At 37.1% G+C, this 264,951-nt stretch overlaps 1 protein-coding gene across 1 annotated transcript; it reads right to left on the bottom strand.

Annotated features, from left to right (window-relative positions):
- Positions 1-40,422: 40,422 nt before the first annotated feature.
- On the bottom strand, positions 40,423-262,119 carry vwc2 (von Willebrand factor C domain containing 2). Its single transcript, XM_002933417.4, has 4 exons — positions 261,285-262,119; positions 240,960-241,698; positions 155,634-155,763; positions 40,423-40,844 (listed from the first exon to the last, which is right to left on the bottom strand). The coding sequence occupies exons 2-4, from the start codon at positions 241,653-241,655 to the stop codon at positions 40,693-40,695; spliced, it is 978 nt and encodes a 325-aa protein (XP_002933463.2). The 5' UTR covers positions 241,656-241,698; positions 261,285-262,119; the 3' UTR covers positions 40,423-40,692.
- Between the last annotated feature and the right edge of the window lie 2,832 nt (positions 262,120-264,951).

Below are 264,951 nucleotides of genomic sequence, written 5' to 3'. Positions count from 1 at the left end.
GCGGGGGCCTTCAACACCATCTGTCTGCTACATACAATGCTGTTCTAACATCTGTACCCTGGCAGTTTCAGAACTCTTCACACATCCATTCATGCCACTCTAACAAGTGACACCTGTCTCGATGAGTTGCATGATACTTTGGTAATCCTTTCAAAGTAACTCCACAGCATTCACACCTCTTTGAGTTTCAGATGTCACCTTTCTGAAGAGTTACAAAGTGCCATTGTGATTGGATTAGTGGAAGAGTACATATGCTGAGGACTTCCCATACCAGTCAGTTGAACTGAAGAAGCTGCTCGGATGAGTATTAAAACGTCTTTAAGGATTACTTAACAAGTCCAGTTGCTTTCGATTTATTTATACTAGATATACCATGACCTGGATGAATGAAAATCTTCATAGTCATACTTCCATAAACATGCTTCATATGTTGAAATAAAAATATGACTTTAAGGGATACAGACATTGGAAAAGAATGCTGTTTCCAAAATATATCAATTAATACCATAATCCTTTGCTAAAATTCATTTTTTAAAAGTGCAAAGCAATGTATTTATATTTAGCTTTAAAATCCAGGCATGACACAAGCCATTCCAGTTATTCCCAATTATTCCTTTAGTCTCCTGAATTGTGCTTTGATAAACTACAGTCTTTCTTTACTGCTGTGCTGCAAATTGAAGTAAGAACCCCCCACAATCGGATGTGAACAGAGCCTTGTCTGTTTAATCTGGCCTCAGAACAATGGACAAGTAACAAGATAGCAGCTCTCCCTGACAGGTTCCTGAAGAATTCAGCTGCCTAAACATATAGGAGCTTTATATTTCTATGCTGCCATCAATTCTTTGCTCTTGGATAATCTAATCATGCCAGTGGAGAAACCATGCTATATTTTAGTGTGGAAAACTGCCCATGCATTCTCACATCAATTTGAGAACTACAGCACATGAACTGTTTTTGTGTTTTGACGTCTGCTGCTGAACTCGCCTGTCTGCTTATCATTACTTCTAATAATATAAGATGAAAAACACTGCAACTGACTTACACGGACACATGTACAGCCATACTTGGGTGAGAAGTCTTTTTCACTGCTCCACTCTGGGTGCTTTTCATTAAATATTATCAGGAAAAAGGCATTTTAGTGCCTTACATACCCTTGTAAATAATTGCACCAGCTGATAAAAGCCCATTGAAAACATGGGGTACACCTGAGTCCTGTTATACTGTTTTAAGAGTAAGACCCAGATAACAGAAAGGGATTAACAAAAACAGCTTTTGTCTGTAATAACATTTATACATGTTTAAACTACTGAAAAAAATGTATGTATATGGGAAAGTTGCTTTGGGTGGAGGAGCCCACTGAAGTGCAAATTAAACCTTTGAACAAATGAATGAACCACATTTATGCTTAACAAAAGCATGAAGTAATTTGTTATTACTGTGACAGGTAGATAGACAACCCTGGTTGTCAACCCCCTAGCCCCCCACACCCATGTGCCGTAGCTCTTACAGCAATCACATGAAATCAAGCTCATTACAAGTTACAAAACACAGAAATACCTTGCCAATTGAATTACGTACTTGTGTGAAAATGCAGGAAAGGGTATTTTATTACAGATACATGGTTCATTAGAACCATGGTTTGGACATGCCAGTTTAGTTAAGGTGCTATGCAAAGGTATTTTCTTGCTCCCTTGTGGATGGGGAGCACATTTTCCCACAGGCAACAAAACAACCTACCTATGCTTACCTGCCTATGGTACAGTAGATTTGCCTCTGTTTACATGAAATCAGCTTCCTGTTGGGGAAGGAGCATCTTGACATAATTTCAACTTGATGTGCAGTAGTAAAGAGACTTCTCGAGAATGTTATCAAAGTCCTTTTGTTTGGATTAGGATTATTGTTAAACGAATAACTTATTTTCATTCTATTTTGATAGAAATTTGTGTTGCTATTGCATTTGACGTTATCAATATTTTAAAAGGTCATCGAAACCTGGATCTATGTTTGGTTATCTTTGTTATTTATTATTTTATTCCACAGAACACTGAAAAATATATAAGAGACACAAAGCTATACTGGCCAAATTTTATAATTGTCATGGGGGTTCATATGAAACTCAGTGTCACATTTTACTGGATTTAGTCCAGATAGCAACCTTATGCAAGAACTTTAATAGTACATATTAATATCTTTTAGTTAAATAGCGGCAACATATTCCACAATACTTTACATAGATTATACATCATTGACATCAATCCCTGCCCCATTGGAGCTTATAATATAATATTTCTATCTATTTTTTTTCTATTTCTAAAATATTTACATGTTGTGGCTAATTCATGAATACCAGTGGGCCCAGGGCAGGATCTAAATGGTGAGCCCTATTTTCCCAAGGAAAATGTTATAGAACTACTCTCATGCTGCTCTCAGGCAATCATTTTCCTTTGCTTACTTAAGTAGACAAGATTCCCAAGTGGGGGGCACTCTGGTCCAACAGTAATGACATGGAATAAACCATAATAAAAATAGATAAACCACAAGAAACATATCCACCAAAGAAAGCTGCTTATAAAGATGCAAATATGTTCAAGAGAAAATTAACGTAAAAAAATGACAATATCTGTGAAATATCGTGTCTTCAGAAAAATAACATTCACAAAAGACAAAAAGCCATTTCTAGAAACATTATAGCCTAGCTTGCCTTTTTTTTTAGATATGGCAAAAACACCCATGTATCTATCTATCTAGAAAAAATATTTATTTATATTTAAAATGTTTATATGTGAGCGAAAAAGATAGTATGTACTGTACAAATAAGTCACATTTATGTGGCAGATGTGAGTAAAAATGTATGTATTAAGCAGCTCATTATTCAGCTTTTGACAATAATATAACATACATTGGGGTCACAAAAAATTACAAAGAACAGTTACAAAACGAGACAGGAGGATTATATACCAACACCATGAAAAAATGGCCTAAAATTGGCTTAATTTTTTAATGCGTTTTTTCTTCAGCCAGAACTTACATAATTAATACCGTAAAATCTGGCATTTTCAAACTTCTCCATTCATTTTACAAAGCTTTTTACACAGTTGTTTTGGCAAATGTAATTTAACACTGCATAATAAATAGGCCCCTTAATATAGGGATGGGAGGGGAGGACATCTGATGGCCCGCCCACCCCTCACTAATGCAACATCGAATAAGCAAGCCTTTGTGCTCCAAAATGAAGCACAGAAGCCTATAGCTATTTGCCCACACCCATACAAATTATTTTTTTAAAATGTATTAAATCATGGATTAAAGGTGATTTTTTCTTATTTTGTTTATTCATGGAGAATGGTATAACAGGTTGACATGCTCCTAGAGCGTGTTATTCTGGGTGCATTAATTGACCACATTTATTAGTGCAAAAAAGTCTTTGCCATCCTGCATATGGAAGATCCTCATAGTGATTCTAGCCCTAGGCATCTGTATGTAAGACACAACTCATCTCTACCAGTAAGCAACTACAATTTCTGAATGAAGAGGCAGATCACACTTGTGCTTGTAATATAGAAGGAAAGCTTGAATTGGTTTTTCCATGTGAGAGAACATTTGTCATAGAAGGAACGTATCAGCATGTCTATACAAGCTCCTCTCTTTTTTCCCTTTTTTCCATAAGAGAGCTCACATGCTGGTGTGGTCTCTGTGTCAAAGGCATTGCAATGCAATACCATGTGATTCCTTTTCCACTGGTTATAAGCATTAGTTTAACTTTCTTTTAGTTCAGAAATACGTGTTTGATAGCCTATGTGAATGATAAGCTCTATTGTGTAAGTTCCTTATAAATCACAAATATTTATCTTAGATTTTTTGTTCGTAGACTACTAGTTTCAGTGATAAATTGCTACATTTACTTACTGCTTTGCTGAGTGAAATTTATATGGACAATTTTCTCTATTTTTAACTGCGGCCAGAGTTGTTCAATTTCATTGTACTGGAAACTCAGTTTGCATTTCTCTGCTATTTGAAAGCTCAGTTGATCAGCTTGTACATTGTTTATCAGGTTCTGTGCTATTAAAGTGTGACCTGGTTATATTTTTTCACATTTATTCCATGCAGTGGGTCTGTATTACAGCTGTGTTTGAGCAGTAAACAGATCAGTTATGGATTCAAGAGCATTTATATTTTGTATGCAGTAAAAAGTAAAATGCCTGCATGTATAAGATAGTTTAAATTATTGATGGGTAAAACCAAGCAAGCAATCCCTTGTGTTTATGTTCATGCTAAAGAAATACTTGTTCTAATTGAGTCTAGGGATGGTCTTTCTTGCTATAGAAATAAGATGGATACTCTGATTTACGTGATAAACACAAATATTTGGCCATTCCATACCTGTACATGTACTGTGAGTAGGTCAGTAACATTTATTCACTCACCGAGGCACAGTGTACAAAGCACAATTCTTGGCACAAGTTGACATGTATTTTACCCACAATGCAATGTTTTTCTTCATGTACACAGATGTGCATCAGTATGAACTGGTTCTAGTGGTTCTGCATAATTTTGTTGGGGGAATGTGATAATTTTCTGTGCACGACATTATAATGATGTCTACTGCGTCTGATTCTTTAGGGTGAGGGCACACAGAGGCCAAAACAAAACAGAGCCAAGTGGCGATCAGGCTAAAAACGCAAACTAAATTCCCTGTAAATTTCAAACTGATGCTCTAAATATTGATTTTTCAAAATGCATGTACCATTTATGCAGAGTAAGCCCCGCCCCCACTTCCTGTTCAGTTCTCTCTTCAATTCGACAAGGTTGTCGGAGTGGAGAGCCTTCTGCGCATGCCTGGAGGCAGCAGGAGCCAGTCTGTGCATTAGCAGTTTTTTTTTTTGATGAGAGACCTGAACAGGAGTGGGGGCGGGGCTTCACTCTGCACAAGGAGCAAAGAAAAAGGAACACCTTCTGACTGAGGAACCAGGTCAGAGAGAATACTGGGACAAAGGTAGGTTATTCTGGAGGCCGTTTAGAGTAATTTTACTGATAAAAAAAGGTTCATTATTCTTTAAGTGATATAGAACGGGGGCTGCTGAGACACTAGTACAAAGTTGGAGCACTGAAAGGTAATGACAACAAAAAAGGTTGATCATGAGGGGCATCTGTGGCCCTAAGGAGTTCATTCTTCCACAAGGTGCTGAGTAATAGGTAGGCATTGCATTGTCACAGATGGCTGATAGAGGCATTTGTAGCACAGGGAGTAATCCTGCATTAGTACTGTATACTAACACACAAGGCATTAATCTTGTCCCAGTCTTGTGTGGCCCCCCACCTGTGTGGCTGCTTTGATGACTTCCTTTTGTGTAAACTTTAAAAGGTATCAGTACTGAGATTAACTGGCCCCCTGCATGGTTCAGGCTGTAATATTGTTTAAACATGTAATCCCCTGTAGTGTTCATACCTTTTAATCTCTGCATTGTTCAAATCTCGGGCTCAGGCTGTAATCACTCACATTGGCATAGGGCAGGCAGAGTATGGCACACACAGCAGCATAGGGCAGGCAGAGTATGGCACACACAGGCAGCATAGGGCAGGCAGAATATGACACACACAGGCAGGGTAGGGCAGGTAGATTATGGCACATACAGGCAGCACAAGGCAGACAGAGTATGGCACACACAGGCAGCATAGGGCAGGCAGAGTTTGGCACACAGGCAGCATAGGGCAGGCAGAGTATGGCACACACAGGTAGCATAGGGCAGACAGAGTACTGCCTGTGTGTGTCATACTCTGCCTGCCCTATGCTGCCTGTGGGAGTTAACCTGGCAGTTGGAAATAGCCATTAAAGGAACAGTAACACTAAAAAATAAAAATGTTTTAAAATAATTAAAATATAATGTACTGTTGCCCTGCACTGGTAAAAGTTGTGTTTTTGCTTCAGAAAGACTACTGTAGTTAATAGAAATAGCTGTTGTGTAGCCATGGGGGCAGCCATTTAAATTGAAAAAAGGAGAAAAGGCACAGGTTACATAAAAAGATAACAGAATAACTGTGTAGAATACAATGGGAATCTATGCTACTTATCTGTTATCTACTTAGTAACCTGTGCCTTTTCTCCTTTTTTCAATTTAAATGGCTGCCTCCATGGCTACACAGCAGGGTATTTATATAAACTGTAGTAGTGTTTATGAAGCAAACACACAACTTTTACCAGTGCAGGGCAATAGTACATAATATATTAATTATTTTTATACACTTTCATTTTTTGGTGTTACTGTTCCTTTAAATGGTCCCCATGGACTAAGCATTTGGGTTTTGCTGTGCTACCACCATTAATGTGGGCATGGTCTTAAAAGCTCTTGTGATAACATGGGTGTGTTTTGAAGTGGGTGTGGTTTAAAAAAGGAAAGTGGTCAATAATGGTTTCCATTAGCAGCCCTCCAGTATGTATGCTAGAGAAATTCTAGTTGGACAGCACTGGCATAGTTAGTTGACTTCTATGCTGGTTTAATAGACAGACACTAAAACACAAGAAACACACACAAACACTAATGTACAAACTGGCAATTTTAAATCAATATGGATATGTATTTGCTTTTATTTTTTTTCTGCACAGTTGTAATGTTGACTTCACTTTTTGTTTCACTTTGAGAAGCAGGGGGTATAAAGAAACATAAAGGATCTGAAAGCCTGTTGCTGATATGGAATCACTTGGGAGGAGAGCTGTCAGTCACTGTCCTGCTTAGTGATGTTGTTCATCATACTAATGCATTTGGGGATAAAGAACAGCTATTCATCACCCTTGCTTCTTTAAAGTTTCTCTGCTGTTGCATGGTACTATTTGTCTTTACTGGGCGATATTTCTACACAGTGCAGTTATATAAATGTAGGGGGGTTATCCCTGTCTGAGAACACACTATTAATCATTTTGTTGTGATAAAAATCGTTGTGATAAATGGTGTCTGGAGTGGTGGGTTACTGATTTTCCTCAGGATTTAGCACTGATTATCGGGACAGGTAACTCAATGATGTGTGCTATTGATGCTGTAAAGCAGGTTCTAATACAGATATAGGATCTGTTATTCAGAAAGCTCCTTATAGGAAGGCCATCTTCCATATACTCCACTTTAAGCTAATTTTTTTTTTTTTTTATCCATAATAATAAAACAGTAACTTGCACTTGATCCTAAATAAGATGTAATTAACCCTTAATGGAGGCAAAACAATCCTACTGAGTTTATTTAATATTCTAATGATATTTTGCAAATTTAGATATGGAAATCCACATTATGGAAAGATCCATTATCTGAAAAAACCCAGGTCCCAAGCATTCTGCATAATAGATCCCATAAATGTATCACTTACCCTCAAGTCCAGTGCTGTCTGTTATTTGTGTCTTTGTGGCTCCATTCCCTCCATATACAGCATGAAGAGGATCATTTGGTTTTAACTTATATTCAAATAGTGTTATTAAAGGAAAACTGTCATAAAAAAAACATGTTTTTTTTTGTTTTTTTTTTTAAAACTTCAGGTAATACCGCTTCTTCATCAGAATCCTGCATTGAAATCTGTTTTTTTTTTTTTAAATCACAAAAAGATCTTTTTTATATTTCATTTTGAAATTGTACATGGGGCTAGCCATATTCTTTATTTCCCAGGGTGCCACAGCCATGGCCTGTGCTCTGATCAAGTTAGAATAGCACTCATATCAGAATAGCACTCAATAGTAAGAAATCCAAGTCTGGCTTGGGACCTCCAGTTACATGGGAGAAGGAGAAACAATAGGTTACCTGAAAGCAGTTCTAATATGCAGCACTGGCTCTTTCTGAAAGCTCAGAGTCAGGCACAATGCCTGAGATGGCTGCCTAAGCACCAATATAATAACTTAAAAAAATACATTTTTTGGTTCAAGAATAACATTTTAAATGGTAGAGTGAATTATTTGCTATGTAAGCAGTATAATTTAGAAATAAAAAGTACACCATAAAAATCATGACATCCCTTTAAATAGGGGGCATACCATGTACAAGAAATAAGTACTAAGGGCTAAAAATCTGAAAAAGAAAAATCAGTTTTCTAATAATATTAAATAAGTACCTCAAATGGTTAAAAACAAGAGACAGGCAAAAAAAAATCTTTTAGATATTTAAGGGAAGATTATTCGCCTAACCCCATAATATGTTAAAGCAAATGTTCTTAAGAAGCAAACTGAACAGAGACTAATGAGGATCTTAACAATGGCATATTCAATAGCCTGTTGTCCACTGAGATGCTTAAATCAATTTCACACATTCTGAGTGTTGATAAAATCCATAACCATCTAAGCTGCAGTTTCCAGAAGGTAGTTTGTGTGGGGATAATCAGGATAACAAGTGGCAATACAGTAACCCTAGCTCTGCAATGTAAAATCTAATGCATAAACAGTGTGTCTGTAAACTTAAGCACCCTGGAATGGTGCATTTTGTGCAACATAGCACTGTAGCAAACTGTGACACTGTGCAACAGGTTTTACCATGTTGGGTTCATGAATACCTGCATGTATTTCCCTAAACTCTATGCATCCTGGGCTTGGCTGCATGTCTCTATCAGTAAATCCACAGGTGAACACCTCTGAAGAACACCCTGCAATTCTAATTATACATATATCAGTTTAAGCAAAATGCCAACCGAAAGCATTTATACACATATTAATGCTGGTGCAACAGTGGGGAGGGGGGGTATTAGGCATGTACTTCTTCTGTCTGCCTACCCCTAGTCCGGGCCCTTGATCCCTCACTGCTTGCTTGTAATTTACCTCCCCCCTAAGTCATCACAGTGGGTGTGTGTACTTGTTTGTGTGCAGTGGGGGACAGGGTAGGCTGACTAGGTGCCCTAGGGACATTTATTTGGCATAGCATGTGTTTAGGGGTAATTAAATTAAAATGATGATATGATACAAAGAACTCTATGGAACACTTAAAAACTGAAAGCCATAAAAGACCCTTGCAGGGCCACATTCTGCCCATTGCCATAATCTACATCAGGAAAACATCAATTTCAATGCATTTATAACTTACACAAAAACAAAAAAAGACCTGTGTGTATAGTGCAACTGATACTCTATATCTATGATGTTGCTATCTCTCTATTTATCCTATCTCTCCCACACTCTCTTTTTATTTATTTATCTATCTATTTTATCTATTTTTGTAGTTTGGATACTGTAGGTAGCAAGGCAAAAGCATAAAGAATCCAGAAGCCTGTTGCTGATAACGCATTCACTTGGGAGGGGATCTGTCAGTCACCAGCCTGCTTTGTAATGCTGTTCATGATACTAATGCATGCAAAAGCAGAGGGAACAGCAATTAATCAGTCTTGCTTCTTCCCAGTGTCTGTGTTTTGATGTTCTGTAACCCATTTTATTATTTGTCTTTTCTTTATGACCAATGTATTTATAAAAAATAAGAATTCTCAATTTATTTAAATGTAGCTAATATATTGTACCTTTTTCACTGTAAACATGTATGGGTTCTTATATAATCTTTCTAAAGAAATAGTAGATTTTCTTACTCACACACACACACACACACACACAGTTCTTGCACCCTGGCATGCTGGGTTACCCCCAAATTACTGAAGGGTCCTGCCCAAAAGAGCTAATTAGTAATGGTTAGTAATGGTTAGATGTGCTGCAAAATGTTGTATTTAATATTCATCCATTGTTACATGCAGATTTAAAGGACAGAAATGGTAAATGTATCAGTTTTTCTGTGCTTCCTTGTGATGTCTAGGTTTCAGATATAGTTATAAATGTATGAGTATGCCTAGCTTATCTTTCAGCACTTGTCTTCGTGTCTTCTGTGCTTCTGCATACAAAGTCTCAGTGGGAAAACATGATGGAAGGGTTCAGAATCAGTAGCAGTGCTTCCTCTGCAGTCCTCTTGTTGCCATAGGAACTCTAGTAACCACATCTCATTCACACATTAAGAAGATCTGGCTTTTGCACTGGCTAAGCAGAAAAAAGCATTCAGTGTAAGAGAATATAAGTAGTAGAGGGTTAAATGTTCATTTTCTGGCACACGCTGTGTCTAAAAATGAAAGGTTTACTAGTTAGGAAAAATCAACAAAACTCTGCAGTAGTCAAATAAGAATTATAATTTTATACAGTTGAACATTTTTAATAGCGTAGCATTTATGTTATGGCTTTAAAGTACAATTTTGGCACTTACAGGTTTGCAGAACTCCCTTTTCAACAAGAGACCAATTTTCTAAGAAAGCACTAAAATAGCAGACATTTGTTAGTTACATATCTTGTGTTTGGGCTCCTTAACCAGGGCTGGGCCAAGAGTTATTGCACCTGAGGCAAGTACTCTTTTGATCCCAGCCTCTCACTTACACAACACCCAGCACCACAACATTTACCACCTCCACTCACCATTGCAGATGTGCCAACTTCTCCCCTCCCACACACTCACCTAATTGTATATATTACACACTTAACCCTATTGTATATGTTTGTGTTTTTATTTTTATTAAATCAATAATATTTTGCATTTAAAAAATATTTGTTTGTGCTAAACTTTCCACATTAAAATAAAGTATCTTAACCAAATTTTATGTGTCCAGAATGAGCATATCTTCTCCCAGAGAGGCAGATTCCTCATTTTAAATAAACTGCAACCTACCTGTTCCAAATTTTTCATTCTATATTTTACAAGCATGAATGCATTCCTTTTAAAACAGCAAGCCTCAGCTAAAGGCATATAATTAAAAGTGCAGAACATTACAGTAGTGTATCTAACTAAGGTCACAGAGCAACTGCAGTAGGAAAATATGAGTGTGATAAAACCCATACAGTTATTTTTTCTGTTTCTCTTCTTAATTAGAGTATATAGCTGGAACTCATAAACAGGATTTCTTTTAAATAAGCTTGAAAATATAAGAAAGTAAATCATTTTTCTACAATAGCAGCACCAATTACATTAAAACCTAGTCATGTTGATTACCTATAGCAAGACACTTCTTGTAGACTGTTTTTCTTTGAAGGAATTTGTGTGGAGTGGTTTAATTGGTTTAGACCGCTATAACTCAACAAACTTGCACATGTGACTATGCAATTTTGAAATATTTTTTAATATTGCATTATCCTTCCATAGAATACAGAAAATAATATTTTGTTTCGTTTCTTAGGTTATGGCCATACTTAGGCGTGTAGTTACCTTCTCATTGGAGTTTGGAGGGTACCCTATAAGTGTCATATTGGTGCAGTTGTGAGTAAAGATTCTGCTAAGAACTAGACAAGGGTATCCTGACTAACTTCAGACCTGAACTCTAGAGAAGTAGAGAGAGGCTTGGACTAATGATGGAAAAGCATTTACAAAATTCTGGGAGCCTGATTTTTATTTAAGTATGCCTTGGAGGTGGAACACCCTGAGAAATCCCTTCCATAAAAGTATTGAATAGAGTGTGTCTTTGCTGGGGTTAGCACAAGGCAGATATAGGAAGTACACAGCAGGGCAGTGGTGAACTGGCTTAGCATGTTCCACTTGAGAATGGGTGACCTTTGATCAGTCCAGCAAAACAGACCGCTAGCATACATTTGTAAACAAGCTTGCTATCTGCAGTCTCTGAGTTCAGAAGGGAGAAATTACAAACCTATGGGAAGTTGCCCTTTCAGCCTTAATATCGTAATAACAGGGCATTATAAGGCCACTTTATATAATCTAGGGTATAAAGCTAGCTGAGAGTTATGCCAACTCTTTTAAGACACTTCAGAAAGTGTCTTATTTACTCCCCTTGTCTCCTGCAGTACCAGTTGCAGGGAGTTTGTATGTTCTCCCCATACTTCTGTAGGTTATCTCTGGATACTCTGGTTTCTTTCAGAAGGGGTAATAAGGGATAGAATACTTAAAGTACATTGCAAATCACAATACTATAAGTTTGAGCCATGGTTTTATGCGTAACAGATCTTTCCGTACTAATTTTATTGCCTTTTATGAGGAGGTGAGCAGGAACCTCGCTGAAATGGCAGTGGATGTCATCTTCTCGGACTTTACTAAAGCATTTCATACAGTACCGCACAGAAAGTTAATGATAAAATTAAGGAATATTGGCCTGGAATATAATACTTTACTTGTACTTGGACAGAGAACTGGCTGAAGGATAGATTACAATAGTGATTGTAACATTTTCTAAATGGACCAGTGTTGTTAGTGGAGTAGTGCAGGGGTCAGTCCTTGGTCCCTTGCTTTTTAACTTGTTTATTAATGACCTGGAGTTGGGCATAGAAATTACTGTTTCTGTTTTTGCTGATGATACTACATTTTGCAAAACTATAAGTTCCATGCAGGATGCTGACACTTTGCAGAGCGATTTGACAAAATTGGAAAACTGGGCAGCAAACTGGAAAATGAGGTTCAATGTTGATAAGTGCAAAGTTATGCCTTTTGGTAGAAATAATTTAAATGTGAGTTACACACTAAAGAGTACTGTGTTGGGGGTATCCTTAATTGAGAAAGGGGATTTTTGTAGATAACAAGTTGTCCAATTCCAGGCAGTGTCTTTCAGTGGCTACTAAAGCAAATATAGTGCTGTCTTGTATATAAAAGAGCATTGACTCAAGGGATGGAAACATAATTTTGCCTCTTAATAGGTCCCTGGTAAGGCCTTGCCTTGAGTATGCAGTGCAGTTTTGGACTCCAGTTCTTAAGATGGATTTTAATGAACTGGAGAGAGTGCAGAGACGTGCAACTAAACTGGTAAAAGGGAAGATTTAAACTATGAGGTTAGACTGTCAAGGTTGGGGTTGTTTGCACTTGCAAGGGGACATGATTACTCTTTTCAAGTACATTTGAGGGGATTATAGACAGATGAACTTGATGGACTTTGTCTTTTTTCAACCCAACATAACTATGTAACTAAGTACAGGCAGACTAAATGGCTTCGGTTACTGGTGCTCACCATTCCTTGTTTTTCTGTTGTCTAAAAAGTGGCAAATTGGGCAAAGTAAAAATGTAGGTCCTGCCAGGGTAACCACCTCCTTTTTTAAGTTATTATATTTTTCAATACTGTAGCTATATAACATTGTTTTTGATATAAATCAATAATATTAACTTCAGGAATAGTTCACTATTTTTGAGAAAGTGTATTGGGGAAACACAACTCAATTCTTTTCTATGAGAAATTAAATGCAATTCCATCAGATTTTATTGGTTTTCTGATCTGTCTTTATCTGTCTCTGCTCATAACTTGCTAGACTGAAACATTTAAACTACTCAGCATTTAGTAAATACCATGTGTATTGGAAACAGGAGCACAGATCTCGGTTTAGGCCTCTCCATGTGGGTGTAATAGTGTTAATATGATAATAATATATGCATATGCATAAAGGATGATCTTTTTATTTTCTAAAAACCTGATGATGATACCATAATGGGGAATAACAACTGACAGGTTTCTGTATCCTCACTACACGCTGGTTTTTATTCACCTATGTATCTTAAACGACAAGGGTTTCTGTTAAAATATAGATGCAACATATAAAAAATGCATCTGTCTTCAGAAATGTATCTTTCTTGTTCTCTGCATTTCAAATGTTGGAATAAATATACTACAATAAATGATGTAATATCTGCAAGCAATGAAGCAGATTTAACAGCTCCCAGGTACAGATGTATAGATCTTCTTTGTATATAATGATAAAAAACAAGTAGCAATTCTGTTTGCCAACTATGATTTTTTGCCCTGCCAAGCTGTTACTAAATATAAATTCCACAATTTCCTTAACACATGCACACAAACAGTAAGTGCATTAATGTTTATTATCTAACCTCTTTATGTAACTTATGTAAAATGTATTCATTAACATAATCAGTGGAAATCCATCTGTATTGGATTCATGTATTCCTGTGTAGATGTCTGCAGTAAGTGGATCATTATAGCTTGCTCTAAATAAACATGTGATGCACATTTAGTGCCAGGGAATGTACAATCTGCAGCATTGTTATACAATTTGTATTGTACTGGTAAAGTAGATTTTACCATTCTGGTTTGATCTAATTACTGGCAACAAATGGTGCCTACAGGAATTACTTTGTTAAACCTTAACTGCATACATGTCTGGGTGTAGCTATTGACCTTAAAGTGCCTGTCACTCTGACATTTAAAGCTGTATAATAAAAATAAAATCCATTATAGTGGTATTTAAAAATCTTAGCTGTCAATTATACAGGCATACAAGCAAGGCAAGCAATTACTTTCACTTTCCATTCTATACTTTCTAGGTGTCATTGCACTATTCTAATTCCACTTTCCTCCCTTTGTAGGCAGTGCAAGGACATGGACATCAGGTCCCCATTATGGTACATAAACAAGATTTTGGGATGATCATGGTGCAAAGTTTGCCTTAATAACATTGGTGCCTGCATGCTATGATTGTGAATTCCAAGACTAATTGGATTTGAAATCATTTCTTAGGTTGACAGATCCCCTTTAAAGGAGAAGGAAAGTCATTTTGACATTTTACTGCCAATAGATTTGCCACATTAGTGCCATCTGAAACGCTATATTTAGCCTGCAGAAAGCTTTAGCATACCTGAGTAAACATCCCTAGAAGCTTGCTGTCTTTGTTTAAGATTGCAGCTGCAATTTTAGCTTGGTCTTTTTAGCTTCCTGCTGTAGCTTCCTGCTGCAGCTCTAGCCCTTGGTAGCTCAGATTCCACATTCCTAAAGGGAGTGAGTTTTATGAATTCTTAAGGGAGGGGGAGCAGGAGAAGGGTGAGAGGAGAGAGCTGTGCAGAGTTCGGCCCAGGAATGAAGGATTTTTCTGGTCAGAAAAGTCAGATACCAAAGAATATGTTTACAAAAAAGGTGACAACAAATGCTGTTTTTCTTTAGATAGGCAACTCAGTGCAGCATTTCTGTGAGTGCTTATGGCTGTATTTACATAGACCTTTCTGATACAGCTTACTTAGTTTTTACCTTTCCTTAAATACAAGAATCAGCATCTATATTACTGAACAAAGAATATAGGTTTGTTTATAATAATGTTATCTGTATAACTAGAAATAAGTAAAACAATCTGCAGTGTTATTCTACCAGCTTCTGTAGCCTGAGACAAGCAATTTAAACATACATATCTGAAAATTGTTTCTCTAGAGCTTTGTAAAGAACTCTGTACCAAAAATGAAAATACTAGGATTCTTTACAAAAGGGGTAATTTGTTGATTTTTCATAAAACATCTCTCATGTGTGAAGGGCTGCTAAGTATGTTTTTAATTTTTTTGTTGTTGGACATTTATAATCCATAAATTCACTGTTCTTAAATGTGCTCAATTATCAAGATAATTGTGCAAGGCTCTTATAGACTTTTCATTTATTATTTATACAGGTATGGTATCTGTTATCCAGAATGCTCGGGACCTGTGGTTTTCCGGATAAGGGATCTTTCCGTAATTTGGATCTCCATAATTAAGTCTTGAAAATCATTTAAATATTAAATAAAACTAATAGGCTTGGTAGCTTAAAGGAGAACCAAACTCTAAAGATTAATATGGCTAGATATGCAATGTTTTATATAATAAACTGACTGCACTAGCTTAAAATTTCAGCATCTATACAGTTGTCACAGAATCTCCCCATCTTGGATTCTGTTAGAACTGTCCAGGACACTGCACATACTCATGAAGCTAAGCTAAGAGAAGCTAAGTTTAGGGGTCATCTCAAATTATCAAGCAGAAAATTAGGGTTACCTCTTATATAAACTGATGCTACAGGTCTTATTATTACATTCTGATGTTAATTGCACTGGTTTCAGAGCTGCCATGTAATGTATATTTGAATGAATTACTAATCAGCTACTGTTACATTTATATTCTGTATACAGTATATTGGGAGTCGGCCCCTAAGGTCAGTAAGTGACAGCAGCACAGAGCATGTGCAGTGAATCAGCAGAAAAGAAGATGTGGAGCTACTGAGGGCATCTTTGGAGGCAAAGATCTTCCCTGCTAAAGAATTATGGTTGCCTTGGGCTGGTACAGAAGCCTAAAACATAATGTGAAAAATTTCTTGCCTACTTCTTTAGTTAGGCTTTACTTCTCATTTAATGCGCAGAATATCTTAATGTCCTATATATAAAATGACAATAGGTGAGTGCACACATGCACTAGAGGAGTCTGCAACAAAAGAAACAAAAAAAGGATCAATGAAGTACCATTAATCAGTAAATCCAACACAAATTACAAAAGTAGACAATGAGAAACTTCAAGAGAATATGAAAGTGTAGGGACCAAATTTTTAAATGAAAGACAAAATGATCAAACAGTATTGAACTTATTTTCATATCAACTGACAAAAATTGATTTCCTTCTGTCCTCAGAAATTCAAGCATTTAAAAAATGCTTTTTCAGTACAAGATGATTGATTAATGTAACACAGATACATACTTTCATGGTCCTCAGGAGGTGACATGGTATCGGGATATGTTTGCCATTCATCAACTTTCAGAGCAGCTAAGGCATCGTTCTGATATCATGTAAGAGTAAGGATTTCCACTTCAGCCATAAATAACAGATTCAAACTAAGCTCTAGCTTTTTCCTTGCTTACCTGAGAGATGATCATAATGTTAAATTGCTGTAAAAAAAAAAAAAAAGTTGAAACGTGAACTTAATCTTTGTCAGAAACTGAAACAATTTGGAGTTTGAAGAACCATGAAGCAATAGACCAGCAGATATTATTGGCAGCATTTATATATATATATGCTCATTCTACATATTTTAGTGGGAAAAGCCTAAAATTGGCCTTGGTGCACCCCAATCACCTAAAAAATCATAAGTACACATGGGACGGTATGTTGCATGTGGAAAATAATGCTCCTTGCGAGTGACAAAACACCAGAAAATACCTTTTATGTGGCAAAAACAGTTTTGTGGTTAATGAATTAAAAACAGTATGTGGGCCATTCAATCCACCTGTTTAGAAACAAGTTCATGATCATTTGTCACAAAACTGCAGTGGTTAAAACAGCACTGTCCATTATATAAAATAAAAAAGCTTTTATTAGAAAAAAATGGCTCTGATCTATGACAAATAGGAATGTTTCAGGTCTGAACATTGCCTTTTTTAAGTTGTGCAGTTAGGGAGTAGCTTTTGCAGGGAAACATCCCCAGTGATGTAAATTAGCCAAGCATAAGCCATTTGCTGGATACCGCCATGGGGTAGAAAGAATATGAATGAATGTTAAATGTCTGAGTATAAGGAGCAAATACAGTAGCAAGAAATAGCCAGAAGAGAAAGGCAACTAATTAAAAAACTATAACAAATAAATAATGAAAACCAGTTGCAAAGTTGCTAGGAATAGGGCATTCTGTAACATACTAAAAGTTAACTTAAAGGTGAACCACCCCTTTAATAAATGGTGTTACCTTCGGGGGGAAAATAAATATACAATATAGTTCTATTAAAACATGTTTTAAACATCTTGGGAACATCTATAGGTGAGGAATACATTTAATTTAACCCTGATAAAGTACAATCCATCACTTGCATAGTCAGCATGCAGGATTTTGGTTTCCAAGTCATCTTTGAAACTGTAGTCTTCCAGGTGAAAAGTTAGGCCAAGGTGCTGCCAAGTGAGCCTCATGTGGTTCTTTTACAGTGCAGTAGATTTATTAGATGTTTTATAACATGCATAAAAGAGCTTGTACTATTAGGTGGAACTACTACAGCTGGTTTTGAAAGTCATTTAGCACTGTATTTTATTGAAATATACATGTTCAGAAAAATGTGTTTGGTATATGAACTTTAGATATTATGTATGTCATGCATTTAATTATAAATTAGATCTATAAAGTTATCTATGCATCTATAAAACCTCATAAGCTAAAATTGAGCTTCTCAAATAATTAAAATAATAATAAAAAAAATATATGTACTGTAAATTCTCAGAAATAGGCCACTAAAATTATTCTATTTTAAATCTTTAAAAACGGAACCAGCTTTAATGGAGATGTTCAATGAGAATTTCTACTTTGATTTAAGTTTTAGTATGTTATAGATGAACCTAATCTAAGCAGCTCCTCAGTTGGTCCTCATTATTTATTTTGTATGCCTTAATTATTAGCCATCCTATTCTGACTATTTCCAGCCTGCATTTGACTGTCATGGTTACTCAGCAACCAAAAAACAAGTTGACTTTGAGTATTCAGTTGTATTGGTTTTTTCCCAGGCTCTTTCACATTTAGGCATCTTATCTGACCCTATCATAAATTTCTAAGCTAACTCTTTCCTATCTTTCTCACTGCTGGGATAGAATCAGAACACAGTCAAAACCTGGAGTGTTAATGCTCTGTGCTCCAGAAAGAGGAAACAGCCTGCCAAAAACAGTTCTGGTACCCCAGTAAGCCAGCCCAGCATGACTGTGTGCACAGTAAAAGCTGGTATCTTATCTATCCTTAAAGGAGAAGGAAAGGCAAAGTCACTTGGGGGTGCCAAAATGTTAGGCACCCCCAAGTGACTTGAATCGCATACCTATTCCCCCAGGCTGGTGCCCCTGTTCAGAGAGAACAGCACCAGCCTGGGGTAGCTGCAGCGCTTCCGTCTTCACGAGCGCGCGCATGCGCAGTAGAGTGAAAAGCCGAACTTTAACAGAGAAGTCGGCTTTTCACTCTACTGTGCATGCGCCTATTGTGTAGTCGCAGCGAAACAAAGCCGGAAGGAGGAAGCGCATCGCTCCTGGTATCCCGGGCTGGTGCTGTTTTCTCCTAACAGGGGCACCAGCCCGGGGTATGAGGTAAGCGATTTAAGTCACTTGGGGGTGCCTAACATTTTAGCACCCCGAAGTGAGTTAGCCTTTCCTTCTCCTTTAAAGGGGTAGTTCACCTTAAGTTAACTTTTTATATGTTAAATATGTAATGTAGAAAAAAAATATATATAAGGCCCCTTAATATTTCCTGCAGTACAATCTTGCTCCCCAAACTGCAAATGAGATTATTAATTGTAATGTTATTTTATTCTACACAGTATTCCAACATAACAAAACAGCACTAGTTTTTAATGTCTATTCATTTCATGAAACTAAGTATTAATTCAAATATAGCAACATTTGATTTAAATTCACTTGTAAAACCCTTTCTAAATGTATGAGCATTATATATATATTATAACATAATGCATTTTACCCCAATACAACCTTAGAGTGCTCCCACAACCCTTCAATTTTTGTAATTTAGCAGAGTTATTCTGTAGGATGGGAATTTGCCATGTGGTTGTAGCACCCCTATACCTTTCCCTTAATGGTGGTGCTATGCCTTTATAAATGGGTGTTTTGAAAATTGACTTATTGTACAGCGCTGCAGAATATGTTGGCGCTTTATAAATAAATGTTAATAATAATAATAATAATAATAATAATCTCCCCAAAGCTACAGAACTTGTGATTTAGCCTGTGGGACCACTGCTTTGGTCAGGAGACACTTCCTAAGTAAATAGTTGGGACCTACAGTATATATGGGGGTTTACCTTGACGTAGTATGGTGCTTTGGCAATTTTATGATCATAATCTTGTAAAGTAAAACCCCTGATTAACCTATTCAAGCATTAAGCTGGGCTTTTAAAGGGTCTCTATTACAGCTAATAGACATTTATTCCAGAGGCTGGTCCGATTGCAATCTTGGAGTCAGGAAGGATTTTTTTCCCCTCTGCGGCAAATTAGAGAGGCTTCAGATGGGGTTTTTTGCCATCCTCTGGATCAACTAGAAGTTAGGCAGGTTATATATAGGCATTATGGTTGAACTTGATGGACGTACATCTTTTTTCTACCTAACTTACTATGTTACTATGTTACTATGTTGCTCTAACAATAGTATAGCATACAACAAAACACCTACAACCTGGTCAGCTTTTTACTTAAAAAAACAGAGGATCAGTGAAAAAAATATTTTTTGGAAGAAAAAAACAAATTTAAAGAATAACCAGTTACAAAACACACCCTTTTTTTCTTAGTATCCCTAGATCACATGTCCTAATAATAATAATAAATCTGCCCCTGTGGTATTATAGAAATACAAGCAATAATGTTATAAAAAACCATAATGATAAGCAAAAGAAAGGAAATAGAAATAAGGGCAAATGGAAAGGATGAGGAAAAGAAAGAGACAAAATTACATATCAAGAGGTTATAAAGGCAACACGCGTATATGCCATACATTATTTTACAATGAAAAAACAGATAAGCTTTTCATTTCTAAAAACACAGTCACCAGCAATGATAATCTGTATTAAATATTGCTACTCATAAAGCCAAGCCTTGCAGCACTTTGGATTGCAGCACAATACACGAAAAATAGATGTTACATCTCCTAGGCTCTGTAGTTTACAGATGTACAGAAGGAAGCATCATTGCTCCCAGGGATAAATAGAGAATACAAACATCACTATAACTATGATGAAAAAGCTGATAGCATAGAATAAAACATAATTTCCCAGCAGGAAAAGCGAAAACACATATCTAGCTGAAAATGAACAGTGTATCATTACTCTACATAACAATATATGCCGTGGTTTTATATTGCTGTCAGTTGAGTATTTCTTATTATTAAGGCACAATATGCTTTACAAAAGAATGCTCCAGTGCTTAAATCAAAGATAAAACTTTTTATGTTTGCACTGATTATGCTAAATGATGCTTCAGATCTGAAGTAGGTTCTTTGAATAATGTTTTCCTGATGAGCTGCACTATCAGAAGTTAAATCTCAGGTAATTGCTCACAACAAAAACTTGCCAATCAAACACTGACACCAAAGAACTTTAAACACATTTGTACAGCGGGGTGCTTGAATGGCAAATGTACTGCACTGCCTGTTAAAATAGATGAAATTCTGTGTCTTAATAAACTATGTAGAAGGGCTTATTAAGTCAGCAGTCTTGATCATTACTGAAAATAAATATGCTCCAAATATAACTTTTTTGATTAAATATTAAATGGTACTGTATCACGCTTAGGAATTATGTGGCATTAAACAATTTTATAGATAAAAGGACCAGTGCCCTTATTTATAATGTATGACTTAAGCTGGCTTAGTTTAAGTGAGTTTATCAAAGAAGTACAGCAATCAAGTTCCATGACTGAATATAATATCATTTAAGCCAGAGTAAAAGTAGTACAGAGTAACTCTCAGGAGGAAAAGGATATTAATAGAATTAGGGAAATTATTATTAGGGAAAATGATAGGTCTCTATCAGGATGTATTGCATAAAACAGCTTCATATGTAAAACCCTGCTTCATCTAAATACTAACTAACTATTTTCATAAAAATATAATTTTATTGTAGTACAGGTATGGGACCCATTATCCAGAATGCTTGGGACCTGGGGTTTTACGGATAAGGGGTCTTTCCGTAATTCGGATCTCCTACCTTAAGTCTGCTAATAAAATTATTTAAACAGTAAATAAACCCACAGTATTGTTTAGGCTACAATAAGGATTGATTATATCTTAGTTGGGATCGAGTACAAGCTCCTGTTTTATTATTAAAGAGAAAAATTAAATCATTTTTGAAAATGTGAATTATTTGATTACAATGGAGTCCATGGGTAATGGCCTTTCTGTAATTTGGAACTTTCTGGGTAATGGGTTTCTGGATAAGGGGTCTGATACGTGATGTTCCTTTGGGTAATCCTAAATAGAAAACTGCCATTTTAAGCAGTCTGGCCTTAAGGTCTGGCTATGGTACTCTAAAATTACACCAACTGGGTATGGCAAATGTTCTCTCTCAAATTGTAATTTTCAAAATTTTCCTCTAATGAAGAAACTGCTACATTTTACATCTGTTGGCAAAAATATGATGGCATTTAGGCTACATGCAGTGGAAGGTAAGGCAGATATAAGACACGATGGGACAGATTTATCCAACATTGAACTGTATTATAACTATGTTATATATAATAATATTTTTTCTTTTTATTAACACTGACTATCATAATTTTCAATGCATACACTTGTAATTATGGCAGAATAGGTTCCAGTGTGACAGCACTCCTCATAAATCTCCGCTGCAAATTGCATGAGACAATTAATTACTTGAACAAGCTATTCTTTGCAGCATAGAAAACAAAAATTTAAATCTGAAATACTCAATTTTTTACTGAACAGTACCCATTTTGACCACACTGTTAAAGCACAGAGCATTGATAAAGTATCCCCACTGTGAAAACAGTAACATGACATTTGACATATACTTACATTTGGCTTACATTTGTGTTATATCCCCTATTAGACCCTTTAATATCAAGAGGTCTATGTAGGGGTTGTACCACTTTTCACCTCTTGACACAACTGGGGTGGCATGCTTAATTTCATTTTGTGTGTGATTTGTTCTTTTACTGTTTTATTCTTTTTTAAAAAAAATATTTTTATATTATTCTCTGTTTTTTTACAAACGATCAACTTTACGAATTATTATTTTGCTTGTCCCAGAGCGTGTTGCATTAATACATGCAGCAGACTTGTGCCATAAAAATCACACGCTAATGTCATGTTATTGCCGCTCACTAGGAGTGATCTGTTTTCCACTCTAAAAAATGAGACTCCCCATGGGGCTACAATGACCTTAACATTCTAGGGAAAACTACTGCATTGTGAGTAGAAAACAGGGCTGGATCTGCAGCATTATGAATCCCAGGAAAAGATCATTGGCTGATAGCTTCCCAGCTTTCAAACAGGTAGCCAATTCTTTGGCTGCCCAGGACTACCTCTGTTTATAGCACTGCCCCTTAAAGTGCCAGTGCCACAGAAATGTAAAATCCAAATAACCCCTAGGCCCTTTTGCTATGACTTAAATTCTGCAGTCCATGAAAGAAATATTATAAGTTAAACCTAGTTAATTGATTGGTTGCTATGGGTTACCAGATTTGATGCAAAATCAAGAACAAAAATATGCATTTCACAAAATTATATTGTTCCTTTGACAGTTATTACATTTACATATTTTAATTGCATGTAGCACATTTGTAAAAAAAAAATGCTTCAAGGCGGTGTATTTCGTTTTTATACACTGCAAACTGGCACCAACGATAAAATGCTCTGGTGTTGCTCCATATTTTAATAGATTCTTGAAAATTATTTAAAATAGACTTAAAGAAAAAAATGTCCACACAAAGGAATAATTGGTCACATTGTGCAGATGTTTTTCATTAAATACTTTAATGAAAATACTAGATTTTTTGGAGTTTAGTTTCTTTTTTTTTCTTCATTATGAACTCAGCATTGCATTCTATTAGCATCACAATACACAAATTCATATATAAGAACTAGAAGGCTCCTGGAGTTCACCTGTTCCCTTTTGAATTTTGGATAATCTGGCATTATTTGGTAGCACCCAGGTCACTTTTACTGTTACTGTTGGTAATATATATATAATTGGTTGGTAATATACAGCATATACAGTCCTATCTGTATAATCACATATATATCTAAATACCAATATCTGTACTAATTCTAGATTTAAGTACGTTATGCTTGTTTAAGAAATCATCCAAGCCACTATTAAAGGCATTAATAAAATCTAAAAAAAGTCATAAAAACATTATCATTTGCTATTTTTAAAGGAGAATGTAAAGTTTTCCTACCATTCATATAATTTGAACACATCTCACCCACCCAAACAGCATAATTTGTACTGCATATACCCCTTCCACTCGCCAGCCCCTTTTTCACATTTTCCTAAAACAAATAGCAGCTTTCACTCAGCGGCTAATTTCCTCAGAAATCATCAGAGCTAGAGCAAAGTTTCTCTGGGACTCAGCAATGCCATCTCTTTATTGGAGACTAGACTGGAGGAGCATGTTTAGCTTGGGAGTGAGCATTCCCAGTAGCCAGCAGCCAAAGTAAATTTCCAAGGGAGGGGGCCGAGGAGGATAAGTTATTAAAGGGGTTGTCCACCTTTTCTCAGTGATACCCTAAAGATTATGTGCCATGCAAAGACTGTTTATCTGTGTCTGAATAAGCTGTTTAAAACTTACTGTATGTTCACACAAATAAATCATAAAAAGTTTTCAGGGAGGAGGAGCGTTTCTTCTCACCAGTGTGAGTCACATGTGAGCTCCCCCCTACCCCCCCCCCTCCCTCCCTGAACATTCATAGCAGAGACAGCAACAGCAGCCACATGATCATGTGGACTGTAACTGTGACTGTAACTTTAGCAGCCAATCAGAGGAAAGGCAGGAAGAAAGAGACAGGAAGTAGACATGTGCAGTAGCTTTGGATGTTCCTACTGCCAGTACTCAGCGTTACACAGAGCTTCAACTAGCTTCATTTATGTGAAGGTGAACCACCCCTTTAAGGGGATGCTGCAGCCTTACTATTTGAACTGCTAGAATGGAAAATGTTTAAAGATTTCAAAGAGGCTATTCAAAGATTAATTTTTTGTGGGGGTTTACATGTCCTTTAAAGATTGCTTCCCTTCAGGCTTACCTCAGTTGCATTTCCTGTGTGACTCTACTGCATCCCCTGCACCACTTTTTTGAATTGGGGTTCTCTCCATTACCCATCCCAATATACATCCATGTTGAGATTGATGCCCGCACTCTTAACTATTCAGACCACATTTATCATATGTAAAAAACCTGTTCCACTATTCCTCCAATGCAACTATTGCTTAGTGCAAGTGGACAACCTCTTAATTTGCTGTTTTGAAAGCTTGAGGTATGAAAAGATAGCAATGTACATGTGGCGCCAACAATGACCCTTCCACCCCATCCGTTCTGTCTATGTCATGTTAAAGGTCTGTTTAGAAACCAGTGCAGTCCACATTATGTATTTACTCAAATATTATCATATATTCCAACCCATGGATCTACAGGTACAAGTAACCCCCTTCCAGATACTAAAAGCTGTAGCCCAACAACAAATGTGGTACTATAGGTTGAATATCTCTATGCTCTATGTCCTGCCCCGCAAGAGCCTACAAACCACTGTATTTTTGGTGGCTACATAGAGCCCTAATGTTTTAGCCCATGTTTTCTAGCCTGGGTGGATTCACACCACCTATAACACACCCATACTCCCATCATCCTATTTCTACTTTTCCTAGGAGATTGTAGCTCATCTATAGTTTAAGTTCACTGGTAATCCATTATATACTTTTATAAACTTTTCCTCCTTTAAGACTTAATTTGTTCATAACTATAAGCCAATACTGCGCTGATGGGAAAGCCCATAGTTACAAGAAACATCTACATTCCAATGTCTTTGTGTATATAATCATTCCAAGGACTCTACATGCAACTAAAGATGGTAGCAATCTGCAAGCACAGCCCTAAATTAGCCATAAATCTCTGCAAACCTTACTACTCAACTTATCAACAATTTGTTGCCTTATTATATTTTTTGGTATTTTCATCAAACTTTTTAAAAGCCTGATATTGATTTCCATATAATTCCAACGAAAACAATTTTTATACGGTTTATTGCACTCCTATCTATGTACATCATTATGGTTTCTAATAATTCTGAATATTTTACAATTTAGCTTGGTAATGCTGCAATCAGCTTTTGAGAATTTCCCAAGCAACTTGAAAAGTTCTGAGCTTTCTATTCATCTTGAAATTGCCTTGAAAAGTACAGCTGCTCATAGCTAAGCTAGAATTTATTTTCTGTAGTTTCTAAAGTGAACAATTTTGAAGTTGGCCATTAGAGCTCCATCAGAATTGAAATGCAATCTTTTTTGCCCTTTACAATAAACCCATTTTGTAAATTATGACGTTGCCTCTTGTATGCTGTCCTCTTTTTGCTAGCTACTCCTACATAAAAATTGCTTTTATTGTCAAAAGCTATGTATTTATAATCAGAATAAGCGTAGTCATTTCTTTATGCCTCTAAATGAAAATTTTAGATATAAGTGATATAAGACTATATTTTGACAATTACTGTTTTTAGGCATCTTTTTCATTTTGCCATATTAACATTTCAGAATTTAGGCTCAGTGAAAGACCGCAGTTATTTATGGGAAGGACATCTCCTATAGATTCTATTTTAACCAGATAATTCTAATTTTTAATTTTTTCCTTTTTGTCAGTAATAAAAATACAGAACCAATATATTAGGTACCCCACCAGTGATTATAATTGTTTACCTGAGACCCTGGGCCGGTTCTACCTGTACAATAAAAAATATACCTGCTTGTGGTACTATTGTAGGAGCCCTGTGTTGCACTATTCTTCCTGTTTTGGATCCTCTCCCTGTACCTGAGTTGGCTGCATTTGCAGAGTAGAGTGAAAAGCCAAATTTAGAAGAAGAAGATATGGCATAGCGATTCTACAGTAATACCCAGGGCTGGTGCAGTTTTTAGTAGTGTTTGTCAAGTGTTTGTCCAGTTTCACCCATATAGAGCCATGTACTTGGGCATTTTAAACACAGGATAAGGTAGACCACATTGGCTAACTTGCAGGAGAATGATCCCTTTATAATGTGTTCTTGATGGCAAGTTGGTATAGGTACTCAGGCTATATGTAAATGTTGGTGTTTTCAGTGTACTGAAGTAATATGCCACCAACGGTAATAAGCTTAAAAATATAGACACAAAAGCTGCAGAACTTTGCGTATTATGGCTGTCTCTTGTTAAAGGCATAATACCCCTTAATAAGACCTTTGATGATATTGATGACAATTTGCATTGGTCGCACTGAAATGTAACATACATTCTGGTTGTCAGAGTCACTGACCCAGCAACCAGAAAGCAGATTTATGCAGAAGCTATATGTTTTATTCCATAAAACAAGAAACATGGTAAGTGCAAATCATGCTTTTCAACAATACCTACAGAGCAGTCCAGGCTTTTATATGATCTATAGAAGGGGGTCAATCTACATGTGGTATGAACCAGTAAAAGTATAAGTGCCTTCTTACAAGACAAACTATATAAAAATGCTTTGTGATCAGTAAAAAAATAAAAATAAAACAAAAAAAATGCCACTGTGAATGCCCTTACATTAGCCAGAACATATTATTTACCATACAAAACAAGAGCAACAAATAGTGTGATCTAAATGTTAACATCTTCTACCACAGGGTCTACTTACAAAATGTAAATGTAAAATCATATGAACAATATTTTAAAAGGTGCCAAAGCCTCTGCCTTCATAAAACAAAGTCAGAGTTTACTTGCTCTTTACTCTATTCGCTGCTTCATTGTATTAAGTGCAGAATTCAATCAATTTGGGTTCCCTTACTGTTTTTTGACCATTAGTTGATGGTTGGTTCCTCTCACAGGAGCTAATCTCTTTCTGGCCCTCAGCACCCATTTCCATTTGTAACCTTTCTCTAAAAATCTCTTGTCGAAGTTGGTGTATTTCTTTTTATATGAAAAATGTATTACCGTATATACTCGAGTATAAGCCGACCCGAATATAAGCCGAGGTACCTAATTTTACCTAAGAAAACTGGAAAAACGTATTGACTCGAGTATAAGCCTAGGGACTGCTGGGCCCCCCGCCTCCCTCCCCACAGGACTGCTGGGCCCCCCGCCTCCCTCCCCACCGGACTGCTGGATCCCCCTGCCGCCCTCCCCACCGGACTGCTGGGCCCCCGCCTCCCTCCCCACCGGACTGCTGGGCCCCCCACCTCCCTCCCCACCGGACTGCTGGGCCCCCTACCTCCCTCCCCACCGGACTGCTGGGCCCCCCACCTCCCTCCCCACCGGACTGCTGGGCCCCCTACCTCCCTCCCCACCGGACTGCTGGGCCCCCTACCTCCCTCCCCACCAGGCTGCTGGGCCCCCCACCTCCCTCCCCACCGGACTGCTGGGCCCCCTACCTCCCTCCCCACCGGACTGCTGGGCCCCCTACCTCCCTCCCCACCGGACTGCTGGGCCCCCCGATGCCCTCTCTACCATTGATAAGTACCTGGAAGACGAGTCCATGATTAACCGAAGGGGCGCGTGATGTCACTTCCGCCCCAGGGAGCGCACAGAAGAGCACACAAGTAGAAGGATAATGCTCAGCCTCAGTGCTTCCTATCACAGCACCAAGCTGCTGTGGGAAGCAGAGAGCGGGACTGAAGGAACTTATTGCGAGCGCCGGTATGTAAGACTGCAGGAGTTTTTAGATGTCGATGCTGCACGTGCGTGTGGGGCTTTAGCGATGGTTGCGGGTGGAGGAATCACTAGCAGGGGGTCGACTTATTTGAGTACTCGACTATAAGCCGAGGGTGAATTTTTCAGCACATTTTTTGTGCTGAAAAACTCGGCTTATACTCGAGTATATACGGTACTTAAAGGGGTGATTTACCTTCGAGTTAACTTTTAGTATGTTATACAAGAGCCAATTCAGCTTTTCAAATGGTCTTCATTATTTATTTCTAATAGATTCTATATTATGTGCTTTCTTCTTCTGACTCTTTCCAACTTTCAGTGATCCCAGCAGCCAAAACATTATTGCTCTGTGAGGCTACAATTTTATTGTTATTGTCACTTATTTTTCAATTCAAATTTTTCAAATTATTTTTCAATTTTTCAAACCACTAAGAAAAATATATATAAACACGGGAGCACTTACCGCTTTGAGAAACACATGTGCTGCTCACAGACCAACTCCCAATGGCCCCCGAAATAGCAGAAAAACTTTCAAAAAAGCGGAGCACCACGTGATAAAAATAGAAACAGTCTTTATTCAATCACTTTAAAAAGGCACAAGTACATCCTACAGACTTACGCTTAAAACCACTCCCTGGCTGCTAAGGTAATTTGGATGCTAGCAACCAGATAGCTGCTGAAACTCCAAACTAAAAAGCTGCTGAACAAAAAGTGAAATAAAAAAAAAAACTACAAATAATAAAAAAATGAAGACCAATTGCAAATTGTCTCAGAATATCACTCTCTACATTATACTAAAAGTTAACTAAAAGGTGAACAACCCCTTTAAAGAGAACTAAACATTAACCTATAAGCAGGCTAGAATTGTTGTAAATTAGTCTTAATCAGGCTTCTGTACCAGTTCAAGGCAACCATAACCCTTTAGCAGGGAAGATCTTTGCCTCCAAAGATGCCCCAGTAGCTCCCCATTTTCTGCTGATTCACTGCACATGCTCTGTGCTGCTGTCAGTTACTAAGCTTAGGGACCAATGCACAATATACTGTATATATAAAATATAAATGACATTACATGGCAGCTCTGAAACCAGTCCTGTAACATCAGCATATATGATCTAATTATCTATTAGTGATTTGAAATAACCTCTATGCTTATCTTCTCAGCAGTTGCCCAGAGCACACCGACTATGTGCTTGTCACTCCTAACAAAATCCAAGATGGTGACCCTCTGTCATCATTATTGGCCTGAATCATTATTGTTATAGAGATGCTGAACTTTTAGGCTGGTGCAGTAAGTTCAGTATATAAAATACAGCATTTCTACTCATATTTGTAAAAGTACATTTTTTAGAGTGCGGTTACTTAACCCAAAACTGAACTTACAAAATGCATTTCCAAGCTCTGCAGGAAGTCCCTCATCTAGTATCACAAAGCCTGAGTTCCTCTGCACATTTGCTCCTGCTGTAAACCGGAAGTCATTGGAGGTTGGAATTCTTAGAAAATTTCTACATGTGTTGGAGAAAGATATGTAACAGACCACACAATAAACTTAGACTGCAGACACTGATAATTAGAGGCCCCATGCAAGAAAAGATGTTGGCTTCTGGTTCAGAGCAGGCGCAACCGCTACTCACCACTACAGTGCTGTCCACAACAATTCAAGATTTTACATTAAAAGTAATAATAATGATACTAATTAAATATCCTACACTTTGAATGTAATACATTTCCATCAAGGGGCTAAACCTTGCTAAAGATAAAGTTCCATTTTGTTCCATTAATTCTGTAAGGTAATCTACATAGGTAGGTTTGAAATACGACATGTTCTATGATTAGGAAATTCCCTAGATTACATTTGTACACAATATAAAGATATAATATAAAGTAGTTGTATCTATAATAATCAGCATAATTATTTAAAGAATTGTATTTTTGTGCATGAAAATCCAACTATGTATTCATGGGATATAAAAATGCACAGACCAAAAGCATAGAAACGTTTGCGTGGGTATGGTATCATGGCTCACAAGCACACAAGATAAAAACCATTGCATGACCATTCCTGAGCAAAATCATTATAGGAAATAAAAAGGATAATTACCAGAAGGATACATTGTTTCCTTTAGCAAACACCTAATATGCATATGCCTGACCTCATTTAAAATGCTAAGTCTTACAATGCCTTGCTGATTCTCTATTGAAGTAATTTAAACAGCACATAGCTAGCAGCTTATATCTGCAGATTTACTGTACAAATGTTAATGTCAAAGTTCAACCTTAAACATGAGATATTATAAAAATAATAAAGGAACATAAAGTAGTAGAAGGTGTAACAAAACAACGATTTAACAATTCTTGGAATGCCATTTTTACTGTTTAATGCAATGTCATATACTGCGGCATACGAATGAAAGGCTTCTTTAATAGGGGAATATAATGCTTGTTACTGCAAAAAATTCAATTATTTTTGGATACACTTGGTACATAGACAGTGCCATGTTGGAGATTAAAAAACTAGGATTACAATTGACTACCCTCTACCAGGTACAGAGGAAAGTATAAATATATGGACTCATAATGAAAGGCTAGGCACAACTGCAAGAAAACTATTGGTTCTGAATGTTGGAATGCAATACACTAAGCACTTGTGCCTAGCCCTTGCAAAATTGCATGCTGTACCTTGTGTAATATAGAAAATTAGGCAAAAGGTGCAGAATTCCAGTGTTTCTGTAAATCAGGTTCAAGTGGCAGCTTTTTAGAGTGGGGAAGGCATAACTTCCTGTTTGCCAATACATGATGCAGCTTTAAGAAAGGGATATTTTTCTATGGTTTTTTAGTGTGAATGTGTGTGCTTACACACTATTGGTATGCTTCACAAGTAGCTGTAAGTACCAGAACATGTAGGAGCATAAGTACCTTTTATAGATAAAGGTCAATAAGAATGAAAGCAGGAAGGGTATGTGTTTTCAACTTGTGGGACACATAAGGGCATGCTACAAAGTATTTTTAGTCATTAAATTGCACATATTATTAGTTGTAGGTCGACTCTTCAAATAAGGTTGCCAGCTTATTAAACCATGTATGGCCCAAATTAATAGCATCCCTGACAGATATTTGATATAGGATCTACCGGATCAGGCTTTCCTAAAATCTGTTAGGCAAGATCCAAACTGGATCCTCTCCTGATGGCTCTATGGAATCAACTATGCAGAAGTACATGCAGTAGCTCCTAATATACATACCTTTAAAGAATGGCTTTTATTTGCTCAGCCACTGCAACAGCTTTTGTAGGACTACATTGTGGACTACATTGTGCTCTGTAGTCTCTGCAGCCCTTACAACTACGCGTACTAAGGTGTACAAGTTATGTGACAAATCTGAATAAACAGTATATTTTCTATTTTCCCATTTAAACTGGATCATATAATTAGTTCAATCAGCCCCTCTTGTCACTTAATATAACTTTATGCTCCTATGGAGCTGTTACACTTTAGGGAAGCTGAAGGGCACCTGATTAATTCTCCTGTGATGCTTAAACCAGATGGCCAAGTTCCTAATCAGACCCCAAGTGCTAGTCACAGAAGTACTTTTTCTATAATACCATAGTAGTTGCTTTTCATATTAAACATGCATTTGTCTCTTGATTTCTGTACAAAAAACATGACATTACTTTGGTTGCAGCTGAATGTATCTCCTTTTATTCTGATATTACCCTTAAAGATGCTTAATGAAGGTCAAAATTCTTTTACAGGCTGAGATACAATAAGTTAACAACAGTAAAATTATTGTTAGACTGAGAAAGAGAATCTAAAGTTATATCCCACTGATAAGTCCTGAATATATAGATACTTAATCAACAAGTTAATCAGTGAAACAAACAACTATTTATTGGCTCAATTTATAATAAAACATTTAAAAAAAATTACAAACATACTATACCAAATGACAAACAGATGTCTCTCAGTGCCTCATGGTACCCTTACTCCGCCCTCCTTACTCCGACTGTTTGTTGTTTGGGATAGTTTGCTCTTCCTGTTATCAACCTCTCCTCTCTACCAGTCCCATTTTAATTCCCTCTTTACCATTCCTCCCCTTCTTTCCTTTTTATACTAACATTGGTCCCAGTCACATTTTACATTCCATTCTTTGCCCTGTTCACATTTTGATATACTCTTCTCTTGTGTCTTCACCATTTTCCCTTTTTTTCTGTGTTCTTTTTTTTATCCCATCTTTATATTGTGTTCTTCCTTTGTTATTACTTTGTCCACAGTTTTGATCAATGTAAACATTAGCTCTTAGCTGCACACCTAATACTGAGAATTTGCATACAGAAGTTACAGAAGTGGCACCTGCGTGGCACCTTATCTAAAATGTGGTGTCTAAACAATGCATTTCTAAGAAAATGTGGTGTCTAAACAATGCATTTCTAAGAAAATGTGGTGTCTAAACAATGCATTTCTAAGAAAATTTCTATCTAGCTGTCATGTGATTGACACACACAGAACAGTGACCATGAAACTAATCTTAAATAATGAAAATAAAACAGAGCAATCATGGGGATTAATAAATGGTAAAACACTAAAAAAAAAGGTTTTATTTAGTCTGTTTAGGACTATATAAACATTTTCTTGTTTCTCTCACCATTTATTAAGTCCCACGAGTGTCACCATTTATTAAGTCCCACGAGTGCTCATTTATTTTTAATTATATACAGTTTTGTTAACTTGACAATAAAAACCTGTCATCTTTCCATGAGAGGAAATAAACTTTTCGTTTTTTTTAGCAGACTTTCCAATTCCAACTCACTATTGTTTTTTTTTGTTATTCATTTCAGTGCTTTCAGAAATGAGATACACATCTGAGGCATAATGTGTGTGTTATCTTATTTAATTCTTAGCTTTTATGTTAGAACGATAAACAGTCATACTTGTTTATTTTAATCCTGTTGTTTTCTCTGCTATTGCTATCTCATTCTCTGCCTCATAGGTACATTTCTTGACAAATGTCCAGGTCTCATTGCTCTTTTGCAACTAGACTATTGTGTCTTTTGCTAGTAACATACCAAGACAAATGACCTTGCTATTTTAGTAACAAAATACAAAATATCTTATATATCTTAATATTTTTCTAGTACACATTATTTTATTTATGTTCTTAGACACTAGGGGGAGATTTATCAACATTCGTTTTTTCGTCCAATTCGAATTACTGGTATGTTGCAAAAACTCAAATATCTGGTATTTATTAAGTGCAAAAAAACAAAAAACTCTAAACTAAAAATTTGCCATCTAAAAGATGGCGGGTTTCTATAGAAGTCAATGGGATTTGTCCTAGTCAAGCCATATTTTCGAGTTATTCAAGGTATTCAAGTTTTTTTATTCGAAAAAGTTTTGCTTATTAATATATAAGAGAGCATTTAATATGCAAGTTTATTTGATCTAGAAAAACTTGAATTCACAAACTTGAAATTTGATAAATAAGCCCATAAAAGATTAAGCTAAGAGGACTTTTTTTAAAGCTCGTCTTCTATCCAGAGGTAGGTGTTTAAAGCTAATACCAATTCAGGGGTTCTTGGTCTAATTTTACCAGGACCACATATACAATATGTGCTGCAATGAACTCCCAGGCCCCACCTAGGAATTAGATGTTCACAAACATTACTAGATTATCTTTTACCCTGGGAACTGGAAATTAATGTTTTGTTCTAGAACCAGCAAGTTCTGAAGAAGCACTATTCTTACAACATCACAATCTAGAAGAATGTACAAATATATTTATTAATACACCAATAAAATAAAACTAGGAATATCCACCATCTGTATGCCATCTGTAAGGCATTAAAAAGTATGTCCAAGATGTTTTATTTTTCTTGAAAATGTAGAAACATAAAAAAGTCACAGAAAAGTTGCAAAAATTGCAACTAATTCGATCTGTGACATGATAACTGCAAAATGTTCATATCGTCGCACAAAAGCCAGTATCAAAATACCCAAAAACTTCTAAAACCAAGAAGGGATATATGCAACTGACTTATACATGATTTTAACAGGATTAGCTGGAGTATTTTAGGATTGAGAATTGTTGCAGTTTTGTTGCATAATAAATCTTGGAAATGTGCCCCAAGAAAAAATTGAAAATCTAAATATTTTAAAATGAATACCTTCAACTAGCAACAGCATTACACAGCCATTGATTATAGTTATTTTACACACAATTACTCCCCAATATCTTTCTAGGACATGTTTAGTTACGTGGTTCACATTCTATGGTTTCTGTGAAAATAAACACTTTCATGAGCTGTATTTTAATCATTACCCCAGAAATTACCCCAGAAACAGTATGAAAACTACCCCATTAAGGGCAGATTTATCAAAGTGTAAGGGTAGAGCTCACCTGCTTTATCTCCGTTCCTACGAGATTTTTAGAAGCGTATTTATCAAATGGTGAACTCTAAGGGGCACATTTACTATGGGTCGAATCCGAGTCCGAATGGAAAAAATTTGGATTGGAAACGAACATTTTGCGACTTTTTCGTATTTTTTGCGATTTTTTCGGCGCCTTTACGACTTTTCGGAAATTATCGCGACTTTTTCGTTACCAATACGATTTGCGCGAAAAAACGCGAGTTTTTCGTAGCCATTCCGAAAGTTGTGATTTTTTCGTAGCGTTAAAACTTGCGCGAAAAGTTGCGCTTTTTTCGTAGCGTTAAAACTTAAAAGGCACGACGTTTTGCGCAAGTTTTAACACTACGAAAAAATCGCAACGTTTTGCGCAAGTTTTAACGCTACGAAAAAATCGCAACTTTCGGAATGGCTACGAAAAACTCGCGTTTTTCCGCAAAAATTGTATTGGTAACGAAAAAGTCGCGATAATTTTCCGAAAAAATCGCAAAATACCGATCATTACACCAAAACCCAATTTGTCACAGAAAAAAACTAGAAAACTTGGAGTTTGAAAATATGGCTTGACTTTGCCTAGGATAACTCCCATCGACTTCTATATAAATTTGCTTTTAGATGGCAAATTTTTACATTTAAGTTTTTGGGTTTTTTTCACTTGAATCGTGAAAAAAAAATCATATCTGGTTCTCTTGACAGAGGAATATTGTGGTGTTGGAAAGCCTTGTTACAATGTAATGCAGTGGTTTATTTATATGCAGAAGCACAAGCAAATTTATATTTCTTAAGTTGTGCTCTACTGTATTACCCAGTAAATAATTATACAAAAACAATTATATTGTAATTAATTTTGTGCCCTGAAGAATAAAACTGTAGTTACAGTATTATTGGCAGTTCAAAAAAAGTGTTTACATTAAAACTGGTTATATATTTGTCTACCAGACTTTCTATTCCTCAGAGATTATACCTGTGTTAGAAAATGGGAGAAAGATCTAGGCCCATAACTAGAGATGTTGCACTGGGCAGAGGGTCATATGTGTTTGGACCCAGAGATGCTTGGTTAAAAGTTTGGTTTAGAGGGTCATGCAAAGCTATCATGGTACCTTACTCTTCATTGCATTTCCAAAATAATTTTCTAACCTAGTGTACTGTTCTTATGGTGTATACCTCACAGATCATCACAGGAAATGTACTAAATTAACCAGATTCTGGTTTAGATACAATCCATTATATCATATCAGTACCATATAAAGCTGATCCGAATATAAGCCGAGGTACCCAATTTTACCTAAGAAAACTGGAAAAACTTATTGACTTGAATATAAGCCTAGGGTGTGAAATGCAGCAGCTAATGCTAAGTTTCAATAATCAAAATAAATACCTATAAAATTATATTAAATGAGGCATCAGTGGGGTATATGTTTTTAAATATTTATTTAAAAGAAAAACAGTACACTAGCTCTGTAATTGGAGAAGAGGGTCAACAAAAAAAATATGGTATCAACAATGATACCTTAAGAGTAGTACCACCTTAGCTCAGCAACCAAGCTAAAACACAAAGAGTTAAAATCCTTCAAAACTATATATAGTTTATATAGAATATAAAGTGCAATGTCTAGTGCAGAATGGTACAGGTGAGAATGGTAGATGAGGATGAATTTGGGAGCGGGCTAGGACACTGGAGGGTCTGGTTGCAGGTGGCCTAATTTGCACACAAAGGAGAGAGGGTGCTAGTCTGGAGGGACTCATGGCACCTGACTCGAGTATAAGCTGAGGGTGACTTTTTCAGCACATTTTGGGTGCTGCAAAACTAGGCTCATACTCGAGTATATACAGTAAATATTTGACCTACTCAATAAAAAATATCCAGAACTGTATTGGGACCACCATGGCTAAGTCTCCTTTATGCCTATCACAACCAGATAGGGAACTATTAAAGTCTGACCAAGCTGTATTTCCTCCCTTCTGGTCTCTAGGCTTCTTAATGCCATATTTATGATTCTTGTGGTTGAATCCATCACCTCTTTCCATGAAACTTTTCTAAACATTTTTTCATTTTTTCTTCATTGTACAATTCCATTCCAATAACATTGGTTCCCTATGGCCTTCTTTTTTTGACAGTGATCTTAGGTCCAATCTGACTTCACATGCTTACACTGGTGGCTCTTTAAATTTGTTTTCTGCACCAGTAACCTGCCATGGGCTTCAAATGGCATGTCCACTCAGGCTGAACAAACATTTTATCCCATACATCTTCTGGACAACATCTCTTGTTTTTATGTTTCCATCTTCAGTTCTTTTGCAGATGATGTAATATTGGTTCTTCCCCCAAGCTCTCTAGAATGTGTTGTCCCTGTTATTTTTTATTTTATCTTATTTCTTCTTTGTAAGGTGAACTGGGAGGCTGGCGTGTTCCACTACCTGCATACATGCTGATGCAATCCTTGACATTGGTGTGGGTATGTGCAGCCTTTCAAGTGCTCCCATGTCAGTGCACTAATGTGCATAATTGTGAGTGCAGTGGTTGGTGCCTGTACAGAGAATATGCAGAGTTTGTGCAATTTAATTTTGCACTGCTCCTTGATGTCATGATTTAATTTCCACTGTGCCTCCCTGTTGCCTTCTGACCTATAAATACCCAATTTCCTATAATTACCTTTCTTTGGCTGGCTACTGTTATCAGCTCCTGCTAAGCTTGAATATTCTGTTAGGCTCCTGGCACATAAGGAGATTAGTCACCCATGATAGATATTTTCAACAACAAGCAACTAATCTCCTCAAAATGCTTTTCCACCGACGATCATGTAAATCACCAGTGGAAAAAAACACATGCAATGCTTAATTTTTCACCAAAGTTGCCTTGTGAGGAAACTTTGGGCAACTTAGAAAGCGTGAAGTGCTGCATATTTTTTCCCACCAGGTTTATAAATTATAGCCAGTGGGAAAGCATTTGGAGGAAATTATTTGCCCATGGTAGTAAAGATCTGTTCTGTAATTTTAACATGCCTGTATCTGGTTAACAATTCTTGCAGCTTGCCCTGACTTTTTGCCTGTTATGACTATTGCTTTGTCCTTGTCTGTACCTCATTATTGTTAGCCAGATATCTGAGGCTAGTAGGTTGATACTTGATACTGCCTTGATACTCTTTATTTTTCCAATGTCCATTGTGTATTTTGTCATTCATTTAGATGTACAGTATTTGTCTCTTATTTTTTTATATTGCACGCATAATCTGTTTTTCCATCTGCTAAATGCATTTCCATCTATCATTTGTGCTGTTTCTAAAGCTGTATGGAAGACTTGGAAGACTTGGAAGACATAGTCATTGAACCAGATTCTCCTTATATTCACAGCATGTCATATGCAAAAGGGCTTCTATTCTGGTTCTCAACTAGGAATTATCTCAGTCTTTATTTCACTCAGGCCTGACTCTCGCTCCGAAAAGAATTAATTTCCAGTCGTTTTCCTTGAAATAGAGGTCCACTACCCCTCTATTTCCGGCCAAGGTTACTCCCTTCTTCAAACAACTTTATTATCCATTTGAACAATTCAAACAAAAACTTTTCAGCTCCTTAAATTTTTTCTTTTAGGCAATAAATCAGATGCCCTTGTTGTTGGTTGTGATCTGTTTTATGACCTTCAACAGGTCATATCTTGGCTAATAAAACCAGCTTCTGTCATTGGTTAGCATAGATGCAGTCTGTTTAATTTTGGCAAGTTTTATCTGGTTGTGTTATGTACAGATGGTAAGGAACAGGTCACTGGATACATAGAAACAAAATCATTTTGACTTCTGAAGCCATTTTGTCACCACTTTTTCCATCATTCTCAATTCGCACTCTTTCCAAACTTTTCCAATATCTGCATTATATAAATAAAAATTGATACAACCCACAGCAAAATCATTTTTTGTTCCCCTCACCCCCAAACCTTTGGGAAGACAATTGTTATTTTAAGTATATATTTAATTGCTGATATCTACACACTAGTTTCCATCCAAAGCATAATTGATGTAAACTATCTGTGGTATGTCATTTTCAGCCAGTCATTAGCTACACACGACATAAGCTTTTTTTTTTTTAATGAACTAAACTAAAAATTTGCCCTTGATGGTATCTCATGCAATGTACATTTTATTCAGACCAATCAAGCCACATATTCAAATGCAGAAAATATGGATTTATCATTGCCTTAAGGTAAAACACATCTAGAGCTATTTGATTGCCAGGATATATTTTATTTCTATTGTTTGAGGATAATCAAAGTGAATGGAAGAGGGAAATTCTTGTTAAATGCTTACCACTATTGTCAATGTATATGGCTCTTTTTTTTATGGGAACATTTTTATTTTTTTGTTTGTTCTTGCAGAGTTTGCAAATTTCTAATAAAGGATGTCATTGTCAAATAATAGACAATCTTGACACTGTTTATTAACAGCTGCAATATATATAATATATAATAATATAAGGCAGACAGTAATGGAGCCGTTGCAAAAGAGATCATCAAAGCCATTGTGACAGGCACATTTATTTCACAGAGAGGTTCATGTCAAAGAATGTTCACGTGTTTGCTCCTTAAAGAGTTAACTCCCCATTTTATAGCATTTGAAATACAAAGCTGAAAATGTTATTGATGGGTGACATATTAAAAAATAATTTTTTCAGAGGGAACAGGCAAAAAAATCTTTTTTCTCCTCTCTCAAGCCACTTTTGTAACACACTGGGATTTCTCTCATTTAATCTTCAAAGCACCTTGGCGTATGTTGCCAGACCACAGCCGGTTCCTTTCTACATTTCTGCTTTCCTTTTTTTATCACTTTTTGATTTATTTTCCACAGCTTCATTGTTTATTTCTAAAGCAAATTACAATAGTGAAGCAATTACGTGTTCTTGGACTATAGCAGAACAACATGCTTTGTGTTGGGTTTTCTTTTTGATGAACTATACACACACACTTGCCAATATTTGTGTTCATATTAAGCCAACATAAAAGCTCAATATGTACGCTAATTTACTTATTACAGAATATAAATGGCACTTAGGAAATGACAAACCCTGATTGGAGAGAGCAACACAAAATTAGAAGTATAGCTTATCTCATAAATCCAGCTATTGTGTTTGTGCAAACAATGCTTCTTTTAATTTTTATTGATATATATGAGTCGTAGCTACCATGTTTTACTGAGGAATGTGTTTGGTAGAAGCTAACAGATAATAATACATTGGCTACAGCCATCTCTGAAGTAGCTTACTTCCAACAGGAGTCTGCGCAATACTATTATACTATTAACCTTTACATTTTACGAAAACTTGCATGATAAAATTGCTTAAAGTGACAAATCAGTTTCACTTTATAGTTGCATAGTACAAAAGTTTGAAATAAAATAGAAAAAAGGGAGAGGTATATGGTGAAGGATCTACCTGTTCAGCCACTGACCAAACAGTTATATAACTGTTTGGTCAGTGGCTGAACAGGTAGATCCTTCACCAGTTTGGCAAAAATAGACTGACAAATGTTCCAAACTGGTCATTAAATAGTAAACATAATTATTATTAAATGGAATGTGTATCCTGCACACAGTGTGAAGATTGCAATTGATGGCAATTGACCGCGGGCAGAATTTATTAGGGAATCTAGGAATTTACAGAGAGATGTATATGTCTAAGAAGTGAAATTCAACTCCTGAGGAAACCTGAGCTGGCTTGCCAACCAAGTACGTGCAATACAACAGCAGTCATGTTTTTGATTATGCCAGATTTAAAGCCAAGGGTTTATGTATTATGCATAATCTATCTATTAGTGTATCTTCATGTATCATATGAAATGCCTTGAGCCATTTTACTACGTACAGTACATTATAAAGTCTTATTAAATTAGTTCCCTACAACTGATATTTAGCTCCATGTTTTCCATTGCTTCTGACCATTTGCCATGTTTTGTACAAAACTCAAAAAAAACACAATGTTTTGTCTTGTATTATCTATATAAAACATTTATTATCATCATGATTTTTAGGGATGTTTAGATATACACAGATTATTTAGTGTCGTTAAGTACTTAATGTGAAAAATACACATTTATCCAGAGAGAAATCTATATTTTAATTTCTGCAAAATCCTGATATTTTACAATTTATGAAAAAAGAAGCAGATATTTCCCATAGCAGACCTAATTATCCTAATGTCATTGTCCATTGCCAAAAGGCCCTCGAGATGAGGTTTCTCTTTTTTTACTTAAAAAGTTCTTTATTATATCTGTTTGCATTCATGTCTAGTGCACAAGGCTTGCCGCTCAATTCTCCAGGTGCCTTCTTCATAGGTACAGTGGCATATAGTGCAATCATCTGTCTTTACTTCCCGTCCCGCTGGAATTACAATAGCCTCAGCAAAACAGTTTGGTCCTGAAACAAAAGAGGAAAAAAAAAGAAAGGTTACAGTATTGTTTGTCCTCTGGAAATCCTGTGATAAGCAGTATGATAATAAACCTATAGGGACCTTAATCCACTGAAACCATGTACTGCTGACAGTGTATTAAATTAAAGAGGTAACTACTAATTGATTGTGTTTTCGCTGCTAAGTTTGTACAATGAATGCTAAGCTGGAATATTGCATCCTTATTCAAGCATTTACAGATAATAAATCTGCAGGTTTTTGCCATATTCCTATCTAAACTTTTCTTGCCATGAAAGGAAGTTTAGTCCTGATTTAACACACTGCTTGGGCATCATATTTGCTCTGAATTGCTAAATCCATAGCAATTTAAAGAATAAACCTGCACAATTTAAGGTGCTTTGTAACAAACTTGATACCGTACACATTGTACTGTTTACAGAAATAGTCAAGGTGCAAAGCTGTTAAATTTTCTAGTATGTGCATACAGATAAAAAGAAGTGGCGACCACTGACAACAATTCCCCGTACATGTTTATTCCAGCATTAATTTTATATACTACAAAATAGCTATACTATTTAAAATAGTTTTATTTATGTCTCTGCCAAATTAGTCCCCACCACATCTGCGAAAAATTATTTTCATGTACAGGTATAGGACCCGTTATCCAGAATGCTCGGGACCAAGGGTATTCTGGATAAGGATTCTTTCCTAATTTGGATCTCCTTACCTTAAGTCTACTAAAAAATTAATAAAACATTAATTAAAGGAGAAGGAAAGGCTAAGTCACTTGGGGTAGCCAAAATGTTAGGCAACCCCAAGTGACTTTAATCCTTTACTTTGTACCCCAGGCTGGTGCCCCTGTTAGGTGAAAACAGCACCAGCCCGGTGTACCTGTAGCACTTCCTCCTTCCGGCTTCGTTTTGGAAGGATTAAATGACAGGCACATGCGCAGTAGAGTGAAAAGCCAACTTCTCTGTTAAAGTTCAGCTTTTCACTCTACTGCGCATGCGCGCGCACTGAAGCAGGAAGGAGGAAGCGCTACAGGTACTCCGAACAGGGGCACCAGCCCGGGGTAAAAGGTAGGCGATTTAATTCACTTGGGGGTGCCTAACATTTTGACACCACCAAGTGCCTTTCGTTCTCCTTTAAACCCAATGGGATTGTTTTGCATCCAATAAGGATTTATTATATCTTACTTTGGATCAATTACAAGGTACTGTTGGGAGTCTATGGGAGATGGGCTTTCTGTAATTCGGAGCTTTCTGGATAACGTGTTTCCGGATAAGAGATACCATACTTGTATTCATCACTATGTATTTTTCTTTCTATTATACCCCACATCACAATGTGCACAGTGAGTGAATAAAACTGTATTTCTTTTACGTGACGTGTGCAGATCTTTCTGCTGGTATATACAGGTATAAGACCCATTATCCAGAATGCTCAGGACCAAAGGTATTCCGGATAAGGTGTCTGTAATTTGGATCTCCATACCTTGAGTCCACCAAAAAATCAATAAAACATTAAATAAACCCAATAGGATTGTTTTGCCTCCAATAAGGATTAATTATATGTTAGCTGGAATTAAATACAAGGTACTGTTTTATTACTACAGATAAAAAGGAAATCAGTTTTAAAATTCTGAATCATTTGATTAAAATGGAGTCTATAGGAGACGGGCTTTCCGTAATTTGGAGCTTTCTGGATAATGGGTTTCCGGATAATAGATCCCATACAGGTCCTCCAGATATTGGCACTCTCCACTCATATGAATAATGGCCGGGTGCTGACTCAAAAAAAATGCATCAACTCCAAAGAGAGAACACACGGCACAGGAATCAATGTAACAAAAAGGTCCTTTATTTGGACATCATTTCTACGCGTTTCGATCCCCAAGGGATCCTGATGACGGTCCCTTGGGGATCGAAACGCGTAGAAATGATGTCCAAATAAAGGACCTTTTTGTTACATTGATTCCTGTGCCATGTGTGCTCTCTTTGGAGGCATCTGTGACCCATTTATGAGACGTGAGTGCCTGATTTTCTGTGTCTGTATATATATATATTTTAGTTTTTTTATCCTTGAGAAAGGTCCTAATGAGGACCGAAACGTCGGTTTTAACAATATATCTTCAATAATTTTTTGATAAAACATTGAAGGGTGTGCTGGCCACAGATGATTATTTTCTATATATACGTAATTTTGGCTATGCACCCTGCAGAATATTGAGCCTTGGAGTGCGGACACCATTTGGATTGATATATATAGATAGATAGATAGATAGATAGATAGATAGATAGATAGATATTGTACCACATTGCACTCTACCACAATATTTATATACATATGTACAGTTATGGGATTCATTATCCGGAAACACCTTAAACAGAAAGCTCCAAAGTCCATTTCCCATAGACTCCATCTCAATTAAATCATTCAAAATTTTTAAACATATTTCTGTTTTCCTCTGTAATAACAACAGTATTTTGCACTTGATCCTAACTAAGATTTAATGAATCCCTTTTGGAGGTAAAACATTCTTATTGGTATTAATTAATGTTTATATGATTTGTGGTAGAATTAAAGTATGGAGATCCCTTATCTAGGTCCCAAGCATTCTGGATAACAGGTCCCATACCTGTATAACATTTTGAGATTGCTGTAGTCCTTGATATTATGCTTGTCTGAGAAATCATCCTGTTAGAGTTTAGTTCATCAAGTCTAAAGGGGTGTTTTTTGGTTTTTGCTCTTTTTGTGAGAAAACAAGATACATGTGTAGGGACCCATAGGGTTAAGCTCCCTATGGTGTTATCCCTTATCTTTATGTTATCTGTGTTGTAATAGGGCAGAGCCCTCTACACTCAGATTACTGTTATTAGGCTGCCCTCTATAGGTTTAGCCCAGGTTGACCACTCCCCTTGTGCAGACTATATAGTGTCTGGCACAAGGAAGTGTCTTCCTCTTTTGGCTGCATGCTGTGTTCTGGACAGATCCCAACTGAGCCTGGACCAGAACATAGGCCCAGAAGCCATTTGTACCCTAGGGGACCACCTACCCTAGTGATAAGTCGGGGACAGGGCCCCGTGAACGAGTTAAAGCCAGCACAGACAGTTTTATTATAGCACCCTCTAGGAGAGGTGAGAGTAGTCAGATTATTTAGCAAGGGCAGAAATAGCCCCAACTAGGAGTTGTAACAAAGGGTTTAGTCTACCCAGGCTTTGTGTGCCATTTCTGCAGGACCGCGGTTAAGACATAGTATTCAGGCAGTTTCTCACCCTGATCAATAGTCGGCCGGAGGGATCCATCCCAGATAAAGGGCATCCATTCCTGAATTCAGCTAATCCTCTGTGCAATCTCCAAAGGGGTTATTCTGTGCCTAAAGTGTCACATCTGCTGTACTATCTGTGACATCATATACTGCTGTGTCTGTGAGTATACCCTGCTGCACTATAAAGGTGTGCCTTTTGTCCAATAAATTGTACTATAGTTCATGAGCAAGAACCTTTCTGGCGTCCATTATTCCATCTACACCACACACGCTCTACCTAGTTGTAGTTCAACTACACCCTCAGCTCCATCAATACCTCCCATATAGCGGAGGCCCACTCCTGTGCATTAAGGTTGAATGTAACCCATGCTCTATACCTATCACTAGCCTGGGTTCTGCCATTTTATAGCCAAACAAGTGTTACACATGCAATCTGTTTAAAATGTCCTCTAGTTTACTTAAAGCATGATCATGTGACCTTGCTAAAAAAACAAACCTAAATTTGAAATCCTATTATTCCATTCATAATTCAGTTGCACGTCTCTGCACTCTCTCCAGCTCATTAATATCCTTCTTAAGGACTGGGGCCCCAAACTTCATACTCAAGGAGAGACCTTATCAGGGATCTATACTGAAGTAGATTTTTTTTTAACCCTTGAGTCAATGCCCATTTTTCTGCAAGTGAGTACTTTATTCACTTTAGTAGTCAGGAATGCTTCCTAAAATTTCAGAGATGCCTGTTATTTACAAAAAATAACAAATAATTTTTTTTAAGGAGGCCCCAACACACTACAATTTGGTGTATGTATATCTTATATTTATGATATTTTTACTTATTAACATAACCTTACATATATCAGGGGGAGAGGGGCCATCAGGGGGAGAGGGGTTACTGGTGTGTCAGGCCTGGTGAATTCTCCTTGTGAAGGTATGCAATTTGATTAAGTTACAGAAAAAGTTATTCTCTGCAATTTATGCAGAGAAGCTTGAATGGCCAGGTAGGGGGCAAACTCCCCACTAACCACCAATGAAATAAAAACTTAAGGTAAATTCTACTACTCCAATCAACTTATTGACTTTTTAGCACATTAATTAACTATTTTATCAACTATTTATATTCCTGTTATTATGCCTGTTATTATAGAGTCACATCAGCTATATATATTGGGATCTATTTACTATATGAGCATTTTCTACATTAACTTTTTTGCAAGGTAATGGCTGATTTTTGGGCCCCACAGCAACATTATTGGGCCCCTATGCTTACACAATTTCCACTTTATTTTTTTTTATGTAAAAACTTGTTACTTTCAAAAAAAACCATTTTAAACTCCACTAAACCACCCCCAATTTAAAGACTGACCTATTAGCACATTTTTGTTACTATTTTGAATGAATACTAACTAGTTATTTGACTCCTAAATGTATGTTGTTTATATAACCTTGTGCAACAACTCAAGTAACTTCCATATTAAGCAATGACAGCGCAGAGCAGGGGCAGGAAGGAGTGTAGGGTTTAAACCTCACTGACCCCCATGGGAACTGACTGTTAATTAGAACATTAATTAATAGAACTCTTATAATTAACTTCTTATTATTGAGTAACATCAGCTATTTACAGTATATTGCACACACAGGGGACGTGGGAAAAATGTTAGTATTGTGTGCATGTGTTTATGGGGCCCCATATAAATAACTTGTAGGGAGCCCCAAATTTTCTGATGGCAGCCCTGTCAACACTGAACCTCATTTACCAATTGTTGCCCAGTTCTCAAATTTAGTCAAGGCTCTCTGCAAAGCAACAGCATCCTGTACAATTTATGGATTTACATAATTTAGTATAATCAGCAAAACTAGAGACAGAACTTACAATGCCAACCTCATTTATGAACAAATGAAAAAGCAAAGGATCAATGACAGACCCCTGCGGTACTCCACAACACTGGTCTAATTAGAAAATATTCCATTTACTATCTCTCTTTGTAATCTATCTGTCAGCCAGTCCTCTAGCCTTATAATAATATTATGTTCTAGACCAATATTCCTTAATCTAGTCAGTAACCTTTTGTTTTAGCTTTATCTTAATCTTAATCCACATCCACTGCCACCCCAATGTCTAGTTTTCTGCTCACCTGGAATTAAATTGGTCTGACAAGATTATACTACACATAAAACCATGCTATAACAAATTCATTGTATTATGATTTAAAATGTATTTTAAATGTATTCCATTATCTTATGCCTTATAACTCTCTCCAAAAGCTTTCCCACCATTGATACTGTCATAATTACAGAACTATATTTTTCAGGCTGTGAATGGGATATCTTTTTGAATAATGCCACCACATACAATACTTGGAAATTGGAAAGCCTTCATGAAATGGGTTCACTGCTGTGTAAATGTAAGAAAAACAATTAAATAATTTTGAATTCTGTCTCATCCCTGCTTTTATCAAACAATTTACCTTTCTTTGATGCCAAGGGTTCCACTCCCTTGCTTCATTTTTTTTACTGTGTATGTATTTAAAAAAAAATAGAAAATAACTCTCAGTTTTACCTAGTTTACCTAGTTTAGGATTTATTTCTATTTTTGCAACAAACTCTATCTTTTTATTGCTTCGACCTTCCTAAAAAGGGTATAACCATCCCACTCATTTGTTGCATTCCACCAGGTCTCAGCAATACTAAATTATATAATAATTTCCTGTACATGCAATTAACACTAGATTTCGTTTTGCTTGACATGCCCTTTACATTTGCAAGAAGATATTAAAGTTAACAACTCTCATATATTTACATTTATTATTTACAGTGCTTATTAAAGAGGTAGATGTAACTGTTGTTAATATACAGGTATGGGACCCCTTATCTGGAAACCTGTTATCCAGAAAGCTCCGAATTACGGAAAGCCTGTCTCCCATAGACTCCATTTTAATGAAATAATTCAGAATTTTAAAAAACTGATTTCCTTTTTGTCTGCAGTAATAAAACAGTACCTTGTAACTGATCCCAATTAAGATATAAATAATCCTTATTGGATGCAAAACAATCCTGTTGGGTTTAATGAATGTTTTATTAATTTTTTTAGTTGACTTAAGGTATGGAGATCCAAATTACGGAAAGACCCCCTATCCGGAATACCCTTTGTCGCACACATTCTGCATAATGGGCCCTATACCTGTACATCTTTGTAACAGCAGGATCTTCTAATTTAATCACATGGCACTACATCTACAATAGCTTCCCTTAAAAAGCTCTACCCCCCCCTCCCAATTGCCTGGAGTAGATGCTACTCTAGTCTTTTGGCCTTCCATTAAGATTCATTGCATTGTGGATATAGAGATGGAAGCCCAGGGCTTTAGAAACTCAAACTCCTCTTTGACCAAGACTTTAGCCATGCATTTAGCTTCTAAAGTCTCAGCGCCTGGCACTGATAAGATCAGAAAAACTACCTGTACATTGGAAGACCTTTTCTTAAAGGAACAGTAACACCAAAAATAAGAGCATTTTTTAAGTAATTAAAATATACTGTACTTCTGCCCTGCACTTGTAAAACTGGTGTGTTTGTTTCAGGAACACTATTATAGTTTATATAAATAAGCTGCTGTGCAGCCATGGGGGCAGCCATTCATGCTGGAAAAAAAGAAAGAGAAAGGGCACTGGTTACATCAGATAACAGATAAACACCAATGTATTCTATCTGTTATCTGCTGTGTAACCTGTGTCGTTTCTCCTTTTGAAAGGCTGCCCCAAAGGCTACACAGCAGATTATTTATATAAACTATAATAGGGTTTCTGAAGCAAACACACAACTTTTAACAGTGCAGGGCAGCAGTACATTACAGTTTAATTACTTGAAAACAATTTTATTTTTCGGTATTACTGTTCCTTTAACCTTAAATCTTAGGGGCCTAAACTCTCCATTAGATAAAAGTAACATACTAGTATGGATATTTACCATGACAGCTAAATCATGTCCAGCCCTATCCAACAATTTGTCTGATCAATAATGTGCAGCACCCTGCACCAGGCAGACAGCAAACTGTAGTAGCAATCCAGATGACAGATTTCCCTGTCTGCTTTCCTAAAAACTGATTTTTTTACTCAGTCACTAGTCTGTTAGTAAGCACAACAATACACCTAAAAATAGTGTCATATGATACACCACGTAAGTAGGCGTCATTGAATCCAATTATTACCATCATTACTGTTGGTAATTAGACCAAAAACATTTTTTTTTAAATGTTTCTATGGTCATTGCTCAAATCAGGCTTTTAAAATAGAAGTTTGTATCAGAATCAGTCTAGTGCACAAGATGCAGTGCTGTATTTGTATGAAAGAGTTTTGAAGAGTGTTATACCATTTGAAAACCACACTTTACAGGTATGGGACCCATTATCCAGAATGCTCGGGACCTGGGGTTTTCCGGATAAGGGGTCTTTCCATTATTCGGATCTCCTACCTTAAGTCTACTAAAAAAAGAATTTAGACATTAAATAAACCCAATAGGATTATTTTGGCTCCAATAAGGATTAATTATATCTTAGTTGTGATCAAGTACAAGGTTCTGTTTTATTATTACAGAGAAAAAGGAAATCATTTTCAAAAATGTGAATTATTTAATTAAAATGGAGTCTATGGGAGATGGCCTTTCCGTAATTCGGAACTCTCTGGATAATGGGTTTCCGGTCCAATACCTGTAATTGTAAGGGAACCCAATGACCCGAGTAAAACGAAAGGGAAGAAGAGCATGACTAACTAGGAGGATAACCCCTTTCCCCCCCCACCGGATATCTCAGTTATATACCTCCCTGCATGTGAGCTCACCAGTCTTTCGGCGGGCAGGAGGAGCAGGAGCCGTCAGCGTCCCTCCCTCCCTAATAGGTGGGAATCAATAGTCGCAGTGCGGGGGGTGGAGTCGACTGAGCCCAAGAGGAAATTAAAAAGGTACAGTTGGTAGGGTGAGTGGGTAACTGGGTAGGCCTGGGGTCCCCAGGGAGATGGATAATCCAGAAAGGGACTTGGATAGTAGACAGGACACAGGCTCCGGGCCTGGTCAGACCTCTTTGGAGGATATAAGTTATTTGACTGTTGTTTAACGTTTGGATTTACAAACGGTTTAATAAAAGTTATGGTTGTTTATATCTATATATAATTGCTGATTTATTTTAAATAATTTGCAATAAACAACTGCGGCCTTCTCTCCCCAATTAAGTTGTCCGTTGCTTTATTGTGGGCACAGGGGGAGGGTAAAGAGGCACAAATATTTTTAGCAATTTTTAGGATAAATTCTGTCAAAAAAGAGTTTATTTATATTTATAAAGTATTTTTTTCTGTATGCCTTACTGTGCATGTTAAAATATTGCTTCTAAAATTGTCTTAATGATGCTACTGTTACTGTAGAAAGTTTTAACTTTTTTGTCTTTTCATCTGCATTTTTGTCGCATTTTATTCCATAGAAGCTGTTCACTGTGCCAGTCTCTGAGGGTTTATGATGAGTAATTAAAATGGTCATCTTCTGTAAAGGGAAAACTGTATAGCTTAACTAAAGTAGCTTCCATCAAAAATAAATACAGGACACAGTCACCACAACCTGTTACACTTCTTGTCACCTTCATATCTTAAAAGTCAATTACTCCCCCAAACCATTACTTTTTATGCCCTAGAGGAGCAATCCACTTTCACTCTGTCTAAAAGCTTTCTGCGGTAGCTTTGGAACAGAAGTCACAACGGAAATACTTGTAGAGATTTATCAGTATATGCTGAAGCTTCAATTACACATGACTAGAAATAATGATGGTGAAGCAAAGTAAACCATTATCTTTCCTTTCATGCATTAAACGTTCCGTTCTAAGCACAAATTAAATACAAAATAAATAAGTGTATATAACAGAGCAAAAGTAAAGGACCAAGTCAGCTCTTAACTTGTATTCTAATCAGAAAAACGATTAGTGAGCATAACAAATAACAGGAGAAAAAAAACATTCCTCTTTAACTAAATTGTATAATCAAAGCAATTAATATTTTTGTGCACAAATACTCAAACAGAGATACGCATTCATTACTTAAATACACGAAATTCAACTTGTGGCATTATCTATATATGTTCTTGTCATACCATAGCTTGCATTATTATTACATAGGCAGCAAATTTTATTTAATTATTTAGCTTTACTAGTAGCAAGAATCCAGGACTTCCTCAACAATTTAGTCTCTTTTTTTACAAACAAGAACCTTCAACCAAGCAAAAATAAAAGACTGCTGCCAAAAAAATATCATTAGAATGACAAAACTCTAAGGACTATTGAATAAATCTGTGGCTGACAGCTATTCTGGGGACCCTTAAATGACCTTGAGACCTAAGGCTTATTGCACAAGGGGCAGTTTCTTTAGCAGCCTGTCATTTATTGAATCTAATAAACACTACATATTTCAGACATATTTCTTCCAGAAATAAGCTAAGGGATTCCATTCAAGTAAATGGCCATGTTTGAGCACTTTTCTACCAGGAGAAGTACGCCAGTGGAAAATAAGCCCTGTGTGTCATTGCATGAATGTTCTAATCAACAGTATTACCTCACCACTTAAGATCCAATATGACTTTTTTCTGTATGGCCATCTTTGGATTTAAAGCAGAGATCCTTGCAAAGTTGATGTTAGGCTCTGCTGGGGTTCGATCTCAGGACCTCCTAATTGTTGGCTGCTCTCCCATAACCATTTAGCCAGGAGAGCAGCCAACAAGAGTTCTTGCTCATTTATTGTTCAATCCATTTATTGTGACATCACTCCAGCAGCCCTATTGGTTAGGTGTGGTCAGCCAATCAGGGCTGACTCTGCCCTATTTATTCCCAGCCCTCCTCACACTCCTTACTTGAACATTGGTCTAATATTGAGCACTGTGGCTTGCCCCTTGCTCGTGTTCACTGATCTTGGTCCTGCCTTTGCCTTTGTCCTGTCAGTCTCTGCCCGCTCTGTCCTGTCAGTCTCCGCCTGCTCCGTCCTGACCTGTCAGTCTCTACCTGCTCCATCCTGTCCTGTCAGTCTCTGCTCGTTCCATCCTGTTCTGTCCTGTCAGTCTCCGCCTGCTCCATCTTGTCCTGTCAGTCTCTGCCCGTTCCATGCTGTTCTGTCCTGTCAGTCTCCGCCCGCTCTGTCCTGTCAGTCCCCGCCTGCTCCGTCCTGTCCTGTCAGTCTCCACCTGCTCCATCCTGTCCTGTCAGTCTCCGCCCACTCCATCCTATCCTGTCAGTTTCTGCCCATTCCATCCTGTTTTGTCCTGTCAGTCTCCGATCGCTCCATGCTGTCCTGTCAGTCTTCGCCCACTCCATCCTGTCAGCCTTCGCCCGCTCCATCCCATCCTGAAACAGCCCCTGCCTTAAGGACTCACCTTCCCATCTCTCTCTCAAATTCCTTATCCACTCGTAACAGTTGATATAGGAAAGCCTTTTAATAAAGAATATAGGTATATGCAAACATGTAATAAATGGATTATTAGACAAAACAACTTCTCTAAATTTCGTCTTCATTAAACAATGAAAATGTGATTTTCAATGCAAAGACATGCTAACCCACTGAGCTGTGACAAACATAAGCATTTTGTGCTATGCAGATTTCTATTCCAGTTAGTGGTTCTACAAGATTCAAAAAGTTTTTAAGATGAAAATGAACATCTACTAGTATTAGAGGGGGACTTATACAGGCAGGAAAAGGCAGGTTGGGTTCATCCTGATATGAATGGTACAGTACCCATCTTTGTCTAAATCTAATTCAAAATATTCAGATTTTTTGCTACTATTCAAGATTATTTCTTAATTCTGGTGCCCTAGTTGCATTTTGACTGTTCATGCTGTAATAACAGGTGCAATGAGACAGATCAGTGGGTAAAATTTGCTGTTCTGCTTTTTGAAAGCAAATATCTAATTGGATATGCAGTCTTAAAACTCATCTTCAAACTTTTGTCCCTTGAGACTATATATTCAATTTATTATAACTCACTTGGCTCTATCATTATTCCAGTTTGATATATATAAATCCTTAAGACGTTTTAACTTTTTTATTTAAATAATTAAGCTGTTAAATATAACATTTACATATTATCTCTTGTATCTTGATGAAAATGTTAGGTTTAAAGTAATTTCAAGCACCACTTTTCCACCACTTTGCCCCTGGAAAGTTAAAGAAGCAGGATGTATTTAATATTTTACGCTAAGGGTTTTTTTTTTAAAGTTATACCAAGAATCAGCACAACAAACTGAGGCACCAATATTTTTTTTTGAAATTCCTACATATTTGTTAAATACAGTTAGTTTTATTTGTTGAATAAGAAAAATAAACGTATGTGTTAAAAAGTGTCTGAAATAAAAAAAAAACCCTCAGATCAAAACTGTGTTATAATATTTATGCAGGTAACATATATTCCATTGGATTTGTAGTTAGTAATTTGTGTCTAAGGGAGATAAAGAGATTACCCAGAGAAACACAATTTTTAAAAGGATTTAACAGCTGCTGGATGTGTCTTAACACAGTTCCTGCTAAAAAAAAATAATATAGTTGCCATCAATAATTTCTTGCCTGATTATATGATGTGATCTAAATTACTACCTTCCTGCCTTTTGTTCAAGAATTCATCTGAATTTTCTATGCTGCAGAATATGCTAATAAAGAAGTAAGTCAAAACTACTTTGTGAAAGCTTTCAATTTGTCTGGATAATCTTTAGCCATAGAGTTGGTTAGTCACTCTGGATTAGGCAGGGATTTTAGAGTTTATTCACTTAACAGGTCACGTTTGTAAAGATGGACTACTAACTTAACTTACTTTACTGTTTGAGTATATTTATTTTACAAATCCATGTTGTATAATATCCAGAATAGCTCAGAAGAGTTAGTTTCAGAGAACTGCATTTAAGCAGAGAGGAAACCATGACCAAAACCTAGCCACTACAGTATATAAGCAAGTAGTTTGATTTTTTCTTTCAGATTAGTTTGGTCACTGCTATTTTTATGTTACCGTTGAATGATGAAGCCTCTCATGCCTTGCCTTGCTTCAGTGCAAATATTAGAAGACTTGTTGGCACAGAGTACTTACAATATCATAAGAACAAAGGGAGGCAAGTCTAGGCTATAGGTGGATTTAATCTCATCATTTGCCTTCTGTCACAATTAATGCACTTCACTAGTTTAATATTTAAATACACATTCTGGGACTGAGCAGAGGGGTGTAAATAGCATATAAGTAAGCAAAAAACTCTGCAGCATTTACAACAGTGTAATCTCTTTAACCAGCTCAGCAGACTTAATATAAAATAACATTCCAAAAACTAACAGGAAGTAGTAGAGTAATTCTAGCAAAAGTAATATTTTGTAGCTCCCAAGAGGGCACAGAATCTCTTGTTTTTGCCTAAATTTTGTGGTCACACCCTAATAATTGCACCCCTGCTCTCATGGTTTTATAATATTAAGTGCTGCGCACAACTATTTTGCTATAGTTTATACAGGAAGAGAGAACAGCTCCATGTTGTAGCTCTTGTCATTCCTAGCTACAGTCAGGTGATCCCAGTGGTGGCCAATAAAAAGGGCAACTATTTGGGATTTATAACCTTGGAAAGCAAGTTACAGGTAAAATGCAGTCCTGCCAGGTTGAACATATTGCAATATATGGACAAACAATCCCTATTTAGGGAGGGAATTTTAGTAGCTTTATAAACAGAATACCTCAATGTCCTTAATAAATTGATTATAGTAATAGAGTGCTTTGTCTAAATCATATGTTTAGTTTTAATATATATTTTTAAAGCATATGTTTCAATTTCTCTGTTGACTCAAAACTTTTAGGGTAAAGTTTGAAAAGGTCAGTAGGTTTTAGGCTTTTAGTTACCTTTTGTGAAGCTGTGCAGTTTACATTAGATCTTTATATTTAGATTAAGCAGATCTGCATCAGGTACCAGCATATGCACATTTTGTGAATTGCCCAGCAATTCACTTTAATTATTGTACTAAAACTCAACAGAAGTGAACCAACTACTATCCATCTGGTTTTATTTTTTTAAACAGACCTTGAAAGGAATTTAAACTGTGAATAGTTATATACAGATCATTTATAATATTTCTAATATAAGTCCTTGGATAATTCTAGAGACAATCCATTGCTTGTAAACTCCCAACTGAATACTCATGACAGCTTTTAAAAATTCTCACAATAATAAGCAATATGTATGAAATGCATAGTAGTGCTTCACAGAGGTTAATAAAACTAAACTAATATTTTGTTCTCTGTAGTAGTTTTTACTACATTGCACAGTGCAAACTCACCTTAAACTTTTAAGGCACACAAAACATTCCATATTTACAACACTGTTTTTTATACTGTATACAGGATCCCCTATCCAGAAACCCATGGCCATCTCTCATATAGAGATGTAGCGAACCTCACAAAAAAAGTTCGCGAACCCGTTTGCGAACTTCTGCCAAAAAGTGCGAACTTTTGCGAACTTTGCGAACCCCATAGACTTCAATGGGAAGGCGAACTTTAAAACCTAGAAAAGCCATTTCTGGCCAGAAAACTGATTTTAAAGTTGTTTAAAGGGTGCCACGACCTGGACAGTGGCATGCAGGAGGGGGATCAAGGGCAAAAACTTCTCTGAAAAATACGTTGTTGACACAGCGTTGCGTTTTGTGCTGTAAAGGGCAGAAATCACACTACATTTCTAAACTTGTGTAATAAACTGCTTTTACAAGGACTATTGGGTTACAGCAGATGAGATCAGCAGGACAGCTGTCCCCAGCAGCTACATACAGAGCAGTAGAAAGTAGATTACTAGTCAGCAAAGCTACCTAAACTGCCCCTCAAACCCCTGCACAGCTCTCTCCCTATACTAACTCAACAAGCACACACAGGCAGAATGTAAAATGGCTGCTGGGCTTCGGTTTATATATAGAAGGGAGTGGTCCGGGGGTGGTCAATGAGAGAGAGCTGCCTGATTGGCTGCCATGTATCTGCTGGCTCTGGGGTGAGAGGTCAAAATTTGGCTCCAGCTAAGGCGAACCTAAAATTGCGAACATCGCTAAAAGTTCGCGAACTTGCGAACACCCGATTTTCGTGCGAATTAGTTCGCCGGCGAACAGTTCGCTACATCTCTACTCTCATAGAGCTCATTTTAAGCAAATAATTCAAATTATGGATTCATTCATGCATGGATTCATATTGGTGGTTAAACAATCCTGTTGAGTTTATTTAAAACACATTTATAAACAAATGCAATATTTATAAAAGTGTCTTCAAAGATTTGTAAAGAAACTGTGGATACCTTAAATTTAGACTACTGAGCACACAATGCTTCCACAGATTACAGAACCATACATAATCAGGAGAGGGCTAAAGTACATGTTTTCCCTCTTTTATATAGATTTTACAAGCTGCTCTCTGCTGGGGACCTCTGCGGAACATCATATCAAAAGTCATTTCACATAGAGCGTTTCGTAAAATGTGTTTTCCACTTGCAAAATGGATTTGGTTACCAAGAAAAGTAAAACCACAGGATACTAACCTTGTGTATCAAATGCATGCAAGATCTGTTAGAATTTGTAATAAGCCCCAGTTTTTGAGATTTTCTGGATAATCACCTTAAACACACCTCATGGAGCACTTACACAGCTTGTTGATAAAAATATGCCTTTAGCTTATAGGCAAACTATAACACATGTATCTACATACATCAACTTTTTGGTACCTACATAGTTGTTTTCGGCTTCGTTTTTTTTTTTTTTTCGGTTTTTGAGCTGAAGGTAGGTGCAGTGGGTCTTCATACTCAGTCACATTGTTTGCTGGGGGACTTTATTTTAATTGCATCACAGACTCAAAGTCATTAGACAGTGTAGGACTCACGTATAATGAGGGGCCTTGACGTGGCACGTGAGCTTACATATTTTGGCCAAAGTGTGGTACTAACACCTCATTTTTTGTAAAAATTATTTTTAAAGGCAAACTAAGCGCTGGCAAACTTTCTTCTTCTTTGTGTATAGGTAATGGTTTTTTATCGTTTATAGCAGCTGGTCAACTCCAGATTGTGGGTTAGACCGAGCGCTGGCACAATAGTGTGTTTCTAGCAGCTGGTCAACGCTACAGCGTGGGTTAGACCGAGCGCTGGCGATTTCTTTCTATGTTTTGTGTACAAATTGTAGCCAAATTTTGCTTCTAGCTGCTATGTAGCCTTAAATCAATGAATCACTTTCATGTGTGTGCTAATGAGCTGGGGCTTAAAAGCTCCTTGCTTTTTCACTAGAGCCTTTTTGAGCTGAAGGTAGGTGCAGTGGGTCTTCATACTCAGTCACATTGTTTGCTGGGGGACTTTATTTTAATTGCATCACAGACTCAAAGTCATTAGACAGTGTAGGACTCACGTATAATGAGGGGCCTTGATGTGGCACGTGAGCTTACATATTTTGGCCAAAGTGTGGTACTAACACCTCATTTTTTGTAAAAATTATTTTTAAAGGCAAACTAAGCGCTGGCAAACTTTCTTCTTCTTTGTGTATAGGCTGCTAACAATAAGACCAGATCAGAAGAGTATTCTTATTTGCTATTCAATACATAATCAACTTCTATATTCTAAGAAATGTTATGAGACAAAAAATATAGGGCTACGAAAGGAGGGTACAAAAGAAGGATATGGACTTATTTTCTAAATCTGTCTTTGAATGTCATCTGACCCTCAGACCCAGGGCCATACAATCTGACCTGCCTTACCTGGTCCACCAAAATATCAAAATATGCATATCTTCGAAAGCGACACCACCGCAAATCCAAGAAATAACAGCCAAAATCTGGTAGATATCTACAATGGAAAAACTGACATCATTGATTCACCACAAAATGGACACATACGAAAAGATTTGGTTTCCCTGGATTACATGGACTGAAAATCAACATACTCAACAACCCCACCAGATGCAAACATAGACAGATTCAAGAAACACCTCTGATGTCAGAGCCAAAATAAGATAAATGGACTATACCTATAATAACAATCAGGCGAGAGTCCAATCCTTCCCTTCCATTCCTAAACCCCTAACCTGACCCTAACTTTACTTCTCTAACTTCTTTTCCTTTTTCTTTTTCTTTGCTTACATGCTTTAAATGTGATTTACCCTGTTGAAAACGAAGCAATAAAAACAAAGTTAAAAAAAAAATAAAATATGCATATCTTCTTCTGTATGATGTATTAAAGTCTGTTTCACATAAACAGCAACATTTCTAGTTAATAGTTTACAAAGTTCTTCCTCATTCATATGCAAAACAGTAAGAATCCTGGGAAGAATCACATTTGTGTCTTAATTTTCCTATAAGGTGATATTTACCCAATTGGTTTTAAAGCCCAGTAAGCGATAACTGCTGTTCAGTTTCCCAACTGGTTTTGCCCTTACTATGCCTCATCAGTGTATTGTTGTGTAAAACCCCATCTCAGTTTTTTGCTAACATTAATCAGAAGCCCTGAATTATAATCATGAACACCAAAAAGTACCACATTTATTTGCAGTAGGGATCTGATCAGCAACTTTAGCTTATAGGAAGGTTATGGAAGGTTGTTGGTGCAGCCAATGTATTGTGTATTGTACAACACTGCCAGGAACTCTGTATCAGCCACCCACATGAAGGGATCATTAAATTCTTTTTTGTTGGGAGAAGTTAATGTTATATTGATTACAGCTTTTATGAGATATTACATTTGGGTTCTCCCTATAGAGTGTTACTTATTTTTTGCTTAGTGTTGTCACTAATGTTTTCAACAAAAGTGCTTTAAACCAGTAGGAACTTGGGGTCAGAAGTAAAAAATATTCTATAATCATAAACAAATTTATACAGCTTAAACTTACGCACTTTTGTTGGAGCCATCTTGATCTATTGGTTATTAGGTGTTTTTGTATGTACAAAGTAAATGTTTATTTTCAGTGTTTGCACCAATTATTGTACAGTGCTGTGGAATATATTGGTGCTTTATACATACGCATCATTATTAATAATAATAATAATAATAATAATAATAATAATAATAATAATAATGTGAAAGTTTGATAGACACCTAACACAAAATGTAGTTCAATTATTTCCCTCTGGGATGTGTCCTTGCAGGAACTTGACAAACTGCCAATCTGAGAGGCTAAGTGGCAGATGAGATTCAGTGCTGAAAAATTTAAGGTTATGTGCCTGGGACTTAAAAATATGCAAACTACTTGTACTCTTAATGGGACTAACTTAGGCAAGTCCTTGATGGTAAAAGATGGTGTGGATAATAAATGTCCTGTATTTAAAGGGCAGGATAGTAAGAATATATTTAGAATATGCAGTGCAGTGTTGGTCTCCAGTGCTCAAAAGAGCTATTATTGAAAAAGAGTCGAAAGAAGAGCAACTAAGCTGTTAAAGGGTATAGATGGTCTCAGTTATGAGTTAGGGTTAAGCTGGAGAAGAGACACTTAATGGTAGATATGATAACTATGTATAAATATATAAGGGGTCCATATAATAATCTCTCTAATGCTTTATTTACCAGTAGGTCCTTCCAGCAGACATGAGGGCGCCCATTCCGATTCAGAAATGAAAGATGGGAATGTATTTCTACAGTGAAAGCTGTGAAGCTGTGTAATTCTCTGCCTGAATCAGTCGGGCTGGCAGATACATTAAATAACTTCAGGAAGGGAATGGATGGCTTTTTAAAAAGTATAAAAATACAGAGTAAATGAAATTAACTTTTTGTACAAAGTTGATTCAGCAGTAGTAAAGATCATCGAACCCGAGGAAGGATCTTATGTGATCCAAAACATGTAGCACTGTGCTATTTAAATTAAGCTACACAGGTTTGCATTTAAAGGCTCTCCAGTCAACCTCTACTAATATAATATCAACCAACTGTTGAAGAGCCTTAAACACCCAAATTATACAGTCAAGGGACCAAACTGGAAAAAATTGAGCTTAAAGGAGAAGGAAAGTCATTTTACTGCCAATAGATTCGCCACATTAGTGCCACCTAGAACGCTATATTTGTTCTGCAGAAAGCTTTACTATACCTGAGTAAAGAGCCCTAGAGGCTCCCTCCTTTCATTTAAAACAGCAGCTTTAGCGTGGTGTCAGTTGCTTCTGTACTGCAGCTCTAGCCTTTGGTAGCTTTGTTCACACATTCTGATGGGAGGGGGAGGAAGTTCTTATGCATTCTTGTGGCAGGAGAAGAGAGAGAGGAGAGAGCTGCACGCAAACCCCAGGAATGAAGGTTTTTTGAGAGAGGAAGTCTGATACCGAAGTACATGTGTACACAAAGGAAGACAAGAAATCCTGAGTGTTTTTTTGCCTTTCTCTGGATCAAATAGCAGTTAGAAAGGTTTTATATAAACATAAAACTTGAACTGTATGTGTCTGTTTTTCAACCTAAATTTGTGGATGGCTATAAAAGGTACTAACTAATTGTGATTTACTATTTACAGGAGGATCCAAGGCAAGATATGCATGTGGGTACGATTTTAAACAGCTTAATTTTACTAAATAATAACATTCATAGAAGACAAAAAAAAAACACATTTATAGGAAAACTGGGACAATATTTTTGGGTAAAACAAGATGAAACATTTTGAATTAGAATTGGCCAAAAGAAACCTACATATGTAAAATGCAGGAACTGAAAATCAGTATTATACTGTATAAGAATATTGATATGAGATATAATAATAATATTGGATAATACTGTGCTCTGTGAAATTTCTATTTTGGCAGTATTTATAGCACATGGAATTTCTTTGTCTGTAATGATTTGAGATTGGACTCACTTTTTTGTCATTATATGTTTGATAGCAAGCATAATGTATCTGTTTATTTTTACAAGGGCCTCTCTTGTTGGATCATAGACAGCAATTTAACAGATGTGTCTGGCTTACAATGTCAGAAACACAGAAACATTGATAGCTGATAGCTACACAAAGCTGACATAGATTTGAAAGCTCCACATTTTCCATTTTATTAAAGGAAAGACATTCTTAAGATCCCCATACACCTTAAGATCTTCTCCCGATATCCCCACCTACGGGTGGGTGATATAGGGAGAATCAAGGCTAATTCGATTGAATGATCGAATTATAATGATGGGTATAGGAAAAGTCGGTCCGGGGACCACATCAACAAGCCGATGCGGTCCCCGATCCAACTAGATTTTTTAACCTGCCCGATCGAGATGTGGCTGATTTCAGGCCAGATATCGGTCAGCCAGGCCCGTCAGTGGTGCCCATACACGGGCCGATTAGCTGCCGAATCAGTCTAAGGGACCGATATCGGCAGCTAGAATCGGCCCGTGTATGGGGACCTTTAGGTAAAACCCATCTGCAGTGTATAAATGAATATATAAAATCCCATCCCTTTAAAACACAACAATATTTAACTATATATGATACAACACTGAAATGTTTTTATAAATACTTTGCTACTAAACATTCCCTGTGCATAAAAAGTAAACATAAGGTGAGCCAAATACAGGTGGCACATGGTAAATGTTTTTTTTTTGCTAAAAATAAGTCCCACTGTGTTTCATATTCATGAGTTTAATGCTCATGACTATATTTCCTGAAGGGATTATGTTGCACATTTATTCTCTGCTAAATGCAGTTTCAATTACCCTTGTCACGATCGGCACCCAATACCAGAACAAGTGCAAAGCACCCTGGTCTCGGCTCGTGCTTCACCAGTAGCGTGACCGCCTTTGGCTTCGGGAGGAGCCCTCAGCTACTCGGATGCCACCTGGACTTATACGAGAGGTGCAGAGCAGGAGTTCTGGCTAGCAATGGGGCACGACTGTATATAAGTCTTAAGGCCGATGGTCACGGTACAGATAAGAGTAGGCAAATACGTGGTCAGACAGGCTTGGGTCGAGGCGGGCAGATAACTAGGATCGTCAGGCAGGCAAAGGGTCAAACCGGGAATCAATCAGAAGGATGAGGCAGAAACAGTAGTCAGGGACAGGCACGGATCAGGACACAGGAATTAGAATCGTCAAAGCCAGGCAGGGTCAAAACAGGAGCAACCAGGAAGCATAAAGCACAATTACAGGCACCAGGAGTAAAACCTATCACGGGCAATGAATGTATGAAAATGGCCCTTTAAATAGTTTAAATTTCGCGCCATTGCGCGCTGACGTCATGACGTCAGCGCGCATGCGCCTATGAGATGCGGAAGTGCGCGCGCGCGCGCACTAAGAAGGAACCGGCGCATTGGGAATACGGCGCGGCGGGCGTCCCCGCCGATGGCGGCGCGGCGGGCGTCCCCGCCGAGCCGGTAAGGCCCTTTTTATTACATTACCCCCCTCTCCAGGGGGGCCACTGGACCCCCAGGTCTCTTAGGAAACCTAGAATGGAATTGTTTCCTGAGACGATCAGCCTTGATGTCATTAACTGAAACCCAAGAATTCTCTTCAGGGCCATAGCCCTTCCACCTTACTAGATACTGGAGTCGACCACGCACCATACGAGAGTCGAGAAGCTCCTGTACCTCAAACTCGGACTGCCCGTCAACCAATACTGGGGGAGGAACAGGCAATACACGGACCTGGGGAGCTGGCTTTAAAAGGGAAACATGGAAAGAATCAGAAATTTTAAAGGTTTGCGGAAGCTTAAGACGAACAGAAGAGGGGTTTATAACCTCAGTAATAGCATATGGGCCAATGAATCTAGGCCCCAACTTAAGAGAAGGGATCCTCAACTTAATATTCTTTGTGGATAGCCAGACTGAATCACCAACTTGATAGTGGGGAGCCTCCCTGCGGGATCTGTCAGCAGATTTCTTTTGGATAGCAGTAGCTTTAGAAAGTGAATCATGAACATCAGACCAAATTTTAGCAAACTGACTAATCGAAGAATTAACAGAGGGCACAGATGACAATGAACCGGAAAATGAAAATGCTTTTGGATGAAGACCATTGACAATGAAAAAAGGAGACTGACCAGTAGAGGAGTGAGTGGCGTTATTATATGCAAATTCTGCCCAGGGTAATAGCTCCGCCCAAGAGGACTGATTGTCAGACACATAACACCTGAGAAATTGTTCAAGTGACTGGTTAACTCTTTCAGTTTGCCCATTAGTCTGAGGGTGATATGCGGTGGAAAAAGATAATTCAATCCCCACCAGAGAACAGAACGCTCGCCAAAATTTAGAAACAAATTGCACCCCTCTATCTGAAACAATGTTAATCGGAAATCCATGTAACCTGAAAATATTAGACACGAATAAATCAGCCAAAGATTTAGCGGAAGGGAGGTGTGGGAGGGGAATGAAGTGACTCATTTTACTAAACCTATCCACCACCACCCAAATTACCGTTTTTCCTTGGGAAGGAGGGAGATCTACAATAAAATCCATCGAAAGATGGGACCAGGGTCTGTCAGGGATTGGCAGTGACCTTAACAATCCCTGTGAAAGGTTTCTGGAAGGTTTAGATCTATGACAGACAGAACATGAATTAACAAACGCTTTGACATCTCGAGTGAGGGAGGGCCACCAAACGCTACGAGACAGGAGAGACATGGTCTTGGCAATGCCAGGGTGCCCCGCCATTTTAGAGTCGTGAGCTTCTTTTAACACCTGCTCCCTGAGATTTTCAGGAACAAATAGCCTCCCGGAGGGAGTCCCAACTGGGGCAGAAGACTGAACTGTGGATAAAAGGTTGGTGAGATCAACCCCCAGAGCTGCCACAATCAACTCACCTGGGATAATGGGTATGCACTCCCTAGGGTCAGGAGGATTAGATTCAAAACTCCTAGAGAGTGCATCAGCTTTAGTGTTTTTGGAGCCAGGCCTATAAGTAATAGAAAAATTAAACCTGGTGAAAAATAGAGCCCACCTAGCCTGTCTAGGATTCAACCGTTTGGCCGACTCAATATATAATAAATTTTTATGATCTGTAAATACAGAAACAGCATGTTTGGCCCCCTCCAGTAAGTGCCGCCATTCTTCAAAGGCCGACTTAATTGCTAACAGTTCTCTATTACCAATATCGTAGTTGGCTTCAGAAGGGGAAAATTTCCTAGAGAAAAATGCACAGGGATGCAGTTTGTTAGTCAAAGGATGCCTTTGAGAGAGAACCGCCCCTGCCCCAACTTCAGAGGCATCGACCTCAACAATAAAGGGAAGGGCAGTATCAGGATGACGGAGAATGGGGGCAGATACAAATTCTTTCTTAAGAAAATTAAATGCTTGCACAGCTTCAAAAGGCCACAAGCTGGGATCTGCTCCCTTCTTAGTAAGGTCAGTGATGGGGGCAACAATCAGGGAGAAGTTTTTAATGAACTGACGATAATAGTTGGCAAAACCTAAAAACCTTTGGGTAGCACGTAGAGAGAGAGGTTGTGTCCAGTCCAGAACTGCTCTTACTTTCTCTGGATCCATTTCTAGACCCCTACTAGAAATATGGAACCCCAGGAACTGGACGGAACTAACCTCAAAAGTGCATTTCTCAAGTTTCGCGTACAAATTATTCTCCCTTAACCTTCGTAACACCTCTTTGACATGACTACGATGGTCACTTAGGTTAGAGGAAAAAATCAGAATGTCATCCAGATAGACCACTACGAACACCCCCAGCAGATCCCGAAAAATGTCATTGACAAATTCCTGGAACACAGCGGGAGCGTTGCAGAGACCAAAAGGCATTACTAAGTATTCATAGTGGCCATCCCTTGTGTTGAAAGCGGTTTTCCACTCATCCCCTTCCCTGATACGAATGAGATTGTAAGCACCTCTAAGGTCTAGTTTAGTATAGACGTTGGCACCCTTAACGCGATCAAAAAGCTCAGAAATTAGTGGAAGGGGATAGCGGTTTTTAACAGTAATCTTATTAAGCCCCCTATAGTCAATACATGGGCGAAGACCTCCGTCCTTCTTGCCCACAAAAAAGAATCCAGCACCGGCAGGGGAATTTGAGGGCCTAATGAACCCTCTTTTTAGATTTTCGGAAATATACTCTCTCATTGCCTGGGCCTCGGGCAATGAAAGAGGATAAGTTCTTCCTCTGGGGGGAGTAGAGCCGGGAATGAGGTCAATAGGACAATCATAACGCCTATGAGGGGGTAGTGTCTCGGCAGCCTTCTTTGAAAATACATCGATATAGTCATCATAAGCTGCGGGTAAGCCCTCCAGGGACGTGATTGCCATTATAGAGGAGAAACATGAACCCACACAATTAGGTCCCCATTGTATAATTTTCCCGGATGCCCAATCAATTGTGGGGTTATGAGTCTGGAGCCACGGCAACCCCAAAATGAGCGGATAGGTAGCACCCTTTATGATGTAAAGTGCTAACTCCTCATAATGAGAATTTATACTCAAAGACAGAGACCTGGTTGTCTCAGAAACCAACCCTGATCCTAAAGGTCTTTGATCTACTGCCATGATTCTCATGGGGGTACTTAAAGGTAATAAAGGAACACCAAATTTGGCTGCAAAAGCGGCATCCAAAAAATTCCCCTCCGCCCCCGAGTCCACAAAAGCAGATACCTTGACCGAGCCCGTGGGCCAGGTTAGTTTGACCGGAATCAAAATCCTAGAGGCAGATAGGGGAGAGGAAACACCTGCACCCAAATGGAGCTCCCCTTCTCCATTTAGGCTTGGGAGTTTCCCGGCCTCTTAGGACATTGATTTAAGAAATGACCCTTCTCCCCACAGTATATACACAACCCTTGGGAACGCCTGCGAGCCTTTTCCTCAGGAGATAAGCGGGAAATGCCCAATTGCATGGGTTCTTCCTGAGGTAAAGGTACGGAGGGACCAGCACATTCAAAATTAGACACAGCTTTGGGAGAGCTGAAAAAATTAGAACGAAGAGAGATATTCCTCTCACCTCTTCTTTCCCTCTGTCTCCTATCTACCTGAATGGCTAAAGACATGAGGTCATCCAGGTTAGAAGATAGGGGGTAGTTGACCAGGCTATCCTTAATAGAATCAGACAGGCCTATACGAAACTGACTGCGCAAGGCCATGTCATTCCAGCCAGTTTCTACTGCCCACCGACGGAATTCAGTGCAGTACACCTCTACATCCCGTTTCCCCTGGCGAAGCCTACGAATCGCGGCATCGGCAGTGGATGCACGATCCGGGTCATCGTAGAGAATCGCCATGGAGTCAAAGAAAGCGTCTAAGGAAGAACGGGCTGGATCTGAGGTGGGCAATCTGAGGGCCCAAATCTGAGGGTCACCCTGAAGGAGGGTCATTACAAATCTTACTCTCTCCTCATCAGTAGAGAATGAATGAGGAAAGAAACTAAGATATAGCTTACACGCCTCTTTAAATGTGAAAAATTTGGATCGGTCCCCACAGAATTTTTCAGGGAAAGCAATCTTAGGTTCTTGGGGCTTGATGGTGTTACCCCACATGTTAGCAGAACCTACAGGAGGAGAAGATCCTGGACTGGACCGCTGCTGTGGGGTCTCCAGTTTACGGGTCAGATTATGAAAACCCTGCAGGAGATAGTTTTGTTTCTGCTCCTGTTCCTCTAGGCGTTGAAGCAAGGTGGTCAGCAACACTTCAGTGGTGGAGGAGGCAGATGGAGCAGCAGCGGCTTCGTGACCATAGTCTTCCATGGCCCGTGATAATGTCACGATCGGCACCCAATACCAGAACAAGTGCAAAGCACCCTGGTCTCGGCTCGTGCTTCACCAGTAGCGTGACCGCCTTTGGCTTCGGGAGGAGCCCTCAGCTACTCGGATGCCACCTGGACTTATACGAGAGGTGCAGAGCAGGAGTTCTGGCTAGCAATGGGGCACGACTGTATATAAGTCTTAAGGCCGATGGTCACGGTACAGATAAGAGTAGGCAAATACGTGGTCAGACAGGCTTGGGTCGAGGCGGGCAGATAACTAGGATCGTCAGGCAGGCAAAGGGTCAAACCGGGAATCAATCAGAAGGATGAGGCAGGAACAGTAGTCAGGGACAGGCACGGATCAGGACACAGGAATTAGAATCGTCAAAGCCAGGCAGGGTCAAAACAGGAGCAACCAGGAAGCATAAAGCACAATTACAGGCACCAGGAGTAAAACCTATCACGGGCAATGAATGTATGAAAATGGCCCTTTAAATAGTTTAAATTTCGCGCCATTGCGCGCTGACGTCATGACGTCAGCGCGCATGCGCCTATGAGATGCGGAAGTGCGCGCGCGCGCGCACTAAGAAGGAACCGGCGCATTGGGAGTACGGCGCGGCGGGCGTCCCCGCCGATGGCGGCGCGGCAGGCGTCCCCGCCGAGCCGGTAAGGCCCTTTTTATTACAACCCTGAAGTCTTTTTATGTGTTCTACATATTCATCTTTTAACATTATAATACAGATACAATATTTTTTTTGGATAGTAGTGGGAATAGGATTGCCACCCTCCAGTTTTGACCTGGACAGGCCGGTTCCCTGAGTTGGGAAAACTTGGCAGGACTTTTCTAAGATTGATGCGTTGATTGGTCAATTGTTGATTGCTGTATCATAGCTCCACCCCCATGATATCACAGCTGTCCTGCCCCCTGACATCACCATTTGCCCCATGCCTATTTTCAGCAAGAGGAAAGGTGGCAACCCTAAGCAGGAAAATCTTCCACATTGAGTAACTGGCATGGTTGACTGCCTATACTGCACCTTTATATATGTACCAACACAGGCACATTTATAAAGGTGCAGAAAAATTGGAGTTAAACTCAGTTAAGCATTGCTACTTTAATACCACAAAGGTAATAAAATAATAAAAGTAATAACATTTTTACAAGTAAAATTCTGCAGTAGACTGAGAGTCTACTTAGCTTAAAACACCCAGCAAAGTAAAGACTGATATTGAGCTCTGCCCTTTTTATACAGCTTTTTTTTATAAAATTATTTCTTGCCACCTCAATTGGCCTCATTGACTTCAATGGGTTACTGCAAGCTTGAGGTTGTGTGAAATTTAGATGTAATAAAGCGTGCCCTGTAGTCATCACTACCTGCCATACAGCTAACAATGCTTTATCTTTAATTACGTTGCCAAGAAGGAACCTTATCCCAAGTAGAGATGAATCAAATGAAGCATTTCCCCTATTTCCATGGGAGCCAAAGGCATAGTTGAATTACATTGTTACCAGGTGTATACTATAAAGGGGACCACTGGTACAGTTACAGACTTCACCACTGATGCCATTCTGAATATTTGGTCTTTATATGTAAAAATATAATACAGATGAAGGGCCAATTTGCTTGCATATGTGCTGACTTTCCATCTTATGGTAGACTATAGCTGATTGGTTGCTATTGGCAACTGCACTGTTATTTAACAGCTATGTTTCTAAAGCATCCCCAGATGTTAGGCTGGCATAAAAAAACACACAGCTTTGGTGAAAAACCTATATTGCAATACTGGATATCGAATGCATGACTTGGACTGGCTGAAGCCTTCTCTCAATAGAGAGCATCCAGTAGTCAGTTTTTTTTCCTACCTGGGTAAAATATACTCAGTCTTTACCCCCCAATGACTACAAAAATGTCCTACTTGGAACAAGACTAGCAGAATGTAACCCATTAGTCTCAGGGCCGCCATCAGGGGGGCACAGGGGGTACAACTGTCCCGGGCCTGGGCGTTTTTAGCTTTAAAGGGGGCCCGGCCGCGCTAGAGTTTCCCGGGCCCCCTTTCATCAAGCCCGGCCCGGGCCCAATCTTTGCTTCCGTCTTCCTCTCTGTGCCGCGGCTCTCTGCCGCATCCTCGCTTTTATAAGGTTGCGCCCGTGCGTACTGCCGTCACACGCATGGAGCGCAACCTTATAAAAGCAGAGGAGCCGCGGCACATAGAGGAGAACATCACGGGAGCTGGAGGCCGCTGGGAGGAAATGGAAGGTGCTTGGGGGCCCTGGGGGAAGCTGAAGGATACTTGGGGGGCCCTGGGGGAAGCTGAAGGATGCCCTGGGGGAAACTGAAGGATGCCCTGGGGGAAACTGAAGGATGCCCTGGGGGAAACTGAAGGATGCTTGGGGGGGGCCCTGGGGGAAGCTGAAGGATGCTTGGGGGGGCCCTGGGGGAAGCAGGAGGATGCTTGGGGGGGCCTGGGGGGAGCCGAAGGATGCTGGGGGTGCCCTGGGGTATGAGTATGAGTAATTTGGGGGAGGACCACCGATGTTTTAGGGGGCCCTGGGCTCCTGGGCTGGCTAGCAATGATTTAGGGGGTACCTGCCCTGGCACCAATGCAAAACTGTGTCTCAACCCTTTCTCCTTGTAGATTGTAAGCTCTTTTGGGCAGGGCCCTCTTCACCTCTTGTATCGGTTACTGATTGCTTTATATGTTACTCTGTATGTCCAATGTATGTAACCCACATATTGTACAGTGCTGTGGAATATGTTGGCGCTTAATAAATGTTAATGTAATGTAATGTAATGTAAAAACGTAACGCCTGGCTACCAATGTCTGTATGTCTTTTGTATTGATGGGGGGGGTCACTGGGGGAGGGGCCATTTGGGGTGTGGGAGGAGGGGGGGGCCCAGAAATTTTTTTTGTGAGGGGCCCCGTGATTTCTGATGGCGGCCCTGATTAGTCTACCCTTATAACCATGGACACTTGGTTGTAGTAAGTTGTAGTAAGTGTTTAGACCAACCCTGTTTTCAATGTAAAAACGTATGTCTTATTGTTATAACATGTCTTTTGATACACATGTATGTTGTGGTTGTGGTGTGCAAATAAAAACATAAAAAAACACAGTTTTAAATACGCAGATAGAAACTTTTTGTTTCAGTGATTGTGATGCATAGTATTAATTCACACAGAATTATAATAAATCAGAATTATGCAAGGCTGTGTGCTCTTGCACATTAAAGAGTGAATATGTGAGGAGGTACCTACCTGTCTGTACAAGTGTTTCCCTGGTATAGAGGTTATTACAGAAATACAAGGAGTATCTTAAGGCACTTTTAATAAATGGGATTTTTATAAGCATTCTCTGAGGGTAAATTTGCTAGTCTGGTACATTATTTCAGGAGTCACAGCCAGGAATGCAAAGAATATAAACAGCCAGACAGTAACAATACGTTTACAAATAACTTTAATACCACTGAGATTATTTTAATGAATGTTTTAAATTAATAAACCCAGTGATAGACAGACATACTTAGGTTATGTAGGTAGACAGATACTTTCTATGTTTTGTGCATTAGTAAATGCATTAGCAAATGTGTAAGAGAAAATAAGGGAGGGTGTATTCATCATGAAACAAACAATATACTTTGTCAAAACAAAAACCTTGGAAACTTCCTTTGTCATACAGAGAAGCAATCTACATTCTCGCTCTGCTGTGAGAATACACGGAAGCATAATACAGTGCCAGTTCTTTCCGCCAGCACAGCTGGATGTTCATTCACTACTGCTGAATAACCAAGCCTCTGTGTTGTCTGGGACATTTTATTCTTCACAGATCAGAAACAAACAACTCATGCGGTTACCAAAGGGGGGAAAACATACATTTTTCTTAGATTTCGTGCACTCATAACCGGTAAAGATTCAGAGATAATGAGGTTGAAATCACTCTATCAAAAGGCTTATTACACGCTGTTTTGCTTTTCTGTTTTGTTTCTAAATGTCATACTTATACAGTGCAATGTGGGACAGTCAAACTGGTAAACAACAGGAAAAGTCTTACATTTTGTAGTTAATTTTCAAGGACGTATGTTTGTATGGTGTTCTTAGCACATAAGAAATATATGGAATATTATATTGTAAATATAAACATTTGTTCAATTATACATATGAATATGAAAGGAATACACATCAGACCCCTATCTGCAATGGCCTCTAGGTCTCAGGGCTTATTTCAGGGTACCCCATATTAATTTAGTCTCTAAACACTTTTCAAGGGAACATCTCATCTAGTGTGAGTTCTACAAATACTTTTTGATGATAAAACATTGGTCACCGATCTACAACCCCCCGAGCAAACCCATTTTGGCAGCCAATAGGGTGTTACCAAAGCAGAAAGATATGCACCTAGTGGATTTTAAAGATCCTGAGCTTAATCCATCATCTGATTACTTTATAATTAGGGATCAAACCACTGACATTGCTCTATTCTTCTCTCTTCTCCTTGACCATTCAAACACATCCTTATACCCCCTCCTTTTCTTCCCTTATTTTGAGGCAGATACAATTTCAATATATTTTATCTGCATATGTTGTTGATATTTATAGAATATGTCTTCCTATATGTTTTCTATATTCTGACAGATCTACAACAACCTTGGGTCATTTTAACTGCCACACTGATGACCCCTTTCAGTCTTCACATTCTCCATCAGTTTCCACCAGCAGATAAAAACACCCATAAGGAGAGCCACTTCTTAGGACTGGTGTAACAAAAAAACCCTCTTTCCAGATGATCCATTTTCTCTTTCTGATCATCTGATACTTTTTCTGTCACACTGCTCCTTCATCTAGTCCTATCCCCAAAGTCCAGATTTAGAACATTCACTTGTACTGAATTAGTGTGATCCGGATTCATATGTCAATATCTCTAAGTCATTTGTATCCCCTACTGTCGACACCCATGTCCCTCTGCAACCCCAGAACAGTTGTTCACAATCCACTTTTACATAATCCCATGCAAAAACTGACATCTTCCAATATAAATTTCTATTGGCATGCCTCAATGCTGCCCTCTTCCATTCTACAGAAGTTTATAGTATATCCATACACAATAACAAATTCAATCCATGATGCATTTTTTTTATGTTTGCTACACTTCTACATCCCTTACCAACAGAATCGTGAATCACTTATCTTTCATTCTCTGCAGGACATTGGCAAAAAAAGATTAGATGCAACCTACAAACAGATTCCCATCCCTACAGACATCAGCTATCCCACCATTCTAAAGCCTATTCTCCTCTTCTCCTTCTTCAAATGTTTTGACCTTGTTACTGAGTCTGAATTTCTCAGCTTCTCATATTCTCTGCATATACTGCTTGCTCCCTGAATCATATTCCCTCATCTTAACATAAACACTTTTCTCTTGTCCTTACTCCAGCTCTTCCATAGTTTCTGTGACTTCCTCTCTTCATTTAAACAGGCCTGTACCAAGTCAAGTCATAAATAGGTAACAATGGACCCATCATGTCTTTTTAAATACTGCAGTCTATTCTCTTCTACACTCTAAACACTTCTCTAGTCTTTTCTAATCTTCTCTAATCTTCTTCTAAACACTTCTCAAGTCTCTAAACACTTGGAACATCTTGTGATGAATTATATTACTTATATTGTATAATAATAATTTTTATTCTCCATTTTCAACTTAAGAAGGGGGTCGCTGTTCACTTACTTTTTGACAAGTACCTTTAATAAGAGTATAAGTGCAACTAATTTTATAGGAAAATTGCAGGTACCACAACAGGACTTGTACAAGAGACATGCGTTTTGTGTGGTCACAGTTTTTCCATAGGTCATTTCACTGGATTAATAGGTACCTCACAGGTACTTGATAGGTATAAAGAAAAGGGTCAGCAATACCACTGCATGTGTAAATGGCTTTTTATGTTTATCTAGATTTGTAACTTTGCTGGATTTTTCAGTTTTGTAGGTTAGGTTTTATTATTTGTGTTGAAAGTCTGCCACCACCAACATTTTATACATAAACACATATCAAATGCTTAGAAATATTCCTTTTAAACTCCAACAACTAGGAGTTAAACTAACACTTTATATATTCAGCCTGTTTCAGTGCATTTTCTTCCTAGCACACAGAGTTATGTTGTAGATGCTATGCAAAATTATGCCTCAATATAATTTACATCATACCCTTCAAAATGGCAGAGGATTATCCTTGGAATACTGATAAAGTAGGTTTTACTACTGTAGGGGTGAAGGCTAGTCAGGTTAGCTAAAGTGAAAACTATACCCCTGACCAATGTAGGTCTCTATAAAAATATGTCTCATAAACCAGCTCATGTGTACAACCCTGTTTTATCTAAATAAACCATCTTCATAAAAATATATTTTTTTAGTAGTATGTGCTATTGGGTAATCCTCAATAGAAAACTGCCATTTTAATAAATAAGGGCCGCTTCCTGAAATCATAGGATGCTCAGTGCACACAAACAAGCCAAGGCACACACACATGCTAGGTCACATCAGCCAATTAAAGGGCAGAGTTCTGTATTTTACTCCCACACTTCTTCCTGTTACAGTTAAAGCTGCATTATTTCCGGTCATGTGATTTCTTCTCCTTTAAAGGGAGAAGGAAAGGAACTCAAGCTAATTTTAATCCGTGGAATGCTTCAACTGGAAGGGAACCCTGTACTGGTAACTTTAAAAGTGTGGTTCATCTTTACATTTACCTATAGTATATTATATAATGCCTAATTCTAATATACTTGTCAAATGGGCTTTTTTTTTGCTTTTTTATAGTTTTTGAATTATTTGCCTTTTAACTCTTTTCAGCTTTCAACTGGGGGGGGGGCACTGACACCAACTTAGAAACAAATGCTCTGCAAGGCTACAATGTTATTGTTATTGCTACTTTATATTTCTCATCTCTTATATTTAGGCCCTCTCGTATTCATATTCTATCCTCTCATTCAAGTTAATGCCTGGTTGCTACAGTAATTTGGACCCCAGCAACCAGATAGCTGCTGAATTTCCAAACTGGAGAGCTGTTGAATAAAAAGCTAAATAACTAAAAAAAACATAATTGCTTTTAATCTTGTACTGAATCACTGCATTCTCATATTGCCTTATATGGATATGTACAAAGTAAGTACTTCATTTTGTTGAAAAACTATCCTGTTCACTAAGCTGTAGTTCAGCTTCACCATACCATGTCAAAACATCATTACAATGGCCCGGCTAAGGAAAAGGATCTTAACCTGCTCTACAGGTTAGCAGTTGTGGTATAAAAAGGAAAATTCATTCAACTCTTCCCTTCTGCCATTTACACTGCTTTTACCAGATCACTTAATAAAGCTGCACTGAAATTGCTGATTGTTTTACATGTTGTTCAAGCTTCTTGGCTCCTAAAGTTACCTTTAATCCTAGGGCTATTTGCTGACCCTGCATAAGGGCTACCTAAGGTATGTTTTCACATTCTTTTCCAGCAGAAATGGCCTTGTTTGGGGAACACCAATTTGTAGAGCAATTTTTTATCCACTCCCCTGGCTCTATTTATGCAGATCAGAAAATTCTTCACTACAATGAGACAAGTCAGACACTTCAAAGATTCTTTTTTTCCTTCATAAAACAAAATTCAATAACAACAAGCACTCCAAGATATTTTCCAGTAAAACTTGCAAGATGTAAATAAGATGTGAGAGAGGCTTACAAAAGAAAAACTGGATTCATTAAATCAAGGATAATGTTAAATACTTGTAATGGACACTTAAACTTGAAAAGATGATTTTATAGTAAAGATTTATAGGGAGATAAACCAGATGTCTGCATCTTTAAAGAACAAAAAAAGTGCCAGCATTGAGGCCTAAGTAACAAATTACAAAGAAATTACGACTAATTAAACAAAAAATAAACAGTAAAGGAAATAGTGCCTTCTCTGTCTAATGTGTATCCATGGGCAGAATAAATCAGAGAGAGATACAGACAAGGTGCTCTGTGTGAAATGTAAGCTTTGCTGACCATACAATAGAGGGAAAGGGCCATGTTTTGCATTTTTAACAAACACCTTTTTTTAAATTTAATTTATATATATATATATATATATATATATTTATTTTAGCAAATAAAGATGTTTGGTTAAGAAATGACAAAAAAAAGGAAAAAAAGTAAGAAGAGAGGAAAGTTACAAGACTTTTGTTATTTAAGCTTAACGTGTAAGCTTTCAGAATGGTCTGTTAGTACTAACTTTTTATAGATTTTAAATTAATATTTAATATTAAACTATTATTTGCCATCCTCTTCTGCTTCTTTCCAGGTTGAAATTTTAAAAAAGTATCTGGTAGTTGGGGAATCTCTTTAAGGTGGCCCTACACGGGCCGATTGTAGCTTATCGGCCCGCGTAGGGGCAGGAAGGAGGGGCATGCCCGACCGATATCTGGCCTGAAATTGATCAGGCGGTCCCCGAACCGACTGCCTCATTGCCGCCATTATAATTTGATCATTTGGCCCCAGGGCCAAACAATCGAATTGGCCTACATGTTCCCCGATATTGGCGACCCGTAGGTGGGGATATCGGGTGAAGATCCGCTCGCTTGGTGACCTGGTGTATGGGCATCTTTAGTCATCGTCTAGTCTGTCATTCAAACCATTGGGTAGGCGGTGAAAAAAAATATAAAATAAATATATAAAAAATGAAGATCAATTGCAAATTGACTCAGATCACTGTATTATAGTAAAAGTTCATTTTAAATTGACTGTCCCTTTTATAACTAATGCCCCCACCAAAAGATTCTTTCAGTTGCATCATGCATCTCACATGTCAAATGCCAGATATAAGAATACACAAACTATTCCAGACATTATCCATTAGATAATTGATCTTACATTGCTCAACAATTGCTTATGGCATCAATTACTCCATTACAAATCACAATTGGCTGGCTCTGTCATACCATGCTATATCAAAATCTAAAACTGAACGTACTACTCACGCATCGCCCTGCATTCAAATATTGTATACTATCAAGTTCACGTATTATTGAACATAAATGAGCAAATGATTTGGGTGTTTTAGTACATTTTTATTTTGCTAAACACTTTCTATATCAATACAAATTTGGAATGCATTTTGGAATGACAGCTTCACCCTTTATATATAAAGTATTTGGCTTTTAATTATAGCATAATGTGACTGGCAAGGAGGCAGCTCAAAGAAAAGAGCAGAATAAAGGATAAATGGGGCATCATTTAACACATAGGCCGGGGATCCCCAAGCTTTTATACCCGTGAGCCACATTTAAATGGAAAAAGTGTTGGGGAGCAACACAAGCATGAAAAAATGTTCCTGGGGTGCAAATAAGAGCTATAATTGGCTACTTAATAGCCACTATTTGGGCTGGCAGCCTACAAGAGGCTCTGTTTGGCATTACACTGGGTTTTTATGCAATCAAAATGTGTCTCCTTACCAGAAATTAAAAAATAAGCACCTGCTTTTAGGCCACTGGGAGCAACATCCAAGGGGTTGGGGAGCAACATGTTGCCCCCAAGCCACTGGTTGGGGATCACTTCATTCTAAACAGGACAAAAATTAGGTCCAAGCTGAAGGCGTGCAGTTCTAGAATGGAACAATTCTTGCTAAGTACTTAATTATAGGCCAAAATAAAAGGCCAAACTACAATTAATGACTTTTACATTGTTAACTGATTTTTTGCTCCCCCTTTTTTTTTTTTGCTTTTTTTGTCAGCAGAGATTACTACTTTGTAATTAGGTGGTTTAGTATATTATTGTTTGCCCTGCATTACTTTTCGGCATGTTTATTTTTAATTCTTTCTTTGGGGAAATCAGTCATAAGCTGTTGGTGCATTTGAGTTCCTTCCAGTTGCCTCAGGCTATCTGTATGTGTGAATACAACTATGTGCAGCCAAATGTTCATTTTTGTGCCAGACTGATGTCTTATTGGAGTTGTTAAATCCAGTGTCATGTCCTTCGCACAAACCACTAGTTACCAATCTATAGGGCATATTCATCAAAGTACGACTGAGTCCGAATACAAAAATTGTTTATTTTTTCTAAGTTTTAGAACTGTGCGTATTTTTGGTGATTTTTTTCGTTAATTTGCTTGACTTCTCTGTACTTTGCAAAAATTTACGCAACAATTTGTGCAACAAAATCGTATGAATGAATCCGAAAGTTTCGGATTCATTCAAGCTTCGGTATCGTGACTTTCCTTGGGCCAGGTTGGAGCTGCAGAGTGCCATTGAGCCCTATGGGAGACTTTCCTTGGGCCAGGTTGGAGCTGCAGAGTGCCATTGAGCCCTATGGGAGACTTTCCTTGGGCCAGGTTGGAGCTGCAGAGTGCCATTGAGTCCTATGGGAGACTTTCCTTGGGCCGGGTTGGAGCTGCAGAGTGCCATTGAGCCCTATGGGAGACTTTCCTTGGGCCAGGTTGGAGCTGCAGAGTGCCATTGAGCCCTATGGGAGACTTTCCTTGGGCCAGGTTGGAGCTGCAGAGTGCCATTGAGCCCTATGGGAGACTTTCCTTGGGCCAGGTTGGAGCTGCAGAGTGCCATTGAGTCCTATGGGAGGCTTCCAAAAACATGCACAGAAGGTTCAAAGTCATAAAGGTTTTCCCGCCGTTTACGATCATTCGGATACGGACATGGTGTAATTTTTGGATCGTGTCACAATATTTTCGGACAAGCATGATACACCTTTCTCAAAATTTGGATTTCATGATTTGGATTTGTACCTTAGTGAATTGGCCCCTATGTGTGTGCTTGCCTCTTGCTTCATGAATAGTCCCCAATCTTACATGTTTGTGTGTATTTTTGTCTATGGAACCAAAACACTGGGACAAACTTGTCCAAGTCCAAAATTCATAGCAGATTATCAGATCAAAATGTTATTTTGAGGACATTTAATACTTTTAAAGAGCTAGTAATATGGATTACCTAATAGCATAATTAAGTTGTTTGCAGCCAGAAAAAAACAAATGGGTTGAGGGAGTGCATTCATAATCAATTTGGTCTTTTAAATAGAAACAGAAATAATAAAACCTATTTGAGAAATAGATTTTTTAAACATCTACTAAAATGGGGGTTATCTTTTTAGCTATGAGTGATCCCTTTTCAGAGATTGTATTCAATATTTAGAGCATATTGTTGAGTTCTTATAGATTGGAGCTCATTTGTACCAGGGAAGTAACCCATAGAAGCCAACCAGTGATATGCTTTTTTTTTTAGTCAGCTAAATGTAGAACAATGAAAACAACCATTTTATTGGTCTTACTGCCCAAGTGCAAATTTGTGCATCATAAACTGTGTCTTCTATAAATCACTGTTCAGACCTGCAGTTTTTTCCAACTAGTGGGCTGACTGATTTACATATAGCATCTTTAAAGTGCCAGATTATATTAAAATGAGGATGTTATATAGTGAAGTCTATGGAACCTAGAGCAGACAGGGGGCTATAAAAATCATTTGGAGGGCCACATCTGGCCCTGGGCCTCCAGTTGGACAGCTCTGGTTTAGACCAAACTTTGTGTTAAATTAGGGTTTTTGTACAAAGGTCTTTTTGGTGCCCACAGACCTATTTAAAAATGCTCCTGTATCAGTATGCTGCCTGTATGGTAAGTGGTAAGTATTTATTAAAAAATATATAATCCTTATAACTATGCCTACAATTTTAAATATAAAATCATACAATAACTAAAAAATGAAAAAAAACCTCAGTGAAGCATGATCAGACTGGTTATATACAATTACATTATAAATTCTTGGCCAGTTCTAGTTTTTATTCTTTGGAGAAATTGTGTTGTGCATTACATGTATTATTATTACAATTACAAGGTCAGTACAAATATCTGTACTGTATTCTAGCTTGCTGTTTATGTACACTCGGCATCTGTCTGCTCCAGCAATTACTTTCTCTCCTGACAGTAGTGTTCTGGTAAAGACAAGGTCTGTTCATTCAAGTAAATGTTTAAGCTAAAAGTTTTGATATTGTTATAGGCATAATAGCATATGGAACTATGGAAAGTAGGCAGGAATGGTTAGTAGTGACCTACAGTATTAAGCGCAATAGTTTATGACAGGCAACATTAGATTAATATTAACTTCTCATAGTTTCTAATAGAGGTATAATATTATTTATACATTCTATTTTTTCCTCTTACTTAAGAAAGCATTGCTTTCCCCTCATGAACTTTTAGCTTCAGAAAAGCTTGACCTCTGTCTAAACCATCAGTTCAGTTCTTCTTTCTCGCAGCATCCTTATGGTGTACAGTGGGTATGACTGCAATTAAATCTCTGCTTGCAGGCAGTCTTCCCTATGCTGTACAAATAAATCATCATCATAGTAAGCGTTTTCAAACCAAAACACTGCAAAGTCTTTAGTGCATACTGCAATTCTAGTGATGCACCAAAAAACATTTTAAACAAAAGAATGATCTAAGATTGCAACATAATTAAAGCTTTCTTTAATAAATATTCAAATACTTAAATAGCAAATACTTTATTATAGGATTCACGGTATTGGGAGGTACAGAAGGTGGATGGCCAAGTGGCAAAATCAAGCTAGAGGTACCCTTCTGTACTTTCTTTTATAAAAAAAAAAAAAGCAGTTCAACTCAAAGTCTTCAACAAAAGTATTTTTTTAATAGTAGGGAGGTTGGGTGGCCCATTTAGAAGAAATATGGGTTTACAAATTAGATGGCATAATAAACAATGGAGACATCTCAATCTGCAGATAACGCAGGTAGGGCTACAGATCGCTTAATGGAAATGAATACAAAATTATATAATGGGATAAACCATTGTTTTCTTTGTTAGTACTGACTAAATTAATTTAAACTCTCATTTTTGTAGATTGGTCTAAATTTTGTTTGCAACTATATTTGCACAAAACCTCAGAACTTTTTAGAACTTGCCAAAACTATTATTTGTAAGTAGGGATGCACCGAATCCCAGATTTGGCTTGGGAATCAGGCTGAATCCAACCTTTTTTTTTTAAAGTATTCAGTTTCGCCCGAATCCTTGCTCTCTGCTGAACCGAATCCTAATTAGCAGAAATTAGCATATGCTAATTAGCATGCGGAAGGGTTTCATGTTATGGGGAAAAAAAATTTGCGCTGTGCGTGACGAAAATTTACCCTTTCCTATCCTGATAGCATATGTTAATTGGGATTTGGTTAAGGATTCGGCCAATCCATCGGGGGTGGGCTCGGGGGTTCGGCCGAACACAAAAACGAGGGTTTGGTGCATCCCTATTTTTAAGACAATAAAAACCATAGTTTTTCAAGCAACATGGGCAGGGTATATGTAATAGTAACAGACTTCTCTGAGTTGGAATATTGGAAAATAATCAGAAGCACTCTAACAAAAACACTTCACTGTGATTATAGTGCCTTCTAAAAAAAAGTAGCAACTTTTCGCTGATAATAATATGAATCATATAACAATAAATCATATAGAAATTATGAATTATATTTACAAAGATATTGGCTAAAAAGTGCAGTTCCAAAAAATAAGGCCTCAATTACTAACAAAAACACCTCCATTCAGGTGGAGGGGAATGTGAAATGTTCATGACTATTTGTACTGTAAGTAGTTCAGGAAGTCCATATGTTCAAATGACACTTTAATATATGTAATATTATATCTTGACTTACCACTTATATGACTTGGTATATAGTCCATATGCCTGTTAACATCACTATTCTTATAAAAGGACACTTATATATATGCATCATTGATCTTTTAATACTTATGGTTTATTCACTTGGACACAGAGCACTAGTCTTGGCACAGAACTTGTTCTCAGGTATTCCTCTCTGGCAAGTCTCTCAGTCTCTCAGCAACTACATTTGTTGCTTACACTTTATTGCTTTGTTGTTTTATTTTCTTTTTTAGTCACCCAACACTATGTATTGTTCATTGGTTGCCATAGATACTACTGTTTGGCACAATTTTTCACACATATTGAGTTAATTCCCTGTTTGTTGTATTCCCTTGAGAAAGGTCACAGTCGATCGAAACATCAGGTTTGCAAATTAAATTTAAAAAAACTTATTTTTGCTTACATAAGACCTGTCGAGTGCTGTACTTCATGGGACTAATATTATATTAATATGTGCAGGTCTATACAACATTAATTTTGATTGCTTTGAACTGAACTCAAATTAATCACTATGAAACATCACTTGTGATATCCTGAAGTTCCCCTGGCAGCCTATCCATAGTTTACCACCAACTGTTGCAGCAAATTGGTTTAAAGATGTTTGCATGAATTCAACATCTCAGTGACTATTAAAAAAAAATACAAATCTGAGAGTAGGGAAAGCGTCAATAACAGGGTGAAATATCAAACTGCTGGGGCTCTCTCACTCTCTCTCTCTGGACTGCCCAAATTGATATTTTAAAAATCTGACCATATATCTTCTAAACCAACCAAATCACAACCCCCTTCAATATTTATGCTATGCTACATGGTGTTGCAATGAGCTTCAAAGAATAATCAATAAAAACTGCCTAACCTGCCTTGACAATTTATTTTTCACTTGGATCTGGTAAAGAGAAAAGCTGAGCCCATTTAATATATGTATTTCCAGAAAACTGTAATCATATCAGCAAAAATGAAAAGCTCACTTCATGTTTGTAATTACATTTCCACATAATGTGATTCTCAGAAAGTATTCTGTTGTACGAGATGAAAAACAAATACATGCAAATCATTTTCCACCCACTTTTCATTGCATTTGGTACAAATTGAAAAAGGTTCCAGTTAATTTACAATAATGTAATACTGCTTTAAAAATACATTAACCTTAACATTAACAATGCTTTATGTGATAACAGCCAATAGTGTACATGCTGTTTGTGAAATGACAGGACTGTAATCTAAATTTCTTTTTTTCAGTATTAGTTATACTTATTTGGCATTAGCACTGGTAGAAATAATTCAAATGGGTTTCGGTAGTCAAAAAGGCAACCTAATTCCGATTAGCTGTTTTCTAAGGAAAAAATAAATTCAAAGACTTTTCATACAGATAGAATAATACAGGTATCAGACCCCTTACCCCAAAACCCATTATCCAGAATTATGGAAAGGCTATCTCGCAGACTCCTTATTAATAAAAAAATTCACATTTTTAAAAATGATTTCCATTTTCTCTGTAATAATAATAAAACAGTAGCTTGTACTTGATCCCAGCTAAGATATAATTAATCCTTTTTGGATTCAAAATAATCCTATTGGGTTTAATTACTGGTTAAATAATTTTATTAGCAGGTTAGGGGCACATTCATTAAAGTATGACAGGTCTGAATACAAAAAATTCATATTTTTTCAAAAGTTTACAATTTTTGCATATTTTCTGCGATATTTTCATTGATTTGCACAACTTTTTCATACTTTGCGACAATTTGTGTGACAAAAAAAGTATTTGTCGCAACGAGTACGAAAGTTTCAGATTCATTCAAGCTTCAGTATCGTGACTTTCCTTGGGCCAGGTTGGAGCTGCAGAGTGCCATTGAGTTCTATGGGAGGCTTCCAAAATTATGTACTGAAGGTTCAAAGTCAGAAAGGTTTTCCCGCCGTTAACGATCGTTCGGATGCGAACATTGCCTAATTTTCGGATCATGACACAATATTTTCGGAAAAGCACAACGCACCTTTCTCATAATTAACGCACATCAGAAATTTTTGGATTTAATCCGAATTTTTCCTAAACATTCTTTTTAAAGTCTGAAATTCATACTTTGATAAATGTGCCCCTTAAGGTAGGAGATCTGAATTACGGAAAGACCCCTTATATGGAAAATCCCAGGTCCCGAGCATTCTGGATAATGGGTCCCATACCTGTAGTAACAACCTAATATCTACACATTATTTCAGCATGTAAATTCATGGGAATGATAAAGTACTAGTAATGTGTTCACTAAAGTGGCAGGGAGTGGGAAAGAATGCAGGAATCAGTAAGTCATGAAGAAAGTCTGATTGAGGCTGTGAAGGATAACTATACTACAGATGTCTGTAAACTACAGATGTCTGTAACTGGAAGCTCAGGATTGTACCCACCAACAATAGTAGTTTAAGGAGGCCATTTTCTAACGATCAGATTTATTTTTTCTGATTACGATTTTTTTAGCATTAAAAGTTGCTGACAAAAGTCACTACTTTTTCAAGATTGAATATGCGACAAAACTGCGACAATTCTGAATCCGAAAATACTCCACCTAAAACTTGTCGAGATCATGTAGAAGTCACTGGCAGATATCCCTTCTCTTACCTGAAAGATCTGTCTTTACTTCAAATCCTTAGAGGTTTTTGGATTTTTTACGCAACCAAAGAGTTTCGGTTATTGTGCGGCAAGTAGAAAAATTTGCAGTTTCCCGTGACTTTTTCCCACACATGATTTTTCAGATTTTTTGATAATAATCACTCTCTCCCTATTGGATCTGCTCATTATGGAATGCAGTGTGGTTTTGTTTTTCCTGCTCAAGCTGCCTGTAATAAAGATTTTTAGTCCACATATCAGATGCATAACACAAATAAAGTTAAGATTGCTGTGATACTGCTTGGCAAAATCAATGATCAACTGTGCTGCAGCAAGGAATACTTTCTACAGCAGTGAAGGAGAAGATCCAGTCGGAATATACACATAGAAATTCAGGCAAAAGTGACCCACACGCACAAAACACTGGATGCCCTCACACTACATTTCATTAAACAACAGCTCCTTTAATGCTTTTAGTGAGCTTTTCCAGCCCATATATGTTTTAGTCAAAAATGTTCATTCAGACCCAGCCTGTAGATGGGGCCGGTTGTATACCAGATGAAGTTTGTTAGGTTGATGGATCGCGTGTCATCTAATGATTTATCTCTGATTCCAGAATAAGTCCAAGATTTCAATGCCCACCTGCCAAACAGGAGGATTGTGCTGTTGGCAGGAAAAATGTTGGTATATGAGGGAGTGCACATACAATTTAAAAAGGAACACTGGCTTTCAATCCAAAATTTGTTAAAACACCCCACACAACAAAGAAACTCCTAATATACCTATTGCTGTAACCTATTTCTTCAAAAAGTAAAATACCATTCTAATATGTTGAAATCCAGCTGCAAAACTGTTCTTCTCTTTCTGCATCATTTGAAATCCTGGCAGGGGAGGAAGGACTAAAACACTGATGTTATAAACTGTCACAACTTCTTTACAGCTTACAGACAGCATGCAGGAACTACATAACCCACAATGCACTGCACTGTGATGTTCCTTTCTTATTGACATCACGTGTGCAAGGAATTGTGGGATATGGAGGATGCAAGTTGACCTTTAAAAGGTCAGTTCTCATCTAGGTCTCTTAATGGCTTCACAAGTCAGAACAGGCAATGCAGAGACTATAATAGCTCACCGAGAGGCAAAGATCTACTGAATAGTCTTCTGAACAGTTCAACATTTCAACAATGAAAATGAAATTAGGCAACATCCAGAATACTGTAGTAATGAAGATAATCTTAGCAATGCATTGATTGTGTGCCAAGTAAAGTGCAAATGGTATTGGTCATTCTGGGGGTGCTGCGTATAAGCCATGGGGGATGTCACACCCTTGTCGCAGTCATGTAGCTAAATGACTACAGGGAGCTGGTTTTGCACATGGGTTTTCCATAGGCAAAGCATTAAGAAAAAGCAATAACCCTAATGTAGCCCTTAGTTGCAGCAGTAAACAAAGTGGTTTATGGTGGATTACCATAAATCACTGGCAAACCATTGCTAAAGGATACCACCTCTACCTTAAACTTGTATTTCCTTATTCATTTACTGCAGCAGTCACAATCCCCCTATTAGCCTGCTTCTTTCCAAATAGTACAACCAGAAGCTCTGCCTTGTAAGGCTGCCATTGCAGCCATTATAACAGACATCTGCTTTGTCTAGGACACTAACCGTATAAGGGAAAAAAAATAAACCATTAAATAGATCAAGGAATATTACAAATACAACCATCAATTCTGGAAGTGGATTCTTTTGTTTGATTGACGCTGTGTACAAAAGAAAGGCTAAACAGCAAATATTCTTGTCACATCTCACTAACAAATGTCCTCTGTCTCCTCACAGTATATAACAAGTTGTGGCAAGAGCATCTCAGATTAAAAAGTCACATCTCCATTCATGTAGAACATCTTTAGCAAGAATAACCATATCACTACCATTGCCATGCAGGTCTGAAGCATCAACACAGACTTCTTCAGGGTTAAATATTTTTGACATGTGGTGTCATTTTCCCCAGGCATGAAATCTTCACTGATAAAACAAACTACCAACTGTAATTAAAAAGATTCATTTTTGCTTGCGACTGTAATTACAATGTATTAATTTAGAAGTAAAATGGCTATGTTGACATATGATGATTGACTGCAGGCATCATCTGTCATTGATAAAATGATGCCTTTAAATAGGCCAAGCATTTCTTCATTAATGCTAAATATAGTCTCTTCAAGAGCAGAATCTCATTTTAAAAAACATGTTGTGCACACTCCATGATGAGAATGGAAACATAAATATGTTTGGTACCAAAACAGAGGATGGGAACTGCTTGTAAGAAAAGGCATGCGTAGAGCAACAAATATTTCAAATATTCAAACAATCTTATAAGTGAAAATGTATAGTAAGAATTGTGTGGCCAAATTTTCCAATTTGGGGAGGGGGGAGAGACTTGTACCTTCTAACTAACCGATGAAGTGGTTGGAAAAGTGATTTTTAAATGGCAAAGCATTTCTTTATGGTCATATTCTTATTTTTCCCTTGAACGTATATTAAGTCTTTGCTATTAATTTTTTGTGTTATCTACTTTACTGGATAACTGAATACCTTCAAGCAACATCTAAGTGGTATGTAAAAAAAAATGTTTTCTATAACCATCAAAGTACCCTGGCAGAATCATTTGTCTATATTGTTTTTTTTTTTTTTCATTCACCTAGGAACTTTTTATTTATTCCAGATGAGTACTGGTTTCATCAAGCATTTTATTGCTATTTAATGCCAAGGTGTTTTATCGCCACTTCAACATATGATACTTCCATATTATTGCATTGCATAAGGAGGAGGTTGTTGTACTACAACTGTGTACTGAGAGATCTCTATAATATCAGTTTTTTGGCACTGTGTACTTTATTAATTTTTCCTGATTTTTTTATGTATTTGTCTATGAATTGAGTGGTCCATATATTTTTAATATGTTTTTGAATGTGTATTTGTATTGTATTTGTAATTTATTCATTCTTAAGTAGACTGGCCAGTCACTAATGGATTATATGTGTTTATGATATGAAGTAAAGGATATCTGAATTCCACATTTAGTTGTTTTTGCATATACTGTTCCCTAGCAGGAACTTTTATTTTGGCTGGTCTGAGCCACCTGCACGTGGAAGTCAGTTAGATACTATAAGGGGGTATTGTGTAATAGAATAAGTTGTATCATAAAGATGGGCAATGCAGCATAGAACTGGTTTATATACATTTCTTTTGCATCTGCATTATATATGACATGTGTGACATATTTAAAAAGGGGTCATGACTAAACGTGAAATCCTCTTATTAATAATTAAGCTTTTTTTGTGTCTTCTTTTGTGTTTCTAATCTACAGCAGTAAATCTCTTGCTCATTCGAGGAAGCTATCCATTGTTCATATATATGTCATTTTAAATACCACTAGGTATGGGGGTCTCTTATCCAGAAACCCTTTATCCAGAAAGTTCCAAATTACGGAAAGGCCATCTCCTATAGACTCCATTATAAGCAAATAATTCAAATTTTTTTAAATGATTTCCTTTTTCTCTGTAATAATAAAACAGCACCTTGTACTTGATCCCAACTAAGAAATAATTAATCCTTATTGGAGGCAAAACAATCCTATTTATTTAATGTTTAAATAATTTTTTGACAGACTTAAGTTATGGAGATCCAAATTACGGAAAGATCCCTTATCCGGAAAACCCCAGGTTCTGAGCATTCTGGATAACAGGTCCCATACCTGTACTATATAGTTCTATTAAGCACGCATTTTGCATCTTTTTTTACATTTTAATAGTGAAACTGGTGAAAAATTTGCAACACCACAAAATTTTGCCCAATGCAAGGCAAAATTACAGAAAAAGTATTTTAAGCTTGCAGTAGCATATTTATTGCCCTACCCTCGTAGGGAAGCTCTTTCCACTATGCTACAACTGTTCTTTATAGGGAAAAAGGCTCCCATGTTGTTAATTTATTTAAATATGTATCTGGACAGAAGGGCTCCGATTTGATTGGTTGATTTGAAAAGCAATCATCTTTTTTTCTGCCTTTTTGTCACAAAAAAAATTTTTTCCCGGGTAAAACAAAATCCATGGAGAAATTGTAGCATGAATTCACGTGGATTTCCCTGCAACACTGTAACTCATGCCTAAACCTTTAGCTGTCACCTTTAGCTGCCACTTGTATTTTTCCCTTTCCTCTTTTTTTAGTGAAAAAATAAACTGACCTATAAGGCTTGTCTGTCAATGAATGAACAGGCAAGCAAATTGGTTAAACTACATTTAGCCTTAAATAAAACAGAATACAGTAAGGTTCATCCTGGGTTTTAACCTGAATTGCCATTATTCTTCACTTTTCTCCCAGTGGGTCCTCCCTTTGTCACTCAGTCATATATCAAGAATGCTCAAATAAAAGTCAATGCAGAATTTGCCTGTAGCAGTGTTATCATAAACTAAACTGCTGTTTACTCTTGGGCATGCAGCATAAATCCAGTGTAATAGAGCCTAGAACAATAAAGGAATGTCTCTTTTTCATATCATATGCATGTGCAGAGCAATTGTGCTACACTGCATTATGACTGGCATTTTTAATTACATATTTAATATATTTGGTAAAGAGTTTGCTCAAAACAAAGGACAGTATATATCCATATATATGCCTGTACCATCACTTTGTGCAATTGGGGACATCATATATTACAACATATATACACTTGCTGAGGGGTCCTAAGACAAGGTTGTTCATTTAAAGAAGAAGGAAAGGTAAAAACTAAGAAAGCTTTATCAGAAAGGTCTATGTAAATACAGCCATAAGCACTCACAGAAACGCTGTACTGAGTTCTCTTTCAAAAGAAACAGGATTTCTTGTCTCTTGTCTTCTTGTTTTCCTCTGCCAGAGACACGCAGCTCTCTCCCCTCTCCTGCTCCCCCCTTCCTCAAGAATTCTAAGAACTCCCCCCCCCTTAGGAATGTGTGATCTGAGCTAATCAGCAGGAAGCTTCCTCATAGTCTAACTAACTGAGCATGTACACTGGTCTTGGTCTTGGTGCAGGAGTGAGGCATTATGGGAACTTTCTTTACAGAGCTCAGTGTTTTCCTTTCCTATGAGGCTTCTGATCATCTGAACGGGAGAAATATGGGGAGACATAAGGGCACTATTGAGAGAACTGAAGGTATGCCTGCAGCTTGAGATTAACTCTTTATTAGCCTTTCCTTCTCCTTTAATAATATGGAATGTTCACTAAGCAATATTTTCTAAGTTCTTATTCTGCCTTTAAAACTACAATGTTAACAACAATTTAACCCCAGGTCCTCAAGCATACTGGGTAATAGATCCTATCAATGTAATTCCTATTGTTCAATTCTGTATGGTTGCATTGTAAAATATACAGTATGTACATCATTTTATTCCAGTCAATAGGATCAGATTTTGTTGAAGGTGCAAATATCAATGAAATTCAAAGACAGTATTAAGTATCCTTAATGGAGAAGGATCTAGGGGTTTTTGTAGATAACAAGTTGTCTAATTCCAGGCAGTGTCATTCTGTGGCTACTACAGCAAATAAAGTGCTGTCTTGTATAAAAAAGGGCATTGACTCAAGGGATGAAAACATCATTTTGCCCCTTTATAGGTCCCTGGTAAGGCCTCACCTTGAGTATGCAGTGCAGTTTTGGGCTCCAGTCCTTAAGAGGGATATTAATGAGCTGGAGAAAGTGCAGAGACATGCAACTAAACTGGTTAAGGGGATGGAAGATTTAAACTATGAGGTGAGACTGTTGAGGTTGGGGTTGTATTCTCTGGAAAAGAGGCGCTTGCGAGGGGACATGATTATTCTGTACAAGTACATTAGAGGGGATTATAGGCAGTTGGGGGATGTTCTTTTTTCCCATAAAAACAATCAACGCACCAGAGGTCACCCCTTTAGATTAGAGGAACAGAGCTTCCATTTGAAGCAGCGTAGGTGGTTTGTCACGGTGAGGGCAGTGAGGTTGGGGAATGCCCTTCCTAGAGATGTGGTAATGGCAGATTCAGTTAATGCCTTTAAGAGGGGCTTGGATGAGTTCTTGAACAAGCATAGTATCCAAGGCTATTGTGAGACTAATATCTACAGTTAGTATTACTGGTTGTATTTATAGTTTATGTATGTGAGTGTATAGATTGGTAGGTGTGGGTTGTGTGTGCTGGGTTTACTTGGATGGGTTGAACTTGATGGACTCTGGTCTTGTTTCAACCCTATGTAACTATGTAACTATAGATTGGAAATCCAACCAAAATCTTGCTTTTCTTGCATTTGGGATATGGGGTAATACAATGAATGTGAGAAGGGAACAGGTCAGAATTCTAAACTATGCGAGGAATTATCAATAAAATCATTACTATAAGAGCTACTCCTTTAAAAGTTATTTTACCAAATTTAGAAAGAGTAACAAGTTAGAATCAGCTGACAGGATCTAAATGATAGAATGTAACAGGGTAACTTTGTAAGCTCTGCTAGACAGGAATAAAACAACTCCTTCACTCTGGCTGTCAGTACAGCTTTAAATTCCCCAGGTATGTTATTCAGAGAGGATTCCTACTGATACATAGTCAATTAACCCTGTCACATTATTATACACATGGATTCTACAGTGAGAACCATATGAGCTTTCTCTGCTGCCCCCATACGCCTTTTGATATTTGGCACTGAAGGTAGCAATTAATAATAATCATATGTTGGATATGAAACTAAAAGACTGTGTGGGAAGATGCAAATTGGGAAAACAATAGTTTCATTAGGATCACTGCCGGACAGCCAGTTAGCCAGCTATGTTTTCAATTAATTTTATTCATAAAATGAAACAAGTGTTAGAGGGGTAAACGAGATACCCACTTGCTATTCAGGGAAGCTTGCTGGATACACAGGCTGAACATTCTGCCTCCCTTGGGTTAACAGGAATATTTTAAGCAGTATAAGAGATTATGATGCTTGTGTCATTTTCATTTCTTTATACAAATGTGAGGTAGATCATCTACAACAAACCACTAGATTAATGCTCTATTTATATCTTATTCTTAGGGGCAAATTTATCAAAATGGTAATGAATAGAGAGTGAATATTTTTCTAATCTCACATTTTGATAAATCTGTCCCTAATTGTTATTAAGGATGATTTTCCCCCTACCATTGAGAAACTCTTTGTTCTTAAAGAAAACTTTTATATATACCTTTCTGGTCTTCCTTTGGTATCCAGCCCTCTCAGCAGACAATTGATGTCCTCAACTGTGTGGTTTATAATGATCAAGCTGGCCTTACTATGGCCCACGAGTTCCCAGAGGGGTACAAATTCCATTGTTCTTCTTCGCATTTCCCGCAGGTTGCTGGTGTCAGCCTAAGGGATCTTTAATGTTTCCTCCCTTCATTTTATCTCCAGCCATACCAATATTTTTATTCCACCAACTTTATTTTTCATGCAACTGGCAGAATGAGGATAACAGAAAGCCAGCTTTCCAGTAGCGGTGTAATAGAAGCTATTCATTTGTTTAGTCATAAAATTGTTGCAGCTTTTTCCAAAGTATTATTTAGTACTATACTGTCAGAATGGAAACTATCTTTCCATGTAACAGATAATGCCACTTCCAAGAAGCCAAATGTGAAATATCTCAGAAAAAAACCCTTTTAATACCAAATAAATGCATTTTATGTGAATGTCAATAAATAGGCCCTTTAGTACAGTATCTTTAAAAGATCAAGTAAGATTGGTTTCCACTTGGTGAAAGCCAAATAGTCTTACCAGAGGTGTGGCTTTTTCTCAGGAGCAACAGCAGAAACACTTCAAGCAGTAATACTCTTTTTCCTCTTCTCCTGTCTGTCACTGTTTACATCTCTACTTTCCTCAGTGCACTGGAAACTGAGCTTTTGTTATTTGATTAAATTAAGTGTTTAGGTGTAATTTTCAGAGGACTACAGCATACTTATTGACAGCGTGCTATGGAACTGATACTTGCTTATACAGCACAAATACAAACAGCAGTGGATATGTTGAAGTAGGCATATTGATTATGTAACTATATGTAACCCAAAAAAGTGTCCAGGCTGTCTAGCAAAGTAAAATATATGAAATATAATGTTTTGCAAACTAAAACATCCATAGAACCTTTGCAGTTTGTTTGCTATCATGAGAGCCTAGTATATGCTAAGCAGGGCTTTAATCATAGTGTTTCTTTTAAAGAAGGTCCCTTTTTTGTATATTGGAAAATGAAAGATTTACAGTGTTTTTTAAAGGCAGCCCAGGTAATAGAATGGCAGCAAATGTCAATATCCAGTTGGTCAGAAGACTGTCATCAAAATATATGTTTCAGTACTTCAGTAGTAACTATTTCAAAGGTATAATGATACTAAACATTGCTAACTTGCTTACTTCAGCAATATGCCTATATGCATGCACAAAATGTAGGCATTTCTATATTTCTCCCAATCAGCTGTTATGATTAATCAAACCTCCATAATGTCTGGGTCCTCTCTAACTAACACAATCTCAATCTTTTTCAAGAATTAACCCCTCCCTTTTTATTGTTGTTAAAGAGATACTGACACCGAGAATAAAATTGTTTTTTTTTTTTTTTTTTTTAATATATGACAAAATTGTATTTGCATGAGCTTTATAATTTTGCCTCAAAATACTTCCTGGTGCTTTTACATTACCTATTGGATCCCCCAAGTTTCTCTGTCAGAGGGTTGCAATATATGTGCTGCAGTTGTCTGTTAGTTTTAGAGACAGGTTGAAAAGGGACAATCAGGTAGGCTAAACAGTCAGGTTTAAGAACTTCAGGTAAGAATTATTTACAAAAGCTATTTGTGAAAAATATTCAACATGACCTATAGGTAACTATTTGTATTTGTACATTAATATTTTGAAAAAAAAAATTGTGTATTGTTTTTATACAATGTAGAACCCATCAAAGTCAGACATATTACAGCCCAGCTTATCAAGAACCAGATATTTTCTGCTAAATATTAAAACACTTCATCTACAAAACAGCTGAATGGAATCAAATGCTTGTTGATATATGTTTTGTATTGGATGTTCTGCCTACCATTACTGTATGTAATTTTGAATACAATTTTGATGTGCGCTGTTAATTTCATGTAATATTAAATTTAACTGCTTGGCAATTTATTCCTTCTGAAAAAAAGATTAGTAACTAACAGACTGAATGAGTATTTGCAACAAATTGACTGATGCATCTTCATAATAATTAATCTCTTGGGCATAATATTCCACTGAGCTGATTTTATAAAAATGGTTATATAAGGAAAAAAAACAAAAGCCATTCTTTGCTATTTGACATGCTTAAAGATTAGATTTTCTGCAAAATGAACAAGCTAGAATGTAAAATTGAGAATTATAGCATATCACTATCCAATTTTAACCTAATTATAGCTATGTGTGACTTTTGCCAGATTTTTGTAATGAGAGCCATGCAGCTGGAAAGCTCATGTAAATAAAAGCAGCTCACTTGGGTCAGTTTTCAAATTAATGTCATTTTCAGGGAATCTAGGACACATATACCCATGTACATAGCATTAAAGTTGATGGTTGCTGTGAGAGAGACAAACTACCTACACCACTTTTCACTTTGATTGACTTCTATACAGATTCTTCTCTTGTTTTGTGGCACTGTTGCTTGCTAGGTCCTTGTTCCCAGAAGTTAATCAGTTTAATTAATTAATGTGACCAGGCAAGATACTGTTAGAAATTTATAGTACACAGTATTTCTCTGGAAATTATTAGCTTAGACTGCTCTTATGGAAATAAGTTGTTGCGACGATTCTGATTAGGAGGATGATGTAGAACACAGAGACGTTCTTTTTCCTGTCATATATAGTATTAACTTGAATAGTCCTAGTCTGCTACAAAGGCCTAATTAGGAAGTTATGTTCATCATTGTGAAATGAATAAGAAATACGAGTTGTGCAACCCTGAAGGAAGTCATATATCTTCATGGAGAAAGCTATAAAGGTTATATAGTACTTTGATTAATCATACTCTATATTATGCATGAAATCCCTTATTAAACTATCTGCAAAATGTGTTGATGCTTACCTCCTATTATTTACTTGTACCTATAACTTGTACATTGGAAAAATAAAATATATTTTGCTCCATGATTTTTGCAGCTATTGTTTTTTCCAGCAACTGTGTTAATCAAGTTATATTTATATAATGGTTATGATGGTTATGAAAACCCTAGGTGATCAATAGTATTCTTTCATTTCACAATAGGCCTGTATCAACTGTATACAGAGGTATATGAACTATATGTATGGACTATGTGTAACAAAATTCACCATAGTCATTTGGAATGCAGCGAATACACTTTTTCGCATTCGGCTGAACCCCCCGAATCCTTTGTAAAGGATTCGGCCGAATACTGAAATGAATCCGAATCTTTATTATCATATGCTAATTTGGAAGGGTTAAATGTTGCGGCGCTTGAAGTGTGCATGGCAAAAAATTTCCACTTCCGTATTTACGTGACAAAAAGTCATGTGATTTTTTTGGATTTGGTTCGCCCAGGACTGAATCCTGCCAAAAAAAGGCAAATCCTGGCTGAATACCGAACCAAATCTTGGATTCAGTGCATCCCTAATAGTCATTAATTCACATTTATGCAAAATTAACTGTGAATCTTGAACACAGAATACCCTATTTTATCAAAAATAAATGAGGTACCATGGTGGCCATTGTTATACACACACACATATTATATATATATATACAGTACATGTTATATTCTTATAAACAGTGCTTAATGATGTCATCAGTTATAATTGGTTCTTAGTGATGTAATTTTTGTCACATGAATCACTGTAACTTGTGTATTATAATAAATAATGTAACCCCTGTTGTATGTATAATGATATGGAGTTCCATGACCTGTATAAAAGCACTTGGCCTTTGGACTTTGATATGGTCATATATATATATATATATATTTATATATAGATAAAGACGACTTTAAAGGTAAAGGTGCACTTTATCATCTGAGCATAGTGAATATGTTTTGCCATTCGCTACCTACTGTATGTCTAAAATTATCATAAAAACATGGTCCTAAACTTTAAGCTTTATTTTTTCCCTTTTTACAGATTTGTCACCTTGTTTGTAAATGCTTAATAACATCCTCTACTTTTCTCAGTTCAGCAATTATATATTTTTTTGTACTCTGGTTGCTTTGAATACCCTCACATTTGTTTCCCTCTTGCTCTTCTTTTTTAGGAAATAATTTAAATACATGCCTTATATTGCATTTGCAGACAGTAAGTATAGAGCTCCATTGCAGCCTGCACCTGCTGTGTGAAATTTGCACAAGTTAGGGGATGGGTAGGGAGCAGGAGGATTCATACTTATGTGACACCCCCAGCCTACTTTTACAAATGCAGAATGCAGGTAGCACTGTATGCATAGGGTAAATGCTCTTAGCTGCAAGTATTTTTCTTTGTGCAGTGCAGGGCGCAAAGTGCAAACACACATGGTGAATCGAACCTATTTTTTGCACCTTTCCCCCTGCCCTGCACTAAATAAATAAACCACAACAACCTTTCACTAACCAACTTTTTAAAAACATAACATATACACTTTTTTCATCGAGAACTATACCTCCAAGCTATAAAAGCCCCCTTAACTATCACTGCCTTGACCCCTCTCACCTCTCCCTTATCGCATAGTTTCTAAGTCTAACATCTGTCCCAATTGCTAACCCCAAGCTAAAACAGCAGAGTAGAACAGCAGCATACCTGGCCAACATCTTCTTTGCAACTGAAGACACTTCGGGTCTCACCGCTGACACTGACCCTGCTTGCACATGCGCAGTTGGTGGTAGCAAGAAATCTGCTTAAACTGTACATGCGCAAGCAGGGTCCATGTCAGCGGTGAGACCCAAAGTGTCTTCAGTTGCGAAGAAGATGTTGGCCAGGTACGCTGCTGTGCTACTCTGCTGTTTTAGCTTGGGGTTTGCGGTAGGGACAGACTTTTGCAATAAGGGAGAGGTGAGGGGGGGGGGTCAAGGCAGTGATAGTTAAGGGGGCTTTTATAGCCCTGGGGTATAGTTCTCCTTAAGAATAATTTATTCTTTTTCTATATAGGAAACATGTCTACAGGTTGATAAAAGTACTTTGTTACCTGGTGCCTTTCTGCTTCCCATTAAGACAGATTTATCAAAATTGGAGTTCACCAAAGTACAATTAACCCCTTCTCTATTTATTCCTAAGGGACTTAGAAGCATATTTATCAACAGGTGCAGGTTAGAGTTTACCATTCATATTCCTTAGTCATTCTTTCCCCCAGCACAAGCAGATACAAAACAGTACACATTTCTTCTTACTCAGCTGCCAGCATATCTCCATTACTTTACTGTTCCATTCATAACTGGTTGGCTGGCACCTGCATGGTTGCTGCACTACTGTACTAACTGCAGAAGTTAATCCAGTCCTACTGCATGTTTGTACACTGCATTCCTGCAATACTAAGTAAAATTGTGCCTCTTGAGCTTCAAAGTGGAATTAAATCTAAAAATTGGTTGATTCCTGAACTTTCTAGTACATTCCCTTCTAAATCACCACCTCCACCTTCATATTTATATGGCACTCTGCTATTTCCTAGTTAGCAAGAAATATGAAGCAACTAAAATCTATGCAAAGCTAGTGGCCACTTAGACCCAACCTCCTATTTCTACAGATGAGAATATTTGTTAGTGAACTTAGCCTGGAACATAGTACATTTTATTTATAACTTGCAAAAAGATGCACTAGGCCTCAAGTAACTACTGGTTACTTTCTAAAGACCTGTCCTATATATACAAACTAAAACAGTTACAGAATATATACTGGCTCTGGGGATCTTTTACAGCATTCATTAATCTCGTGTTTGTATAACATGAAAGACCTATCTTCAAAATCTCTGAAATGCATTGAATAATAGAAAGGGAAATTTGCCTATAAGGATTAAGAATGAATAGAAAGAACATTATTATGAAAAGTGCATTTCCGTTATTGTTACAAATACAATGTATCTTGGTAGCTATGCCAAGTGTAGCCCACAAGGCAAACCTCCTTCTGACAAGTATTCCTACTTTTCGCTCAAACCTTAGAGCATAGTTTCAAAATGCAAATCCAAAAGTCACAGTAATTATAAACTGAAATGTATTTCTTGGCCAAATTCCATGCAAAACAGGTTGATGTGCACTTACTTTTAAGCTACCCAGAAGCATAACAAGATACACAGGGGACAAGGTGCTGTGCATTTAGGCTTATATTAGTGCATGAAAAGCAATTCAGACCTTGTGAGAATGTTATACCTAAATTTTACATTGTTGGGTGAGGTGAACAATGTTAAAAGAGAACTAAGCCCTAAAAATGAATATGGTTAAAAAAATATTTTTATGCTTAAGCCTAAAGTTTCAGAATCAGCAGTAAAAATCCAAGCCTTCAGATTTGTCATAGGAGCTCCCCATTTTGGAAAGTGTCAGTGACACTCACATGCTCAGTGTGCTCTCTGGGCAGCTGTTGAGAAGCTAAGCTTAGGGTTATTGCAAATTATCAAGTAGAAAATGAGGTTGGCCTGTAATAAAAGCAGATGCTACAGGGCCGACTATTAAACTCTGATGTTAATTGCACTGGTTTCTAAGCTGCAAGTAATTATTTCTACTAATTACTAGTCAGCCTTATATTTGTTATATTTATGTTATATATACAGTATACTGTGAGTCGGACACTATACTCAGTAACTGACAGCAGCACAGAGCATGTGCAGGGAATCAGCAGAAAAGAAGATGGGGGGCTACTGGGGCATCTTTGGGGGCCCAGATCTCCCCTGCAAAAGGGCTGTGGTTGCCTTGGGCTGGTACAGACGCCCAAAACATAATCTACAACATGTGTAACCTACTTCTTTAGTTCTCATTTACGTTAATTAGGGCATATATTTATATGATAGTTTTTATAAAGATCACATTAAAATCAACGTTTAGTATAATGTAGACAGCTGTAGTTGTTCTTAATTTAGAGCTCATTTACCAATGCTAGGGACAGAAGTCTTGGATCATTAAGGGTTCCATGTGCACTGGAAAAAGGGAGGCCTGTAAAGCATGCGCTTGCTTATAGAGTCCTTTGGTGCTCCTGTCTTACAGGTTTAAGTCAGCGGTGACACATACCTCCTGCAAATGTGCTGCAGCACTCCATACAGAGACCAAAGCAATGCTTTTTGCAGCACATCTTGCAAACAGCACATCAGAAAAGTAGAAAGTGAATAAATATTGCCCATTTTTTTTGCCCCATAAGAAATGAGTTTCTTTGTCTTTTAGGTTTGCTTTTATCAAGCCATAAATGCCATTTGGTTTCAGGGTAAAGTAAACCCTTAATGTTTTATTCTAAATATAACCCTAGCAACCAGCCAATGGATTACATGTAGGGCTGGTAATGTCTGAATAAAATGGTACATGGAAAAAATAAACAAAAAATACCTGAATACAATGGTACATGAAAAATTGATTAAATAATTCTATTAATATTTACAATACAATTCTACCCTCAGTTGCTTACTGGTTGCTGGGGTTATGTTCCCCTGAAAAAAAAAGGCATTTTGGCTGGATAAAAGCAGACCTCAGGGGGCCAAGGGGCCCATTTATCATAAAATGAAAGTAATTCAAAAATCAAAATTGCATTTTGTTAACCAAAAATCCTAGCATCTTTATTTTCAAACCACAGGAAAAAGATTTTCCATTTACTTTATTGAACAGTAATTGTTGATTACCTGAATGCGGGGTACTGGTAAAATACATATTAAATATTTAGTGTTTTGTGCAAGTATTTCTTTGCTGGCTACTCAATGACCTTGCTTAAATGTTCCTACTAAATGTTAATATTGATGGTTAGAGGGATGTATTCAAGAGAAAGCCTTTCATATCTCTATAAAGTCTGCAGCTGATTCAGATCAACATGTTCTTTATAACAAAGTGAACATGTGATTTACTTCCGGAACATTAAAGTCAAGTATCTATAACATACAGAACCATCAACATGAATACAAATTGTAATGGGTATAACAACATATTTAGATCTCTATAGCTTTTACTGCACCCCTAGCAAAAAAACATTTTCAAAATGCTAAAATAAATTCTCTTACAAATGGGCATATTTATCAAAAGCTGAAACAACCAAGGTCTCCACAGCACTCTTTTTTTTATACATTTATACAGTATATATTTCCAAGGATGAAAATAGAGTGAAATCTTTTCTTACCCTTTGATAAATATGCTTCTAAAAGTCCTATAAAAGTGAATAAAGCAAGGTGAATTGTGGTAAACTCTGATTTTTCTTTGATAAATATGTCCTTTAAAGTTTTAGTTTAAAATGATGAGGTTGCTTTAAATCTGTTTTGTCTTTTAGCCCCCAATGAATTGATACCCATATCAAAACTTAAAGTATTTTGTAAAAAAGTGATTCTGAGTTCAAATATTCCACAATAAGAATAATTTATAATATGACCATAAGTGCGCTAAATGCAAATGTTGCAGGTTACATGTTCCTTTAACCACGACATAGTTGTCATGAGCAACATTGCATCCATCCTGCTGCTTCTGAATTGTGTGCACGTGTGCATATTGACACTGGGGATTTCAAGTGCTCTATGCAAAGTGCAATTCCAAGTTGCAAATCGCCATGTTTTAACTCACAATGCAATGGTTTTTCCCAGACAATTTGCAGGAAACCTTTTTAGAGTGGGGATTATGTCATTTCCACACACAGTGCTAAAATGCCATTAGCGTGTAATTCTTTTAGCACAAAGTGGGTGTGCCTAGCTTGCTGTTGAAACTCTGGAACTACTGCCTAAGAGCGGTGGTTGCTCCAGGGTTTCCCAGTATCAGTAGGCTTAACCTATGCCTGATTTATAAGAAGAGGATGGATGGACACAATAGTACTAAGCACAATTAGATAGCACAACTAGAAGTGTGTTTAGAAGCAATTATCGTCAACAACTGAAGTTATTACACGCAACCTTTGTGTGTAATCCATGCACTTGTGTTTGTGAATTACCCTCTGAATCTACTGCCACCCTGTATGAACTGTGTCAATAGGCACATTAGACTTGCATAAAAAAAAAACATGCTAATGCTGGTTTAACACCACAAGCCCGAAATGATGGAATCCCAAAACATGCGCAAACAATTGCACTCGTTTTGATGTTTGTATTGGTTCAACAACCTGCATATCCGTAAGCACACCTTGGCTCACATTTCATTTAATGAGAAACAGCATTAACTAATTCAGTTCCAAATGTACCCCTATGGGCCAGATTCATTATTTATCATGAGAAATTTCCATTGAAGTGTAAAGAAAAATCTGAAATAAAATTAGGAGAGAAGTCTTTCTTATCAAAATGAATCTGGTCCCTTAATGTCCCTTAATATTTTTAAGATAATTACCAAAATTCTTGACCTCTCAGCATAGCAAGTCACAAAAATACAACAATTGGCCATATCCCAAAATAAACTCTACCCCTGAATATAATATTTCCATGTAAAATGGAAATATTATATATTCTGTAAATTATATCCTTATAAACAGCTATGTTATCAGTTACAGTTGGTGCTTAGTAATGTAATTTCTGCCACATGACTTACTGAAACCTGTGTATTATAATAAAGTACCCCTGTTAAAAAATATGAAGATATTAGAAGCCACCTCAGAGTTCCATGACCTCCTTCCTGAATTTTTGAGTTATTAATCAAGTTAAAAAAACATTGTCACTTCATACCAAATTTCTACATACCTATAGAAATAGAAATGTTAATATGCCTTGTGTGATTACATAGTAACAAATTCCCACACATCAAGCAAACACTCCCTGTGCTATCTCCTGCATTCCTGGCATAACATACCAATGGGGGCCATGCCCAGTGCCATCCCTTCACTGTAGCCAGCTTATCAGTGAGGTAGGGGATAAAAAAAAGTCTGTTGATGTATATAATTCAGTAAATGAGGTCATTAAAAAAAACATAAATACTTGTGGTTAGAACAACACAACATTTACAGATTATTGATGGTTCATCATATACACCTCATATAAACTGCATCCTTCAACTTATCCCTGTAATAATAGTTCTACTGACAGTAGCTGTTTATGCAGTGGTCTTAAATGTTCTTCTTTTATATGATTTGTATCAATCAGTTTACATGACTAAGCACAGAATTCAATTCATTTATACTCAAGAAAGAGAACCTATGTGGAAGTCAATATAAAAACAGGTATATTTTATAAGGCTTTGTGAGCTGTTTTTTTCTTTTCTTATGAAATACTGTAGAGTTCTGTTGCAAATGTATAAAACAGAGAAAACAAAAAAGTCAAAGTACTTGGATTTGAAAATGTCACATCACAAAGTTTATCACCCCTAACAGAATGAAAATACTAAAACTGCTTGTAACATCTGTGTATAATGTCTGGATTTTGTTGTGCATAATGAATCTCTTATTCTCGTTTGTTAGTCATTTTTATAGGTAGAAGTTCATTCTTGTGATATGCAAACCAGCCGCTATGTAGCATAACCTTTGTTTCCATATAAATGCCACACCAACGGGGAACAAGGGATAACAAGAAACCTGTACAAGTTATCTTTATAAGCTGCTGAATTAATTGAAACTATGACTAAATGCAAAAACTTTTTTAAAGTCACACCAGTTTGCTAAAAAACCATTTATATTATTTGGTAGTTAAAGCGCAAAAACAGATCATGTCAGAAGTAGAGAAAAGAGATTAAACTTGGATGGAAAAAAAATAAATAAAAAAAGTGGTTTGAGGATATCAAAAATATAATAATAAGTTATGATGTAAAAACATCAAGACAGTGATTTCTATGTTAACAACTTTTGCTTAAAGTCAGTGGCCAGTGGTCCGAACAAAAAAGGGCCTAAATGCATTTTAATATAAAATGTACTTTTGAATATGTAGTATAGGTATGGGACCTGTTATCCAGAATGCTCGGGATCTGGGGTTTTCCGGATAAAGGATCTTTCCGTAATTTGAATCTCTATAACTTCTGCTAAAAGTCTGCTAAAAATAATTTAAATATTGAATAAACGCAATAGGATTGTTTTGCCTCCAATAAGGATTCATTATATCTTAGTTGGGATCAATTACAAGGTTCTGTTTTATTGTTACAGAGAAAATGGAAATAATTTGTAAAAATTAGAATTATTTGCTTATAATGGAGTCTATGGGATAAGCCCTTCCCATAATTTGGAACTTTCTGGATAATGGGTTTCCAGATAAGGGATCCCATACCTGTACAATTTCCAAAATGTAGTATATTTTTACTTAAAAATACCAACGGTTAATTTAGCAGGGCATTTGAAGGCAGGTCATACATATGTATTATAAAAGACACCACTTCATTCAAGCAGGTGCTATGTATTATTTCACATAATTATCTTTCACCAAGCATAGGTAGACATGATATATTGCGAGCACAGTTATAATCCCAAGAAAAATAAACCTCCCTGTCTGGCACCAAGTGTAATGGAAGCAAAATGAATATAGGCAATGTTGACGCCTTCATGAGGAAAATGGTCAAGATATAGGTGAAAAAGAGTAAGGAAAGAGTCAGTAGTCAATAATGCATTGGAATACAAGGTACATTTTGTTCAAATGACACTAACATTTTACACAATATGATAGAGGGCTACGTTATAGGCCTTAGTTTTCTGGGCAATAAATCATCGGATGGAGAAGGAATTATGTTGTAGCCTGACAGTTTCAGCAATCTTACCGCTAAAGTATGAAGAAATGGCAATATTAAGTTAGATTTCGAATCACTGATGTTTTCCACTGAAGAGTCAATTTATTTCTGTACCTTCCATCTGCGGGTCACTGGTTGCTAAGCAGCACACAATAATTTTCCAGTAAAAAGTAAAACGCATAAATAAATAATGATCAAAAAAGTTCCTTCAGCGCTTATTTTCCCAGTAACTTGCTCACAAGCAAGCATCATATCCACGGAGATGAATTAGATCTCAGTAAGTAGAAATGTCTATATTGAACACAAATGAAGAAATATCTTATTAAAGATATATTTTATTAAAGAAATGTCATATTATGAAGAAATAATCTTATTTACCAGAGTACGTGCAGTGGGAGCATTGTAAGCGAAGAAATGGTTCTGAATTGACTCACAGGGGCAGATATGTGTTTCAGGTAATACAAATCCATAACATTATGGGGCATATTTACTAAAACACAAACCTTTTTCATTTTGCTGTTTTTAAAATTGAAATAGATTCATTTCCACAAATGGCTGACATTTACTAAAAAGTCTGAACTGAAAAAGTATGTGTGGGGAAAAAGTCACAAAACTGCGTTTTTTTTAAAAAGTCGCACAAAACAGGACCTTCTAGGAAAGGGAAGGGACACCTCCCATCCACTTCTATATAATCTCAACAAGTTTTAGCTGAAGTATTTTCGGAATTTTAGCAGTATTATTGTATAGTAAATCTTGGAAAAGTTACAACTTTTTGTTCGGCAACTTTAAATTCTAAAAAATCTGAATCCAACCATTAATAAATGACCCCCTAAGCCTTTGCATTGTGTGTTTTCAGTTTTAATCTAAGTTTCATGTTTATTAGGTTCTTACATAATTTTAATGAAAGACAGAAGTGCAGCTTAGATTAAGCTCTGTCCAGAGTCGAGGAAACCAGAGAAATCAAAGTAATATTTTTTGTTTTTTAATTTTTAAATTTTTTGTTAGGTTTTATATTCAATCCAACATTGCACTGAATAAGACAGTAAATGACTTTTCTTAAAAAAAGTAACAGGCATAATAGGCGTATTGAGGTAGGTTTGAGAACATTTTTGTATCTCCTACCGCCTTTTACATGAATATGCAGAAAGAAAAGAATACAAAACATAAGAGAAAATGTAGTAAAGCTGCCCGTTGTCGGGGTTGCTTATGATTGTTGGATTGGGTTATTATGTCGGGGGGTGGTGGGAGAAGGGGGGTTCTAGACGGAAGATTGTCTGATAGGGAAAAGACAGAAGAGCATCGAGAAGCACAATTTGTACTAAATACAGAACCATCTAACCTTTGTTTCAACATTAAATAGTTTCTTAGCCCTTAGGATTATTTTACGGACGCAGTCCGGCAGAGTCAACACTCATAGCCGCATTGGGTAATTTTGTTTTCCATGTATCCAGGTATGCTTGCCATAGTCGCCATGTGACATCAAAGTAATATTATAAGATGGCCATTATGTATGTATGTATGTATACATAAATGTATTTATAAAGCGCTGTACAATTTTACACAGTAGAAAAGTACACACAGGGAGTACAAGCCTAATAATAAATAACAAGCATAGCAATACATTATACTGGTGTAAGACTGTGTAGTATAGGAGTAATATTATTTACGTACCTTCATTTTAAATAACAAAAGAACATTTCTAAGTTTAACATATCTTCTGTTTTTCTATCTGTCTTTCGGCTGTTCATCCCTATTTGTCTATGCAAGCCTTAATAAACTGGAAATGAAAATAGCAATGTAGTTATTTGAGGCAATTTAATTCCTTTTTCATATAAGATTTTTTTTATTTTTTGTCAATCAAGGGCAAATTTAAAGTACTGAAAGCTGTCCAAAATGTGAAAAAATGCAACTGTGACAAAAGTGAGCTTACCACGTTGTCTAAGGTGCATAATGCCCCAGATCACCCTGCCCTTGCATTATTACACTGCAAGATAAATTGATCCTGTAACCTAAAATGTTTTGATTTACTCTAAGGAGCTCATTTTTTTCTACAGTTTTGATATTGGCTCTTTACAAAGTTGTTCTCTTATCTTGTTTTTTTCTACAAAATTATATACCATATGCTGAACCCAACTGCCAGTTTTGGTTGCATTGATCTTTATAGTTTATATAGTAAACCCATGGTGTAGCTGGCCTTCAGCATAGAGTCCTCTGGGGGTCATGTTTCTTGTGGGAATAAACACTTTTATTTCAAGACCATGTTTTTCAAGTTCTAGAAATAGATGGAATAGGCAAGCATAACTAGCTTCTGGTAAATCTGTTAACAATACTACATAAACATTGGCTTGTTTTACTAATAATATGTCATAAGACTGAGGGCTGATGTGCCCACGCAAAATTAATATAGCAATGCTGGATTTAGACAGCCTCCGCAATTCCTCACAAGATAGGAATAAAAGCATGTAGCCAATTCCTTAGGTCATTATAAAGTATAATGATCATTCCAGCTTTGTAAATGAGTTACTGGAATTTTTGATAAAGAGTAACTGTCTTTTATCTACAGATTAAAGATAAAGAAATCAAGGCAACTTGCTTCCACGTATGCATGCCTCCATTTGGGGGAATGTGACAGCAATTGTGTATTTCCATGGGAAACTATGGGGCAGACTTTGCCATATAGCTGAAATATGTGGTTGACTTCCGACTATTGTGGGTCGGTTAAGTTTGTAACAGGTTTAAACACATATTACGATAATATAAAATTGACACTGACTTAAAAATCTTAGCTTATAACTTAGGAACTGACAGTTTTGGTTGCATTGGTAACCAAAATTACCAACTTTCCTTCCCATGTAACTGGCTTTCAGCATTGTTTCTTGTGGGAGATGACAGTAACCAAGTATGACACTGTAGAAAAATGTTTACTTTCCATACTGTACTTGTGAGTATAATCCCTCTTGTTTCAAGGCCATGTTTAAGAAACATGGTCTTGGAACAAAGACCATGGAAAAAAATAAATAGTTGCTGTTAAATCTGCAAATTATGCTACATAAACATGTGAATGTTTTATTAGTAATATACCATAGGACTCAGGACTAGTGATGGGCAAAATGTTTTGCCAGGCATGGATTTGTGGCGAATTTCTGCATTTCACCATTGGCGGATTGTTTCGCGAAACAGATGACAAAATTGTCGCAAGAATAGTGGCGCGTCAAAAGAATAGTTGCGTGTCCCAAAATTGTCGCAAGAATAGTCGCGGGCGTCAAAAGAATAGTCGCGGGTGAAGCGAAATGGGTCAGATTCGCTCATCATTACTCAGGACTGCTGTGCCTTACACACAAGTTACTGATATCTGTGAGATATGTGTAACATATGAAAAATGTGAATGACAACCTTCTGTTTTGGGACAGTAAACCAGATGTTTAAGTGTTAAACAGACAAGAGGAAGGAAATCTTTGCCTGTAGAGCTTACAGTCTAAGTGGGTGGATAACATACATTCACTTTAGTGGTTGACACTGCACTATATGAGGTAGAACTGATTCAGGTGTTATGTTAGTGTTCCAAAAGGTAGTCTTTGAGTTTATTTCTAAAGAGACTTAAGGAGGATTCTCTCCAGAGGATTTCAGGGATAGCATTCCAAACTGTAAGGAGCAGCAAGGCAAAAATATTTAAAGGAGAAGGAAAGGCTAATAATGTTAATTATTAGTGTTACCGTATATACTCGAGTATAAGCCGAGTTTTTCAGCACACAAAATGTGCTGAAAAAAGCAAGCTCGGCTTATACTCGAGTACTCAAATATTCCTGCTGCCCCCGCCAACATAATTTGCTACCCGCCACTACCGCTAAAGCCCCACACTCACACGCGTAGCACCAAAGTAAAAAACTCCTGTTAAACATGAAGTCGCATCGCAGAGAGTAGGACTGAAGGGTGAACGCGAGTGCCGGTAGATAACATATGCATGTTATCTACCGGCACTCGCGTTCACCCTTCAGTCCTACTCTCTGCGATGCTCTCTGCACTTTGCCGATGCGCTCTGCATTATGTACCGGCACTCGCGTTCACCCTTCAGTCCTGCCGATTCAGTCCTCTCTCTCTGCTTATGCGCACCGATGCTTATGCGCGCTGCAGCAGCGCTGGGGGCGGAAGTGACGTCACGCGCACCTTCAGTACCGGTAACTCATGGCCTCTTCTTCCAATTCATACTGTATATTTTGTTTTTTACCCGAAACACATATATATGGAGTCCTCATAAATGTTTATATGCATGCACATGGGTAACGCTGGGGTATTTTTCTATCACCGGCATGACATTTAACCTGCAGACCTTTTGGATTAGGGGGCTACACATGATGCACATAGAAGATTAAGTGAAGCATTTTCTAACATTTGTATTATTATTATCCCATTATTATTATCCCATTTTCACGAATTATGGATTTTACTAATTACACAAGAACTCAAAGAAATTGTGATTTATTAAGTAAAAAAAAAAGAAAGCCACAGCTACACCATCTGACAGCTGTTGAGGTCAGGTAGAACACACAAAATACAAATAACGGTTCCCATTATATTATACTTTTATGTGTATCTAAACTTTTTTAGAACAATGAGCTCACACTGAATCCAGAGCACTTTCCTTTTGTTTCTAGGTGCTCTGGTTCAGGAGATCTCCTGCTCTCCTGAATGTGATGAGACAGAGCTTTGTTGTCTGTAACTGCCAGCAGTGCTTGGATGTTGCTCTACATAATCACACACAGACTCCGACACAGTGAGCCCTGCTAGCAGTTTCAGACAACATCAGATCTTCTGAACCAGAGCTAAAAGAAAAAGTGCTCTAGATTCAGTGGGAGCTCCTTTGTTCTAAAAAAAAAAAAAAAAAAGAGAGAAACTCACTATGGTATTTGATTACCGCATTATGTCTGTTGCTGATCTAGAACTAGAACTGTAAAGTTCTGTTTCAAAGTCTTCTTTTTTTTATCCAGCTAGAAATGGATACCGGTACCACTAATCCTGGACCAAAACAAAAACGCAGGTCATATGAAGCTGGTTTCAAACTCAAGGTTGTGTCAAGAGCAGAAGAAAGCAATAACAGTATTGCAAGTAGGGAATTTTGTGTTGATGAAAAACAAGTGAGGGAGTGGCGGAAAATGAAGGCTGGCTTGGAAAAGATTCCAAAGACTAAAAAAGCTCAACGTGGTTTAACGACTTCTTATGGGGCTCTAGAGACTGAATTGCATGAATGGGTTATGGCGTGTCGTCAAAATGGTTACTGTGTAACACGCATGGGAATTCGCTTACGTGCCCTTCAAATAGCAAAGGATGACAAATATAAAGCACCAGGCATTGAAAAATTTGCTGCGTCAGCAGGATGGTGTACCCGCTTCATGAATAGGTTTGACCTATGTTTGAGACAAAGAACAAAGATTTCACAGAAGTTGCCTCGAGACCTTGAAGAAAAAGTGATGTCATTCCAATCATTCATCATAAAACAAAGAAGGATTCATAATTATGACCTGGGAGATATTGGGAATATGGATGAAACCCCTATGACTTTTGATCTTCCAAGCAACAGAACTGTGGCAAGTTTGGGAGACAAAACCATTTTCCTTAGAACCACAGGAAATGAAAAAAACCACTTCACAGTTGTTCTGTCATGTTTGGCTAATGGAACTAAGCTGCGGCCTGTCATTTTATTTAAAAGAAAGACCTTGCCGAAAAAGGTCAAATTCCCACCACGAATTACAGTGCGCCCACATGTTAAAGGCTGGATGGATGAAGATGGAACAAAAAAATGGCTGGAAGAAGTTTGGAACAGGCGACCAGGAGCAGCCTTAAAGAAGAAACCGTCATTACTAGTTTGGGATATGTTCAGAGCCCACACAAGTGATAACATAAAAGAATTGGCAAAGTCTTCTCAAGTTACTTTGGCCGTTATTCCAGGTGGGCTTACATCTGTATTGCAGCCCCTGGATGTGTCTTTAAATAAACCTTTCAAAGACCGTGTGCGAAAGAAGTGGCATGAATGGATGTCATCTGGTCAAGCCCGACTGACAAAAGTTGGAAATCTAATGAAGCCCGACATAGAATTAATAGCAAAGTGGGTTCGAGATGCATGGGAAGACATTCCAGAAGACATGGTGCAACGCGCCTTCAAGAAATGTGGCATCAGTAATGCCATGGATGGCAGTGAAGACAGCGCTTTGTATGAGAATGACAGCAGTGATGGTGATGACTGCGAACTCAGTGATGACAATGTCTATGCTGATAACCTTACACCAGCTGAAGCTGAAGCTCTATTTGGACATACAGATGATGAAGATGAATCCAGTTTTGAGGGATTTTAACTCTTTTGTGTTTTAGCTTGGTTGCTGAGCTAAGGGGGTATTACTCTTAAGGTAACATTGTTGATACCATATTGTTTTTGTTAACGCTCTTCTCCACTTACAGAGCTAGTTGAACTGTTTTTCTTTGAAATAAATATTTAAAAACATATACCCAACTCATGCCTCAATTAATGTGATTTTATTGGTATTTATTTTGGTTATTGAAACTTAGCGGTAGCGGCTGCATTTCCCACCCTAGGCTTATACTCGAGTCAATAAGTTTTTCCAGTTCTCTTAGGTAAAATTAGGTACCTCGGCTTATATTCGGATCGGCTTATACTCGAGTATATACGGTAATTAGTGTTAATCTCAAGCTGCAGGCATACCTTCAGTTCTCTCAATAGTGCCCTTAAGTTTCCCCATATTTCTCCTGTTCAGATGATCAGAAGCCTCATAGGAAAATAAAACCGCTGAGCTCTGTAAAGAAAATTCCCATAATGCCACGCTCCTGCACCAAGAACAAGGGCAGTTTGTAAGGCTATGAGGAAGCTTCCTGCTGATTGACTCAGATCACACATTTCTAAAGGGGGGGAGTTCTTAGCATTCTTGAGGGAGGGGGGGGGAGCCAGAGAGGGGAGAGAGCAGAAAGCTGCACAGACTCTGGCACAGGAAAAAAAAAAAGAGACGAGAAATCTTTTTTCTTTTGATAAATTAAATGAAATGAAGGTGAAGGGCTTTGAAAGTTATGAGCAGGTGTTAATATATAAATTATTCTTTGTTTTATGGAAAGCCACAATAACGACTTCAGCAGGGGACGGGCCTGTACTCCATTGCAGATAGACTCTACTTTGTATGCATTCTCAAATCCCACACCCCTGGCTGAATTTACTAACTAAATTCTTATGCTCCTGTACAGAATCTGCAGAACACGTGCAGAAAATTGTGTGTGCAATCAGACTTCATCTATTATCAATTTCTACTTCCATGCCTCCATTCTGCCTTGTCAAAGGCCAAGCAAGAGTTGTACAGTACATTCTATCTTGATAAAGGTCCATAAGGGGACTGAAACATCGATCTATAATAAAGTGATTTTTTTTTATTTATAAATCCTGTAAGTACTGGTACTTTTTCAAAGTTTGTACAGTACATTTTATATAAAAAACACTCATTGTGGATAGGATGCCTGGGCAATATCTGGATACTGGATAATGATCTTAAGGCTACCCAACTAAGTATGCCAAGTTACCAACACAATTGAAGCATACTTCTTTTGTTTCATTAAGAGAGCTAGATTCTTACATGGCACATATGTAAATGTTAAATGCACCACTAGAAAAGATTTCTGCTTTGTGGCCATCATTCTGGCATCATTCCGCTTTATAGTGATCATTATTTTTACTGCAGTGAGGAATCCTCAGTTTACATGTTCATTAAGTAGAAATTGTTTATGTGCCCATTTTTGGTGCAGACATCATGCACATTAGGAATTTCTGTGCATTTTGGGTTCCTTGTTTTTGAACTTTCAAAGTGTCAGTGCATACAAATGTGAAAATTTTTTCCAGCATAATTGTTTTAATCATCTATTAGTGCAATGAATTTCTTTGAACTATGTGACCAAGAGATCTGGCACATTCCTTGCTATGAGTCAGTACAGACAACTTACCGTAGTAGTGAGTATTTTGAATTCCTTACTCCTAAACTGTATGTCTATGCATACAATGGTGAAGGACTTTCCTATGTATGGTTGGTTCATATGATTATTGGTGCAATTAACTGCGTTGAGGTATGAGACCAAGAAATCTACTATCTTGTTTGCTACGATCCATTACAGATTACTTTTAATGCATATTAAAAGTTGTTTTAACAACTATGGTGCATGATTATAACTAAGTTTGTGTGTTAATTATACTTATAGCAATCAAACTGACCTTTAATGCGATAAATTGTATATATACACTCATATCAGTTTCTTTCATGTGTATTGACTTTTATGTGATTCCAGATGAATAGTAATAATAATGTATATATAATAATTTTATAATACTAATTTTAAGCAAGTTCCGAGTGCACATAAACATGTGCCTTTTGGGCTATGGGCCAAAAAGGTAATGTTCTATAGTTGCTAACTTAGCTGCTGTTTTACAGAACTCTCATTTTTTAGACTTTGAATGATGCTTACAAATCCTTTATGTCCTTTTCTTCCTCTTTCCTTACTTATATTTCAGTTAAGCATGGGTTATAGCTTTCTCTTTTTTGCATTTTTTCCTAAGGGAATAATAAAATAACTGTAATAACTTAATTTAAATGTCATCCATTTCTGTTTAATATTTTGAAGATAAATCTGTGTGTTGAATCAGCATTTCTGAAATTTAGCATATTTGTTGTTCCAGTGTACATTTGATTTAGTTTTATTTTTGTAATATATGCCAAGCAAAACAATATTATCCACTGTTAATCAGATCTAACAGAACACCATGTCAGATTAGAAAATGTACTGTCTGTAACATAACAGAAGGAATTCTGGGAAACTTGCCAATATGATAACTTGAAAGGCGTGGGCACTGCTGTAGAAATCTTCTTTGGGGCCTGGCCCTCAGGCTGTCCACCGCTCCAGTCTTCTCACTCAATTCCCTCAGCCAGCCATGTTTAAGCAGCATAAAGGGCTGGGAAGAGGGACTTCCATACAGCAGACCACATGATCCATACTTCTTGTCCCCTAGGCTCCCTCCCAGGTACAGGTTCTGCTGCATGAGTTTTAAAGCACAGCCAGGGCAGTATACTGATTATATTACCAACAACAGACAAGTCTTTCTCTTATTGGGTGAGCCTCAGCCTCTAGGGTAAATTCAAATTGTTGGGCCTTTTCACCAGAATTTCTTTTACTTTGCATTATGAATGAGGATGGTGTCTTCTTAACCAAAATGCATTTCTTGTCTGTTCTTCAGCTACATTTTGGATGACTTCAGTTTTACCATTTACATACTGATGGCATTGATATGTAACCTCTACTATTTTCATTCATTCTGTAAAAAAACCTTATCCATAAGACTATAAGGTTATGGTTGTGAGGCATTCTAAAGAAAATCATAAAGGAGAAAAAGATTAAAACTAAAAAGCCTAGGCTGCTGAAAAACTGCTCCCAATACACCATGCACTGTAAATATCCAAACATTACATTGCTTTGCTATATGATTCACTTGAATTAATCATATAATCAGATTCAGATGTGGGGGCAGATTTACAAAAACTCTAACATTTCTTGTTATTATTTTAAAATTCAAATAAACTCATTTCCACGAATGTCCTACATTTACTAAAAAGTCTGAACTGAAAAAAATCCCCATGGGAAAAGTCGTTGAAAAGTTGTGGAAATTCCGAACTTTTTAAATTTCCGGATTGCTGCACAAAAACCAGCGTCAAAAATCCAAAACCTCTAAAGTTTCAAAGCAAAAGAAAGATCCTCCAGGTAAGGAACATCTGCCATTGACTTCTACATGATCTCAGCTAGGGCATTGTTGGATTGTTAGCCATTTTGACGCATAGTAAATCGCAACTATTTTTTCTGTGACTTTTTGGAGGTAGAAATCCAAATTAGAAAAAAAAATCTGACAGTTAGTAAAAACTTTATGGAGTGTGAGAAAGTGTCATGTAAAATGGTCCACTTCTGATCAAAACTCTGCTTTTTATTGTAATGTCCTATTTATGAATACAATTATTTTGGGATACAATCATGTTGCAATAATTACAATTTTCCCCAAGTGGTAATTAAAAAATGAGTTGGAGATGCTACAGAATGCTGTAATTATATTTTAAGATGACCTCTATGAAAGTTAAAGTGACATTTGTTTATATTAGTAAAATAATGCATGCATCTTTATAAAATCGAAATACTTTTGATTTCTGATACTTTTGATCAAAGTGTTCTATTTTTAATAAATATATTTAAATAAAATGATTCTCTGTTTTTTAGTTTCAATTCCTTGCAGTGTTGAAGTCACATTAATATCCACTGGCGATGTAAAAATCCTTTTGTACATCCTGGAATCATTGTTGAGGATGATTAAAATGGCAATTAAGAGTGGGCTGACATTTCAGCAGAACAAAGTTTAAGATTAAAGGAAAAGGTCAGTAGAAATATTTTCCTGCTGTTTTTTTTCCACTGCAATAAATGTTATTTACAGCATGCAAATGCATATTTCATATGAAATTACTGCCTAATGCAGGTATGGTATAATTATATATTATAAAATGTCAGTTTGTGTATTTTTGATTTTTTTAAAATTCAAAAATACTCGAAAACCTAACCAAACTCAAAAGTGTCTTTATTTACTAAAAACTTGAAAAAAAAAAAGCCGTACACATTCTACTCATCATATTCAATGATTTATTACATTTTGACAGGAACACTCCCATTGACTTCTACATAAAGTCACTAGTGTTTAGATGCTGAATTTTAACAGTTAATTGCTAAATCTGAAACATTCAAGTTTTCAAAAATATTGAATCGCGATAAAAACGTTAATTCAAATGTTAATAAATCTGCCCCTTAGATATGAATATTTTCATGAGCAGATGCATTTACAACTATGTAAAAACAATAGATTTTTAGTAAAATCCATTTTTAGCACAACGTATAATTAAAGACACAAAGTAACCGATGCACGCACACCTGAAAATTAAGGGATAAAGGGATCCCATACCTGTATAGATATATCTATACAGGTATGGGATCACTTATCCGGAAACCCATTAGCCAGAAAGTTCCGAATTACGGAAAGGCCATCTCCCATAGACACCATTATAAGCAAATAATTCTTCTTTTTAGAAATGATTTCCGTTTTCTCTGTAATAATAAAACAGTACCTTGTACTTGATCCCAACTAAGATATAATTGATCCTTATTGGAGGCAAAACAAGCCTACTGGATTTATTCAATATTTAAATGATTTTTTGCAGACTTAAGTTATGGAGATCCAAATTACGGAAAGATCCCTTATCTGGAAAACCCCAGGTCCTGAGCATTCTGGATAACAGGTCCCATACCTTTATACTATTTATATAGGGGCCCATTTATCAAAGAATGGTCGCTTCTGAATAAAAAAAACTTTGCGTACTTTGCAACAAAAAGCCTGACAATTTATGCAACAAAATCATATTTGTTGTGTCGAGTAAGAAAGTTTCAGATTCATTCAAGCTTCGGTATCGTGACTTTCCTTGGGCCAGGTTGGAGCTGCAGAGTGCCATTAAGTCCTATGGGAGGCTTCCAAAAACAGAAGGATCAAAGTCAGAAAGGTTTTACCCCCATTTACGGTCATTGAGATACAAAACTTTTGGGACTTTCGGATCGCCAATACAATATCATGACTACATTTTTCGTAAGCATTTTTGTGACATTTCCGATCATCAGAAATTATCGTATATAATCCGAATTTTACCCATTTTGGGATTCAAACTCATACCTTGATGAATCAGCCCCATCTAGAGAGAGAGAGAAAGAATACCACACATTCAGGGACTTGGTGCTTATTGAAAGTTTTTTTTTTTGCACCCAGGGCTGTTATTTTGGGGACGGGTGTGCTCTCTCTCTCTCTCTCTCTCTCTCTCTCTCTCTCTCTCTCTCTATATATATATATATATATATATCATTTATGAACATTGCCATAATGTGAAATAGTGCATGACTGAGTTTGATTTGCTATGCAGGCCCTATGCAGCTACAATAGAAGATATATCTTTTGTTGCCTATGAGATTTTTATAATGCATGTAGCCTTCAGTTCTGCACAAAAACTATCATTGCACAACTGATACTTTTATGCTGGATTGTATTTATTAGAGATCATAGTGTTTGCAGCTTGGTTTGTGATTAATGAGTCCAACATTTTTTAGATGGCATCCTGGTCATAAATAGGTTTTATTACTTTGCTTGCTTTACTAATGCACTTCATTTTTGGTACAGGAATATGCTGCTTTTACAAAGAAACAACAGCTTCATATTATTATACATTATTTATATAGCGCCAACATATTGTGCAGCACTTTACAGAGATTACACATCATTCACATCAGTTCCTGCCCCAGTCAAACTTTCAATATGAGGTTGCTATTGCAGTCATACACACTAGGGTAAACTTTATCAAGATCCATTTAATCTGCCTGTATGTTTTTAGAGTGTGGACTGAACCAGAGTTCCCGTAGAAAAGACATGCACACATGGGGAGAACAAATAATCTTCTTGCAAATAGTGCCAGGAAAAAAAACAAAAGCAAGTTTGTTCACCTCTTTAAAGTTAAGTCTTATTTCAACAAAAATTCAACAAATTGGTGGAAAGGAAGGGGCTAGAAAAACCAACCAACTCTAAATGAGCAAATACTTAGATATATTGGATAAACTCACAATGATGAACAGATATTGGTGTCAGGGAATGAAAGAAAGGTATCACTGTTGAGACCTAGTGCCTCTCTTCAAAAAGGAAGCCACTATCAGTCTTTTAAGCATTTTAGCAATATATCGTAAATTTCTATAAAAGAGACATGGTAAGTGTTCCATCATTTTCTATTTAATTATACCTCCATATGAAATAAAATGCATTAAGTATGACCAGATGCAGTGACCCATAGGACTAATAAGATTAAACATCTTATTGGTCCTATGGGTCACTGCACCTATGGGATTTTAAGAGGCATATCTATTAAATAGTGAACTCAATAGAGAGTGGGGGAAATTTACTTTACAGGCCCATAAATACACTGGAAACATATGCACACCCACTAAGTTCTCTTGTGCATCACTAGTTAACTAACCCCAATTTACAAAAAAAATCAGTTACATCCCTCTGCAAATGGCACGTCACCAGCTCTACATCCATACAGTATATGCATTTTATTAACTTGAGCAACATTTTATATAGTTTGTCAAATAATCTCCTACATCAAAAGCCTTAGAAATGTCTAAATTTATCTCTGATTCAAGTTCTTACTTATTTCATAAAAACCTAGTCATAAAACCATGCTGACAAATGTAATTTTGATTACCATCATCATCAGCGTATATTACTCGAGAGGAATTTCAGTTAATGCTACATAGCAACAGGAGCTAGATAGCTACCTATTTCAAGGAGTTCAGGAAACATTTTAGATCCACTATTTATTCAAAAATTAAAACTGAACTGTACTTTGAAATATTTAAAAGAGAAGGAAAGCTACTAAGGCATTTTATTGCAAATAGATTTGTCAGAATAATGCAAGCTAGAACGCTATGTTTATTTTGTAGAATTCTTTACTATACCTAAGTAAACAGCCCTAGAAGCTCCCTCTGTTTAAAGGAAAACTACCCCCAAATAATGTAGGTCTCTATAAAAATATATTGAGGAAACCCTGCTTCATCTAAATAAACCATTTTCATAAAAATATACTTTTTTAGTGTGTGCCATTGGGTAACACTAAATAGAAACTTGCCATTTTAAGAATTAAGGGCCGCCTCCTGGGATCATAGGATTCACAGTGCACACAAACAAACCAAGGCACACATACATGCTAGGCCCCATCAGCCAATTAATGGACTGAGTTCTGTCTTTTGCTTCCATACTGCTTGTTACAGTTAGAGCTGCATTATTTCTGGCCATGTGATCTCTGAGGGAGCACACAGCCCAAATTGTGGGTCATGGGAAAGGATGTGAAAGGGGAATATTTACTTAAGCTTAGTTAGTTTTTACCTTTCCTTCTCCTTAAAAAAATGATTTAAATAAGCCTGCCACTTCAAAACTGCTCTCGCAAAATGGTAGGATAATAAAATTATTAATAATAATAGCTATGGCAACAAACACCATTACAAACAATTTCTTCCGTTTCCTACACAAAATAATTGATTTATCAGCTCTAGAGTGATTAAATGGATCTCTTGTTTAGGTAGAAATGCATTAAAAATGTTAACAAATATATAAAAAAATACAGGTGAAAATATTGGTAAGATAAAAAAACTGAACCCAAAGTGTATTAATTTTTCAAGCTTCATGTGCTAAGATTTGTCATGAAAAGCTGGGCACAGGGTTTAAAAATGTTCCCTAGTATCATAGGCTAGGTATCATTTTAAGTGACCATAGGGTTGATTCACTAAAGTGCAATAACGCATATCGCATGATTTTTTGCATTAAATTTGCCGCGCAAAAACATTGTGTGCGTTAATTAGTGCGCAACCACATGCATTAATTTTACCGCATTGCGTCAATTAGTGCGCAGAAATAATACTAACGCATGATTCACAAACACTTAGACGCGCGAAATATCGCATTAGTCTATGCGAAAATTTTGGCAACACAATATGGACTTTGCAGTGGGATTTATTCAAGTCTGTGTTGGCCCTAGAGTGATGCAGCCTCCAGTTTGCAGGGAAATGGTCATTTTAAAAAAAAGTAGTTTTACGAACGTAATGGTGTGTATGGCTAATATGGCGTGTGCACGGAAAGTAGCGCACGTGCGTTAATTAGCACGCTCGACAAGTTGTGCGCTGCGTTAATTAGATCGCATTACGCACGAAAATAGTCTTCACAATAACGCAAACAGCATCGCGTCTAAATTCATGCATATATCCTTTTAGTAAATCGTGCGCGGACGCGAAAAATTAGACGCAATAGCATTTTTACCGCATGCTACAAATAGCGCTCGTTTTAATGCACTTTAGTGAATCAGCCCTCATTTCAGGATGTTCCTTGAATCATCATGGGGGGGTGGGGGTCACCTTAGTGAAGCAAGATAAATGGTACTGTTCATACAATAATTCACTTCCTGTTATCATGTTGTCTGTAAATGAAAGAATATTTTTGCAGGATCTATTCTTTGCACTGTAGACTATTTACATTGTCCTTCTAGACTGGTTTAGCATCCTGCTATATTCATCATCCCCCACATTAGCAGAACATGGTTTTACCTACTATTCAGCTAAAGGTTATTTGGGCTACAAATCATAATCATGACATTAGCAATCTGTTATTTAAATACCACTTGGTGTTTACCATTCTCTTCTAGTAATTAACCTTGCATTTGATATCCCCTTTTTTTTGCAATCAGTATAACTTCAAGATTTAACAGTTACATATGATCAGTATGTAAAAAATCTTTGGTCAGCACAGCATTAGGGATGTAGCGAACTGTTCGCCGGCGAACTAATTCGCGCGAACATCGGGTGTTCGCGAACGCGGAAGTTCGCGAACTTTCGGCGTATGTTCGCCATTTGGGTTCGCCTTAGCTGGCGCGAAATTTTGACCTCTCACCCCAAACCAGCAGATACATGGCAGCCAATCAGGCAGCTCTCCCTCCTGGGCCACCCCCCCCCCCTTGGACCACTCCCTTCCATATATAAACCGAAGCCCAGCAGCCATTTTACATTCTGCCTGTGTGTGCTTGAAGAGATAGTGTAGGGAGAGAGCTGTGATTGATTTGAGGGATAGTTTAAGTAGGTTTTCTGGCTAGTAATCTACTACTGCTCTGTATTTGTGTGGGTAGAGGAGCTGTGTATTCATTTGAGGGAGAGTTTAAGTAGTTTTTCTGGCTAGTAATCTACTTTCTACTGCTCTGTATTTGTGTGGGGAGAGGACTGAGGAGCTGTGTATTGATTTGATGGAGAGTTTAAGTAGGTTTTCTGGCTAGTAATCTACTTTCTACTGCTCTGTATTTGTGTGTGGAGACAGCTGTGTATTGATTTGATGGAGAGTTTAAGTAGGTTTTCTGGCTAGTAATCTACTTTCTACTGCTCTGTATATTTTGTCTAAATAACAATTTGTCTAAATAACAATAATAATTCCGTGTCCAGAAACACAACCTGAGTGACGGTTTTCCACCAGCAATAATATATTCCGTATCCACTACTGTATACGTTGCCCTTGCAGGCCTTGTTGCCCGGTGTCTGCAACCAAGTGCCACCTAGCTGTGTGAGCTTTTTCACAATCTGTCTAAATAACAATAATAATTCCGTGTCCAGAAACACAACCTGAGTGACGGTTTTCCACCAGCAATAATATATTCCGTATCCACTACTGTATACGTTGCCCTTGCAGGCCTTGTTGCCCGGTGTCTGCAACCAAGTGCCACCTAGCTGTGTGAGCTTTTTCACAATCTGTCTAAATAACAATAATAATTCCGTGTCCAGAAACACAACCTGAGTGACGGTTTTCCACCAGCAATAATATATTCCGTATCCACTACTGTATACGTTGCCCTTGCAGGCCTTGTTGCCCGGTGTCTGCAACCAAGTGCCACCTAGCTGTGTGAGCTTTTTCACAATTTGTCTAAATAACAATAATAATTCCGTGTCCAGAAACACAACCTGAGTGACGGTTTTCCACCAGCAATAATATATTCCGTATCCACTACTGTATACGTTGCCATTGCAGGCCTCGTTGCCCGGTGTCTGCAACCAAGTGCCACCTAGCTGTGTGAGCTTTTTCACAATCTGTCTAAATAACAATAATAATTCCGTGTCCAGAAACACAACCTGAGTGACGGTTTTCCACCAGCAATAATATATTCCGTATCCACTACTGTATACGTTGCCCTTGCAGGCCTTGTTGCCCGGTGTCTGCAACCAAGTGCCACCTAGCTGTGTGAGCTTTTTCACAATCTGTCTAAATAACAATAATAATTCCGTGTCCAGAAACACAACCTGAGTGACGGTTTTCCACCAGCAATAATATATTCCGTATCCACTACTGTATACGTTGCCCTTGCAGGCCTTGTTGCCCGGTGTCAGCAACCAAGTGCCACCTAGCTGTGTGAGCTTTTTCACAATCTGTCTAAATAACAATAATAATTCCGTGTCCAGAAACATCACCCAAGTTGTTGTTGTTTTGTAAAAATAAAAAAAATGCCAGGCAAAGGCAGGCCGCCAAGCAGAGGCACTAGGGGCCGTGCTGCTATGATATCCTGTGGCCCTAGGAAATTGCCCAGTTTTCCGAAGGCACTTACCCTGAACTCCTAAAATGCTGAAGAGGTAGTTGACTGGCTTACACAGCACACCCCATCCTCTACTGTTTCTAACTTTGCCACAACATCCTCATCCTCCTCTGCTATGGGCACCCCACGTACCACTTCCTCCACCACCGCCGCCCCTTTTTCACTGGAGTCAGAGGAGTTATTTACTCATGAGTTTGTTGAACTGAGTGATGCGCAACCATTATTGCCAGAAGAAGATGAAGGAGATGCGGACGTTACACCAGATATCATAATTCAGGCAGGCAACACAACAGAGATGGACATAAGGTGTGATGAGGTCCCCGCTGCTGCTGTCTTCTGTGAGCTGTCAGAAGAAATTGATGCATCTGAGGAGAATGATGATGAGGAGAGTGATATTTTGTGGGTGCCCACAAGAAGAGAGCAAGAGGAGGATAGTTCAGATGGAGAGACGGAGAGTCAGAGAGGCAGGAGGAGAATAAGACTTAGAAGAAGCAGGGACAGCTCCCAGGGAACAGTAGGGCAACAACATGAATCGGCACCTGTGCTCAGCCAGCCAACGCACCCGCCAACTTCTACTGTTACTGCTAGAAAGCCCACATCAAAAGGCTCAGCAGTGTGGCATTTTTTTAATGTGTGTGCCTCTGACAAAAGCGCTGTAATTTTCAAGCCCAACACCCACTTAGGTACAACTGCTATGCGAAGGCACATGAACGCCAAACACAAAGCACTATGGGAGCAACACCTCAAAGGCAGCAGCCAAACGCTAAGCCACCCTCCTTCTGCTCCAGCATCTTACTGCTCTACCTATGCTGTCCTTGACCCGTCTCAACCACCCTCCACTCCGCCTTCCAGTTCCTGCTCATCTGCCCCCAGCCAAATTTCTGTGAGGGCCATGTTTGAGCGTAAAAAGCCAATGCCTCCGAGTCATCCCCTTGCCCGGCGTCTGACAGCTGGATTGTCTGCACTCTTAGCCCGCCAGCTTTTACCATACCAGCTGGTGGACTCTGAGGCTTTCCACCAATTTGTAGCAATTGGGACACCGCAGTGGAAGGTACCCAGCCGCAATTTTTTTTCACAGAAGGGAATACCACACCTGTACCAGCATGTGCAGAGCCAAATCACCGCATCTCTGTCATTTAGTGTTGGGGCAAAGGTCCATATGACTACTGACACATGGTCCTCCAAGCATGGTCAGGGCAGGTATGTCACCTACACTGCCCACTGGGTGAACCTGGTGATGGCTGGGAAGCAGGGAATGCGTGGTTCAACAACAGTGGAGTTGGTGTCACCGCCACGGGTTGCATGCGGGTCTGCCACCACCTCTACTCCTCCTTTGCTGTCTAACTCGTCTTCTAAGTCGTCTTCTAAGTCGTCTTCTAACTTGGCTTCTTCCTCGGCTTCTTCCTCCTCTGCTGCTGTGTCCTCCTCCACACCTGTGCACCCCCAGCTCCACATAGGCTATTCGACGTGCCAGGTACGCCGTTGTCATGCTGTCTTGGGCATGACGTGCCTGGAAAGTAGAACCCTACCGGATCTGTACTCCTGTCATCTCTGCGCTCACAGGCCGATCGGTGGCTGACCCCACACCAACTGAAAATTGGAAAAGTGGTGTGTGACAACGGAAGCAATCTGTTGGCAGCACTGAGACTGGGCAATTTAACACATGTGCCCTGCATGGCACATGTTTTAAATTTGATAGTCCAACGGTTTGTCTCGAAGTACCCAGGATTGCAGGACATTCTCAGGCAGTCCAGGAAGGTGTCTGGCCATTTCAGACGTTCCTACACAGCCATGGCACGCCTTGCTGACATTCAGCGGCGGCACAACTTGCCAGTCAGGCGTTTAATTTGCGACAGCCAGACTCGCTGGAATTCCACGCTAATGATGTTTGAACGTCTGCTGCAACAACAAAGAGCCATCAATGAATACCTATTTGAACTGGGTGGTAGGACTGGATCTGCAGAGCTGGGGATTTTTTTCCCCCGTTACTGGGTGCTTATGCGCGACGCCTGCAGGCTGATGCGCCCTTTTGACTAGGTCACAAATATGGTTAGTCGCACTGAAGGCACCATCAGCGACCTAATACCCTTTGCTTTTTTTCTTGAGCGTGCCGTGCGACGAGTGACAGATGACGCTGTAGACCAGCGTGACCAAGAGCCTGATTTCTGGGCGGAATCACCAGAACGTTCCCAGGCACCTGCTGCAACGCAGGGAGAGGTGTCAGAAGCGGAGTCAGAGGAGGAAGGTGGCTTTGTGGAGGCAGAAGACCAACAGGAGCAGGCTTCCCAGGGGGCTTGTGGTCACCTTTTGTGGAGCCCTGGTCTTGTACGTGGCTGGGGGGAGGAGACGGTGGTGGATGAGGACGTAGTCCTTGATAACGAGGAAGGGGAGATGGATACCTCTGCATCCAACCTTGTGAGAATGGGGTCTTTCATGCTGTCATGCCTGTTGAAGGACCCCCGTATCAAGAGGCTTAAGGAGAAGGACCTGTACTGGGTGGCAACGCTACTAGACCCTCGTTACAAGCATAAAGTGGCAGAAATGTTACCAACGTACCACAAGTCCGAAAGGATGCTGCATTTCCAAACCAGCCTGCAAAACATGTTGTACAATTCTTTTAAGGGTGATGTCACTCCACATTCCAGGGGCAGAGGTGCCGGTAATCCTCCCACGAGCACACCTGCAAGGACAATGCACTTTGGCCACTCTGTAACGTCAGACATGCAAAGTTTTTTCAGTCCAAGGCAGCGCCAGGACCCTTCTGGATCCACCCTCAGAGAACGCCTCGACCGGCAGGTAGCGGACTACCTGGCATTAACTGCAGATATTGACACTCTGAGGAGCGATAAACCCCTGGACTACTGGGTGCGCAGGCTTGATCTGTGGCCAGAGCTGTCACAATTTGCCATAAATCTGTTGTCTTGCCCTGCCTCAAGTGTCCTCTCAGAAAGGACCTTTAGTGCAGCAGGAGGGATTGTAACTGAGAAGAGAACTCGCCTAGGTCACAAAAGTGTTGATTACCTGACCTTTATTAAAATGAATGAGGCATGGATCTCGGAGGGTTACTGCACGCTGGAAGACTTGTTCTGACTGCCCATGCAGCTGTCCTTCTCTGCACGCCGCTTGACACCACACACAGCTGTCCTTTAGCGTCCTCCTCCACCACCGTACAAACTAGGGTGCAAATCCTACTGGCTTAATTGTAAGCCAAACTTTTTGGACAGGTAAATCCTGAATTTTTCTCTCTTCTACTCTTCTGTGCTTGTCACCCTATCTGAGTTCTTTGAAAGGGTTTGGCTGGGGCATGGTTATTATACCATCTAGCTTTGATGTTTTTAATGTCTTCTGTGCTTGTCACCCTATCTGAGTTCTTTGAAAGGGTTTGGCTGGGGCATGGTTATTATACCATCTAGCTTTGATGTTTTTAATGTCTTCTGTGCTTGTCACCCTATCTGAGTTCTTTGAAAGGGTTTGGCTGGGGCATGGTTATTATACCATCTAGCTTTGATGTTTTTAATGTCTTCTGTGCTTGTTGTCACCCTATCTGAGTTCTTTGAAAGGGTTTGGCTGGGGCATGGTTATTATACCATCTAGCTTTGATGTTTTTAATGTCTTCTGTGCTTGTCACCCTATCTGAGTTCTTTGAAAGGGTTTGGCTGGGGCATGGTTATTATACCATCTAGCTTTGATGTTTTTAATGTCTTCTGTGCTTGTCACCCTATCTGAGTTCTTTGAAAGGGTTTGGCTGGGGCATGGTTATTATACCATCTAGCTTTGATGTTTTTAATGTCTTCTGTGCTTGTCACCCTATCTGAGTTCTTTGAAAGGGTTTGGCTGGGGCATGGTTATTATACCATCTAGCTTTGATGTTTTTAATGTCTTCTGTGCTTGTTGTCACCCTATCTTAGTTCTTTGAAAGGGTTTGCCTGGGGCATGGTTATGATACCATCTATCTAAGATATTTTTTCTGTCTTCTGTGCTTGGTACGCTATCTTCGATTTTTTAAAGGTTCTGCCTCAGGATTGGTTATGATACCATCTATCTAACATATTTTTTCTGGCCTCTGTGCTTCAGTGGCTGCAACAAAAAAAACATAATTTTTTAGGAATGTACACATTCCTGATTTTTCAGGGTTCTGCAACAGCGGCAAAATCGTATCTTTTATGGTCACCACAGGTGATCGAAAAGGTAGGACAAACCTGGGCCCACACTGCAGAATCAGTGTTTTTTGGTTCACGTTACTGTACATTGAATTACCTCTGCCTGACCATGCACGTGTGCACAAGCACGTTGACTGCTAAACACACCACTACAGAAATATTCCCACCGACGGGACGAACGTCCTGGAGGTGACAAGCAACTAGTAAAAACTAATATTCGCACACTTGACAGTATCATTAAAGCTTTTTGCGTTTTTTTTCGTTGCAGTAAACGCGGCGTTTTGTCTTTGTGTGTGAACCGGCCGTAACCTTTACACGACTTGATTGGAATGTAGATGCCGGACTTTTTAAAGCAGTTTATTACATAAGTTTAGGAATGTAGTGTGTTTTCTCCCCTTAACAGCACAAAACGCAACGCTGTGTCAACAACGTATTTTTCAGAGAAATTTTTGCCCTTGATGCCCCTCCTGCATGCCACTGTCCAGGTCGTGGCACCCTTTAAACAACTTTAAAATCAGTTTTCTGGCCAGAAATGGCTTTTCTAGGTTTTAAAGTTCGCCTTCCCATTGAAGTCTATGGGGTTCGCAAAGTTCGCGAACGTTCGCACTTTTCGGCGAAAGTTCGCGAACATTTTTTTTTAGGTTCGCTACATCCCTACACAGCATTAAGGAAAATTTAGATGAAAAAAGAAAGAGAAAAAGTTCAAATTTTCTAAAAGTTCTGTATCAACTGTTTGACATATTACCATTATTATTCAGCAGAAGAGCTTACCTTTGAGTTGTGACTGCTGCAAAAAGGTTCATGACTAGTGGGACAATCCTGACAGTAGAGGGTTAAAGTTAGTGGGATTAATTGATGTAGTAAGGGGGTGGAGGTAGTGGGAAACATAAACACTGCACATTTAGTAAGGTCATCTATTTTAGGATATTAGGTGGATCCCTTGCAATGGAATCAGTGCTTTGGAAGGCCAAAGGGTTGACAGGGTAACATGATGTTGGGTATCTACTTGCTTAAAAGTCCTCTCTAAGAGGCCAAGGGCCTCTGGAAAGTGATTCTGTTCTTTATGGATGGTAGATAATTAATATCCTGCGTACTCACCATGCTGGAGGAGTCCAAGCAGCTGGCAGCTGGTATGGTTACATCCACACCTACTTACATACAATTGCTAGGGACTTAAGGATGACTCAGTTATATTAATATGTGTTGTTTTACATAATGATGGTTGTTATTTATATATTATGTTTAAGGTTCTGCAACAAAGGAGAAGGAAAGTCATTTTGGCATTTTACTGCCGATTGCCACATTAGTGCCACCTAGAACAATATATTTATTCTGCAGAAATCATTAACATACCTGAGTAAACAGCTTTAGAAGCTTTCTCCTTTTGCTTAAGATAGCAGCTGCCATTTTAGGCAGCTTCCTTCTTGCAGTCTCTAGCATTATAGGTGAGATCACACATTCCTAAGGCAGGGGGGAGTTCTTAACATTCTGGTGGGAGGGGGGAGCAGGAGAGTGGAGGGGGGAGCAGGAGAGAGGAGAGAACTGTGCAGACTCTGGCCCCGGGAATTAAGGATGTTTCTGAGAGAGGAAGTCAGACAATGGAACATCATGTTTACAAAAAAAGAGACAAGAAATCCTGTGTTTCTTTTGATAGAGGACTCAGTGCAGCATTACTGTAAGTGCTTATGGCTGGTGTTGCTGCCCAGTGTGTGTTGATCTTTATTTCATGAGAAAAGTCTGGAGAACCCTGACTTCCCAACTTCCAATATGTGCACAATAGTAAGTGCATGACTATTATATTACGTGGTTACTTAAAGCAACCAGACCCAAGAATGACTTGCAAATAACAGCTCATTAGCACCAAACACACATCCATAAAATGGGTAGAAGAGATGCCTTGGAAATTCAGAGCTTGTCGGCATGTTTGAGTGCAAACAACTGAAGCAACAGTGCACATTAAGTAATATGCTAAGGGTTTGGTGAACACCACACTGTAAAAGCCTGAAGTAAAGCTATATTTTTTTATTTGTTGCTTCATGGCTGTAAATGAGAAGCAGTTAAAGAGTTATGCCGTAGAGCATTTGAAAATAAAAATATTTTTCCAAATAACAGTTGCAATTGCACTTCTGCAGAGCACACTTCAGCCTGTCTGTGGATTTTAATAGAAGATGATATAATTGGGGTATTCAAAGTTTTACAGTATGTACGGCATTCTAGTGTTTTGGCCACAAGGGACAAGGGAAAGCCACTGGACTGAAACACAAAACAATGTGATGACATTCTTCTGTGCTGTGCTCATTACATGCTCTTATTCATAACACTATTCTGGTTTTATTATTATCTTTCCATTCTTCTTTCCATTCATTTTTACTGAAAGCATAGGGAAATTAATTTTTTAACAGATTTTATTCTTAAATAAAATTCAATAAATTGTCTTGCTGACAAAAAAAATCCTCTTAGTGACTAGATTTCCTTAAATACCTTTTTTACATTTTTAAAAAACTTTAAAGTTGTAATTTACAACACATCAGATCTTTGCCCTTTCATCCCCAGGACCTGATGTACTGTAAATAGCAGTGTTTATTGATCCTTAAGATCTCAGATCTTGCATTTCAATACAGGATCCGTTATCCAGAAACCTATTTTCCAGAAATGGAAAGGCCATCTCCCATACACTTCATTTTAATCAAATAATTATAATTTTTAAGGTTGATTCCCTTTTTCACTGTTATAATAGACCAGTACCTCTTGTACTTGATCTCAACTCATTGAAACCAAAACCCTATTGTATGTATGTATGTATGTACAGGTATCGGACCCCTTACCTGGAAACCCGTTATCCAGAAAGCTCCGAATTACGGAATGCCCGTCTCCCATAGACTCCATTTTAATCAAATAATTCAGAATTTTAAAACTGATTTCCTTTTTCTTTGTAGAAATAAAACAGAACCTTGTAATTGATTCCAACTAAGATATAATTAATCCTTATTGGATGCAAAACAATCCTATTGGGTTTAATTAATGGTTTATTGATTTTTTAGTAGACTTAAGGTATTGAGATCCAAATTACGGAAAGACCCCTTATCCGGAATACACTTGGTCCCGAGCATTCTGGATAATGGGTCCTATACCTGTATATCTTTATTTATAAAGCGCTACTTACACAGCGCTGTACAGTAGAATATAAGTGCTGTAGGTCACAGTGGGTGACACTACAATATAAGTGCTAGTTCCCAGGTCAGCTGCTGGGTGAGTGCTCTAAATGCTCTGGGTTTATTTAATGTCTAAATGATCAGACTTAGGGTTTGGAGATCCAAATCTAAAGCCCCTTATCTGGAAAACCCGAGTCTTAAACATTCTGGATAAAGTGTCCCATACCCGCAGTATTAATGTCTTTACTGAGCCAAACATTTATATTATCCAATAGTGGTTAGCAAAGCTGAAAAGACTTATGCTTATCACCGTCTATAGACAGCCTCTTGTGCTGAAACTGTAATAAAAATAATAGGATGTTAGCTTAGCCTTACCAAGCAATAACCTTTGAATGTAGTATACCTCAGTCTTGGGGGAGGGAACATAACAAGAAATGCTACATCATATTTTATGATCAATAATTGACCATACAAATTGCCCAAGGCATTACAAGTTTATTATACTTGTTTGTGATTTATGTAAATATGCATGTGCTTGTGGATTAACTGAAGTTTGTGTTTATACAATAAAGGCATTTATTCCTGCTTCCTTTTTCCTGGATCGGGGAAGAATGCCTGAACCACTATTTTTCCCCCCATTTTTTTTCTTTGTTATATTGCTAATAGGGATGCACCAAACCCCTGAACCCGCCCTGAAAGATTCGGGAAATGTATTCATGGAATGAAGTGTACTTAAATACAAAGACTTGACCAGCATATACTGCTCATATTAACATGTACAGCACTACAGTCTAGTTTATTAGAACACATTGTTTTAAAAAAGTACGGGTATGGGATGCATTATCCAAAAACCCATTATACAGAAAAGCCATGTCCCATAGAGTTTATTTTAATAAAATAATTACATTTTTAAAAATGATTTCCATTTTCTCCATAATAATAAAACAGTACCTTTTACTTGATTCTTACTAAGATACAATTAATCCTTTCTGAAGAGAAAACAAGTGTATTGGGTATAATTAATGTTTAAATTATTTTTTATTAGGTTTAAGTTATGGAGATCCAATTTACAGACAGATTACTTATCTGGAAAACCCCAGGTCCTAAACATTCTGGATAACAGGTTTCATACCTCTATTTAATGTTAGTACTTACTTGCAGACAGACCTCCTAGGCATATTTTGTAGTTTAAACCTAATAAGGCTGCATCCAGTGGGCTCTGGGATGATATTACTAAGCTGTACAATAAATTGGATAATCAGGCTTTTCAGTAACTGTGTGAGAATTTACAGTTTTGTAATAAATATACAGTGTAGCTGTGTGCGAAACAGTTGCTCTTGTTTGAAGACTGTACTGCAAGGTAGTGAGAAAGATAAAACTTTAATAGAATGTAAGGTCAGTTTGACATATTCTTCCTTAATGAACAACTAATGAATATACAGGTACGACCCATTTGCAGTGCCAGATTCAGCTCTTTTATGCTTGCCCTTCTTTAGATGTCAGTTAAATGCTTCAGTAGACAGTCACATAAAGTTTACAAAAAACAGATGGCGAGTGCTAGTAATGTAGATCATAAAAATACTTGTAGTACTTATTTTTTTAGAATGGCATATAAGGCAAATAACCTTTTCCCCAGCATACAGGTAACAAGCTGTTGACTTGAATTACATTGCATGTGGACAATCATTTGCATACTTATCAAGCGTTAACCTAATTGTATATCTTATGTGCGTGCCTTTATCCTCCACTGTGCACCTTTACGTCAAAGCTTCACTTACATTATATAAGTAATATAAATCTTGTTTCCTTCATTCCTGGAATTATACAATCACATCAAAAAGGCAGGTGCCATTTTGTGGACACTGTTATTAAGGCAAGCTTTTTATCACCCCAAAATCTTGTGTATGTGCCAGAATGCGGGACTAAATGCCCAGGCCCATGCACTGGCTACACAATTAAATGGCTAGGAGGGAGGGGGAAAGTGAGAGCTGAATTGAAAGTTAAAGTACTTGTCTGCCCCGCCTCTATGCCTGAGGCATAGAGGCGGGGCAGGCAATATGTGATTGACAGCTGGGATTTTTAAATGCCTTTATAATGTATTTGGATGATGTGTTAAAATAAAAATGAATTTGGGTTTCTTGTTTAATTTGAAAAGGACTTTTATTACAATTTTATTACAATTTACAGATTTTTATGTCTGGGTGAAAAGTCCACTTTAAAACATCTCCAAAGGCCCTACACATTTCATGCCCTAGGGGCACTTAGTCATGGGCTAAATGTGAGCCACAGGAAATAAATATTAATAGAAAATACAACCATTCAAAAAAAGGTTAGAAAAAGAGGTAGAAAAAAAACATATGAGACAGACTCTTTCTGTCCCTTATTCATAATATACAAAAAGTTAAAAAACAAACAAAGGTAAACCTTTAGGTAAAAGACTGATGGGAGGGTACAAACAATAATTATAAATGTAATATAAAAGTAATATACAGGCAGATACATGTATTGTTTATTGAAATTCCAGGATAAGCATAAACAGAACGCAAGGTGCACCCCAGAGTTCTAGACAGATATTAACCTACTAATAGCACAAGGAATCAAATTATGTGTTCATACTTGCTGGAATCCTGATGTTTAAAGTAAAGATCCAGAAGCATCATAGTTCTCACCCACGGGGGTAGACCAGCTTATTCCTGTTCCTGAACAGATTGCCCACAGCACAAATTATATATTAACCCATGCCATTTTAAAAATCACACTTGGGAGTAGATTGTATATGAATCTATTTCATGTTTTTATAATCTACACTATTGGCACTCGCCATCTGTTTTTTGTTTAATGTTTATTTAGCATCTGGGGGCCTTTAACCTGAAAAGGCCTGCACTTCTCTTAAAGGGATACACCACTACCAAGATTTTAATATAAAGACAATACATTTTGTGCACTTCTGAATAACATAAAGTTGCCTGATCGGATGAGAATATGAGAAGCTTCCAAAAAATGATATTAAAAGACTGCATCAATTTCTTTTAATTTAATCACTGCAGGCCCAGCAATCGGCATATATTGACTTTTCAAATGATTTGGTAACCTTATAGTAACATTCAAAATTAAAAGGATTTTGTCTGTATATATTTAAATATATGTACCTTGCATTAGTAAAAAATGTGTGTTTGTTTTAGAAGTTCTTCTATGTTTTATAACATAGTAACTATGTAGGCTGTCATATCAGGGTTGTAGGACCCACATTTCCATAGCACAATATAGTGGTTTTAGTGCAGAATATAATGAATAAAATATCATTCATAACCCCCCTACAAACTTGCTTCATGAAAAACATTCATTTGAAAACACTGTATAAAATAAAACTGCTGCTAGTCATAAAGTTTTATTGGCAGGTCATGGCCAAACCGATATAACCTTTAAATGTACAAAAAAAATTATATATATGTCACCTTGGCAATAAAAAGCTGCTCTTGTGAGGGAACTAGGTCTCCTTCTACACGTATAGGGATTCAAAGCCCTTCTGAGACAAAGTTACAAGAAAGTGAAACACAGTGTGGAATGTTAGCACATCCACTGAATGACTACCTCCATGGATTTTCTAAAGCTATAAAATCTGATTCCGCCATGCATATTTAGCATGCATATTCCACCATGTTCATCAATTTTTGATACATTTAAAACTATATTTTCTCATATTTTCTTTATGTTGTCAGACTGCATTAAAATAAATTCTAGCGTGTGGCTTCAAATGCAGGAAACCCATTTATCTAGGACGCATTGGGCCCCAAGGATTCCAGATAAAAGATCTCATACAAGAATTTCTTTACTGATATTGGTTAATACTATGTTTACTGTTTTTACTGTTTTATAGATGTAGAAGAAATGAAAAAAAAATGATTTGATTTCATCAGGGTTATGTAATTGTTAGTCTGTGTAAGTTTAAGTGTAAGTTTGCCCAGGAGCAGTAACCCATAGCAGCTAATCAGCAGGTAGAATTTACTGGTCTCCTGTGTAAAAGCAAACATCTTATTGGTTGCTATGGGCTACTGCTACTGGGCAAACTTAGTATTTTTTATTGCAAATTGTTTATAATGGATATGATGAAGGCTGTCTTCCATTCTGATGCACTTGCCTTAAATAAATGTATATAACTTTTTTGAGTTTTGCCCCATGCATTTTTCTTATTGTCTTTATTTTGAGCACCTTTAAAGTGCTTTGAGCACATGAATTCCCGTGACAATGGGCTACACCACCTGGACTTTATAGGGCTCATTAACAAACTCAAACATTAATACATATAATATTCTTAAAAAGTCCTCAAAATCCTATGAGGAAATTTACAGGTATTTACAGACAAAATAGGGAAAAAACCCGGTGGGCACCCGCGGCCCAGACCCGATCCTTGCTGGCGCTTCACCTGGACTTTGGGTGGGTGATGGGGGGCCCTGCAGAGGGTTAGGGGGTGTGAAGGCTCCTGAGGCAGCAGAAAAAACTACGAAAATCTGGATATTAATTTTACTGGTCCTTTAACATGGTCTCAGCACAGGGAATCCTATCATACCATATAAAAGTGCATTTCTCATGTTTTTCAGCCTGTTTCAGTTGTTTTAAAATAAAAGTTTCTATTTGTATCATTAAATTGGAGTATGCTAGCTTCCATATTATGAATATGCTATAACCAATGGCTAATGCCTAAAAACATACTCACAGTTAATGACTAATTACAGAGGAAATTCACTGTTTAATTTAGTATATGTATATTATAGACAATGGTACTGTTACACTATTGTAAAATATCTGTACAATATCCAAGTTCCGAATTAAGGCATGACCATAAGGGATGACAATTCTAGGGATTTTATTCTTTATTTAGTCCAAAAAGCTCATCTATCTAAATATGTATTAACATTTAAGCTAAGCAGTGCATTTTTGAAGTACTGATTTTGTACCTGTATATTAGTGTAATTGCTTTAAATGCAAAGAAATTGCTAATTTCATTTTTTTGTGTTAGCAATTAGTTTGTGAAACATTGCTACTAATATAACTACTGGTTCTTTGGGGATTCTTGACCCTGTAATTTCTAATCTATAACAGTGGTTTGCTACATAAATAGTTAAATTAAGAAGCAGTTCTGCATCTTAATTAAACTATTTTAGGAGCCATTTATGAAGCCCTTTACCATGTACTCTTTGTCTCCACTGTAATTGTCAGGTACCAAAAGTTAAATTGTGCAATGTAGAGAAGTCAGTTTCTAGAATTTTATAAATTATTTTGTGCATCAGAAAACCATTGGTAATTTAGCCACAGCTCCAGCAATATCTAGGACAGCTTATAGGTTTTCACTGCAAAAATTACCCTAATTGAGTTTCAAGCTGAGATTTCAAGTGTATGTAGAAGACTAGATAGGCATTCTACCCAAAATTTACCTTAATTGGCCTATAGCCGGAGTCCTCTGTCATTACTTAATGCCACCTCAGGGGTGGCAGCTCCACAGTTTGGAAACCGCTGAGCAACACAAATTAACGTTAATAAGGCATTATTGATATTTATATTGTGCTATTCTTCTATGTAAAAAAATGTGTTTCAGGTAAACTAAAAAAATGATTTTGAAGGCATAAAATCTGGAGCCAGAATTATATGTTCAAAGACAAACATGCACTAGGGCATATTTTAAACTTATTCCTGAATCTGGTAAGGGATGTCTGTGATTCTAAGACATATTTGAACAGTTTGTCTGCTTCTTTTATGTTTTGTAGCATTCCCATCTTTGTTTGTGCCTTTGTTTTATACTATATTTTAATTATTGTTGGTTTCAGATGATTTAACTTCTTTGTATTTCCTCTCAGATCTAAGAATTAATATGTGTTCTGCTTGTTTACTGGTCCTACAAAAACTGGTTGGAAGATAGATACACTTCATAGAAAGTACATCAGAAATATAGCAACAATAACATTGCTGCCCCCCTCGCCCCCTGGATTTTTTTTTTCACATCGTAGAGGGTTGAGGGGGCCACATCTCTAGTGCAGGGAGCGAGCGCAATAGCACTTATAGCACTTTCTCCACTAGAAGAGTTGAAATTCCAAATTAAAAAATCAGAATTTTGGCTCTTTAAGACCTCATGCTGTGTTTTTTAGATGTGCAAATAAAGGTTGATTGATTTTAATACTAACTGTTGCGGCTTTTTATGCTGACCTGGAGTGCACTGCCAATGTGTGAAGTTTTGTGAAAAAATCTGAATTTTGGCTCTTTAAGTTACCAGAAACAGCTATATTTGCACATGTTGATGCTGTCCTATGCACCTCACACCTGTATATGCTACCTGGCTTAAAGTGCAGAGAGCAGCACAGCAGAACTTTCATAGAGTTGCAAAATTTGCATTTATTTTGATACATAATATTTAATGTAATACATTGCAGGTCACCTTTATTCATCCAATAGTTTTACCATACGGACAATATTTTCATGAAAGCAGACATTATAATGAGTGCTACTACAAAGTGCAAATGATTCAATTATTAGCAACACTTTATGTTTATGGTATGCCCTAAATAAAATATTGTTGAAGCTCCAGTGATTGGTTGTGACCCTGGTCTAAGGTATTCTATCATGTGTAATTATCTATATGATTTTCTGCTTGAAGTGATTTTCTGAAACATATGTCATTACAGTGCACGCTGATGCAAGTTTCATGAAGAAATCCCTTAAAAATGTTATTTATAAACCACATCAGACTAAAGTACTGTATAATGTATGCAGCTGTTTCATTGATTGTTTTATAGTTAAACACATAAGATTTAGCTATAAGTAATTCATTATTAACCACAGTGATAAAACAAACCTAAATAATTTAAAGACAGAAATAAATTGAATATATTATATTATTATGTAAACTATATAAACAGTATGTTTCTAGTTTGCTTTAATCTTAGCTTACAGGAACCCATTTTCTGGTATCTTATCGGAAGGGTTATATAGCCGAGGGGTACTTTATAAGGATTTTCTTTAACCTTGTCATTGATAAAGTGCATGAGCCCATGTTTGGGTCTGGATTATTTAAAGACCAACTAACAGTGTGACAACATTAAAAGGGACATATTGTTTAAATGTGCATTATACTCAAATATAGAAGGAATGGGCTTTTAAAAAGATGTTTCAGCTGATATTTAAAATTTTTTTTCCAAAACCCTACTAGCCCGCCAATCTGTTCCACTTCCTGCTGTCTCCTTTCCCAGGCTGTGCAGGGGGGCTGGCGGCACTCAGCACACTGTACTGTAGGATAGGAACCAATCAGCAGCTAGGCTGACCTGATAGGGAACTGAAGCCTGTCTTTGCTTGTGTGACTATTCCCCCCATTGTGCATCTGGGACCTTTAGAACTCACCCATCCCTTATTCGAAACAGGGGCTGCAGCATATCTATAGGGATCACCAATAGAGGGGGCATTTTTAAAGGGGGCCTGTCACCCACACATAAAAAGCTGTATTAAAAAGCCCTGTGCAAATTAAACATGAGAACCAAATTATTTTTCTATTAAAACATCCATTTCTATTATAAATGCATTTACAAATCTAAACTATCAATCATATTATTTATTTATTAAAGTGACAGGTCCCCTTTAAAGATAAAAAAAATCATTTTTTGCCCAAAGTAAACCCAGCACCATAAATAATTATTTATTGCCTACAAGATTGGTATGGTTTCTAGTTAGGCTGTATGTCTCCTTTCACCTGTCCACTCTAGAGTAGTGAAAAGTGTTTCTGGCAATTATGGGGCTGAGCAACAGTAAGAAGTTAAAAAAGTAGTTAAGTAGTTAAAGGAATATTAAGTAATTTAAATATAATGTACTGTTGCCCCTCTGTGGTAAAAGTTATGTACTTGCTACAGAACCCTACTATAGTTTATATAAATACCCTGCTGTGTAGCCATGGGGACATCTATTCAAGCTGGAAAATAGGAGGAAAGGCTCAGGTGACATAGCAGACACCATTGTATTCTACAAAGATTATCTGTTATCTGCTATGTAACCTGTGTCTTTTCTTCTTTTGAATGGCTGCCCCCGTGGCTACACAGCAGAGTATTTATATAAACTATAGTAGGGTTTCTGAAGCAAACACCCCAGCTGTACCAGTGCAGGAATGGCTTCCCCGGGGCTACACAGCAGAGTATTTATATAAACTATAGTAGGGTTTCTGTAGCAAACACCCCAGCTGTACCAGTGCAGGAATGGCTTCCCCCGGGGCTACACAGCAGAGTATTTATATAAACTATAGTAGGGTTTCTGTAGCAAACACCCCAGCTGTACCGGTGCAGGAATGGCTTCCCCCGGGGCTACACAGCAGAGTATTTATATAAACTATAGTAGGGTTTCTGAAGCAAACACCCCAGTTGCAGCAGTGCAGGGCAACTGTACATTAAATTTTTATTACTTTAAAACACTTTCATTTTTTGGTGCTACTGTTCCTTTAAGTAATACCTCAAGACTACATCTATTCAGTCACTGCTCACAAGATTCTTACAAGGTTATGTAATATAAAGTAACAAAGCAACCAATCAGATTTTTGCTTTTAAACCACTGACAAGTAAGCTACCTGCTAATTGACTGATATGGGTTACTAAACATGTAGCAAACTTAAAGAGATACTGACACCAGAAATTAAACCTTTTTTGCTTGATATTTTTATATTACCTATCTGACTCTCTATGTTCTTATATGAGGGGGCGGCCATATTTGTGCAGCAGGAGTCTTTTATAATTAGAAGCTATACATGACAAGTGAGAAGGGACAGTCAGGATTAGGATTTTCATGTAACAATTACTTACAAAAGCAGTCCTATCAGTCAGATAGGTAACTTTTATTGTACATTAATATTTTGAATAGCAGATTTTTTGGTGTCAGTATCACTTTAAGACCAAACGAAGGATGGTATTAGTCCTGCAGTGCTGGACTTAAAGAGACCTTTATGTAACTAGCTGGCATATGGATACCATAAATATATCTTGTATTATATAAAAGCAATGTGTATGAGTAATTTGCAAAAATCCACACCTTATGCTGTATTTTACGTCTGAATTTGAAAATGACATATAATAGGGTGCTTAGGAGCATGTTTTTAGATTTTCGGAGAGAGTTCAGACTGTAAGGTTTGAAAGGGCACATAGTGTCACAGTGCCTTCTAATTTACAGGCTTGCCAGTCAGACTGAGAATAAGATGTTTATAGCCTTGCTTTTGTGCCCGGCATCTTAATCTTTATTTATCCTATTAATTGGCCAGTGGAACCTTTTTAAATGCCACATTGTGAATGATTGTATCAATTGAAGTGGGTGTACTAAAGTAATTTATATTACATGCATTGCAGTTTACCCATGCAATTATAAATAAATGAAAGATAAATGCATTCTATGTACAACCTAACCTTTGTTGATCATTATAATTGGGGAAATATAAAACCATTTAAAACAATGTACACGGGGAGCTCCTTAATGATTTTCTACAATTTATTTACAGCAGGGGGCTGTTTTAATTCATTCAGCACTTTTACTTTAATTTACTGCTCCCAACTACCAATACATTGCTCATTGCAGGATATTATCTTGTCTATTTTGGACTGTTGATGAGTGCTTAAAAGGAAAATATACCATCTACCAATTCACTGCTCTTTGCAGGATATTATCTTGTCTATTTTGGACTGTTTTTAAGTGCTTAAAAGGAAAATATACCCCCTTTTTCCATAAGCTCATTTAGTTAGGCTTCTGTAGAAGAGGTGCATAAACACTGTCAGAACTTACAAAAATAAATATATTTTTTACACAGACATATCTGATTCCACAGACTGAAAGGAAACCATGATAGTCTGAGTTGCAGGGACCAGTTCCCCACTCCCCTTGTGCTGACAGTGTAATGCAACCCTTCCTTTGCCTAATTTAATTGGGAAGTGGTGGGTTCTGTGACTTATAGAATCCATTTACCAACATTATGGAAAGCAGAGGGACTTCAAGGCCCAGAGTCTATCACTTCCCAATGGAAGGTGAGGGGGATATGCAGCTTTTCATTTTATCATGTGCCTTTTTATGTGTATATTAAAAGACCAGTGCCACATGTCATATGTTGTTGCCTACACCCTGAAAATAAGTCACAGTAATAAACACTTTCATTTGGTCTACATGGGCGCCTTCACCAAATGCATTCATCCAATTCACTTTCTTTTTTGGTTGATTAGCAGTTAGTAAACTAATTATTTACAATTTATGGGGCACAATTTAGCATCACACTGAGGAAATGTCCTTTTTACATCCACTACATGAAAAAATATCAAACTGACCAAGTGAGATAAGAATACTATATGGGGCTTTTAGCAATAAATAGGCCTAAGGAGCATTGTTTATCATGTAGTACTCTACTACATTATTAATGAACTGAAACAATACAGACTTTTGTTCTATGAAAGATGTATGAGGTTAGGCCTTTTCCATTTAAGACCATAGAGAAAATAACATCAACTTATGAAAACTGGGCCACAGTTTTAGCTATACTTCTCTACATTCAGGGGTGCTGTCTTTTCATACAAAAATCAGATATTACTAAGTATGCACCTCTACATGTAGCAATAGCATAGAGGTTATCAGCCTTCTTGGATTAAACCCATTTTGTAATTCAACATTTGCTCGGTTCCCTCCTTATTTCATACCAATTACCGTATAATATTACATTTGTAAATATGTTTTGCTTTGGGCAAAAAAGATCAAGAACAAGAGCATCAAGTTCTAACTTGGCATTGCTTCTAGACCACCAAGGGGTTTAGCCAAATATAGTGTTGGACATTACAGTTTCCATGTCAGGCCAGAGCTTAGTTCAGATAGGCAGACATACTGGCACCCATAATCACCCACAGAGAGCCAAGCATCAGGGTTTTTGTAATTTGATAGGCCAGTTGCATCATTTTAAGTTTAAGAACATTTTAAGTTTGTATCTGCTCATCAAGTACAAATGCAAAAATGACTTCTTTGAAACACATTGAAACACATTTTTATGTGACATATTTCAGTCTTTTGCAGAGAGCCATGAATGACATTTGACTTCTGTTTATCTCCCTGGATATGTACCAAAACAATTGCATTCAAGAGGATGTCTCTGTTATTTTCTGGGTAAACATGTGCCCTATTGCCCTATTTCAGCTTGGATGCTGGCCCCATGGCTACAAAAGAACTGCTGCAGTGATTCTGAAGCAAACGTGTATTGGGTGAAGGTCAACAGTACATTCTATTTAAAAGACTACTGTGTTACTAATCATTTCATTTTTTAACACAGAGCAAGCAAGTGTGTTTTTATAATGACCTTTTGCTATATTTTATTGGTTTATTGGCAGGGAGATCATCATCTATCATTCATCTGTCTAATCTATATTAAAGGAAAACTATACCCCCAAACAATGTAGGTCTCTATAAAAAAATATTGCATAAACAAGCTCATAATTAAAACCCTGCTTTATCTAAATGATGAAGTTCATTAGAGAGGATTATAGGCAGATAAGGGGATGTTCTTTTTTCCCATAAAAAAAATCAACGCACCAGAGACCACCCCTTTAGATTAGAGGAACGGAGCTTCCATTTGAAGCAGCGTAGGTGGTTTTTCACGGTGAGGGCAGTGAGGTTGGGGAATGCCCTTCCTAGAGATGTGGTAATGGCAGATTCTCTTAATGCCTTTAAGAGGGGCCTGGATGAGTTCTTGATCAATCAGAATATCCAAGGCTATTGTGATACTAATATCTACAGTTAGTATTAGTGGTTGTATATATAGTTTATGTATGTGAGTGTATAGATTGGTAAGTATAGGTTGTGTGCTGGGTTTACTTGGATGGGTTGAACTTGAAGGACTCTGGTCTTTTTTCAACCCTATGTAACTATGTAACTATGTAACCATTTTCATAAAAATATACATTTTTAGTAGTATGTGCCATTGGGTACTCCTAAATGGAAAATTGCCATTTTAAGAATTATGGGCCGCTTCCTGGGATCATAGGATTCGCAGTGCACACAAACAAGCCAAGGCACAAATACATGCTAAGCCATATCAGCCAATAATAATGGTTGAAAAAATTTGTCAGGCATGGATTTGTGGCGAATTTGTGTTTTGCCATTGATGTGTGTCACCCACATTAAAAGAATTGTCCCACATCAAAACGTATTGTTGCACGTATTGTCGCACGTCAAAAGAATTATCTTGCGCCAAAAAGAATTGTCTCTCTCATCAAAAGAATTGTCTCTTGTGTCAAAAAGAATTGTCTCTCATCAAAAGAATTATCTCTTGCTTCAAAAAGAATTGTTGCGGATCAAACGTATTGTCTCTCACGTGAAAAAGAATTGTCACACGTCAAGCGTATTGTCTCTTGTGTCAAAAAGAATGATCTCTCATGAAAAGAATTGTCTCAAGCCAAAAAGAATTGTCTCTCTCATCAAAAGAATTGTCACATGAATTGACACTCATCAGTTTTGCGAATTTTTCGCTGCTTCACGAATCTTTTGAAAGATTCCCAAATTTGCGGCAAAGCAAAATGGGACAGATTTGCTCATCACTATCAGCCAACAGAGCTAACAGAGTTCTGCCTTTTGCTTCCGTACTTCTATTATAGTTAGAGCTGCATTTGTATTCATTTTGGGGATATGGTTTTCTTTTAAATTCTTGGTCTCTATCTGTCATTCATATATATATAGGGTTGGACAAAAACAGTTCATGTAGTCGCCACCATGTCCCTACCTTTGCCACTTTCTTTCATATACCATGGATTCCTTGTGCAGATTTCAGGTGGGCGCATATGCAATACTTACTGACTTTTATTAAAATCCATACTGATAATGCAAACAGACCATGCCCACTCAGGTGGGGGTACCTAATTGGCACCCTCTGTTTTTTAGACTTTCATTGTTTTTACTTTAAGCAGACAAGGTCAAAGGAATCGGCTGGCAGGAGGTAAAGAAATATATAATCTGAAACAGTTTTGATCTTGACCTGGATTGTAGTTTTCTACTCCTATTAATGAAAGCCTTGATCATGGCGCACACACAGTACAGAAATACAAGGAGACCAGCTACTGAAGCAACATTTAAAACAGTTCAACTTTATAACAAAACACTGGGGAACCAAAGCAGGAAAGGCTCCTTAAAATGGAAATGCACATGGGTCAATAATTTATAGTGCATCAAACTGTGCATATGACATTAAAGTTCTCATGTGGAATAAACCCTTCAGACTTCTCTCTTCTTTAGAGAAAGAGGTTTGCACAACAGTGCTGCTCCTTTAGAGTCTATATTAAGAGCTGATGGACATCAGTTACAGCAGCTAAACCTGGGATAAAACATGAGCTCTGTGGATTTCACAATGTTTTTGTTCATCAGGGCGAAGCTTAACCTTAAAGGGACAGTAAAAACAAAAAATGAAAGTGTATAAAAGTAATTACTATATAATGTAATGCTGCCCTGTACTGGTACAACTGGTGTGTTTTACTTAGAAAGACTACTATAGTTTATATAATAAAGCTTCTGTGTAGCCACGGGGGCAGCCATTTACAGGAGAAAAGGCACAGGTTACTTAGCAGATAACAGATAAAACCCCATTATATTCTACAAAGCTTATCTGTTATCTTATCTGTGCCTGTGCCTTTTCTCCTTTTTCCCAGCTTCAATGGCTGCCCCCGTGTTGACATAGTAGCTCATTTATATAAACTATAGTAGCGTTTCTGTTGCAAAATTACCAGTTACACTTTCATTTTTTGGTGTTACTGTTCCTTTAAAGCAAGAGAAGAGATCTTTGGAGCCATGGTGCCAGGACAGGCTGGAAACTTTTGCCATGATCTTTATCTGCTGGGCACTCCCTATGGCAAGTGTCAACCTTGATGGTAAGGGCAATCAGCTCCTCAAGATGTTCAGGGATATCTCTGAAAATCTTTGGATCGTCCTTTAATTTGTCAGACAACCTCATTGTTCCTGGCGGTTTCTGTGGCCAGTGTTTAGAACTCAATTGAATTCTGGCTCGCACTGCAGTTCCCCAACGAATCTGCATAAGAAGTGAAGAGGCTGCAGCTTCACGACCTGAAGCATCAAAGACAGCCTGGAAAGTCTCTAGGAAGGCTTTAGCATCAATGTGTATTTGCCCATTTCAGAGCTTTGTCTTCCAGCATAGTAATAACATACCCCACCTTGGCTCATTCAGATGTGTAATGTGAGGAATAGAGTTCAAACTGGATTAGGCGTTGATTCACAAACCCTCTGCAAAACAGAGGATCACTGCTGTAACATGGGGATGGAGGAATGGGGTGTTTCTTGGCCGAGTGCACAGAAGGTGGTGCTACAGCTTCAACAAGGGTAATGCTAGGAGAGAAAGCAGCAACAGGGAAAGGCAAGGCCTCCAGTATTTGTCCAGTACAAGCCTGTTGTGCTTCATAGGTCTCCATACAAGACACCAGGCTACATAAAGTCTTTTCCAGCTTGGTCGGGACCTCCTCAGTAGAGTCCATGGCCTGAGTATACTGAAGGGCCTGCTCGCCTCCTAAGGGGTTTGTACTCGGGACTGAACAGAAAGCTTGTATTGAGGCCAGCAAACAGCCCAAATGTGGTATTACAATGGCTAAATAATCTCATAGTTGTATTTAAGCACAGGTCAGTTCAGGCAGCCAACACAATGATCACAAACAGAAAGGAAGGTCAAATACCAGAAGATCAATGAAAAAAAAAATTAGAATGTGCTCAGGAGCTTGCTAAATAAATCCAATACTCCAAGCTAATTTATTTTGAATTTTCACGCCAACCACAATAAAGTCACTTGCAAGCAGCACGTTACTACGTGGCGCAATGACATTGCAGCCATGTCCACCGCCATTTTTAATTTTCCTACAAATCAGAGCCCTTCTAACAGCTCCCTATTTCCACCTTTATACAGTAGTCCACCAGTCTCCAGTAGACTCATTTTTAAACATATTCACTTTTTTTAAAAATAATTTTCTTATTCTCTGTAACAGTAAAACAGTACCTTGTACTTGATCCCAACTATGACATAATAAATCATTATTAGAGTCAAATCCTATTGGGTTTATTTCAATTTTAAATTATTTTTTAGTAGACTTAACATATGGAGAACCACATTACAGAAAAATCAGTTTTCCCAAAAACCCCAGGTCCTGAGCATTTTGGATAACAGGTCCCATAACTTTACCATCTTAATTATGTTTTGATATTCAGAATAAAGTTATCAGTGGCCTATCAGTCACTGTATCTGGCCACTAGGAAATATACGTCATGTTTTCATAGTATTGCATTACATGAAGGCGCACCCTGCTCACAGCCTGATTGTAGAGAGTAGAGTGGTCTACTGGTATATTGGCAACTAGCACTTGGGGGAAATTATGTCAGAGGAAGATGGCAGCCTCAAAGTAAAATGGACAGAAATGTTTTGGTACAAATTTCATGTAACATTGTGTTCAGTAATAAGTGAATCTGACTGCATCTGTCTTGGCGACTTTTTTATCTAGGCAACTTAGAAACAAACAACTTAGAAACAAATTTAGTGGTACAGTCAGGATCACCTGGAAAAATTAATAGGATGCATTTTATAAACATGCCTTTCCTTCTCCATTAAGGAGGGTGTCTTTGGGTGAACTGGAAGTATCAAAACTTAATAAACCAGAAAGCACAGATATAGTTTATATATTTATAAGTATTTCTACAATTCAAGTGTAATTTATCATGCAGTTAAAAGAGATGTCATAAAAAGTTATGCTGTACCAATAAAAAAAATACAAAGTACAAAGTGGAAGAACATGTTAAACTGAAATAATCATAAAGTACATTTATTCTGGTATGTACTTTAATGATACATTTTTTATAATTTTATTTTATCTGTTCACATCACAACAGTAACACTTTGGAGATATCTATAAACATTCAATAAATTTTACTTCAAAAGTGTTTTTGAATACTAAATTACATAATCGTGCATTGTCACATTATAATGATGTATTTAAATGATTACTTAATCTTCAGGAGTATTTGTGATAATTAAACAGCAATGCAGCAGAAATGTCAAAACATGCTACAGGCGTATTTGTTTTACTTTCAATTAGCCTTGATGTACTGTTAGATGTTACTTTTTGGACCCCACACTGAATAGAAATGTAACTGATAAATGTAATGTTAGTATGCAAATGTACATGACTATTCAAGCCTATGAACTATTAATTAGTTTGTCTTGACAAGAGTCACAAACCAGACACAGTTAATTATGTGTGTATAAAGCATCTTGTATTTATTTTACATTACTCCTTGGCAAAACTAAAATAGACCGGACAGGAGTAAATAGAAAGCATATTAAGCATCTTAACTTCATCAGAAACTAAGATGAAGATGTACTGGCCAAATGCTTAGGGGCTGATTTACTAAGACACGAATTCGAATCCGAATTGGAAAAATTCCGATTGGAAAACGAACATTTTGCGACTTTTTCGTATTTTTTGTGATTTTTTCGGCGACTTTACGACTTTTCGGAAATTATTGCGACTTTTTCGTTACCAATACGATTTGCGCGAAAAAACGCGAGTTTTTCGTAGCCATTCCGAAAGTTGCGCAAAATCTGCCGATTTTTGCGCGAAAAAAACGCAATCGGACGCATTCGGCCTGTTCGTGGGTTAGTAAATGTGCCCCTTAGTGTTTGTATGTGACTTGTGATTTATTAAAAGTAACCATCATTGTTGCAAAAAAAAAAAAAAAAAAGAAATGGATGCAATTGACAATAATATGCCAAAGGATTTAACCCTTTTACTTGTTTTGGTCAAAGCGGAACTTGTATTGCCAGACAGTTTTTGAACATTTTGCACTGTTTCACTATAAGGGCCTTTTCTCGGGGGGACTTTTAGTTTACCCAGGAAAACAATATATGGTTTTTTTCAGAACAACCTAAGCTTTCAAAATATGGTAGAATTTTTGTGTAATTCCAATTCTGTAACAAGATATAGGCTTCGAAATGTCTAAAAATGAAAATCAAATTTTCCATAATATAAACACACATACTAGAAACAAAAATTATTTTATGCATGAATATACAACTGATTTGGAAAGTCCCATGTCTCCTGAACGTGCCAATACCAAATATATATAGTTTTATGGAGATTTCTCACTTGTATAGGTCAAAAACTCCCAGCAGTACACTACCAAATTTCCAAAGCACTGCTCCAGAAAGCTGCATACTTTAGATTTCAAGGAAAACAGAAAACACTAACAGAAGGTTTATCCCAGAAAATTGTACATTTTTGGAAAGGACACAATTTCTTGCGTACAAAGGCAAGTCACCCCAAATAGGAACACCTAAGGTCTACTGAACAGTTTGATGCCCAATATGCATAGATATACCAAAGTCTGCGGTATGTACTGACCCCAAAATGATAATAGCGCATATGCAATGCTTCACATTATAGGGTTGATTCTTTTTTGTGTTAAAATTGACACAATAAAAACGCGCGTTTCGCTAAAGTATTATCGCATGTGTTGTCGCATATTGCGTGCATTAAATAGCGTGCAACCAAATGCGTTAATTTTACGCTTTGCGTTAATTCTCACGCAGAAATAATACAAACACATGATTCACGAATACGCGCTAAATATCGCATTAGTCTATGCGAAAATTAACACCTACTTGGGGCAGGCAGTAATTATAGAAAAGTACAGTTAATGAGCTTTTGGCAACACAATATGGACTTTGCAGTGTGATTTATTCAAGTATGTGTTGGCCCTAGAGTGATGCATCCTCCAGTTTGCAGGGAATAGTCATTTTCAAGAAAAGCAGTTGTACGAACGTAATGTTGTGTATGGCTAATATGGCGTGCACGCGATAAGTAGTAGCGCGCGCCACAAGTAGCTCGCTGCGTTAATTAGCACGCGTTGCGTCAAATACCGCACTAAAATAGTCTTCGCGACTTAACACAAACAGCATCGCGTCTAAATTAACGCAAGTATCCTTTTAGTGATTTGTGCATTAAGACGTGAAAAATAAGACGGGATAAAATTTTTAACGCATGCTATAAATAGCGCTCGTTTTATCGCACTTTAGTGAAGCAACCCTTATGGCTTGTGCAATTTGGAGGTGCATGTCTTGAGTAAATAAAGGGTTAATTAATATCAAAGCAGCTATTACAATGGATCAGAAGTTAAGGATGTAAAAGAAAGCATAAAAGATTGTTGTTATGATGGTAAAGTTAAAATGGAGATCATAAAAGTAGGCAGAAAGCCCATGGCTATAATATTTATGGTATTGTAACTTCTATACTACAGTATGTGGAAGATAAGAGTCTGCACTAAAACTTTACATCCAAATACCTCAAAACTGCAGCTTTAATTGCCATTTTTGGATATTGAATAAATACATAAATTGATGCCAGTGAGTTTTGTTTGGTGGTGCTTTGGTGTCAGCTATAAAAATTAGAATGAATATGGGATATTGTCTTTGTACACAAAAGCACGCGGGGAAGAGATATTAAAGGTCACTTTGGGATTTCTTACATTTTCTTGGTGTTTTGACAGCAGTTCGAATTCTGTCACGTTTATTAACCTTTTCTTAATAGTCTGGAAAAAGTCTATGGCTTTTTGCCCGTGACTTTCAAACATTTGAAATTTTGTTCATATCAAAGCACTTTCAACACTGGCTTTTTTGTGAGAAAGTGTTCATCCAGTTTAAAGCATTCAAATTCTGTTTTTTCCTTTGGGCAGAATTTTGCAGAATTCTATTGGATGAACAATATGTAAAAGTGCCAAAAGAGAACAACTGCTTTGTTAATTGTAACTCAGTACAAGTTTATAGGGCAACACTAAGGGGCACATTCACTAAGATGCATTTTTTTTCTGGCCTTGAAACATGATATGGTATAAATTTGAAGTAACCACAATAATTTCTGTAGTTCTAAAATGTCTCGGCAATGCTTTTATCGTTCGTACGAAAATATCCCAATTGTGTTCCGAAAGACACAAAATGTTTGGGGCGAAAAGTTTTCAGAAAGTAACGGTTCTGTGCGTAATAATATTGCTTGCTACGAAATAACGCATAAATATATTGCATGGTTTAAAATATCGCTTAAAAATCGCCAGATAAATAACGACAATAACATCGCTTCTTAATTCAGACAAGTGTCCTTTTAGTGAATCGAAACAAAATTTTCGCATACATTCCGAAATGTCTCAAAATTGACTAGTAAATGGGCCCCTAAATAATTCTATAAAAGTGTTGTAAATATGAATTTCTTTATAGCAGTCTCCTGTTACATCATATAGGTGGTAAAACATATTTTGACAATGAGTTATTGTTTTGTACTCATTTTTTACTAACTGGTATGGGCCTTTAGCAGGGTCGGACTGGGGGGTGCAGGGCCCAACGGGCACCGGCACCCCCCACAGCGGCCCCTGCTGTGCCCCCTCTAACCCCCTGCAGGGGTCCCAGGCATTTATTAAGAAAGCTGTGTTCTTGAAAAAAAAATCATATATATCAGTTGGCAGCAAAATTGTAAACTTCATTCATTAAAAACTAAATATGTTCTGAATGCAACGAGCAACAATGTAATGAAAAAAGGAAATCATTGTAAATTCTAATAAGTGAGCAACATTTCAGCTATAGATTTATATATGAAAGTATCTGTGCACTATTTTTTTTCTAAAAAAATAATTGATCCTCTTGTATAGTAGGTACAATGTATCAATTATTAAGTTCTTGAAAGCTTCAAAATACTGTACTACCTTAGCACTGCTGTTTTGATTATAGCCCTAAATGCAGAACATCAAAATAAATGTCATGTCTCTGTAACAGTAGAAGAGAATAATTACCTTTCAAGACATCAACGGTTTAGGCAAGTTCCATATTGTATTTTCTTTATAAATAAAAACTTAAATATTATAGTCATAGGCAACTTTTTAATTACTTTAAAAAGACACTTTGGACAATTGGAAAATATAAATTATATGTTGCTTTGTGCTAAAGGAGTTGTATATTCAAAGATACATTGTTCCTAATTAAATAAAACACAATTCTAAGTGAGGGTTAACGCATGTAATCCTTTAATAAATGCACCTCAGGCATACCATCCCTATTCTAAGTCTATATTTACATTGGTGGGCTGCACCATTATGTCTGACTGTTTAGATTTTAGTACTTTTGGCTCTAGAAGAGTCCTCTATCAAAAGTAACACAGAATTTATTGTCTTCTTTTTTGTAAACATGTTCGTAGGGTATCTCCTTTCTCTCTCAGAAAAATAATTCATTCTCCAGGCTGCACAGTTCTCTCCTCTTTCCCTTCTCCTGCTCCCCCCTCCCACAAGAATTCATATAAATGGCAGCTGCTGTCTTAAACAAATAGAGGGAACTTCTAGGGCTCTTTACTCAGGCGTGGTAATGCTTTCTGCAGAATAAATATAGTGTTCTAGGTGGCACTAATGTGGCAAATCTATTTTGGTTATCAGTTTTGGTTAAGGGCACCTTTAACACTGAAGGTTAAACATTAGATTTGTTTTCTTTTTTTTTTACCCTTGCCTTCCTTTTTATCACTACAATAATGTATTCCTTTGTAAATAGGATATTTATATCCCCATTAAATGATTATTTCTAAACATAGCTATCTTGGAAGGCTGTACCAAAACACACAGGACCCAGGAGTTTACATGTGATTTGGTTGGGTTTGGGCTAAAACATTGGCCTACACATTGGGTCTGGGTTAGGTGCAGCTAAAACTTCCAGCCACAGCACACATGACCTTATTTGTGGGCTGCAGCTGGGCTCCTTCCTTGTTGGTAGGTGGTGGCGAAAGTGTTGGAGCCCGCCCCTCATGACATCATCTCTGACATCAGCTAAGGAGTTGGGATGAGCTCAGCTTGGTTGCAGGTAGTAAATTCCCTTCTCAAACTCAGCCCGAGTCAGGTTCAGGTTGAGAAGAAGTAGGTACAGGCGGGTGGGTGCACGTAGGAACATTTCCAGCCCGCACACAAATGTCTACATAAGCAATACATTGAGTTTCCTTGAGGCAGAATAACACTTCATTTGATGCTTTTGCTAATTGAGAATAGTCTCTTTCTCTCTCTTACACTGCTGTTTCCTACACAGGGCTCTCATTTACTGGCTATTTAAGTAATTATGGTATTATTATGTTGTTCATGCTATATCTGGCTAATGCCCACAATTTTTCTCCAGCAGTCTTTTCATTCAGTTCATTGGTCCCTGTTGTCTTTATATTGTACATTGCTGAACACTGTGTCTGTTATGCTTCCCGCTTGTTGCTCATTACTCCCAGCTGCTATTTAGCATACTTTCCTCCCTTTCTTTTTGCTTTTTATCACTTTGGATGAAGTGACCCGGCTCTTCTCATGACATCACTGTATCCATGGTAATAGACTCTTTGGATCTAAGCTTTGGGGCAGGCTGTATGTTATAGACAGGCAATCTTTTCACCTGCCACTGACACATTATAAATATAATCTTTATTGATTGTTACCTCTTCATAATCTACAGAATTGTACAAAATATAAGTCTTAGTGACAGACAATTATGATAAAACAGTTGTATTGTGTTCATTACCATGCTGCAGTTCATAGAGAAGAATGCCTTGCAGTATTTCTCACACTAGCTGCTGAATACAGAAAGTTAACATTCAATAAATTAGATGAATTCTATTCATGCAACTTTTGTTTAGTAAGTTAAAAGGGACCCAGTGCAAACTTAGGAACTCAAAGGAAGGGCTTTAACTGAAAAAAGTCTGCAAACCAATGTTGTAGTTATAAGGGTAATAATGTAACCCCTATTGCAATATATATGAGTCACTGAGGTATTCCGTGCCTATATACTGTAAATGCACAAGGTCAAAAGAATAGTACCAGTACAAGATTAGATTGTATGCAGGTCATGGAAGTCTGAGGTGACTATTAATATCCTCATAATTATCAGGCTGTGCATTATTCTATGTCATGTAAACAAATGACATCTCTAAGCACTAGTTATAATAGATGAAATTTAATAAGTGGAAAATGTATCCCTTACTGTCATTTATAAACATATTATAAGTAACTGATTAGTTACACCACCATATAAAAGCACAAGGCTGCCCGATTTACCCATGTTCATTGGCCATTTCTACAGTGATTATTCTGGCACAGGTTAGTATGCTGATTATCCATTTTCTGTAGTAATTATAGTGACCCATTTGGGTTTTGTTTTGGTAAAATGTGTGTGGTATTTAGGGATGGGGCCTAAAAGTGGTCATCATTAGGGCAGAGGGGGCCCACCAATCTTTGCCCAGCGCCCACCAAAGCCTTATAGTGGCCATGAGTACAAAGGGCAGATTGTCAGTCATGGCTTTACAAAAGATACATATTTCAGGAAGTGTGTGAAGTCCCTAACTGTGTATAAAGTCTGTGGCTGATGATCTTACCATAGTAAATTATTAGATTAATATTAGTATTAGATTGGTATGAGATTAGACAAATAATAATTTACATATTTTAAACTATAACAATATTATAAGTCACTGAGAGTTTGGTCTTGTGCTTTTATACAGGACATAAGACTCTGAGGTGGCTTCAGTGAGTTATGTGACATCACTATGCAATGATTATAACTGCTGACTGTTTAGAAGGATATAATTGACAGTATAATTATAAGTTTTGTGTATTATAAGGATATACACTGTATCTGGGATAAAAAAAAAGTTGCGCATTTTTCGCGTAAGTTTTAACGCTACGCAAAATGCGCAACTTTTTACGCAACTTTCGTAATGGATAGGAAAACTCGCGTTTTTACGCAAAAATCGTATTGGATCCGAAAAATTCGTAAAGAATCCGAAAAAATCGCAAAACATACGAAAAAATCGCAAAGTACCGATCATTACGAAAAAAACGCAATCGGACTCCATTCGACCCGTTCGTGGGTAAGTAAATCAGCCCCTAAGGGGCCCATTCATTAAAGCACTTTTTTTTTTCAGAAAAAAACATAATTTTTCCAATTTATAGAACTTTTCGTAATGACCACGATAATATCATTAAAATTGCATGACTTTTTCGTGGTTTTCATTAAATTCCACAAAAAGTCGTATTTTTCGCAAAGACTACAACCATTTTGGAATTCATGCAAACTTTGGTATGGTGACTATCTTTTGGCCAGGTTGGATCTGTAGAGTGCCACTGAGTCCTACGGAGGCTTCCAAAATCATGCATTGAAGTTTCAAAGCCAGAAAGGTTTTTGTGCTGTTTACGATCGTTCGGATACGAAAATTTAGTGACTTCCGGATCACAACCGAGATATTTTCATACGACCGGGAAAAGAATTTTCGTGACATTTTTGAACATCAGAAATTATCGTGGTTACTCCTACGAATTTTTTGCAATCATGCTTTTAACCTCCCAAAATTTGTACTTTAATGACTGGACCCCTAAGAATCACAAAAAGGCTGCATATATTTAGTTGATCTATATTGCAAATTTGCTTGAAATTATGTTTCAAAAAGCTTAAGATGTATTTGGGCAGAACCTCTTTTTCCAGTAAACTCATAATTTGCTATGGTTTCCTGTTTACATTTTCATGAGTTGAATGTACTTTTACATCACCTTGGCTGTTGGGGGTGAATGATTGTACAGAGGAGATGGGGCAACCAAATGTTAATATACAGCATAGGAAAATTATTTCTATCTCTTGCTTCAGCCTTGTTTATGCAAGAAGCCATGTAATTAGATTTTGCAGCTGCTGCTTGACATTCTTGACATTGAGGCCTGATGTTTAGTTTTTTAGTACCATCCTGGAAAAAAATATCCATTATGGTTATTTCATACTGTATTTACATTTTTGCCCCTTTCTTATTCTGCACACACATACATATATAATGTTTGATTTAATTTTGATTTAATTGAAAGGAAGGGGTGCCGGTAACAGTAAAGGCTAGTTCAGTATTTTCTGCCTAAAAATGTATTGTACATTGTATTATTAGTACAGGGAAACACTGGCATATGCATTTTAAGTATTTATTTACATTTGTTTCTATTTTGCTAATTTTTGAGTAAAATACATTTGTTTTCCTATACAATGGTTCTGTTAAATTCAAAATAATAAGCACTTTTTCTAGAAAATATAGAAATACCATTACTTTTGACTTGCTTCCATTCATAACATTCTAGATGTCTGTAAAGCAGAATAACATGCATGATCAGTCATTTATCTTAATTATTTTGCAGGCTATTAAAATACCAGACTATATACAAAGCACAACACAACAATGAATTGTAATGTCCTGTTGTATATTATTCAGAGAGCAGCATTTTATGTAAATAATAATGGATAAGATGATTTTAAGTGATACTGACATGAAAAAACTACTACATAAAAAGTAACTTTTAGGTCATGTTGATCATTTTTTCACTAATAGGGCTGTAAGTAATTGTTACTTGAAGTTCCTAAACCTGACTGGTTTGCCAACCTGACTGTCCCTTCTCAGCTTATCAGTTCTAATGCTATCAGACTCCTGCTGCACAAATATGGGCGCCTCCTCATAAAGGAACATGGGGGGATCAGATTGGTGATGTAAAAGTATCGGGCACATAATTTTAAGGCATGGAAAGCTTATGCAAATACTCAAACTATGTTTATCTATAAACTTTAACTATAGTATATAGTGATGAGTGTTTCGCTTCACCATAAAATTCACGAAACTGCAAGAAAATTTGCAAAAAGTTCACGAAACGCATTTGTCACACAATTTTTTTTGTTGCCCGTGCTTTTTTTTTGTCGCCCATGTCTTTTTTTGGTCATCTGTGTCTTTTTTTTGTTGCCCGCACTTTTTCTGATGCGACCACACCCAATTTGACGCACAACAAAAATTTTTTTACGTGCAGCGAATTACGAGAATTTGTCACAACAACACCAGGCAGAGCATTTCAACCTGACCACCATCAAGGTGACAAACTTGGCAGCCCCAAGTGACTTTAATCGCTTACCTTGTACCCCGGGATGGTGCCCCTGTTAGGAGAAAACAGCACCAGCCCGGGGTACCTGTAGCGATGTGCTTCCTCCTTCCTGATTGGTTTAGCTGCAACTATGCGGTAGGCGCATGTGCAGTAGAGTGAAGAGCCGACTTCTCTGTTAAAGTTCGGCTTTTCACTCTACTGCGCATGTGCACGCTTGCGAACCAGGAAGAAGGAAGTGCTGCAGGTACCCCGGGCTGGTGCTGTTCTCTCCCAACAGGGGCACCAGCCCGGGGTACAAAGCGATTAAAGTCACTTGGGGGTGCCTAACATTTTGGCACCCCCAAGTGACTTTGCCTTTCCTTGTCCTTTAAGACAAATGGTGAGCATAGCTTCCCCACAAGAAGTCACCCCTTTAGACAGTAAGATTTTTTTTGATATTTGAAACAATACAAACAGTTTGATAAGATCAATTCATAATTTCACTGTCTATTCCCTTAGTTGGAACTTTGGCAACCTATATAGTGGTGCTTCAGAATACTGTTCCAGGAGTTGAGGACAATACTTTACACTCCTAGATACTCCTGAATGCCCAGTTTTTTATAAATCAGTGAAGATTTGTAGTGAACTACCCATAGATATTCTTGGATTAATAGGCTCATGCAACATTGATTTCTTATACTGTATATCTAACCTTGTGAGCAAAGGGTGGGACCTTAATAGGGCTTGAACTAAAAATGCTATGCTTGAGTCTGTTGCACTGGACATTTTTTGTCACCTTGCATCATCCAAAATACATTTGTTAATCCTTTACATTCATTCTGTTGAAGGGATTTTGTTTCAAAAGTGGAGAAATAGAAATAGATAGAAATAGATATTGTACAGATCATCAGCTGGTGGTCCTCCTGATATAGGACCTGATTAGGTGAACTGCAGAACTGAAGAGAGATCATGATGATGCAGAGGCAACTGCAAGACTGGGAGATTAATCCGACTGCAAGGGGCTCAGTAAGGCAACTCAGGGGCTGATAAAGAAAGCAGCACATATGTACGACTAGAAGACAATATCCCAGCAAATATAAGCACTAGCAGCGAGAGAGCTGAAAGCAGTCATTATGAAAAACTCATTCTCTTTGTGATTATAAGAGTATATTCGAATAGTGAAGAGAAGATTTTTTAATTGCTTGTTCTCTTTTAATCTTTTGTTAATAGCCTTCTCATCCTAGAGGTAAAGCACTGGGAGGCCTTAGTCAGTGGCTGGGAGTAACCCGCTGCAGGGAGTTGCTAAAAATGCAATGTATTCAAAATAGAAAAAAAATAGTAATAGTATTAAAAGTTAACAGAACATAAAAAAACAATAAAACATTTGTTTAAAAATCTTACAAAATGTTTTCTACAGTAAGAAATTCACAAAGGAAACTCACAAAATGTTTCCACAAATTGAGTACAAAAGATAAAAAAGAAAAATGATTAAACATTTTCTCATTAGGTCACTCATGATGGCGTTGTCTAGCAACAGCAGCTTCTTTCCTGTGAGTGGACGAGCTAATGAGAGTCTGTAGTCTCTTGTAGAAACAAGCATACACTGTTTGCAAAACTTAGACTGCCTCACTATGCATACATTTAGCTAATATCATTGATTTTTTATCCCCTCTTCAATATATAGTATATGGTATCTTTAAATGGTATGAATTTGTATGCCAGGAATATTTGATTGTTAATTAGTAACAGTACCTAGTTACAATTTTTATGCAATATTTATAATTTACAACTAATTATTGAACACCTATTTTGTACAATATAATAATAAGATGTGTAGGAAAGAAACAGCTGTAATGTGTTTAACTTAATATCTGAATACTATTTATTGTTCTGCTATAAAACTAATCCATTGATTCAGTTATATCAGATAGGATACCCCCAAAATTAGCATCCCACTAATCTGATTGTTCCCTACAGTTCATGTACAAAACCCTATTTATAAATTAACTACTAGGGTGTTTTGTTTTGTTTGTTTTTTTGCTTATTTACTAAGTAAAGCAGTTCCTTATTCTTCAACAAATATTTACTAAACCCACAGAAGACAATTTTGAGTTGGTTTGAAATTAATAAATTGCTTGAATAAAAATGTTTGGCAGTTCCTGGTGTGGCTGTTAAGTAAAACAGTTTGTTTAAGAGGCATTGAAACAGAAATTACTCTGAAGTAGAGTTAATTATCCATCAAAATGATTTCAGATAAGCAATTGTCCCAAGAACATCCTGCTATATTCTCATTCCCTTAACAATATATTTTGTAAATAAATCTGTACCATCTTATCTGCTTAATTTATCTTAATTATTACCTCAGGATACCGTGTGCAACTAGTAAGCTTCAAATGTTATTCACAAAGTTCCTCTCATTATTCCTTGCTGACATGGGCCATTTAAATTCTCCGGTTATAAAAAGTTGTTTTGCTATACAGCAAATCTAAAGGTTTAAAACGTTGTGGTGAAACAATGATCCTCTAAACACTACCTTTAAGACTGGCATCACAACAAGTGTTAGGAAGGTTCAGGAGAAACACAACAGCACAGTGATATTTTCAGATATTGTATGTTTTTTTTCTGGAAAATTTGGGAAATGTTCATCTACAAAACACAACACAAGACAAAGATATACAGATATACAGATTACTAAATGGTGTCCTGTGAAGTTGCCCTACACAGTATAAACCTTATTTATTTGGGCCAGCTAGAATGCGTGTGATAGCACCCTCAGCTTCTGTGTGAGCTCAGCTATCTGCAGGGCTGCTTTAAAGGACAAGTAAACCCCACACACAAAAATGTAATCAGTGAACAGCCTCTTTGAAATCTTTCAGTACCTGCCACTCTGGTTGTCCAGAAGTTAATAGTAAGGCTGCAACATCCCCTTAATCACTTTTCCTTCTCCTCCTGAAGCCCACTCAGCCCCCTCACTCAGGATATTGCTTTGACTTCTGGCTTGTGGGCATGCTCAGTGGTTCTAAGCTCAGATTACTAAACATGCCCTCCAGTCTAGCAGCCAGTGAAGAGATGGCATTGCAGGTCCCCTTAGAAACTCAGCTCTAGCTGTCTGCTTCATTTTTTTTTCTCCTAACCTCCTCTCCTGAGCTCAGCTCAAACAAAGCAGAACTTTTATCAGAGACAGTTGTGCCTGTGTGAGCCTGTATTCTTGATTAAATGTATGCTGAATAAGGGTCTGTGGGCCTGATTCACTAAAGTTTATCGCACGCTTTTTTGCGGTAAAAAAGACGCGACAATTAGCGCGCGATTCACTACAGCATTACCGCATGCGATAAGTCGCATTTTCGCATGCAGTATTTCTCGCGCTAGTTTTACCGCATACGTTCATTTCCGTGCTGAAAAGAATATGATCGCATGATTCACTATAACTTTTGTGCGCTAAATATCGCATTCGGCTATGCGAAAATTAACACCTACTACAGGCAGGCGAAAAATTATACAAAAGTACAGTAAATGATTTTTTGCAATAAAATATGGACTTACAGTGTTATTTATTCAAGTATGTGTTTCCCCTAGAGTGACACAGCCGCCAGTTTGCAGGGAAATGGTCATTTTTAATACAGTAATTTTCTGCAAGTATTGGCGTGTATGGCTAACATGGCATGCGTTCATTTGCGCGACTATTTATATTTGGCTACAAGTGATGAAATGTTTCGCCAGGCATGGATTCGCAGCGAATTTTTGGACGTGCGTTGAATTTTTTTGCGGCGGATTTTTTCATGCGTTTCGCAAAACAATCCGCCAATGGCAAAACGGCTGAAAAAATTTGCCACGCAAAAATTCACCGCACATACAAAAATTTATACAAGCGTCAAAAAATAATAGTCACAGCAACAATTTTTTTGCCGTTTCGTGGATCTTTCGAAAGATTTGCTAATTTTCACTAAAGATAACCAGAACACATTTGCTCATCACTAGTGGCTACTATTTATAAGCATCTACTATTTATATGATACCATTTATATGCTACCATTTATATGTGGCTAATATTTATATACACCATTTATATGCGGCGACAATTTTTATACACTATTTCTAAGCTACCATTCATATGCGGTGACTATTCGCGGGCGTAATTTAGCACATGTACCAGCAAATACCGCATTGAAATAGTCTTCGCGAGTTAAATAACGCATGCAATATCGCGCGTAAAAAAGCGCGAGTATGCTTATAGTGAATCGTGCGAAAAATCGCCAAAATTAAGACGCGGTAAAATTTTTACCGCACGCTATAAATAGCGCACGTTAAATCGCACTTTAGTGAATCAGGCCCTGTGTGTGTGTGTATGCTGTTTGCAGATTTTAATGTATCTGATTATGTATCAGAGGAAAAATGGCCACCGGGCTGCAATTTGTTTTAGGAAAATGTCATGGTGCTGGCAAGCGGAGGGGATATATGCAATACAAATGATGGCATTTGGGTTGGGGAGACATGCCCAACTGATATACATTGTAGGCAAATGTAGGCTTTACATGCCCTTTAAGGTACCAGTGGGCCCGGGCAGATCTAATTGATGGGTTCCCACAACTGCTTATTGGACTACCCTCAAGCAGGGGAACTGAAGTACAATAAAGCAGGAAAAACAGAGCTGAGCTTGCTGAAATAGATATGAGGTCCAGGTGTGCCAGCCTGTACCAAAAGTGTGGGAAAAGAGAAACTGTAATCACAAATACCAGCTTTTGTCTAATAGAAATTAAAACACATGGTTATGTTGAGCTCATCAAGCTCTGCTATTTCTGGGGTATACTTCAGTCAAAAGTTATAGCAGATAAAAATATAATGGTGGGCCCCATGTTCTTGTGAGCACTGGGCAATTGCCTCTTTTGCCCTTTTATTAAAATGGCCCTGGCTATCTGCAGGAAGAGACTACATCTAGTGATAAGTGAATTTGTGAAATGCACTGGGGTCAACAGGTGGTTTCTCTGACACCATAAATACATTTAAGTAGTCAATGGGCGTTTCTTCTTTCAATGAAGACGTTTGGTTAAAAAAAAATTGCAGAGCACAAAAAGGAGAATTTTTCTACAAATCCATGCCTGGCGAAAAATGTAGCTCATTACTAGTTAAATCTACTAAAGCCATATAAAATGCTACACGAGTATACTACAGCTTTATATTTAAGCAGCACATAACATTAACTGAGCAACTGTATAGTTCTTTCAAACTTAGGTTCAAAAACCCCTATTACAAGAAGCATCATAAAGTCCCAAATCAGTTTCCTTAATCTTCAAAAACAGTTCCATAGGCAGCACGTAACAGTTAGTAGACATTCGCTAAGCAGATTGTTTTACCATTTTTGCAGATAGGACAGCACTGCTCTGGCTCATACACAGGATCCACGCACTCCGTCTGAGGACACGCTGACACCGTACACATTACTTCGCCGTTGGCGTCGCAGCGACACTTCTCACAGGGAGATACCTGAAATATACACAGTTTCGTTACTATATTTTAAAGCAGATGCCAGTTTTGTACCCCTTGGTTGCGGGAGAGAATACTGAACTAAACATTTCAGCGCTTATGTAATTGCTGATTATCTCAAATTAAAATGGTAATGATATTTGTATATCTGTGCCAAATACTTAGGGGCTGATTTACTAAGACACGATTTCGAATCCGAATTGGAAAAATTCCGATTGGAAATGAACATTTTGCGACTTTTTCGTATTTTTTTGCGATTTTTTCGGCGTCTTTACGATTTTTGCGTAAAAACGCGAGTTTTTCGGCGTCTTTACGATTTTTGCGTAAAAACGCGAGATTTTCGTAGCCATTACGAAAGTTGCGCAAAGTCGCGATTTTTTCGTAGCGTTAAAACTTGCGCAAAAAGGCGCGACGTTTAAGTTTTAACGCTACTAAAAAATCGCGACTTTGCGCAACTTTTGTAATGGCTACGAAAAACTCGCGTTTTTACGCAATAATCTTAAAGACGCTGAAAAAATCGCGTTTTTACGCAAAAATCGTAAAGACGCCGAAAAAATCGCAAAATTACCGATCATTACGAAAAAACGTAATCGGACACATTCGGCCCGTTCGTGGGTTAGTAAATGTGCCCCTTAGAGTTGTTTACACAAAAAACCATATATATAATAAAAAAATATTTCATTGGGCATGACTATTATTTATGCATTAGCACCTTGCACATTAGTAATCACATTAGTCTCATGGGCATAAGGGACTTGCAAAGATCTGAGGACCTAGAGGAACCTGAAAACAATATCTCTAGTCAACTGCATTTTTAATCGCTACTCAGCCTCACAGTAAGTGCCACAATTGGAGCCACAAATAAGTAGTAGATAGCTGAGGGATGGGCATGGACTAGGAGCTTCACTACAAGAAATATTCTAAACAGGCTTTTAAAGTGATACAGGCACTTAGCCAGAGAAAACAAGAAAGCAAAGGACTTTCTCACCTACCATATCTGCGCATTACCTCTCCAGCAGTCTTTTATTTCTGCTTGATATTGCCTGCATTTTGTCTCTCTGATTACATGTAAGGTGTCTTTCCATAATTTGGATCTCAATACCATAAGTCTACTAAAAAATCAATAAAACATTAATCAAACCCAATAGGATTGTTTTGCATCCAATAAGAATTATTTATATCTTAGTTGGGATCAATTACAAGGTAGTGTTTTATTGCTACATAGAAAAAGGAAATCCGATTTAAAATTCTCAATTATTTGATTAAAATGGAGTCTATGGGAGACAGGCTTTCTATAATTTGGAGCTTTCTGGATAACGGGTTGCCGGATAAGGGATCCAATACCTGTACTGTCCTCTGTGTGCCCTATTCTTTCCTGACTGCGCTTCTCATACTGACATACTTTCCTAAAGTCATTCAGTATGCTATGGTGAAGGGGCTTAAATGTTTTAAAGGATAAGTAAGCCTTTTATTTTAAAATCCCCTAACACAGGGATTTTAATTAATAGTCTAGATTAATTAAAATCGCTGCTATTTCATACCTATCTGTCTACAGTTTCTCTCTTAGTGTATGGGTAGCACCATCACCAACTCTCATCATGGGGCAGTGTTTAGATGCCTTAGTTATAATGACTTAATATACTTCATACAAGTTTGGTTTAATACACACAAATGTTTGACTTTCTAAATTAAAAAACAAACAGGTACAGGTATGGGACCTGTTATCCAGAATGCTTGGGACATGGGGTTTTCCGGATGAGGGATCTTTCCGTAATTTGGATCTCTAGAACTTAGCTCTGCTAATAACAATTTAAATATTAAATAAACTTAATAGGCCTGTTTTGCCTCCAATGAGGATTACTTATATCTTAGTTGGGATCAAGTGCAAGGTACTGGTTTATTATTACAGAGAAAAAGTAAATCATTTTTTAAAAATTTGAATTATTTGCTGGAGTCTATGGCAGATGGCAGAATTCGGAACTTTCTGGATAACGGGTTTCCGGATAAGGGACCCCATACCTGTACTAAAGTAAAATGATAGCGTCATTTGTTGTAAAAAGTGATCCTAAATTCCTAGTAACACAGAATGCAGGCCCTACATGAGGTGAAATTGATGTGATAATATAATAATATATGTGGCAAATATTTGTATTAATATAACATAGCAAAACAAAACACACAAAACTGGGTCTAGAAATAAACAACATAAAAATGATTAATAATCTTAGTTGGGGTTGTCAGCATGTTTGTGCAGTGGTTACTGTTGTGATCCCAGAGTGCTGGGGCCTTGGGATTAAGTCTGAGCAGATACTGAGTTTGTATTTTCTCCTTCTGTTTGCATAGATTTCCTAGGGATGCTCTAGTTTCGGCCCAAGCCCCAAACATAGCGATAGGCTAATCATCTTCTCATGAAACTTGTAGCTTGTAGGAAACTGGCCCTAGCTTGTACATGGGTGCATTTGCATGTATTGTATCACTGTATTAAATGATGCATTTGTAGAGTAATGAAGAAACCAGATCAGCAAAACCAGATAAATGCCAATGCATAATTCTATGAACACTAATATAAAACATATGTATATAATTATATAAAAGAAACACTTATTACTTGGCTAAATGACATGTAAAATGTTTCTTACTCTCATTTGAAAGAAATTAAGTATGTGCCTCAATCTTGTTTGGTGACTGATGTGTTTCGGTAAATTTTATGTCTTCTGCTTTCAATATGTTTCACGATTAATGTTAGATTTAAAGGAAGGTGAACAAAAATCAATATTTTTTCCATTCCTTACTCTCCCAAGGTTGCCAGAAAGGTCTGGAGTGTAACTAGATTTCAGTCTCCAAAGGTAAGTGTAATTATAGGGGGCTTTCCTTTGTTTCATTCTGTGTTTCTGAAATAGGATTTTAAAATCTTCAGTGGCTTTCGAACCCTAGTACATGTAGCATTCTAACTCGTCTAATCCAAACATCCCACTAATCTGCAAAAACACTGTACAAGTATTTGTAAAATGCCACCACCTAATGGAATAAAGGGAAACACTTCTGGGGGAAATTAGGGTTTAAAGGAGACATTTTATATAAAGTTCATATTCAGTTATAATATTCATCCTCCCTCAAAATGTGAAATGATGCAGAAAGAAAGATGTTTTGAAAGCATTTTACCTCCTAAAACTGTCATTATATGAGAGCTACAGAGACAACCTCTCTAATCAGAAGCCAGAGTGAAATGAAAGATGGGAGTGTCTCTTTAGACTCCCACAGGAAGCGGTCACAGCACTGACTGACAGGCTTTACTCAACCCCTCCCAGTTCCCTCCTTCTGTGGGGGGGGGAGAGGAGAGGAGCGAGCAGACGAGGAACGGACTGCCTGTGACATCGCAAAGCCCCACCCACCCTATGCATATTCACTGCACTTTAAGTAGCTGCTGCTCTGTTACTGAAGTCTATCAGGGCCGGCTGCCCCAGCCACATACTGAAGAGTCTAAACCGGAAGCTGGCAAAAGGTCTGGATAAGGCACAGTTTTCAAGTAGTTATGGACATATTTGAACGAAAAGGTATGAAAATAAAAGCACTTACTTCTATTTTACATTACTTTACATGGTTTAGTGCATTTTATGGTATATATCCGCTTAAAACTGTAGCATTTTCAAACAATACAGTTTGTATGAAAAAAGGAAATAAATGTCATCTAATGCAATGATTCACATCTAAAATGGGGGGGGGTTCAAAAACTTTGTGTATTATAATTGCACATACAACCGACGTTTCAGTCCCCTTTTGGTAAAAAGGTCCAAAGGTGACCGAAACATTGGTTGGACATGCAATTATAATACACAAAGTTTTTGAACCACAAGAGCCTTGGTGCTGGCTGTGATTTGTTTTATGCAGTATATATATCAAAATACTATATATATATATATATATATATATATATATATATAAAATATATTTTCAGACGGGGACACCCAAATTAAAATTACAATGTCTATTGTGAGCATATCACACAAAAATCCCATGTTTCGGTCTTCATTATGACCTTTCTTAAGGATAAAATATAGACATTATAATTTTAATTAGGGTGTGCCAGTCTGAAAATATATATTTTCTATGCAATTTACTGAGCACCCCACTAAGGGAAATTTTTGGCATCGGAGTGCAGACACTTGAGAGATTTTTGATGTGTGTACCTGCATCATTTGAACTATAAAATAGATTATTTCTTTTATTAATGCATCTATCATATTTATCTACATTTGAATTTTCATTGACATGGAATTCACTGACTTATTACCAAGCCATTATTTTCCACCAAAACCTTCCAAACAATAATGGTGTGGTTGCAATATAATGTATGCTGTAAAAAAGGATTCAGTAAAATAATAATAGTAATAATAATAACATGACATTATTGTTCTTTATTTATGCAGAACTGACATTATCTCAGCATAACACTAATAATAATAACATTAAAATAAGATGTGTAACAACTTCTAGAGTAGTATAGCCTGCTGAAGGCGCTGCAAGTACAAGTTTTGCTAAAGCCTGGGCACAACCTAGGCCTTTTTGTAATCAGTTTGCAAACTGCTTCATTGTTAGCCATCATACAGGTGAGGTATGCATTTCTAGGTTTGATTGCCCTTATAATGCATATTATTTCACAGGGAGCAAATAAGCCCTGCAGTTACCACTGTGATTCAGGCAACTGGCATTTTGGCACCTACCAGTGGGTCAAACAAGCCCTGTGGCTGAAATGTTTTGGCATGAGCTTCTCTGTTTTATTATCATTAGTCACTTAGGGAAATCTACACCCTTAAAAATGTTTAATGCATTTTATGCGAGTCTGATGTCAGCAGCCTGACAAAAGTCATGTGGGCAATTAAGCCATTCATTGTGAAGAATAAGCTTCTTGTCAACTTCAATGGAGAGGGTAGGGTAGAATCAGAACTCAGAGTAATATGGCTCCCCTTTGAATGATGTACAACACTGGCCATCACCAAAGAGAGGTGCAAGCAAATTAAATGGTGTGTCTTGAACCAGCCTCAGGGAATTTACTTGTTTAAATAGTCATTTTGTATAGCTATTTGTATATGAGAGGACATCAAGTCAAAGTAGTTCAACTTGGTATTTAAATCTCCCTCCCTCCCTCCCTTCCTCCCTCCCTTCCTTCCTTCCATTTTTCTCTTTTTTCGTTTCTATCTAACCTGTCTGTGTAAATCTACAGTGCCCACAGGCTGCCCTCGTTCCCTGCCCCTCTCCACAAATCTGGACCTGTAAATCTATCCTGGTGGTTAATAATCACCAGTATTTAAAGCTGTATTTAACTTGTGTCTAGGGTTGTGGTTCTCACTATGTTCACATTTATCTTTGCAATCAAGAAAACAAATCACAGGAAGTAAAAAGAACCACCGGGCAAGAAGCAATTCAGGAAACTTTATACATCATTTACAAAACTAGTGCCTGAATAATAGATTGTACTAGATTACAGTCTAAGTAATTCCAGAAGACATTTTGATTTGCTAAAACCTAGAATAAAAATAGCTCAAAAGCATAACTTTTAGCATTATAAAATAATGTACAAATTGTGTTTAATCCTAAAAACAGACATGAAACTCAAGCTGCAATAATTTGCTATATGACTGCAGGCAGCATGTAAAAATGCTAAATAACACTTGCAATAGTGCTGAACCAGTTAAGCACTACAGTACAGAAGTCTAGACACAAATTTAAATAAGTAATGCAGCAACACTGGTATCAATTTATAGTGGGATACGCGTTAAGGCTTTTGCGACACAACCCTGAAATCTATTCACCTCTCTGATCAGGAAGCATGCTATTTAAATACATTAAGCATTTTGTGTTGCATATATGCAGTCTAATTTAATAAAGGAATACATAAGCAGAATATATTTCAGTCCTTTTTTTTTTTACTTGACGTAAACAGGACATAAAGCTATGGAGTACAAGTCGATAGAATGTATGTGTAGTCATTGAATATTTTATGATGTTAGCCTGCATATACAGGAATCAACATTCTGGAGCAGATATGGACATAAATAAATTATTTTTAACTTTTAAATAGCTAAATAACACTGTATTTTTACTGATACCAAAATACTAAAATTATTTTATTTTGGTTATCATCTGGTTTATTGGGAATTCATTTATTTACAGCAGGGATCCCCAGCCTTTTATACCCGTGAACCACATTCAAATGGAAAAAGTGTTGGGGAGCAACACAAGCATGGAAAAAGTTACTGGGGGTTCAAATAAGAGCTATGATTGGCTATTTAGTAGCCCCTATGTGGACTGGTTGCCTATAGAAGGATCTGTTTGACTTTACACTGGGTTTTATGCAACCAACACTTGTCTCCAAGACAGAAATTCAAAAAAGAGCACCTACTTTGAGGCCACTAGGAGGAACATCCAAGGGGTTGGTGAGCAACATGTTGCTCATGAACCACAGGCTGGGGATCACTGATTTAGAGAGAACCAAACTGTAAAACTGAGTGAAATAGTATATTTAATACAATTTGCCTAATTTTCCATTCATTGTCATAGCTTATATTGATACTCCAAAGAAGACATGCAATAAACCTAACAATCTGCTTTATATATTATAACAAACAGTAGAAGGATAGCAGAACAATTTTGAAGACAGCAGCCATTTAGTTTAGGGGAAGCTAATATAAGGTGGAATCTTATTACAGTTTTGCAGAATACTGTATATGGTATTCTATAAAAATGAACATATTTCAGAATACCCCAGCTTGAACCTAACATTGCATATACAGATACAGCATAGGTTACTGCAATGTAATTAAAACTCATTCGTGCTTTTGCTTGGATAAGTTAGCTCCCAGGGTGAGAGACATGACTGTTCACTCACATATGTTGCTAGGAAACTGGTACAGCATTGCAGTGCCTACAAAGCAAGCATCTTTGTATTAAAATAGTCATTTTAGTTTATATTTAAGAGTTACATGGGCTATATTACAACAGGTCACTCATAGCAACCATTAAGAAGGCATTTTTCTCTATAAGCTTTTGTTTCTATATAGTTGTGTTTTATGTTCACAACTTCAGGTTGGTCATGATCCACCCTTGATAAGTTATTAACACAAAAATCTGCATTAGTATAAAACATTTTTATACAAGGGGTTCATCATTCATTTGCAGAAATTAATCAAGAACCCTCTAAAACTGAGCCAGAGGAACAACTAAATTGTATATGATATTTGGAGCAACAGTCAGGTGGAATAGAAAACTTAAAGATTTAACAACTACATTAGATGCATGCTATTAATCCTGTAGGCCATTCTAAAGGTCACATACGACAAGAGGCAAAAGTGCAAACACAAACTATTGTTATACTGTATGTTACATTGCAACAGCACAAAATACATGCAAAATGTACTACAGGCACTTATCTTTCAAGCATATGTATATTCCCAGTTAAATTAAGGGGGTAATTTAAAGTCATAAACTTTCAGTAATGTATAGCAACAAACTTTTTGATTAATTGCATTAACTTCTCAAGTTTGTATCTTCTTTAGTGATAAGCAAATTTTTTCACTATGCATGGATTTGCAGGAAAATTCCGCATTTCAGCATTGTCTTTTTTTTTGCACAAAACTGCAAAATTTCATTGCAGAAAAGCTGTGTTTAAAAAAAGAAATGCGTGTTTAAAAAAGGTGCGGTCACGATAAAGCGAATTTTCTACAGTTTTGGACATTTTTTTGATTTGCTAATCACCAGTCTTCTTAAACCAGATAACAAGTAAGATATAAACCAATCTCCTGCTGTCATTCACTTTTTCAACTGTCTTGCACTCTAATAGCAATGAAAAAGTCATTGTGTAATGTTATATCTATTAGAGCTACCTGTGTAGCAGTCCAAACCCTCAAAGTGTTTTTTATATCATGCACCACTACCTACCCATGATTTCCAAAGGCTTTCTGCTTGGCGCTAAAAGATTATAAACCAAGTTCCATCAGTCTTACTTCCCATCCACATCTATTGGTATAGTGGCATAAACAAGTTACATAAAAACAAATAAAAAGTGGGAATTCTAGGGTACTGTTCAATAGTGCTGTGTAAAATCACATGACAAAATAAACGAGGATCACACCAGGTAAATTGCAATAGACTCCAAAACTAATTAAATAGAATATAGCATAAATATATCTTAATCATTGAGATGTATTTTAAAATAATCAACAGAAATAACCCTGACGAGCAAAAACTGAAAAATGAACACATTAATACAATTCATTTGATACATCATACTAAATAGATTTTCAACTCATTCAAGTATAATCACTCAATAATTGTTAAAACATTAGCCCAATAAAATTATGTATTTAATACAATGTTACATTGTATATTCATACTTATTCATTTAATCTCAAAAGTACAGAATTCAAATTAAAACGCCTTCACAATTTCTAAATTGCAGTCTCAATATAAGGTACACCCATAAATCACCATCACACATGGAAGTTCACTATTCACATTAAAACATATTTCTGCTTGCATGCAAATCATAGAATTCTCTGTTGGTAAAACTCATTACATGCAGCTGGAAGGATAATATGTTAGTGGTAAGACACAAACTATAATAAATGCATTGGGTGGTGCGTAAAGATTGATAACTCCTTTCAGTTTGTATTAGAAACAATTGCCACTGGTGAATCAATTCTCAATCACAGCAGCCTTTTATATTGAAGGGTGGAAAGGAGTGGAATTATATTACCACATTTAGGTATAGGTGGCCGTATATTTTTCAGATATATCTGAAAAAAATAAAGCTACCCTGGTGTGTTTGCAACAAAATACTCAAATTCCATTGTTACAGTTTGTGATCTCAGCTTTAGGAAGCAGTAATTCTGCACCACCTCACCTATGTCTTTCACCAAGACAGGCAAAAGGTAGTGTCCATTTCTGCAGCTCTGGTATTGTGTTTTCAATAAACACTGTAACTCATGGTCGCTTGGTAATGCAAGTAATAACAAGCCAAACACTGTATATCATTGCAGCTGACTTCCCATTGACAGACTGTAAGAACCACCCATGATCACTAAGAACACTCACTGGCATTTTCTTGGGTGATAATAATGAGTCTACTTGCAATGCTTTTCATTGCAATCACTGTAAAGCTATCTGAGGTGATCCAGAGCATCATAGCATTGGGGGGGGGGTTTAATAACATTCGGATTTTCCCCCAACAAACCTCTACAACCAGATAAACCAAATAAAGATCTTCCAGTTGTTAAAGGTACATCTGTCACTAATGTTTTTTAATTTGGAATTGTCACAGTTTTGACTCATAAAAAAATCATAAAAAATGTTTTTGTTTTATGATAAAATCAGGTTCTTGGTGTCAGGAAACCCAAACTGAAAAAAATGAGCAATAGTAAATGCCTCCATTGTATGATTCTTTCAATTTATGCTGATCAGAACTTATGGCTTTATTGAATAAGCTTATAATACAGACCTGTGCCTTTATGGCTGCTTTTTAGTTCCTGACAGACAAAGTTACCAACAATAAAAACAACAAGGAAACTTAAGAGTCTAAATCTCAAAGTAGAACTTAAACATTGTTAAGTTAGACTAAATGGATTGTGAATAACCTGCTGCAGACATTGCCTTAGAAAGAGGGGGCCATTTTGTTGTACCTTTTGTGCTATCATTGGTTTCACTGACCTGGGCAGATGTTATTTGTTCTCGAATTTGTAGCAGATGTCTGTGATTCCTACAAAGAGTCTGCCCTGTATCTGTACGAACCAGATATGATCTTGGGCTCAGTCTGGGACTTACATTGGCAGCTCTTCCCAAGATTTGGAACACTGAATGGGACCTCTACTTTTCTTTGCCAAAGGTGGATGTTCTCTAGAATGTTTAGCATGAACTTCATTTCTCTTGGTTCTAAAATTAAGCTTTTTGTACACCACTGCTACATCTTGGTATGATGGCCATGGTTGAGTGGTTGGAACAGTAGTTCATAACTGCTAGATTGTGTTGTCCTCTAAAAGTAAAAATACCCATACCAATTATCTCACCACACCCATTGGTGTCATATAGCCCTACAGTATTAATGGAACCAGAATGAATAATAATAATAATGAAAATAATAAAAATAAAGAAAGGTCATCTACATTTAAATAATGTAAAATGGAGAACATATTTTTACAATTAAGAGGTATAGAATATTCATTAATGTATAAAATATTATGTAATGTATTAAAATATAAGGACACACATTCTTACTGTTGACCTTAATATTTTAAGAGCAAATTCATTATTTTTAAATAAGAAAATTGATAGTTATCATACTTAAGTTGTAAATGGTTTCTATGCACTCTCTTTACAAGTTGGCATTTCATTCTTATTTTTCTCTACTTAAAACTGTTTTATATATTATTATATTGCAGTGTACAATATTATTGCACTCCTCAGCCCCAGCCTTCTGAAGTGCTTTCAGTGATAGAAACAATGCATATGGGCAGCACATACAGACCCATATGTTCACTGTTGGAGATCTCTGTGGTACTCATCAACATGCAGGAAAATAGTGAATGCAGGGATTTCTGTGCAAAGCGCAATACAAAGCAATGCAAGGCAGACCAAGAAAGATGTCCATCTGCAAAAGCATATTCAATTAAATCATACAACGTGCTCTCACATAATTGGGTATCATGTGTTTTCATATTAATGTTTTATTAACCACATAAAGTAATTACATAAATAATTTACATATACATGTAAAAAAAATGGGTAAATGGAGTGGAGAATTCTGAATTCTAAACACAACACTATATTGTATATAATATCATAGCATCTACTTCAATTTATATGATTGGCAATATAACATCTCAAGTCATACTTAATATTGAATTGCATACAAAGCAAGCTCTCTTTAGTATCCATAGTGATATTGTGTAGACACAGTTTAGATAATGTGCTATGAGCAGGCAGTAGCAGTGTATTTTCTCATCAATTAAACTGAAGGGCACTTCAATTAACTACAATTTTTTTAAATAAATTCCTACATCCTTGCCAAATGACTGCTTTGGTAAGCTTCTCTGGTCATAGTTAGGGTGAAAAAACATTTATAAACGTTGTAAAGACCTATAGAGAAATGTGGTGTGTTTTCCTATACACATGCATGCCATTCATTTTTCTAAAAGCTCTGTAATAAAGCAAGAAAAATGTGCAGCAGTGTTAATTAAAACATTATATAGGTCACCTAGGACTGTGAAATGTACAAAACTTACTTTTTTATTATCTTTATTTCATCTGATTCTGGAAGTCCTATTGTGAGTATTGTCATACATATTCCTTTGTAAGTAAAATATGCAATCATATATTAATCATACCTCCCAACATTTTGAAAATGGAAAGAGGGACAAAAAGAAATACCATGCCTATTTTTGCGACCACACCCCCTAAATACCACTCCCATTTGACTAAATTTGGCAGGTTATTTGAACACATTTCTGTGGGTTTGGTTTTATGTTTTATTACAGTTTTGTTAAGACAGCGGAAATTGCCCTTTAAGCAGCGAGTCTCAGTTCCCCCAAGAGACATGTTTAGTTTATTAGTTACAATTGTACCTAAGTGTAGGTGTGGCTTCTTAACTTTCTTTGCCAAAAGCCCACTTATTTAATTAGATATGAGAAACAATGTATCTAAGTACAGGTGAAGCTTGTTAAGATTTCTGGGCTCTCTGCCAAAGGCTACTTTTTAATTAAGTTTGAGCAACATTGTATCTTTTTTAGCATTCAGTGCAGGAGATCAAAGGGAAATAAGGGACTTTTCAGTAAGAATCCTGGCTGAGCTGTCAAAAAAGGGGCTGTCCCGTGAAAATTGGGACAGTTGGGAGCTATGTATTAATTACCAAAAGGAATAACCCTTTCAATAACATACAATGAGCAATTTAATTTTCCTAGAGACCATTCCTTTATTAGATTATTATCAAATAACAATGTTCTCTATTATTACACTGAAATACAGTATATATATTAATCTTGACAATACTAAACATTTTCTCTGTAGATGAAGATTTTGTGCAATGCTTTGGCAAACTTTAGGAGCTTAAGGTTGCTATGATCCATTCAAACCAATGGGCACAGTGTTTGTTTCAATGGCAGTTTTTCTATCACTCTATTTACTGAAGAATTCACGAGTTTTGGTCAGTTCTTGTGATGTTTTGCTATTAAAGTCTATGGAAACTTTACCCAAGGCAAAAAAATGATTTCCGCATTTCAATAAATATACCTTTAAATAAGCAAACAGTTTACTGTATGCACAGTCAATTTCTTATAATAATTCTTTCATTTAAATGTATGAGCAGCTCTCACATTTTGCATGGAGCCATTCTCTATAAAAACTTAAGCCAAAATGTAAACAAGCAAACGTTTCAGTCCTCAGTCAGGACAGTTATGAAGAAAACATCAATAACATTAAGCACACATGTATGGACACACAGTGGCATAAATACGTGAGGCAGGTGCTGCCTACCATTGTGGCTTCCCTCAAGGAAGGAAGGGGGGGCCTCCTGGAACAAATTTTGCACAAAAGCTCACCAGACACTATCATATCTGACAGCACACAGGCAAGGATGCCAATGTTAATGTGCATTAGCGTGTATTGAGCACCTACATATATATGTATATGTACTGGAAAGTGTCAGCACTTTTACCAATTGTACAATCAAGGTGCTCTTCAATGTGGGTAATATATTTTCACATTTTAGGATTAGAGTTGTTTCAACTTAATTAACACTGAGTATCATGTGAAGCCCTTTGCTAGGGATCTTAATTCTTTACTATAACAATTACAGGTACATTGATCAGCACCTACATATATATGTATTGTAAAGTGTCAGCACTATTACCAATTGTACAATCAAGGTTCTCAGTCAATGTGAGTAATGTATTTGTTCCCCCATTAAGGAGGGGAGGCAATTTAGATCAAAACACTGAATATACTGGCTCCATTTGGTTTAAACGAATATTGTTCATTTTTATGCTTCCTTAACCAACGCTAGATTTATGGTGTTACCTCAATCCACTGCCTTGGATATATACAGTATATTTCATACATATATTTCATGTTTTTATTGCTATATGTGTTGAGTTTTATACCTGACAAAAAAAGTTTTTATTACATTGATATAGTATTACATTGGTTGACTTCACCTTCACGAGTTTGGGCATATTGCTAAATGTGTATTTAGTATATTCTATGCTCTTATACCTAAAAAACATTATTGCATTGGTATATTACTATACTTGTTGACTTCACCTTCACTAATTTGGGTATATTGCCAAATATTTGTATAATATACTTTATGCTTTGTTATTTTGAGATATTATATTCTCTGCTTGATGCAGGGTTGGGGTTTATCACATGATTCACTCACATGATTCTATTGTTACATCTCATTGGGTCTGATTTGGGTTAGTGATTTACATATAGATGTGTTGTATTACTAGTATTCTAGTCTTGAACAAGGTCTTAGAAAGAGACCGAAACGTCGTTATGGAACAATAAAAGTAATTTTTTTGTAAACGTTCCCGGTGTGCACCTGCTTATGTGGGATTTTATATATATATATATATATATATAGCATGCAAAAATAAATGCCGCACTCACAGGACTTAGTAAGGAAAAAAAATTAGCTTTATTTCAAACGTCCACCTAACGTTTCAGCTACTTCCACAGCCTTTCTCAAAGTGAATAAACACACACAGAAACCCACTGATAAACCCAATATGGCGCCAAAATTAGTCTGATGACATCACTCAATTGTTAGCCAGTGCCCACCCCCATGCGTGTACATATATCAAAAACAGAAAAACCACAATACAAAACTAAAAAGTGAAAACAAAGATAAAGAGAGCGAATATACAAAGGCTCCAGGAATACAAAGATAAGGGAAGTGAAAATAAAATCAAAAAGGGAAAAGGAAAAAGAAATGGAGAAAGAAGCACCCTGTATAGCTGAACTGCAGCTCCCATATTGTGCCATGTTGCAGCATAACAGACAGTACAGAATACATTCATTTATATGGTCACACATCCCTGCACCTACCCAACCTCACAGCGGTTCCTCTCTTTTCATATTGATAATGCGCGTCCATTCCGGAAGCAGACAATTTACCATTGTCGCAGCTGACATGCAGGGTCCCTCCCGTCCATTAAAGGAGCGGACCTATTATAGTTGCGGGGATGCGAGGGTACGGACTTCACTCTGCTCGTTCACAAAGCAGTATAGAAGGGGCCCCTTTGCGTGCCCAGTGTCAGTCATTTCAGAGACGGAGGAAAGAAACTTCAGTTTCTCATAATAACCACCAAAGCTGGCGGATCTGTTTAGGTTAAGTGGAGGGCACTGGGGTGGTAATGAATAAGGGATATAGTGTAGACCAAGTGCTCCAGTAACTCACAACCCATATAGTGGTTCTGAACGGTAGCCGGTTTAAATAAAAGGAATGGGTATAGGTGGTCACAAAAGGGAACAATAGGTAAATAAAAAATAAAAAGCCTGTTCAATGTATGCCTCTCAGGTTCCAGGCCTATGGATTTAGTTGTTGCCTACAGCACAGGGTTTATAAGGGAAAAACAAAAAGAAAAGAAAGAAAAAAAGAATAGACCATAGACGGTGTGTAGTAAGGAAAAACAAAGTCTCAACACAGAGCATATTATTCAACAGTAAAGTTGTGTGTTACAAAGTTCTGGTATTCACATTAAACGTTGCATAGGTATCCTTTAGTAACAAAGTTTCACCTAAGGCAGATTGTAGCAGCGTGTAACCCCTAAATGGTTATTGTAACATTTTTCTCACTGCAGTCTTTCCTAAAACCTCTATACCTTTTAAAGTAGACACGGGCTGCACGAAACCATTGTTACTTTGTCTCATGGAACGCATTAAGTTCATGGTATTGGTGTGACATATACCGTTGTGTTAGGTCTCACTGGACAATGTCAAATCCTCAGAGTGACTACAGAGCAATGATGATTACTCATCACAATATGAAGTGTCTGGCCATGATCAGTCCATAAGGTATTAGAAGTCATTGGAGGTAGAATGCAGAATAGGATACAAGTTCATTCAGTCTATTAGGACTAATGGTGTTGAGCCTGTGCATCCATCTCAGTTCCCTCTGTAGGAGAAGTTTATTCCGATTGCCTCCCCGGATTGGTGGTGGTATGTGGTCGATTACCATGCATCTCAGGCTTGCTAGAGTGTGTTTATGTAGTAGAAAATGTGAAGCTACAGGGGTGCTGGCTTCACCAGAGGCAAGCGCTGTTCTGATGGCCCGATCTGTGATTGGCCATCCTGTCCCTGAAGGTGGTCACAGTCTTTCCTACATACATAAGTCCACATGGACTAATATAGTAAATAATAAATAATAAAAGTAAATAATACATTTTGAAGTGCATGTCAGTCTGTGTAAAATCTGTATCACCTTTGCTGTGTGAGGGTGGTTGAATGAAGGTCCAGTGATCAAAGAGTTGCAGGTTGTGCAGTTTGGGCATTTGTAACAGCCCAATCTGGTGGTAGGGAGCCAGGTATTGGTCATAGATGATTGGTAGCAATGGCTGGGGTCAGTTTTTACTAGGAGATCCCTCAGGTTGTTCCCTCTTTTATATGCAATGCGTGGGGGTGTCGGAAAATGGGTGGTTTCAAGGACAGTCCAAAAAATAATAAATAAATTATAAAAAATGGCATCAGTAAGTGACTTTTTATCAGGTGTGTAGGTCGTGGTGAAAGTCAGTCTCTCCTCTTTCATTTTCCACTGTGGTTTCTCCCTTGGGTTAAGGGCACTGGTCTGGGTGAGTGTGGAAACCTGTATGTGGGTATCCAGGACTTGTGGATTATAGCCCCTCTGCATAAAACATGTTTTCAAATCTTCCAATTGAAGTTGGAGTTTCGCTGGGTCAGAATTGTTCCTCACTATGCGTATCATCTGCAAATAAGGTATGCTGTGTAAGGTATGGGGAGGGTGGCATGAGGCATGGTGTAATAGTGTGTTCCGGTCTGTATCCTTCTGAAATGTGGTCGTAGTGAGCGTAGTATCTGTGACGGATAGAGTCAAGTCCAAGAAGGAAATTGAGTTGGTGTCAATCTGCACCGTGAAGCGTATGGTGGAGGGAAGTTGATTCAATTCATTAACCATGGACCAGAATTGATCCATGAAATTCAAGGAAACCCATGCAACTGACCCCTTTCTGGGCATCGACAGTAACACTAAAAATTTAAAGCATTTAAAGTAATTAAAATATAATGTACTGTTGCCCTGCACTGGTAAAACTGATGTGTTTGCTACAGATTTGCTACTATAGTTTATACAAATAAGCTGCTTTGTAGCCATGGGGGCAGCCATTCAAGCTGGAAAAGAATAAAAAAGGCATAGGTTACATAGCAGATAAAGCCCATATTCTACAGAGCATATCTATTATCTACTATGTAACCTGTGCCTTTCTTTTTTACAGCTTGAATGGCTGCCCCCATGGATACACAGCAGCTTTGTTTATATAAACTATAGTAGTCTTTCTGAGGCAAACACCAGGTGTACCCCAGTGCAGGGCAACAGGGCATTATGCTGTAATTACTTTTATACACTTTCATTTTTTGATGTTACTGTTCCTTTAACTCTTTACTAACTTTTGCAGGTTTATTGCCACTTATGTTTCAATTATACCCACCACTGTTCCTATTTTTTTTCCAATTTAAAAGAAGTGTATCTTTTAAAACTAATGTCTGAAACAAGGAAAGAAAAAAGAAAGCTGTATGAGAATGGTAGAAAAGCGTTAACTCAAGACTGGGGTGATTGGTTCAGAGAAATGACAAGAAGCCAAATTTATTGCCACATATAAGGAGAATCCAGAGAGGCTGGCAGGGGAAGAATTTACACTGTAAATTGGAAATGGAGAGTTAACCATATAACTTGGTTTGGCCTGTTTTGTGCACTCAAACTGTCCATCTGTCTGTGTGCATCCTCTGTTTTGCTCTGTTCTCTCACAAAGCTTGTATTAGCAATTGGAACACAATCCAACAAACAGCATTAGTCTTGAATCTGTCTTTGTGGAAGCAGCAACACTGGTTGCATTCATATCTGTGCTTCCTATAGATATTTCCTATAAGCCTCAGTGAACTTACCTTTAGAAGCAAATTGTTTTCTAAACCAGCTCCTATTGTACTATTTTAAGTAGTAAAAATTTGTGGTTGCTAATGATTGGTGGCCCCTTTATACCAGGTTCTCTGGTGGGCTGTTGAAATCACAGTGTATATTTACTCTATAAATATGGTATTTTAGGATTAGTTGTTTCAATTAAATTAAAACTGGGTACCACATGTAGCCCTTTGCCAGAGTTTAGATTCCTTTACTATAACAAATACAGGTACATTGATCAGTATTCAGCTCAGTGCCCACAGGCTCTGTGATCTTTTATGACAAGAAGGAACAAGTCTTTGTCATAGTGAGGGCTTGCATCTAGTAAGTAAGACCTATCTAGGAATATGTAATGTCCCACTAGAACTGATGTATTGATTTCATTATTAACTTAAGGCTTTACGCTTTCAACCTCATGTATTTAAATGTCCTTAAATATAATGAGCAAAGTTTTTTTCATTATTATCATAAAGGACATGTGTAGATTCTGAATTCAGCATCTCAGAGGCATTTGTCAGTGTTGTGCATGCAGAATAGTCATGATCAATGGTACGTGGACCCAGTAACCTTTTAAAAATGCTGTCATCTGCTCTGTCATTTCTTCAATTGTTGATGAAAAGAGCAAATATTCCTCAGTGCTTTGCAGTCACATTTGCTTAAGATTTTGCATTGTGATCTTGTTTTTCCTTACGTGTTCAAATTTCTTGACATGCAAAACTTGCTCAGCTGGAAATGCGAAAGGTGAATGAAAAAGAACAAGTGATTGCTCTGAATTGTAGAGGCTGTCAACATTTAATCTAACCATGTATGCTGCGTTATATTTCTGCCATGTGAATATATCATGTTGTATGTGGCAGCAGATCATCTGTATGTTATATGTGTATGTTTTTAAATATGAAGGAGATATTAAAAAGGAACAGATCAGTGTAAATATTAAAATGTGCAAAATAAAAAATGTTTTCAATATAGTTAGGCAAACATGTAATTTATAAAGCCTGGAGTAAGCAGATGTCTAACATAATAGCCAGAACTCTACTTCTTGTTTTACAGCTCTCTAAGCTGTTAGCAGTCAGTAACTAGTAGTAGTTCTGGCTATTATGTTAGACATCTGCTCACTCCAGCCTTCACAGATGCCATTTTTGCCTAACTAACTATATTACAAATATTTTAATTTTGTGCAGTCTATCCATTTTACCCAGTTTCATTTTTACACTAAAACCTATAAAGGGCTAGCTGAAAAAGTATATGACAATGAAAATGTGGCTGCCCAAAGAGACACATGATATATTAACAGGGGTAATTGAGTCTTTAGCAAAACCCATGGTACATTCCTACATTGTCATCCTTTCCGTAGATTCCACCAAGACTTTTTTTAAAGGGATTGTTCACATTTTTCTTGTCATTACTTTTTATTACTTATTTTTATATTCAGGCCCTCTTTTGTATCAGTCTCTCATTCAAACCACTCCCTGGTTGCTAAGGTAATTTGAACCCTAGCAACCAGATAACTGCTAACATTCCAAACTGAAGAGTTGCTGAACAATAAAGTGAAGTAATAAAAAAAAAAATGAAGACCAATTTCAAAATGTCTTAAAATATTACTCTCTAAGTCATACTAAAAAAGTTAACTCAAAGGTGAACAACCCCTTTAAAGGTCTCATCATATGACTAGATGATCATGATAGATGATTGCATTGTCCTAGCATCTGACTTTCCCCCCTGCTACTTGTTGCCACTAAAGATCTGCACTCCATATCACTGCCAACTGTTAGAGTAAAAGAACAGCTTCTCTGATCCCAAAGAAGGATTCTGAAGAAGCGTGGTGGTCCACGTGAAATGCGTTAAGGATCAGGAGCAGTGGCAGTATATCTGTTTCAACTGTACAATTTTCTCAATTTCCTGTAATTTTGTGAGTATAACCACTTTATTTTTTTAACCACTTTATAACCACACTATTTTTTAATAAAGACGTTTGCACTATTATATGCTTTTTCCCTTGATTCCCATGATTATGAATATTGCATGAATACTTGAAGACACCATGGAGTCATAAATGTGGTTTACTTACCTTTAAAGTTTTGGTAGCTAGGCAATTTTACCATTGGGTGGCTGAGCTATTATCCTTGATTTAACTTTTCTTATGGGACCTCAGTACAGTACATGGCACTTTTCTAAATAAGTTTTTTACGAAATTAATACAGTACAGTGTGTTGCACTTGGCACTTTATTCCAATGACTGCACTATAGTATCAATTTTGCACTTCCCTACAGAGATATATTTTGTATTGTAGATTCCAGCAGATTGGACTAATGCAGCAGCAATCAAGAATACCTAATATCAATGAAGACTCAGTATTAGTGCAGTATTAGTGCTGAATGAACTTTGGTTACAATATTTTGGTGTTTTATATACACATAAATTATAATAATTATTTGCAAGAGGCAGATGCACACAGTGTTATGTAAAAAATATAGCTTAACAATAATATTATATTATATTTGTGTCACATGACTCACTGAAATTTGTGTAATATAACTAATAATCTACCCAGTGGCATAAAATATGAGGATGTTAGAAGCCACTTCGAAGTTCCATGACCTGTATAATAGCACTTGTGCCTTTATATAGTCATGGAACTCTTCGGTTGACTGATAATATCCTATATATTTGTTCCTCTCTAACTTCGTTTGCAGGTTGCAGTTGTCATTCTATAGAACAACAAATACCTCTATGAACAAAGAGTTGGACAAAGAATTTTCAGCAATTTTTTTCTTTGAGATTGTAAAACACCACCTATTCTCATAACAATCGTACATTATAAAAATTAGACATCACTAAACATATCTAAAAGTGCTGAAGGATGCTAAGTCTGTAATTTGATAAACAACAAACCAAGCTTTAGTATGGAATGTGGCCAAACTATTCACACCTTGAAAAAATAATATTTTTTTAATAGCTGTGCATTGCAGAGGAGTTTCATTTAAAAGGTATTTGAATTATGATCGGTATCCTCTGTCTTCATTCTGTTCCACAAAGTAATGTATATGGCTGCAGAATTGCCCCTGCCTCCCAATGATGTGGTAAAATAGCTTGCAGATCTTTCTGTGTATTTGCTAATGTATAACCCTATGTAAAATCTTGAAAGGTGTGTTTAAGGGTGTAAAAAAAATATTGTTTTCAACACCCTTTTAGATTTCCATTTTAGCCATAAATTGGTTTACTGACAGAATTTGTTCTATAGTGGCATAAGACCATAAGAACAGCTTTACTGCCATAGTTACATGGTAGTAAAGACAGCACTTTGCTTCAGTAGCCATGGATTGACACTGCCTGGAATTAGACAACTTGTATCTACAAAAATCACCAGATCCATCTCAATTAGGGATACCCCAAGCACACTACCACTTAGGGGCTGATTTACTTACCCACGAACGGGTCGAATGGAGTCCGATTGCGTTTTTTTCGTAATGATCGGTACTTTGCGATTTTTTCGTATGTTTTGCGATTTTTTCGGATTCTTTACGAATTTTTCGGATCCAATACGATTTTTGCGTAAAAACGCGAGTTTTCCTATCCATTACGAAAGTTGCGTAAAAAGTTGCGCATTTTGTGTAGCGTTAAAACTTACGCGAAAAGTTGCGCATTTTTCGCGTAAGTTTTAACGCTACGAAAAATGCGCAACTTTTTACGCAACTTTCGTAATGGATACGAAAAACTCGCGTTTTTACGCAAAAATCTTATTGGTAACAAAAAATTCGTAAAGAATCCGAAAAAATCGCAAAACATACGAAAAAATCGCAAAGTACCGATCATTACGAAAAAAACGCAATCGGACTCCATTCGACCAGAATTCGTACAGAATCCGAAAAAATCGCAAAACATACGAAAAAATCGCAAAGTAATCGCAAAATGTTCGTTTTCAAGTCGGAACTTTTCCAATTCGGGTCGGATTCGTGGGTTAGTAAATCAGCCCCTTAGTGTATAACTCACATTTATATTATTTCTACCAAATCCATAAACTTGCAATTATCAACACTGTACATCAAATCGCTCTGCAAAGTGGCAGCAATTTAGTAACATCAGCAAAAATACAAACGGTACTTTTGATACCCACCTCCAGGTCATTAATAAACTATCAACAAGCAAAGGACCAAGGACTGACTCCTGCAGTACTCCACTAACAACACTGGTCCAATTAGAAAATGTTCTATTTTGAATTTGTAATCTATCATTCAGTCAATTCTCTACCCAAGTATAAATATTATGTTACAGGCCAATCCATTAACCTCTTTTGTGGTACTGTATAAAATGCTTTAGAAAAGTCTAAGAAAATCACATCCTCTGCAACCCCAGTGTTTTAGTTCCTGCCCACCTCCTGATAAAAGTAAATAAAATGATATTTACACCAAGGCGCAGATTTACAAACGATGTAAGGTGTAAAAAATTCCTCATGCATTTTTTTCTTTGAAAGCAACCTTCACCAGAAATAATGGCATCACATCTGCCATTAAGACACCTTCATAAATTCACCATTTATTTTACACAGCTTTTACACCATTTTCAGTGAATTTATTTTTATACTGCATAATAAATAGACCCCAAAGGTTTTTTTTTATGTCATTTTCTTTTTTTCACTGTTTTATTATCTAACTGCACCTTTTTTCATCCCTAGTCCCTTTTGTTTTATGCTCTTCTCCGTAGTTAATTCCCACAGATCACAGAAACCATTGTCAACTTATTTATTCAGTATTTGATTCATGAAGAAAGTTACTTTTGGAGTAACTGTATAACTGGCATTTGTTTTGTGCAGCCTTTTATATTAAAGTCTTCAGACTTTTAGGACTCAGTCTTCCCCTTTATAGGCCATGATTTGTTATTGTAGGTACATAATGTACATGGTATAAAAATATTTGTTGTTCAAGGGATTTCCAGGACAGTATAAGCATTTAGGCTCATATCTCACAATACCTGGCCTTCATGCTTCCCTGTCACATACACTGCATCCCCAGTGTGTCCCCAACACAGTCGTCAACATAGTTTGGGATCAACTGCATTAGAGTAATAATCAAACAGTAAATAACATTTAACTTAAGCATATAACATATACAGTATTAAATACTGTATTGGGGTATATGCACAATATTAACATGATTCAAAGAGAAGTAAATGTTTGTATATAAATTTAATTTCTTTATGGCTTTACTGTTGCATTGAAATAACCATTATATGATTATCATTTTCTGCTTCTTACACATTGACATTAGCTCTCTGTTTTTGCCCTTATTTTTTACTTATTAAACAGACAAATGAGATTTGGAAATGTTTTTAGCACTAATACCCATTATGAATTAATTCCTCTGAATGCAGTGGTACCATGTTAGGCATGACAGCAATCCCAAATTGCATGTGCTTCTGTAAATAGATGCTAACAAATCATCAATTATTTTAATTTCTCCTTTAGTTCACTGCCAAAGTCTCTTGCTTGATCTCCATATATATTTATCATAGCCACTGCAAATTGCTGTAATCATGCGGCTAAATTGATTTTCAATCAATATAAATCTGTTTGGTCACTCCTCTTCTAGTTAATCTACATAGTCTGTCAATTGAGGATAAGATTGTTTTCAATCTCTTGAGCCTGGCAGATAATTTATATCCCACAGCACATCCTCTCTATAGTACTGGATTATGTTCTAAAAAGCTGGAATGGCTATTTAGAGTACAATGTACATTTTCAATGATTCAGGTAATGGATATAGCATCATAAGGTTATCAAATAAGAATCAATTCTGTAAATCTGTAAGTCTTTTCCAATATGTGAAATATAGACTGAGTATCCAGACAATTTAATTATTATGAGGCAAAATTGTTGCTTCTTAATAAATAGTTATCCTTGAGTAATTTCATACATATTTGCAGTCATCTATACCAGAATTATACATGAGTTTGCTTTTTGTTTCTCCTGTGGTGCAAGAGGTACAATCTGGCAGTACACTCATGTGCAAAGGTGCCCTGTACCCAACACCAGCCTTGCCAGTGCCAGGTCTAAGAGAGTATGAAGTGTTGACCTTCCCTCCAACAGTCACCAGACCTCACCCCCAGTGAACACAGGACAAGACAAAATAATATCTGGTCATAACATGAATGTACAAAAAGTATTAAGACATACAAAATACTTACACATTTTGACAGTTTTTGTAAACATAAGTAAATTATCAGTTCCTTTGTGCTGGATAGATATTGTGGAACTAATTGTGCAAAGTGTTTTCCAGTATAATTGTTTTTCTTTCTTATATTCAAACCAGAATACAGTTAAACTATTATAGTAGGAATGTTTGGAACCAATTGTTTTTAGGTAAGAAAAATAGTTAAATAATAAAAGTTAATAAAGTTAAATAATGAAAATAAAGACTAATTCTAAAGTTCCCATTGTGCTGTCTACAGCCAACATGTTCCTCCAGACTGGGACCAATGCAGGCTGTTACTATGAGAAGTAGACATGACACACTAATTGGATTAAACCACAGCAGACTTTATTGCAGGCTTCCCACAGGTGGTACAGGAGCAGACTGAGCAGCAGAATGTTTACAGTTGGACAAACAACTGTAAGATTCTCTCTTTCTTTTCTTCAGCACGATCACTACATTATCTCTCTTTCACTTCTCTAACTTCACACAGCTTTCCTCACTGAAGCCTCCAGGACCCCTGTGCAACTTACATTGCCAAAGCTTTACTCAAGCTGCCTCTCTGCAACTCCAGTAGGTTCAGAACACTCTCAATCTCCTCTCTGGTACACAATTGCCCAGGAGCTCTACCCCAAAATCTCACTCCTTTAGGGACACAAGCTGTCCTTGTTATCTAACCCTCTTTAAGTCTTCTCTAACTACTCCTAGCAAGGCACAGCTTCCCACCTGGTCTGGCTCAGTATGTCTGGTTTCTCTGTAGATGTTCTCAGGCTAAAAGAGGACATTCTTTGGCAATGCACCTCCTTATACAGGCTCTTTAGTGGTTGGTATAGTTTATAAGTATAGTTTAACTATTTACACTGAAATCATTCACCTCTTAATAAGCATCCATATATGACATATAACATGTACATATATCTCAGTGTTTATACACTGCAATTGCCCATACAGTACATGCCTACTTCTGTGTACTTTTTGTCTAATCTATGAGAATTTAATCAAGATTGTTCCCTACTGTTTTACAAATCTATGTAAAGGCCCAATAGATAAATTATACTACAAAGTCAATTTTTTTGCAAACATAAAGTCTTCCTCATTTAAATTATACTTGCAGTTTAGTTTTTTTGTAAGGGTCGAGACCTCCTGAGAGGTATATGATCTATAAGGCTAATGGCAGATATGGCTCATAAACAGCCATTAAACTTTACAAACAGGTGGCAGCTGGGGATGTACAATTTAAAGTGTTTCCATACTCTCGTGCACCAACAAAAGGAAAACTAATGATATCTTATTCAGCTCTCAGATGTGAAATGGCATTTGTAAAGGTAACAAGAGCAGAACAAATGCACGTCACCTGTCTCTGCTAAGCATCCATTTGAAAAATTCCTTCTAAGCTATGAGTATTCTGTAACAGCTTGAATTTTTTTTAAAATACATTTAAGGGTCTCGTTATAACATCCTGATGTATGAATACATTGCTTCAGTTGTAATATAGTGTACCATTAAATCCCTATTTTTAAAAATAAAAAAAATAGTGTGATACTTTAAAATACAAAAAGACCCAAAGCAAATAATATTTAATAATTTCAAATGAATTTGTATTGTGAATGAGACAGCTGGCACTGTGCAAAGAATATTACATTGTGTCAGGATTTTGTAGGGATTAATGATCATAATTTAATTTTTTGCTGTGCATAACTGGGTGATTTATGCCTCTTTTCCATATTATGTCTTTTATACTTGACAGTATGCATTGCATAATATAAATCATCATCAGATCGCTGCCTTAGGAAAATGTGATACTAACTAAATTCAATACAAATGATAATTATACTATTCAGAAGGAATTATAAGATCTTATTCCTTATAAGTAAAGTCAAAATGTTATAAAAAAAAAAAAGAATAAAACTGAACACAGATAATGTGCCAATACTGATATTAAAGTATACTGAGACCTACTGATCTGACAAGACCAGGTAATTGAGTTTGGAATTATTACAAATCTCTAAAGACTATAGCTTAAAACAACCAGAAATAAATTCTAGGCATTACATAAAAGAAAACCAGCAAACCTCAGTAACCTTAATGTTTTAAAGGGCAGATACATATTGACTAGCATAATATATTTTATAAAATATATTGATATATTGTGGTGTGCATCAAACAGGCACCTGCAAATGGCAACTTCCAAGTGAGATTTATGTCTTGTGTACATTTGCTTACCTAAAAGCCATGTTCTATCTGTTAACAGAGAAAAAGCGACAACAGGATACACCAGATTATTTGTGCAGCACCAGATTCTTTTCCAGAACTGCTCTAGGCACAACCCTACTCCCTAATTAAAGGAGAGTCTTTGCACATGCACTACTCATAAAGGACAGGGGTACCTGCTTTTCCCAGAAACTCCACTATTGGATATAGCTGCAAAAGTCTGGTGATGGATGGGGGAAGTTTAAGTTATTTAGTATATAGGCATCCAAATTCTTCCCCTAAAGCTTCTGCCCTCGTGCCTGTATAGAAAATATGCCCCTGGATTTGGTTAACAGAAGCAGTTAAAACATGACAAGCGCAGTCGTCAACTCTTCACCTTTTCGCTCCCCCCCCCTTTGTCCTAACATATGAACTCACATGACAACCTTTTGTGGATAGAAAAGGCCGCAGCCTGTTTATTTACAACAATATCAAATTTGTTCACAATAACTGAAGGCTGCTTTGTGGGAGCTGTACCTGCCCCCACCCAAATCATTTCTCTGAGGTTATAGACCCCCTTTTCTAGCCACCCCGGCCCCATTTCCACCGGCCTATGGCTCTAAGCCCTAGCCTCAGGCCTAACCTTCCACCACACACTCCTATTACTAAATATACCCCAGCTGCGACTATTCTCTCTTCCTCCCCCACTTACCTTTCTCCTCTTTTTTCTCATTCAATAGGGAGGGAGGGTGGGAACCTGTTAACACAAAATGGTGGCTTTTCTTTTGCTCCTCCCTGCTTATACCCTTCTGTTTCTCTTTGACCAATCCCAGCCCCAAACTACATTTCCCATAATCCCTAACAACCAACTACTCCCGGGCCCTTTCCTAGCTTTGTCATGGCCCCGTACCTCAACTCCTGCCTCGTTCTATCCTGGGGCCCCTGTCTGATTAATTGTTATCCATCCCTTTGCCCAGCCCTTCAAATTGTTAGACTCAACAATGCCTGACCATACACAGACATGGCAGATTGGCCAGATCATTTTGCCCCTAGGTTTATTTTTTTGCATATGCCTGTGTACATGGGGATGTGTCTAAGTTACATGGGAAATATTATTAAGTGGGACAGCTTGGTTTACCTTCTACAATTAATTGTATTTGGTACATGAATGAAATGTTTTTGTCTAAAATACCTGTTGCAATTATTTTATTTAAGTAAAGAACTATATAGCAAATGGGGTAGCCATTCAAGTTTCCAAAGAGCTGCAGGGCAAACATTTGCATAGTACATAAAGGAAAAGCTGAGCATAATGCAAATTTTGTATTACTTAAGTAGAGAGAGATAATAAGGGATCACAGGTTATTCATGGCTCCCACAACTAGTATGAATACATTATTTTACCAATCAGCATGTATAACAAGAACAAATTTATGTACAGTTATTACACAACAAAATATAATCTTTAAAAAAATAATATAGTTACAAAAAATAATTGCCATCACAACAGTACACAGGCAATGTATTGTGAACATAATAAATACAGATTGACTTCAATATTTAAAGTGTTTTTGCTTACCTTAAATCCATCCACCAGTGATATCACCATTTTCACATTTCTAATAGAGAGCCAACTGGTGCAATATGGTGATTTTGACTGGACTGACTAAATAGGCAAAGTCTGATGGCATGGTATCAAAAGGGTTAAACAATTCAAAGTCACAATTCAGTACATGTAGCAGTCAGATAAGTCAGGAACAGACTCAATGGTTAATTTCCCAAAAAACTAGGACCTACAATTTGTGCAATGCAATAATGGAAGTGAGGGTTATAGAACAGTACAGTGCATTTCCGTACCACTCTTGGTGCTGTCAACTATATGGCCACTATTGGTGCTTTGTAACTGGTATGTGTGTAGTGGAATGTTCAACACATCTGGAAGGCATAACACTAGCATAAACCCTGGCATGATGATCATGACCCCCTCAATCATCCACAATGTTCCACAACAGCATCCTCTCACACTAAGAACAACAATTTGATATGGCTAAAATTATAATGTTATCATCATCCCTCATAAATTGCACAAATATGGCAACATTCCTTGAAAATAATGATAGCAGATGCAGCAGAAACTATAATGAACAAAGATGCCTAGACAAACAAAGGGAAAAACAGTGAAGAAACAAAAGCAAAGCAAATAAGAAGAATGTAAAAACTAAAAAAGTAAAAAAAAAATTCCAAACCCTTACAACATTTCTAAAACAGCAGCTAACTCTACAGCATGGAAGCTTACACTATGAGGTAGAGTTACTAACAGAAGTGCTACAGTTACCTATAGAAACCGAAAAGTAATTTGTTTTAAAGAATTAAAAAGTACTTACTGCATATCTAAATTCCCAGATCCCTGCTTGCTTCTCTGAGATATGGTGCTGGCAGCCTACAGCAGTGTGAAGCAGTGACATCACTGAAATCTCTCTGTCCTTCCTGTAGGCTGCCAGCGGCAGCCTTCCTATTCTCTGAGCATGTGTGTAACTTGATCCTGTCTCCTGTTCTGAGCTACACATACCCACCAGCCAATCAGAAGCGGATCTGGCAGAGGGGAAGGGGGGAGGGAATGAAACACATGTGCAGTATGAAGCAAGGAGGGAAAGGAAGGGAGAATACCTTTTTAGAGGTGGCTGCCTGTTCTAGAAAATGTGAAGTAAGTGTGACTGAGTAAATATTTGATTAGGTGAGCCAAAAGTGTGGCGTTTTTACTAAACAATAGGAGGACTATTGGGCAGTATGCTTTTTAAATTTTGACTTGCATTCTACTTTAAGTGCTTTCATAAGAATTTTGCAGAAAATTATGTTTATTTAAGATTTAACTGGGTAAGTATGTATGCACTTTAGACTACACATGTTGCATTTTCTTTACCACCAAGGAAATGTATTTACAGGACGGTAATCACACCTGTAACTCTGCTCATAGGGTGGATATCGACCAGAAAATGCTCAACTAATGGTTAAATAAAAATGAATGAAGCATAAATAAATATGGCATTAGTATAGTACAGGTATAGGACCCGTTATCCAGAATGCTTGGGACCAAGGGTATTCCGGATAAGGGGTCTCTCCATAATTTGGATCTCCATACCTTAAATCTACTAAAAAAATCAATAAAACATTAATTAAATCCAATAGGATTGTTTTGCATACAATAAGGATCAATTATATCTTCGTTGGGATCAATTACAAGGTTCTGTTTTATTTTTACAGAGAAAAAGGAAATACATTTTAAAATTCTATATTATTTCATTAAAATGGAATCGATGGGAGATGGGCTTTCCGTAATTCTGAGCTTTCTGGATAACGGGTTTCCGGATAAGGGATCCCATACCTGTACTTTTAAAAGGCCTTTTATTTGGCCATCTTCTGTTATCATTAATTGATTAATTATAATCTCAGGTTATCAGGTTAATGCAATGTGTGAAACTAAGGTGACAACTTAAAGGAGAAGGAAAGGCTAAGTCACTTGGGGGTGCTAAAATGTTAGGCACCCCAAGTGACTTTAATCACTTACCTTGTACCCCGGGCTGGTGCCCCTGTTAGGAGAAAACCGCACCAGCCCGGGGTACCTGGAGCGCAGCGCTTCCTTCTTCCTGCTTTGTTTCGCTAAGACTAACACAATAGGTGCATGCGCAGTAGAGTGAAAAGCTGACTTTTCTGGTAAAGTTCAGCTTTTCACTCTACTGCGCATGCGCGTGCAAGCGATACAGGAAGGAGGAAGCGCTACAGGTTCTTTCTGAACAGGGGCACCAGCCCGGGGTACAAGGTAAGCGATTCAAGTCACTTGGGGGTGCCTAACATTTTGGCACCCCCAAGTGACTTTGCCTTTCCTTCTCCTTTAACAATATGTTTTTGGACCTAATGGAATTAACCCCTATATTTTTAAGGAAAACTATACCTTCGGAATGGATACATAATATAATGATAATTAATGATAATCTATATAATAATAAGTGAACAATTAAAGAAGTAATAGTAGTAGTAATAGTAAATATTGCCCTATTACATCTTTTACCTTGATCCACCATTTAGTGATGGGCTGTGTGCCCCACTCAGAGATCACCTGATAGGAAATAATGCAGCTCTAACTGTAACAGGAAGAAGTGTGGGAGTAAAAGACTGAACTCTGCCCATTAATTGGCTGATGTAAACTAGAATGTACAGTATGGTGAGCACAGTGAATCATATGAGCCAGGGGACGGCCCTTAGTACTTAAAATTGCAGTTTTTAGAATAAAGACAATGGCACATTCTACTAGAAAAGTATATATTTATGAAAATGGTTTATTTAGATGAAGCAGCTTTTTACATATAAGCTGTGTTATGTTATGTATTTTATAAAGACCTGCGATCTTCAGAGGTATAGTTTCCTTTTAATTATATAATGCTACTTGTGTGTTCAGCACTAAATATTTCTTATAATATGTTATTGTTACAAATGGGGGGAAAAAATAAATAATAAATAATGATGTAAATTTAGTTAAATATTTATTAAGTGTCAACAGACACTTATCTGCTCCCTGACAGATAAAACTTACACTTGAAATGGATAGGTGTGTTACAGAAAGTATTAATATTCCCAGGCAGAAAGGCTTGGCCACTGACCCATGAATGAAATGCTGTGTTCACACTTTAAGAATGCTCTTTATGGAGATAAACAGGAATGGAATTCCCTAGTTGAGCAAGAGTGAAAGCTTTAAGGCATGAGAATTTGAACTTTTTGGGTCAGATCCATTCTTTTAAATGATTGACAAAAAAAAAAATCTACAAATTTTAAATATGTTTGCTTTTGCAATGCAGTGGGTGGAATGAAAAGTTGATGGTTTTGTGCAGAAGAAAGGACATGTAAAACTAGATTGGTATTGTATTCAGAAGTACAGTAGTTTGCAGTTTCATGTATTATATATGGACAGCAGCAATATCTGATAAAGCAATCAAAACTACCCTGCTGTTACTGCTGTTAAACTCAGCTGGAACAAATAAGCATTAGTACTTGTGTCACTTCCATTTGGTACAGCAGATGGTAAAGAAGAAGGTTGCCGTCTGCTTTGTATGTCTGGTACATGTTCAATTCCTGGACTGAACTAGGCTATAAGGGAGTGTTCAGGTTGCAGGTTTTATTCTCACGTGTCAAAATCCTAGACACTAACCAACAGCTGTACTGCATTTCGGTAGTTCAATTTCTTGTCATATTCCAGCTGAAACTGGCTATATAAATACCTTATCTACGGCCCATTATATATGCCATTCTATATGTACTTGGGTGCGCAATTTGAGCATAGATTGCTTGACAGGCAGAGTATGGCACACACAGGCAGCATAGGGCAGGCAGAGTATGGCACACACAGGCATGGTAGGGAAGAGAGATTATGGCACACACAGGCAGTACTCTGCCTACCCTACGCTGCCTGTGTGTCCCATACTCTTCCTGCCCTATGCTGCCTGTGTGAGCAATACTCTGCATGCCCTATGCTGCCTGTGGGAGGTAAACCTGGCAAGGGTTTGTCCTGGGAGTTTGTTAGCATTTGGAAATAGTCATTATATGGTCCCTAAGGTGTGTAATTATATGCTGGGGGTTGCTGTGCTATCCACAGGGGAGGCATATTGATTGAAGGGTGTGTCTTAATAAGACATAATATAATTCTTTCACATATGAATGAAGGGTGATATCCCTACAGTGAGCACCAATAATGTTGAACAATAACCATAGTCACCTCTTTTTCCATCACAATTAGAATCCTAATATGGAGTTGGAATAGAATGGACGTCTTAGCATAAATAGGTTTTTCTTCGTAGTTGGCCAAATGATCATGTATCTCTTCTGGTCATTCAAAGAGTTTTGGTCTGCCCTCTTCCAACAACCACAATATAGCAGGATACAATAAAAAAAATTTACAACCTAATTTATATAGCATTTTCTACTCAGGAGGTAATTGCCATTACCAGCGCAGAGAAGTCTTGAAAGATGAAAAGTTTTATGTGTTGACAATAAAAATTCCCCTGTTTACGATTAGCAGTTAAGATCTATATTTTGTCAGCGTAGTTTAATCAATGCCCACTGAGTCTGCTGCCTTATGCTTTTATAGTCATGGAACTTCTTGGAGGCTTCTAATACCTTTATAAATATTAGGGGGTACATAATGCACAATATAAACTTTATCAGTAGAAATGACTGTGGCTAACCCCCTGGGGAGGCAAGAGGATGATTAATTTCAAGATTAACAGCTTTAAGGGTCTTCAATATTGTTCAGTTCAAGGCCTTTCAACTACTTCTACACCAAACATCAGCCATCTTATATTTTAATAACAAGTAGTTTCAGTTTAACAACAGTTGACTAAATAATGCACAGTGAATTCAGCTTTACAGTTGTCAAACTACAATTTCCAGTACGCTCTGGCAGCTTTTGTCTAGCTTAAAGGACAGTATACACCCTTTTTCAACATTAGCTGAACAAATAGGGCTTGTGATGAAAATACTTTTTGCCTATCCTTTGAATTAAGAAATATCTATGGTCTCTGTTAGTTCTGGAACTAAACAAGAATGTGAAGCGGTTTCACTTTAGTACTTCCTGTCACTTCTAGTCCCAAATTTTTGTTATCAGGAGCTGATAAAACTAATTACCCATCTACTGAGAAGCCCCTGATAATAAGATTCTCAAAGGCTACTCAAAGGTAGATAAGGATCTCTGAACAAATTGCTCTGTTTATAAAGCAAGGGATTCAGTAAACATAGTCTAACTTTCATAGAAATGCTTTATAATGAAATAAATAGGAAAAATGGATTTTAATAAGAGCAATAGACATACTGTCCCTTTAATGCAGGTAAGTGAGTAACCAACTATAACATAATGCAGGTTTTTAAATAAAAATTACACTAATTTATCTTAAAATATGGTTGTTAACATACGGTTAATATTTCTTAATTGTTTTATTACAAATAATGAAAAAAATATTAGTGGTCATCAACATCTAAAAATGTGTTGTGTAATAAATGCTTGGAATAAACCCTTCTGTTTAGAGCATATCAAACATTAAACTGTCATTTTTTAAATGTAATGTTAAATGTTAAATGACTAAATAATATCAGTCACTGGCTTGTAATATTTGTAATTCCTTAATAATGCTACTATAAAATGTACAATGACCACATTCATTTTTATTCAGAACTAAAATACTAAAAAAACAGATTATTGCCCCAATAAAATATGAAATTAGGTTTTATGACCGTTTTGGTTGCTTTAATTTAAATAAGGAAGTAAATGTATGTAATGAATACATTGAATCTTATTTACGGAAAGAAAAAAAGAAAAATAAAAAATACCGTAGGCTGAACAAATGTAATTGCCTAATATATTGTAAAGTCAAAGAAGCTTATTTATGCAAATTTAGTTTTATTCTAAAAGGAGCAAAATTTGTATTAGAAGTGTAGAAGTGCAAACACATACTGTAGCTATGCCGGGGCAACAATGCTTTATAATACAGGTATCGGGCCCCTTATCCGGAAACCCGCTATCCAGAAAGCTCCGAATTACGGAATGTCTCCCATAGACTCCATTTTAATCAAATAATTCAGAATTTTAAAACGGATTTCCTTTTTCTATGTAGAAATAAAACAGTACCTTGTAATTGATTCCAACTAAGATATAATTAATCCTTATTGGATGTAAAACAATCCTATTGGGTTTAATTAATGTTTTATTGATTTTTTAGTAGACTTAAGGTATTGAGATCCAAATTACGGAAAGACCCCTTATCCGGAATACTCTTGGTCCCGAGCATTCTGGATAATGGGTCCTATACCTGTAGCAACAACAGTAGCAAAACTTAAATGTGTGTAGTTTAACCAGTGCATGAAATAAACTACTGTATTCTAATGTTATAATTGGGAAAAGGCCATTTTCTAGGAGAAATAATTAGACTGTACAGTTTTAAACCTTCTATTTCATGTAAGTGTTATTGAGAAAGAGATGTCCGTTTAAGCAGGACACTACCTATTTTCTTGGGATGCATCAAATCCATTATTTTTGGGTTCAGCCATACCCCAAATTCTACGTGAAAGATTTGGCCGAATACAGAACCGAACCTGAATCCTAATTTGCAAATGGACATTAGGCTAAGGAATGGTTAAATAGAAGTGTGCACAATTTTTTTTTCTTACTTCTGTGTTTACAGTATGTAATGAAAAGTCACGTGATTTTAAGGATTCGGCCAGGCGCTTGGATTCGGGAGAATCCTGCTGAAAAGGGCCAAATCCGCTGAACCCAGAACCGAATCCTGGGTTTGGTCCATCTCAACTTTTTTAAATTTAAAAATGAAAGATTTCATTACTACTATATAAGGAGGGGTGCTCTGATCCCCATTATAGGATGACTCATACAGTAAATGAAATACAAAATGAAGGGAGTACACAAGCACCTAAATGCTACTTTAATAGTTACATGCAGTAGATATTGGTGCTTATTTCTCATATACACTTTTATTGTGATATATGTACATATACAATGTCATCATGATTTTATGTTAGGGGGATGCCCCCTCGTGTGCACATTATTATAATATAATACAGTTATTTGTAGTGATTTTATGTATTTTGGTAATATGTAGAAATATTAAATCCTAAATAAACCTTACATCAGTTATTACTACCTCAACAATTTGAAAATGTTTTTAAGACTTATATTGCAATTATAAGTAGATGTTTAGATAAGCTATAAAATAAACAAAAAAGTTGGTGCTAGATGTTCCAAATGTATATAAGTTAACAGATAAGGAAATGGACACCCCCCTAAAATCTTGCCTTTGTGACATTAAAACCACTGCTAAAATGAAGGGTTTATGTCAGAATAATTTGAATATTATAACCTCAGAGATGAAAACAAAAACTACATTATTCCCAACTCTTCAGTTCTGACCTCATGGCTGGATATTGTACTAAGTTACAAGGTGTTAGGAACTGCCAGTCTTGTGATGCTTGCATTGGCTGAAAGCTTTCTGCCAGCTTTATTTGCTTCTATTATTGAATCACGCCACTGAGATGTCAACACAATTCATTTTAGGCCCCTTCTGAGTAATACAAAAGCAGCTTTTACTGGATTTTTAGAATGAATGTAAACCAATCTCAGACCATATTTTCCATAAACTGCTAAGATGTCTGTGACATCTGTGAGTCAAGAAATGTTTCCCAGAAGCTGAGAGGGGTTGAGAAGGATCAGTTTAAGCAGAAGAGGAGATAGTCAAGGGATATAGGAAAGGAAATCTATCACAAGACAAGGACAAAACAAAGTGACATATCGGGTCTAAACATAAAACACATAATCTAATTTTGTACACATAAAATATATTTTTTTGTATATATTTCTTAGTTTTGGTATAAATCTCTTTTCAAACTTCAGCTTGTTTGTAATGTTCTTCCCATTCGTCTTGCTCTCTCTAGTTTATCTACTCCAGTGCTGTCCAACTGGCGGCCCGCGGGCCCCCCTCTGTGTGGCCCCCCACCTGTCTGGCTGCTTTGATGGCTTACTCTTGTGTAAGATCTAAATGGTATCAGTACTGTGATTAACTGCCCCCCCTGCATGGTTCTCACCTCAGATTCAGGCTGTAATCAGGCTGTATTGTTTAAATATGTAATCCCCTGTGTTGTTCACACCTTTTAATCTCTGCATTGTTCACCCCCTGCAGTGTTCACACCTCAGGCTCAGGCTGTAATCACCCCCATTGTTCCCCTGTTCACACCTCAGGAAGAGTAGAAACCCACAAATAATCCCTGCACACTACAAAAAGAACATATACTGAGGTGGTACTTCGATTAAAAAGTTTTTTAATATATAGTTATTGTGCAGACTGTAGCAGTCTGTGTGTGCCATACACACAAGCATCATAGGGCAAGCAGAGTATGGCACACACAGGCAGGGTAGGGAAGGCAGAGTATGGCACACACAGGCAGAGTATGGCACACACAGGCCACTATGGCACAAACCAGCCAAGAATGGCAAACACAGTGAAAGTATGGCACATGCAGGCAGGGAAGGCAGAGTATGGCACACACAGGCAGAGTATGGCACACACAGGCCAAGTATGGCACAAACCAGCCAAGAATGGCACACACAGTGAAAGCATGGCACACAGACAGGGTAGGGCAGGCAGAGTATGGCACACACAGACAGGGTAGGGCAGGCAGAGTATGGCACACACAGACAGGGTAGGGCAGGCAGAGTATGGCACACACAGGCAGGGTAGTGAAGGCAGAGTATGGCACACACAGGCAGGGTAGGGCAGGCAGAGTATGGCAGGTTTTTGCTGTACTACAACCATTAATATGGGTATGGTCATGTGATAACATGGGTGTGGTTTCAAGTGGGTGCGGTTTCAAAAAGGGGAGTGGTCAAAACTGGCTTCCATTATCGGCCCTCCACCACGTAGGTCGGAAAAATTCCGGCCCTCGGTACAACAGAAGTTGGACAGCACTGATCTACTCAATAGCATCAGTGTAGTGTCAGTATTTTAGAGTTTTCTTCCTTTATCTATTGCTTTTCTATAAAGCTTTTCAGCCTCTTTTGCCTGGATTGCTTTTTATCTTGCTTTTGTTTCTTTTTTACACCCAGAAGCCTGCTGTGTCACTACCAAGTTCCTTTTTATCCCCTCACCATCCTGTCTGGGCTACTGAGAGAGGCAAAAGAAATGGCTAAGGCATGTAGCTTGTCCGATTGTAAAGCAGTATGGGAAGATCTGATCTGGATTTCAATAGCAAAGAAGAGCTGGTGATAGTATAGAAGAGTTCAAAGGGTGCATGGTAAATTCAGCAGTTTGCATGATAATGGTAAATCTTTGCAGAAGGAAGCCACTAAACAATCTGGAGCTGTAATCAGAACTGGAGAACAGCATAGTCAATACTAACCAGAAGGAAACATAAACTGCCTTTTATAGTGAGTGAATATTCTGGCAAACATTTGCAAACACACTGAAGTCAATGGGTATTTTCACATTTTTTTTCATGCAAACTGCATTGAAGTCAATGGGCTATTGTCACTGCAATTTTTTTCTTGCTGCATTTCTCCTCACTCTTTTTCGTGATGCAAATTTTTGAGCTATATTTTTCAGCTGTTTCACCAAAAAAAGATACTGAATGCAAAACGTGCTGCAAATTGATGCCTGCCTAAACTTTTGCTCATCACTAGTGGACAAGACTTTCTGGGACTGTTTTTAATTTTCTAAGATCTCTGGTGTTCATATTAAGGGTGATTTGCCTCTGTATGTAAAAAATAGTGTGAGACAAATGCTGCAAATTTTAACATTTTTAGGTGATTTTCAGAAAAGCCTTCAATACCGCTAGGTTTAAGAAAGCTTTGATGCTTGGTAGTTTGGTGTCTTTACCTATTTTTAGTGATGAGTGAATTTTTCCACCAGGCATGAATTCTCAGCGAATTGCCACATTTCGCCATTGGCAAATTGTTTCACAAGACTTTAGTGAAATTTTGCAGCGAAAATTCGCAGTGAGTATTTTTTGCCATCTCCCTAATTTCGTGAAATTTTATTTTATAGCTAATATACATACAGCTAATATTTTTTCTATATATTTCTTCTAGTTTTAAGGCAAGTCTAGTTTTCACATGCCATTTGTTCAATTCTTCTTCTTGGTTTATCTTTTTTCCCTAAAATTCAAAATTGTTTTTATACAAAATAGCTTATTGTATGACATTGGATGCAGCACAATAGGATGCCAAACTCCAACGTTTTCAAGACTGAAAGAGTAGTTCCCTACCTCACTGAGAAGTCATGTCTATGAATAGAACTGAATAGGAAATGTCTAGCAAATTCTAGGTATGTGGTTTGTGGTTTATGGCTTGTGTGACAGCTAGATCTGGCTGAAATATAGAACTGGAAACAATACATCTAATTGCTGTGGAACATTATTTGGTAGTAGGTTGGTGGCAAAATTATTGTTTTATCCTCCACCACACTTCTTTCTTGCTATATCTTTATCTATCTTGTTATAATCATTTAAACAAAAACAATATAGAGATTGATAGATAGATATATAAATATATGGAAAATATCAATAGAAAGCAATATATTATACACTTCTTGTATTACTGAATGTCAGCCTGCTTTACTGAAGGATCACTCATGTCAAACAAATATGATTAGCTTCCTTGAGAAGGTAAGTACTAAACTGGATGAAGGCCAAGCAGTGGATATGATATATTGTTTTGCTACCATTCCACATATTAGATTGATGAATATATGGAGGACAGGGGAAATCGGGGGGGTCTGCAGTCTGGTAGAAAACTGGTGTCACAGAGAGCAGACAGTTATGAATTAAAATCGTCCCAATATGTTAGAAGAGAGCCATGGGAATTACTATGAATCCAGTCCTTATAAGTTTTATATTTAAGGGGTTGTTGGCATTCTGGACACATTTTTCAGTTTAGTTGGGTCAGACAGTATACCAGAAATAGAGACTTTTTTTAGTTGCTTTCCATTTTTCATTTTTTTAAGTTTTTCTTATATTAAAATTTATTAAATTCTAATTTTCATTTTTTACCTTCTCATGTCTACCTGGAGCAGGTCTGGGGGGAAGTGACAGACCGTTCTAATTTGATACATTAGTTGGGCAGCATGATGGATCAGTGAGTAGCACTTCTGCCTTACAGCACTGGGGTCTTAAATTCAATCCCAGCCAGCCAGGAGTTGTATGTTTTCCATATGTCTGTGTGGGGTTTCCTCTGGTTACTCCAGTTTTCTGCCATACTCCAAACACATACAGGCAGTATAATTGTCTTCTGACTAAACTGACCACAGTGTGCATAAATGTGATAGGGACCTTAGATTGTAAGCTTCTCTGGGACAGGGACTGATGTTAATGGTGTTTAATCCCTGTACAGCATTGTGGAAATGTACCAGCACTACATACCGTATATACATATATACATATATACATATATGAGTAGGGCAAATATTTACGGTAAATAACAAAAAAAGATAAAAAATTAAATTAGTTGATACATATCTTATCTTTGGTCCTGCTGAACCTAATTGCCAAGTTTTCCTCAGTTTCAGTAAAGGGAGCTGTTATAATTAATACAATAGTTTCCAACATTCCATACATGCTGCTGAGAAATTTATCAATTAATGTAATAAATTGTTACTTTTGGCAGCTCAGTAATCCAGGTGCAGAATATGAACAAATTCTGCACCTGGATTACTGAGTTGCCAAAAGTAGAAATAAGTCTTTATTTCCTGTGTCTGAAAACACCTGAACTAAAAATTAATTGAAAGTTGAACAAATTCTTTAATAACTTTGCAGATGATCAAGAAAGTGAATGTTTCCATATGTGCAGAGTTGACTTTACAGATAACAGATGCTTTATTTAGACTTCTGGTAACAGGGTCAAACCCAGTGTCGGACCGGACACCATGGACCCACAAGAGAACCTGATATCACTGCAGTCTATGGAAAACATTTTATTCATAGAGACATCACAGCACCAAGAGCTTCTTCCAGAAAGAAACATTCAAGACTAAAGCTGGCCATACACTGAAAGATCAGCTGGTTTGGTGAGGTCACATAGGTCTGCCTATCCTCTCACCCAAAGCCTCTGGTGTTGGATATGCAGATATGCACAAGTACATGGCTTGTGTTTGGACATTCATACCTTTGGATTCCTATAGTCTTTGTTAACTAGAGGTTCAAGTTGTTGAGGGGCATTACTTTGCTAGACCACAACACAATAATACTGTAGTTTACACATTTCCATTTTGTTAACTAGAGGTTCAAGTTGTTGAGGGGCATTACTTTGCTAGACCACAACACAATAATACTGTAGTTTACACATTTCCATTTTGTTAACTAGAGGTTCAAGTTGTTGAGGGGCATTACTTTGCTAGACCACAACACAATAATACTGTAGTTTACACATTTTCCATGCAGTAGAAGCAGCAAACACCAGGGATTTGATGAACCTTGTTAATAAAATTTCAAAAAGCTTCCTTGGTCTCCCATTTACCAAATTTAGAGGACATGCTAGACTGGAGGACATGTTTAGTAACCTGAATTGAGTGATTAAGGGGATGCTGCAGCCTTACTATTAACCTTTAAACAACCAGAGTGGCAGGTATTTAAAGATTTCAAAGAGGCTGTTTACTGAATACATTTTTTTGTTGGGGTTTACATGTCCTTTAAATATCATTAATTGTTTTATAGAGTTTCTGAAAGGGAAGAGTAGCTTATTTAAACTTCTGTGTATTCTACATATTATGTTGATGGTGACGACATAAAATTTTTAGGCGATTTGTGCCTTCTTGGATACATTATTAACAACACAATAAGGATCCAAGAGCTATCAAGGTTGAAAAACTCAGAAAACATCTTTCTATGCAATAATGTCAGAATGGCTTTGACTATGGTATTTTCTATCACTCTGTGTGGATGTGAAAGTGGACAGTGAAGAATTTGTATGGGGAAATTATTAATGGCTTTGAATCTGGTGATTGAAGATATGATGGCCTGAAAAGCTGAAAGGTAAAAAGAAAGAGGACAGTTGACAATTAGATGGATAAACTCAATCACTCAGCTCGGCTCAACAATCACGAACATCACAGTATTTTGGAGGAATCCTACTTGACATCACTTTAATAAGAAAAGTGTCTTTGCTAAGCATCCATTTTCATGTATTCTTAATGTCTATAATCGTTTATATACAATTTCTTCTAACCCTGCAAATACTTTTATTTCTTTTGACTTGCAGTTCATCTAAACATAGATCTTTAGCTGGGCTTTAGTACATGATACTTAAGGCAAGTGCTTCTAAGTGCTTTCTGAGAAAAACTCAGAAAAGACACATTTTATTCTAGCATAATCTAGAATTTCATCTAGATGCCATAAAATGTTCAAAATCATAACAGCTCATAAACTAACCTTATTATAATGTATGCACCATGGCACACTCCTATATACCCAATACATTTTTAAAACCAACAGAAGGAGAGGAGCAGTAATAACAAGGTCTGTGACCTATTGCTGAGACAACAATAGGGTACTATTTGATACATATATATATATATATATATATATATGATAAATATTGCTACTTTCAATCATATGGGTAAAGTGATCAGCAACCCTCAAGGTCGATTCCCCCTTTAACTTTTTTAAAATTGTAGGAGAAGGAAAGCTATATCATGTTTTAGTGAGAAGCAATTTGACCTCCGCTTACATAACTTTTTGCTTTTTTAACATTTTCCAGCCCAGGGCAGGGTATCAGCTAACTAAGTGATCTTAGCTAAGTGATCTAACATATGGCACCCCCCAGTAATTTTAACGTTCCTTCTCCTTTAATGATAGCTATCCAATAGTGATGAGCAAATCTGCCCCGTTTCGCTTTGCCGAAAAATTTGTGGAACATGAAAAATCCTATTTTCGATGTGACCACAACTTTTTTTGATGCGCGCCAAATATTCTCGGGATGGATTTTCGCAGAAGTTTCGCAAAACAATTCATCCATTCACCCATTGGAGAAATGCGGAAATTTGCTGCGAATCCATGTCTGGCGAAAAAATTCACTCATCACTACTTTTTCAGTATTGGTGCATCTGCAGTGTCTTGCAGGATGCCATCTTGGTTTTTCTGAATTCATCAATAAACTCCTTAAGGGACAAAGTGAATCCTGAAACTCTCACTTACTGCAGTTCACCCTAATTGTAGAGTGAGTATGACATTTCTGTTGTGCAACTGACCATGCAAGCGGGAGAAGATGGGAAGGGATTGTGATGCCACCTCACATTCTCATAACAGCTTTTATCTAAAAATATCAAGAAAAAGCCAGACAGTAGGGGAAGGTGGTTATGATATGGTTGAATTTCTATTTAAAACTCTCCTGATTAAACTTTGACTTAGGGGCACATTTACTAATCCACGAACGGTCCGAAGGCGTCCAAATGCGTTTTTTTCGTAATGATCTGTATTTTTGCAACTTTTTCGTCGCCGTCACGACTGTTTCGTATTTTCCTACCTTTTTTATCACCGTCGCAACTTTTCCATATATTTTCCACAACTTTTTCGTCGCCGTTGCGAAAAAATCGGATTGGTTTTTCCACTGTTTACAACAGCGCCGAAATAGTCGCGCAAAATACGATAAAGTTGCGACGGTGATAAAAAGATGGCAACATTTTTGTTTACAATCCGAATTTTTGCCATTCAGGATTCGCACTTGTGCTTTGGTAAATCTGCCCCTAAGGGGCTGATTTACTTACCCACGAACGGGTCGAATGGAGTCCGATTGCGTTTTTTTCGTAATGATCGGTACTTTGCGATTTTTTCGTATGTTTTGCGATTTTTTCGGATTCTTTACGAATTTTTCGGATCCAATACGATTTTTGCGTAAAAACGCGAGTTTTCCTATCCATTACGAAAGTTGCGTAAAAAGTTGCGCATTTTGCGTAGCGTTAAAACTTACGCGAAAAGTTGCGCATTTTTCGTAGCGTTAAGTTTTACTTCTTTTCACATAAATAATTCAGTTCTTTGTTTTTGGATTTAAGCCAGTACAATGGAGAAACTCTTTTTTTGTCATTTTTACACAATATACAGTAAGTATTACAATATACTGTACATATAAAATGAAGAGTATATCATTATGGCAATACAATACTGTATTTATGCCAGTGTAACCAAACATTGCAAAGTATAAATAAGCAAATGACACAAGTCTTTTAACCCCTCCTCGCCCCCTCTTACACCACTGCGTCCTAGGCACATGCCTATTCTGCCTACCCATAGTTCTGGCCCTGAGGCTGACAATTTTTAGCAGCCCTCCTCTTTTTTGGAGAAGCAGCAGGTAGGGAATTCTAAATCAAACACTGTGATGGTCCAGAGTTTCATTTGTTTAATTTAGAGAGGGCAATACTACTGGAATAATGTCGCAGGACACATCAATAGGCATAAAATTGAGGTCCTCAGAGGCAGGACAGTCTATCATGGTCCACTGGACTAAACCTAACAATGATATTAGGGGCAATGAAATTTCTTATAAATATAATATATATATTTTTTTACAAATAGTTCACATGGCAGACTTTGCGAAACCATGATTTCAAACCTTGCCCCTTTTGCTGTGACCATGCACGAAACACTTATTACTCTGCCTCATTCTTAACTTATTTGTCTGTAATAATAAATGATTCTGGAAGTAGTATTTTCTTTATATTGATATATTTTTTCTTGTTAACTTAACTAATTAACTAATTTGAGTTTCCACTTGGTCAGATGTCAAATCATCAAGAACAAATCTAGTTAAATAGCTTACAAATGATGTTCATTCTGTGCCACAGTAGCTGTAGTTAGGCTCCATTTATGTCAATTACACATACTACATTTTAATTTCTCTGATAAATGCTAAACAGCTGATTTTTAGGCTGAGGAGATTATCCAAAGCACAGGTTACAGGACAGGATACAGAGAAGATGGGGCCAAAGAGATCATTTATAGTAGAATATGGTACTTTCTACTTAGAACCCAATGGACTCCCAGAAGCTGGTGTCAAACAATTTTCTACAATAAAGTAGTAGTAGTAGTTGTGTAGTAGTGACAAACTAGCAATGAACCATACCCAGATGGGTTAGTTTACAAAGAGGCATGTCATAATCACAAAGAAGGCCACGGTCAGAGTGGACATCAAGAAACTGTCTAAGGCTTAACAATGAATGAGGATGAAGAGGACGAAGATTAAGCAGTGTCTGCAAATCAGAAGCATTGCTAAAATTGCTAAAAAGTCATAAGACTAGAGCCAGATGTGCCAATGTGATGATGTAGTTTGAATGTATGAGCATGGCAAACATGTCCTAGTCCCACTATAAATGTGCACACTGAACTGAACACCAGCTCAAATCAAATCAAAGAGAGGTGTAGAAGCCAAACAGACATGAACGCTAAATGGAGACAGCAACATCAGTAAACATCTTACTTACAGGCCTACAGTGTCAAATGCCTTTCACATTAATTTATGTGTTTTGTATATATTATATATTGCTAAATAAGTTTGATTTTAAATCATTTTCCTTTTTTTTCGAGTATTAAAACATTTTATTAACCAATTTTGCATTTCAGACTAGGTGAAACAAACACTGAAAGTTAACAGTAGTGAAGCTCTCTGCTACAATCTATAGAAAAATGCATTTCTGCACATGTTCCAGACACTCTCAGTATTCATGACATGCCCACCTAGATAATCTACAGTGCCTTGAAGTAGATAGGCACCACAAAATGCCTGGAATCAATATGTGTGACATGTGACAGCAAGGGAAAAGAGGCAACTGTCTAATAATTGGATCAATACGCCAGATCTGTCTTGCATTTTCTAATTTACTAAAAATGCATTTTATCCTTTCTTCAGATATACAGATGAAACATAAGGCTCTGTGGACTCTGCTGTAACGTTCCCTAAGAAGTTAAAATAAACTTAAAGCTGGTATGCTAGATAATTGTATGTGTTCTGGCCATTTCTAGCTCCTCACTACTAATCTATATTTCATTTCTAATCCAGGCAGCATGAGATTCTAGAAGTTACAACATGATTTAAATAGTGATATTGTGCTTTTAACATATTAAATGGTTATTCATTTAATTTCATTTGAATTTCAAATATATTGAGGGCTTTTTTTTTTACTGACAGCACCTGATAGCTCATTTGGTCAGTGATGCTGGGAGATAAACTGTAGGTTTTAACTTGATGGACAGTTGTCTTTTTTTGACCTAAATTAACTATATATCTTTGCGAAAAGATTAGATATGTTGTCCATTAAGAGTAGTATTGTACAAAGGTTAACTGATTCAGGGCAAAAATTAAAGTGTAGCAACTGCATTTTATCCATGAATGGTGTGTGTCAATAGACAAAGCTTAATATATAAATAATCATTTTATGATAAAAAAAAAAAAAGGCTATGTCTGTCATCTCTGAATGAAAAGACATCATTCGGTGAACAAAAAGTATGATTACAGACTACAAAGTGGCAAACATTATCAAAAGAGATTTTTTGATGATTTTGAAATAGTAGTTGGTCTGTGCCATATGAATATATATATATATATATATATATATAGAAGCATTGAGCTCCAGCCATATAAAGAGAAAGTTCTGGTTAGTGGCTATTGGATGCCTTTACCACTGTGTGAGTGGTGCTTACAATAATTATTAATGAAAAGTTGATAGGAGTAACTAAGCTTGGCCAAGTTGGAATAGTGTAAAATGGAGAAGATGTGCTTAAGTGGGGTATGATAACTATGCATAAATATGCAAGGAGACCATAAAATAAATTCTCTTTATACACTAGTAGATCCTTTCAGTAGACTTGAGGGTACTGGAAGATACACTATTAGATAGCTTTAAAAGGGGGTTGGATGCCTAATTAAAAAATTAAAAAACACAAAGATGCTAAAATTATACCTTAGTACAGTTAATTCAGGAACTGGTCCAATTCCACTCTTGGCATCAGGAATGAATGTCCCCCCCCCTTAGAGGCAAATTAGAGAGGCTTCCGTTGGGTTTCTTTGCCTTCCTCTGGATCAACTTGCAGTTAGGCAGGTTTCATATAGACATAAAAGGTTAAACTAAGTGAATGTGTGTCTTTATTCAACTTCATCTACTGTGTTACTATGTTACAAATTATTATGCAAGGTTATACAAATATTTTCTCACCACATAAAGGGGTCCTCTTTCAGCACTATTAACTGATTCTGGGTTTTAAAATAATAGAAGTGGTTGCTTTCTAAGCTAGTTGTAGGACAAACCTTATGAAACAAAAGTGACATAGTTATATATCTAGTAGTGTAAATCAATATGCTGCATTATTTACAATGTGTATTTATATAAGTAATGTAGGAATGGGTTTAAAGGTTAAGTGATCTGACTGACACTGTATTTCAAACTGAAACTTATATCACATTTTCAGCTTCTTATGTCCTTGTATAAGTTTGTTTCCTGGTATCAGCACCATTGTTGAAGTGAGTGAAAATGGTAAAAATCAATCAAGTTCAACCTTCTACAAAATAACCTTTATCAAATTGTGCCTTACATGGAAAAAATGCCCCCGGCCTCAAAATTGGCCACCATTTATTTTATTTTATAATCATGATTACACATACTTTTCCTTGTACAAGGGCAAACTGTATATAAACAAACATAAGTATAACTCATTACCTGCTGCCTAAGCAAACCCAGACATAACAGGAATAAGTGAAGCCCATAGTAATTATGAAACCTTTTTAACCACAACAGTAGATAATAATTAATTAATTGCATATCAATTATAACCCATCTAAGCTGCAAACAGATCTACTGACCCATTGTGTGACTTGCTGAGAATCTGACATTGGCCTCAGTGTTCACTCAGTGTTCACTCAATGGTCTGGCTGCAGTCTGCGCCACAAGATGGATAAAAAAAATCCAATATGAAGTGCAGACCACAGCACCAGGAAATGCCCTTAAAGTGAAAGAGCAGAAAGTGTTAAAAAAAATTCTGACAAAACATGCAACTCAAGTGTGCAATCCCTCTGCAAAGAAAGAGTTACTATAAAAGCCCAGGTTGACATCACAGAGATGTGCATAACAGGCAATACCTGGCAACCAGCCAGAAATAATGAGTAAATAAGAAACCCTAGCCAAGAATTAGCCATACAGAACACTTATCATTATCACACAATCTGACCAGTCAGGTGTAGCAATATTAGTAAATCAGCCTTTTGGTGACAATTGGTTACTACAACAGTACAGGTATGGGATCACATTATCCAGAAGCTTCATCAATACTTATTGGGTTTATATATTGTTTAAAAGTAGTAAAATGTTGATGCAAATCATGGAAGAGTCTCTTAACTGGAAAACCCCAAGTCCCAAGCATTAGTTCATGAGAGAACAAGTTTTGTTGGGTTTGTGAATGTCTGCTTTTCCTTAATTCACACAGTGCATTCAGTTTAAAATTAACTTTATAGAACTCATTACTATCCAATGCACACAACACAAATGCTGAAATAGCTGATCCCTCTGACCCAGCTCTGTGTGATGCTTATGGCCAACTGTTAACCAGATCAAAAACTGTTAAAGTAAGCTATTCTGTGCTTGTAAAAAATCTATAGAATTTCCCCTAGAGAAATGTAAAACTTAAATCTGTTCATTGCTGATCAAAACAGCAATTTATCATGTGTCATTTATTAATGATTTCATGTTGAAGACAAGAGTCTATATATAAACCTATATTAAATCACACCATCTTTTATATTATCACATATTAAAGCAAAAATTGCTCACTGTCATTTAAATTTGTTTACATGACTAGAAAATAAATAAAGGATGCCAGTTATCAGTATCTGGCTTGGAATTGGTTGTCAAGATTGTCATTGTTCTTTAAACTGGGAATGTTATACACACACATGCATACACTGTTGACAGCCTAGCTTTACTTGTTGAGGTGCTTTTAGTGTCATATAACAAAAAGAACATTTTATGACAACAGAGTTAAAATACCTTACTTTGTGCTTTTCTGGTTGTTGTTCTTCACTTAATAAATAACAAACCTGAAGCCAATGCCTAAATAAAAGGTCCCTGTGCATAGGCCAAGAAATAACAGATACAGGTATGTGATCCTTTATCTGGAAACCCGTTATCCGGAAAAGCCTGTCTCCCATAGACTCCATTTTAATGAAATAATTCAGAATTTTAAAATTGATTTCCTTTTTCTCTGCAGTAATAAAACAGTTCCTTGTGATTGATCCCAACTAAGATATAAATAATCGTTATTGGATGCGAAACAATCCTATTGGGTTTAATTAATGTTTTATTGATTTTTTAGTAGACTTAAGGTATGGAGATCCAAATTACGGAAAGACCCTTATCCGGAAAACCCTTGGTCCCGAACCCTCTGGATAATGGGTCTGTATATATATACTTTCCCAATATTGGCACTCACCAGTCCAAGAAATATAAGCCGGGTGCTGACCAACAATTCACATCCAGTCCACAGAGAGCACTCACGGCTGGTAGTGACAGTAGGAAATTATATATATAGATACTGTATATATATATATATATATCCAGCCCACAGAGAGCACTCATGGCATAAGTATCCATAGAAAAAATCTTTTATTCAGGCATAATATCTACGCATTTCAATCCACATGGGATCGTCATCAGGACGATCTCATGTGGATCGAAAAACGTAGATATTATGCCTGAATAAAAGATTTTTTCTATGGACACTTATGCCATGAGTGCTCTCTGTGGACTGGATATATATATATATATATATATATACATACATATAATTTCCTACTGTCCCTACCAGCCAATCATTGCCTAGCCTACTGAGCAGGGGCACTGCTACCATGACACAAGGTGAGAATCTTGTCTAATGCAGTAGCACTCCTCAAATTACCAGGAGCAAAAAAGGCTCCTGGTTACTTTAAGAGTCAAAATTTGTGTTATTAAAACAACCAGCTATGCCTCAGACACAAAGGGGTGTGATTTTGAGCCACTTGTGTCCAGGGCATTAAATAAATGTCTCCTTATGTTTTTATGTATGGAGTCCAGGGGCAATATTCATGAATTGCTGGGAATACAGTGCAAGTGCAAAACATGGGTGCAAACCATGGTGATACTGCAGGTATATATTAAATTTGTTCAGCGTTGCACATGCAACCTCCAATGTATCCCTTTTAACCTGTATATGCATGTACTAAAGCCAGGACAGCTTTTTGACTCCTGGACACTGTTCCCTGTACAATTGTTCAGAATTGTATATACAAAGGTGCTTTGAAAAAAACAAAAACACAGAGAAGCAGAATATCTTGTTTCAGTTGTTTAACTTGAAAAAAAAAAAACATTTACTGATATATGAAAAGCCCAGTTTTCTGGCAGTAAACAAGCGAGAGAATCCCTCCCATAACACAGCTTGCTGTGGATCAATATGTGATTTAGAGGCACTGTTCTGAAATGTAACTGTGGTATTCTGCCAACCTTTCTGCAGCGATATATGATCAAATCTTTCATTCATTTTATACAGCTTTAAAGCAGTGACTACAGTTTCTCCATCCTTAAGAGGAGTTAGGCTTGTAGCTATTTATTGATAACTGCTAGCTTGCGCTCTGAATACTCATGGGAAAGGAAAATTATTTGGAAAAGCAAGATTGGGGCTGCCAAATGTACCTGGATGAAAAAAACAGTTAGTGTGTATTTTTAGTCAGGTATGCACAACCTGCAGAATGGGAGATGTAATTCTAACAACTAGGAGGTCAGAGGTTGGATGCTACTGATTTAATATTCTGCCTGCTCTCAAACTGACGTTTAGCAATGTTTATATGGCATATTTGTTAGCTTTGCTTGAGTAATTTAATAATATGAGTTATATTTACTCTAGGTCTATAAAACCCATAGCATTGAATCTGATGCTTGCCTGCAACCAATAAATGCTACCAGCTGATTGGCTGGCATGAGTTGCTAAACGTTGAGCACCTGCTGTGCCTGTTATTACATTATCCACATACATTCTGCTGTAGAACACATAATAAAGGATTTTTTTTTTGTAATAAACCCAATTTATCTGGGGAACAATAAACCTAGTTATTCATCTGTAAGAAAAAAACATGATTTCAAAGTTTATTTCAAAGACTTGAGATCCCAACTAAAATACTTGATTATTATATACTGTAGCCCACAAAGTCTTGAAATTTAGATGGACTATGGAACATGATGTTTCTTTCTTTCTTTATTGATAGGACCCAAAACTGGGAGTCAGAAGTGTGACCCAAGCTTTAAGTTTTTTATTTATTCCACTTTCTATTACCATGGAAAATTGCCATATTAATAAAAAAAAAATCCCAATAGATTATCACAAAACAAGAACTGTAGTACCATGTTAGCCAGTAGCAAAAATAATAATAAAAAACTAAAATGGCTAACACTAAAAATACATTTCAAACTTGAATCTCAAAAGGATTAGAAACCCTGATATAAGAAGTTATATAATAATAAATAGGCACTTTAGTTTTCAATAGCGATGAGCGAATATGTCCCATTTTGCTAAAAAATTAGCAGAACTGATGAAAACTTTGCCATCAAATTTTTTTTGATGTGACTTTTTTGACGCAACTGCAACTTTTTTGGCAAGACTGCAATTTTTTTTGTAGTGCCAAATTTTCTTAGCAGTTTCATGTAAAAAATTGCCAATGGCTAAATTTGTAATTTTGCAGCTAATCTATGCCTGGCAAAAAAAAATTGCTTATTACAAGTGTAACCCTATTTTGGCCCTGAAGAGCCCTGAGCCCCCGCTTATTTATGGGGGACAGGTATGATATAAATGAATGGTGTGCCTCCACCCAGGGTAGGTATAGGTAGAACTATATTTCTCCTCCCTGGGAAATCTCAATGAGGTCCTCTTTGGACCAGGACTCCCTGCAACTCCCAGTACCTTGCCCTCCCTTGGGGTAGTTGCTTGCCAGGCAGTTGAGGATCCTCAATGTACAAACAGCCAAGACACCTGTTATGATGATGAACCAGATGAACTTGCTTTATTGATTGATGCAGGCAGAACTTTCAGGGGATGTCACACAGACGGCTCAAGTCACACTCTCTCTCTTTGGGCTACCCGCGGTACTCCCGCCAGGTAATCCCACCTAGGAACTCACCCCGGTCCACACGTAGGGCCCCTTACATGGGAACACTCCCAGGTGCTGACTTGGCCCCCTTAATACACGCTACAGGTCCTGAACTCCAGCCATGAGTGCTGGGGGGTCTTAACCCCTCTCTCACCTGTTGGGGCTATCTCTGCCCGTTCTCTTTAGCCTGCCTGTCCTAGAGTGACCTATTACAGTATCTCCTATACTGAACACTAGCCTGTTGAACACCTCTTTCCAGAGGGGAGGTTCCAGGGCTAAAACCTTCACAAAATGGGTGTCATCCCTTTTTATATTGCAGCACACTGCCACCTAGTGGTTGCTGCTGAACAGCAGGGAAACTCCCTTTTCACATATAAACAGCTAGGACCACCTTTATGTGTCCAAATCCATAAGGCCACCCTCTGGTGCCTGTCTAAAGGGGAATTCATCCTGAAGGGGCCCGATTCTTTGGGGTCCCTACACAAGTTATCATGATTTGAAAGGAACATTTCAGACCTGACCTCAAGAAAGAAGTAAATTAACAGAAAACATCTAACTGGTTTGAAGAACTTGGAAAACATTGAACAGTCAATAAAGTAGTTTCAAAACACTAGTTGAGTCCCATTACTTGTATACAAAAACAACATAGGGCTCATATATTCATGGGGACAAGATGCAAAGTGCAAAAAAAAAAACCCCACTATGCAGGACATAGGTATCCCCCTTAGATGCCCTTTACTTTAGTGACCCCCCCCCCATTGTAAACACAAGACACAGCTAGAGTCCAGTACCTAATGTGCCACCAAAGGTGTAAAGGGGCACAATACAGAGGAGTAGGATTCATGTAGTTCAGTGTAATCACCAACTAAACCTGCCATTATTTGCAATATGATTTGGGAATAGGAAAAGTCTTTAAAGGAGTACAGTGATATGCACTGGGGCACCCCCCAATGAAAAGCACGGGGGACTAGTGAATAATCTCTTGCTGCCATACTTTCTCAAAGCTAGAACAATCCTCTGAGATTTTCTTAATACATGTGCAGTAGAATAAAAATAGCAAGTGTATGTGCAAAGTCCAAGACACAGGAGTATTGCTGGGACATGGACATGGACATTGACTATGGACTGGTGGAATTATCAGTGGACAGAAGTGTCAGTCTGGATTCTAAGGTTACCAGTTATATTAAACGTCCTCCAACATGAAAGTCAGTGGCTACTGTCATATTGAAAGGTTTTTTTTCTCTAATCTTCATAGTTTTATGTAGATTTATGATCTATGGGGGACACTGTTTTAATCACACCACTTGCAGTAGCAACACCTTGTTACCTAATGTGATCACAAAGGAATATCTATACTCAGTGTACTATTTTTCCATGCCGCATATGTTATGCAGCTAAATCATTATTACTTATCATGCAGAAACAACTCAGGACAATTAAAACTTACTTTACATAAAAGCTGTATGGCTCCATAGAAATCACTGCAATATGTTTCAGAGCTGTTCAGGTGTTGCATTATAATTAGATGAAGGGAACTAAAGGGCAAGAGAGTCTCATTTGATCTAACCTGCAATCTGGATTTGTGATGCTTTGCAGCAGAGCGCATGAACACTTCAAAGAGAAAAGGCTTGCCAAGAAAATAAAGATGTCATTCTATGTTACAATGTCAAAGATGCATTCACTGTGATAGAGCTGATGTGCTTCTATGCAGGTACAGTGGCCAAAAACCTTTATTGTGCATTAGCTACCCTACAATATAGCCATGATTTTTTAAAGGGGAACTCCACCCAAACACAATTTAATCTTTTTGGAAAAAAACACAATTTCAAGCAACTTTGCAATATACATCCATTAAAGTCATGATTTTTATGGGATACTTTTTATTTCTAAATTACACTGTTTACATAGTAAATAATTCAGTCTACCATTTAAATTTTTATTTTTGAACCAACAAATGTATTTTTTTAGCTGTAATATTGATTTGTAGGCAGCCTTTTCAGTGCATTGTGCCTGAGTCTGACATTTTCAAAAAGGAGCCAGCACTACACATTAGAACTGCTGTCAGGTAACCTGTTGTTTCTCCTACTCCCATGTAACCGGAGGAGTCTCAAGCTGGACTTGGATTTCTTATTATTGAGTACTATTTTGATATCTACCACTTTAGCAATACAAGTGTCAGTAGGCTATCTTGCTACTGTCCCATTGTTCTGCTGATCGGCTGGTAGGGGGGGGTGATATCACTCCAACTTGCAGCTCAGCAGTAAAAATTAAATTAAAATCAAATCTATTTGTACTTTTGAAAAACAATGCAGGATTCTGCTGGAGAAGCTCTATTAACTGATGCATTTTGAAAAAAAAAACATGTTTTACTATGACAGTATTCCTTTAATGTAACAATATGGTTTGGAACAGTTAACTACGCCTAGCACCCTGTACTCCTGCTGATCTGACTGACTACTTTGAGACTTTGAGAAATGTAAAAGTAGTTGACGTCCTTTAGCCTGCATCCTTTAAATCCACAAATTCCCTGCACACCGGACATCAAAAAGGAAAGGAACACCACAGTGCAATGCATTGTGGGTTATGTAGCTTCTGCATGCTGCATGTTGTTACAATTTGTAACATCAATGTTTTAGTATTGCAGCTGGATTTCAGCAAATTAAATGGTATTTATTCATACTTTTAGAAGGAACAGATTACAGTGATAGATATAATAAAGGGTTTTGTGTTGTGTGGGGCTCTTTAACAAATTTTGCTTTGGAAGCCAGAGTTCCCTTTAATGCTAAGAGCCTTGTGAATATTCTAATCAAAAGCAATGTCAAAGCATAGGTAATTGTACAATCCAGAGCATTGAAATAATCTGATGTGAGAGATTGTGTAGCGACGTATAATAATTTTCTCTTATGAGATTTTTTTACATGCTTTTAAATGTAAAAAAATATTTGGCAGATGTTTAAGGTGTATCACCATCTGTGATACTTAGTGAGCCCTGGGATGTAAAGTGTGTTGTGTGCACACGCCAAATTTATATACATTACACTATCCCTCACCTATATCAATCTATTATCAAGTAAACATGCCATATATCATGTAATGATAATACAAACCATTCTGTCCTTTTTAGTGTAGGAGATTTAAAAAGACTAATAGATAATATGGTAAAATGCCTTGCAAATCAACTTAAAGATACATCTGAACAGAGTTTGTTCTAGCAACCTTTAATTTCAATAGTAAAGTTTATTCTATTTTACCAGATGTCAGTGAGTTTAATATCAAAATATACAACTCCAGATAATAAAGGTATTTGACCTTGAATCTTGCCATGTAAGAATGTGATTAAAAGATTAAGGTTGTTGGCAGCTTTGACTTTATAAATGAATAGTATTATCCTTTTTTACTATCCCTATAAAACAAATGGGGTACTAGGATTTATTTCCCTGGAATGTTTTTGTAATCACCAAACATGCCAGGAATAGCTCCATAAAGGTTATGTTATGAAAGACAGCCTCTAAAGACTCTGCAGCAAGGCCCCTCAAATTCTATATATTAATCTACATCTACTATAGATTATATCATCTTAACAGGAAACTTCACTTTACTAAATAACTAGCGATGAGCACATTTTTTCGCCAGACATGGATTCGCTGCAAAATTCCGCCTTTTGTAATTAGGAAATTTTTCTGCAAAAATTCAGAAAAAAAAAAGTCATTGCATATACAATTGCATTAAAAAAGTTGCACACATCAGAAAAGTCTTGCAGTAGCAACATTTCCCAAATTTTTAATGGTTTCACTAATTTTCAGCAGTTTCACAATTTTTTCAGCAGTTTTGCAAATTTGTGTGAAATGCTGAACTCAATGCCCCTAGAACTGCATTCTAATACGATCCACAACAAAATGTATGCAGCATTTCTATGGGTATGCGGTTCAATGCAGCTCTATGGGGTGAGTATTCCATTCATTAAGCTTTTCTTCTTTTTCTTCTCTATGTTTGTAAAACCTGATCTACTGTATCTGTATTATTTTTTGCCGAGCAGGGTTGTTACGGCTCTGTGTAAAATACTAATATTACTTACATGTGCCCCATACTGCACTACAAATAATTTGTGGATATCTACTTTAAAATCTTAGATGCATCATGTATAATCAGTCACACAAAAACTAATGGCACAGTAAGTAAGAATCACCCCATGTGGCTTAACTCTGAGGTAAAGAAGTTAATAGGGAAAAAAAGGAAAGCTTTTAAGAAATATAAGTCAGAGGGGACAGTAGCTGCGTTTAATGAATATAAACACTATAACAAGTGTTGTAAAACAGCAATCCGGAAGGCAAAGATAGAAAATGAGGAGCGCATAGCGGCCGAGGCCAAGACTAACCCCAAAAAGTTTTTTAAGTATATTAATAGTAAAAAGATGCAGGTTGAGGGTGTGGCCCCATTGAGTTATAATAACAATATGGTTACAGCGGATACAGAAAAGGCAGATGTGCTTAACCAGTTCTTTTCTTCTGTGTATACAGTAGAGGAGCCAGTGGGCCAAGTCCCACCCAATAGCTTCACTGTTGCCTCAGCTCCAACTACACAGTGGTTGGCACAGGATATGGTGCTTAAAGGGTTACACACGATAAATGTAAACAAGGCACCTGGGCCAGATGGAATACACCCTCGGGTACTGAGAGAGCTAGGGGCAGAATTGCAGTGGCCCTTGTTTCTGATATTCTCAGACTCTCTTTCATCAGGTATGGTACCTAGGGATTGGAAGAAGGCGAATGTCACTCCCATATTTAAAAAGGGAGTAAGATCTCAGCCTGGCAATTATAGGCCTGTAAGTTTGACATCCGTGGTGGGCAAGTTATTTGAAGGCTTGTTAAGGGATCACATTCAAAATTATGTAGTGGAGAATGCCATTATGAGCAGTAATCAGCATGGCTTTATGAAGGACAGGTCATGTCAGACCAATTTAATTGCTTTTTATGATGAGGTAAGTAAGAAGCTGGACAGTGGGGATGCAGTAGATATAATCTATTTGGATTTTGCCAAAGCATTTGATACCGTTCCCCACAAACGACTGCTTTCTAAGCTAAGGTCTATTGGTCTTAGTGAAGTCGTTTGCACATGGATAGAAAACTGGCTACAGGATCGGGTACAGAGGGTGGTTGTTAATGGCACATTCTCTACTTGGAATAAGGTCCTCAGTGGGGTCCCTCAGGGTTCTGTACTGGGTCCACTTTTGTTTAATTTGTTCATAAATGACTTAGGGGAGGGTATTATGAGTAATTTATCAGTGTTTGCAGATGACACAAAACTCTGCAGACCAGTCGATTCTATCCAGGATGTGACATCCCTGCAGCAGGATCTTGACCAACTGGCAATCTGGGCAGCTAAGTGGCAGATGAGATTTAATGTGGATAAATGTAAGGTCATGCACCTGGGATGTAAAAATATGCAAGCCCCGTATAACCTTAATGGGACTGCAATAGGCAAATCCATAATGGAGAAGGATCTTGGAGTCCTTGTAGATAATAAACTTGGCTGTAGCAAGCAATGCCAGGCAGCAGCTGCAAGGGCAAACAAGGTTTTGAGCTGTATTAAAAGGGGTATAGATTCACGGGAGGAGGGGGTTATTCTTCCCCTTTACAGAGCACTGGTAAGGCCCCATCTAGAATATGCTGTTCAGTTCTGGTCTCCAGTGCTCAAACGGGACATTATTGAGTTAGAGAGGGTCCAGAGAAGGGCAACTAAGCTGGTAAAGGGTATGGAAAGCCTCAGTTATGAAGAAAGACTGGCCAAGTTGGGTCTGTTTACACTGGAGAAGAGGCGCTTAAGAGGTGACATGATAACTATGTATAAATATATAAGGGGATCATATAATAACCTCTCTAATGTTTTATTTACCAGTAGGTCCTTCCAACGGACACGAGGGCACCCACTCCGTTTAGAAGAAGGGAGGTTCCATTTAAATATTCGGAAAGGATTTTTTACAGTGAGAGCTGTGAAGTTGTGGAATTCCCTCCCCGAATCAGTCGTGCTGGCTGATACATTATATAGCTTTAAGAAGGGGCTGGATGGATTCTTAGCAAGTGAGGGAATACACGGTTATGGGAGATAGCTCTCAGTACAAGTGAGGGAATACAGGGTTATGGGAGATAGCTCTTAGTACAAGTTGATCTAGGGACTGGTCCGATTGCCATCTTGGAGTCAGGAAGGAATTTTTTCCCCTCTGAGGCAAATAAGAGAGTTGGGGTTTTTTGCCTTCCTCTGGATCAACTTGTAGTTAGGCAGGTTAGGTATAGGCATTATGGTTGAACTTGATGGACGTATGTCTTTTTTCAACCCAACTTACTATGTTACTATGTTACTTGGTAAGAGCTTCTAGGGCAAAACCCCTTTTCTTGGGGTATGAAAAGGTGCACAGTGTAGCTTTATCCATCCATTCCATTCTGTTCAGGACATTGTTACAAGCAGTATACTTTTTGGGTTCTTTTCATAAATATTACAATAATCTGAAAGACCAATTTCATTTTTGCCTTAGTTTGAAAAGTCCTCTGTTTTGCTATAAAGAGAAGAACCGATTCAGAAAAAGAGTAATGTGCGTTTCTGAGCTAACTATAAATCTTGCAAAGGTAACTGTGATTTTTCTTCTGCTTTATGTTGTTTCACATTCCAGCCTCTAGAAATGTATTTTATTTTTTCACAAAGTATTTGTTCTATCTACATTGTTACTTTAGAACAACAACACATATATTCCATTAATAATGGAAGATGCTCATTACTATACATAGAAAATGCCACCTACCACAACTTAAAAAGACTCAGCAATGAATCAGTAATGCAAAGCATGAAGTGCAAGTGTTGATATGTATATTTTATATTGCAGCTCATAAATACATGCATAACACTTTTAATTGCCTAAATTTCTTTCTCCAGTAAGTTAAGAAAACCAAAGAACAGCAGCTGGCTGCCATATTTAAAGTGAATCAGACAGATATATAATAGCATACAAATCTTCACTGTCCTTGCTGTTTCTAGGTTTACTTTGGGTCAGTGCTTCTGAAATGTAAAAATCTCCCAATTTGCTACTTAGCTCTGCATTGTTATAGATGGTAATGGGACATAACAGGTAAAATATTAAAGCATTTTGATTTGAATATCTGCTGTGGTCTGCTGTTTCCCCGTGAGCTTGTTGATCATTATTGTACCCGTAAGGGAAAGTGAGATACTAAGCATCGACTAGCTTAGGTTAAGGGGCTCATTTACTAACCATCGATTTTTAATTTTAAACTCAATTCAAATGTATTTAAGAAAAAGTTGCAGAGAAAAAATGCTGCAACTTTTCCAATATTTACTATGCGTCTAAACAGCTAAAAATCTAAATTCGACAATTCGCCAGATTTAACTTGGTGAGTTCACGTAGAAGTCAATGGCAAAGGTCCCTTCCCTTTCCTTGAAGTTTTTTCGTATGTCGCAAAACTTTACAGATTTTTTTTAACGACTTTTCTTGCAGCAACTTTTTTAAAGTAAATATTAGCAATTCGGGGAAACGAGTTTAGTCAAATTGAGACATTAAGGCGTTTTAGTAAATCTGCCACTAAGTTTTATTTTACCTCACTACTGGTCCTAGCCTAAGAGACTCGGGGTGGAGCAAACACTTTGGGTGCATGTAGTATTCAGCCACATTCTCTTATGTTGGTGAATATTTTGGTAATGTGTTTCTAATTTACCCCATTATTGCACACCAATCACTTCTCATTATTGTATTATAGTTTGTGGAAGGGGCAGTTCAAGTACATGCTTACCAGTCTGCCAAGTAACAATGTTTAATAGCTGAACATTACTTCACTTAATAAAAGTAGCAATAATTAACTCAGTAATTAATGTTCACCACTAGAATAAAGCCATACATGTAGGTTTGTAGAATAGGCTTCTCCAGTTTGTTCAACATTGAGCCATTTTGTTTTATTCAGTAACCTTAGGTGCCCCATGGTCAGCAGTCCCCAACATTGGACTACCCCCCAACCTCCCCCCCCAAACTGGTAGCTAGGAACTGGGGCTTGGCACATAGGTGATTTAAATAACTGCATGCTGTGCCCTATAATCCTGGGCCTTTGTGGCCTTCCCACAAATCTGAGCTGAAGTAAGCCCCAAAATGTTGGCACTGTGTAATATCTATATTCATGCCATAACACTAGGTGCTATATAACACAAACTATTATTTCTTTGCTTACTGGAATAAACACTAGACCCTGCATGCAAATACTTTTAACTAAAAGGTTAGTTAATAGAATTTAAAAAATGTATTTACTAAAAGTTGGCACAATGAAAAATTTCCTGCAACTACCAGTTTTGATGACTATTAGTTTAAATTCTTCACACAATTTGTAGTTCCAGTACATTTTATTGGCTGAAAAAACCCTGGTTATTAATGCAGTACATATATTTACGTGTATATATTTATATATAAGATTTATTTAGGTACATTTTATTTAGTCAGTGGTTTTCCTACTTGATGACAATGATTATTGCCCTACAGTTTTGGGAGGAACGACAGTTCATAAATCAGTTTGAGTTTTAAATGAGAAACAAAGGCCATACAAGCAGCACTGTTTTGTATGGAAGCTGTTCTTATATTTCAACTGTGTGCTTCAGACACTTTTACATCAAACATTACAAAAGTAGAAATGGTCCTGCTATGCAAATGTTATTGAATGTACTATTGCACAGTGATGTCTAGACAAGCAGATGTTTATCAGTATAATTCTAAATGATAGTACTGGGAGAGCCATGTCTATAAAGACCTTGTTTTAGTGGTGCAGGATAATTTGCCATGTTTGTGTTTTAAGCGTCTGCTTTTTAAAACATACAAACCAACATAAGAAGCAAAATTAACAACCTCTATATTTTCAAATGCAGCAGGCTAACATTTCCTAAGGATCTAGGAAATAAAGTGACTCAAGAGACTGTTAAAGCCTTGGGCAACTGCAACATCTCACTGTTAACTGTCAGCTGCCTAGCTGCCTGTTTTTTTTACTTCCCAGCAGCCTGGCACACTATGATCATATTCCCATAGCAATGGCTCGCCTAAGGGAATGTAAAGCTCTTGTTGCAGCTACAGACTAGAGAACATTCTGTTTATATTATTCCTACAAACTTTAGGGAAAATGGGACATGTATTCCAGTGTTATCTGTAGCATTTTGCAATGACATTACAGGCTGTACCAAACGGATAAGCACATGCCTGATGAATTAAGACATCTGTGTGGACCCGCTGTTCTACACTATACAGTACTCTTATCAAATTCTATTTGATAAGTATTTTATTTGGTTTTATAAATGTTTAACCAAATTATTAACTAAATTGTTAGTCTCTAGATTCCTTAACATAAAACAGTTATTTTTAAATATAATTACAGCTGAATTACACTCACCTTACCAGATACCCATTTAAACAACCCTTGGGGCTCAGAGGCAAGCCACCTCCACCAAAGGCAACTAAGTTCACCCCCAACACTTGTAGGGAAGTAGGTCAGGAGTCTACTCTGCTCCTGGTCCTACTAACCATTGGGAAAGGGAAAAAATGTCCTGCCCTTCTAGCCATGTCATGCAATGTCAATGCTTCCCTCCATTATCCTTTGTGTCTTTGGGCTTTCCTAACAACTATGTCTTAACTGTGCAGATTAGGGTGGGTGGCAGAGGTTCAATCTATAGCGATGGGCAAAATAATTTGTCAGTCATGGATGCCCGCCGAATGTCCGTGTTTGCTATTGGTGGATTTTTAAGCGAAACGGGCACAAAATTTCACACAGAAATATTTGCAGTGCGAAAAAAATAGTTGCCCGCGTAAAAAAAAAATTGTCACTAGCATAAAAAACTTGACGGGACGTCAAAAAAATTGTTGCGCTGGTCGTTTTTCTTTTACACATGCGTCAATTTTGTTTTAAACGCAACATTTTCCCTGTTTCGCAAATTTTTTGCCGTTACACGAATCTTTTGCAAGATTTGCACATTTTTCAGCAAAGCAAAACGGGATAGATTTGCTCATCATTATCAATCTACAATATATACAGTCAACATGGTTGAAAAAAGATGTACGTCCACCAAAAAACCCCATCTGAAGCCTCTCTAATTTGCTGCAGAGGGCAAACAATTCCTTTCTGACTCCAAGATGGCAATCGGACCAGTCCCTGGATCAACTAGTACTAAGAGCTATCTCCCATAACCCTGTATTCCCTCACTTGTACTGAGAGCTATCTCCCATAACCCTGTATTCCCTCACTTGTACTGAGAGCTATCTCCCATACCCCTGTATTCCCTCACTTGTACTGAGAGCTATCTCCCATAACCCTGTATTCCCTCACTTGTACTGAGAGCTATCTCCCATAACCCTGTATTCCCTCACTTGTACTGAGAGCTATCCCCCATACCCCTGTATTCCCTCACTTGTACTGAGAGCTATCTCCCCTACCCCTGTATTCCCTCACTTGTACTGAGAGCTATCTCCCATAACCCTGTATTCCCTCACTTGTACTGAGAGCTATCTCCCATAACCCTGTATTCCCTCACTTGTACTGAGAGCTATCTCCCATACCCCTGTATTCCCTCACTTGTACTGAGAGCTATCTCCCATAACCCTGTATTCCCTCACTTGTACTGAGAGCTATCTCCCATAACCCTGTATTCCCTCACTTGTACTGAGAGCTATCTCCCATAACCCTGTATTCCCTCACTTGTACTGAGAGCTATCTCCCATAACCCTGTATTCCCTCACTTGTACTGAGAGCTATCTCCCATAACCCTGTATTCCCTCACTTGTACTGAGAGCTATCTCCCATAACCCTGTATTCCCTCACTTGTACTGAGAGCTATCTCCCATAACCCTGTATTCCCTCACTTGTACTGAGAGCTATCTCCCATAACCCTGTATTCCCTCACTTGTACTGAGAGCTATCCCCCATACCCCTGTATTCCCTCACTTGCTAAAAATCAGTAAAAGGGAGAAAATTCCAAAACTTCACAGCTCTCGCAGTAAAAAATCCTTTCCGAATATTTAAACGGAACCTCCCTTTTTCTAAACGGAGTGGGTGCCCTCGTGTCCGTTGCAAGGACCTACTGGTAAATAAAACATTAGAGAGGTTAATATATGATCCCCTTATATATTTATACATACAGTAGTTATCATGTCACCTCTTAAGCGCCTCTTCTCCAGTGTAAACAAACCCAACTTGGTCAGTATTTCTTCATAACTGAGACTTTCCATACCTTTTACCAGCTTAGTTGCCCTTCTCTGGACCCTCTCTAACTCAATAATGTCCCGTTTGAGCACTGGAGACCAAAACTCAACAGCATATTCTAGATGGGGCCTTACCAGCGCTCTGTAAAGGGGAAGAATGACCCCCTCCTCTTGTGAATTTTAATGCCCCTTTTAATATCACTCAAAACCTTGTTTGCTTTTGCAGCTGCTGCCTGGCATTGCTTGCTACAGCCAAGTTTATTATCTACAAGGACTCCAAGGTCCTTCTCCATTATGGATTTGCCTAGTGCAGTGCCATTAAGTGGCTTGCATATTTTTACATCCCAGGTGCATGACGTTATATTTATCCACTTTAAATCTCATCTGCCACTTAGCCGCCCAGATTACCAGTTTGTCAAGATTCTGCTGCAAAGATGCCACATCCTGGGTAGAATTGACTGGGCTGCAGAATTTTGTGTCATCTGCAAACACTGATACATAACTTATAATACTTTCTCCTAAGTCATTTATAAACAAGTTAAACAAAAGTGGACTCAGTACAGAACCTTGAGGGACCCCACTGAGAACCTTACTACAAGTAGAGAATGTACCATTAACAGCCTGTGTACCCGATCCTGTAGCCAGTTTCCTATCCATGTGCAAATGACTTTACTAAGAGCAACAGACCTTAGTTTAGATAGCAGTCGTTTGTGGGGAACGGTATCAAATGCTTTGGCAAAATCCAAATAGATCACATCTACTGCATCCCCACTGTCCAGCTTCTTACTCACCTCATCAGCAATTAAATTGGTCTGACATGACATGGCCTTTATAAAGCCATGCTGATTACTGCTCATAATGCCATTCTCCACTACATAATTTTGTATGTGATCCCTTAACAAGCCTTCAAACAATTTGCCCACCACGGATGTCAAACAATATAGGAATGACATTAGCCTTCTTCTCCATAGGTACAATACCAGATGAAAGCAAGTCTGAGAATATCAGAAACAGAGGCCACTGTAATTCTGACCCTAGCTCTCTCAGTACCCGAGGGTGTATTCCATCTGGCCCAGGTGCCTTATTCACATTTATCTTGTGTAACCCTTTAAGCACCATACCCTGTGTCAGCCACTGCATAGTTGGAGCTGAGGAAACAGTGCAGCTATTGGGTGGGACTTGGCACGCTGGCTCCTCTACTGTATACACAGAAGAAAAGAACTGGTTAAGCACATCTGCCTTTTCTGTATCCGCTGTAACTATATTGTTACTATAAATTAATGTGGCCATGCCCTCAACCTGCATCTTTTTACTATTAATATACTTAAAAATCTTTTTGGGGTTAGTTTTGGCCTCTGCTGCAATGCTGTTTTATATCCATTAAACGCAGCTACTGTCCCCTCTGACTTATATTTCTTAAAAGCTTTCCTTTTTTTCGCTATTAACTTCTTTACCTCAGAGTTAAAGAATAAGTAAACTTTTTTTTTTCTATGAGTAAAATTACTCTAAACAGCTTTCAGAATTACCTACCTTTGTCCCAGCATTCTGTCTAACCTTGTTCCTCAGTGAGAAGGTATTCTTTTTCTTTGCAGAGTGAACACCCCCCCTCTTCCTGTTCAGTTCTCTCTTCAATTCGACAAGGTTGTCGGAGTTTTTTTTTTTTTTTATGAGAGACCGGAACAGGACGTGGGGGTGGGGATTCAATCTGCACAAGGAAGCAACGATAAAGAATACCTTCTGACTGAGGAAACAGGTCAGACAGAATGCTGGGACAAAGGTAAGTAATTCTGGGGGCTGTTTAGAGTAATTTTAGAAATAGAAAAAAAAAGGTTTATTTATTCTTTAAGCCACAGAGGGTGATTCTTAACACTTTTTCTTATTAATGATAATAAATTGAGAACAGTAATGATTTAATATCATTTTAAATGACAACCATTTCTGCTCTGTGTTTTTATCAGAAAACATAATGCCCCAATCTATGCCCTGAAGCGCTGCCCTTAAGGATCTAAAATTTGCCCCAGTGTAAATTTGTTTCCTGCACCAAACATCAAATGAAATAACATTATGGTCACTGTTACCCAGGGGTTCAACCACTTGCACATTTGCTATACGTTCTGGGTCATTAGAGAACACTAGATCCAGTATAGCATGGTTCCTGGTTGGTTCCTCAACAACCTGTGACATAAAGTTGCCATGCAGCAAGTTTATAAACTTGTTCCCATTTACTGTCCTGGCAGACTGGCTCTAATCAATATCAGGATAATTAAAATCCCTCATCATTGCATATTGGTAGCTAGGAAAGTAACATTTTTCCCTTACTTTTTAACCACGTTTCACTTTCATCACCTTTGTTACCCTCTCTTTGGTGCTTAAATCCTATCTTTACTTATCATTACTAAAACTTGCCTACAGATTCTCTACCATACACGATTTTCTACCAGTGATAGAAATCAGGAACCACCCTTTTACACACACTATCTGGATTTGGGTTGCAGACAGGTGGGTTAGAACCAGGTTGGTTCTAATATTCACAACTGACTTATCAATAGACCATAATCTTTGAATGATCAAATCAGTAACACAACCATGAAGCAAAATATTTAATACACACATTATAGAACACTGTTCAAAGATCTTCTAAAGAGGAAAAATACACGATAATAGGAAGAACTATAAAAAGCCAAACAACAATATTTAATCACACAGGAGTCTTCCTAAAATACTTTTACTTCCATCTTCAGTGAAATGGCCTTGCAATTCTCCACCTTAATTAAAAGACCAGTTTTGCAGTTCCCTGAAAGATATGTTGTGGCACATCACAGACAGAAAAATGTTTGCCAATCAGACCACTGATATTAAGTGCATACACCATAGAGATGACATTTTCTTTCATTCTGAATGTGTTTTCAATTGCTAAGTAGAAACAGAATTCAAACTTCAAAATCGTTAGCTATGAATCAATTTGCAGGTCAATTTTAGGCAGAAATAACAAAATCTACAGTTTTTGGTGATAATCTGCTAATTTTTCTGTGCTTTCAATAATTTATAGCAGGTGAACTGCATCAATGCAGAATGACTATTGATTTGTACAAATTGATTCTCTAATCCCTACTAATACCATCACACAAGTTAATCGTTTTCGTCTTGATTCTGAAAATATCAATCATTTTGCTTTAAAAGAGCCAGGAATACCCAGGATCTTGATTTCAATTGACACAAATAAATATAAAGTTACTATTTGTGCCTGAGTACAATGTGCAATGTTGAGAAAGGTAAAATACTGCTAGAAAAATGTGACCTTCATAAATTATGAAACATTGATAGCTGCCTTTGAGGCTGCATAGATAGCTGAATTTGAATGTTTGTCTTCTAAAAAATATCAGTTATGCTATGCTTTAAGGTTGTGTTTCTAGGCACCTTTATAAGACAGCTAATAGTGGTCCTTTTTATGCCCACTGTTTACATAATTATATTTTGGAATAAAAAAAACACAATCTCTTGGGAAACCTTACAAGTCCCAGCAGTACTCTAATGTTTCCCCCTTGTGAAACAACCCCCCCTCCCAATGTTAAAGAGACAGCTTAAACCCCTTTTGCCTACTAAGTGAAACAACCTTTAGATAATACTTTAGAACAGTACGCTAACATTAAAAGTATAGGCAGAATGCATTTTCAACACAAGCCCTATTTATTGTTCCAGATTAGGGTGGGTGACGGAGGTACAGTCTACAATATACAGTCTAGCTCATTGGGAGCTGAGAAAGTGAAGTTTTTCCTTAGCTTTCAACCTTATTGCACCTCTTGAGCCCCTTATTCTATGTCACTATTAGCATCTGTTGATCTTCTCCTAACATGTTTGTTCAAGTAAGAACTTGTAGCGTTACATTACCAGTCCACACTATTAAAATGTACTTTTGTACTTGTTCACACTGCCAGTAGAAATCATCACAGGGTGTTGGAAATAACATTATTCCTACAATTTTTCACAGTAATTTTTTCTTTTTTAAAAAAAGGATGGCTCCTACAACAAGAGATCTTACACATAGAGCAAAAGTGATTATGACCTACTTGAAGAAAAGCTATCACAGTCCCCTGAACATCATTAAAAATCTGTGGGTAGATCTTAAACATGCAAGATGACCCAAAATGTCAGAATTAGAAATGATCTGCAAGAAAGTGGGGGAAAAAAGAAAAATTTAAAGATTCTTAACTGTATAAAGAAAGGAATATACATGCTGTGATCAGTGCCAAAGGGGGTGTTATTAAATTCTGACTTACTAGAGTGGAAAAGTTTTTGCATATGGTACGATTTCTATGTTCCTATGTTTTCATGTCGATGGAATAAAACATTACTGTGAGTTCACTTGCAAACATGCTCTTTTTAAATCACTGATTCCTGCAGTAGTTGTTTACTACATTTAACTTTCAAAATTAACTAAATATTTAATTTGGCAAGTGGTCCCCAAACTTTTGAATTCAACTGGTTCAATATAAGATAGTGAAGCAAACTCTGATTGTGGGTTTTGAGCAGTAGCTCTGCTTATTATATTTAGTATCTGAAGAGGTGTTTTTTTGACAATTCTGCATAAAAAAAGGTAAAATCCAAAAGAGAAGACATCATCTGTTTTATTCTTTGTGGGCTTATAATAAGAAGTATTTCTTATCTCTGCTGTGCTGATTGAAGTGGGCAAAAGCATGACAAACTGCTAGCTTAATTAAACGTAATTCATCTAGTTTAGTGATCCCCTAGTAGATAATACAGTAGTTTAGGAATATATGCTGTAGTACAAGGCTAAAGTGTTACATTTCGGGAATATAGTCCATCCCAAGTGCTTGTTGTAATCCAGTTAACAATGTCATGCCAGATAATGTATCCACAGTGGATAACATTTGTTCTCCAATGAACTGACACAAAGTTCTACACCTAGCATGTGCAAAGACACACAACCAGAGTATTAACTTGTTTGGGAGCACTGATATGTACCATAATCCCATTTATCACTATTCAAAAACACTATACTAGTGTTTGATTTGTGTTCCTTTGCATACCTTTTAGTGAATCAAGAATACATATAACCTGTGGCTGTAACCATTTGGGAAACTAATTATCCTCAATGACCAAACATCTTCCCCTGTTTAGATTAAAATCGTACATTTTTTTGAGATTAAAACATTGGGCAAAAGATATGTTCAGCATAAGCCTTATTCATTCAACAAGGGGGGAACAAGGGGGCTAGAATATCCCTTTAAATTCCTTAAATGAGAATGAGTGAAAGTTTTCAATAAAAATGTATGACTAGATAATCTTTGAATATACTCAAGCCATACACCATCTCTGTAATAATACAATTTCAAAAATAATTGACTGAATTACATTCTTTGCTTAAATTGTCTTTTTCCTCTAAACATTCAGAACCAGTTATGTAGGCAATAACTGTAACCTGTTTCAAACTGCACTCAACACTATAATACATTTCTACGTACTGCATGAAGTGGGAAATGTAAAATTTGTATTTTTGTATTCAGTCAGGGAAGTACAATTTCATCTAAATCTTCCTCTTCTGTGGAATAATCTGAGTAGATGACATCCATTTACAGCACAACAGCAGTAACAATAGCTTTTATAGATTAAAAACACATTGGAAGAACAAGTTAAATAACTTTAGTTTCATGGCTTGCTATCATTTTTGCAATCTTTACATATTGGTCACTGATGGCTTAAAAGCTTGTTTAAATGCATTATGGCTATTTTGGAAACACCTAGTTTTGAGACTCAATTTAGAAGAAATATTCAGAAGAAATTAATTCATATGCATGTACTATGAAGTGTTTTTTTCTGTCACATTTTTGAATCATCACCAATGAATCTGCAGTGTTTGTAATAGAAAAAATATTGATGGGAACATAACAGATCATGTGCCTAGGCAACATGAATTTCATGGAACTGCACAATTTTCTAAAAGGTATTTCAGCCTAAAAAAAGCTGTGCTAACTGGAAGAGAAATGCATATTATACATAGTTTTGATTAATATTTCTTGGTAGGACTATACCCAAAATGCATTGCATCTGTCATTGTTATGCCTGCTCCCTGCCATTGCTAAGAAACATATGTAATGATGGGACACAGGGGCACTTCAAATTATAAAAAGTTTGTTGGAAAAGCAAAGTCAAGCTTGAATGCAGTCTGAATAATTGAAACCATTTTAAAAACAATTCAAGCAAAGTAGAAGAGTCCAGAAATTGACTGATGTCTTCCATTTTCACATAGGGGTGCTGCTGCCTCCATGGTTGATTAAACCAAAGACATTAAAGTTATTCACTCAGCACCAACTCAGTTTAAACACCCCAAAGTTTGTGCTACAAAAGGTCATTTTAGAAAGTTTGGCTTATTTAACTGGTTTGGTTGAGAATTTGTCCCTGAGGAAGTCATCACTTGATAAAACATGTTGGGCTTCTGGCCACTGGGCTGCGGGCTACTACATTGTACAGATAAACCAAGATATCCACTGAAATTTGTAAGTGCAATGAATCGTAATGCAATCATCATTACACTAGGGAGTGTACCCCTCTTCTATATTTGTACAGGTAACTCATGTAGCCAGTTGGCCATGCCCCTACCACAAAGTAAAGACTTACTGGATGACTTTAAATATTCTTGTTTATGCTTTTCTCTGACCATAATGTAAAGTTCCAAAAATTCCAATTTTTTTGTTTAATTCCTGTATAAAGCCACCCAGCCATGTACCATTTTAGGGTCTGTGTTAGCCTTGACATTCCCTTTAGACTTTAAAATTCAGATCTGCGCCAGGGTTGCTTTCAGTTCCTTTAAAAACCAGGTTCCTATCAAATATACATGCTAATTATTGGGAAACATCCTCCTTCCACCCTAAGTTGTGCCGGGTTTGTTAGCAGTAACCCATTATGCAGCTTAAGAAATAACATAAACCATCATTTTTTGATGATTAAAACTACAGACAAAAAGTATGTTTGACACACGTTCTATCCATTGAACTCATGTTGAGCAAGTGAGTATATGGCCTGGTATAAAGACCTGAATGAGACGTAAGTGAGCAGGATATATGTACCCTTAAAAAGCCGCACTTTTTTGTGGCCATTGAAGTTCAGGTGTATTTTTGTTGTGAAACCTCTCACAACAATTGCGCACTAATCTGAAAAAAGTAAGGACTGGTGTATGATCTCCTACTGTTCGATGTGGCATCTTATATAACTTATTTGTAAGGCAGCTTATGCTTAAGAAGTAATACTTGCATATAAATGAGTATATGTGTGAAGTATTTGGTCAACAAGTTGCAATTTAAATCAAAGGATAAAATATGTATTTCAACATCAATGTGTATGAGTAAATCTTACAGCTTCAGATAGATGGGAAAGGGACTGAAAGTCTAATTTGAAAAGCTGAAGGTTTAAAAAATGTATGGTTTACTTCTATAAACTTTGGCAAGTTGAAACATTTGAGGAGGTTACTGAATAGAAACTCTTTAATTTAACCCAGAGAGTATTCTAAGTTTTTATTTTTGCTCTAAACATTATAAGTTCAAGCAAAAGTCAAACAATAGTGGGAAAAAGAAAGAAAACCAGTACCAAAGAAAATGCCAGGTTATCCAGTTGGTGTTGGCCAATCCTTAAAAGAGAGCTAAACCCTTACAATGAATATAGTTAAAAATGCCATATTTTCTATACTGTACTTACTGCATCAGCCTAAAGTTTTAGCATCTCAATAGCAGTAGTGATCCAAGTCTTTACAGTTGTCACAGGAACTTCCCATCTTGGAAAGTGTCAGTGACTCTCACATGCTCAGTGTGCTCTGGGCAGCTGCTGAGAAGCTAAGCTTAGGGGTTGTTGCAAATTAGGCTGGCCTGTCATATAAGCTGATGCTACATGGCTAATTATTACATTCAGATGCTAATTGCACTGGTTTCAGAGCTGCAATGTAGTAATTATCTGTATTAATTACTAATCAGCCTAATATTGTAACATTTATATTACATATATACAGTATATTGTGTGTCGGTCCCTAAGCTCAGTAACTGACGGCAGCACAGAGCATATGCAAGGAATCAAGGTACTAGGGGATTTTCAGAGGCACAGATCTATACAGCTAAAGGGCTGTGGTTGGCTTGGGCTAGTAGAGAAAACGTAAACATAATGTATAACATTTATAGCCTACTACTTTAGTTAAGCTTTAGTTTTCCTTTAGGTAAAATGTCCCATTTTTGGGCAAGTTCTAGTAACATGTTTATCTTTGATTCTCTATTATATCTGGATAGGCTTCTTGGCATAGTAGAATAACTGAGGCACTACGTTTGCCCAGGAGCAGTAGCCCATAGAAACCACTAAGATGTTTGCTTTTAAACAGGTGACCAGTAAATTTGACCTGCTGATTGTTTACTATGGGTTATAGCTTCTGGGTAAGCTTAGTGCCTTTTTTTTACATAATCAGTTATTCTACTATGCTAAGAAGCCCATTACATAACCCCCTAAGAGCACATGTACATCTGCAAATCAAGTGAGCAAAATGCTATTTCGAGCACAATCGCTATGTTTTTTTTTTTATTTACAATGCAGCATTTTTTTCCAGAATTCTGGCATCATTGAAGTTGCAAAAAAGTGATGCTCCTAAAGCAATACTGTAATTGCGTTCGATTCTACGAAACCACCACACTGTGTCTTTGTCGCAAATCAGCACAGTTGCACTAAATATTTTTAAATAATTATGTGAAAATTCACCGCGGAAAAATTCGTCAAAAAAAAAAAACAAATTTGCCGCAGTCAAAAACGGGTGCAGACGACAAAAAACAAGATGAAGGCAACAAAAAAAAAAGATGCAGGCAACAAAAAAGTTGCACGACAAATGCGTTTTTGCGGATTTTTCACCACTTCTCAAATTTTCTTGTCGTTTTGTGAATTTTATGATGAAGCGAAGCGGGACAGATTCGCTCATCACTATTTTTGAAGTCTGCCTGGCATCCTTTGCAGTGTTTGCTGTGCAAGTGACATGTGGACCTTATTCTTGCACTGGAACTCAACTGTGACAATTGACATGCATTAATAGGCATAGCAGCATTCAATTTGCAATGAAGAGCAGGAGGGAATGAGCAGCACTAAGCATAACTATACAGGGATACAAGGCACACTTTTAATGTAAGTACTTTTAATGAAAGTGGTTTCACGACACCTGAGTGTGGGGTAAGTGCAGGAACCACAGCTGCACTTTCAGATGAACATAAACTGTTTTCAAACTGAAATAGTCAGTAAATCCAAGGCATTTATTATACAAGTAAGCATAAGCTTTTTTGGTAGAAAGAAAGTACAATGAGCAAGCCATAGGTGAATAATGGCACCGTATGTGCAAAACAATATAACGTATAGTAATATAATATTTAGTTTTTTAGTCAAAATCTGGTACAAATGAATCTCAGCCTTGTAAATATTGACATTAAGTCATAATGCCCAGTTTCCTAACCTTAACCTTCCCCTCCATTTTAATTGAGAAATAAGAATAGGAAGAATCAAAATAGCAGATCAGCAATGAGTTATATTGATTGATTAATGATGTTCATTCTGCCCATACATAAATCTTACTATTATTAATTTGAAGAACCAAAATCATTCATGAATTGTGCTAGAATTTGGCTATGTGTTATATGTAGCTGGGGGAAAAAAAGATGTCATTATTAACCAACCCTTGCACTCCATATCAACCAATGGAATCAAAGCCTACCCCAGCCCTTGAACTATGTAACTAAGGAGCTGTATGGCTGCAGTGTTTGGAAGAAATCAGCAACATGGGAGCCTTTTTTCCAGAGGGAAAAATAGACTTCCACAATGCAATTTACCTTCCCATCATTTTGGTAAAATTTTGCAGATTTTTACAAAATTTTCTGTGAAGAGAAATACCACAAGTCGGGGAACTAGCGATGTTATCACTTAACACAGGAATTGGAGCAACCTGGAAAAGGTCACAGCTCCCTACATATAAGAGCTACAAGGGTTGTGAGAGTACCTAGGAACCATTTCCCCAAAATATATTCATCTCTCCAATTATAAATCTATCACAGAAGAATATATAAAAGTGTATGAAAGGATATATCTCATTAAGGTACACAGAGATATAGAAATATGGGTGGATAGGGAGGGTTGGAATTAAGAACCTGGCTGCTGGGGTCATAGGTAATTGCAGTAAGGAGGGACCCAATTTTACTATACTAAAATACAAAATGTTAATTAAATGAGAAGAATCATTTTTATACTGTATATATTATCTGTGAAAGTAATACACATTTTGAAATGAAATAATAAATATACATACACACACACACACGCGTGTATAAACACATTGATATGTATTTCAAGGCTTGTCATGAATCAGAACAGTTTGAATGTTATTATTTTACCAGTACTGCAACAGTAATGGTAGCATTTTTAGTGTACTTTGGGTAATGTAAAGCATATATATATATGGTTTTAAAATCATGACTAGATGACTATCATTACTATGCAGAATTTACATTGTATTGACCTCTTGTAAAGGTCCTTGGGACTGTATTAGTAGGATTACCTCTCCCTCCCCTATTTGTCCTTTGTTAAAGGTGAGCTCTGGCCAGTCTATTGAAGTATACATAATCCGTGAGGCATGAAGTGATTAGTTATAAGCATAAAACTGCTTTAGAATGTACTGGTTTCTAAGAAGGCATTCAACATGACCTGATTTTTAATCAATCATTAAGCATGAACATTTTTATATTGCCTTGGTTTACAAGGGATGAGAAGGCAAACATCTGTCTCTTATGCTCAGAGATCAAACAGAGAACAATACAGGGAGTAAAAGTCAATTCTCACTGGTGATAACCATGACATTTTATTCTTCTCAAATAAAACCCTTGTGAAATCATCATCTGTGCAATGCTCATTAATATTTAGTTCAGGTGGATTATGCGTGGTTGCTTGAAAATCAGTGCAGTCTGCAATATTCATTAAGACTATAGCAATTACTCATTTGAAATAACGAATGGCGGTTAAACATGCATCTGGTTTGAAAGCATTGAAATTCCAGCCCTAGAATACAACAGTACTGGAGAGTTTTAGAATGAAAGCATATAGTAAATTGTTGTATTTGTAAGGAAGATCACAATCTATTGTAAAAGTTGCTTGGTCTTCCATTTTTTTTAAGGAATCATTCTGACCAGATTGTCAATCAGATCAGACTGCACTGAACTTAGGGGCACTAACTTCTATTGACATTCAAACTTAAATTTGGTATGTAGGCGAATGACACAAAAGCTGAGGCATACTGCAAAGAAACAAACAAAGAAATAAATAAAGATTTTTACAATTTGCCTAGACCAGCTTCCTTGACTTCTACGTAACCTCACAGTATAATAAGTGGTAACTGTTTATGGCATCTTAGAGAAGCCGCTTTGCTATCAATCCAGACTGGCTTAAGACCACCTTAGGCGTCCCCTGAAAGACAACCTTAAGGCAAGTGAGATATATTGGATATTTTATATACAAATATATTAAGTAATACATATACATAAACCATTCCTTGCATAGGCAAAAGACATGCAGAACAAGAGATGACATGGCTTAATCCCCCCATCTCTGCCCTGCAGTTTAGTAGTTAGCAGGCCATGATGTAAATGCTGTTTATGCAGAACTTGTTTGGGTGGACTAGATTTGGCCAATGGGATTCTCTGAGTGAGTTACCATTAACCTATAGGATTTTGTGCAGCTCATGTCATTTGTAATTGTTATAGAAGCTGTTACTTGTATAGCCACATTTGAAGTCTTCGTGTTAAACTATCTTATTTCTGAGTCTTGTTATATAAGATACAGTTCTGGTAGGAAAAATTACCAACAGAGACAAACAGCAGATTGCAAATGATATTAAGATAATACTCTGCGTAACATACAGTATTAAAACATGTGTAAGTTACCTCTGCATTTAGACAGAGCTGAGAATTTAGCACAAACATATAATGCTCCAACAGCTACAAAAAATAATAATCCAGCAAGTCTTTATTGTTGGCATAACTGTGAAGCATACAGCTGTACATACAGGAAATGAGTTTGTAGTCAGTCTAAAGGTTACCATTGCCTGCCCTTTTCTGCCTGTGTCGCCTGCATTTCCCAGGGTTACCAAACAGCGAGTGAGCAAGAGGGAGACGGAAGGAGCATGAATACAGGATGAAAGAACATTGGATTACATTTATGTGAAAATTGATCTTGATTAGCTTTCAAGTGGTCAGAAATTTCACTGCAATGTATTCTGTCATATGCTCTATTTGACACTTGAAATGATTTATGCCGTTGATGAGAAAAACACAGAAACAATAGATGTAACAACAGTCTTGGAACTCTACTTTACTACAGATTATATTAGACATGTCATTTAAAGAATGTGTTCTCTTGGGTGGTCGAAATTTATATGACCGAGGAAAGCATTATGTAGTAGAATAGAACAGGAGAATAACAGCGGCACTGTTTTGAAATGACCAGATCTTGTATATTTCAAATTTGGCAGCATAGGAAGAAAGGGATATAACACATATTACATGACAAAAGTAAAGAATGATTGATGTTCTACACACAGCCACATTGGAAATCAAAACATATAGAACATATTGTGAACCTAATATATACATTATAAGGCCAAAAATACATGAGCAATAATAATCATAAATCGGGACTAACTGAAAAACTAGCAACCAAAGGAATAAGTGGGATTGCTAAGAAATAGCAAGGAATAAGTAGCACCTGGTGGCTGAAGTCGATAAGGCATTGCAGACCTTCAGCAGGTCCCTTGTCATGGTAAACAGCATAGACATTCTCATTTCAAGCTCCTAATTATGTGAAATGCCGAGCCTGAGTTGTCCTTTAGATATGATGAGTTTAGAGCCCCACATTTTAAGACTGTCTTTTTTTATATTATAGGCTTTATGCTACAAAGCCAATAAAAGGAGCATATGTCATTTCAGTACGTACCCCTAGTTGACACTGCATTTCTGAATCTATCATTTTATTTCCTTTCATTTAAGTTGGCAGCCAGATCCTAGTTTTGTTTTATTCTTACTACCAACTAATCCTTCCCACCTGGAATCAGCTGAATTTGGTTAAAGAGAGATCATTAGCTATGTTTATTCTAACAAACTCTACATCTGTGCTTTTGTGTCTGAGGTTAGAAAGAAGGATTTTCCACTGCTGGGGATTCCTTTTCTAAATAAATAGCTTCTCACACAGTTGTTTAGGATATTCAAGGATGCACACAATATTAAGTACAAGATTATGTTTCATTTTTTTTAATGTACTGTTTTGTGGTTTTTAAATGAATATGAGGGTATGGGGTCTGTTATATGGAAACCCATTATCCAGAAAGCTCCAAATTATAGGAAGGCCATCTCCCATAGACTCCATTATAAGCAAATAATTTCAGTTTTTAAAAATGATTTTTTTCTTTTTCTCTGTATTAAAACAGTACCTTGTACTTGATCCCAACAAAGAAATAATGAAACTTTATTGGAGGCAAAAAAAATCCTACTAAATCCTAAAATCCTATTAAACAGTCCTTAATTAATATTTAATGATTTTTTAGTAAACAAGGTATGGTAATCCAAATTACAGAAAGATCCCTTATCCAGAAAACCCCAGGTTCTGAGCATTATGAATAATAGATTCCATGGCTGTACTATACATTGGAATTGTGATAAATCTATGTGTATATTGCTCATTTGAGAACTGTCCACAAGATCCATTGTGCCTTTTAAAAAGCCCATATATTATTAGTGTATCAATAATAACAACTATAATTAAGACTTTGTTTTTGTAATGATGTCACCCAGTATGCAGACAGTTTAGGCAAGTTATAGCATATCAGGGGCACTTTAGTATAAAATGTTTGTGCCCTGCCAGTGAGAAAGTATTAAAGCCTCTCCATCTCTCGTCCAGGGCAAATCTGACCTTCAGTCACTTAGTCAGGATTTCATGGTCAAATGTATCAGAAAGATGCAGAGAGGTCAAGCAGTAATTATAATGCACAGTCTCTTTTATCTTATGCCATAAGTGTGTCAGTCACCACATTTGTCAAGGCTTTTTCTTTGCCGTCATAATGTGAATCAAGATTGGAGTGAGTAATAAATGTCACATGCTGAGAGGTAGCCTTCCAGTTTTATTTAAACTGCTTTCTCAATAAACTTTCTAAGAAATGAAAGGTTTAAACTCACTTTGATTGCCAGTACAGTCAGAGTCCAGTAAAAGCTTTTTAGAGTTGCCTTTATAGGTGCTTTTTCTTAAAGTGACAGTGTACCCCCGTATCAACAAGAGTAGGACATGTACTGAACATAACTTTTGCCTATTTTGCTAATCAGAAAGAAATATAATGGGTTTTACTATTTTTTGAGGTAAATAGGGCAAACAGGGAAAACTAAAGCTGAGTCAGAAGTCCATTATGCAGTGGGGTTATTAATACAATTAAAACAAATCCCAAATATATATATATATATATATATATATATATATATATATATATATATATATATATATATATATATATATATATATAATGAATATTGCCTGCACCTATTATGTGAGTCTCCTGGCTGGCAGAATGAAGATACATTTATACAGCACTGCCAGTGCAGATAGCTATATTAAAAATTATTGTTTTTTTTGTTTTTTTATTAAACGAAATTGCAAATATAATGTAAATGGCTATGCTTATTATGAATATTATAATATCTCCTTACTAATCATCATTCATTTTTACTACTTATGTTTTAACATATTCCCTTCATTGTCATGTTTTTCCGTACATATTTTGTATACGTTTGGCAATGTTAAAGGGTAACTCCACCCAATCACAAGTTAAGCTTTTTGGAAAGTAAACATAATTTCAAGCAACTTTGCAATATACTATACATCAGTTAACAAATATGCAGCCTTTTAACAACTTTAAATGTAATAACATAGTTTGGAACAGCTACCTAAGCCTTGCTATTTGTTCTGCTGCTGATCTGGATGACTAGTTTGACTCAAAAAAAAATGTAAAATTAGTTGACTGTCTTCAGCCTGCCTTTAGCCTGCATCCTCCAAATCCCACAATTCCCTGGACGTGTGATGACAATAAAGAAAGGAACATCACAGTGCAATGCATTTTGGGTTATGCAGTTTCTGCTTGCTGTCTGTAAGCTGTGGAGAAGTTGTTACAATTTGTAACATTAGTGTTTTAGTCCTTACTCCCCTGCCAGGATTTCAAATGATGCAGAAAGAGAACTTTTTTACAGCTGGATTATTTTTTTGAAGGAACAGATTACAGTGATAGGTATATTAGGGGTTTATGTGTTTTATTGGGCTGTTTACTAAATTCTGTTTCAGAAGCCAGACTTCCCTTTAAGAGTAATGGCAAATGGAAAGATTTATCAGTTAAATCTTGGCTATCGCCGGGTGACTAATCGCCCTAAAATGCTTTCCCACCGGCAATGAAGTGAGTATCTGGCTGGAAAGCATACACAAAGTGCTGCATAAGTTTTGCCACTGGTGATTCACTTTATCCCCAGTGGGAAAGAATTCTAGGGAGATTTGTTGCCCACGGTGCTTTCATAAAAAATTCTCTAAAACTGCTAGAATACAATCTTAGCTTCTGGTGTAAGTTGCAGTAGCTACTGACATCCTGGGTAGCAAGGAGCCAAAGTGCAACATATCTAAAGGATGTACGTAAAGAAATTATAGTGAGGACAAAACATTCTAATTTATAATGATAGTTAATTCACTTAACTGTATTTACTAATTGATTGTGTACATTCATAGAATTATATAATTGTTTCATTGTGTTCTTTTATTCTTGTTTGACAAGTCAAGCTTCCCCAAAGTCTCATGTGCCTTGTTCTTCACATTAGATCTGAGTGATATATACACTGTTTTATACAGCTGCTATACACGAGAACAAGACCACTGATGCATTCTGTTTAGCTGACATAGCAACTGAATAATTTAGAGAGCATGGGTAAGTTTTTGTGTTTCATAGATGGCTGCTTAAATCTATGTATAAATAATCACAAGAGCACATGGATGGATATGTTCAACATATTCCAAATTCTGACATTTCTGCAAGATTTCAAGAGAAAAAATTGCGCAAAGCAGAATTCTGTCCTGAAATGCATTTTATTGAAGCTGAATCCAGTTTTCTTCTGAGTAACATAATGGTGCAGTAGGTCACAATCCTTGACCAGATACAGCCATTAGCCTCAATGACAATATATTATGTAACAAATGAAATATATTGTGCTGTTCCTGTTCTTCATTTCTCACTGCAATGAAAGTTTCTGCCATCCCTAAAAAATTGAAAGACTCACAGGTTTTGAAGGTAATGAAAAAATGATGGACATGACATTTTCATCTTAAGAAAGATTTGTAAAGTCTTAAATATAAGAGGCTTGTGTAGGGATCTTTTTACCATTTCGCCTTTCTTTATAGTAATATAAAGACTACAGCAGCAATGATGGCTGGATTATGACTTCTCTGCCCTACCCTGGCCCATATTTTTCAACCGTATAGGCTAACCTTTGGCAATAGACCAGAAATGGGGCATTCTAAGCTCTTTACTGTCTTGCAAAAAGCTGCATATAAATCAATAAAATAAAACTAGCAAAATGTAAGTCTTCTGTAGTTGATTAAATACCAAGATCTCACTTTAATATCTACTGTATTTTACAAGCACAATGGCATTTTCTACAGTTTTTTGGATAACCATAAACTGTTTTCTAAACATAAGTCTTAGGGGCTGATTTACTAACCCACGAATCCGACCCGAATTGGAAAAGTTCCGACTTGAAAACGAATATTTTGCGACTTTTTCGTATGTTTTGCGATTTTTTCGGATTCTGTACGAATTTTTCGGATCCAATACGATTTTTGCGTAAAAACGCGAGTTTTTCGTATCCATTACGAAAGTTGCGTAAAAAGTTGCGCATTTTGCGTAGCGTTAAAACTTACGCGAAAAGTTGCGCATTTTTCGCGTAAGTTTTAACGCTACGCAAAATGCGCAACTTTTTACGCAACTTTCGTAATGGATAGGAAAACTCGCGTTTTTACGCAAAAATCGTATTGGATCCGAAAAATTCGTACAGAATCCGAAAAAATCGCAAAACATACGAAAAAATCGCAAAGTACCGATCATTACGAAAAAAACGCAATCGGACTCCATTCGACCCGTTCGTGGGTAAGTAAATCAGCCCCTTAGTTTAATGCTGACAATGGTATTTAAGTGGACCCACTCCAGTGGACCTTAATTCAGTAGGTCTTTAAATTAACTAAGGTTTTCTGAGAAAAGTTAAATGTTTTTCATGTATGTGTTTTTTGGCAGTTTGGCATTTGAGATAATTTGAGTATTTTCTCGAAAAATTTTAGTTTTTTTTTTAAAAACACAAACATTTGAGAATTATAAAATTTTATGTGACTTTTTTTGACTGACAAAAAGTACGTCAGATTTAAGCTGGTGAGAACCATTGAGTCCTATGGAGGCTAAGAATAGTAGAGTAATAGAATAGTCAGAGACAGCCTGTCATTGACACATTTTCAAGGGGAAGTTATTCCCATCATTGTTTTCTGTTTCACCCAGTTTCAAGGGGAAATTAATCCCATCATTGTTTTCCATTTCACCCAGTTTCAAGGGGATATTAATCCCATAATTGTTTTTTATTTCACCCAGTTCCAAGGTGAAACCTAAACACATTAATGTTTTCCAAGAATGAGCGCCAATGCTCTTAAAATGGCTGCTGGAGCAATTCCTGTTTGAGAAAAATAAAGAGGATCATGGAAAAATTTTTGATTTTCAAAACATAAACTTAATAACAGCATTATTGTGACATTTTATGAATACAACAATGATAGAGTTTAATTCAGATTTATACCATAGTTTATAGAACTTTGAAGGCCAGAAAATTTTTTTTAGTAAATCAGCCCCTTTATGTATAAGAAGTTCCTGTAAAATATCAAAGGAAGAGGTTCAGAAGATACCTGAATTCTGGGCGAAAAACCCTTTAAAACTGTCACAGAATAATTTTTAAAGAGACATTGTTCTAGCCACAGTTTAAGAGACAAGCTGAAAATAATAGATCAACAAAGAAATATACATTTTTCTAAAATAAATATTTTTTTCATAGAAGCTCTTTTTCTGCCAAAATGTAGTCTAATAATAATAAAGCTGACATATCCACTTTGGTGCACTTTTTAGGTGAGAGTGAAAAAGCATATCATTTTTAACTTGGGTTATTAATGGAAATCATGCTCTCCTAAGCATGGAATATACTACTGTGTAAAACTGATGATGCCTTTTTTATACATGAAATGCTGATAGATCACCCCTTGGATAGAAGTTCTTCCCCATTTCCTCTTCCTAATATGACTTTAAGCTGGTCCCATACAGGCTATGTTTTACAGTTAAGAGACCAAACTATGTGATTTTTTATCCATGTATAAACCCGCACTGGACCAACCAATTCCTCCCATCCTCTTGAGCATGTATCTAGGTATCTATCTTCATTGTGGGATCTTCCCTGCATTTAAAACAGATATGGAAAGATATGCTATGAAAAGCATTTTTATTTTTCAAGAATAATCTCGACCTAGGTTATGTTCCAGTTCTGTCCTTATACATAGCACCAAGTCAAACAACCGACAACACTTAAACATGCCATTTATAAGTGTATTCATGAAATACACAATTGTAATCCTTTCTAAGTTAGCTTGAAAAAGGAATTCTTTTGAAAATTATAATTCCCCCTATCAGATGCTAGGGCCTATAGTGGTTAGAATCGATGACAGTGTGCAAATCCCCTTAAATTTAAACTAAGAGATACTGAGATACTCTCATGTAAGGTTCTGCAATGAATGTCCAGTGTACCAAGTAAATAGTGGCTTATTTTTGTTCATCAGTAAATCATTTCATGTGTACATTGCAAACTTAAAGGGGATGTAAAGTCAAAATCTTAACTCCGTTTTTATATAGCCTTATACTGTATATAGCCTTGTTCTAAAAAATCAGATGGCAAAGCAGTTAAACTCCTGTGCTTTTTTTTCAAGTCTGGTATAGGACAGTCCATGCTTTTGTTTTTTTTTCAAGTCTGGTACAGAGCAGTCCCCTGCTTATTTCACATCGAGACAGCCTCTGGCCCTGTAGGTTTCCAGGAGCTGTGATCAGAACTCATTTCAGGGAAATAACATAAGATGCAAAAAAAGAAAGATTTCTAATTAAAAACCTGTAGAGAATTATTAATGGGTTTATATTGCAACTGTATCTCATTTGGTCTAAATAACACAAGGATTATGATTTTTGACTTTACATCCCCATTAACTTCCACATAATGCATATCTAATTCCTGTTTGAAAGTGGCAATATTTTTGGCACAAATATAAACAAAAATAATGAAAAAAGTAATAAAAACAAAAATTTTTATTACATTCATGCCATTGCGAAACCTTTTTCAGTTAATTACTTTTATTCCAATTCCCAGATAAAAAGCTGCACAACCTGTGGGATTTTTTTAATGTAAATGACATAGAACTTATTGAAGTAGAAAGATCTATGTCTTTTAAGTTTAATCCCATAATTTATATTTAGAACTTACTTTGAAAACAGAGTAGGCAATGGCAAACTTTTAAGATATTTTGTATGCTTTGTTGACTTTAAAATGGCAACCAGGCTACACGTGCTACATTATGGGGCTGATTTACTAATCCATGAATCCGAATCCAAATGGGAAAAATTCAGATTGGAAACGAACATTTTGCGACTTTTTCGTATTATTTGCGATTTTTTTCGTCACCGTTACTTTTTCGTAAATTGTCGCAACTTTTTCGTAGCCATTACGACTTGCATGAAAAGTCGCAACTTTTTCGTAGCCGTTACGATTTGCTTGTATATTGTCGCAACTTTTTCGTATTGAGCGTTCGTAAACGGCGGGCAAAACTTTCAGACTTTGCATGATTTTGGAAGCCTCCCATAGGACTCAATGGCACTCTGCCCTAGGAAAGTCACGATACTGAAGCTTGAATGAATCCGAAACTTTCGTACTCGCCGCGACGGCTACGAAAAAGTTGCGACAATTTGCGCAAGTCGTAACGCTACAAAAAAGTTGCGACAATTTGCGAAAAAGCCGTAATGGCTACGAAAAAGTCGCGACAATTTATGAAAAAATCCCAATGTACCGATCATTACGAAAAAAACACATTCGGACGCATTTCGGACGTCCGTGGATTAGTAAATGTGCCCCTATGTATTACTGATTTTCTGTACTTTCTGATTTGACATTCAACCTTTCTATATTGTTTTTAAAACAGGTCAATATTTTTCTGGTCCTAGACATATCAGTCTGAGCATTGATGGTAGCTATAGGCAGATTAATGAGAAAACCAAATGACAAATACTATCAAGGAATGCACATGATCTGTTGGATATGCTATTTGTGATCTAAAACAACCAATGGTATGATAAATTATTTTATGGATTATGTTATCTGCAAAGCTAAAAATGATCATTAATGTTAACTGTCACTTATCATACATTTAGTTATTAGCTGCTCATATACAGAAATCTGTAAAAAAAAAAAAATTGATAGCAAAACTAAATGTCCACGTTGCATCTTGCTTTAGCCATAAACCATATAAGTATATCAAACCACGTCTTTCCAACAAACTATACACAAGAGAAAGATAAAAGTACAGATATGGGATATTTTATCCGGATACCCGTCATCCAGAAAGTTCGGAATTATGGAAAGGCCATCTTCCATAGACTCCATTATTAACAAATAACTCTAATTTTTGAAAATGATTTCCTTTTTCTCTGTAATAATAAAACAGTACCTTGTACTTGATCCCAACTAAGATATAATTAATCCTTATTGGAGACAAAACAAGCCTATTGGGTTTATTCAGTATATAAATGATTTTTAGCAGACTTGAGTTATGGAGATCCAAATTATGGAAAGATCCATTATCTGGAAAACCCCAGGTCCTGAGCATTCTGGATAACAGATCCCATACCTGTACAATCCTGTGGTTACACACACATCTTAGAAAAGCATTATATAGTCTGTGATGATTCTGCCCCACCCATTAGTAGCATTGGAACTTTAGCAAACAACTATTACTCATGTGTCCTTAAGTTTTTGTGAAGAAATGCTACCTCTACTGTGACAAAACAAGTGCTCCTTAGAAACTGACAGTGTACTCCAATTGACAATAACTTGGCACAGAACAATGTCTTGTGCTTATCTTAAAGTGATACTGACACCAAAAAATTTCTTTTAAAAATATGAACCTACTTCCAAACCTACCTATAGGTCATGTTGACTGTTTTTTCCTAAAAGTCCTGTTTCTCTACATAAATCTTACTGAAGATCCTAAACCCGACTGTCTGGCAGCCAGACTGTAGCTTCTCAATCTGTCAAAAGGACTACGTCTTAAACTGGGAGGATTCAGTTTTTTTTTTTTTTTTCTATTCAAGGAAAAAAAAATTGAATTGGCTGTCAGTATCACTTTAATAAACTACAGATAACTGGTCTGCACCTTGAGATGTACCTAATACAAAAATAATAATATTAATAATATAAAAAATCTTATCAGTAGAAAAAATGATGGCAGAAGTGCTGCAGATTTTTATGTCTAACCATTTATTCTCATTTCAACTAATACCCAGGGCAAAATAAAGCATGTTACCAAAAAGAGCAACTTCCAAACAATTACTTTCACACACTGCTTCACTTATGGCTCCTTAAGCTCCAGTGCCTTCCACAAGTAAAATAGTCTTCCCTGGTACAGCCTTTTGATTAACTCAGATCTCAGGTTTGTTCTAGCTCTAGGCATGTATCATTCAATTTCCAGATAGCATTATAACATTTTGTAGGGGATCAGAGAACCCTGTCCCCTGTTTCTCAGTCTGTGATCTCATCCAACCTAGCTACAGCCTGGGGAGGGATGCGGTTGGCTGGCTGCCCCAGTGCACGTCTGGGAGAGGTGTGCCTAAGCTTTGGAGCCAAAAATCTAGGGGTGGGCCCAGCAGTTTATAAAGGGAGCCCCTGCTGTTGTTTGCCAGTGCAGAGAGAGAGCGCTAGAGTGAGCAGCCAGTACAAACTGTTGTGAGTTCAGACTAAAAGGAATAAAAGTCTGCTGGGCTGCCAGGGTGTATAAAGTCCTCTGTGGAACTCTCTGTGTGTGTCCCCTGGAGTGAACAGGTATTGCCCGTTTGCCTGCTACATGGGAGCAGCCACCTTTTCAACAGGGAAGGTACTCTGGGGCAGGTAGCGCTACCTGGGGGGACTAAAGAGCTCTTGGGGAAGGGAATGAACTGAATTAAGGGTTGGGGTCTATCCGGATTCAAGTTGGGGCTGGCAAAGTACAGAGACTGTGCCAGCAGTGGATAGACTGCACAAGTTCCTCAGGACAGGATTATCAGTCATCCCTAAAGCTGTTCTACTTTCTATTTCAAAAGTTATATAAAGTTTAATATTGCTGCAAACCATGTGATTATTTCCTAGTGGAAATACCCTAGAGGTGTGTTCCTCAGTGTCCACTAGGTGGAGGCACTGCTCTGTTCCCAGTTCCCAGTATCAATATTACTCTGAGAACACACATCTCCTGTAAATACAGCCCAATATTAAGTGAATGTGCCAAGAAAAGGTTACAATTTATTGCAGGTTTGCTGAGTGATTATGGCTCTGAGAATTCCTTATTTATAGTTTTAGTGTTTTCAGCATCTTATTAGTTCATACTGTATGTGCCTCACCTGTAGCCCTCCAGCTGTTGTGAAACTACAACTTCAAGCATATCCTGATGGACTCCCAAGGTAAGCTGTTGTAGCTTTATTTGTATGTGCTAGACAAACAGATATTACCTTCTATGGTGTTACTGGCCCTTAATTCGTAAAACAACAATGGTTTATATTGATTTTGGTTATTTGCCTTTAAAAAGTTTTTTATTAGTGCTTTCGTCTTCAGAAAGTACAGATATTTTACTAAAATATTCAAAAACCAAAGAAGACAGGGTTCACACACACACATACGCACATATTATATATATATATATATATATATATATATATATATATATATATATATATATATATATATATATAATATGACCTAAGATCACCCACCATTCACTGCTAAGTGAAGAACAATATAAATATAGTGAATGCTATATTATAAAACACACAACAAAAATAGCTATTACATAGTTATGAGCGAAAACTATGAAAACATTTGTGAAGCGGTGAAAAATTCACAAAACGCGGAAAATGGGGCATATCAAAAAAAATTGTTGCACTTGTTAAAAAAATAACGCATGCGCAATTTTTTTTGTTGTTGCATGCCAAATTTTTCCACTCCAAATTTTTGCACCTGTTTTGGGAAAAAAATCCGTTAGTAAATCCATGCCTGGCGCAAAAATTTAATTCATTACTACTATTACATCATCTATATAAACATATCTTTTAATATTTTTTAAAAATAAGTTGTGTAAACTGGTAGAAAAAGGAGATTGTTGACAAACACCTGTCATGATACAGTTACACTGTGTTTACATGCTATGTAGCTCATTGGCTAATGCAAGTTAATTTTACTGTAAAGTGCATTTATCTAACAGAACCCTATTTATAAAATTATAAATCATACGCAATGCTTTCAAGTTGCTGAAATGTATTAATAAAAAGATAATAAAAGTCATACCATAAATTCTTCCAAGGACTGATATGTTTTTCCTCGAAAATCACAGTAATTCTTCCTTTCCTTGCACTGTGGGCAGCACTGGCTTGTATCCACTTGAATGCACCTTGGGTGAAGCTTAGGACACTCTGGCTGAATACAAAGAGGTCCCTCCTCAGTGCAAAGGCAAGGACAAGTTGAAGGCCCCGGTGAAAATTTCTCCCCAATAGCATACACAAACCCACTCTCATCAACACAGCCCTTTCCCCGATAGTCTGGATACACATATTCCTCTGCAGTTTCTTGGGTTGCAACAACATCTGGAATGTCCTCAAGACGTTCATCCTCTACACCATCTGATTGTACTTGTGTTGGTATGATCTGAGAATTGATACTTAGGCTTTTGGTGCCTAATGATTGTTTTTGCCTAGTTACAAAATCCTTGTTGGTAACATTTCTGTTTATTTTGCTTTTCCAGTCTCTAATTGTTTCATCTCCCTCTAATTTATTCTCATAATTTTTTACAAACCTTGTCTCTCCTTGAGCTTCACGTCCTTCGTTGTCTCTTTTCGTTTGGCTAGATTTCCATTCCTCCTGATCCTGTGCCTTTGTAAGATTTTCTACATAAATAGTTGGGCTGGAGAGGACAAGCATCAGGCAACATGTTACAAGAAGTGAACTAGAGAGCGCTCCAATGGCCATTACAGTGGAACCGGGCATTGCCTACCACGCCACCAAGTATAGGCTCCTTCATTCAAAGGTCCTAAAAAAATAAAGTTGGGTCAGTTGGTCAGTTTACATAATTTCTTTTGGCAAATACAGACGTTCAATATATTCTAAATAAAGGTATTTCGAATCAATGCTTACAGCAACTGTCTGAAATTTACACATCAGCAGTTGTATATCATACAAAGCTCAAAGTCATTGCACATTTTGCTGATGACAAAGATCCTATTAAAATACTGTTATTCTACTATATTTTGTAGTTCTCTCATTTAAAAATAGAAAAAGTTTGCTGCACTTTGCACTAGAGTAATCATAGTCATAGTAATCAGCATGAAGAGAAAAAATGTGGTTGCAGCATTTTTAAAAGGAACATAAGTGAGGCATTTATCAAAAATTGTCACAATTTTACATTTTATTTTATTTCATTTGAATAAACTTAAAAAAAACTAAACTAGAATATGTGCTTATTTATTAAAAAAAACTTAATATATAAAGTAATTTGAATAAAAATGTAGAACAAAATAAATTTGCATTCTACAGTACACATCATTTTCAACAGGTCTACAATCTCTCAAGCCTTTATGCATGGTTATTTTTCATCATTGTTCAAATATGGATTCATTATTGTGCAGGGAGTTGCAAGTTACAACTCAAAATGTCATTTTCATTCCGAAGTTGCAGTGATTTCAAGGCTAGGGTCTCTCCCAGAACACTTATGTACTGTACCAGCAGAATAGGTACTTATTAAAGCTGACTATCATGAAATTGAATTGTCAGAGGCAATAAAGGGTTTGAAAGCAGTGTGGTATCTTGAAGCCCCATTGTTGTATAGAATTTAATTGGAATCGCACCCCTAATCTGCTAGGTATTTACTAGAGGACTCTACATGAATATAACTGCAGGTAAACTAATGGGAAGGATTCAAATATTGATTGGATGACTTTTAAGCAATGTGGCCTTATGAGTTTCTGGTTATTAAAGGGCTATTAACACAAAAACAAAAGGAATAGGAGGTTTTGTTTTTTTTTCATTTATTGGCATACCAGTTATTTTAATCTGTCCATGTTAAAATGTAACCTCATGTGACAGTCCTGTTTTTCTATTGCAGTACGTTGTGTTAAAAGCATCTGTAGCACTTAAATATTTAAAATATAAAATCATGCATTGAGATGAAGCTAAATGCAGATAAAATGAACTTTATGTGTAAAGGTTGAAATGCATATAGGACATTACATTCATGGACCTCGCAGTGCAGCTATATATCACTAGAGCACCAGAGCTAAACAAAACAATTTGGCTGGGCCCAGAAATAGTGGTACATCAATGGGACATACCATTTACAGCCTGCAAAGCTCACTTCTAGCAATTGTTTTCTACTTTGGCTAAACTCACATTTTATAAGAATGCAGATGTTACCTTATATATTAAAAAATCTGATTATAAAACACAATTGAATAGAGACTATCTATGGACTCCCCTATCACACCACAAGAAACTGAAGCAGTCATTAGCGGACTACCAACAAATAAAACCCCTGGACCAGACGGACTGCCAGTAGCTTGGTATAAACTGTTAGGAAAGAAAATCACACCCTTACTAACAAAAGTATTCAACGAAGCACTTATAACCCATTCTCTGCCAGACACATTCTATGATGCAATCATAACCCTAATTCACAAACAGGGCAAAGACCCAACTAACTGCGACTCCTACCGCCCAATATCGTTAATCAATACTGACGCAAAAATCCTGGCAAAAGTGTTGGCCAATAGGCTTCTCAAAGTCGTGCCGGCACTAATACATATTAATCAATGTGGCTTCATGCCAAACAAAACAACGTCCATAAACCTGAGACAGGTATTTACACATGTGCAAAACGCAAAGCGAATGCAGGGGGGGGGGACTTCTGGCATCCCTCGATATAACTAAAGTCTTTGACACAGTTAACTGGGACTTCCTCTGGGCAATCTTAGCAAAATTTGGGATTGGCCCTAACTATATTACATGGATCCAGCTACTATACCAAAAGCCCAACGCCCGAATCCGGGTAAAATAGACAAAATAGAACTGCACAATGGAACTAGGCAGGGATGCCCGATGTCCCCTCTGCTCTTCTCACTGGTAATAGAGCTGCTGGCTATTGCAATCTGTAGAAACCCATTAATCAAAGGCTTCCAGGTGGGGCAGATTGAGGAAAAAATAGCGTTATACGCAGATGACCTAGTACTCTTTCTGGCAGACTACAACAACTCACTCACACAAGCCCTCAAAACTCTAGATATATATAGTACTTATAGCGGCCTCAAAATAAACAGACAAAAATGTCACCTTCTGGCATTATCAGGGCCGGAGCAGGAAGGCACGCTACAAGGCCTGAAATGGGTCCGGCAGTTTAGATACCTAGGCATCGAGGTTACCAGGGAATAATAAATATTATGACAAGAACTTGGAGCCAATCCTGACCAAATTTAGGAATGATGTGGTACATTGGGTAAAACTACCATTAACGCTCTGGGGAAGAATTAATGTGTTCAAGATGATTTACCTCCCCAAATTCATATACCCACTACACAATTTCCCGGTATACATCATAAACAAATTTTTCAACCAAGTGAATAAGGTACTGGGTTCCTTTATATGGGCCAACAAAGCATCGAGAGTGGGATGGCGCACACTCACAGCACCATATCAACTAGGTGGGCTAGCACTTCCCAATATGCAGCTATATTATATAGCTAGCCAGCTAACCTACCTACACAACTGGTTCAATCCAGATCCTGACAACCCACTCACAGCACTACATGGGAATCTAATTGGCTCACTGGAAGCACTCCGCAATGCACCGTATAGGAAAAAGAGGGATATAATACCTCTCCCAGAAGTACTTACCACCCCAATGGCAGCATGGGCTAAACTGGTAAAGCAAAACAGAATAAATATTAAGGGTCACTCACTACAAATGCCACTATGGAATAATACTAACTTGCAACACTTTAAAGAATTGCCTGATTTTCAATACTGGCCAGCCAATGGGGTAAAATGGCTGTCGGATGTGGTAATTGATGGTAACTTTGCCCAATTTAATACACTTAAAGAGAAATTGGAAAAGCCAAACTTGCAGTTCTTTAGATACCTTCAATTAAGGCACGTATTTAAAGCACAATTTGGTTCACTAAAAATTGACACGGGCTCAACCCCATGGGAAACTAGACTCTGGGATCCGGGAGGGAAGAAACTCCTCTCCCAACTGTACAAGGTCATACTGAAAGTAACACCCTCCCCATTTGATAAAGCAAAAACGAAATGGAACCAGATACTCCCACAACTAAACGAGGAACAATGGGAAGAAGCAACGGACCACATATACGACTTCCTCATAGCCACTAGGGATAGAGTTATACAATTCAAATTCTACCACCAAGTATATATCACCCCAACTAGACTTAAAACTATGGGCAGATCAACAAAACAGTGCCACTTATAAAACTAACGTACCTAGCAAGAGGCACCCCACAAAAATTCGATAAAATATGGACCCCATGGCTAGATGCCAACCCCACACTAACTATACCGGAACCCCCCCCCCAGTAATTAAGCCCAAAGCAGAACCCGCAAATCTGAAATGCAACTACCAACTAACAGAAATAATTGAGTCCAGACCAATAGAAAGCTATGGTAAATGAATACGATTCAGTAATATCTGAAACAATAAAACAACAATAAATAAGTGTACTGTACCTTGCTAACTTGACTGCAAAAGTTAACAGCTACATTGTTGTAGCCAATGTTTTTATGTGTTGTATTGTCTTCAAAATGAAAAATAAACACCTTTCAAAAAAAAAAAAAAAAAAAACACAATTGAATAAAACTGTTACAAAAATGAATACTTCCAATTCATAATTTTCACATAATTTTTAATGGGTCACAAAGCTCACATTTAAAAAAAACAACTCAAAAAGCTAAAATTGACTTGTTGAAAATGTAACTAGAACAACTAGTTATACATTGCAAGCTTTAAGATGGCCCCATATTTTTCTTTTGATACATTTTGAAAATTCATGTTTTTTTTTTTTAATCATTATTCAATTTCATGTTTTTTAATGCAAAAAATTAACTCTGAAAAATAACTCTTATTGTATATAAAAAATTCATTTTCTTTATGAGTAGGACAAGTAAAGTCAATATAATGTTAAAAAATGTAAGCTATGGCTAACTAGGTCAAAGAAACATAGCAAATGAGTCTTTTCCAGTAATACTAACCAATTTAGTTAGAAACCCTGTTCCATTTACCTCTTATTTAGCTATACTTGACAGTGTCTCTATGTTTTTAAACACGATCTTACACTCTCTACAATAATTTTCCTCTGTAAACCTTCTGCTGTACAAGGTGTATGTGATTGTCAATTAGTTCTGTCAGGCAGGAGCCATTGTTGCCAGACAGTAAGGCTGAACTATAGAAAACTGAATGCTGCCATAAATTGGTAGGTCACAGTACCTTTTTTTAATAAATAGAAATAACATCTAACAATGTAGCTGTTCATGAGCAATGGAATTTTTTGTATCACTCAGTTATACTATAGTAATTGCACACCCATCTAGTATTTATGTGAAATTTTATATCTCAGCGATGGAAAAAATGTTTCCTTTACAGTCTTCATTTCCTGGAAATTTTCCAAATAATAATGAGCAGTCTCAGCTGAACTTCAGATATATATATCAAATGAAAACATTTTCTGTTGGATTTAGCTGAGGCTATTATATATATTAAATATTATTATTTGGCAAATAAAAAACATAGACTGTAAAGTATATAGGGGCCGATTCACTAAAGGCCGAAAAACAAGTGATATTTATAGCATGCGTTAAAAATATTATCACTTTTTATATTTTGAGAATTAACGACAGTAATTATCTCCACGTTTTATGCTTTTAACACTTCAAATATGTCTGTGAATTATGCGTTAGTATTATTTCTATTCAATAATTACCTCAATGCAATGGAAATAACGCTTTGCGATAATCAGGATTTTTGTGCATGTAATATGAGTAGTAACGCATGCGAAATTACTTTCTTAATTATCGAACACTTAATATAGTATTCAGACCCATAACCAGTTCTCTCAATTTACTAAATAAAATATTATGTTAAAACTGCGATCTACCATAAATATTTAATTTAGCCCTATACTTTGGAGAACCACCAATTGCCTCAATAACAGCTTAAATCTGTTGGGTTGTTTTTCCTTACCAAGTAGGCAAGTAACTGAATACCTACCCGCCCTTATACACATAAATTGGGGACAGGGAATTCTTAGCATGGCCTCTGTGTTTAGAACAAGATAATTAAATATATATATACACCAGACTGAAATGGCCAGATGTATTAACATTGAATATGCGGCTCAGAATAACACAAATGTAATGCTTCTTATTATTTAATGTACCTTTTTCAGATTCATGCTTAATTAAGTCTACAGTGAAATGCTGATACACAGAAACAATCCATAAATCTTTCAGTCAGCTCTGCAGTTATAAAATGGGTATGTAAAGCAGTACTGAATGGATCTTATTTATGCAGTCTTTACAAGTCTCTGTGCCTTCATGGCAGAAAAACATTAAGAAGTTATATTAAGTGCTGCATTTATCACTCCTACAAAATATAATCTAAAATTTATCTTAACTTGTATAGAGATCTGTAATGGCCTTTTACTGTATTATGCATCTCTATATCTTTGTTTTTCTGTAGCAATGTTTATAAAGAAGTAAAGGTGTTTGAGAATACAAATTGGCCATTCAGTTCTGATGTATAAAATCATGTTTTGTTTTATATATCATCAGTCACTGCCATAGGATAGAATATGAATCTAGAAAGTGCATTGTGATTTTAAAATATAGTAGAAATTGCACAGTAAAATGCTATACAATACATTTTTTAGTATTGTTAGTATTATTTGTGAACTACTATACTATTATATTCTTTTTTGTGCAGTTATATTAAAAAAAGGAACAAAGGACAAATAGAAAAAGCACCTTGAAATACACAATTTTATAATTTATAAAATATAAGTTATTACTTTAAAAATATTTGTCATTATTGGTGCCAAACAATACTGGCTACACTAGTTGGGAAAACAGTACTGGTGTAAATAACCTAACAAAATATACAGTGGGGCATTTTGGAGTGGGATGAGGGTGGGCCACATCACAAGTAAAGAGACATGTAAAGCCTACACTTGCCTACAATGTATATCAGTTGGGCATGTCTCCCCCACCCAAATGGCATCATTTGTACTGCATATACAGTATCCCCTCTCCTTGCCAGCACCATCATATTTTTCTAAAGCAAATAGCAGCTTTCACCCGGTGGCCATTTTTCCTCTGATACATAAACCGATACATTTAAATCTGCAAACAGCATATACACACAGACCCTTATTCAGCATACATTTCATTATGAATACAGGCTCACTCAGGCAGAACTGTCTGATCAAAGTTCTGCTTTGTTTGAGCTGAGCTCAGGAGAGAAAGGAGAAAAAAATTAAAGTTTCTATGGGAACCCACAATGCCATCTCTTCACTGGCTGCTAGACTGGGGGCGTGTTTAGTAATCTGAGCTTAGAACAACTGAGCATGCCCACAAGCCAGAAGTTAAAGCCAATTCCTGAGGGAGGGGGGCTGAGTGGGTTACAGGAGGAGAAGGAAATCTAAGTGATAACGGGGACACTAAAGACTTACTATTAACCTCTGACAACCAAAGTGGCAGGTATTGAAAGATTTCAAAGAGGCTGTTTACTAATTAATTTTTTGTGTGTGGGGTTTACATGTCTTTTAAGCACTCTGCACTGGAAGAGTTGAACTTCCAATTTAAAAGTTGACTTTGCTCTTAACGTACCGGGCAACTTTTTGCCTTGCTTCGTGGCAGCACTGAATATTGCCATATCCAAAATTCAGTCCTCCAATGTCAATTAGAAGATGTGAAGTATAGTCTGGAGATATAATGTGGAGTAGATTAAGTCAGATATGGAAATGCTTAGACTGAGACCATCTGTATTATATCATACTGTGCAGCATTTAAATACTCAGTTCACAAGTAATTGTAAATTAATTTGTCTAATTTGTATTAATTTGTATCCATAAATATTGTATTTGTGTAGACACTTTTTAGAGAATATAATTAAACATTCTGCAATGTAATTTTCTTAACTAAAGAGTTATTTAGAGAATATTCATTGATTGTAGCATTTTTTAACACCTGCTTAAAGTTGTCTTATTTTTCTGACATAAGTTGACATTTTTTCATATGTTAATAAACCTTCCCCCTATGTCAGATTGAAATTGTAATGGCAGATAAGGCAGATAAATTTTAGTTTCAGTAAAGGTTGTGCACAACAAGTTAACACAGAAATACCTTTGGTGAATCAAAAATAGAGAACCACTTAGAAATAATAGTTAATGAAAAGAATTGTAGCTCCATTTAGACCAAATTTCTCCAGCAAAGTTAAATGAAATTGGGTAACACATTGAGTAAAATGGAATTCATGCAAGTGATACAAACATATGTTTGTCTTTGCATAAATCATTAACCTACAGTATATAGACAAGAGCTGGTACATAAAAGGATTATATAATAAAATATATACAAATGTACATTCCTAAGACTGTAGAAAAGACAATGCATTGGATAGAAAGGGAAGTTTGAGAACAAACTTCATGGTGGTTTGAATAACGTGAAGTCACTGAATGAAATCTGATCTGTTGTTTGAATGGCAAATTTGAACAGCAAATACCCAGTGACTAACTTTGGAAAGTTTAACAATCCTGAAATTAATACTTAAATAATGGCATCAGTTTAAATATAAACCAATGAAATTTAATGGGTGTAAATGGATTGGCTGTCGGTGACTCTGCAGACTTTTTTCTAACCCTGAATATGTAGTCAGCAAGTAACTGACTGTGCAAAGTCTGGGAACCCTGACATAAATAGTTTCAGAAAGGTAGCATTTTAAATTTAAACCAAAAAAATTCAATAGGTGAAGTCTGATTGGCTGTTGGTGGCTCCACCCACTTTTTTTAAAACCTAAAATGCAGTCCCGTATTGACCCTGGTGTTAATACTGGCAGAATGGCAGCAGGTTGAATTTTCCCATTGAAAATCAATAGTTAAAATCTGATTGGCTGTTGGTAGCTCCACCCACTTTTTGTAACTCTGAACCACAGTTACCTGGTGACTAGCTCTCCAAAGTTTGATGACCTTAGTATTAATATTTAAAGGATGGCAGCAGTTTAAATTTAAATGTATGAAGTCTATAGGTGAAATCTGATGGGCTGTTGTTGGCCCCGCCCACTTGGCAACAGTTAAAATTTCCAGACTGAAAACAATGAAAGGAATGTGATTGCTTTTGGCAGCCCTGCCCACTTTCTATAACCTTGAGTAGGTAGTCTGTGCAAAGTTTGGAAACCCTGGAATCAAACCAATGAAATTCAAAAGGTGAAATCTGATCGGTTGTTGGTGGCTCCACCCACTTTTTCAAAACTAAACTGCAGTCCCTTAGTGAAAATTTTGGGGACCCTGGTGTTAATACTGTGAGAATAGCAGCAGGTCTCTTTAGCTTCGCCATACACACAGGATAGCTTTAGATGACTCAAGCATGGTGTTTGGGAAAGTTTTATGGGGACATGTGGTCCAGATCCAAGAGCTCATCAGTTGTGGCTGTATATATGCATTTTCAATTTTAGCCCATAAGGGGCTTGTTTGATAGTGGGACCATGCAGATATACACCTTAAATGAGCTGTATCGTGGTAATTTTGGATAGAATGGGCTCCTAGGCTGCCTTGTAGGGTATTAGTTAATAAGATAGATCTGGAAATTCTAGGCCTTTTACTACCCCAGATAAATTTCTGCAGGGCTTTTTGGACTTCCTTTATTGTTTTTGTGAGTACTATTACCGAGAGAGTCTTGAATAAATACAAACATTTGGGTAAGATATTCATCTTGATTGCCACAATGCGACCAACCAGGAAAGCGGATAGATTGACCATTTATGTAGCGTAAGTTTTGTTTGGTGGATCAGGGGAGAGAAGTTTTGCTTAAGAAGAGAGCTATATAAAGGAGTAAGGCGGACCCCCAAATAGGTAAGATAATCCGTTTTCCATTTGTAGCCAAATTTTTCTTTCAATGCTTCAGTTGTCATGGGGGGCATAAGAAAGTAAGAGGGCTTCTGACTTCATGTTAATCTTATATCCTGACAAGTTGCTATACATGCTAAGGTCACTATGGAAAGCAGGCAATAAAGTATGTGGGCTAGTTATTAATAAAAGTATGTTGTCTGCAAACAATGCTTTTTATTATGTGGAGGAGATTTTAGCCATTTAATGTCTGGGTGGCCTCTGATATGTGCTGCCAAGGGTTCTATGCTTAGAGCATATAAAAGAGGGGATAAAGGGCACACTTGCCTTGTCCCGTTATTAATTTTTATAGTTTTTCCATTCGCTCCCGGGAGTTTGAGCTGAACCGTTGGGGAGCTATATATAGCTGTAAGGAAGGGGCCTTTGAAACCCAATTGTGTTCGGAGTGAGAACAGATAGGGCCAAATAAGGCGGTCAAATGCTTTTTCTGCGTTTAGCCCTAGAAAGACCATGGGTTCACCTAGCTTTTGTGCTGCTTCCAGCAGTACTATAGCCCTTCTGGTATTGTCCCTGGCCTGTCTCCCTGTTATAAAGCCCACCTGGTCAGGGTGGATTAGCATAGGGGCTAGAATAGGTAGCCTATTAGCCAATATTTTAGTGAATAGCTTTAGATCAGAGTTAAGTAAGACTATTGGCCTATAGCTGCTGCAGAGGCTTGGGTCCTTTCCTTCCTTTGGAATTAAGGTTAGATAGGAGGTAAGCATTGTAGATGGGATTGGGGTTCCCTTTAAGAAGTCATTGAAAAGCTGTAGTAAATGCGGTAGGAGTACATCTTGGAATGTTTTATAGTAAACATATGGTAGACCATCTGGTCCTGTGGGAAATCATTTTAGAGTAGAAGTAATATCTTCTAGAGAGATGTCTGCATTAAGAATATCTAAAACTGTGGGGTTTAACTTATACATGTCTGCCTTAGTGAGGAATTTTTGTAGGGCTACTGAAGGATTGGCAACTATATTGGGTGTGTTTTTATCTAAATTGTAGAGGTCAGAATGCTTCTACTATTTGTGATGGGTTATGTGTAATTAGAATTAGATTTCATTTTGATTATAGAGCTTTGGGCTTTAAATTCTCTCAGTTTGTTTGCTAATAAAGTTAGTGGTTTGTCCCCTTGTTGGTAATAAGTCAATCGAGACCACTTGATTGTTTTGTCTACCTCCCTCAGTCTATAGTTTTGGAGGTCTGGTTTTGCTTGTGTGAGTTTTGCCATCCCTACCATACTATATTGAACTTCATGTGCTTGAAGGCTATTCTATTACAAATGTCTTGAGGTAGTGGGGGTCCTACTCATGAAATTTTGCCCAGGGCTCCTTAAAGGAGAAGAAAAGGCTACATCAATGGGGTGTGCCAAAATAATAGACACCACCCCCACCTAGGGACTTTAATCGCTTACGTGAAACCCCCGGCCTGGTGCTCCTGTTATGAAAAAACACTGCCCTGGCTAGGGTGTATGCATGCAAGCGCTCTTTCTTCGGCCTTTGCACATGTGCAGCAGAGTGAAAAGCTGACTTTAACAAAAAAGCTGCCTTTTTGCTCAACTGCACATGCCTTGGCCCCCGGGATTCTGAAGAAAGAAGACAGAAGAAGAGGAACACTTGCTCGCATATACCTGGGGCCAGTGCAGTTTCCTCCAAACAGGAACACCGGCCAGGGGTATAAAGTAAACTATTACAATCACTGGGGGTGCCTTACATTTAGTACCACCCAGTGATTTAGCCTTTACTTCTCCTTTAAATTGACTCTGGTAGAAAGTACAAGTATAAGTATAAATAATTGTAGAAAATCCCTATTGTTATACTCTGCTAAACTATATTTGGATCCTTGTAGATGAAATGAGCTCATGGCAAATTCCAAAAAGCTGCAAAAGATTTGCATTTTATTTAAAGAAGCATTTGTAAAGTAAAACATCACTGCAAATAACTTCAATCCATGCCCCTGGCACTGGCTTCCTTAAAGAGTAAATACAAAAGGAGTTTCCCAGATGAGATTTTTTATTTATTAATAGGCTTGTGGATTTTACTTTTAGTTTTGCCTTCTAGGTAGCGTGCCACAAATGAATTCAGATCTTTGGGAATGGGTGGGGGTCATAGATCAGGGACACATGATATATATTTGTAGATACCTTTTGTAGGAAGGTATAGGACATTGTTTAATTAGTATCTGGTTTTGTGGGTAAGGGAATTGATACAGCACTCCTTTAGTCATTCCAGTCTATCTCACTGGACACATCACTGTGGAGTGGCATAAGTGGGTTAATCACTTGCCCCTCACTTTCAACCCTGCTTGGTGAATGGGGGACCCCAAGAAACCCCACCACCGCCTTTTTAATATCATCATATAACCTGAGCATAGGTGAGATAAGGGTATGATGTTCACTAGATTAAACTGATTTCATGGAAGCCCGGCAAAATGTTAAATCACACCTTATACCCCACCTAGTAAAAACAAGGTATCAGGGACCATCCTTTTTATTTGTCTCACATACATAGTCAATGAATTTGGCGTAAAAAATTAAAAATATAAGTGGGCTACTATATTTGTCTGCATTTACTGGTCAGTAAGGTTGGCTTCTTAAAATCTGTTGATATTAATATTAATAATTAATATCAATAATTAATTAATATTAATAATTAATATTAATAATTAATATTGATATTAATATTAATATTATTTTTGTATGCTTGGGACCTTTGGGTTTCTAAATAAGCGATATTTCCGTAATTTGGATCATACGTTAAGTCTGCTACAAATTAAACATTAAATAAACCCAATAGGGTTGTGTTGCCGCCAATATGGATTCATGCAGCTTTGTTAGGATCAAGTACAAGGCACTATTATATTACTAGAGTAAAAAAAAGGACATTTTTTCAAAACTAGATTTAATTTCTTAAAATGGCCTACCCTTAATTTGGAGCTTTTTGGATAACAGGTTTGTAAATAAGGAATGTGATATCTGTACATTAATGAATAAGTTAACCTTTTTTTCTATCTCTAAAATGACTCTATACAGTCACCAGAATATCATACCTTTCCCCCTGCACTCATTCTCATGCAGACTCTGTACCACAAGCAACTCAACTTCCGCTCTCTCAGCTGCTTCCTAGTCTATCATAAAGGTCCTCCTACTTTTCTTTGCTGAGCTCTACTTCTCTCTGTCAGTGCAAACTGTCACAGAGTTGTCTACTGTGCATGCTTGCTGCCTCTGCTCCAAAGGAAATCAATCAGGCATGCACAGTAGACACCACTTTAACTGTCTTCACAGTCAGAGAGAGCTCAGTAAAAAAAGGGCTCTAATGCAGAGCTTTACATTAGACTAGGAAGTAGCTGAAGTGAGCTGCTTGTGATACAGACTCTGCATGAGACGGAATGCAAGAAGAAAGGTATGATATTATCCAAATTCATGTATTTTCTCTCTTGCTAAAAATGGCAGGGATTTATTATATCTACCAGTACATCCACTAAAGTTTTATATATCATAGGGCTCCCTTAAAAGTGTATGCAAAGTTCCCATCCTGAAATCATTTGGTTTAATTTATTTTATAAAATAAAAATCATCCATTCACCCTGTTAATTTCATTTGCCTTTATCAGGATTGTATCAAGTTCATTTCACTTTTTGTGGGCTTTCTCAATATAAAAAGTGTGTTTTATCAATAGTAACTACTGCCTATACTGCCTACACTCTGGAAATGGTGACTGGTAAATAAAATGCATATATATCTTCCTTGGTTACCTAAAAAGACATTCTGTGAAATGATTTTACTCAAGTGTGTGTTTCTTCATTAGCAAAGCCACTGCTGACTGTATTTGACACTTTATATGCGCCATCATTTTTTGTACCAATTTTAAAAAGCTTGCCTGTTTTAGTTTTAAAACTCCAAACAGAAACAATACACATAAACTAAAAAGCCTAATCCTATTACAAGGGTCTTGTCTCTCATTGCCACAGGCTAATTGTCATGGCCCCTAGTCTCTACTGTACCTGACTGGAATGGAATAACTTGCAGAGTGGAGGTCTTAACTAATTTGCCTTCATTGACTCCAGGGACACTGTATACCAGCTTTTCTTTAAGCTGCAAATGGGCAATAGAAAAACCATCAAATCATTGCTGTGCACACACACAAGACATAAGCCCTGGTGCTCTCAGGATAATTCATATACCCAACCAAAGGAAGACTGATGCATACTGGGAATGTATTTATAACCACAGTTGTTTTATTCAGTCAACATTTATGTCCTCCTCTGGGACCTTTATCAGCATCTACATCTCTATATCTATATCTCTCTCTATGTCTTTAATAGCTACAACCACACCCCTCACCTACAAGAGCATGCTGGAAAGTAAAGACAAGACAGAAGCAACAAACAAGAAAAAACAAGATAACCAAAAAGTAAAAATTACTGCTAAAAAATTATGCATGTATCATTGGGTATATAGTTCATATCCATCCTCTAAAAAATAAGGCATATGAATAATTAATCAAAAAGCTCGCCTGCATTCTAAAAATGAAACAAATGATATCAATATCCAATGGTTTGATCCAGTATATCTTCCCATTTTAATAACATGGAATCCCAATCACAAACTCTCCTGGGTTATGGGACCAAATCAATACTCATAAATTGCAGATCAAATGTCACTTTAATGAATGGGCTGTGTTTGCTATTCTCCCTGTCAAGTGTATTTTGTTTCTTACCCCTAAAGGCTAAAGCATGGGGGCATGTGATGTGATAAATACAGTGCATGGATGTAAATGCACAAAGGCCTGGGATAGTGATGAGCTAACTTTTTCGGCAGGTATGGATTCACAGCGAATTTCCAAATACCGCCATTGGCGAATTGTTTTGCAAAACTTCAGAGAAAATTTGTCATGGAAAAATTTGTTGCATGTCCAAAAAGTCGTGGTTGTGTCAAATTGGGCATGGTCCCGTCGAAAAAAAAAACCACACACAACAAAAAAAGACACATGCATCGTGCTTTAAACGTGCTTCACTGATTTCGTGAATTTTACTGTCATTTTGCGAATTTTTCGGCAATGCAAAATGGGACAGATTCACTCATCACTAGCCTGTAGTTGCTTACACCCAGAACACTGCAGTCTAGACGCGAGTCTCCTGTGCTCCAGGAGTAATTCAAACGATGGACATGTGCTTGATCCTGGGGGTGGGGCGTAGGAGGCAGTACAGGGAGTCGGCCTCTGGGCACGCAGCACAGAAATCCGGCCCTGGGCATATATATTACAGTGTATAATATTTTACCCAAATGTGGAAGTGGCACACAGTGCATATACTACACTCTACACATTTATAGCAGCCCATATTTAAGGCTGCAAGGACTCTACTTTTCATTTGACAACAGCTGTTTCATGAAGATATCTTTCAAATTCCTTGAATGCTTATAATCCCATATCAACTTTGTTTTCACAACTTTTAAAAGGTTTTTATCTTTTTATTATGACCCAGTGTTGGTTAACTGCATATTTTATAAATGTACTATTCTATTTATCACTTACCACTAGTTGTTTCACTTGTGTGCTGTATAATGCAGTATCCAAAACTGACTATTTCTATAGTTGTCTTTGCAATATAATTTATGTCCCTTGTGCATGAAAAAAGTAAAATATATATATGTGTATTTCAGAGCATTTAAATCATTTAACATTGTCTGCAATGTTACAGTACCCCCCTTCCAAACTATAAACATGTTATGAATATAATGACAGGGCCACATGGTAATTCTACTGTGGAATGATGTAAGACTTCTTAAAGGGGACCTGTCACCCAGACATGAAAATCTGTATAATAAAAGTCCTGTTCAAATTAAACATGAAACCCAAATTCATTTTTATATTAACACATCCAAACTCATTATAAAGGCATTTAAAAATAATAGCTGTCAATCATATATTGCTTGCCCCACCTCTATGCCTTAGGCATAGAGGCGGGGCAGACAGTAACTTTAGCTTTCCATTCAGCACTACCTAGATGTCACTGCACATCTCACTTTTCCCCTCCCTCCTCCTCATCTAATTGTGTAGCCAGTGCATGGGCATGGGCATCTGGTCCCCCATTCTGTAACATTAACAAGATTTTGGCAAGATACAAAGCTTGCCTACATATCAGTGTCCACAAAATGGCGCTGGCCTGCTTGCTGTGATTGAGTAATTCCAAGATGGAAGGAAACAAGATTTATATTATTTATAAAGAGTAAGTAAAGTTTATTTTGCTCAACTAACAATATAGAAAATAATTTGGACTTATTTCTTAGGGTGACAGGTCCGCTTTAATCCAAAAATATTTTATTTGTCCAGTCCTGTACTGCCTTCACAAAATCCATAAAAGCTCTTCTAACCCTAAAGACCAACAGTATCCTGTAGGAAGAGCTTTATCACATCCAAAAGTCTGTTTTTGGATTATCGTTCACAAGGAACAATGAAGCCTCTTTTGTCATATTTGAAAGACACACATCATCTGATACAGATTTTAGTTTTCATGCCTGATGTACCATTTATTTTGACTAGTGTGAATGTGTGTAGCCGTCACATATTAACTACACCTAGAAATATGCTGCTTATTACAAAGTACAGGTATCGAACCCCTTATCCGGAAACCCATTATACAGAAAATTCTGAATTATGGAAAGGCCATCTCCCATAGACTCCATTTTAATCAAATAATTTACATTTTTAAAAATTATTAAATATTTCTCTGTAATAATAAAACAGTAACTTGTACTAAGATAAGGTACTAAGATATAATTAATACTTACTGGAGCCTAAACAATCCTATTGGGTTTAATTACTGTTTAAAATTTTTTATTAGCAGACTAAGGTAGGAGATCTGAATTACAGAAAGACCCCTTATCTGGAAAACCCCAGGTCCCAAGCATTCTGGATAAGCTCTAAGATTGAGGAGCCTGGAAAATGGGCATAGACTGGGGAAGGATGCAGTTAACAAAAGTGTTACACTTGCCTGCACCTCTCCCTGAGAGAACCATTTTGCCATTTGCTAATGCTCAGCCACTGTAAAACTATCTGGCAAGCTATAAAATGAGACAGTTTGATGCATTTAGAATTTAATAACTTCTTGTCATTGGGGGCTTCAATTAGATGCACTTTAACAGAGCAACAAAATCTCAGTTTGCTAATAAAGCAGTGTGAACAGTTATCAGTATGTGTTATTGGCTGTTAGCTAAATGAAGGAAAGCATTGTAGAATGTTTACTCATGTGATAAACTTCTTAATTCCAAGAGACAGAGAAAATCTGGGCATCACAAAACCTTTTATTTTTTTTCAAATAAATTACAGCTATGTTCTTTCAGTATTTTCTTTCTCCTCACTCTTCTGTCTGGGAAATACTTCTATTGATGTTGGACAGCACTTTTAGTCTAGTTTATCATGATATCATGATAATGTGAGCTAAGAATAGGTTGTCAAAAGGGTTTGTTTATTAGTGTCATTTTAGCCACAATACAGCATTAAAATGACTTGCCTAATTCTTTAGACACAAGAGTGCTATCTATTGAGACAGGCTGCTAAGGAACCCAGGGGTTCCAGGAGATACAATGGGTTCTTATATCAATAATATTTATTTCCTGTATTGCAAAAACATTACTGCTATGACAATTGAAAAAAATGTGGAAACACATTTGTGGGTGCCTATTTAACTCCTTTTATTTCTCTTTATATAATTTTGTATGGCACCTTTTTATACCCTGTGTAACCTGTTACCCCCTCAGAGTTCATGGACCCAATGATCAACTGAGTTCCCCCTTTGTATCAGTCCATGCAGTAGGGCTAAACCTCAGGTCCCTGTATGATAATGCAAAATGTAAAGAATTCTGGGAGTAATATTTGCATACAAAAACCTTTAAATTGCATGTGGCTGTTTTTGCAATTGCTTTAGATCACTTCCAAACAATATTATTTGCAGCCTCACACCGCAGTGTAAATCATTTTAGCAATATCTCTCCCAATGTATTTGTGTGTAAGTGTAATACAGACTACAGGTATGGGATCTGTTATCCGGAAACCCATTATCCAGAAAGTTCAGAATTACGGAAAGGCCATCTCCCATAGACTCCATTATAAGCAAATGATTATAATTTTTAAAAAATATTTCCTTTTTCTCTATAAAAATAAAACAGTACCTTGTACTTGATCCCAACTAAGATATAATTAATCCTCATTGGAGGCAAAACAATTCTATTGGGTTTAATTCATGTATAAATTATTTTAGAATTAAGGTATGGAAATCCAAATTATGGAAAGACCCCTTATCTGGAAAGCCCCAGGTCCCGAGCATTCTGGATAACAGGTCCAATACCAGTACTAGTAAGAAGGATGATTGTCGGGCCAAAAGGAAACAGAAGTAGGAATGAGGTGGTGTCAAGGCTTCTGAGAGAAATAAACTTACAGTCCAGGCAGGAGAACAACCAGTGGAACAGACAAGAGTGCATTTCAGGGGACAGGTCAGATCAGGCAGCAAAGGTTTGTAGTCAGGAATAGACTAAATAGTCATTATACCAGGAGATCAATCACAACTGAGAAAGCAGAACCTCTATTAGTAAAGTAGGACTCAGTTTTGTCAACCAATCCAATGCACTTGGCCTGTGGGTTCATGCAGCAGTGACATGGTGCTGAGAAAGGCCATTGGAGTCTATGGTAGACAATGCAACTTTACAGCCAATGTGAGCCAATACTGGCTTCTAGAGTGACTTGTTTTAAAATAAAATGAAAAAAAAAAAAAATAAATTAAAAATAATTTGCACAGAAATACATTTTAAAGGGATTACAATTAACACTAGTTTGTTACATTAGTATTTAAGGTACATTAGTATCCTTCCTACAGCAAGCAGCCACATCTGTCTCAAAGGGAAACTTTTACCCTGAAAATTGAATCCCTCTATTAAACAGACTGTTTTTAATGCAGTTTTTACATTTATATTGTAATGATTTTAGGTGGTTGGACCATGATGAATGGAGATGCTCTAAGCAATCCCATTTATAGGAAGGTGGTGTTTGTAGTCAATATTTTTTATTTTGTACCTTTTTCTTTGCTAGCACAACACTTTTTTTTAGCATTCTCACAACACACAATAAGCGGGACAGTCATTTAACAAAGTAACGTCATAAACTAGGTTGAAAAAAGATGCACATCCATCATTCACTCTTTTTGTCTAAATGCTAGTTGATGCAATTAGGACACCTGTGACCTACATTCTAAAGCAGTATCCATTTTCCTGCTGCTGTTAACCTACACCTCCTAACAGAGTTTGGCTATCAAGGACTGTTGGGAATTGTTTAATATTAACTGTAGGACACTGCACTGTATGAATGGTATGAAAAAATATTTTTGGAATCAATAGCATAATTAGAAATGACTAAGACAAAGATGTTGACTTGTTTTGCAAACATATATTCAAACACATCAGTCAGGGCCCCAATAGCTATCTACACTCCTGGGACCTTTAGCAGATGCAGGAACTGCTCTCCCTACTATTACATCCCTGCATTAAATGCAGTAGTCATATTAGAGAATCCAGTGTTTCTTTAAAGATTAAGATTTAGAAAGATAAAGATGTGTTTAAACTGTCCATAAATCCTGGTGCTAAGAGTTCCCACTCACAGGACTATAGCTGCCAACATTGTAGAAGTGAATTCTAAGACATTCTGGCCATGTTCCTGATCTATGCCATGGGCATGCTTTGGTAACCTATGGTACTTGAAAATCACCCAAACCCTGCCCAGTTTGGTAAACTTCATCCCTTCAGCAGCATGCTTCCTGGGACTGTCCCGGACTGTTGGTAAGTAGGCAAGAGTGAATATGTATTATTTCTATGTTATTAATTATATATACATATATTATAATTATATATTGTTTATAAGCAATAGGATTTGTTTGCATATGATTTTCATAATACACAAATATAAAAATGATAATAAATAAGGCGCAATAAATACAAATCAGCAAACAACAGGCTTCAGCCATTCTCATTCGCTTTTTGCTATATGTGAGTGCATGTAGGATTTTTGCATTTATGTCAGATTGTAGTTTAGTATTTACAGTATATTCTATTGTGTAGCTGCAGTTAATATCATTGTGTTTCAGAGAGAAGTAAATACTTGCTGGTTTTGCCACCTAGGTAGTAACCAAGGTAGTTTGGTTGATACTATGAAAGTGCATGTGCATAAAATGCTTCTGCCCTACTTTAGGTGAGAGAAGCTCTAAAGGACAGAGCACATTGGATATAGTCACATAATCCTGAATCTGAATCATTTGGCAGATGCAGGGTCACAAACAGCTGTTGGATTTTATATCACAAGTGCAGTCCCAAAGATCAAATGTTGTTGTGATGTGTTGTGATATACCACACACAGCATTTTATTAAATCTATAAAACCAGCCACACAATACCTCCCCACCTCCCCTATACTAACCAGCTTGAAAAGGCTTCGATTCTGCTAATACACGTGGGTCTTCCTGTGGGTGTGATCAGATTGAATTCTGGAAAAACTTCCACTTGCTTCCACCTTCATATTTGTATTCCCTAATCAGCAATGTAAACTTTCTGAAGACATTTCCATCAATTATACCAGATCCTTATCTGAGCAGAAACGTGACAAGCCTTGATGTAATTGGGCAGCGGAAAGCCGAGATGCTAAACCCCTGGCTGGGATTTGCAAGATGTAAATATTTATATATTTCTACAGAGGCAGAGAGTGCCACAGTACTCTGAGCATTATTTTTTCTTCTTCTCGAAAATGGTCAGCAGTGTCATATCAGAGAGAGGATCAACGTCGCCACCTGGTCAGTCAGGAAAGCTGGTTTGATTACTGCAGCTCTGCTTTGCCAAGCACTTGTCCATGATTGGAGATGGCAGTGTACCTTGGTCCCCCTTTGTCACTTTAGGTTTTGATGTTTGGCATTCCAGAGGACCGGAAAATCCAGTGACCCGAGATGTAAAGTCCAAGAACTCTATAGAAGCAGGAGGTTTCGTCTGCCACTGCCAGACAAGCTGCTACAGTACAACGCTGCCAACTCATTCCATCCTGCAGGAAAAATCATTTAGCTTGTAGAAGAAATCTACCTGCTATATCTTCTAGTGCATCCAGTTGAAAAAAAAAGTGCACTGAAAATAGTCCTTTAAGAAATCTGACAGAGGGGAATTACAATTCAAAAATGCACGCAGTGAAAGTGTTTTGCATTTCATTTAAATGCATGAACACAACTGAATCTATGCAGGCAACAGCACATAAGATCTATCTGTCTCTATTGAACTCTTATGAATCTGAAGCCCTGGCTGGGAGAGAAACAGGAGGGGGGAGATGGGAGGTGCTGAGGGGGGATTTTCTCTGCCTATGCATACAATAACTAAGAAGGCTCATTCTCTAAAGAAGGATTTCAAAGACCCTTTCACAATCTCAAGTTCTGTGATTTAGCAGACAACAAATACAGCACAAAAGGAAGATTCAGAGGCCAGAGAAGAGGAAGATGCTGATCATTTTTGCAGAAAACACTGAATCAGGTCAACTCTCTACCTGCACAGTCTTCGTGTTTCTGTTTTCCAATTCAGACAGTGCCTTGTCTGCGGGCTCTGTGAAACCAGGCAAGGCATTAAATGCAGTTCATGACATACAAACTAAAACACCTTTATTTGATTTGTAGTTTATTGTACATCTGTTTATTCTGAGCAGAACATTTTTAGTCACATTTTGAAAAAAAGAAGTGAATACAGCTGCTTCCAGAAGGACATGTTTGGGATCAACTGTTGCTTATTTTAAAGGAGATGTGTATTTCCAAAATGAAATGTAATAAAGGTGTAACCCTATTTACGCTGAGAAGTTTGATTTACCAATATCTTGATTTCAGCATTAGCACATAACTAACATAATGATCTTCTTTTTATACACACACACACACACATATATATTAGTACATATTGAGTAACAATAGAAGAATAAACAAAAAACTACACTACATCAAGGTTTGCAAATGTTAAGGAATAAATGAGTAAAAAGTCTATGCATCATACAGCTTACATTCTAACCTGTGGTTGGATAACGTACAGACAGCAGTATGGTAAAGGGTAACCAGATTACTTGAAAATTCATTGGCATGTCTAAAAAACACAGCCAACGGGGCTGAACTGATTGCAGTTTATTTTAAATGCAATTATGGCTGCCCTGAAACATGTATTTATTAGACATGTCCCTGAATTATCTCGTGATTTGGTAACCTTAGTATGGTAATAAATGCACCACAATGGATTGGCACCGCATATAGTAAAATACACTGGTTTTCTATTGATGAAGGTCAATTGATGTCCTGTATATTAACAAAAACAGCCCTGTATACCTCTCTAAGATATGATTAATTAGCCCAAGATAATCTGCTATAATGAGCATAAGTCTACCCTTAATAAACTGGTTCTGGTAAGACAAGAGGCCCTTAATACATAACCTTAGGGCACTTTGCTCACACCAAAGTTTATAATAGGGGTGCCCATCCCCAAGCTTCCTGTACTGCCAGTCCTTTTCTAAGGAATTTCATTAAAAAGACAGGACTCCTATAACATTTGAAAACCTTTATTGCAGTCACTGGCATAGAGCTATGTGCCAGTAACTGCAATAAAGACTTTTAAATGTTATTGCAGTGCTGTCCATTTGAATGAAATACAAGATCCTTTAACACAGAAGAGCCTGTCCTTACTAAAATAGTTCTGGGGCAATAGAACAATTGCTGGCAAATGCATTGGAATATGGTGTTCCTTTAGATTAATTTCCTCTTTTGACTTTCAGAAGAAAGATATTTTATGGGGTCACCATGGAAAACTCAGGCTACTATGTCTGCTTGCTTGGCAAGAAGGACACTAATACCTCCATTCTTACATAAAGCTGATTGTAATTGTTTTTGACAGATTTAAGATTATGATGCAGCACCTTTAAATTCCACATTTCATGGGGGGGGGGGCGGGTAGCAAATGGTTCTATGACATTAAAGAATAATTCTAGAAGATTTTGATCAACCCAGCCCCAGTTTCAACAAGACATGGGGAGAGATTTACTAATCCAGGGAAGGGAAAGGGGAACATTCGGATTGGAAACAAAAATTTTGGCGTCTTTTCGTCGCCGTCGCGACTTTTTCGTATTGAGCAATTGTAAACGGCGTAAAAACCAATCCGATTTTTTTCGCGACGGCAACGAAAAAATTGCGGAAAATATACGAAAAAGTCACAGAACATACAAAAAATTCGCGACGGCGACGAAAAAGTCGCAAAATACCGATCATTATGAAAAAAACGCATTTGGACGCCTTCGGACCGTTCGTGGATTAGTAAATCTCCCCCATGGTGTATATGAGAAATTGTATGCCTTGTACTTTTTTAATAAATTGTCTTATTTTACATTTACAGTACAGGCTGTAGGACAACAAGTTAATAAGTAACATTTATAGAGCAATAAAGTAAAATTGATACAGAAATAAATACATTTACATCAAAAATTACATACTAGTCCAAAGTTGGGACATTTCAACTATTCCCCAGATCTGCCCTTGTCCCATTAATTTATGCCAAGACAAATCAATGATCTATGGGATATAAAGGGAAACAACAAAACAAAAAGCTGCATGACATACTGTAATTACTGGTTATAGTAAAGAGGAAAGATTTAGAGTATCGAGCAATATTATGCAGATTAAAGAGACTCCAATACTTCAAAAGCTGACAAGGTACTAGCAGAGAAGCTGGCAGCAACAACTAGAAAAACTATACTTCGAAACTGGTTATCTAGTTTGACCCCAACATTCACTCTAGTCAAAAACAAATTCCAGTTTCATAAAGACTTGGTCAGAAATATTCTTTATTAACACCTACCTGCCTGCCTACACCCTAAACCATCCTTCTCACACCAGATATCTAACAATACATACCTGCTGTCACACCCTATGGTACAACACAAAAAGCCTACTTTATGTGTAAATAATCCTTTCATATTAGCTATGGAAGACTATATCAGTCAAGGATTAAGCATGCATCTGGGGATCCAAAAAGTCACTTCTGAACTACTGAACGATACAACAAAAAATGAATGCCATGGCTGAAAT

This window comes from Xenopus tropicalis, chromosome 6, assembly GCF_000004195.4.
Source record: "Xenopus tropicalis strain Nigerian chromosome 6, UCB_Xtro_10.0, whole genome shotgun sequence".
Lineage (NCBI taxonomy): Eukaryota > Metazoa > Chordata > Amphibia > Anura > Pipidae > Xenopus > Xenopus tropicalis.
This window is presented reverse-complemented; position numbering and strand designations above follow the sequence as displayed.

Bases quoted from the DNA above. Each gene is read 5' to 3' on its own strand.
- vwc2 (XM_002933417.4), bottom strand. From the start codon at position 241,655: ATGCCCGGTTCCACTGTAATGGCCATTGGAGCGCTCTCTAGTTCACTT. The intron at 155,764-240,959 runs GTATGACTTTTA...TGTATATTTCAG, and splicing joins AGTCCTTGGAAGAATTTATG to GTATCTCCCTGTGAGAAGTG. The intron at 40,845-155,633 runs GTAAAACAATCT...CTTTTGTTTCAG, and splicing joins CTGTCCTATCTGCAAAAATG to GACCAAACTGTTTTGCTGAG.